Here is a 288358-nt window from a genome sequence, read left to right on the forward strand (position 1 = left end):
ATTTATTACATTTGGGCTACATTTGTAGAAAAGTATCTTTAACCAACAGTCTGTCGAGTTCTGGTTTTTTTCTCTAGGATTGTTTTAGCTCTGTAGCACAACACTTATTTTTAAAATCTTTTTGGCTTGATAAACTCTATGAAGAGAAGCTTGCAAGGTTGATGAGACAAACAGCTCGGATGAAGTGCAGACACAAGAGGAGAACAGCTCTGGACATCTTGGAGCAGCAAACTGGATAATTGCAATTATTTTAATTTTACAGTCCTGCTGGGACTCTAACTCTCTTGAGAGAAGGAGAAACACAGCCTGGGTTTATTTGATTGTGTAGTCTATTGAAAAATATTCCATTGGAGGAGCAATATTTGCAATCTTGATATATTTGAGATATTGCTCAAAAATCCTTAGAAGCAACAGGCTCTGACAGTTTCATTTTTTCCATGATGTGCCATTTATCTCTCTAAACAGCACTAATCAGAAAGTGCTGACCCAAAAGCTACAAAAATGGCACAAATACTATAGTTTAGCTTAGTGAATCTTCTTTTGGAAAGAAGCTGTAGTGATTATAAATTAATTATCTTATTTTCTCCTCTTTGTTTAGCCTGTCTTTAGGTGTGGCAAGGTACCACAGTCCTCCACATGTCTAAAAGGAATACATGAAACCTTATGGAGCTCAAGTTCCTGCTCCTTAGTGTTTAAGCTCATTCACCAAACCAGTTTTTATATTTTTTTTAAATTTAAATAATTGCAGAGCACAAAATTGGCAGACTAGTGTGAAATAGCATTTGTGAAGATACAGAAGTTTTCTGGTAGTATGTCTTTGTCAGTTTGTTCCTTGTTCCATTCAATGAAATTTTCTCTTCTTAATGAAAGTCATTAAAATCAAATAGTTCCATATACAGAAGAGTGGGCAATCTACTTCGTGGCAAACATTTTGGGTTTTTTTTGTCTCTAATTGTAATACAGTCTGGGTTTCAGGATAGCATCTGCAAGGCTAGTGTTTTTCTATAAACCTGTGAAAGTCACAATCTAATGAAAAATATAGCAAAAAAAAAAAAAATCCAGATGTAATAAGCCACTTACTAACTTCACCAGCATTATAAAAGGAAAATATTATTTCTGTGTAAGCAACAACTGCATAATATTAATGCTCTTCCATGTGAAGTATACATAATTTCAAAAAGCTTTTCCTCAGTTTCCATGTTTACTGAAATATTTAAGGGACACCATTGTTTTTATCATACATCTGCTCAAAATATGTTTACCCCAGAAAGTTTAGACATGTCCTGGTAAAGTAACTAATTATTCCAAAATTAAGATATTTTCATATAGCTTTGAAATGGTAAACCCCATGCATTTATTCACTTTAAACCAAAAAATTAATAAAACTTTCAAACATGTAGGGAACAGTAATTAATTATAGTGCCTCTGGGTTTAAAAACACTAATTTTCTAATTACAGTGCTTCCAAAGTCATATATTCATATTTGTTCTGAGATACATAGCATGTAGTTTTCCTAAGGTTCAGAGAGGTAACATGTAACTTCAGAAGAGGTAAAATGTACTCTAAAAGACTTTTGTGTGCACACAAGAGATCATAATATATGATAAAATAAAAAATGTTCATTTTTATGAGGGATACTGGAATTAAATATTTGATACTCTCTGCCCGGACTCTCACAAAAGCTCTGGTGAATATACCTGAAGAAAGGAAAATAAAGAGACAAGTGGGTAAAAATGTAATCACCCATCTTAAATCTTAAAAGTTTCAAAGTTTCCCTGCTGCTGAATTGTAATTTCCAAAATAAGGCCAGTTGAATCTGTTGGGTTTTTTTCCTCACACTTCTTACAGATGCCATTTTCAAAATAAATTGCTCAGGGCAATGTGGGGAGGTGACAGAATACAAAAATATTTAAGTATTTTTCAGAGTGAATGTTTTGAAAGCCACTGTTTTTTTTTTTCCCTTCTGTTTTGGCCAGAAGTATTATGCATGGAAATTGAAAAAAATCAAATGTGCAAGTAGTTACTATAACAGTTTTGCAAACTTTAGGAGATATCAGATGGATGATTTTAATATTAACAGAAAAATAACCTTCTTCCAACTTGTGATACTGAAGAGGCAAATTTTATAATTTGGTAAAATAGTATTTTTGTAAAACTCAGATATATATATTTTTTTATAAATATATTAGGTAGTTTTTCAACAGTGTTGGTAACTAATCCTATGGCACCTCATGAAAACTACCCAAATTTATTCCCAGATTTCCATTTATTTTAGTAGTTCTGTATAGGCTCTGCTTACAGAGTCTCTCCCTTAGGCCTTTGGTAGGAATACAATGCCTCCTGCAGAAGTGTAGACGTGGGGTCTGATATATCTATACTCCAGGCTATAACTATATCCATCAGCTGAGAAATCATCAGCAAAACTGCACAAGTGGGGAGATAGTAACTCAAACTCCTTTTTAGATGATATACATGTGGGGTCATAGAGAAAGTACTGACAAAAGTATGTATTTGATGAAGCTCCTAGGGAGAAGAGCTTTTAATTCAGGAAACCCAGCAAAATTCAGGCATAAATTGGAGTTACGTGCACTAAATCAATGCTGAAGGCATCTTCAGAACACAGAGTTTCAAAGCATGAATGATGCACCATGATCTTCTCTCTGATAGCTGGATTCTCTGATGAATCCTGCTGGTTTGAATCTTTTTTAGGAATCCATCAAGAGAAGTCTAAAAATCCTGGCTGTGGTAAATAAATAATTAAAAGGTGGTGATTGAATCTGATGGGTTTTTTCTATGTACATCTCACATTCCATGAGACTCACAGCCTGCTGTAGATATCTAAAGGGGTAGCTGCATTTTTACAGGGCAGCTGACAACTCTCTGACACTCATGTTGCTAATTACCTGAGGACAGATGTTTCTAACTTTTGACAATAAATGAATTAAATTGCTTTGCTGGTAATTCAGATGTTCACGATCTGTTTCTTAAACTTAGAAGACACTTACCAGTCATGCTTGATTTGATTCACTGCTCTGTTTCAGGGGAGGAAGTGCAGTGTATGAAGTTCTAGAAGCTGAAAAAGTGGGAAAGAGCCACCAATGGAATCAGATGTGTTGAGTGGGAATGGTTTATTGCTCATTAGCAGAGGGAAAGCTCTACATGAGCTGGTCCAGCTTGTAACGAGGTTGTTCACCACACATCCTTCTTTGATTCTCTTACAAGCTGATTTTTGTTAGGATGTTGTCTTAGTCCACTAGTTCAAGTGAAAAGCCACAGGATAGAGATAATATCCAATTACTTTTTAGGCTGAAAATAATTTCTGTTAACATTGGAAAAAAAGACATAAGAAGCATCGTGCCAGCTTTAAAAGGACTTACAATATTACAAAGGATATTGGAATGCTATGAACCAGCTTTTAATGTGAGCTTCCTCACTAAGGCAGAAAATTGTACTGGGGAAAAAATACCCAACCTGTTTCTGCTCCATTGCAACAGTTTCACAGGTGATGCTGTGCTTTGAATTTTCGTTGGAGAAAGTTTAACATTGCTAACACTTTGACTGTACTGACGAGTTTCGATATAAAATGTTAATTAAAAATCAGTGTGGTTGCATATGTGTCTATGTTTAAGATGAGTCTGATATTTTCATAAATTATTATTCTGAGACATTTCTGCTTCTTACCAACATCACTGATTTCATCACAGGAGCACAAGTGTAATTTTTAGAGTATAAGAATAGAGGGAAATTGCCTTCTTTTTACTTCTTCTTCATTACAATCACCATCCTAACAGTTTCCTGGTTTACCATTCCTATTCTTGTTACAAGTTCTGTCACAGAAATAAGAATTGAACTGTAATGCCAATGTAGGCTGTGAAATGATGAGTGAGTCACTGGAATGTGATGGTCTGGAATTCACTTAAGGGTTTTCCTACCTTGAAGAGAAGACAACTGGCAATCAAAAGAGAAACACTGAATAAGGCAGAATGACGTATTTGACTATTAGAAGTGAGTGGGAAGGTAAGAAAGTAATTTTTGGGGTAGGAAAATTTCCTTGAATTCCTCTCCTGCCTGCCCCTGTGGATTTTATTGTCAAAGCTTGATGCATTTGCCAACAAGCCTCCTAAAGAATGGTAGCAATGACCATGTTGCTGCAGTTCCAAAACCAACATCTAAACCCAAAAATAAGCTAATGTCCTGTAAAATTGTCTTTTTAGTTATAGTAACTAATGGATTTGGCCCATGGTACATTCGTGTCCTTCCCTAATCTCTTCTCAGTAGCATTTCAATCCCTTTATTATATGTTATAACTCTTGTTCTATGTTGGCAGATATCTTCAAGTAGCTATCATTGTTGATTGAATACCTATGGCCAGTTAAGACTCAATTAAATATAGTCACAATAATTCGGGTTATTTGCTTTATGAGGTTCACCCCAGATTTACAGAATTATAACTGAGATATGAATTTGACTGTTTAATGGAATCCTGTTGTTACTTGGTATGCCAACACTCACGGAATGTTAAGTATCACTTTGTTCCAGGTGCTATAGGCAATTGTTTAATCTAATTTAATGTGTTGAAACAGTTGAAATAGTTCTGTAGGTGTTCCTTGCCTTGTACTTCTTTATTATACATTTTATTTGATTCTTCCAGGTTACAACATGACATAGTCTCAGAGTGTTTTGGAAAATATTGCCTTGTCTTAGACATTCTGCATGATGTTATATTGACAGCAGTTGTTCTTTGTCAAATTTCCTGTCTTCCTAATCTTTTTCTGGCCTTTATGAGACATTTTATTAACTGTCCATTTTGAAGCTCATCAAAAGAATAACATTCTGTAATCTTAATCTCTAAGAGCAACTTTTACTTTGCCTGCCCTGACCAGTTCTCCATTTTCTGGATGCTTAAAAGAATCACAGACAAAGCACTACTGTTATTATTTAAATTATATTACAAGTTTCAGTCATGTAACTGTCACAAGGACAATGATCTCAAAAAATATGCCATTCTTCAGCAGTGGGAAAGGAGAAAAACCCATGCACTCAGAGAAGCCTTGCAAGATGAGTTATCTGTTGATGAACCCTCTGTGATTTCCTCATTCTAATCTCACAAAGATTAAAAAAAAAAAAAAATTACACTTTTGCTATCCATCTCAGTACTTCAGTAAAGGTGATTTGACAGCATCTCTATGAAAGACCAGATGGTGGGAGAATACTCTGAAGTGTGTTCTTTTCTTTCCCTCCAGTAGATTGTTTCATTCCAGTGGATAATTGATGCAGAAGGGAAATTCGTAGCATAGGCTGATTTCTATAAACATCAAAATCATTTGAGAGGGAGACAAAGCTTTATTAGTTTAGGGGAGAGGGGTCTCTTATCAGCCATTTTAGAGAACACTTGGGCAAATGAGTAAAAGCTACTGATGTTTATGATTGTTTAGTTCAAACTCTTGCTGTCAGCAGGTGACATTCCATATATTTGTTTGTGCATATATGGAACAGAGTTTATTGTCTGTCTAAGTAATGCTTTAACAATTATGAGCAATGCAATGAGGGATACATTGGAGCAAAGATCTCTCTAGCTGGACACCTGAATACCTTGGTACTGCTTTAGACAACTGGAGTTACATAATTTATGCACTAAAAGAAGTTCATATAATACTCCCAAATGAGTAATTTAATGCTACCACATCCCTCTGTAAGTAGGCAGCCAAATCTTGCAACTCCAACACTCAAATATTATCCAAGTTTCTTTTTGAAACTGTAGTAGTATTATTTCTATGTGTCTTTATAATACTGAGAGTAGATATTTCTTCAAATAAACAAATTTCTTTTATGCAAAAAGCTGCAAACCATAAAACTTCAGCAAGTTACATTGATTAGTTAAAACATGCAAAAATGATCAACTTGTTCACCTTTAAAATTAAAATATATGGACATCAAATGCAATGATGGGTTTAACCAGAAACTATACAAAATCTACTACTCTAAATTAAATAGTTTGCTGAAATAAAATCACTAGTTGCCTAGACCATTTTGAGAATGTGTGAACAGAAAAGCAAATCTTGGGGAAGACATTTGAGAGTCAAAAAAACCCAATTGTACTAAGCTAATTTCTGACAACTTAAAAATGTCACCACTTGCTAACTAGTAATGCCAAAAGCAGATGGAGGAAGCTGTGACAAGGGAGTGCCACAGCCCTTAGTGCATGGTATGGGCAAATAGCCACTCATAAAACCTGTCCATTCCTCTTCTCTAGATGCATTTTTTCTGTAAAGTTTTCCACAAACAAAGATGGGCTGCCTGCTTGGAAAAGGTGGCAAAGCAGACTACAAAATGCTATGCCTTTTTAAAATAAAAATCTTTTACTATTAAATGTAAGTGCTTAATATTTTTAAATAGTAACAAGTATCTTGTTGCACTTCACTGTGTGTCACAATTGATCATGTAAAGGGATCACTTTGTATGGAAATTTTATAAAGAGAATAAAAGGGAGACCAACTTTTAGAGGGGTTCTTTTACATTGGCTTGGGTTGTTTCCTTTATTTAAATCTATCCTGGTTTTAAGAGAGCCTTCTGTACTCCTGAAATATGACAGGTAATATTGTGTAACTGATGACACTGAAGTCACCCTAAAGAATGCTAATAGACAAGGAATATTTCTCAACAAAAAATAACTAACCTTTAAAGACAATGCAGAAAAGGATGACTCAGTAATGGGATAATGATATGTGCTGCATCAAATCTGTTAATTGAAGGTTTGCCATGACCACTGAACAGCATTTGTTGGAAATATCTCCAGACATTCAGACAGCTAAAAGTAGAAAATGATCAAGAGGAAAGAAGATTGTAAAGGAAAGAAAATCAGTAGACTTTACATAATAAAATATAATGGTAGTTCTCACAGCCTAGAATAGCAGGCTAATTTTGCAAATTAGACTGGTTAGTTAATTGTGCACTTCAATGTGCCAAGCATCTTTGAATACTATTAAAAATGATCACAAGTTTGATAGGGAATAAAAATCATCCAAGAACTTGACTAGCATAAAGACACACAGCCACAAGAGAAGGGCAACAGAAGCCATCTAACACAGACTTGTATTGTCTATATCACAAATCATCCTCAGTTCAAATCTGACCCCAGGTTTAAAAATAAAAATAATTTTATTTTTAAGTGCTGCTATATCACATGACAGAATCTGGCCTGTGAAACATGAAAAGCAGCAAACACAGTTATGACATTGAATGACAAGAAAATATCAATTTGGGAAAAAAGTTATATATGTATATACATGCATATATAATGTGTAGTACTGTAAAAAGTAAACCACATAGATACATTTCATTGAAATCTGAGTTACTTGCAAATGCAGCCCTCAAAATGAGATTTAAATATGGTTTTAAAGCATGCTACAGAATTTAATATCTTTGTTTTGGGATAGAGTTGCCAGAGACAGAAAATATTTTAATTCTTAGCGATTGGTATTTTGAAATGCTACAAAGAAAGATAATGTTATATTTGGAAATTGTAAAAAGAAAGATAATTATATATTTTAAATATGTTATTAAGGAATAACATATGCACCAAACCCACAGATTTCAAGCATTTTCTAAGTTTCTCACATTTAAACAACCCTGGCATCTGCTCATTACTACAGAAGAATGAAAGGCTGCTTTTCTGCAATGCCCTATAGTACACAGAAAACTGCATTTCAGAACAAAGAATGGAGAGCATATTGCTGAAAAAAACAGTGCTTCAAGAAATATTGTTGGCTGGGACCGCTTGGGAACCTTCAAGATGGATAAACTAATCTGATCTGGATACAGCAAAATCAAAAATGATTCCTAAATGCTGAAAACCTACTTGGAATTAACCAGGCAGGAAAACAACCGCTCTGTAAGTGATGGGCTCTATATGGCTGGCTGTATTTGGCATGCAGAAGAGGAGGAATTAGCAAACTGCTCTAAATGAACCACTTCAGGATTTCAGACCACCAGAAGGTGGGTTCAGTGAAACTGGAAAAGAATTATATTAAAAAGAAAGAGCTTATCAACATGAATGCAAATTGCTTTTGGAAATCTTTTTCTCAAGGTATAACTGAGGTCAAGAGTTTAAAAGGATTAAGATTATTAATGCAAATGCATAGAGGTAATGAAGGAATGGAGAATTACAATAGCAACTTTAAATCATAGGTGTTTATTTCATGCAAGGAATTTTTCATCTTCTACAAATACAATAGTATAATTTCTGCATGTATTGGAAAGCCAACTTTTTTATTTTCCTGTGGTGAAGCAATGCTAAATTCATGAAAAGAAAAAAATATTGCTAAGAGTATGCTTTGCACTATGAGGAACAAGATATGAACTGAACATGGAATAAAACAAGCATGTCACATGCCTAAGATTTCCAAATATATGGAGATATATTTTCTCTCTAATGCAGAGATTCCTGGACAGGAAGAAAATGACACAGAGATTCCTGAACAAGATACCTGATGTCTGTAATGCATAATGCAAAATCTGATTAAATTACCCAAGGGGTCCCTCTATGTCTTTAAAACCTATCAATATAATTAATTTTATGGCTTCACAGGTTAATTTTGGATGTAGATATCAAGGAATTTGTATTCCTTACTCCAGCAGCAAAATAGCATATGTGTGACAGGGAGCTAACCACCAATTCTCCCCAAGTACCCACAGGCATGAGGAATTTACAGTATAACTAAGTACTGGAAATTATTCTGTCCTGGCCTACCCAAAGGATTTTTCAGGATAGGCATGATAATATGATCAATATTACAATCATCCCAGCAGGAGTCCAGGCTGGGCTTGGGTGGTGCTGACAGAACAATCTCAATAGCAGCTGAGCTCTGCTCTTCAAACACATCACATTTCCAGACTGGATATCTATACAAGGCTCTGAAGGTCAAGTTTTTCAAAGGTCAGGATTTTTTTTTAAGAGCACTTTAATGGTTTCAAAGCATGTACATTTTTAGGCGCCTAAAGGAAAGAATTTATTTTTTATACTAGAAATGAAAGAGTAGATCGTTATTCTGTATAAAATGCATGCTTGTGCATAGGAAAACAAATCAAAGGAGGAAAATTATCACAAAGCACAAAATTGTGATGTTTATGTATTTTATTCAAGCTAATTACTCACGAAATAAAAAAATTATCTGCAACCTGCCATAGGTTAAGGCTTGGGGTGCACTGAGGCTGCTTGTGGGGTGGGAAAAAATAAGTTTCAGATCATTTCTATTTTAGTCTGAAGCTTATTTTTGGTTTAAGGTTACCTTAAATATTGTGGAGATCACAGTTTAAGATATCTGAGATTAGTAAGACATTAAATAGTACATTTATTTAGTTTTAAATGTATACAGTTCTCGCAGTGCCTAGTAAAAAATGTTCAACAGCAAATTAGAATAACGTGACCTGTGATTACTCTGTGTAACTCACTACATTCAGAATGGAAATACTTTGGGGAAGGAAAAGGCTTACATAAAGTAGTTATATAATTAATCCAGCATCCATTAAAGACAAGTTCCCCACAGTGTATTATGCATGAGTGTTGTCTAGCCTTGATCCTGCATGTATCAACTGCTCAGTTCCCAAGAATTTATCCTATAGGGATCTTTCAGAATAACTATGAAACTACTGCAAAGGTTTTCTTCATCACATTATAAGGCAGTTTCAAGTAATTGTTGTATACATTCTGATATATATTCTGATTATATTCTTTGAAGTTTCATGACTCTCCTTACTCTCTCTGATTATTATCCATCAAAAATAATTTTAAAGATCTACAGGTGAGGGCAGGGGGAGAAAGTGTGTGAATTTTTCACATTCTTAAATCTACACTTAAACTTACATTTAGAGGGTGGAAAATTCAGATAAATTAGCCTAGAAGGCCATCTATTGTGTTTCTAGGATATGACTGTGACTCTTCAGGGACTTTCAGATCTGAAAAAATATGATCTTAACTAGATGGGTGGGATAAGTACAGAAACACTTGGAATTCCTGTCATAAACTCACTTTAAACTGATAACTCACATGAGAGCTTTCCTTGGATTTTTTTTTCTTGTTTGTCTGTAACCATAGCAATTACTGGTGCTTTTGGGAAGACACCTATTGAATGCAAAATGCTAAAAAAATACTCACTTTTAAAAATTGATCTTGCTATAAAGGGTAGGGCTATATTCCATTCCAAAGCAGACATTTCCCAGGATGCAGGGTTACATGAAACAACCCTTCCTCCATCTCTACCCACGCCACACTGCTGTGTGCTATTAAACGCTCAAATCAATTCAAGCCCCAAATACAGAATAGAGGCCTCAGCCAAATGGGAGCTCCAGAAAACATCAGAAGGCAGCACGAACTGCAGTCAGAGCTGGGCAGTTAAGGGTTTTACTGCCTAACAAGATGCAGGTTCCTCAGCAATGCATATGCTCAAATCTTCCTTGGCTTGCTGTGGAAGTCATCAGGGACTGGTAGGAACTCTTGACCTGAGGTCAGCTCATACTGGCTGAGCCCATTTCCACCCTTTAGCACCTGCTGATAAAATCTGATGCTATCATACATAAGGCAGAAGTGTCTTATCTGAGAGGTGAGGAGAGCTGAGGTATTCATCAGAAAAGACTGAGCTCAGGTCAGTCCTCTCATAAGTAAATATTGATGGGAAAATGCGTGTTCATTACTGGCTCGCTCAGTTCTGAAGGACTAAAAAGAACAGTACTGACTGAAAATTTTTAACATTCTCAGGCAGGTACCAAGTGGACTGATCAGAAGTATTTTAAGTACCACAAATCTCTGCTTCAAAAAAAGCACATCTCACTGATGTTGCCCCCTCTAGCACATACTACTGAACTAAAAACCCACCATGCAACCAAAAGCCTACTTGCTAAAATAATATGATGCAGACACTTGCTCTTTTGGTGTGGAAGAACATAAATAATAGATGATCATATACAGCGATGCACAAATGAAAGCTACCTGGATAATATACGGGTAAATGAAATAGAAAATTTAATCTTACAATTATTTTAATTCCTCTCCTCCAATATCTCTCAAAATTGCCAATCGTTGCCCACAGAAATATCAAGTGTATTAACAGAGGAACCATCTTTTATGAGATTGCTGTAGTAAAAACACATAGCGTGGCACTGGCACTGGAGCTCCCTACAGCTGCTACAAAACAAAATTTAATATTAAAAAATCAATCTTTTGAATATATAATTTTTAATATAGGAAAAATAATGTATTCTGATAAGCTACGAGAAAGGAAAAGGGTAATCTGGGTCTTTCTTTAAAATCAAATTAAAATTAGTCTATTTTCTAACATAAGAAACAAATCCCAGTTAAGAAATGTTGGTCAGTCAAAGGAAGCCTCTCAAGAACACACTGATATCAACAAAATTTCCATCAAGAAAGACTTTCTTTGACTTACAGTCAGGGACAACTGGAGAGGGCGTTTCCTTTTTGAACAGAAAGGCTGGCAAATCCAGCTGCTGCAAGTTTTACAGGGAAGATTTTCTGTCCAATTTACTAGTCTACATATTGGCCTTTGAGTAAAGTTCACAGCTAGGCGATATTTTTTTCACGTGAAATGACCAGTCATGCCATAATATTTAAGTATTTCAATTAGGAGTAATAAAGAAAATGCACTGGTGTTGCAGAGGAAACAGATTCATGGTATGGCAGATAAAAAAGAAGGGCAGAGGAGTGGGGAGATCTGGGGTAGAGAGATTTGCTCTATTTCACTTAACAATAACAGGAGCTTAACAACTTGTCTGCCCTCATACTAAAAATATAAGTTAATAATTATATTGATAAAAACAGAGTTAGGAAGTGAGGGTTGTGTGTACAGTGGAAATCAGAGAGCACACGCTCGCTCCTCCCTGCGAGAAGTGGCTCTGCTCTATAAAAATCTGAGTTTTGTTCCCATCTCCCATCACCCTGCACCTCCTCAGTGCATTTGCCAAAGTTACTCACAGGGCTGAGCTACCAAAAGCAATTTATTCTTCAACCAGGCCACATCGGTTCTTACACAATCGCTCGGACTAAAATCAAGATGCAAACAGGACAGTAAGAATGCACTTTTCAAAAGCAGGTTAAAGAAAAATCTGCCCATCTAAATATTGTGGGAATGTACCATTCCCACAATAACCTCTAGGGTTCACAATACTGAATAATTATTCAGCTTTATTTTCAGATTTGCTTGACCCAGGCTCTGTTACTCTCCCAATCAAAGTGCTGGACTTAATTTATGCTCTTGATTCTCTAAAAACGGAAGGTAAGTTCTGTCAAATAAAATATGACATATTTAAGATTTTTACCTGAAATTATATATTGGGATTTAGAAATATGTCTGTGTACACATTTTTTAAATTTTTTCTAGTATGTATTTACTAATAAAATACAATCTTAACGTCTGTCCCCTCCATGGCTTCCTCCTTGCTAGTTTGAAGCAGAAATAGGTAGTGAACTTGAAAAACCGCAGCAGAACAACATTTACTTGGTAATAATTTTCTGCTAAGGTAATTTGCATTAACCCTAAATGGCTAAGTACCTTGCATCAGTCTCCTGAAGAGCTATGCTGCCATCTTTTGGTCTCAAAAATACTCTTCAGCTGTTTAAGAGCTTTGGAAAACTAATGTCCTGTTTAAAACTTTCCTCTCTAAATGTATCATTCAAGACAATAACTCTCCTCCCCTTTCTCTTTGTGGCTAAGTGCACAAGTAATTTGGATAGAATAGTTTGCACTACAAATCAACAATGAAAGTGTCACAACGTTTAACACTTGCATGAAGATTGTCTAGATTTACATGCACACAGTCAAGGCATATTTTTTTCTTATAGATGTGATCGTGTCCAGATACTTTCAGCACTAAGGTGCAGTGAAAAGGTCGTTGTGAAACAGGTGAATAAACACAGCAATCAGTCAAACACACACATGCACGTAAGAATAAGCATTTAATAAAAATGAGGCATCAACTAAGTTATTGCAGCAGTTCTTAGCTTCTCACCAGGAAAATTATGGAGCCAAGGAACTCCTGTCTAATTCACCCTCCCATGATAACCCTATGGTGCCTGCACATCCATCAACACTTGCAAATTCTGTGAGTTTTAGGGAATCCCTGCTTCTGGCTGCCATATTCTTCATGTTAACAATTATCTAATAGATAAAGATTCAGTGAGTTATTTCAAATCAGTAACTGTTTAAAAAAATAAATTAAGGTTGTTATTTCTTTAATTGGCATAGCAACTCATTTGCCATGGTCTTGCCTTGATCTGTTTTGGTTTGGATTATTTTTTATCAGACCAGATGCACTTAGAGGGAGCAAGACCAGCAGCTGGCAGCAGGGATCCCAGAATGCTTAGGAAACATGGAAGCCACAAGATCAAGTATTTTCTTTCCTAGAAAAAAAAATCTTAAAATTATTAAAATCTAATTTTAGGACACAAAATGAACATTATGCATTATTCCTGAGCAACTAAGATTCCTGATTACTTGCAGTTACCTTTGCTAAAGAAAACATTGGAAAGTATTTCCAACCTAAAAGATTTTTGGTTTGGGTTTAGAAATGTCATTTGTTGGGACCAAAATCATTATGAATCATTCAGGATAATTAGACTTTGAATTCCAAACTTTACTTTACAATGTTGTGTCGTTCTAGTTTAGTTACATTTCCAATAGCACAAAATTTTTGTCAGTATTTTCTTTTCTTACTTGTAACATGCAGTGCAAGAACTTTATGCTAGGTACACTGGAGGCTCCAGCACTTTTTAATTGGTGGCAATTGTCCTCTACTAACTCACCACTGTCTAAACACAACGTATTCCACAGTGTAGAATGTTCTGGTCCTAGTCTGCCATGGTTAGCCTAGAAAATGGTAATTTTGGAGATTTTTTTGGGGGGATGGACTCTGCTACCACCCACCCAGAGGGTGCATCTGCTCTTTGCCTCTCAGCTCTGACCAGTATCTACTCTCCCTCAAAGATTCTCAGAGTAGTGAAAGGTCTAAAACAAAAACCAAACAAATGCATCCCAGGATCCCCATGTCAGAACAGAATATTTGTTTCTGCTCTTTACAGGTGATAACCAACACTGTGCAAAAGACTTACACATTATTTCCCTGCTCATCTACTGTGTGCCCAAGTGGTTTTAATAAAACCATGCAAGTCTGCATATAATCACTTGAAGAAAGAGCAGCATGCAATCAGACACACAGAATGTAAGGGTGCTTAATGAAATTTTGGTAGCGTATTTTCTCAACCTTGGGAGGCAAAGTTCTTTAAAGCCATTTTTCACCCTTTGAATGTACACACTGCAAGTTATTATTACAAAGAAAGACAGAGGAATCTTATTTGATACACTTCATTGTGCTTTATATTAAAATTCAGGAATTCTAAGCCTTTTTAATGCATAGGAATGTGAAAGAATTTACATCTTCTACTTAGTAATCAGCCATGTTATTGTCTGTTACCCTTAGCTGAGTCTGATGTCAGAAGCAATACACTTATCAATGAATCACTGGGGATGAAACCAGCAGCTTTCACTCATGCAAAACTACCAGTGACTCCAATGTCTAGAAATTGCTGCACAAGAAATATGCAAAGCTACATAACTATGTAAGACCTTTGCCAAAATTATGCCCAAGAAGCATACTTCCTTCTTTTTTTTAATATACATGATAACAATCTCACTATTTTTAAACACATTTAAGATATTAAATCCTTTGTTATCAACATTAAAGGGATCTTTGCTTAAATAAAATTGATCTCTTCATACTGAGTTTCTAATCCCATTTAAGTTCTTTCTTCAATGAGCTTTCTATTCTTAGACTTTATGAGATAATAATTGATAGTACCACAGCATTTGGCATAGTATAACATTGTTTCCTCAAAAATCCTCCTCTGAAAAAAAACCAAAAAAGTAGTGGCTTAATTTACAGCAGATTTGAACTGAAAGATACTGATATAGCAGCACCTGAGAAATATAAATAACTAATTTTTTTTTGTCTTATTCTAGAAAATGCTATTAGTCCTCCGTAATTGATACCATTTAGGGTTTTTTTTAGACAAATCTTTGCCTGCAGCTAAAAAATTGACAAATCCTGGCCACAGAAACAAAAAAGAGGCATGTAACACACAGAAATCACCAAAATAAGAAGAGTTTAGAAGGCCAAGATACATGTTCCAACTCATGGAAGAAGAAAGGATGGTCACTGTTACTGATGTAGGCGTGCTTCTTTTTTAGTCAGGTCAAGGGATGTTTTATTTCCAAAAAAGCTTTTAAAATAACATATCAAATGGACATATTTTCAAAGCAATATATGTGGAGGATTAAGGGAGACCATGGAGCTTTGAAAATGTTCCTAACTCACAGATTCTATTTTTGATACAATGATTTTATTTTCTTCTTTTTCATGTCTGAGCCTTCCTTCTTCCCTGTTGTTCCAAGCCTGCCTTTATCTGGATTCTCTTGCTGCACATTTTTCTCCCCTATACCAATTTGGAGTTACTCATGTCCCTGTTGCCTCTTTTCTCTCTGTTTAATCTACCCACTGGCAGCCACGCTGTACTTGTTAAATTGTCTGTGTTGTTCAGTATTTGAAAGCATTTCCAGATTCGTGTTTCATACAGGGTGGGTCCAGTAGCTGGAGCCAAAACGAAATCCCCCTGAGAAGGTCAGACATCTCAAAACTACTTTATCTCTAGTGACTTCCACATGCTCTGCAGGGTGGCTTCAGCTGGCAAGTTGTTAGCACTCAACACCATCACAGCAAAGGAATACAACAGAGATTTTATTTTTTTTCCCCACTGTGGTAAAAAGAATACATCTCAACTGTATTTTGGAAGCTCCATAAAGCAAGTAGCAAAATTCCCACTACTTGTAAGCTTTCAGGTTAGCTGGCTGCCTCGTGAGGACCAGCATTTTGGTTTAAGTTTCTCTTGCTGTCTATACACCTCACGTGGAATTTTAACTCAAGCTAGATTCTTAAACTTTAAAAAATTATTTCTAGAGTTAATTATCACACTCAAGTGGCCAAACACAAAAGCATCAGGATTAGAATCTCAGTAAATCTTAGTATGTATATATGTGCTAGGCTTGAAGTTTGCTTCAAAACCACACGACAGAATGGCAAGGCATGCAGCCTCCTAGGCTGTGACCTCTGCTCAGAAAGTTGCTTCTCTTCCTGAGCATTCTGGAAGAGACAATGGATCCCTCTGCACTTCCAAACATTGCATTTCCTCACAGCAGAAACCAAGGTGAAAGGATGAATGAGCTGGAGCAGGGAGAATTTAAATTGAGCACCAACCTCTATTTCAAAAGGCTTTTAAATCAGAATTGTTTCAGTACAAAATGGGAACATCCCATCTGAATAGTTCAGCACCCATAAAGAAATGGGTAAACTGAGTCTTTCACAGGAGCTTCATACCACGTTTTCTATAGGCTAGGCTGCTCAGCAAGGTTACTCAGTGCATTTTTTCCTCATCCTGCAGCAGGCAATGCATATCATGGTTACACTGTGCAATTAATGCTTTACTGCAATCACCTTACCTCAAAGACCAGGGTTCTTAAAGCGCTTCCGTTTGTCTTGCACTCAAAAGAGTGGCTGAGCAGAGTGACTCTCACCTCACTGAAGCCAAGCACACTGGACACTGAGCACGGGGGTTCCTGGAGCCTGGGGGGTGCTGGACACAGGGACTGCCTGCTGTGACCCATCGTGCTGTAATTAAATACTCATGCTCATCCACGGGGTTTCACCTGCCATGCCTGCTGTTCCAAACCTGGACAAGGTGTCAGAGCCCTGCTGTGTCAGCACCCCGGCTACAGGATCGGAGTTTAATTGGCAAGAACAATCTCTGCTCAGTCCTTTACCTTTCTTCTAAAAGGCTATGATTAAACAAAAGTATCATTTTTATTCTAACCTGGGCATGTCCACTGACAGTTTCAGGTTCTTCCACCTTCTCCATTGAGATCTGTTGCTCCCTTCACAGACAAGGTGGAACCTGCACCAGATCTCCCCTGTTCCTTTCCCCTGCTCCTCTCAATGCTCTAGGAATACAGTTTTATAACACACAAACACTTTGGAAGTGTCCTACAATTGGCAAGGCCCCAGACTGAGAGCACGGCACAATTTCTGAGGAAACCACTGATCTCTACCAATTAACATTCAGCAACAATCCTTTTTTGTAATAATGCCAAAATACAAACTAATAGGTTTTATCCATCTGTAGACAGCAGGAACACAGCATGAATTTGTCTATTTCTATGACTTTTGATTTTCTCTCCTTTTTAGAACAATTTATTTCTTTTTTACTTAGTCCTTCCTTTATACCCCTCCTTTACCTTAAAATGGTGACATATTGTATCATCAGAGTGATAGCATCTAAGAATACTCACGCTAGCTGACAACTTCCAGAAATCTAAATTCCTTTAAAAGGAGTGGGGAATCAGGCTTCACAAAATAAAAACTTCAAGCCTTATTATAGGTCTAATTTGATCTGCAAAACGCATTTTAATTTCTATGTATTTAAAAATATTTACATATTTAGACCATGTTTACTTTCCCAATTATCATGCATCAGTCAGATACGGAGAAACAAGAAAAAACATTAAGTGACACCTAGATTAAAGTTGTGTAAATAATTCATCCTTAAAATTGGTGCTTGATCAACTCAAAAGCATCATTTGATCTTCTTAGGGAACTGAACAACAGAAAAGTAATTTCAACATTAAATTATTTTAAATATTTTTGAAGTTGTAGTCTTTTCAAAGAAAACTTCAGAGGAAAATTAATGTCATGTATCATCTCAAATACCTCAGAATATTTAAACTTTCAGGAGAGAGGAACAAAGAATTATTTTGCATACAAATCTGAAAAGCAAATGCTTGTTTAACTCAAAAGCATTTTTTTATGGAATTGTTCACTAAAATAAATATTACTTGATTCCAATAGGAAAAGTTCACAAATCAGGATCAGCTCACAAATATACAGAAAAAAAAATTTAGAATTGAAAAGCCATGGGATATGGAGAATTAAAATAAAAAGAAAGAGCTACTGCATGAGATCAGAACTATATCTGTACCATCAGTTAGTTCCTGAGGCATTTGTTTTTAAATTTAAGTCATAATAATAATAATTGAGGGCGATTATAGTCAAATACTTGGCTGCAGATCAAATATTAAGAGTCCATTCAATATATCTCCATAAATACCAAACAATATTTGTCTAATTTCCAGACCACAATTATGTGTTCCTACAGCTACATCCAAAATATATTAACTATAATAGAACCACTTATCAGTAAGTTCTGAAGCTCATTTCATTCATGGGAATATTTTCCAAAATACATTTTCAGAATCCTGTCAACATGAAGATATATAATAATAAATGGTAACTAATTAGAAAATACAATATTTAAAGCTAAATACTAATACAGCAGGTATACACTACAGTAAAGCAGGTCCTCTAAATTTAATATGTTTTAAAACAGTCAAAGTTACACATCTAAGTTAAAATAATGCAGACTGTTCTTTAGCAAAGAGGCTCACATACAACTAAGGAGAGGAAAGGTCATTTTATCTCTAAATACAGTATCACTTGGGCCAATGCTGGAATACAACTTCTCCTGGTACTTTCAAAAGTGCAATAAAAAATTGAAGGGGTTGTTAGAAGGACAAAGGAGCTTCAAAAAATATTTGAGGATTTTTAACAAAACATCTTAAAGTGAGAGATTGAAATAGATCAACCTGTTTGGCTTATCAAAAAAATAGCCTGCATAGTAACTTAATTAGTGAACTTAATTAACATTCATGGGTAGAAAGCATTGGGTACTAACGTGCACTTCAGATGTAGCAAAGACCCAGCAACAAAACAAACAAAAAAAGCCTTTATATTAAATCCAGACAAATTGAAATGAAGAATAAGTCATTAATAATTAACAGTGATGGTGATTAGCCACTGGTACAACTGAAGCCATTGCCCTTTTCTCAGTAGTTTGGAAAGTTTAAACCTGGGTTTAAACCTGATGCCATTTAGAAGATATGCTTCCATCAGGCAAATCACTGGTCTCCAAGTGAAGACATTTGGGTGAAATCTATGAAATAAGAGGGGACAACCTGAACTTGCAAAACATACTGGTGTTCCTCCTAAGAGCTCCATACAGCTTCTATTGGAACATGTTCATTTTAAACATTCCATTTCATTCTCAAAATACAGTTCAGTTTTCTAATCCTGCTGGAGAACTCCAGGAAACCCTCTGTGCACGTGCCAGAACAATGTACACGAGCAGTGGTACCCGAAACCTAACCTCATCCATTCAAAAACATTAAATAGACACTGTACTATGCAAGCCAACTCAGGAGCTCATGCCAGCACAAGGGGTGGCTCACCTTTATAAAATTCACGTGAAATGACATGGGGCTGAGCAACAAAGAGCATCAGGGGAAATGAAAATAGAAAAGCAGCTGCCCCCTCAGCATTTCCACATTTTGCAATTAATAACACCGTTGGAAAGCATGTTTTGAGAATGGATGTCAATGAGATCAAGAAGCAGAACATAAATCACAAGAGATGTTTACTGGTCTCTAAGTCCTTTTTATACCATTAAACTGAGCAGAACCAGTCAACACATCACCTTCCCTCTCTGCATTGCACATGGTCTGTCAGAGCAGCAGAGCAGCAGCCAGGAGAGGCACAGGGTGTGCACATTCTGCCTGATCACCCAAAAGTTCTCTTCAATTCGTGGCTGAGCATGACAGTGGTATGGCATGAAATACTCCACTGCTCAGTCTAGGTCAGCTGCCCAAGCTGAGTTGTGCCCAATTTTTTTGCCCTCCCCAGAGTGCACACTGAGGAGGGTGGCAGAGAGCAAGAGCAAAACCCCTGCTGCTCTGCAATTATTGATCAGCAGCAGCCAGAACACTGGTTTAGTCACAAAGCTGAAATGTGGCACCACACGGGACTGGTGTGAAGAAAATTTACTCCATCTCTGACAGGTGCTTTTAGTCTTCAGCAGGCAAGAGCTGGAAATCACCACTCCTGCTCCTAAGAGCTCACCAAGAGACACAGCTGAACTCAAGTGAAAACAGAAAATAACCCAGAAAATAAATAAAAGTTATAAAAAAGTTATAAAATCAAATAATAACAGGAATTAGTTATGTACTCAGAAGAAAATCTTTCTCTTGACCTTCCCAATAACAAATCAGTCACTCTTGCTCTGCAATAGCTTTGATTTGAAAAAAGGTGCAGAAGATGAAAGTAACTGAAATTCCATACATTTTTCATCTCTGTCATATCTACACACAGCCACTCTATCAGAATCTCCTGACTTTCTCCCACATGAAACAGACCATGAAATTTTACTTTCCCTCAAACTCCTGCAACCACATCTGGCTGGTTGTAATACAAATCCATATGGGCAAAATATGCTACTGCTGTTCATCAGATCTGAGACCAATAAAATTATTCTCCCATAAATAAGAATAAAGACTCCCTAGACCAGACAAGAACATCCTTCTTGCTGCTGCTATGTCCCTTTTGCAGACTGAGAAAGGACTTCAATTCTCCTCTAGCTGTCAATCTGGTTCCTTTCACAAGCATTAAAATTCACTTTAAAGACTGAATAATAAGTATTGCTGACCCTTCCACACTGATAAAAATAAATAAATGTCAGTCAGATACCAGTGCAGTCACACAGGTACAGTAAACTTTCTAACCACACAGCACAGATTTATTCTTTAAGCTAATCAGAATTCAAACAGAACAGAAATCAAATGTCACCCTGCCACACTAACATCTATCAGCCACAATGATTACATCTACATCAATCATTTGATATAATAGGAGTAAAGTCATTATAACAGAGCCTTGTCAAAAGATCTGGAATTGGTCTTCTATTTAGTATTCCATCATATAACAGCTACAAGATTATTTCAAAGGCAGCAGTGTCTGCTTTGAAAATATGAGACAGTTTGCTTCAGCATTTTCCTGGCAGCAGACTGTAATTCAATGACAACAGTCTCTCTGAAGAAGGAAACTACTGATTTGAGCTTTATAAAAGGGGAGAGCATTGGATTTTCTGTTCCATAGGTTTGTAAGGCAGAACTGAAAACTCAACAACTGCATTACTTTTACATATAGAACCTGCAAGTCACCCGAAAGCAACCCTACCATTCTGCAGAAGTGTCATAGCTCAGTAATTTCATTCCTTTGCTTTGCAAGTCCCATCAGCTTTCTCTCCCATGTCTAATTCTGCCTACCTCATTCCCAAGCAATGGCATTCTGAAAAGCACAGTCCTACCTGAAGGTGACATATGTGAAAATAACTCATGCTGGTAATTCAAAGTGTGCAGTTCACCTCCTGCATGGGACTGTGCCTTTTCATTCCCAGACTGGACCAGTGTCTGATGTCTGCTTATGTTTTGCAGTGCTAAAAGTCAGAAATTCAGCATAGAGACTGCATCTGTCCCACTCTATGCTAAGACAGCCACAGAGAAGCAAAGACCATAGCAGAGACAGAGCACAAACACAGAAAGTGCTCCCTTTCTGGACATCATGTACAATATCACAGAGACATTACACCACTGCTGCTTCAAGCAAAGACCTTACTCAGAGTGACCTTTCTGTGCATTGATCACTGCAGTGAACATGAAATCCCTCAAGCACAGCTAAAATTATGCTTCCTTTACATGAGAGGCAGCGCATGGAAAATTGTAAAGGACTGAAAACCAGTCCTTTAGATCCACCCCTATGAAAAATGAAGACAGTGGAGACTTTATTCCACTTGGCTTGGAAAGCAGAAATAGAAAGAAAATATAAAGAGCAGCATTTAAGTTGAAGACAGAACTTAAAGTGCAGAGCAGATGTGCAAAATATTAACTTATCAACCTAATAAAGTTTTTACTAATAGTACTGGCAAGCAGTAATAGTTTTAGTCAGATGTGGTCATTCAAAAAATCAATTAATACACTTAGAAGAGATTTTGAAGGAACTTACCACCTGGCTTCCTCACAGGCCATTTCTACCTTGACCTTCACTGGTCATTGCTCATTTATTCCTGACAAGAGTCACCCACAACTGGATTTTTCATTCATGAAAACAGCATCCTATAGCAATGTGTAAACTTCAAGGAGGTTGGGAACAGCCTTCACCCAAGTCAGACTTGTGGTGTCCTCAAAAAGCTGTATGCAGTTACATCTCCTGCTGCTGTTACTTCCAGGCAGATCTCTCTGCCTAGCTGAGAACTTCATCTAGATGCCAGCCCATCTTTAGAACCCCTTTTTGAGTAATTACAGTACAGCAACAAACTTGTCTGCAACACTTTTTCTAATAAATAATTTCTTAGAACATGCTTACAGATCATAATCTTGTAAATACATAAAAAATACATAAATATATTCTTTCAGACAAGATGCTTTAAAAGGATACTAGTCACATTTGCTATGTACATGTCTAGCTGGCTTATAAAAAATGACAATTCTTAAAGTTAATATCTGCTGTAACTATGTTGCATTACTCTCTCGGGAATAATAATAATTTTAAAAAATCCATCACATAAAAAAAACCCACTAATTTAAAATGCAAAAAAACCATTTTTGCTACAGGCTACAATACTACTAAATAATTTATAATTTTCAAAATTATCAAATCATATTTTAATAACTGTGCTTCCATTATTGAACAAAGTAAATCTTTGCAAATTATTTTAACATATTTATTCTGACAGTCATATTTTACATGTAAACAGCAACGGTAGTCTTATATATAATTCCAGAGAATTACCAAGATTTAAATGGCACCCATTGTATATTTACTTGGCATTTCAGTGAACATTAAGGTTTATAGTTCTGAGGGAAAAATTGACTTTGGCTTTACTTCAGTCAATATTTATTTCTCTGTTCGATAAACATTGATGTTTGCCTCAAGAGAAGTCAATAACCTGTTAATGTACATTACTTGAATAACATTTGGGAATTACTAAACAAATGACTCCAATTGGGAGGATCACAGACAGTGGGAGCAAGAAAGACCCGCAGGGTGTTTGTTCAAACCTGCAGTCTCAGCAGAACCACCAGAACACGACACGTGCAGCCCTCGGAGCAATCCCTGCTCTGCTCTTCAGTCACATCCCCCTCGGTGCAGAAATGTTCCTGTGCAGGGGCCTCTCCCCTGGCGCCCTTCTGCACTGCCTCCTGAGCCAGCTGGGCCTCGACACACCTTCTGCCTCCAGGATCCTGCAGAACTCTAAACCCATTCTCATGCTTTCCTCATTAAACCCGCTTTTCCCAGTCTGCCATCCGTGTTCTATAGTGGAATCTTCAAAAGCTCTTAAAGGAACCCTGTCTGCTGGAAGTTTATGCTACCAGACTTTCTACACTTTCCCACATGGCTACAATATTTTAATACTAAGTTTTACCACACTTTGCTACTCACGTGATGTAACAAAGCCAAGAGAATCACCAAATTTTAGGTGGTAAAGAGCGAAAATGTTTGCAGCTTGTCTCAGATCTTGGTAAATCTGTACTTTAATGGACAAAATAATAGGAAGAGTTGAATGCATGAAGTTTTGTCATCACAAATAAATATTAAAAGAGCCGCTGTAATGATAAACCTAGCTACCTGACAAAGGAAGTGATGCAAGCAAGCCTATAAAACAAGTTGTGATCAAACTTCAGACTGAATTTTCCATTATCTACACATGTCTTTCTTTCTGCTTGAGAACACCAGCCACAGTTGCATGGTAGATGGCTGAATAGTAGAAAGAAAAACTTAGCATTATCATATTTCATCAAGTTATTAAGGCAATTCCATGTGTAATGGAAGGCTCTGATTATCTCCAAAAAAATCCTACAAAGCTCAGGCTACTGCTTTTTGTGAGTATACTCACAACTTCACATGCAACACAATCACCTGCTAGTGGAAAAGTGGAGTCTTAAAAAGAAAAGTGGAAAAAAATTATAAAATTACATAACTCCATACATTTTGTAATTTTGGAGTACTCCATTCCAAAAGTGGCAGGGAGAAATCAAATTTTTTTTTTTTCTTTTTTTGCTGTTAATTTAAGTCCACAGAGAAACATCTTATTTCTGGAGATCCAGACTTTATGGAAAATAAATACCAGAGACTTTAGCTACTGTATTATACTTGTACATACCATGAATATAGGCTGCAGGAAATACTATTTAAAGGTCAAGTTATTAAGAGCAAAATTACCATAAATAGTATGTATCAAAGATTATAATTTCCTTCTGAAAAGCATCTCTGGAAAGAAAACATATGTATGAGTAAGAGGCACATCCTTGAACAATTAGCTGCCAACTCATGTTTGTAAGCTTCCTTAGATGTTCTCAAGCAAAAAAGTTTTTCCATGCTTAACAGAGAGATGTGGAAATAGATCATTTCTCAAGTATCAGGACAGTCCAAGGGCAGCCCTACCACTTTTGAAGAAAAGATTTTGCTGAAATCTGAATCAGAATATTCACCTTGCTATCTGTAGCAAGTTTTTACCCCTTAAAAAAAGCCATTTTGTTGAAGGTTGGGTGCTTTAGGCCTTCTCACAGAACACAGTGATGACCAGGTGGCTGCAGTGGGATGCTGTTCTTGGCCTCATGAGCCAATTTGAGCAGGTTTGGATCTCGAAGACAGACCCAGCTGTCGTTGTGTCCTTTGTCTAGTGCTCTTGCAGGTGACTTCAGCAAAGATGACAGGACTGGAAGCAATCCCTGTCTCAGCACGGCTGAGCCCTGGCTAAAAGCAGCTGGGATGGAGCACTCTGTGTGTTCTGCTTCTTCCTGCAGCTGCTGGCAGACTCAGAGCTGCCAATCCACAACAGAAACCTTTCACAAGTCACCCCTTAACCTAATCTTTCACCTATCAACCTTCCTCAAATACTAGATTCACATTAAGCACATTAGGAATGACAATAACCCTCTATTCTAATAACAAGAAACTGCCAATTAAGCCCATAATGTATGGACATCTTCCCCTTACTTGCCCTTTTTATGCAAAATAACAATGTAGGAGGCTGCAATGCAATACCAACATGTCCATCATTTTAATTATTTCTAGATATTTGTCCATACTGCATTAGATTAAAAGAGTCCGAAACCTGATTTATTCACTCACTTGTAAATTACATCTTAATGCAGTCACAACTTGTTAACATTCATATATAAAGGACTTAAATCAGAGTTCTTTCCCAGTAAAAATAAACTCTTATCTTCAGAAATTATGAAGGCACAAAGTTAAGTGTATTTTTAAAATATTTATTCCATATTTGCGTGCATCTGTTCTGCAAGATTTTTAAAATGTTAGTGAAAGCTCTCCAAAACTCCTACAGTGCAGCCTTTTAAACTTTCTAAATACCTACCATCCTAGTAGGTTTTTGGTGTTTACTGCAAGTTGGTCTCTGTAACATGCTTGTGACAAAAGACAGTTAAAAAAAAATAACAACAAAACACACAAAATGCTTAGATATAGACTTAATAATTAGTAAATTTATATTCCAATGAAGACTTATTTTATGCATATGTCAACATTTTATACCCCTCTGTCTGAAAGGAAATGTGTCACTAGTACAAATAAATTTTTGAAGAAGAACTTTGACCTTTATGACAGTCAGCTATGGCATTTCCTCACTGTGGTTCCATAAATGGACCACTATCAGGTGAAGCAAATCTGCTTGAGAACTTCGAGTTACAAATGCTTAAAATCCAAATAATTTCTCTTATTCTGGCCATGTTTAACTCAGGCAAGCACCTAAATATACTTGGCTTAGCTGAAAGGAGATCAGTGTCAAGTCCACTAAAACTGGGAAGCTGTAGTTTATCTTATCTGCCAAATCACAATTCCTTTTCCATTGGTTGTTCACTAAATAGCATCTCCATAAAAGACATGACCAGAGGTGAGTGAAGAGTAGTATCTGCAGACATAGACAGTGGATTGATAATGGATTTTCATTCACATTTCCACAAGCACATTGCTTATGAGATGAAGCATTTTTTTCTTATTCCAGGGAACAAAGCCCATGTCTGATATCCCCAAAAAGGAAACAAAATCACCCGCTTCTCAGAATTTGCACTTTTCCACATTATTTAAAGGCCTAAATGCTTTGGTATGTGACACAAGACCTTGATCAGCATGCTATCCTCAGGTCACACTGTTGCACGTGTGATAAATCTGTTATAAAAGCATCAGATCCAATTCACTCACTGCTGATCAAATATTAGACAAAATGTTCTAATTACAGGTAAATAACAACATGATACATACATTAATTAACTTGCAAATGAGATAATCTGCTACAGAAGTATAAAATTTGGAGCTAGCTTAAAAGAAGGCTGGCAATCACCTGAAAAGTCAAAGATCTTTCAGTACTTTTATTTCATTGCTCTCCACTTCACAATGAAAAGCTATTCTCCATTTGCTAAAGGCTGATGCTCTCCTACAGCACCCTTAGAGCACCTGAACCCCTGAGTTTAAGGAGTAAAGGGATAAGAATCAAAGTCACAACACTGAGTGCTGTCATGGTCACACGTGGGTGCTCTCCATGGCAAGAACTGTGGGAATAAATCACACAGGACTCCATCTTCCTCGTGGTGGAAAGCCCCCTCTTTATTCACATAATTCCTTTCTATTCAGTTTATATTCCTTTATATTGCGTCAAACTCCAACTGGTTAGTGGTTTTCTTGCCAATCACTTGCATTGGTTAGTAATAAATTGTTATTCTCTATTGATTGTTCACTCCAGCTCTCAGTATGTATGTGCAGGGACAGTTGTTTGTAAAATACAGAAAAATGAAAATCATCTAACATTGCAAAAAACAGTCTATTGCAGGTGCAAGTTGTTTTTTACCCAGGAATAGATTAGTATGTTAAGGAATTGCTCACAACAGGATTGCTTTCACATGGGAACTTGCAAAATGCTGGCTTGGACAAGGCCAGCCACTGACTCCAAGAGAGAAAGCCAAATTTTATGGAGTTTTTCTTTATGATTTTTCCACCTTACTGCAACAAAGAACTACATTCTTAAATAGAAAGAGCAGATTGGGAAAACAGATGCCTCAGACTCCCTTAGTTTCTCTGTGGAATGCCTCATCCTTGGCTATTTCCTTACCCCAGAGTACCGAGGTCAGGCATCCAGAGTTCAAAGCAGGTTTCACTGGTTAATGCAGTGAAACTTTGGTATGTGTGGACACACGTGTGCTGGACACAGATTCATTGCAGGAGCTGGCAGAACTCCCTGCAGGGATGCTGCCCTGTGGGCATGAGATTCCCCCAGTGCCCTGCTCATGCTTGTGACTCACATCGGGCTGAGCAAACGCTGAAAATTCAGCTTTTCCAGAAAACTGTGCTTATGTACCCTGCCTAGCACAAGAGGATGTCAACTTCATCAGAGACTTTCACATAAAAGGCAGATTACATATCCTGAAGGAGAAGGATTCATCTGTCACCTTTATTTCCCTAAGAACCCATGCAGCTGATGTTTCCACATGAATGAGGGAAATAATTCTTCAGAAATTACCTAAATTTCACAATTGCTGCGACTTGCAAAGGATCAAACATGAAATACCTAGTAAAGAGTTGTGGTTTACACCCTACCAGGGGCAGCACTAGAGCTAAGATTTCCTTGCTACTAGGAATTTTGATATTGTTTTTCATTCAGTTCAATAGGTTATACGAGAATCTTAGCTAACAGCACCCTCAGGAATGAAAACAACCCTGACTTAGGAAAACTTGCACAAAAATGCAACAATTTGTTGATATGGAAGGGACTATTGGAGACTGATGGATAACACTCCTGGAAAAGGAAGGGCCATGCTGAGAAGGAGCAATTACTCCTCTTTTTAATTTGACTTCCACCCCTTTTTTCTATTCCTATAGGTAAGTAGTTAATGCAGAGTATTTATAACTCATCACTGTGGTTCACTGACCTTTCAACTCACAGGACTGGGCAAGCACCCAGGAGATGTGGCTCCACCAAAAAACACAGCAGAATTGGATCTAACTGGTTTAGATTTACACATGATATCCATAAGCCTGGGCATCAGCATTAGCCTTCCTTTGCCACTTACCAAAATTCAGTTTTGACAGGAAAAGCTCTCCCTTCTGCATCCACTCATGTTTACTATAATAATATCATTTTCAGGAAAAACAAAGCAAAGGGTAGAAAACAAATGCAGAACCACAAACTACCGAGTAACCAACAACATAAATAATAATTATGTTGACTACATTTCCTATAACATATAAATAGTGTTGTTTCAGTGAAGTACATTCTCCTTACTGAGAAAGGAACATTTATAAAACACAGTAAACCAATGAATTATTAGTTGAAATACACAGAGAACGTTTACTCAGACATTATGTAGGGTTTTTTCCAGCCTTCTTGAATATCAGAATATGCAATATTTTCTACACTTAACCAGAGATGTATTCAATTAGGCTGTATGCTTCCTATGCTTTCAGCCTTCTGCTTAGCAGTTTAAAAGATATTCAGTAGCTTTCACATTCAAAGACCCAAACTACCTCTTAGAAGTGAATTTTAAGATAAATACTGGTAATGAGAGTTGCACAAAGGTGTTAGTTGTGCCATTAATCTTGTCAAATACCCTGCACCAACAGACATAGGTAATCAGACAATGAAATAGAAGGCAGAATTAAACACTAGTTACAGCTTTACTTGTGGAAATAGATGAAAGATTCTCAAGTGGCAATATGTGGGAAGACAGAGATAAAGGCATGTTTTTTTCAGGGGGGCTTTTTAAAGTGTGATAATATTTAGCTAGCTGATGGCATCAAAAACATTTTTTCAGACTATGTATACTCATTAAAACATAAAATTAACATGCACATAATATAATACCCAGAAACCAATCACTCACAAAACATGAGAATATTCCAGACATCATGATGTTGCAGTTACCACTGCAGAGCTTCTGCTCCAAATCCAGAAACAGTAATTTTCTAAATTAATCCACATGGCTGATTGCAAACTACACAGGAGTTTGAAATGGGAAGTGAACAGGCTGTTACACAACCTATTAAAACACAAACCTGCTCAGGATATCTTGGTCACCACCACTACCTGTCTATGAGAAATTAGTAATAATTCTAAGGTAGCTCATTGTTAAACTGACCACTTACAATGAGTAACACTTGAGGAGAGAGTTTGCTTTAGCCAGTGCCACAACTGCCTACATTGCTTCTGTTAACACTGAGCTGTGTTCAAATCAAACTGGAATTATTTTATTATTACAAAATGCTCTTTGCTTCTCTCTGGTGTTTATGATTTTCTTTATGCCTATTGCCTTACCAAGCAAATAATACTCAGCTACCATCACTTTTCACAGTGCTTGCTGGGGCAGTGGGAAAATGCTTGGTTGTGTGAGAACCATGGTATTGTCCCCAAACTCCCTGATATGTGACATAAATAAAGGTTTTTTATTAAAAATGGTAAGTAAATGAGGTCAATAAGAGGGCTCACTGATGAAATAAGCTGATTGGAACACTGCTTTAAACATTCCAGTTACAGAAACATAAAATGTATATTCAGCCTTCTGTGCTGTGCAAATAATTGACTGTTATTCCATTCTTACAAGCAATGCATGCATGCACTTTTCATTAATCAGACTAATTTTCTTTAACATTTCTAACACTGCACAGAAGGTACCATTCTTCAGAGCCTACTCACGGCCATATTTCAAGCAAGACCTGCAGGAAATTATCCCTGCTTATGGTGGAATATTAAACTGTCCCTTCTGCTGTGAAACAGTGGGTTTCATCACTTGACATAAATACGGTGCTTCTTTTCACCTGCTGATTTGAAGATGCAATTTACACAATAAGCTAAAACAATATCTGATCCCCATCCCCTTACTTCAGCTCCATCTACTTACTAATATTAAGATTTACAGTTTCTATTGCTTATCTAGTCACTGTTAGTAAGAGCACTGTGTTCTAATATGATGCTGTACAAAAACTACAGTCATATTATCCCTACACTGACCTGTAGCTCTGGGAATTTCACAGTTAGCAGGGTTGAGTTATTTAGGCAACACCTGATTAATTTTCCCCTCTCTAGGACTATTTCCTTGTCTCTAAATGTGAGCTAGAATCTCAAGGCAAGCATTGGAAAAACCCATAGTTGCCACACAGAAAGAAACACTGCTCTTTTCTTCCAGTCCAAAGGTGTGCTATAATGTTTTAGAACCAACAGCAGTAAATACTGGTGTCTGAGGTTGCCTGCTCCCCACTGCTTACAAACATATTGATGCTGAAAACCCTTTTCCTGCCCTTAGAGCAGCAGCTCATTTGCACCAAAACAGGCCTCTAAGTTTCAAGGCACAGCTTTCTTTCAGCTTGCTTTATTTCCACTCACAATACTGTATTTTCCTACATATTCCAAGCTGCTTGCTGAATTGTGAATTTAAGTAAACTGAAAGGATGTGCAATTGGCTATGATGCCACTGGAGTGTCATATACAGTGACACTCAGTATTTGACTGCATTGCCCCTTTCAGCACAGATCCAAACAAAGCCTTATTTCACCAGCTTGTGGATGCTATTGCACTTGGAAAACACAAAAACCAATTGCCTGATGATTTGTTCGACTGAAAACACTCAAGAGAGCTGCATCCAGAAATATAACATTGTGTCAGGATTTTATAAAGTCATTGTAGTTCTGCAGAAGAAGAGAATTTACTTAGCCACGTTAAATCAAGTTTCCTTTGCAGTACAGATGAACACCAAGTGTCTGGATATTAATCAAAACCCGAAAAACAGTTTCCTGACAGACTCACTTCAGCCAAAATCTATGATTATTGGCAGGGAATTTAATGAAAAGAGAGAAAGGGGGACAGACAAGACTTGGAAAACATATTTGTATATCAAAACGGCCCATAAAAACAGAGCACAGACTCATTCTTAGAAATAATATTTGTACAAGACTTCAGTGTGTGGATTTCTCTACTACTATAGAGAGCATTCACCTCTTCACCTCCCTTTCTTCTGGCAGAACATGTCTTCTGTTCACAGGAACTATTTATTAAAGTAGCAAACAGAGGAAGAAAATAAACAATCAACATACTTCTGCTCACTACTGCCTATTGCCTAAATATATTATTTACAGTAAAAAAAGTACAGTACAAAAAGTACAGTACCTTGTACCACTTCCCTTTTGGTTTCATTTTTGATAAAAGGCAATTATTTATCTATTGAGTAATTTTATTAAGAGTCCCTCGAAGCACATGTGAATTGTTCATAAAACCTGGTTACACATTTTAAAACAAAAATAGCATCATGTTGCTCTCACCTACTGCTTTCAGGAAAACCATAATTAACTATGGGAAATAAACAAAAACTATGAGTCAAGTTTAAAAATAGCGTGAGAAGGAATTTATCTGGTATTGACCTAAATTCACCTAAACCTGGAAAGTAGTTGATTAAAATTTGTGGAGCCTTGCTTTTCTGAAATTCCCTGTAGTAACAAAATCTATTGATATTTTATGTAACAGCATGTATAACAATGTGTATTACACATTACAATATCTACAAGATGCGGTACACAGAGATAAGACCTCAGATTTATGCATTTCCTCAACTTTCACATCTTCACCAAGCTGCTCATTTTTCTCTGCTAGCCCTAGACTCTTCTTTCCAAACGAGTATGCAAGAAATCCATTATGTAGATGCAGTTAACTGATAGAAAAATTCCTGAGGCACAAAGGTGGACCCTGCAGGGACTGCAGGGAGCTGGGACTCCTTCAGCCTTCTTGCAGCTACACATGCACGTTGCCTTGTCCCTGCTGTGCCAAGTCTGCTTCCAGTGAGCCTTCAAGCTGCTAGGAGCACTTAGGGAGGCAGCTCCTGAAGCTGCTCCACAGGAGAACCAGCAAGGACATTTTCCCAGAAGCCAGCCACTCTCCAAACTGCTCATTTCACTTTGCACAAACCTATACTCTCCTGCCTTTTCAAATGGCCAAGAGTAAAACGAAAATAAACAAATAATGACACAGTAAAAGTGCTGCCTTCTGTTCTGCAACTTCCCCCTTCTGTGGCAGAGACAAAATTAGGCAGCACCACTGTCCTCCAGTCTCTTCTTTATCCAGTACTACTGATGGCATTTATTCCACAGGAAGGACCACTTTTTGCACTCAGTTTTTCACACTGAAGACAAGACCTACTACCTAAGGAGTCAAAAGCAAGCTGGAAGTGGTGTCTGCTGAGACAGGCCCAGCTGAGACTTCCAGGACCTAGAGGGACATGGAAGCTGTTATTCCATGCACCCAAGCAACAGCTGAATCACTTCTCCTTGAAGAGGGCATACATTTACACCTAAGAACAGTAGAAGTGTAGAGGACTCCTTTAGGAAGACTGCATTTTTAAAGTAACTAGCCAGCCACCACATCCCCTGACTTTTGGCATCAGGGTGAAAACAATACTTCAAGGATTTGCAGAAGCAGTCAGAGTTTATCTCAATATCTTGTTTCTTATTAGACAAACTAACCTGCTCTTAGCAGTATCCAAAAAATCCTTTTATATCATTAATACACTGCTTCCAAACTGCATCAGAATTTATTTTATTAGTCACATGAACTTTCCTCATCTAGACAAAACCTTCATATCACTCAAAATTAGAGAAATGCAAACACTTGTCATGAACAAAGCACCAAACATTATGAAATGATCAAGAGGTTCACCTCCTAAGCAGAACATATGACACGTTATCTGAAGGATTGCAGAGTAGCAAGCAGGCCATTGACCTCTCAGTTCTTAAAAAAAGTCTTTATAAATGAGCTTTATTAGTCAGCAAACAAAGCCAAAAAAAAAAAAAAAAGCCTTTTCTTATGGAGAACAAGGACAGAACCAAAAAAAAGCAGAAGAGATCACTTTTTTTCTAGAATACATTCAATACTCATTTTTTGCACTTATTTACAGAGTACTCACAGACATTACATGACTGAACTGTACAGCCTCTCAAAAAGGCAGGCTCTGAGAGCACAGACAAAATCAAAAATTGAGTTGGAAACTTAATCCTAGTGGAAAAGCATTACATAAATACTGCTTTTGACAGGACAGGGCTGCACCCCATGACCCAGATCTGAGCCACTGCTTGGTGGTTGGAACAAGCACCATCCTTGCAAAACACTCTATTGTATGGATGCATTTTATTATTAGCATTTCACCTACTCAGATATTTGGGAAAAAAAACATTGGTAAGTATCTTCAAAAACATTTCATAAATATCTACCAAATTTGGTAAATATTTACCAAAAGCATTGGTAAATATTGTCAATCCATGTACTCAAGAGCAATAATACATAATAAACACTACTTACAGTGAAAAATACTTCACTGTCAGCTTGGTCTTTTCTATTTGATGAAAGAGATCGTTTTGTTAATGACAAAGGGTTACAGACACTAAATTCCTCATCGTAGGAATTAAGACTTAAAAGGTCACCCAGACAGTTCATGCTAAAACAAAACTAGGTTCTTTTAAATAAAACCAACATCAAATAAATACTGTTTTATCTTCGTTCAGCAAACACTTTATCTTTTGATTTATATTAAGAATCTTCTAAATGTATGGTTTTATTCTCAGAGAGAAAAGAAGCACTCAGAAGCACTGTATCTGGCCTCCACATCCAATTTTCTCTCCTATTCCATAATGATATATTACCAGACATACATATTTAAAATAGATAATTTAAGAAAACCAGAACTACAGTCACTTAGACTATAAATATAGCACTGTCTGAACATTTTTCTAACAAAACTCTCTAAAAAGAAATTAATATGCATGGTGAATTTCAAATAGTAAAACATTTTGCACAAATATCTCTTCCACCTATCCATATCTTCTTCTTTACTACTGTCAATGTTTGTAATGCTCATTATAAAATCAACTTTAGAGTCACTGAAAAAGAATCCAATAGCAAATCTACCCTTAGTCAAACTAACTTTTGTAGGAAAACAGAAACTTGAACTACTGAAAAGGTTCCGGTTACAAACTATTAGGAGAAGCAAGAGGGGTTGCTGTGCTTTGGTAATTTTTTGTGGAAAAATGTTTCCTACAAATGTTTAGTGATAATTTTATGCCTGCTAGGCTGTCACATTCCCAATAACCAAAGCTATAATAACCTGGAAGCATGTCAGAAGAAAAAAAGGTATGAAAAAAGTCTCTAATGAGCATTTAAGGATCAAATGGTTTCCTGCAATGTGATCTAGGAATGTATTCCTAACCTTAGCACAGGTACTCCTTTCACTCTGTCCCCTTGTACTAATTGTGTTTTTTACTTTAACTGTAGGTTTTGTGTTGTCAGTGGCATTAATAAACGTCACTCTAGTAAAATCCTAAACTAAAAAGTCAGGCCACAGAAACAGGCATCCCACATTTCTCTTTTGCTAGAGGCATTTTTTTTAAAAACTATTTTACTGCATCATGATGTCAATCATAACTCCATTCACAAATGAAATAAAACATCAAAAGTTACAAAATCCATCTTCAAATGTATCTCTTAAGGACTGTAAACAAATAAAACATGCTTGAGAGCGAATGCCATATCCTAAAGGTTATTAATCACCAGGAGAGGAGAAAGGTGGCCATGTGTTTATGCCAGAATCATGAATGATGGCAGCACAGATTATAAATATTAAAATCCAAATATGCAGCACTCAAAGCCATAGTCCCCAGCCACATAAAAACCAAGAACAGTTCACAAAGGGCTAAAATAACTGGGGCTGGAACCATTTATTTACTTTAATCTGCAGAGCATGTCTTCAGATAGAATGAAATAAAGATAAATCAGTAAAGAAAATAAGACATTTATAATACACTGTGAAAAATCTGGAAAAAAATCACTAAAACAATAGCTTTTTGGAAACTTGAATCTGCAGAAAGCCTTCTGGGCCTAAATCCAATACAAACCTGTCAGAAAATATCGATGAAAAATGTGTATTTACAATTGTAAATAAGACATGAATATGAAACCTAATCCTAAATTCAATTATTCCAGAAGGGAAAGGTTTCGCTGGGGTTTTTTTACTACATTATTTTGTTAGTTGATTTAATTAGACAGTTGTTTTGGTAAACAAAATTACCTGAGGATGAAACCCCACCAACACCCATTGACAAATCAAATGGACTTCAAAGGCTGTCACTGTGCTTATGTGCTTCATTCATAATGGCTTGCTGAAAATACCTGTGAGGGTCCAGCATTACAGAAACCACCTTCCCAGAGAGGAAAGTGTCCAAGGAATCGTCAGGTGGCACCAGGCCTGCCTTTCATGCACAATTCCTTCAGCTTCTCTGGAAATGCCTCTGATGCTCCGTGCCAGATTCTAACCCAGCTCTGCAAATGAGAGGTTAATGCAGTGCACCCTTAACACAACGGCACGTCTTAAATAGACTAACAAAATAAAAGGATTTTTTCACTGAGCGGGGGTTATCTTTTTATCATATTAAGGTAGTAACAGGCCTTCTGCCATTCCCCAAATGTTCTACAATCAAGCAGCTGCTCAACATGAATAAGCCTCAAGAAAATTTTCCTGATTAAACTCACTACATCTAAAGCTCAGCTGACACAGGTTAGCAAACGAGTTCACTTGATGTTTTGAACGGTCAAAAAAAACCCCACCAAAACCCTGAAACAATCCAACACAGAAAATAAATAGAATTGCATAAGGAGGGAGAAAAGACTGTAAAAAGATTGCCACAGTGCTCAAGCATCTGCAAGTCAGCTCAGTCCTTGAAGCCTGCAGCTTGATAGAACTGAGAAGCTGGCCAGTGTTCAGCACAAAAAAAAAAAAAAAAAAAAAAAAAAAAAAAAAAAAAAAAAAGAAAATTAAAGCAGGAAGAGAAATTAAGTTCCAGTGCAAAAGAGTGCAGAAATGCAGTCTGTGAACTTGATGTAGCTGAATCAGTAGGAAACCACATCCACCCCAGGCACAAGTCACTGCAATGGGGGACTCTGCAAGTAAGGCTATGCACATTTTCAAAATGGGAAAACTCTACACTGCCTGGCTATGGAATTTCTCATTATTTAAACACTCCAGGTAGATCCAGAGGAAAGAGCACCAAAATGCAGAAATAGAACATGTTCAGTTTCACTTTAGATTACAGGAACCAATGTTTAAGCTACCCAAGTAGGCTGCTCTACTGCACTTGGTAATGGGCTGTTTAGGTTAGTACTTAAAAATAAGCTGTAGTAATAAGAAAAAAAAAGCAATTATTTTAACTCCACATTCACTTTGAGTAAAAATATTATAAACATTTCTTCACGTAAACTTGGGGAACTGAAATGCAAGAAACTTCCAGCTTCTCCTCAATACCTAAATTCCCATTATCACATAGAAAACTGTGAGCCCCTGCAACTTGAACCAAGACTCCAAGTTCACTCCTCAGATTCAGAACATCAAACTAAATGTGCCAAGGGCTGACCTTAAGTCTAAAATCAACAGGAATTAAATGTGTGGATGCACCAGGACATGTACAGGTAAATTTGAGCTGTACACACATCTCTCAGAAAGCATATGCTTTTTAGGATTACAGGACAGGAAAGACCCACCAAATTCCAGTCCCCAGCCATAAGAAGAGCATAATTTAATGTTTTTTGTAAAGCAATCAAACTCCTTCTTAAGAGTGCTTATGATTTTGCTCTGATTGAAAAACCATTGCAGAACCTTGCTGCTCTAACAATTAGGTGCTTTCTTTTAATTCCCAGCTTGAATTTATTCATAGCCAGCTTACACCCATTAGTTCTTGTGCCAATATTGTCCTTTAGCTTAAATAGCTCTTCTCCTTCCCTGGTGTTTACCTCCCTCAAGAATTTAATTCCATTCAATTACATTTCTTAGGACTAATTGTTTTAAAATGAGAGGACACACTTTATAAAACTATCAATGGCACATTCCATAAGGGGAAAAATTAACTTCTCTTGCAATTATATATGCACAGAATTTGAAAAGTGCACAGCAAGGCAGTTATAAGCCCACAGAAAACCTGTATTATTCCAGGATGTAAGAGAGCAATGATGACTGCAAATGAAGATATTACAAGCTGTGAGATGAGAAACTTTATAAGCATACCGGAATGAAAACTAATTCTTATGAAAAAATTTATTCTTCAGCATTCTTGCAGAAAGACTTTAAGTTTAAAAATCCTTTTAATGCTCATTTCATTCACCACTCCGCAAAATTAGGGAAAAAACTCCAAACACAGCAAAACTGACAAAGCAATAAAATAAAATACTCAAGAACCATAGAAAAAAGGTGCAGTATTTTTTATGCTTTTTAAAGGTTAAGGATAATTTTAATTTCATTGGGTCGACTTCTAGTGTCACTTTGGGTGCACTCAGTAGTTCCCAAAAAGGTCAGGATGATGTGCTTCTTGTTCCATCCATGATCATGGAAACCCACACCAGCTTTTTAGAAATGAAGGATGCATTTTGCAGAGCAGTTCAACTGTGTTTAGTGATTCCTAGGCTGAGACACATTACTGATTGAAACAGCATTTATGCCCATATTTCAGAACTACCCACTTTTTAATTTCAGGAAATTTTATGTTAGCAAATAATTTGGCATACATTGTAGCTTAATTGAACTAAAAATAAAAGGTTTTACTTTTTTATTAATTTCCACTGTGTGCCTACAATATGCAGTGAGATAATAGGAGTGATATAAATTCAAATTTAATTTTCATACTAATAACCTGATGAAATAAAACACCTAATATTAGTTTGAACTCATTAATTTATACTTGTAAGAGGCATAACACATTACTAACTCAAGATATTAGGTAGAAAAATTACAGAGGAAAACCAGAGCTCCACTTCACTAATCAAGAGTTATCTATTTCCTCAAGCCAGAGGAGTAAACAGGCCAATGGATTAACCAGCTTCCCTACCTTTTTTTCCTGGTAAAATGAAAATTAGCCTTCTCCTAAGCATTCTTCCCACTTAATGAAGCTAACCAATATCCCCTCTCTTGCATCTGAAGTGTGGCCCCCTTCAGTAAGTTCAAGCTTGTGCATCCAAGAAGTCTTGCATAAAAAAATTAAGAAATGTCAAAATAAAATCTGAAGGAAAGAAAAACCAAAATATGGATTTATTCTTGTATCTCAGAAAAACATATACTAGCAAATGTTCCACACAACACTAAAAATTAACCCAAGTAACAGCTATCATTGATACAGGTAAGTATAACAAATAAAAAATGTGATATCACCATAGAATATCATCGAAACAATCAAAACATATTGTCACTATGACTAAGGACCTCACTCAAGCCAGAGCATAAAGTGAAGTATCAGCCTATTTCTAAACACTGAAGGTAGCAACACCTGCACTCATTGCACAATGAAGTGCTGGCTGCTGATTTTTATTTTGTGAATTTCCCAGTATAATTTCAATAATTACTGCTAGGGGCAAGGAGAAAAAAAATTCTCTCTTAGTGTGGGATATGAACTTTTAGTGGCTCAGTTTTCAGTGAATATTCTGAACAGTTCTCAATTCCACAGCATACAGGAAAACCAGGATAACTTTGCAAAGCAAGAATGTAATGACTAATTATTCCCAATAGACAGTGCATAAGCATCCAAATACATCAAAACATCTTTCAAGCTAGTTACAAGTAACTACTACTTTCTGAGGACTACAAGATCTGAATTATTTAACTTTTTGCCTCTGAAGAAGGGACTATGAAAATATGGAAAACAATACCTAGAATTCTGCCCACATTACTGCAGAAACCCAGTTCATGAAGATCGGATCCATAAGTGATCCAGGTTTCCATTCTTTCAGCTGAACTTTATGAGTTTGATTTTGCCCACATCTTAACTTACTTTCACACCAAAAGAAAAATTCTATTATCAATATTCTTCTTAAGAGAAGCCGTGGCTCACAATGAAACAAGTGCCCTATCTTGATTTTGGCATTCATCATTCCTTTCAATGATACATGTTTTCTTAATCAACAGGCACAACTCTGCTGCTTTGCTTCTCTTTTAACACATCCTCATAAGGACACTGCCAACTATTTTAATTTTAGTAGCTATCAACACTGACTTCACATATCTCCTTAATCCTTCCAAAATTACACGTTATATAACGTAAATCAGCTGCATGCATTCAGTCCATGCACTAGGAGACCAAAATTCAACACCAAAAGACCTGGAAATAAACAAAAAAGCTGCTAACAAAAACCTGCTAACTTATGTTCCTATTACTAAAATGGTAAAGAAAGAAAAGGCCTTCCTTGTTACTGAAAAAAAAAAAAAAAAAACAAACAACAAAACAATTTTCACTGTACTATGTTTCTAAAAACTCTGCACACTTTTTTCTCCTTTCCCTGGTAGTTATGGGGGAAGGGGTTGGGGAGGGGAAGAAAAAGAAAAGTGAGTAAAACATTGGTAATTTGTTTAGCTAGTGATGCAGGCAGTTCTCCAATCAAATTTTGTTTCCCCAAGGAAGATATCAGTTTTAAATTACACAGCAAGAAGGCAAAAGAAAGGAAGCAAACAATCAAAACCTTCCCAGGAGGGGTAAGAGTAAGGCAAGAACTCCAGAGATCCTATTTAATAAATAAACACCTTCATTTTTGTAAGTTAATTTCACCACAGGAAATAAGTTTAGTTTTAATTATATTGCCTTGTGTCATGTTTTATAAAAAGTACATGAAGCTCATTGACTTTCTCTTATTATTAAAGCTTTTTTTATGCTAGAGAGACATTGCATGTAGATTAAATCTCAGTAGAGCCCTAGCTCAGTGCAAAGTGATGTAAGATGCAACAGTTTTATTGTTATACCACACCTGTGACAACTACTGAGAACAAAAACAAAATGTCACTGCAGATGAGTTTTTGTTGGTTTTTTTTTTTTTCAAAAAAAAACCTAACTAGGCATAAGAAAATCCAAAAAATACACCTGTAGGCAAAAAAAAGACAAAAATTGTCATACAGTTAAAGCCTTTTCTTACACCAATACTGGAGACATGCAGAATTTCAAAAATCCAGAAGCCAAAAAGTTAATAAAGGAACAAATACATTTTTAAAAATTAATTTCCAAAATGAGAAATTCCAGAGGAAAATAAATTTGCTTCCAAAATTCAGACACAACACAACAGACATATTCTAAGAGTTTAGAACAGCCTTTCTTAACCTCCTGACGCCACTGAAGATCTTAGTTTAAGGCAATTTTAGGAGGCAGAGTCTCAAAAATAAGTCACCTCCCCTCAGATTTCAACCTTTCCTCTTGACCAATAGGGAGAGAAAAATGCAAAGAGGATATATGCAAAAAAATAAAACTTTACTAAAAAAGAAGCACCAGCAGAAACCACCAGGTACAAAGGTGCTGAGTCCTGTGGCTCACCCAGATGAGAAAGAAGAAGGTAAAACCCACACCCACCAAGCCTCTGCTGCTCCACAAACTGTCCTCCCCCAAATAACAGCAGGAGTGGGGAAAACCAAAACCTGGGGAAAAGAACTATCATGTGCAGAAGGCTCCAGTGCTGCCCAAATGCTGGAAAAACTTCCTGGCAGCTGTAGGGCTGACCCCTCCCCACAGCTGGAGCCTGGGGCCATGGCTGGACACTCGTGGAGTGGCTCCAGTGCTACTGATATGCAGAAAAACAAAAAAAGAGCCTGGTGCGTGTCCATTCCTGTTTTTGAAGAGACCCAGCAGCTCCTCAATGCTTCAGATTTGAGCTTTTATATCTTTCAGATTTGGTGCTGCTTTAGTGTGCAGTTCTGAGCTTCATCCTGGGGGATGGTGAGCTCTCGTCAAGGAGCAGGCTGACAAAACAATTCCTGCTCCAGCTGGGGACCAAGGACAAATGATCCAAATCCCAGCCCAGGAGCACAAACAAGGTGGGCTGAAGAGAAAAGCAAGCAGGATGGGACTGCCTGGGCTACAGCTTTAACTGGACAATTAACTCAATATGCAAATGGAGCAGAACTTATGAAAGTGAGAGACCCAGTGACTGAGCACCCATTTTGGGACCACTTTGGGTTCACCTGGGGTGCAGCCCTGGCTGGGCTCTTGTGCTGCCCGAGGTGGATCCATGGAGGCCTCCTAACAAATCCCTGCTTTATTCTCCAGCTCTGTCCAGCCTCTGTTCTAGGACAGCCTTCACCAGGCATCACCCTCCTCCCATGAATGCAGAGTAAAACACACAAGTTTTGCTTCCCAGGTTGCCACATCTCAGACAGAAAAAGAGAGTGCAGAGATTGATGTAGAGAAATTATGGAATGCATAATTTTTGGGTCACCTAGGACAATACCCTACATCGTTCAGTCAGTGAATGCAGCAAACTATGGGAATTTGTGAGTTTTATTTTTAATGCTTTAGGAGGAAAAAATAACTTTCATATCACTTGTCTTTCATTTTTTAATTTATTTTGGGCAAAGCAGAATTACGATACCACCAAGATTTTTTCCCCTCCCTAGTCTCAGAAATTTTCACTTAAGACAGCAGTTCCCATCCTGGTACTTCTGGTTCAGTGTCAAATGTTTGGAAACACTGCCAGCTATTTCTAGATGCCTGCTATGACCACTAGGTAGCTTGTTCTGTGGCCTGCTGAGGAAAATAAAATATAGTAATGATAAATTTGTGAAGATTTTTCTAGTTTTCTACTAACTTGCTATGACTATCCAATAGCTGGTGCCACATGACCACACAGCTATTTCTTTGGCTTCCAGAAGAATGAGAAGATAACACATCCCTGTTAAATGTCTTAAGACCACAGAGCACATGAGAAGTCTATTTATAGTCCCATCTGCTTTTTTCTTATGCAAAGAGGGCATGAACCTCTGCTATCAGCCTAACAGCTTTCAGGAATAAACAATTCTTTTGGGAAGGGGTAAAACTCTTACACAGTCCCAACAATCTTAAATGAGATGTAAAATCCTGAAAAACTCTTTTCATGCACTGCTTTTTACATTGCTGCATAGGATTTTTCACATTATCAACATTCACAGTATCTATGGAACAAGTTTGAAAGTTTTAAAAAAGATTTGCTAGAATATCTAGTGATTATTACCTAACACATCTGCTCCCAGTTGCTCATCCATCTCTAATTCCTATGAGCAAAGTCTGCAACTGAAAATTAAATACATACAGTACTTCTTTGCAAAGCTGCCTGACACTCACTCCTCAAATTATTTGCCCTTCATACAACTCAGAGAATTAAGGCTTTGATTCAATTCTTAATAGAAAAAACATTAAAAATTCCCTTTAAATGCTCTGCCTTGTACTCATTAATAATCACTGAGTAATTCTGGCGTCTGAATGACAAGAAGTAAGGCAATATTTTAAGAGAGTTTGCCATCCTCATAAGATTAGGATGAACTAATATGTAATTAACAATAATATGATGTTTTTAGAATTTCAAAGGAAATCTTATATTTGTGGCAGACAGAAGAAATAAAGGGACACGGACATTTACTAGAACCATTCTCACCCTGATGTCAAGGAGGAAATTCCAAGATGCATTTCAGAATTTTGAGTGCTACACTGTTGACATGCCTTTGAAATTTTAAGATCCCTATGCTCTTTAGAGTAAACCAGTTATCTCTTATGATCCATGGTGGGGCTCTTAAGAAGTGGAGTCAACTTTCTAAACAAATAGGAATTGAGCTTGTGCTGTCAAAACACAGTGAATTTTGAATCCAGAATTAACAACTTTAAGCATTCAAGCATGCTGTCTGAACTGCAGCATTAATTCCAGTAAGTTAAAAAATTCAGAGGTTTTCAAAGTAGAATACTTGCCTTGTCCAAGTTGCACCAAACAATAGAGTTCCTTTTTCTAAACCTTTCCAGTTATTGTTCTGTTGCTGTATTCTTCTCAATTCAGTTATCACTGGAGTCAATGACTCTTTTCTATCCTATCATAAACACTATCTTCAATTACAAGGCCTCAAAAAACAACAAAAAGACAAACAAAAAAACCCCACAAAACTCACGCACGTCTCTGGGAGTACATTTAGTATAAAGTAGTTAGACAGTGCCATAAGGGATTTATTATTTTACCAGAACAGAGTAATGGGAGAGGAAAAAATGCTGTTACAAGGGAAGGTTACTAGGGAACCGTGTATTAACCAGAAGTTATTCACCATCTGTACTTATCTTGAAAACTAGTTTTTAGTCTGAAAAATTCTGAGGACTTCTTTCTTTACACACTTTACATCTGCCCAAAAATGATTAAGTATGTTTTTTTCCTGCTATATTTTAAAACTTTATTGCTAAAGATTATATGAATAAAGCCAGATAAATATGTACAGGGAAATTCTGCACTGCTTGAGGCAGGAGACTGCATATAAATAACTGCAAAACACTGTTTCGTGTTTGAAGAATAAGTTGTAAAGGAAGGCTTGCAGGGAACAATATTTTATTTTACCAGTGCAAGAATACCAGATATGAAGAAATATGGACAAGGTCTAAAGCTGAAGCTGGTTTTCTACCTTCCCTAGTTATTACAGTGCAGGCAGGTAAATAATAATTAAGATTCAAGTTGCATAAGACTGTGCATCCTTATAAACAAGTCTGTCCAATCTTATTACACTTCATTAACCTTCACAGTAAATTTGAGTTAGATAGAAATAGGAGGAGGAGGGGAAGAGAAAGAGTGAAAAAGTCCCCAAAATTCAACTGCTTATCCAATAGCACAAGATCATCACCTGGTATTAGTCTAATGTCTCTGCAATTTGCACCTATTTCCAATTAAGCCATTTAACAGGATCTCAGAGATGAGCTCAACCCTTCCATCTCCTTCCCTGACTAAACAAAGGTATCATTTGACTGATAAACAAACTACCAAATTACATGTAACTCGACATTTTTCAAAATCAATCAATAAAGATGTGCTTTGTGGTTTTCTTCCTAGAGATGCAAACTCTGACAGGAATTTTAAAATATTAAAGCCCCAGACTGCTGGCATATATGGGTGTTTCATTCCAGAAAGATTCAAAGCTCATTCATTCATGCATTTAGTTTTGGTTTTGGGAGTGTGCTGGTTTTGCAATAATTGATTTTTGGTGAAGCGAGAAAAAATTAGTGATGGAACCAGCACAGGTGGGTGTGATGTATTTAGATGTTTTTGACTGAAGTTATGTTAGTAGGCCTCATTCTGTATCTTTGCAGCATTTTTAACATGTAACCGATGGAGAATCTACCTCATCCTTTTAGACAAATGTCTTCTCCTGACATGGACACAGAAACGAACTCTCTAAATATTGACAATGTTAAACAGAAATCTTGATAATTAGAGATATACTGTATGTAACACATCTGAAGTATTTTCAGTTTTAAGTCAATAATGGCTTTATTCATTAAATTCCATTCATATCACAATAATGTTCTCCATAAAGGCATGTAAAGGGCAAGGTGTTGTGACATTAATGTGTAATATAAATAGGATTTCTTCAGTGTTTTCAGCAGATTCAACCAAACTTTAATCCAGAAGGCTCAATTATTTTTTAACCTAACCCAGTGTGCATTGTGACCTGATGTAACAAACAAAAACCTCCCTGCCAAAGGCCAGTCTTCAACACTTCCTCTGTCAGTGGCATTACTCTGTGCGGGGAATTTCTCAGACAATTGTTTGAAGACATTGAACCTGATATCCTGAAAATTCATCAGAAAGGAAGTGATTAGCACTCAGATACACTGGGGAAGCTTCCCTAAAGCATTCTATAAAGTTTATAGCTAAATTTGCTGTTATTTTTCCCCAAGAAGTCAATGGGAGAAAATTCGAGATGCCACATCTCCACAATAAGAAGCACCACACAAAGGAATGTGAAGACTGCAGACTAAAATATGCTAATAACCTCAGTTAAAGCACCACCAAATGCAACTTGTTTTCTACTTTGGGATCTCATTTTTTAAGCATAAACTCAATGTTTAAAAATTTTATGTCTCCTCACAAAAGGGACACCTCTCGCTTCACCCTATCATCATGGGGTTAAATCTTTGTTATATACTGGAATGAACATTACAGCTTTCAAATTTGTACATTAAAATAAAGGAAAAAAAAAAATAAAGATACAAGAACTAGCCCTGGGAATCCAATAAGTCAGTGGCTAGAACATGGGAACAGAAAATCACAATGAATGCCTTCAAAAACCCCTGAAAAAATCCTTTAGACTTAAGTTTCCTCAGTAATTTAGCCTCTAAGCACCCTCTACTCTGAGAAAGCCAGCATGGTAAATGCAGGTAATTGTTTATTCTCCCATCAAAAACTCCATGCCTCATCTGACAAATATTCAACCTGGAAACAAAAATAAGCTTGTAGTTTTCTATCAAACATAGAAGTTCAATGGGATGGTTATTCTTCAATAGTATTCTAACTACTGTGTTAACACTTGGGTAAATTAATCTCTATTTACCCTCTAAACTGACCACTGGTCTCAATAATATAAATATTTTCGGGAATCATGTTGCCTCCATACATTCTTGACAAATGCTCTGCATTCTGAAAGCAATATCAATAAAGTGTCATAACATTCCTACACTATCCTCTATTTTGCTATGCCACCTATTTTGCTTTTCTTTTTTTTTTTTTTGTTATTCAACTGCTATTGCCTCCTTTGTAGTGAATCAGTTACTATAGAAACAGATGTACATGCACGCCTGAGTTCACTAGCATGGAACAAAAAAACTATCATTTGATTGAATAGTTTGAATTGCTGGGATAACAAAATTTGAAAATTCATGTGGGGGCTACAATTCACACCTTGCCTAGATTGAATATGCAATGTAAATAGTGAAATGTTAAAGGTTGGTAATAAAGAAGCAAATAGCAATGTTTTAAGCATGCTTAATCCCATCTAATATTATCACTGAGTTATGTATTTTATTGAATTGCTCTTCCAGTGAAAGGCTTTAAATGTAAAGATTTATTTCACAATAAAACTCCAGGTGATTCATCATTCCAGTAATTTGTATTAATTTAAAGCTGCTGGATCAATTTACTACATTGAATTGTCTTGTGTTGATACAAAGAACTGCACAGGGTCAAAGCTACCAATATTAGGATGTCTAAATTTTCTTTCAGTGCTTTATATAAATTAAAGCATGACCAGGCTGAGGATTTACAACTGATTTTTCAACAGTGGTTAATACATTAGATTTTTTTTTTTTTAAACAGATAAGAGTAGTAGTAAGCAAGTATAAAATGTACATACACCATGCAAATTTTCATACATTTGTAGACTGCCTTATATTTCAGGGTTGTGAAAATTCACAATTAATTGACTTCCATAATGTGCTATAGTTGGTTTAAATAGGAATTGCACTGAGTGCCATCTTAGCTAGTTCTGCTTTAACAACTAATTGCTACAACACTGAAACAAAGGCTCTTAAAAGCTTGCTGCAGCCTAAATACCCATAATGGTTTGTACAGGTGACAAAAGCCTTCCAAACAGCCGAAACCAGAGGGACAGCTCTCCTTCCACCAGGAACCATGCTATTGAGCCTTTGATGCCATTTCTGTGTGCCCCCAGACCCCAGCTCCTCCTCAAACTGTGTCTGAGCTCCTCAGCTTTCGGCCAAGCATTTCAGTATCTCAGCCAAGCTGAAGCTTTTTAAACGTATTTGATTGTTTGCTTCACTCCAGAGCTACCCAGAGTGAGACTATTAATTACTATTGTTTGTGCTGAACTGAAAGCAAAATGTTTCAGTGGTTTCAAAGACCTTTGGATCAGGCCCAAAAGGCTTAAATTTGATCTAATTTATTCCTGGACTTCACTGACCCTCTGCACAGTGATGAATTTAACCTATCTTGAAATTACTAATTAAATAGGGCAAGAATATATCTTAATGGCTTTTTCAATTTGAATTACACTGAAAAATTGCATCTCTAAGATTTGAAATTTTTTCTGAAAGTTTTACTGGATCTGTATTATAGTCTTTGTATTTTTAATTTTTTTTTTCCATCAGTTATTTCTGAAGTTATTTCTGTAGCTGATACTGATTAATATATGCTGATTAAAGAATACAATTGCGTGACAATGACTTTAAATTTTAACGTAAGGCAAACTGATAAAAATAGAAGGGCATAATTCAGGGAACAATTATCCACCTCAGGTGAAGGAGTTCTACAGACTTAATTAAAAAAGCGTACAGAAGGCATTACTGTCAATTAGAGAACACCCTGTGCAATTCATTAAAGCCCTCTCCCCTTGCAGAAGTGACAAATACTTCATTATGCCCTGGAGAAATAAGATAAGAACAAAAAGGGGTAATGTCAAATGAAAAAGAGACTGATCTGTTCATAACACAGAAATATATAATATATATGTATATATTAAGGAATCTGGACAAAAGGGATAAAATTAAAAGAGGAAAAACTGCCTAAGGAGAGGTCTAATTTGTTTACAGAGGAGTTAGAATGGAGATTTACTACAGTAATTAAGCTATTATTCAATGACAAAATGAAAAAAAAAAAAAAGCAATTACTGAAGAAACCCCACTGACACTTGGCCTAAAAAGATACGCACCTTGCCAAGAACAGAAAAGGTAAAATAAACAGCAACAGAATTTTTAAAAAACAGTTTTACTTAAATCCAAATGAACCAAGTTAGACGTGTCATCATGTCATTTTTCACTTTCTTGATCTCCATATTCTCCTCTTGCTGGACTGAAGTATCTCTCACAGTTCCCATACATAGAAATACCTTGACATAGTTTGGAAGAATCCTCCTCATTTCAATATCACTCCGAGTATTTAGTTTCATTACTAGTACTGTTTTGAAATAATAGTACCGTTTTTTGAAATTTTAAAAAATAATATTTAAGGTAATCATGTTGTGCTACACAGTAGTTGTACTCTTATTAACATTTCTGTGGTTCTTGAGTCAGGGACAGAAGCTAAATTTGCAATGGAGACCTTTTTCAGAATACATCTTTTATATGCCTTAGCTAAATTCCAAGTAATCAGGCAATTACAGTACAATGTATTTTATTAATACTAAGATGAGATTTTCCACTCCTAAAATATGTCTGAAGTCACTGCAAAGTTCATCTAGGTAACTTTTCAGCAGCATCTGCCAAGTCAGGCAGCAGCAGGCGCCCATCCAGCCAGCACTGAAGTCAGATTATCCACCAGAGGTAAGTGCCATGTGAAAATCATGAGCCAGTGTAGGGAGCCCCTGATCCCAAGCTCTTCTGCTTTAGGCCTGCCTTGATAGTTATAGACCTTATTGGCTGTTGCACATTTTAAAAATTAATATTGATTGCTTATAATTATTTGCCTGTTTTGACATAAAGCTTCAGAAGATTCTTTTGGCAGTTTCTTTTTGCATTTCAGTTTTTTTCTCCCTAAGATATTCTGTGTTTTGCAACACCCTGCTCAGACAAGTGATAATTATTTCCTATGCACAGATTTACACATAACCTGCTTAATTTTAGTAATTAACCTCAATACACTGCTGTGCGGGTAAAGGATGAATGGAAAGTAAGTTTCTTAGCTTGCCTGTCACAGGAAAATGTGTCAGCTAAATTCCAATTAAAGGCTCAGCTTAATTAGACAGGGCTTGCATATGAGTATCTAACTGCTATGACGCCATGCAGGAACTCATTCTCCTTTTACATATTCCAGAATATATCAAAATGCAAATCAAAACAAATCAGGCATATGGCAGAGATTTAGACCCACTCAAGTGCACTGCTAAGGAGAGGGAGGGAGATGCAGAAGCTGATCAGTTCCACTATATTGCTAGCTCAGACAACATGCAGAAAAGCCTCTCCATAGGTCATTTAGTCAGGGACAATGAACTGCAAATTAGCACAGGGGAGAACTCCTTTCTTTTAGGCTTCTCTCAAAACAAAAGCAATTATTTTCAAATAAATCAAAGTAACAACTAGCTAAGCCACACAGAACAATATTGGACTATTGCACAACATTCTACTCCTGAATCCTCATGTCAAATTTTAGGACAGATAAGGATAGTCAGATTTATTAAAATCATTTCTAATACTGCAACATAACCAGGTCAGGTATAAATCTTTCTACACCACACCAGTTATTTGGACCATACCACAGGTCAGGATTCAGCATCCCACTTTCCACAAAATTTCTGTGGTAACTACACTGCAGCCCTGCATGTGGATATTAGAAGTACCTGAAGTACAGAATGTAATTTTAAACAATATTGTGCAGATAACTGTTTAAAAGCTACAGAGCTGTAGAATCATCAGACTGGTAAATATCTTTAAGATCATCCAGCTCTATTTCAATTGCACCAGGGTTGGCAATTTGCTCATCTCTACCACTGACTTACTCAGCCTGCCCATCCCGACTCCCAGACTTCCACTGCTGACTTTTTCTTGACAGTTGAAAGGTTCTGCAACTTTTCAGGAATGTGAAGGGGAAGGGTCTCTGAAAAAATTAAATATGGGGACATTCTTTGGGAGTATGATTGTCTATCCACTCATGTCAAACACAAATTGATAAGTTTAAGTACCATTTTTCATTATTGATTAATGCAACAATATTAGGGTGGAGGAGAGGGTGGAATGGGACTTGATTATATGGGACCACACACATATACTTTAAAATCAAGTATACTTTAAAATCAAGTATACTTTAGGCCTGTACTTGATATGTTCAGTCTAAGTGCCTAACAGCTGATTTCAAAAACATGATTTCAGGTTTGAAGGAATAGCAGGACAGAGAAAGAGGTGCAAAAATAGTAGTATTGTGAATACAGGAACAGGAATTCTTGACCTAATAAGGGCCAAAGGGATGAAAGGCATAAAGGCATCATGATTTTCATGCAGGTGTCTCATGTACCCATAGATAAGACCATCATTTTCAGTGAAGATTTTTTTCCTTCAAGATATGCAAAAGCAAAGGCCATCTGATGATTTTTCTTTCTGTTTATATGCAATCATTATGCATCAACAATGTTTCTGCTTTATCTTGTTGTTGATTGTAGTCCACAAAAGAATCTAAGCAGAGGAACTCAATGTGATACAATTGTACCATATGTATACTCTTATGAAAGCATGTAATTTTTACTTGTTACAAAGAAAAGCAACCAAGGATCTAAGATGCTATTAAATCACTAAGGCATATTACAAATAGTCATGTCAGTAATGTATTTGTATGTTGCAAAGAACAGCACTGAGCAATAGTTATGCTGAACTATGTTATGATTTTTTTATTAAATGATGGATCTTGTTCTATTAATTATATGAAACATTCTCTAGACAGACATTATTCAATTTGGTTAACAGTGATAATTCTTATTAAAAAAAATACAATTCAACCTGCAGAATGTATTTGACCAGGTTAAATTTATTCAGAAAGTAAAATACGCTTTCCTTTCTCTTATGTAGTGTGACCTATTTTATATAAATTGAGAATGTTTAGACTTCAGAAAGGATACAGAACAGAACTCTAAATCAGTACTATATGCAAAAAAAAAAAAAAATCACATTGAATATGTATCAGGGAAAATTATTTCTTCCCCAAATGAACACAGAATTTCTGAGGGGGATTAGGAAGTTATGGGAGAAATATTGCAAATGCATTAATGGAACACAAATGTGCCCTTTACTTCTTGACACTTCATTTGGAAAACACCAAGTAGGTATTAATTAAGATAACAAGTGACCCATACTTTTAATCTTTTGCTTTAATGACTGATGAAAATTTATAAACTTTAATGCTACTTCTTCACTGATGCAGAGCTAAATATACCAGAAGAGAATAACACAGACCTAATTTAGCTAGTAAAATTTTCACTTGTGATTTCAACATATACCTCAGAAACATAGGCAAAAAATACAAGTATTCCTTGATTTCCTTCCTCTGGGAGATCTCACTGGGAAGCAGAAGACAATTTGTCAGTTTTACAGAAGAATTGTCAGCTCATGACAGGTTACTGGAAAGAACTCAGCGTTGTGTGGAGGAGCTAGTTTGCCTAAGAACATCTGTACCAAAATGAAGTCCCTACATCTATCTGGTTAAATTTTCCATTAGAAAACTGGGTCCTACCTCCCTTCTAACTGCAAAATTAATAAAAGAAAAATGAACATTTGCTTATCACTTAAAAGGTATGTGCCAGCTAGTTCTACATATAACCTTTATTGCCTTGTCATTGACATAAGCTTATTTATTTCAAGGGATAAGGGGAGTAAATGACCCCTCCTGCAATCACAAAAACTCAGTTGTACACTTTAAAGAACATAAAGCAAGACTTACATTGAAAAGAGCTATTCCTACATTTACAAAATTTATACTTCAAGCAACAACATACCAGATAAGAGCAAGTCTTTTTTGACTGTTTGTCTTGCGGGATCAGCTATATTTTTAGGGACTAAAGCTTCTAAAATGGAATAAAACACCATGGTTCTAGATATCCCTGAGCTTGCACGAAGGTGAGCAAGCCATTTTGGGAGCATATCAGTATAAGATGACTCAAAAATAAGCCTTATTTCCTTGTATACTATAGCATATATATACAAATTTGTCTTTTTACTCAAAAGCAATGGAACATTTGGGTTCCACCTTAGTGCTGAAATATTTGAGTACTATAACACTGTCCAACTGCATCGGAAAGGCTCTAAACTTCAGTTCTGTTTTTTGATATGGAGAATTTCTTTCATCTTGTATTTACTTATGGAAGGCATAGGCAGATGAGAAATTAAACATAAAATTCATACCATTTCTGTAAACCCTAGTTACCTAACTGTTGGCAGAAATAGTGTCTCATCTTTAAGAGGCTCTCAGATGCTTCTGAGTGTGGCGTGGCTGAAGCAAGCAAACATTAGCATTTCCCATTGCCCTTTTCATGATGTCCACTATTAGCATTAGCTCCAGGAAAAGAGTCACATACCATATTAAACCATCAGGAACTGCATTTGTAAGTAATTTGGCAAACAGCTGGTCTCTGTAGACCTTTGCCTGAATTTCTCTGTGATTTGCATATTGCTAATAATTATATTCAGCATGGAAGTTTTCTTTGCAATTAGTTCTTTTAAGTGCATCAGAGCTTTAGAAGACATATATTCATTTGACAGTCCTCTAATTACTTTTTATGTTGTCATCTTTAAAGCAAAGAAGCTTTATGATCCCAAACATTTAAAACATTTTAATTTTTCTGAGAACTTGATATTAAAGAGCTGAGAACTGCGGTCAGATTAAACCAGTGTAACTAATTTGAAGACACATGAAGTCTTTGCACTGCATCAGTTCTGTCAGCCAGACATTTTTCCTCTTTATGCAACTACACAAAAATATGACAAACCACATCTTGTCTTATGAGAGTAAAGATTTGCTTCAGACTTGCTATATTTCATGCTTGCTGTCCAGACCAGGGTAGGCAGATTGCTATAGGAAATTTGTTACACGTCCTAGGTAAATGCAGGTTGTTTCCTTCATATCCATATTAAATGGCTGTGAGAGACTGAAATGTTACGGGTAACAGTTTAAAAAATGTTATGTAAGAGTTTTTGTGCATTGTGGCTAAAGTGAATAAAGAGGCTAGGACCACCCAAGCCCACCTCTCCTTCACCTGACTGCTGCAAGATACTGTGACCATCTTATCCCCTCCAGTGCAGGTCCCTGCTCCTGAGGCAAGGGGATAAAACAGAGCCAGGGGCTGCTGCAAGAGACTGGGACCATCTTATCCCCTCCAGGGCAGGTCCCTGCTCCCGAGGCAAAGGGATAAAACAGAGCCAGGGGCTGCTGCAAGAGACTGGGACCATCTTATCCCCTCCAGGGCAGGTCCCTGCTCCTGAGGCAAAGGGATAAAACAGAGCCAGGGGCTGCTGCAAGAGACTGGGACCATCTTATCCCCTCCAGGGCAGGTCCCTGCTCCTGAGGCAAAGGGATAAAACAGAGCCAGGGGCTGCTGCAAGAGACTGGGCCACACTCATCCCCTCCAGGGCAGGTACCTGGGCATTCCCACCCACCAAGTGTGCACCAACCCACTGAGCTCCGTGCCCTCAGCAAAACCTCAGCACCAAGAACATCTGATGGAGAGCATCAGCAGGATGCTGTTGGCATCCACAGAGAGAGCTTTTTTCTTCTTAATGCATCTCTATCCCTTTCTTTTACTCCCCTGCAACCACCTCTCTTACTCTCATTTCCTGTTACATAGAATCCTTGCTATTAACTTGGTGTATGGTCTCATTTGCACCTTAATTCAGGCAAAGGCATTGCTCTAACAATTTTAATAACCAGATCATAACCATGACCTCATCTCTCATTTGCCTGGAAAGATTTTCTTCTACCCTCTCAGTTTTGTACTCAGTTATTTGTCAATTCTCCCCTCCCATTTGCACTCAGTACAGTTCTAGTATTCAATCTTAATAAAAGGCTCTACAAGCTTTTTGCTCCAGTAGTACTAATCACTTTTGCCATTCTACTTTCAACCCTTTTATTAACAAAGGCTGGGCTGACATTAACAATTCAGCAGAACAGGAGATCAGTAGATGAAAGCAGATCAAAGAAATGGTGCTGAACACGCTCCATTGCCAGCTTTGCTTTGAAAGTTTCAGAGTTGGGCTTCAGACGACGTCTCCGGGATGGAGCATCCCAAACGCTCGGCTCAGGGCTGCCCGAAGGAGCAGGGCATTTGGACCCTCCCAGCTCTGCTGAGGAGGAGCAGTAGTGAGCTGCATTCTCCAACAAATATCTTCTACTTTATGTGCTCCGTGTAAATCAACACTGACAAGAGATAACGCTTCAAAAAACCAGTTATCCCAAAATTAAATACTAACTAGTGAGCTGGCAAGCTATCACATGGTAGCAATGAAAGAAAAGGAAAACCTCCAAGGCTATAAACACCACAACCTTAGCACAGTGCACTAACTATAACAAATTAGCTTTTACACGGATTTTGGTTTTGGAAATTTAACTTTAGGCAACAAACTCTTACTTTCTAGCCTCCCTGTATGACCTTATTTTAATTCAGCCAGTCAAAAAAAATCTTCAGTGATGGCAAATGCCTTTTCTTGCTGGCCATTTCAAGATTTCAGTAATGACTGTATTACACAAGTTTTGAGCACAGTACTTGTTCAAGTCTATCGATCTGACAAAATTTTACTCCCATTTGTGTTTCTCTTATTTGATTAGAGTTTTACAGTTATTTACAGTATTTGACAAGATTTTTACAGTTATTTGCAGTGGGAGGAAGAAAAGAAGAAAATCCAGGGGAAAAAACCCCATAAAACACCAGACCTCTTGAAGGCTCAAAGCACATTTGCATTCTGAAGAAAAGTTGGGTTTTTTTCTCTTTTTGATTGAAAATTATTATTTTATTACTCTATTTACTGAAGGACAGGGTAAAAAAAACTCCAGATTTTTATGAAGTCACAGATTTAGAAGATTGCAGCTTATTTTAGTTCAATAATTGATTAATCCAATTGTTCAAATCTATGATTATTAACTTAAGAAAGGGGAAAAAAAATCAACAATATAAAGTGTTTAGTGTTTCTATTTTGCAAGTCAATGCCACATGAGATGAAATTTATTTTTTGAGAGGCACCCGATACCTAAAACAAACTAGGCTTTTTGCTCTTCTGTAATTGGGAAGCTTCAGTAAACCCAGGCTTTCCCAAGTTCATCTGGAAAATCTATCACAACTAGCTGGTTCAAGTTTTTTGTGAAATTTTCAAGATAGACTCACAGCATTTTTAAATAATATCTAATATATATTTTATTTTGTGGGAGATGTACCATGGAAGTTGGTTTTACACAGACAGCTAGTACAAACCTGCAATTTATCAAGTTTTATTCTAGTGACTTCATGTTTGCTAAATACTCATTTCAAAAACTGAAAATATTTGGAATTCACTACATGTGGTAATTTGCAAGTCTTTGCTCATGTCAGAGTATTAGATTAATTTCCTATATTTTCATTTCATTGCTGGGGTATTTTTATAGTTTATGCAGATATTCAATGCTTTCATCTTCCTCTCTTGTTAGTATTTTTGGATATTTTTCTTTTTCAGAAATGGAAAATATACTTAATTTCTACAGAAATTGTATAATCCATCATGAAAGCTCTAGTTAATTTTATTCTCTATTTACTTTTATACTTTTTTTCAAAAAAGTCCAAACATAACTCTGAATAACTGCTTTGACAGAACAAAACCATCCTTTTTAATGCCCTCTATGTAACAATCAACTATCCACTTACTGTATGACATAGATGCAAGAAGATAATTTACACTTAAAATAACCAGTGTTGTTAAAATGGCATCCATTTTTCAATCTGTGTGCTTTTATCACAGATGCATAAAACACTCTTAAAAATGTTTGAGATACCCCAAAAGCTATTTGCAAGAGATATTATCCAATGTCATAAATATCCTGTGCAGCCTGTGAAAAATTTATCCAACAATGTATAGATTCTTCCTTGCATTTTGAACTTGACTGTATTTCCATCTTACTGTTGAATCAAAGTTTGACTGTATTCATACCTTTCTTCTGAATAACCCATTTTTCTTCCAAGCAAAGGGACAAAGGGGGCCTCAATAACTGTTTAATAAATTGCTGCAGAACATTAATGCTATTACTGAAATAATTCCCATCATGAAAGGTGATTTAATTGTGAAAGCAGTCTTCAGAATGGTTTCAGATCCTCTTACTTGGGATATTTTCAGTAAAATCAAATACAGCATGAAATGCAACCCCTAGTAGGCAGCACACATAAACATATTTTTCTTTCTTTTTTTGGATTTGTATATAGAAGAATGCTTCAATTGCATGTCTACAAAAATAATATAAAAAGCTAACTTAGTCACAAAAGGCTATTGGATTAAAAAGTCCATGATTTACTGAAATACACCAAAAACTGACATCCAGTTCATCAACCAGTGTTAATCAGGATAGTTCCACTGAGTTCAAATTTATGCTAGATAAGAATCCAGCCTTAGATTTAATAATCTAATTGGCAATGAAGCAGAAAGATAGGTTTACAAAATCCACAGTGAGGAAACAGAAGAAAAATAGAAAGAAAGAAATATTCTGGCAGCAATCCAGCATTCATAACTGAACTAATGTTCAATTACTGTGAAATGCTTTATGGAAATAAATGTTAGTTCTGCAGGAATCCCAAATGAGTTCATTAAAATCAATGCTATTAAAACAAAGTGCTACTAATATGCCAAACAACTGTGATTGCAGTTCCATGAACTAGTGTTTAATATCCATCAGAGATTAACAAAAATCTCCTGTAATAACTAAACATAACGATGTGTCTAATTTGAAATTATGACATGGATGATAATGTTAATTAGCCTTGCACACATAGTGCAATGTGTAAAAGACATTACAATACCTAAAGGTTACTAAGTACCACAAAACTAATCCTAGGGTGTTTTTTTTATCATCAGATTAGCCAAATGATACAATCATTACATCATATAAACATTCACTTGTTTTCATTTAATTTTTTTTCCCAAAGCCAAAGTGTTTTCTTTTGCTTAGAAAGTTTCAATTAGTATGGAATTTAAAACGTGGAATTTAATAATAATTTTCAGATTCCTAAATGACAGCTGAAAAAAGCCCAACAATTAAGTACTTACACAAATATATGCTATTAGTAGGTACCAGTTTCCCATGAAGGGGAAAACCAGGAAAATACGTGAAGCAGTTCAGCCTGAATGTTCCCAAGGGCCTCTCCCAACAGGAGCAACACATTTTTGTTAGTGTATAATGTATAATTTTATCTGAAAATATATTTATAAAGCAGTTGCACAGACACCACAGTAGGTACAGAGATGTCCCTAACAGAAAAAGTTTCACTCAAAGCCCACACAACCTAGGCACAGATTTTAAACACAGCATATCTCTGGAGCTAACAGTTGAAGCAGCATCAGAAGGACAATACCTACATACAAAACTGTGCCACTCATATTGTAAGGGTCTGCGTTTTTCAAGAAACCTGACAGTTTCCTATCTCATTTGGAACTATGTAAATTTAAACATCATCTACACTTTTTGATTGGAAAAGCAACAGTGAACATTTTGGATGGATGGTAAGAATTAAATACCTACATATTCACCTGGATAAAGAATATTTTTTATAAAATTTGTGATAAAACCAGAGATAACTGGCTACTAGGAATAGTAACAAACTATTTAGCTTAATGTCTTTTTTCTTGGTTTTCTAATCTTTAGTTGGTCAAAATATTCCAAATGCTCCAATAAAGACATGACTATTTCCACCCTTCCTCAGACACCTGATGGATGCATTACCTTTTACAGCAATTTCTTGTGGAAAAAATTTTCTACTTCTATGTCCCAATATTAGAACCACTGTTTACAGGAGTACTTTCTTGCAGCTTTTACTCCCATAATTATTTTAACAAGTACTGTAACTTTTTTTTCTTCTTGGCCTAATTCTGTTTTATTCTAACACAGTTTCTTTAGAAACAGGCTTTAAAAATACCACATAAGCATGCATTGATCCTCTTCCTCTTTGCTGAATGGAAGGTAGTGTAGAAATCCCCAAAACTCAGGCAAATATGCGACAGCAAAATTGTACTATTTTTAGACAAGTTCCCTGAAAGGACAAGTATCTTGTATGTGTATACTAATGTCATAAAAACAAAACCCTCCTTTCAGCAAAACTGCCTTCCCAGTCCATGAAGAGTTCAAGTGGTGCCTTTAAACATGGCAAGCATCCCATGTCAGAATTAGATGAGCACGGCACACAGAGGAAGGTTTCAGAAAGCTCCTGCAACCCCTGCACACCAGGAAAGTCACGTCTGCATTTATTGCACGGTCAGACATAGGAAGTTACTTGAGAGACTCTGGAGAAGCCCAAGGAATGAGACAAGAGACTTCCTTACAGTGGCATGGGCTGAAGCACAGTGCAGAACAGCAGCCTGGTGACTCCCCACTGCTCCAGGATGCCTGTGCCACAGGCACAAAGGGCTCCTGCTTCCTGCTGGCACTGCCATCCAGTGTGAAAGGTGGATTCCACATCTGCTACCTTCCCTTCCCCCATGTGAGCACCTACCTCACCTGCTTTGTAAAGCACAAATGGCATCAGTAGATTTTCCAGTTTCTACAGATTGCTAAATCTAGGAGGTGAGCGATGAAGTAACACTACCTCCTTGTGTGTCCTGTGCTTTGTTTTTAAAGCCAAACCACGTTCACTGAAAGGTTAATGGTCAAGTTAAAACCCAAAACTCTTTGAGGGGAAACTGCACCTAAGTCAGTAAGATTTGCATTTTTAAAGGCTTTTACTCATGCATTTTACATTAAACAATAACTGAATAGAATATAAGCTTCTTAAAACAATATCTGAAACTCAGGACTCCCTGCCTACAGCCTGTTATTATTCTAACAAGTTGTACTCTCTCTCCTTTTATAAACAAGCTTCTTTTTTGCATTGTAAATGATTTATTTGCTGCACATAGAAAGACTGACCAAAAAAGATGTATTTCTCTTACTAAAATGACCTATAATTGCTAGCTAATATTCTCTCCTGAAAAACAAGAGACATGAATCTCTACTCCCTCAGACAGGGAGGTTAATTGTATCATGACTTTCTACCTTCTTTGGCAGCATACTGGGTTTGTGTGGCAAGGTTTTAGTAACAGGGTGGTCACAGGGATGATCTCTCTGGAAGCTACCACCTCTGTGTCCCATGGAACAAATGTCAGACAGTTCCAAGGAGGACCTGCTTCTGGCCAAAGCTGATCCCAGCAGCAGCTGAGAGAAAACAGCTTTCAGAAGGGATTGAAAACCAATCCTACAAAATCCAGTAATCTTACCCAGTGACTTCTCCACTTTGGAAAGTTGCTATGACTCGGCTTCCAAGAGAATAGGAGTGTGAAATTAGTTGATATGTTGGGAACTCCAAGTCAAATCAGGAAACTGGAGCCTTCTCTCATCAAGCTTTGTTATCCCATAAAATGGGACCAGGAACTGGGTTATCATATTTCACTGACCCACAAAAGCAGAGCACTAAGAGAGCATCTCTGTCAAACAAGGTTCCCCTGCCTTTGGGTCAGAACTCCTTCAGAGACAATTCAAGAGAATACCAGATAACTCTAAATAGTATGGGCTTCCAAAAATGTTCCAATATTTAATAACAATGAGCTACCTTTTAGGAATGATATATCTCAAAACAGATCTCTTTTTATTAAAGGACTGAAAGAAAACAAAACAACAAAAAAGAAATAAGAGATAGAATTCCTTTAGAGTGGAAGTTACATTCTTCTAAGTAATTAGAGGTACACTTAATTGTCTACAGCAGCTGATGCTGATTTAGCTTTTATCATTTTAATTGCAGAAACTGGTGAAAATTCCTCCAATCAATCTGATTAAGTGTAGGAGATATTTTACCAATGTGTGTCTACAGACCTGGATTTTGTGTCCTTGCAATAGCAGAAGACAGCACATTCAAGCACTACTAGCTGTGCCAATCTTTGTTGGAGATAAATAATTCTGTTTCCATACAACATTCAGATCTAACCAAAACCAGCTGCTTTTAAATGCAGAACACAATTTACAATTTCTCCTCTCACTCAATGATCTTCAAGTTTAAAATTGCTTTATGCAGCAAATGCAGTACACTGAGTGATTGCAAATTGCCAGAAGATTCAATGTACACCTCAAAAGCTGTTCAGATACACCAAAATCTTTGAAAACTGTATTTCTTAGATCTGTATTTGTACAAAATTTTCCATATTATATTCTAGAATTGCTTCTGTGAGAAAGTTAGGCTGTGTATCTTCTCATTAAAGACATAATTAGCACTGCATAAGGACAAAAACTGTTTTGCAAGGAATTAGGATGCAGAAAGTGACTTTCCAAATTGAAAAGGATTTTAATGATTCAAAATACCCTCTAAATAGTCTTTGCAGGATAGTCATTTTATAACAGTGGAAATGGTACCATTTAAAATGAATAACAGAATAAAGCCAAATTGTCTTGTTCCAGTAAGGATGTAAAAAGAGGAACATTCTCTGGTGTTGAAATTCCTCTTTTCCTCTCCCATCTCTAGGGGTTTTGTTCAAAATTTTATTTGAAGAAAATGTTTCATTGAATGCAACTCTTTTCTTTCCCAATCCCTGTAGTGACATCTTGCCAACACCAGCACTTTTGCAGCTGTGATTTTGATGAGGTTTTAAATCACAATTCTGTCACTGAGATTATTACTTGAAAGGCCACCACACCACAATATATTTTCACCATTTTAAAAACACCATTAATATTTAAAAAAACAATCTTAATTCAAAACTTCTTTCCAATTGTTACAAACAACTGTTGCTACTCCCAGAAAGATCAGCAGGACCATGCTCCTGTGAGGACAGGACGAGGGTGACCCAGAAAAACACCAGTGAAACAAGGTGTCTTCCCTTTAGCCAGTCATATTTTCAGTGCAACAGTTCCTTCCCCCCCTCCATTTTCTCTTGACCAATATTTATTTATACTTCAACTAAAGTTTATCTTCCAAACTACCAGGTCTGAAAACAGCTTCAGGTAAAACAGCAAGTAAGTGATAATATTCTAATACATCCTCCAGTTTTTGATCAGAAATAATATTCTCTGCCAAACTCACCCCAATGGTTATGAAAAGAAAAAAAAAATACCTGGGTTTTTTTCAGTTTTTCTGACGGTACATCAGGTAGCAGAAGAATTTCCACTCGGATCTGATTGCAAACAGAAATTAAAACAATTTCATAGAATTAGATGACTAAGTAAGCAAAAGTTTCTATGCTTTAGAACATTAAATAAATTTGCAACAGTCACCTGAAGAAGATTTTCCTTTTTTTTTTAAACTTTGCTACCTTTGGCACACTTGCACTTATAGGAAGCCAAACAATAATACAGCAAAAATTTTGGGGGGAAATAAATATGCTAAAAAAAAAAAGGATAAAAAAATGCCTAGAAAGTTATTAAAAAGTAGGAAGCAAAGCTGAAAAATCCACGGGAAACATCATTTTAAAGTTTTTTCCCATTAAAATGTAACTGTTCAAGTTTTTACATGCCATTAGGAAAATTACAATTCCTAAACTGAGACAAGTATGAACATAAAAATATAACCACGTAGAGTATTTATGGACAGAAAAAAATATTTTCTGGACTTCTACAATCATGGAATACTTTTAAGAAAAAATGGTAGGCACAAAATAAATCCCTGTAATTATAGTAAGTTTCTCTGCTGTGGAAATTACTATTCAGCAATAAATAGAAGTACAAATAATTATTTCTTGCCAAAAAAAAAAAAATCAACTTTATGTTTTATCATTCCAATAGTTTTATTAACAAGATAACAATATTTTGTTCTCACAACTTTGAAAGCAGAACCATGTGAATTAATAGCTAATTCAGATTTAAAATTAATGAGCTTTACTGGGCTGATTTTTTCCAATTTTCTTGAATAGAATTCCCCTTAAATAGTCTTTCACAAAATACATAATCTTATAAGTCCCAACTGAGCAACAATAAAGCCTCGTTAGTTTTTTTCACCCCATAATCATTCATGCTGCATTTTAAACAATCAACATAAATTGCTGCCTTGGGAAATTATTTTGGAGTTAGAGAAGAAATATGTGCCAGTTTAAGTTGTAGTTTGTTCTTGTAAAGCATTTTATATTAAAGAAGTTTTACTGGGCATATGAGAGTGTTTTCTTTCAATTACTTTTTTCATCTTCTAAGTGTGGGTTACTCCTGACACATGTTAAATCCGAACTGTCTACCTACATTCTAACACCTCTATTTAAACCTAGCATTTTTTACAGAGGTGAAAATGTAAATTTATATATTTTAAAGGAACACTTTAAAACAATTCTAAACAGAAAAAAAAAAAAAAAAACAAATAAAAAAACCAACCAACCAAAAAAAAAAATGCAGAGGGTTTTTTAACCTACAAGGAAGGAATTTCACAGGACAAGTGCTTATTTCAAGGGATTTCTTTCATTTTCCCCACACCTCATTGTCAAGCCATGTTTCTGGCATTTTGACAGCATATATAATGGAACCAGCACCTCATTTGCTGACCTACCAATTAAGCAACACTAAGAAATAAATCAGAATCCACCTCTGGGCAGTGGGCCAGCCCAAATTTCACCTACCACTTAGGTGCTGCTTTTGACTCACTTTGAGAATAGACTGCAGCTAAGTGTGTCATTAATAGATGCTTTCATTCCACCCAAAGACTCAGTTGGTGTCTTATCCATACGTAGCACACATCCAATAATATTTTGTTTCACACAGTTTACTGTTTTGGCATTAGTTTCAGTGCTACAGGATCAGAATATGCTTTCTAAATGCAGCCAATGTCCATCATGAAATGCAGAAAGAGAACTGTCACCACACTGCAGTGCCAACTCCCTGTAAACAGGCAAGATTCAGACTTCAGCTCTGGAGTGCAGATAGCAAGCAACTTTTACAGAGACAAAGCTGGAAGATTAATTACTCTTGGGTTTACTACAGAATCTATGCTATCAGGGAAGAGAAGGTGAAATGTGGGAAATCCACAAGGCTTTAGAGCAAAAGGAGGTTTTAATTAAGGCTTCCACATTTTCTCAGATCTCCTAGTGACATGCTTGTATGTTTGCAAAGGTAGCTCCAGGTGTAGGCACCTGAAATTACATATTTAATGAAGAGGGAGACTCAGACACAGTGCTGTCAGAAGGCTTCATCAGGATTCTTTTCCCTCCTTTCTTTGAGTGCTTTTTTTCCTGTACCTTAGGAGGGTATGAACAGACCAGCTGACTAAAAATATGGAACTTCAGTTTTAAAAGTTTTGAATTATTTTGAAATGGAAATTTCTGTGACCTCAAATGTGGAACCACGTTCTCTGACCAAATAATATTTATCCCATGCAAAAACTCATCAGTTTTGGCACACAAGAGAAGGACTCGGTACTTTAAACCCAGCAATTAGCTTTGCCCTGAGCAAAAATAACAAAGTTGAGATAGACACTGCTTAAGTTCTTAATGCTCTGCACCTTTAATCCTAAGAGCACAGAAAGGACTCAGTCTCCACAAGAAACTGCTTGCTTAAGGCACAGTTTTCAGACAGGAATCCAAACTACAACTGTTCCAAGAAAGGCCATGCCTCCCTGTAGACTAGAAGAATAGTCTGTAGTATCTGTTCTTGCATCATTTTCTTTCATAAGGCCTAGGTAGACCTCACCTTAGCATGCAGACTTCTGGGCATTTCAGTCTGCTTACTCCAAACATAGACTCGCTACCAGAGATGCTCTGAAAAGCATTGTACTCCATTAAGAGATAAAGAGTTAGGAAGCTAGAATGGATTTTTAAATTCTGGATTTACTGATTTGTATATTATTAGGGAAAAAACCCAACAAAATTTACTAATCTGAAAGTATGAAATAAGTAACATGGAAAGACATTAAAACATTTGAATTTCACAGTCCACAGATGTCTCAATCACCTTTAAGCCTTTATTTTACTCTCACAAGATCTGTAGGTGCTCAGTTCCATCTCTGTCCCTATCTAAAAAAGCAGAAATTGAAGCTCAAGACAAGCGCTCCCAGTTCCACACAAGGGATCTGGAAATACAGAGATTTCAAGTCCCCTAGGGAATATCTTGATATCTGACTGATGTTGACATACCCAAGATGATCAGTGCTGTGACAGGAACCCAAGAGGTTTGTGGAACCCCAGCTCCTGGTCCAGCCAATTGCATTACCATGGTAGGAAACTTGGGACAGAGGACAGGAGAGCTGAGTGACCCCAGCCTCCTTCTGAAGATACTGCCTAAAAATTTAAAACCCCAGATTTCCAACAGAACAAACATGAGAATGGTTAAGAAGCCAGTAGGATTTGTTTTATTTTTTTTTTAATAGTTGTGGTTTTGCAAGGCATTTGAAGTAAAAGTAATAGAAAATATTTCACAACAAAAGTCTTGCTTTGCTGCACAGTTCCCTAGCTAGCTGTAGTTTAAAGGATCTGTTCCTGAATAGAGTTTCTTCAGTTCTGTCATTCCCATACCCTTAAACATTTGCAGAAGAAAGTTTTCAAAGAGACAGGACCCCTTACTGAAATGTCTCATGAAAAGAGGGAAAAAAATCTTTATAAAAGGGCTTGCAATTTTTAATAGGTTTCATTTTTAGTTAGTTAATGATCCTATTAATCTGTGATCAAAGCACAACAGCTAGATAATGCAGGACAGAAAAAGGAGTTAATTTACTTAGATATGATACTACTTTCTTAATGACTTTATTTCAGTGGAGTTTCAATTAGTTATTAGGTTATTTTACTCATTAGTCCAACAAGCTGTCTGCAGGCAATTAACATGTCACTCCTCATGAAAACTGAACTTTTTTCTCTTTTTTTTTTCTAGAGGGATGTTTTCAAGATTTCTATTATGAAGACTTTTTAAAAAGTTTATAAAAAAAGTAATTAAACACTTGAAGCTCAGTGAATTGGAAATTTATTTTTGTTTAGAAGGCTGAATGGCAGTAATGAAAAAAAATGTAACTGTTAGTAAGAGCCATTTATTGGTGCCTGATCCAGTTTTCAGTTCTGATTGACATGGATTTCCCTTCATAAACTGCAAACTCCTCTCTGGAACAGTATATCCTGCATGAACTGCTATAGGGATTGGTTCTACTTTTTGAACCAACTACAAGAATAGGCTTTCTATAGACTTCTTGCCTCAATTTAGCTCTCTGCTTTCTAGGCTCTTAAGTACTCATCCCTCAACCCAAACTGAAGTGGTAGTGTTAGAAATGAACTAACTTTTAGATACTTTTAAATAGGAACAAAGTCATCCAAGCAAAAGAAACTATTTCTTAGTAAATAATATTTAGTTGAGCCAGGTGCCTGTCTCTCCTCCCGGTGCCAAATACATCCTCCAACAAAATGACAACTTTTTATAACCTTTTCTGGCCAGGGGTGGTGCCTGTCCCCTTCCCCATCCGGTGGATATTCAGGAATTTATATTCTCTCCTGACCCCCTAGTCTCCTGTTCCCTGCCATCCTCCTTTTTGGTCCTGTCTTCAACCCTGCCTCTGTCTCAGCTCTCAGAAACACCCAGCAGATCAAGCAGAACAAAATCCAAGCCACAAACAGCAACACATAGAACCAAAAACTTTCACTCTTCCTCCTAACAGCTTTTTTGGCTTCAGCAGAATAGTACCCCATCTCTCAGGGCAGAAAGCAGGATAAGCAGAGAAAGGGGAAGGTTTCAGCTGCAGCCTTGCAAACCTCATTGCCTCCAGGATAAGCAATTTAGACCACTCAGACATACTGGCCCTGGAGAAGGCAGGCAGAAGTGCTTACTGGAGAGCAGCAGAATTAACTTATCCTTCTAAACGTATTTCCCAAGAGACAAGATCCCAGGAACATTATCAGCCTAGCAAAGTGCACAGAGGTCAGAGGAGCTGGGAGGAGGAAAAATGAGCCTGATGGGCAGCGCTGCTGGGAGAGCCCTGCAGACTGCCAGGCTGCCAGGGTTTTTTATTGCTCTGTTTTTAACAGGGGGCTGAGAACGTGGGATGATCAAACAGAAGTGCACACTCATAAAGCCATTCTCTGACTCTCTGAACCCTCTTCTGTCATTCATGGCCAGACAGGAGGTCAAATCAGAGAGGTTTTGGTTGATGAAGAAAAGCTGCAGGAAGGATTTGCTTAATCCAGGAAAGGGGAAGTTTCTTCTTGAAAGAAAATTACTAGGCATGTTCTTTTTAAGAACAAAGAAGTTCCCAACAAATTTATTTTCCAAATGCAATTTTGCATAGGCAATTATTTTTTCTCCAACTCAGAATATTTGACTTTTTGTTTGATTTTTTAAAATAGGTATTTTTAAGGAATTGTTTGCTTTTGGCCCAAATAGTAACACCATGCCTTTTCCTGTGATTAAAGAAGACTTAATTTTATTTATCCAATGAGCAACTCATGGGACAGTATGACCCTCATGCAGAAACAATACTTCAAAAGAATTTCAGAAATTTTCAGAAAGCTGAACTCAAATTGAGAGTCTTTCAGGTATCACAAGATTAAACTTTTTCCCTCAGGTGCCCAGTACAGATGCAAATGCTATATGACCACTGCTGTAAGAAGTTACAAAATGCTAATTCCGATTTACAGGATTGGCTTAGAGTCAGATTAAATTTCTCCTGTGAAATTCTTAATCATGATGTGCCCAAATAAATGTTTAACATCATCATTACGTTGTCATCAGCCTTGACAGTGTGAGGTGTTTGCCACATTTTTCAGGCAGTATTTGACACTATACAAGACAGAAGTGAAATTTTAGCTTTTGGGAGGAAAAGAATTGGAGTGCAAATGATCCGTTGGGAAAAAAAATCAATATTAAAAAAAAAAAAATCAAATCTTGTACCATGAGGGATTAACCACCACAGGGAAAAAATCCAATTCCATGCTATCCTAAATATTTCTGCAGAAACTTCAATATTTTAGGAACAGATGATGTATTACTATTCCCAACTTTTAGCCTCAACAACCCTGTATCAAGTGCTTCATTTCTCTCTGGCACAAGACAAGTGTCAGTTTGCCAATTTCTTTCATATGTCATACCACTTTTACCTTGTCATTCCACAGGAAGAGCTTATAATTGTATTCACATCATCCTCCCAACTGGTCCCATACAATCAGTAAAGGTAAAGGTCAATTAGTGACTGATGTTAGCTAAACAGAGAAGCAGAAGGGGGCAAGGGGAGAGAAATTAAAAAGAAAGCCATTTCTGTTGTGTGCTGAAAGCAATTTACTTGTATCCAAACACTGGCTTCGTCTCTCCCACTCAAAACCAAAATAAAATGCTTTAGGTCAGTCTTACAGATTCTCTAAAGATATAGAAGTATGTTTCTTTGATTCTGGGCCTCCCAAACACTGAATTAATGTTTTAGCCAATTTCCCCCTAGATCTAAGGAGGGGTAGCTCTAAATCTCTCCCTTTCTAGAACAGCTTATTCATTCTGCTACAGCCACTTTGAGGATATTCAAGCAAGTAGCAAAGGTTCTCTCCTTGGGGAAGAGTCCTTACTCTGTGGAGTGCTCAAGTATTTTATCTTAAAAATGCAATAAATAAGTATTCAAAGAGTCCCTACAAATACCAAACCAGATTGCAAGTGATTGTCTTCATCATTATGAACTGGGGGGAAAAAAGTTACTAGCACAGGGACATCCAGCAGTATTATTCTGGACATTTTCTAGTTCTGTAGTGCTTTACATGCTAAGTAGTTCTCAATTAACTCAGGCAGAGGAAACTAATTTTGAAATTGCTGTAAAAAATAGAATGCTGTACTCCATGCAAAAATTAAACTATATGAATATATTTGCCCATGCCAGACATTTAAAAGGAGCATAGGAACAGATAAACCAAGGCTGAAGCAACTGTGTTTTGAGGGAGGTAGGAAACACAAAGAGGGTAACTTGTTTGCAGACTAAACTTGTCAGAGTAAGACAATGAACACCAAAACTGAGCTGAAATTGCTAAGCAACTAGATTTGCTCTAGTTTGTCCAGAAAGTTCTGGATGGTAGATAAGAGTCTCTGATCATCACAGAAGCCAGAAAAAGAAATAAATCACATCTAGAACACCATGAATTTCGGCATCTAAGTAACTTCCAGTTCTCAAAGGCAGAACAAAAAATAGAACATTTCTGACCATAAGGTTTCGTAGGGTGAGGAAGCATCAGGATGGTCCATGTTTCTTTCTCTTTGGGGGCTCTATACCTTGCATTCATAGTTCATGACTGCATGGAAAAACTTGCCTGCCCATCATCAATAGCTGAGCACTGACATCTTCCATGCTCAGGTTTGCTTTGGAGAAGAGTTTCTTGACTAAAGTTCAGAGAAGTAGTCATTGTGCAAAGGCTGCACAAATATCTCCAGCATCATTGAACTCTCCAGCAGATGTTCCAACTATTCAGTGAACTAATTAACTGAATTCATCTGCCATTTATTAATCTTTTCTAATTAATGTTCTTTCAAGTAATAAAATACAGAGCAAAGTCACCTTAGGGAAGTATAACAAAACAACTGGTAGAGGGACAGCATCAGGAGTCAAAGAAAAAGGGTGTTAGAAAGTAAATCAACATCTCTGTTGTAAATCCAAACCTGGATGAAGTTGTTAATATCACATGGGTTGCATGTCAGCTCGTCACAACCACACCTCTTCTGGTCATCACAAAGGCTTGGCTTGTGGCTTCATTTTGAAATAATTTAAGTTAATTGGAAATGAGTAATTATTCACTGCTACTAAAAATGTAGCCTTTTTGATATTTTCCCTCATGTACATTGATTTTCTCACAGATGGGAAGCAGCTTTTCATTTGTAGGTTATATTTTTTTTTGTAACTTTAGGGCGACTCTGAGTATTGCTCTAAATCAAGTTAAAGGAATCATACCATGCTATTAAAAGATATTGTTGCTCTGTTGCTACTCTGTACAGACAGATGATGAAAAGCACACTTCTACTCCTGCCCAGCAGGACCAAGAACTGAACTGGCCTCACTCACAACTAGGGAAAATCTCAAAGCTGCATTTGGTCAGTTAATTTATTTCTTTTGTGAGACAGGAGTTAGAGAATAGGAATAGGAGCAAGGAGGCTGAGAGCTTTACAAAGACAGGAAAATCACTTAACCACTATCACAGGCTAAACAAATTAGACTATGAGAAATTAAGTTATTTCAAGTAGCAATAAATATTTAGTTCACGATATGGGTAGTGACAAACCAATATAAAAAATGAACAAACATTTACAGGCTTCAGAAAAAAACCTTTATGCCCCATTTTCCAAGCTCGGCTCCAGCCCAGGGGTGTGTGGGCTCTAGGGCTCTTATTCAGAGGCTCCTGCTCTTTTGGGAAATACCTACTCTCAGGTGAGTACATGCACTGCCTGCAGTTGCTCCAGGGAGCAGAGAGTACCTTGTCATTGCTTTTTCCCTTGTCCTCTTGGATGGATTGTCTAGCCTCCTCTAGAAGATGGCTAGACAAAAATCTGGATGCTCACTTTGACTTGGCTGGAATTAGAAATTTTCTCACAAGATCCAAACACGCAAGAGGATTTATATCTAACCTCCAACTTCAGGGTTCCTTCTTCCTCTGCCCTTTTCTACCCCGAGCAGCATTTTCACAGAGGAGCCATCACCTTTGCTAGTGAGCTCAGCTGTGTCCTTAGGTGGGTCCCCTTTAGAGTTGGCTGAAACCAGCTGGGTTTGAACAGCCCTGACCTCTCACAGAGGCCAACCCTGCTGCCTCTTTGCCTTCCTCACTAAAAAAAACAACTTCACCACATAAACCCAATGAAGATAATGACATTGCTTACTAAAACAGCATTTTGAGCGAGATTTTTCTACAAAAATGTGATCCTAATGCAAATGTTGCAGGCTAGTGTAAATCTAGCAAATGGGAGCAGGGAAATCCATAGGGCTTTACATTCAGGAGTTTTAGAAAATACTCAACGGCAGTAAGAATGTGTTACTGCATTATTTTAGACACTAACTCAAGAAAGACAATCAAAAATGATGGCACCTACCCTAGTTTCTCTTGAACTCTGAACCAATGTACACATAAACATATTTGTACTCTGCCTGCACAGGTAACCATCCCACTTCCCCGTCTCTGGTGGGAAATACTGGGATAAGAACAAAATGAAAGCTGTTTCCACCAAATTCTGCCTTTCAGACTTCCAATGCAAAGCAATTCTTACTCCAGAGGTCACTCAGCTGCACAACACTTGAACTGCGTGCACTTGCTTCACCTTCATTAGGGAAGAATTTCAAGGGAATCTAACTGCACAGTCCTAAGTCAGATAAACCTTTTCTTTACATTCCCTAGGTTTTTTCAGGTTTTATTATTCAACAATGTTTAGTCTGTATTTTAAAAATGCTCCCTTCATACCTCCAAGTCAGCATGTAATATGTTATGGGAAGCATTAGGGGTTTGCCTGTAACAGCAAAAGAATGAAAGTTGTGAATCCAGGGGAAAAGGAAAACACTCATTTTTTGTCACTGCTCTGAGCTGGTCACAGATTTCAGTCAGAAGCGCCACAAGTAAAATGATTCCCTGTGCTCACTCCTGTTGCAGGATTAGAACCTCATTTCTTGTCAGTGAAAATTCATGCATAAAAATGACGCTGAGCCTCTGCCCTTTATCCTCTACAAAGGCATCTATGAAACTCTTTTATCCTGTTCAACCCATCAAACATATGCTCAGAAAACATTACTAAATCTGCCAACAAACCAAGTTCTCTAATAAAATATAAATTTAGTTACTTGAAAATAAGGGCTCACAAGCCTTCAAAGGAAAATCATTAGGCAGCCTTATGAAAAAATAACTAAGGTCACTGACACCAGAATTCCAACCAGAACTCAAAAATCACAAAATTCTTTACAGCAATTGTTTTGAAACATAAGTTATGGAATAACATGGTTACAACAGGAAGAAAAACTACAGCAAAAATGCAGAGGTTCTGCAGTTACACCATCTTTAAAAAGATGTGCTCTAAAAGTGGATTTACATTCACATGAAATGAACTGCAAAGCAGATACAATGCACCAGTCTATATTATTCATTTTATTCTTGCACTCTCTCACAACCATCTTGCATTTTACTGTTTAAACTCTCAGGAATTTGGCAGCTCTCTGAAGAGGCGGCTGTGTTTGCCAGGAGGTTGCTACAGACTCACAGATGAGAGTAATTATTAATTAGAATCTACTCAAAAAAACTAATCACATTCATTGAAGTGTAGGGCAGAGTAAAGTTTCTATCAGGTGTCTCTACCTGTGAAGGCAGATGGTTTTAATCTATTAGGGGGAGTAAATAAACAAAAAAACTGAGAAGCAAATTCTTCTCTCAATCTGATAATTAGTCACCTTCACATGTATCCTGTAAGCCTAGCCCTATTTATCCAGCTGATCTTTATTTTCTCTCAATAAAGAGATTTTTAATACTAAGACACAAGCTTTGTTAATCTTAAGAACTATGTCAGTGCATTTGATATGCCTGTGCTTCACTAAATATTGCATTATGACAAGTGGAAGATGTTAAGTTAGTAAGCAGTTACTGATAGACAGGTGATTAGTTAAAAGAAGGGGAAAAATTATATAAATGAAGTGAAATACCAGTTATCAAAGTATGGTTTACTGAGAGATAAGGATGTTAGTGGGTTTGGGCAGAAAAGATCAGTTGTGGAGTTTCTCAAGGCTCAGTCTTGTGAACCAATCCAATGTAAAATTTTCATTGGCAACTCAAGCACAAAAAGCCTCAGAAAGGCAATGAAAATGACATTTTATTTAAAGTTACCAATGCACAGGAAGGCTAAATATCACCCAGAAAAAAACAGATTATATTCCCTGGATCAGTTTTAAAGTAGAAAGTGCAGTGTTGAAGAAATACTACTACAGCAAGAATAGGTGTCCTAAGCTTTGAGAGGAAACTATGAAGACAAGCACATTGAGTTTTCTCAATCTGAAAGTTAATATTCTTGCTTTCTCTATGTATATCACTAGTGAAGCTGCCACAACAGGAATCCAACTGCACGAAGGGCAACATTGGCAGATGAATGAACTGTTAAACATATACAGAAACACATAATGTACATATGCTGGTAATTAGATGCTTCTATTTACAAATAGAAGGATCAGAAAACGTTGCTGGCTTTCAGCTGGAGCTTTTCATTTTCGTTGTTGTTGTACTGTCACTGCCTACAAGAGAAGAAGGCTAACCTCAAAACCTCTGTCCCTAATAATAAAATGCTTGCTCTTTCAGGGGAATATAAAGGGCTTTTCTACTGTAACATTCAGAGAGCATCTACACCAGCTAGTTCAAGGGGGTGCAAGTGTGTATAAATGCTGAAAAAAACATTTATTGCTACATTTGGGCAAGGTTTGCCACATGAGGGCAAAGGATATGGCTAGTCTAATACCACCAATGTCAGGGACTGTCATAAACATCCCCAAACTCAGAAATCCTGAGGTGTATTGTGCTGGGGCATGACTGTAAAGATCTTTTACCACGGTACTTGTGTGAATTTTAGGAAAGAGGAAGGGGCATTGCTATTCTCACTTTTTATCCTCATCATGCAGGGGATGCTTACCACCACAGGACATCAAGGCAAGTCAGAGTAATTTCCAAGGTCAGCCAATACTCTCACAGGCTAGAGGCAACCACAATTAATAGCAGTCGTGATGCTTCTGCCTTAAATGAGGTAAGCATGCTAGAGCTAATCCTTAAAACCCAGAAAATGTTATAAATAAATAGATATTAGAGAAAGAGGGTGTTAAGGAGACCTTCAGCAAGGTGAATGTGACATCATAGAACACAGCCTAGAGTTCTACCACTACATTAGGCTTAAGACCAAACTACTGCCACCATAGCAGCAGTTGGCTAAAATGACATACATTTCACAAAACCAGCCTTAAAAAGAAAAATGGCTTTTGAAAAGGTTTTGCTGTTGTTATTCATGTTTACATCTTATTTATAGCAAAAAAAAAAAAAAAAACCAACAACAAAAACCAAAATTTCCAAGATACACCTATTTCTAGCCTATTATTCTTCTGAGGAAAAAAAAAAAAACCAACTTTGATACTGCAGGAATACTTAATGACTCTCAGGAAGGCTTCCCAAGCTGCCATTTCCAATAAAGAAACATTTTAACATCACACTTTAGCTACTGGCAGTTCCTATTCTTGCTTTTGGATGCCACATAAAATTGTTATAACCACCCCCTCCACATCATATCAATTCTTTGTTAGGGCAGAAGACAGAGTATTATCCCTTCAAAAATTACTGCCCAGCTTTAAATTTCATGGCTGTCACATGCAATATCATGAATGCAGGGATTAGTAATGCTTCCCAGTGAATTTCAGAGACAATACCATACAATTTTTATCAAAAAAGATTTAATACAGCCTTTGGAATCTTTCTTAATTTGCTTTCAAATAAAGTAATAAATTTACTGGGATTTCCTTACATATTAGAGGAAAAATGAGGAGACTGTTTTTCTAAATTGGGTTCCAACACAAAATTAAAATGCTACTATGCTTTAAAATACAGCAGTAAACATCTTTGCTTCTACTTTTTCATTTTTCAGAGATGATTTACCATTCTCCCTAATGTGGCCATAAAAGATATTGAATTCTTCAGCATGTGACAAGAACAATCACTTCTTCAGCCTCTCAGTGCAGAAAGCTGGCACAGAGGCAGCTGGGGTAGGGCTTTAAAGAGGACTGACTGCACACACTAAGCTAGTTTAGGTAGCTGGTGAATTTTAGATCTGCCCTAACAAGAAATGATGCATTAGTTCTTCCCACAAAGGGAAAATCCTTACGTAGCTTGCAGAACAAGGCTTGCAGTCACGTTATTCCAGGCTGGGGGTGGAAACCTGGTGGGAAATAACTTTTGACAAGAGGGCAAAGGCAGTCTGTATTCAAACACAGCTCCTGCATTAAGAAGTGCCCACAACACTGCCTTTCACTCACAGACTTTGACCTCTGCCCATCTCAGACTTCAGCTTGGGCAGCCTCATTCCTTCTGGAGACTTTCTATGTAGCTTTGGAAACCACTGCTGAGCACAGGGAATTGCCACGAGTTCTTCTTTCCCCTGTGTCATTTTTCAACTTTACTACATTGCTCTTCTAAGTCTCCATATTTTATACAGAATCTGTACATCTTATTTTCTCCTCTTCCTTTAGGACTTATAAATGAAGTGTTGCAACACACACCACAGAGTACAAGAATAAGGGCTGTTCCTCCTGCTTTACTTCTTTAAAGAAGTTCTCAAAGCTCTCAAGTCGAGATTCTTCCATTCTGTGATTCAAAAGCAACGTCAAGCATTGAGCAAATAGCACGACACACTCAGAGTTCACAGTGCAGTGAGAGCTGCATTTCCTGAGAAAAAGGCAACTTCTTCCCTTCACTACTCACTAGTCCCTTTCTCCTTCTTGATTAGGAAGAGTCTAAATCTGACTGCCTGATGAGCTCCAGGTATCCTTCTGGCTCCAACAATTAACTCTTCTCTACCTGGCATCTTAAATTTGTCAAGAGCCCCAGAAAGGGATTTAACACCTGCAGGCCACCCCAGCCCCATGTTCAGAGGTTGGAGATGAAAGTTTCTCATCTCATCACAAAGAAGAAATTAGACTTTGAAATCAGCTGCTAGAGCTGATGATAAAAGAAACACTCAAGCATAGAACTAAGCTGTTTATAGAGGTTCCATGAAATTTGGATTATCGGTTAAGCCACAAGTAGGGGTTCTTGCAGCAAATATCACAGCACATTGTGCAGTCAGGATGGCCACGATACACAGAGCATCACCACACCATTTCAGAAAGCTTTAAGCTTTCACCCAAACAGGGTAACACCTTACCTCATCAAAAGGCTTCAGACACCTGCCCACAAAGAATAACATCTTCTCACTCCAGAAGGCTGCAAGCTTCCACTCCTCTTGTCCCTCAGCCCAGCTTTTACCCCTGATGCTGATGCACAGCACCTGTGAGCCCCCTGTGCCCTTTTTGGTTGGGCAGTGTCCCTGGGCACTGATTGCCCTCAATGCTGCTCACCTGCTCTCACAGCTGCAGCCCATCAGCCACTCCCAGTTACCACAAACTGTGCCTACAGCAAGGGTCAGGCAGAGATCTGAGCAATATCTCTATCTTAAAACAGCTGACAGCAATCAAACAGCAAGTAACTGTGGCACACGGCTGACAAAGTCCAACAGATGTCCTCAAGCCCAGATAAAACCATCTAGATTACAAGCCACATGAAAATTACCATGTCTCTCACTAAACCATAAAATGGATACATCTGCCTTGGGCAAAGAAAATCTACAGGGCAGTTATGACATTCCTTCCTTTTATCTTATTTACCTAATCTGAATGGGAAAATAAAACCCCCAAAACTCTATTCCACAATTGAGACCGTCACGTGGACATGGTAAAGAAAGCCACTTGTGCACTTAGGATAGAATGAGCAGAATAGAAACACACAGCTTGGTGAAAAGCACTCGTCACAAAATGCAGAACATGAATTACTTTCACAGAAATACACAGCAATTAAAAAAATCCAATGATCAGGAGATACATGCATGCCTAAAAGGCAAGTCCAAAGCAGTGTTTTGAACTATATATCACTTTAACTATTAGAAAATAACAGTTTTAGAAACAGGAGCCCTTCTGCCTTCCTCTTCCCCACAAACGACCCCAGAAACAAATGAAGTCACTTCTGACTTACGTGTCTGGTACCAGCAGCAGCCAGGGGTGGAATGGGTGATTTGGCTGCCCAGAATTCCCAGCTGGTCAGAGGCAGCACATGTCACACTTGAGATGGCCACAACACACACAGTGCCACCACGGAATTCCAGAAACCCCACGCAGTGCCACCACGGAATTCCAGAAACCCCACGCAGAGCACCAGCATGGCACTCAGAAGGCTGCAAGCCTCTGCTCCTCTTGTCCCTCAGCCCAGCTTTTACCCTGATGCTGATGCACGGCACCTGTGAGCCCCCTGTGCCCTTTTTGATTGGGCAGTGCCCCTGGGCACTGATTGCCCTTAATGATGCTCACCTGTTCTCACAGGTGTGCCCAATTAAGGGTAAGGCTCAGCTGCAGCCCCGCCCCAACGGCCACAAACTGCCTACAAGGAGTAGAGGCTAGGAAGATTCCTAGGATTTTCAGGCACACATAAAAATACCATGTCTTCAAATATATAGAGAAGCTCTCGTATGCTTCTCTATAAACTTTTCACTTATTTATATATGACAAAGGGTTTGCAAGAACATCACTTTAGCAGATAGCAAAAACATTTTTCAAATAAGATTTTTGGGTTTTAACATTTCTGTGGTTTTGTACATATTCCACTGTTTCACTGTCTCTGAATGGTATAAGACTATCATTCCAAAAGTATAACAGAAAAGCACCTCAAATTATTTGTAGTTGACAATGAAATATAATTATACTGAAATATATCATGGCAACCTGATAATTGAATCCTCTAAAATATGATTCTTCCCATGCCAGTAAGAGGAACTGATGAGAAAAAGAGTAACTGATGTGTGCTGTTCAAATGCATGAAACCTGGATGAATATCAGTGAACACTACTGCAAAGCAGTAGTCACCTTCACATACTCTCAGAGCAGAGGTCTGAAAGGGTTAGCAAAAGTATGTGAGATAGCTCTAGGCTGTGTCCAAGAGAATGACAGCCTAAACCACTTCAAATTTTCATCAGTATTGACCAATAATTGTAATTCCAAGCTAAATTGCCCATCCTAAAGAAAGTAAAATGCTATAATAATGTGCTGTTTTCAGACATACCAATGTGCAGCTGAATTCTGAATTTTTGGAAGCTAGTTCAGTTGGCATAATTTTTTCACAGATACAGGGTAGTTTGAAAAGAGAAAAGAATCCCCTTGCTAGTCTTAAGTCTAGGGTAATTTCTGTCTTAGTTTACTGCCAGAATCAGAGATTGTCTACCTTTAACACAGACACAGTACAGCAAAATCAAAATATTTTGATTTTCTATCTGATGGATGTTCCCATCCTGACAGATAATGGTCAGATAATCAAAACAGAAGATAGCCCAGCACTAGTCCCTACAGCAGTCCTACAAAATTTGATTGCAGAGAGGTCCTGTTAATAGATACACGGTTTAGCTCTAAGCACAGATTTACATTTAGCCCTGTGCAGTAAAACCTTTAAACATATTTGTGTTTAAATATGCTCCTGAATCAAAGCCATAGCTAGCTATCAGAAAGCATCTGTTCTTTGACGCTGCCTCAACCTGGTTTAGCTCCCAAATTTTCTATTTAACACAGGAAATGTAAGGCTATGCCAAGACTTGTTTTCTGGAGTTACTTGTCATCAGGATGCAGATGGATAATGCTGCTATTTGTAATTCATACGAGTAATATCCTGCCCATTGCATTCCTTAAACTCTATGTACTTTAAATTCGACTTTTACCTAGGCTGAGAGAGCTTTGCTCCTGTTTGGGGTTGGGAAAATAAAACCCTATAGACTGAAAAGTAAAGAGTAATAGAAAAACAGACCTTGGTACTACTAGCATGCTATCGTGGCATGTGTGCTGACAACACAGTCACCAAGGAGTCATAAGAGTACCCAGGAGCTAGACAGGTTTGCAGGTCTTGGTTACATAAATGATGTCAACTACATGAAATTCTTTATTTTCACATTTAATTTTCAGTAGAAGACAAAGGTGATAAAAAGAACTCTCAGAGGCAAATGTCTGAGACCGTAATGATGGATTAAAGTACAGGGTCAGATTGGCAGATGAGTTATAAATTGTCATTGATGGAGCTATGATAGTTTGCTCTGCTGAGAACTTGTCCCATACAAGATCATGATTATAAGAGCAAAATAACTAGAAGAACTATTAGGTTTAGTTTTAAATTGAGGCAGAAAATGTTATGATATTTGTGGTGTGTATCAAGTAGCCATTCTCCATACATACCTTTTTATATCTTGAAAATTGTATGCATTACATGCAGATACATACTGCCAGAAGCACTTTCTATTACCAGATACTACTGTAATGAAAGATAGGGATGGAACTGGGAAGGAGACATTCGTCATATTTCTTTCTTGAATTAGCTAATAAAAATTCTTTTAATAAAGCACTGAATACCAAGAAGGCTAAGCTTTTACATTAGGAGCACTGGTACTTCATATCAGGACCTGTTCAAGAAAAGGTATTACTCCTCTTCATAATTATTTCCTATTAATACTGCTAATATCATTGCACAGTATTTTAACAGAACTCTCTTTGATAAATTTTAAAAGTAGAAATGAGACTGTGGGCTAAAGTTGTTCTTTATAGCAAGCTCTCATTTGAAGTGGAAATGAGGGATTTTCATTGACCTCGTTTTCTTTGTTCCTGTGGTGGTGGATAGCCACTTCTGAGGAGTGCATGAAATACAGCAGTTGCTTTTGGCCCAAGACCACTATCTCTGCACTGATATTATTCATTTGCACAATTAATTACAGAGGAGCGCTGGGATTTATAACAGAAATAAGGTGACAATGAAAGGCTAGAAGAATTAAGCCCTGTGGATCTTTCAAGTAGCAAGAAGTCAGGTCCCTGAGCTTACTCAATAAAGCCTTTGGAACATGCTTAAGCTGCATTAAAGCCAGTTGCTAGCCATCATCCCTTTCTTTTGGAAGCTGTAATGTTTTAAAGTTGAAACCAAAATCTTAATTCTAACTTTTAGAAACCCTATGAGGAGGAAATACACAGTTGAAACAGCCCTGTATCCAAAGCAGCAAACATTTTGCTTGTCTTTTCCTGAAAATGGTGAGATACATTAGGAGATTACAGAAATTCTAAATTCTAAAACATTTTTTGTAGGTCAGGAGACCAAAGGAGCACTGTAAGATTTGATTTAAGAATGTTTTTAAAGAACTTTAATTTTGTTTTTAAAGAACTTTGCTAGAAGTTACAAATAGGAAAAAACATGCTGATCTCTGTAAATAGGTAAAATTATTGATGCCTTAAGACACCAGACAGAGTAGCAACACTCATGTTCCCATATTCTTCCTGTAAGTATTCCTTAATTAGTAATTAATAATTTGTGCAATAAATTAGCTTTAGCCACATCTCCTTGTGACCTAAATAATTATCTCTTTTTGTATTTTTACATTTGTCAAATATGTAGTTGCCATAAACAAGACTGGATATGAGATTGTTCACATTACCTTTTAACGTGTTTGATCCTGGAGATAAAACTGGAGTTGACCTATTTACATTAACAGTAAACAAATTACTTGTGAAAACTTCCAATTCAGATCAGTATTATTGCCCAAGTAATGAGTTTTAGTCCAAACTTAAGCTTAAATTGACCCTTTAGCTGCTATTTTATATATATGTATATAATAATTTACTCTTCCATGCAATACTGACTTTGTAGTAGTACGGCTCTGACTGTGTTAGCCACTAAGTTCAAGACAGTCAATTGTTCTCAACACTGTTTAATTTAGTTAACTAAAGATTTTTGCTGTCTACCACAATGCTCATTATCCAATCCAAATGAGAACTGGGGGGAATATTTGTAATCATATATTAATATATCAATCAGAAACAGCACAACTGTCTTTCATTACTTCTACCACATTTTTAAGACATCACTGTATGTCAGTGAGTTTATCAAGTTTATAATGCTTAACAGAAGTTTGTTAGTGTCATGATTTGTACAACATTGAAGTTTTTAAAGTAATTTTTAAAGCCTATAATTTATTTGTATTACAGAATTATTCATATTACCATATTACTAAAAATTCCTCATTAGTCATCAGTTCTTTATGAAATAAGGGAGAAAGCAGGCCCCTATCATCAGGGTGTTAATGACTATGTTTAAGTAGAAAAAGAAGATTTAATTAGTTACTTATTTTACTTTTTCACAGGGACAAAGAAAAAAAAATATATTATTGTTGAAAAAGTATGACTTAGAATTGGGAATTACCATAAATAAAGCTGACTGATATTAACTCAGGTCTCTTTTCTATAGGCCTTATAATAAAGTCATTAATTATATGATCCTAACCTACATTTTTATGTTCAGACAGTGAACAAGATGCCCAGAAAATAGCTCTGTATGTCAGATTAGTCATAATATGATTAAGACCTTCCTCTTACTTTTTCAAGTTATAAAATAAAAAATTTGGGACTCAAAGCAATTAAAGGCCAAACTAGTTAAAATTATTGGGTAGTTAAAATTATTATTTGTGCTGTGCGCAAAAAGCGTTTATTTGACAAAACATATTTCTTGTAAGATCATTACCTTTATGGAACATTTGGATAATAAATTCAGAGACTACCTTTTCTTTCTGATGTAGTTGAAATCTTTTGTTCTGAGCCACTCAGCAATTCATCATGCAGGTTTATAATTTCAGTTTTATACCAACACTGAAGCAGCAATCTGTTTTTCAGTGGGCTTTATTCCTACAGTTAAGGCAATGTAATGCCAGCATAGAAAATGCATTTGGTATCATCATCTGTCACAAGATTACTGTATGATTCAAAGGAAGTCACTTAAACCAGACTTTTGAGAGGAAAGATGTCCCTCATTTTCTTTGTGCTTATCTTGTCACAGCAAAGTTTTCATTTGCAAAAATGCAGGTCCAACTGAAACTAATAAAAGTTGGGCTGTGAAAAAAATAAAGCAAAAAACTATGAAAATCTGTATGTAGATAATTCAAAATGGGCAGACAATCTTAAGTCTGTCTTTTTCTAAAGTTTAGACGTCACAAATTGGTTTTATTTGAAAACATATAAAATAGAAAATGCAGATATCCTCATGTTGAACCACTGGAAAACATTTAAACCAGTAAGAATGCCAGAAATGAATGGACAATTACATTCTAGTTATTATTCATGTTTTAAATGGTTTATGGCTAAGTCCTAGTGGGGAAAATCAGTCTCCAGTGATTTGCCTGAGGGTTCAAGGAAGCACAGGTGATAGCTTTCAGAACCTTCTACCCTTTTTATTTACTAAGCTCCTCTTTTCTGCTGTTACTATCCATCCCATATGAAAAGTAAAATGCCCAAATTGAACTATTTATCATCCTATTGCATTTCATGCCTCAAGGATTAAGCAAACACTTAATAATTCTGAGGAATGTTGAAAGCCCAAAGCTGGAAAAACTGTAAGATACTACTAAGTATAAGCTTGAAAGCCTTCTTCAGTCATCCAGGTAAGAAAATCTTTTTGGGCACCTCTTTCCAAAGTGGCCTTCTGAAAGCAATTATTGTTTGCCTCTGTTATTCCTCTGACCCCCTATAGATATAGATTTTAGGATGAAGAGGGAGCAGAACCCTTACTGTAGTAAGGGCTCTGCTCCCTCTTCACTGCCTGAAGAGGAAACCTTAGATTAATTACCTAACCAATTAACAGCAACTGTGAAATTAACACCAACCAGCTTCCATTAGCCTTCATCTAGGGGCAACAGAGGAATTTTTTTCCTACACAGAATGACCAACATGTGATTGTCCACATTATTTTAGCATTAAAATTTGTTAAAATTATTCAACAATCAATTTGCATTTCTTTCTGTAAATAGTGCTTTTAGGGCATTCAGATATTTTATCTCAATGCAAGTCTTCAGTGTTATTTTGTCCCTTATTTTCCTCCGGTTCTGAGAATTTTTCTCATTTTTTCCCATTCTGCTACAGCCTTAGATCTTATATTTTAATGGGAGAGGACATAGAGGCCATGTCACTGATACCTGCTCACATGATTTAACAGAGCTAAGAGGAATCTCTCTCTCTCTGTAACATGTCCCTTTGAAAATAACAAAACCTAACCATCTTTACTAAATTACAGGACTTTTAACCAGTGATTTCAACTATTTTGCTGTGCAGATTTGCTCCTTCAACAATGAATTGAGTTGATTTACAGCCCACTTACATCCTACCTGAAAGTACCACTTTTCAACAATCTTGTCAGCTTAAGAAGTGTCACTTATAAAATTACCACTTTCTAACTTTGTTCTTACATGTTGGTGATAACTTTGAGACATCTCCCTTTTTTTTTTTTTCCCCCAGCAAAAAAGAGGTAAATTTTTGTGCACAAGATGTGAGTTTTAATTTTCTTTTTTTAATTACCCAGTAGTTACAGATGCTTCTTGCCTGGAAGCACCATCCATGGTCCTGTGGTCCCAGAAGTTCCAGCTCTCTGCTCTGAGCATTTCTGGTACTGCTTTAATATGTAGGGAAGAGAAAGTAAATGGTCAAGTGTCTCCCACTGCAAACCCTGAAAAAAAAGAAGCAGCAATGTGTTCTGGACTTGATGCCCACAAGTGCTAAGCAATGTTTTCTTGAAGTAGCCCTGAGTATCCAAGGCTACATTTTGGAATGCTCTTGCTCTGTGGCATTTCAAATCTCTTCTTGCCAGTTGACCCCTGTGGTTTTGTTCATTTTTCTTCCCACTCTGATACACAAGTGTATATGAGAAAAAAAGAGATAAAAGCATTTTTTTAAAAAAGGGTTTTCTCTACACTAACAATAATCAGCCATTGTAAGTAACTACATTTTCTTTCTCCTTTATGTCTGAAGATTTTTTTTCATTGTACTTAACAGCAACACTTAAACTCTTCTTCCAGAATAACATTCCTGATGGATTTTGTTGACAGTTTCTTTCTTTTGGTTCACTATGTCTGAGTGACCAACACCCAGCAATTAAGTGACAGCTGATGAATGACACTGTGTATTACAGAATAACAAAGGTTGACCATCTGAGCCTGAGTTTTCAGTGCTCTATGATGCCCACTGTGAAAACCATGTGCCAAGAAGCAGCACACAAGAAGTAAACCAAATCAGCAGGAATTCTTGCTTCTGTGGCAAGTCATACAAAAAGCTGTTCCTCTATTTAACATCTGTTGGTTTTTGTTATCACCACCCACTATTCAAAAATTGTGTTATAAAATGCCCATTTCCACCCAAGGCCAGTGGGGGAAGTTAACAGCTTTGTTTCAGTGACTGTTTCACTAAAAATGACAGGATGAATTAAGGGCCTTTTAAAATATATGATTACTAGCAGGGACACTGATATTCAGCAAACTTATCTGATACAATGGGGATCTCCAGAAGGCAGAAGACAAAAATAATGCAAAGAGAACCTTTTGTGTTGCATATGCTTTTCTGTGATGATTAAGCTGACTGATAAATGACAAGTAAATATTATAGAGGAATTACTTTAAAATTATGCATACATACAGATATATATATATATATATATGAAAACAAATAGAAGTGTGAAGAATTAAAGCAAATCTCTTGTGCTGATACAGCAAAGACTTACTTCCCTGATCAGCTTCATATGGAAGTGATTCACTTGTGCTGATAACTTTGGTAAGCTGACTCAGGCTCAGCTGTGCAGCCCAGCCAGTAGGAGGGAAGGAGGAAGAATGGGAATGCTGAAAACAGGAGAGGAAGAAAAAGTGAGCAAAGAAAGAGGACAATAGGATTTTGCCTTTTACTGGAAGGGCTGTTAACTTAGATCAGCTTTTATGTAGAAGTAAAATTTAAAAAATGCATTACCCAAAAGGCATGGAGAACTTACCTTAAAGCCAAATAGATAACAATGTGTTTCACCAATTCGTCAGCCTCTATCTTCAGAGACAACAGATGTTTCCTTAAGCTCTGCATTTCAGTGTTAAAAAAACCTTTTTTGCCATAAGGCTTGCCAGGAGTTTAAAAACATTTTTGCAGTGAATTTGCTGCAGGCTTTTATTTTGCTTACAGTGGTGGTGCTGAACTCTGGAATAATTAGGGCATCATCCCCTTGTAATGTTTCTATTTCTGCTCTACAAAACTTCAGAGGCACATCTTGGGGTCAGTAACTTCATGTACAGAGTTGGATTGACCCTGTCTGGATGCCAGGCACCCTCCAAAGCCTCCATCACTTCTCTGTGCAGCTGGACAGAGAAGAAAAAATACAATAAAAGGTTTATGAGTTAAGGGCTGGGAATGAGATCATTTACCAAATACCATCATGGGCAAAACAGACTTGAACCATAAATATTAATTGAATTTTTTACTAACAAAATCAGAGCAGGATAATGAGAAGTAAAATAAGACCTTGAAAAGACCTTCCCCCACCCTCCTTCTTTCCCAGCTCTAGCTCCTTCCCCAGTGGTGCAGGGAGAGAGGGAATGAGGGTTATGGTCAGTTTATCACACGCTGCTTCTGCCATGCTCAGGAGAGGAGTCCTTCTCCTGCTCCAGCATGGGGTCCCTCCCACGGGAGACAGCTCTGCATGAACTTCTCCATGACATCTCCATGAACCTCTCCATTAACATCTCCATTAACTTCTCCATTAACTTCTCCATGAACTTCTCCATGAACTTCTCCATGAACTTCTTCATGACATCTCCATGAACATCTTCATGAACTTCTCTGGGTTCATTCCACAGGCAGCAGCCCTCTGGGAACTGCTGCACTGAGTCCCTCTTCCAGGGGCTGCAGTCCTTCAGGGACAGCTGCTCTAGAATGGATTCTCTGTGGGGTCACAAGTCCACCAGCAAACCTTTCCAGTGTGGCTTCCTCTCTCCATGAATCTGCAGGTCCTTGCCAGGACCTTGCTCCAGCACAGCCTCCCACAGGGTCACAGCCTCCTCCAGGCACCCACCTGCCCCAGAGTGGGCTCCTCCAGGGGCTGTGGGTGGGCCTCTGCATCCCCAGGGGCTGCGGGTGGGTCTCTACATCCCTGAGCATCCCCAGTGGATCCCTGCATCCCTGAGCATCCCCAGTGGATCCCTGCATCCCTGAGCATCCCCAGTGGATCCCTGCATCCCTGAGCATCCCCAGGGGCTGCAGGTGGGTCTCTACATCCCTGAGCATCCCCAGTGGATCCCTGCATCCCTGAGCATCCCCAGTGGATCCCTGCATCCCTGAGCATCCCCAGGGGCTGCAGGCACAGCTCCTCACCATGGCTGCACCCTGGGCTGCAGCAGATCCCAGCTCTGGTGCTGCAGCACCTCCTGTGCCTCCTCTGCCCTGACCTTGGTGTCTGCAGGGCTGCTCCTCTCACATCTCCTCACATCTCCTCTGACTACAATTACAACTGTGCAGTAATATTTTGGTTTTGGTTGTTATTGGTTTGTAACATTTATTCCTAAGTCTGTTATCACAAGGGCATTATCAGCATTGGTAACTGGCCCAGCTCTGACCAGCAGCACATCCATCTCTGACTATCAGGGACTGACTCCTCTGGACCTGGAGGAAGCTTCCAGCAGCTTCTCACAGGAGCCAGCCCTGCCAAGGTTTTGAATGAAAATTATGTGCATATTAATTGGTGTGTATGATACATGAACAGAAAAGTTAGGGTTTCTTGAGGCCCAGAAATACTTTCTGCATGCGTGGAGCTGCATATATATTTAAATTTTGCTTTTAGTGGAAAACACAGAAGGAAAGACAGACTAGTACCAGCATCCACTCATTCACTTTTTTTTTTTTTCTGTGGCAAAAGCTTTTCCAGCAGGATGAGCCATTACTCTCATGCCCTCAGAGAGGCAAATTGAATCCACTGCCCTCAGACTGCTTGTTTTCAAACATTGTGGTCATAGTAAAAGCAAGTGACTATTAGAAAAACTGATTAATTGATCAGTACCTATTTATGGGAAGACTCGTTTAACCTGGCACTGTGGGAGTGCTGTAAGGTAGCTGGATTGCACGTTTGAGAGCTCAGGGAGCTGTATAAACACAAAGTGAACTAAGCAGTTTGTGTGCTTGTGTCCACAGTAATTTCATTAGGAATAATTAGCAGTGCTTCAAAAACAATAATCTTAAAATAACAGTTTTCAGTCATGTAAGTCATTAATTTTCTACTAAGAATGGAGTGTGAGGCAGAAAGCCTGAAACATTACATTCTTCCAACATTGCAGTTTCCATCATTTCTTTGAAATCCATACCTTTCATGTACAGCTCGTTAACACTGATCAAAGCACCTATCTTTCTAATAAAGTAAATTTTTCCTTGTAATCATTTGTAGATGTTTCACTTCGTGTAATATTTTGGATGTTCTTTATTCTGAAATCTCATTTCTAATGTTAGGCTATGGTCAGAGAAGTGACATATTAGAAACATCTTGATTTACTTTATTTCTTCTCTCTGAATGATATCCATAGCAAGTCTCTCATTTTAGAAGTCCAAACAGATTTTTGTGACTGCCAGTGCTGTACCTCAAAACTGGTGCTTGCAAAATCAGGTGTTTGTCTGACTGCAATGTCTGCTGAAACACAGCATTTCTTCATGCTCTATGAGATTAACTTTCAAAAGTAATTTCTAATCTTGCAATTAACACATTTCATGCACAAATATCAGTGATGACTTAAGAGTTACACCTCTCACTAAGCAGCAAGGTGTATGGTGACCTGAATTTTGGTATAGGAAAATCTGCTTTGCACACTGGGAAGCCTGAAACCCAGGTGCTCAGCCCCTCTGCCTGGCTCTGATCCATCTCTGATTCTCAGTGAAAATAAGGTCACAGTAAATTCTCAGTAAATTCACATATTTTAGTGTGAGATTTCAATGGGGTTTGAGGATATGAGCTATGTCCTGAACTAACATTTCTAGTATTGAAAAGTCAGAAGTACTTTAACTGGCTAAGATGAGGCCAAAAGTGATGGCAGAATCAGCAGAGAGCACTCTGGAGGTTTAGTGGGTGATTATTGGGAAAAAAATGAAGACAACTTAAAAAATACCCAGTTCAATGAGGATTCCTGTTCTTCCAAAAATTTCTTTGCTAAAGACTTTTTTGTTACATGCTCTAGTAGAAATCACTCTTGAGCTCCTTGTCCCACAATTTTTTTTTTTCCAGTGGTACTGCTAGTATGTATGGCACTGCAGCTCTGTATTAGAAAAGACAAGTGTAGGTTTGATTCCTTCTCACTTCTAACATTTAAAATTATTTAAACTTTCTTCACTAAGAGCCAGGAAAAAGCTCTCTATGCAGAGCCTGAGAGACAAAACAAATTTTGGGAGTGCAAAGTGCAGTAAATACTCACTAAATGTAGAAGAACAATACATTCATTTTGAAATGGCAGCATTTGCTGATAGAGGGAACTACAAGTAATTTCTCCATGCATGCTGAAGAAGCTGTTGTTATTTTTTCAGCAAGGTTCTTTATGTTATACTTTACATATATTAACAGCAGCCCTAGCAGGGAGGCAACATTTTTATGCCTACTAATAAACTTCCCCATTCCAAATTATTATTCTGTTGTTAAAATACCTGCCATATAATTGATTGGCATCAGAGAGGTTTTTCTGCCACTTCTTTTTGGGTTTTTTTGTAAACAATAGTGTTTATGTGTCATTCTAGGGTGAAGCTGAAATCCTCTGCTTTGTCAGTGATAAAAACAGAGATTTCTTGGGCAGTTATTCCATATTTCCATGAACTTCACCTATAAAATTGTGCACTGGTGAAAAAGTTTGATAAAAAGAGATATTGTGGTGTGCAGCGAGGTAGCTTATCTCATTAAAGAGTTTTTATATTTAAAATGGAGAAGGTACAAAATGTGTATCTACCAAACATATATACTTCTACAGCTAAAGAATTTTGTCTTATAAGCCTGGGGGTATGAATAAAACAAAGTAGATACACTAGTAGGATGCATTCAATAGCATTAATTATATAAGGGCTGACAATATTTCAGTCATATTCCCCTGTTTTACTATGCTAATAACCTAAATATTCATCACAAAGATTTTCCATGTGTGTTTTCTGCCTGAGGAAATGTGTTATTAATTATTACTGTTTGTTTGGGGGAAAAAAATTGTCTTCTTTGAGGTTAAGTGGGATCCATCTCTTAAAAGCAAAAATTAATGTCATTTTCAAATCAGGTTAAAACCAACCAACCAAAATGAAAACAAACAACAAAAAACAAACAACAAAGAACATCCCTGAATGTTGGGACTTTGTAATTGAGTTGAACATAATCTTATTTGTAGAAGTTAGGGATGGAAAATAGCAGGTAAACTAGACCAGCATAACTATTCTAGAAAAACATATAGGTTGGGCAAGCATATTTTTGGGTTTTTGAAGATCTACCAAGTGGTATTCCATCAGATATCATCCCAACACCAGGAGATTCTTTTCAGCATGGTCTCTTGAATCCTTCCTATAGCCAGTTGGATGCCTCGGGAATTTTCCTCTTTTTGTGCCATTCCTCTTTCCTTGGAGGCAATGGAGACAAGGAATTTGCCAGACTTCCAGATTAGAGCTGGCATGGAATCTGTACATCCAGACAATGTCATCCATATCTATACATCTATAAATCCAGATTTATGCCTCCAGAAAGTGGTGGATTTGTCCTACAGTTGCATCATGACTTTTAGAATTTCTGGGCAGACCTATCTGGTATTACAAAAAATAGTGATTTTCAGAGGACTGAAGCTTTCTTTTTTCTATCTTTTTTAGGTTTCTAGCACTGAAGGAAGGCCCACCTGTACTGCCCATCCTGCTGAGAATGGAAACAGACTGATCAGCTCTCTGTGACTGAAGAGTCTGCAACAGAGTCAGAAAAAGGAAAATTCCACAGGCTGATTTTTTAAAACCTAGTTTCTATTTTCTCCATTTCTGCTGCAATAACACATAATGTTGCTGACAGCACATTAATCCAACATGCAGTAGGATGCTTTCCATTTTAAATTGTTTGGGTTTTTTCCCTTCTGAATTTGGTATGCAACTTGGCTTCCTATGTCCAGCATAGGAGAAATCCACACCAGAAAACTATTTTTGTAGGCAAGGCGTTGAATTCCCAATGCCACATGCCATAAATACAGCAAATTCAAGCCAAAGAAAGTCAGAATTTCTCACTGGACAGGACAGATGACTGTGGATCCCAGCTGTTCTGGATTTCATATATGTGTTTTTTGAAATCACAGTACCTCTTCATAACCTAGGTTCTTCTTCTTTTTAGAGTTTTTTGGGTCAAAAGTCACATGATAGCTCAGAAAAAATATCGCTTTTATAGAACCATGTAAATGCCTAGTAACTTTTTAACATGGAAAGCTAGTCATAAATCATAAATTATTTTGTAAGTCTACATTCACTGCAGCAATGCTATGCTGTATCACACAACTGCTACATCCAGACAAATATACAGAGATAAAAAAGACCAAATTTTAGAAAATAATCAGCCTCTCAAAGATCCTGACAGTGTATATAATGTAAAAATGCCAATCTCCCTGAGAATTTAGAAGGGCCCCATGATGTGGTAGATGATTCTGCCTTCCAGATTTCCCTGGAGTGCATGCCTCTCCCTCTTGATGTACGACACAGACTAGGAGCTTTCAGCAGTTCCTACTCACCATGGAAATTCTAGATGTGAGTTTTAACCTCAAAATAATAAAAGGAAGAGAGAAAAGTACCTGCATGCAGAAGCTCATGCACAAATCCTGCCCTGAGAGGAGAGATGTAAAGAGCCACGGTGCTATCAGCAGTGCCACGTCACCAGGAAGAATAGAAGATCTGCTGAGCTTTCCTATTTTTGTGGTGTATGAACATCCAGAGACCCAGGAGGCCCTGCCAGAGCACGGAGCCCACTGCACTTCAACGTAGAGCACGTCAGACATATCCACATTTCCTTCTCAAGCCGTTTGTAGGAACAGCTGGGAAAAGAAGTGGACATCAATGTCATTACTACTCCAGCTGAGTCGTGGTGAAATAAATAAAATTTGATACATGGTTTTAATAATGTTCATAAATGTGCAGACAAATGCTGAGAAACCAAATAATGGTGTTGGGATTTATTACCAGCCTTTCTGGTCAGCATATTGTGTACCACCACAGATTATCTCTTATTGTACATACAATCTCTTTAGAGCACTGTTTCTATATTTCTTGCAAATGGGAGACAGCTCTTTCCATGTTATTATTTTATTCATATAGTGCCAAAAGTGCACTCAGCAAATGTCCATAAAGTCTCCTTTAAATACACTTTTTTATTATGGGCTTTTTCTCCCATTATTTCCTCACTTCATGTTTTCCTAATTGTATTTTCTCTGATCACAAACATCTCATAATCAAGACATTAAGGACTCTGTGTTTAACTTGTGCCTTTTTTTTTTTTTCTTGAAACATACCTCTTTCAAGATGCATTGAGGAATGTTAAGTGTTCATCCCACTACTGCTTTACCTTTTACTGACCCCTGACCCACGGAGTTCAATCAAAGCCTGCCACAGCCTTTATAAGAAATCCAAGGAGAACCCCTTAGGAGAAGAAATGAGTTGTTTTTGGCAGAATCCTTTGTGCCCTTCAATATTTTATGAAGCAAAATGATTAGGCTCAACATGCTTTGGCATTCTGCCCATTTCAGTCCAGTCAGAGCAAACATAAGCTGCTTGTGGAGTCTTTATACAGCGTGTTTTCATGACCATGATGACCTATCAGACAATAAAAGCAGTCTCGAGAGACAGGACTTAAACAGCATCATGACATAAGCAAAAGCAATTGCAGCTCCCAGAGGTACCAAGTGTGGCTCAATAATCTAAAGACTTCAGGCTGTGGAAAAAAACAGAAGTCAAAAAGCATCTGTCAATAATCTAAAAGAGCACCTCAAAAGAAAGCACAAACCAGTTCACACTATGAGAGATGGGTTGAGTTAATATGCAGCATTTATAAGAACAGACCACTAGATAATCAATTCATAACATTAGGAATAAAGTCACAAAACATTCTAACTAATTCACCATTAAAAGGGAGATTAGAATCAGCAGATTTGTAGTGAATTTGGAATATTTGCATTGATTCTTTGCTTCCTCTAGGAACAAAATCTGTATTCTATCCTGCTGTCATTATATGTGCAGAGCCAGGAGCTGAACTTGATGAGCCTTGTGAGACCCTTCCAGCTCAGGATATTCTGTGATTCTTCTGTCCTGCCCTGTCTGAGGAATGCACCTCAGTGTGACGCCTCAGGAAGTTGTGAAATGGATTTAGTAAATCCTCTCAGATACCTTTGTGCATTGCCACCAGCTCCTAGCCAGCAGACGTTTGCTGATTAGTACTGCAAAAAACTGCCTCCTTCTGCTCTGCATTGGTTTGGAGTGACCAGCAAATTGTGCAGACAAGCTGCACAGGTGTTCAAAGAAAAAGTGGGAAACCCTGGCTGGGCAGAGGCTGAGATGAACAGAATAGTTTTCACCTGCTCTCTTTATGCTCCAGCTGTAAATCAGTCTCTGAAGAATAATCTCTCTATTATGCCTCAGTGGCTGAAAATGTCAGCTGTGAATTCTTCATAATTTCATAGAGACTTTCTTGTTTTCCCCACAACTCCACAACTCTTTGCTTTAATGTCTAATAACTAGAAAATGTCATTGGGTGTATGGACATAGCTCCCACTGGCTTCAAAAGCAAAAAAAAGAAGGGAAATTTAACTTCATCTATGTAAATGAGGCCTTGCCATGCTATGCAATGCTGCAGAAACTAAGGCAGTTATGCTAGCAAAACTCTTTATAGAATGTAATTTGTGCTAGATGCAAGAGAAAGAAAGAGAAAGACAGAGAAGAGTGAGAAAGAGAGAAAAGAAAGAAAGAAAGAAAGAAAGAAAGAAAGAAAGAAAGAAAGAAAGAAAGAAAGAAAGAAAGAAAGAAAGAAAGAAAGAAAGAAAGAAAGAAAGAAAGAAAGAAAGAAAGAAAGAAAGAAAGAAAGAAAGAAAGAGAGGAAGGGACTATGAGGAGTGTGAGTGTACATTTACCCCTTAAAAGGACGCAGACATTAAACCAGTGCTTAATTCAAAACCTAGGCTCCAAGAGCAGTAAGCTGCATATTAAAATAAAATGTTTTGGCAGTAAACTGATGAACTTTAAGAGTGCAGTGAACTGTGTGCCCTGTATATACATATTAATCAAAAAGCCTTTTAGTTAAACTAATATTCAAGGTATGATTTAGAGACTCAAAAACAAGAAAATAACCAGGATAGGCCAGAATTAATTATTTTTGAGTACTAAACTTGGGAGTTCATAACACTGAATATTGTTCCTAGACTTATTCAGTACCAATAGTACTAAATTAAAATACTAACTTATTAAAGTTAAATAAAACTGAGAAAAATATTTTTATTGGGAAAAGAGGCTTTCTATTAAAGACTTTATATTGTAAAATTATTTAATAAAGTCAGTATTTTCACTGTTTCCAACTTTCAAAGTAGAATCCCCACAACAAGACTTTGATTTCAGATTATCAGTTGTCTGGGTTGGTTGAAAAAAGGATTTTTACCATAACAATCACGTTTCCCAGAGAAGAAAAACCTCCACTTGCTTTTAGTTTATCAAAAGAGATTATGACATTTAGTGTGTGTTTACTTTCTCATCTTGTTTCTGGATGCTTAAATATGTTGTTTCAGGTACCTTTCCACAGACATCCATCTATGGCCTCTGTTAAAGAAAGGGTTTGTCCCACTTTGGTCATTCATATATTCTTTGGCATGTGCTGGCATTGAATGAAGATGCCAATGATGTGCCTAGCTCCTGTTCTGGGTTAAGCCTTGCTTCTGCAAAGAAGTGGATATAGCACTGAGATGTCTAAAGCAAAGTTTTATCTTGCTCTCTCATCTTTTTTTCCACAATATTGTACTGTTTCAGTTAGATAAACAAACAGGATTGTTTTCCTCTGTTGGACAGGAATGCTGACATTATCTCTTTAAAATGCCAGGAGACATTTATTCTTAGAGACTTCTCTGTGCACAAATGTACTCAGCTGGTAGCTGTAAGAGAATAATTTACATGTGTTCAGAGGCAGTGAAGCATGTGGGTGAGCATTCCTCTCCAAGTTCATGTCAGCTGATAGACAAATATCTTCAGTGCCTTCCTTTGATTTGTCTGGAAGCATTTACAATTAATTGCTGCTCCGTGATACTTATTGCACTTGCCTGAAAACTTTCTAGATTAGATGTCTGTTAATTGAGCAGAGGGGACTTTAATGTGACATAAACATATGACATATCAGATTGTAATTTAAGCATCAGTAAATTTGGGAATAGTCAGCAATTAGTAAGTATATGTCTAATTACACAGTGGTGAGGAGCAGGTTGAAGAAAATTTTAAATCATTTATTTATTAGTCTTTATTCTTAATCTTCTGTGCCTCTAACAGGAATACTCTAACTTAATTCTCCGTCTCAAATTTGTAAGACTCAGTCCTGATGTTACTTCTAGAGTTTTGAAGAAAATGGATAGAATTACCTTTTGTTTTTCTGGTAAGGTTCTGATAAGTTTTTTACCAAATGTCACTTTTGGAGGAAGTGGATAAGAACCTTTCAGTGAATTTTCAGTGCTTGGAATTGGGAAAAATCAAGATATTTCCTAAGTATAAAACACATAGCAACCGTTCTTCCTCCAGTCTCCCTGATGAACTGTGTTGTATTCATGCTTTAGTAAAGGTACTCCACAATTTAGTGTTCTCACTGGAACAAAAAAACACATACTACTTGCTCTCTCTTCCATCTTTTCCCCCTCCCTAATGCAGCAATTAATTGGAGGAACAAAAGACAAAAATCACAGGTTGGGATAAGAACAACTTACTAGAAACAACAAAGAGAAAAAAAATTAACAATAACAGCAACAATATTAATAAAAGCACTCTACAAAAGAGTGCAGAGTTCAACCTGACCACAGCCACACTGTCCTGACCATTCCCTCCACACCAATATTGTTGATAATGTCCTGGCATTGGGGATCCCAAAACATGCTGTATGCAGAAAGAATACACTGGCTGTCTCTTGTAAATCATCTTTTATAATAAACTCTAGATGTCACCCAGGTAAATGGTTTCCAAGAGAGAAGTGGCTTTCAGTGCAGACACTCTGGTTTTATTGGGTCCTGACATTTTCAAGTGTGCTCCAACTCCAAATCTTATTCTTCATACTGTATTCCCTTAAAAACTTTGGCAGTCATAATTTTAATTCACATTTTTAGTTCCCTGGGTCTAAACAATTATAGATCCTCATAAACTGAGATGACTGAATCCTAAAATGAGCTCTAATTTGAGTAATCTTTTCCTTTTACTAATTTAAAAGCCCAAACTGCAGTCCATCATCTTATGCAAATTACATCATGTATGGGAAAAAAAAAAAAATTGGTATTAAGAGGCTGTGAGAGTGCCTGCTAGTGATTAATGAGTCAAATATTTGGCCACTTGCTGTGAGCACCCAGGTGCTGTAAGAGACTGGAATGCTGGTGCTAATGGCTCAGTGTGCTGGGGATGCACCTGAGACTGGCCTCCCAGCTGCAGACTGGGTTCCCAGGTAAGGCTGGTAAGAGGCAAATCCTCTGAGGTGGGCAAGTCCTTCTATCGTGCCCTTGTCCTCCCTTCTCTAATGGCTTCAGCTGTGAAAAGGCCAGTCCCAAGCATGGGACAGTCTCATGTAGGACAAAGGGATTCATACTGGGTGATGTGCCATGACTGATGGGCTGTGCTGACTAAGAGGTGTCAAAACCCTTAAAGTCCACAGCACTACTGATTCAGGTGTCTTGTGGTTTGTATTGCATTACCCAGAGTGAAATCCCCTTCCCTGGATTCCCACCTGACCCTGCAAACCCAGTGCAGTTTGTGCTCTTTGGATTTGTTCCCCCACCACCTGATGGACACAGCCTGCAGCCACCACCTCCAGAAGACTGCAATCTCTGAGAAGACCAGGAGGAGTGGCAGGATGTGGGTGGAATGTAAAGAGTGGAGGTATTTTTCTCTGCTTCTCTGCCGCTATCTTTCTCTCCCCAGCCTCCTTCTCCCTGTCTCTCTGTCTCTCCTTCACATTTACTGCTAAATAAAAATCCATTCTATTGACTTTGGTATATGGTCTCATTTGTGATTAAATTTGGGCAGTGGCATCTCTCTAATAATTTTAATAATTGGATCTCTACAGAGGCCCTTTTATTATTGCATTAAGACAGTCACAAGTTAGCTACGCTTTCTACCAGATAACAGCACAAAAATTCCAGTATACAATTGAAAATTATATATAAACAAGTACAAACTTTTCATATCATTCTTGCTTTAGCAGTCATATACTACAAAATGCAAAACTATTAATGAAGTGAAAACTAAATTTATTAAAATAGTTTAATTTAAAATAGCTCCACATCCAAGCTGTACAAAGGAAAATCTCTTTTATCCCTTGCTTTGATGAATCTGGCCTGTGATCTTGTGCACTTCTAAAGATGATCAAATTGAGCAAAGAACCCCATGAATCCTAACACAGCACTCTGAGTGATGTTCTTAATGAACACAGCATGAGATATTTAGGCTACCTTGAGGACAACTGATTCCATCTACCTACTTGTATCTTCAAACAGCAATTTAGTCAAGATACACTGGGTCAGCTGTTGAAACACTTACACAGTAGTGGCTCCTATGGAGCAAATTATATTTGCACATTTTGCCACGTCTGACAGTATTTCTGTCACTAGAAAGGGTTTGGTTTATTTGTTTTTAAATTATTTTAATTTACTATTTATTCTGTTTGCCACTACGATTATTATCAGAATTTTTTGGAAGAAAATTGATGGAAGATAAAGCAGAAGCAAAGCAAAAATTCTATGCCATATGAAAATAATATTTAGATATGGACCATGAATGGAAATAATAATTTAATAGCTTTCTCTTCTGTAATTTCTGCTGCCCATGGCATATACCTGCAAATCACTAGAACAGCACTTTCATCCTCTACTTCTTGTGTCATTAGTGTATTTCTTTTTCCACATAACCAGTTTCACTGTCGCTTTATTTGAAACTTGACTCACCTGGACTAACACAGGTTCTGTACCTGTGTTGATGATTAATAGGTATTATTAATTAATACCTAATTGGTATTAATTGGGTTGATGATTAATAAGTATTCCCTCACTCAAAAAAGGAAATGTGTTGGTATGATAATATGATTATGCAAATGGCACTTTGCAATTTTTCTCTCTTGATTTTACAATGAAATTAACGTTCTGACATGAACTTTAGTTTCCAGTAAAAGGTAGCAATAACATTTCAGAGGTACCAAGGAATCATAAAAAATACAGACAAGTTCTACCACTTGAAATTCCCTCTGAAGTTACTTCAAGTTTTGCCTGAGTTTTAAGTAAGCTTATGGCTCAGCAGAGTCCTGCAGTCAGCTGAAGATTGCTGTCATATTAGGGCAAGTTTTGTGCTGGTATTGATTTTCATACATACAACTGAATTCCTTTTCTTGTGAAGCTACCATGGCACATTATGGGAAATCAATATTTAATTAACTCATTCAGTAAAATATCCTGTATATTTTTGTTCTGCATCCCTTCTTTTTTTGTAATGCCAACTTTTTCATCATAGAGAAAAATATTTAGTCCTGTTTTAATAAGTTCAGAAAAAGAGTTTTCCATTTTTCAAGGGGAGAGTTAAGCAAAATCCCTTGCACAAAAAACATGGTGTGGGATCTGTTCATTAAACTGCAAAAGAAGTGCAACAGGTTATATATTCCCTGGCATACCACTTTCTGCTGAAGCACACACGTAATCTCAGGTGGGTCAAGCTGCTAAAGCCACTGCTGCTCCAGCTGTGGTGCAGTCAGGTTGGAGAGACAGGGAGGAAGGATGGTAACCCACAAGATGCTGCTGGCAGAAGGATTTTGTTGAGACACAGCCATTAAAATATCTAAATTGGTTCATCCTGAAAACTTAAAACACCTACAGACATTTCCTGTTAAGAGAAATGCAGAGATGCAATGAAAATGTAAACTTCTATTAGTTTAGAAGTGCTGCTAGAAATCAATAAATAATGACATGTGGAGTTGTACACACATTTTCAACTAATTTCCGAATTATTATATCTGAATTCTACTGATGGCTCTTGGCAGGCTTATAAGATATGGATAGTAGAAATGTTAAGGTTGGAAAAGGCCTCTAAGATCATGGAATCTGTCAAACCAGCACCACTGTGTTCACCACTAATGAGCACATATACCCTAGTGATACATGCACCTGTTTTTGTAAATGCTGCCAGGTGTGATGATTCTACTACCACTTCCCTGGGCAGCCTGTTCAGATGCCTGACCACCCTTTCAGTGAAGCATTTTTCCCCATATCTTACAGTTTTGAGTAGCTATAAAGATATATCTCAGGGAAGAATATAATGCTTATTAGCAAGAAAGAAAAATGCTGCTATCGTGTCTTGCTACTAAACTTCCTGTTAAAAGAGGTCATAAACACTGGTACATTTCACTTTACTTGGTGTACTTCATTAATCTAATGCTTATCTAGGCATTTCATTTTTCAAAACAAGTGTTAGTCTTTCAGTGGATCAGTTACTTAAGGAAATATGCATACAGCTCTATTCTCCACAATTTAATCATTCTGCATATTTTCTGCTTTGAGCTTCAGTGACACCATTTGAAAAGTTCAAAATATTCACCATGAGTCAGCCTTCATCAGCTCTTTAGTTGAGAAGTAATTATTATGAAATATTTACCAGTGTATGCAATGGAGAAACATTAAGGGGAATCAATCTACAGATGCCTATTTAGTCCTTTCAGAAATTATTGAATGGGCATGGCAGCTACATTAGGATCAACATATCCAGTGGTCTGAGTTACTCCTGGCATTCGTGCCTCTAGGTAGGTGAAAAGAGGCTGGATAATAAATTTTCTACGTGGATATCAGCTCAGATTTTTATACAGCTTATAGTAAAAATGCAGCAAACCCCGGATGGGGGAAGAAATGATGTTTGGCTCCAGATCAGACGGCTGAAGGATAGCTTTATTAAAACTATACTATATTACATTAATATACTATTTAAAGAGATACTATACTGTTCTACATACTTACTTCTCACTTACCTAAGTCAAACTCGTGACTCTGTGCTGAGAATGTGAGCCACAGCTGGATCCATTGGTCACTGAACCCAAACTTCACCAGAATCCAGCCCAGCCACCACTGCAGGTGAACAATCTCCAACCACATTCCACGTGGGGAAAGCAAAGGAGCAGAGATAAAGATTGTTTTCTCTTCTTCTCTCTGTGCTTCTCCTGAGAGACAGAATTGTGTCTCTCTGTCCAGAGAATGTCACATTCAGCTTATTTCAAATTTGAAGATCAGTGCCTCGTTACTCTCACTGCTCCCTCTGGTGTTTCTGATGCACTCTTTAGTGGTTCTCTCCTCGATGAAGTCTGGCTTTCCTGGGATAATGGAAGATTTGAAACACCCCCACAGCAGATATTAAAGCTACTTACCTCTTCTGATTTCTAAGAAAACCATCTGTAGGCTACCATTTCTTCACTGTGAGTAAGGATTTCAGCACCTTGTTGAAAGTCATTGAAAAATTTGGGCAAGCAAAAATGGAATAGCTGATCCTACTGGACCAATGTCCAGTTTTTTCTAAGGAAAATTCCAGTGCTTTCTAAGGAAAAATATTGCAAACAGAAATTAACTAACAAATTGCATCTTGGAAAGTTTAAGAAATACTCAGAATGACTCACAATGGTTATAAAAGGCCCTAATGACTGCTCTGGAACTCACATCATGGATAAGTTTAGTAATGAACATCTGACTTGACTATTTTTAGGTATTGTTCTAAAGTATGTAAAATATCTTTCCTACAGTTGACTGATTTAATTAATGAATGTTCAAACACAAGCTAGAAATCATTGAAGTAATGAAAGATAAAGAGCAATTTTTTGAAATTACTTAGAGTACTTAGAGTTGCTATTGGACTTGCTTTAGTTACAAAGCATAACTACGTTATCAACAGAGATTTGGCTGTCTTCATCACAACTTCAATGACTTCTGTCATGAGAAGTAAATCCAAGATAAATATATTAGACTTTGCAATTAAGTAGGTATTTTTATATTTGTGGAAATATATTTTCTCTTTTTATACTTGTGGGGACAAAATACTAGAGAATGTTAACAGGAGTTTGCATACCTGCTTGGGAGAAAATAGAGAAAAACACGTGGGACATTATTTTGAAAGTGGTATTCACTGGGTTCCCAAAAAACAATAGCTGATTATCCTCCCTGGAAAATAAAGGAGCATGTACAATATTTTTGCAAACAGATTGAAGCCCCTGGTATCGGATCCAAGACATGCCAAGTCTACAATCCAGGGGCTCCTTCGCTGTGACTGTACACGGAAAATTCACAGTAGTCACAGAATAACAAGATTGTCAGATCCTACTAATACACCAAGACAGGTATTTATATATGTATAGATAGCATGAGCATGCCTGGTACCTGAGCTGAACAGCTGGCTGTAATTTTTATAATTTCTAGTCACTTAAACAATATAATATTTTAACAGGAAGGTCAAGAAAAATACATGGCGGAAATAAGAACGCATATTTTATCATTAATAAAAATATTGAACTTTTGAGAATACATACACATGTCATGGAAATAAGTACTAATGCATCAACACATGAGTTGTTGAATTTATAGCTTTAGGCTCTTTCCCCTCCCCAGGACATCTTGTAGCTTTGGATACCCACAAGGCGTGTCTGTATGTATGTATATATGCACATATGCTGTCCATACCTGACTGCATTAGAGAAATGAATTATGTGGCTTTTATGTTATGCAAGAGCTTTTTCTACCGAGTGCTCTATATACATATTTTGTATGTGCAATTAATTACACAGACTATTTTGCCATTGTTAAATTGCTGAGGGGGGAAAATGATAAATGTTAATGAAAAATTCAATAACAGACACTACTGAATTTAAGGGGAATTCTGTCATACTCTTCATTTCAGCTCTATTTTTTTTATCATGGGAAGGTACAAAGAAGAGTAAAGATGCTTTGTTATTCTCCAATTCACACAAATTCTTTTTTATCTTCTATGCTGCAGGAATACTGGTACTCAGAGTTCAAAGTAACTAATCCTTATAACTTGCAAATACTTCTCTCCCACTGAACTCGATTGCAAAGCTCTGAGCCGAGTTGAAAGTGACCCAGCTGAGAAATAGATTACAAGAAGGAATGGGAGGAATTTTCTCATAAAAAAAGGACAGCAGTTGTGCATTAGAGCGCACATCACGTTATTCCCTTTGTGTACACCTCGTATTTTTAACAAGATGCAGAGAGGTAATTCACAGAGAAACTGTAGGATGATACATTCATTTCTGGAAGGAATTTACAGAGCAGCTGTGCATCTCTTAAGCTTTCCTCTTTCCAAACTGCGTGCATTTGGCTCTTTCAGGTACCCCACTGCGAGAGACTGGAAGGATTTGTCGCTCAAAACATTTTGGGTGCACCTGTGGGGAAAAGGGACAGGTCAGGCCTTGCTCTGCTGAGGCAGTGCCATGCTCCCACCCAGAGCCTGGATCCCATCCCTGGCACAGCACGGGCAATGCTCCAAACCCCAGAGCCTGGATCCCATCCCTGGCACAGCACGGGCAATGCTCCCACCCAAAGCCTGGATCCCATCCCTGGCACAGCACGGGCAATGCTCCCACCCAAAGCCTGGATCCCATCCCTGGCACAGCACGGGCAATGCTCCCACCCCAGAGCCTGGATCCCATCCCTGGCACAGCACGGGCAATGCTCCAAACCCCAGAGCCTGGATCCCATCCCTGGCACAGCACGGGCAATGCTCCAAACCCCAGAGCCTGGATCCCATCCCTGGCACAGCATGGGCAATGCTCCCAGCCCAGAGCCTGGATCCCATCCCTGGCACAGCACGGGCAATGCTCCAGACCCCAGAGCCTGGATCCCATCCCTGGCACAGCACGGGCAATGCTCCCACCCAGAGCCTGGATCCCATCCCTGGCACAGCACGGGCAATGCTCCAAACCCCAGAGCCTGGATCCCATCCCTGGCACAGCACGGGCAATGCTCCCAGCCCAGAGCCTGGATCCCATCCCTGGCACAGCACGGGCAATGCTCCCACCCAAAGCCTGGATCCCATCCCTGGCACAGCATGGGCAATGCTCCCAGCCCAGAGCCTGGATCCCATCCCTGGCACAGCACGGGCAATGCTCCAAACCCCAGAGCCTGGATCCCATCCCTGGCACAGCACGGGCAATGCTCCCACCCAAAGCCTGGATCCCATCCCTGGCACAGCACGGGCAATGCTCCAAATCCCAGAGCCTGGATCCCATCCCTGGCACAGCACGGGCAATGCTCCCACCCAGAGCCTGGATCCCATCCCTGGCACAGCACGGGCAATGCTCCAAACCCCAGAGCCTGGATCCCATCCCTGGCACAGCACGGGCAATGCTCCAAACCCCAGAGCCTGGATCCCATCCCTGGCACAGCACGGGCAATGCTCCCAGCCCAGAGCCTGGATCCCATCCCTGGCACAGCACGGGCAATGCTCCCACCCCAGAGCCTGGATCCCATCCCTGGCACAGCACGGGCAATGCTCCCACCCCAGAGCCTGGATCCCATCCCTGGCACAGCACGGGCAATGCTCCCACCCCAGAGCCTGGATCCCATCCCTGGCACAGCACGGGCAATGCTCCACACCCACCTCTGGAGCCGAGCCCAGCCCCACGGTGGCCAGCTGACCCAAAATCCCATCTGGGGGAATGGCCAGGAAAGCCAAAGGGCACTCAGCCCAGGACACAGGGCAAGCACACAGCTTAACCCCACTTCCCCTTGGGAAGCTGAACACTGCTGGAACTCAGGAGTGCTAGCTATATTTGTTATTTTCTATATTATTTCTCTCCTTCCCTTTCATCTCCTTCTAATTATGTCTTCTTGTAGTTTGGAATAACTTAAAACCAGATGGGCTTGGAGTTATCTAAGTTGCTTGGGCTAAGCTAAGGCTTTGTGAATTGTTTTATGTTGATTGAATGCTACTCTAAACTTCTGCCAAAGCTCTCTGATTTTCTGAAGTTACCAGTAAATTTTTTTGTTGTTTTGACCTCTTGAGACTATCTTGTCAGTATTGCTCTGTGTGTAAGCCTCAGAGTATATAAGAAATCTATAAGCCCTTTTAGGAGAGTTTTTTGGTGCCTTACATTTTAATTGGCACAGTGAGAAGAGTGCTCCTGAGGTGACGTGTTTTAGACGGAGGTATCTGCTAGTTGGGAAATAAAGGAAAAATTAATTTTTGATCTAAAACGATAGAATGGCCCTGGAAACCCAGGTAGAAATCGACATGAACTCTTCTCCACTGATGGAGTTGCTAAAAGCTTAGAAAGCTTATCCAGCCCCAAACACAGACATATGGGCTGACTTTTCCCTCTTTCCCTCAGTATGGATCCTGAGGCTTCCCCTGAAACCTGGTTGGTGGGAGGGATGAGGATGGTAATCTGGGACATGTATATTTGTTTGTTTGGGTTATAATAATACCTGGACCTCTAAGATTACAGGCTCCAAAAGTCAAGGAAACCTAACAATTGAAAACTGGCCTATCCTTGAAGTTTGTATTTTTTCACAAGGAGTGCAATTCATTTGCAATATCAATAAGTAATAAAGAACCTAAATTGAACTCACCATGCTATTTTGGAGCTCATGTTACAAGTCCAGCAAGTATCAAAAATGGGTTTATTAAATTGTCTAATGTTTGATATTGTATTAATAAATGAGTGAGGAGTATGTAAAAGGCAGGACCTTACAGAAGAAAAATACTGTATCAGGAAACAAGAAGGAAATTACCAGCCAATCTGCTGGACTCCTTGGTCACTGCAGCTGAAAGGCTGATTTCATGAATTCCTCCCCCAAATCCTCTTTTGCATCACAACTTGCCTGAGTTTTAGAGACTCACAGGGTGGGGAGCGATGACTTGCATAGATTGACATTTTTATTGTAGCTAGACTGACGATTATTGAAATAGCAATTGTATGTTATTTGGACTTCTTGTATACTTTTCTCTTCTTTTTCTTCTTCTCTGTTTCCTAGATTAGGCCCTAGAAAACTTTCAAGAGGCCTGTGAAGTGGTTTTGGGGACCTTACAGCTATGTCTTTTAATCCTTTCAGTGTTCTTTGTTGCCTGTTTGCAGAGCTCTCACAAGCAGTGAAAAACAGAATCCATAATTCTGTTTTCACCAGAGCTTGGCAAAGTCCTTGGCTGATTCCCTGGCTTTACATAAAACCTGCTGCTTCAAAACTGTTCTAATCAATTGGAAGAGTCCTTCTTGGTACTATGAGCTACATATCAGACTCTCTGTGGGGACATCAGAATGCAGATTACACTGCATTTCCTTTTTTCCTCTGACAGTATCTAATTGCAGCCAGCCCTCTGAAAGCCATGTGTCTGGCATCCCTAAAATAAACATTTCCTCATTTATTGACTAGTACTAATCCCTTAGTCTGTTACCTTTGGAAAGCAATTACATTTCTCACATTTAAAGTCTTTATCCTCCACTTAGAAAGACTGCAGACATACTGGAAAGAGTTCAGAAAAACAAAGTCACAACTATTATCCAAGATCTGGAATATCCATTTTAGACTGGGTGATTATTTTGGTCAACATGGAGAAGGATAACAGATTAATTGCTCCTGGTCTGCAGGAACATAAATAAGGATAAAATTTTTCATAGTAGTAGGTACTGTAGTACAAAAAAAAGTTTAATGATCATGAGTTTGGCATTAAAAAGCTTATGTGTTTTTTACTAGAGAAGGCAAGAATGCCTTGGAAATATCTGCCTAAAGAGCACAGACATTCTCAATTAACATGAACTTAAATCAAGAGATGGCCCATAACCTGTGAAGAGCTCAGTAATGCCAGATCACACCAAGCATTTAAAAGCAAAATAACAAGGTGGAGTAGGGGGGAATTTTACAGAACCAAGGGTATGGGAGTGAAGATGTTTGCATCCACATAATTGTTCTGAAATACTCTTTCACAATATGCTTAGGCTTTTAAATAAAAATAATTTTTTTGTATTTTCAGACTAAATAAAATAAAATCTAAATGAATTCATGGTCTGTGCCTCATTTGGCTCTCATTAATACCCTAAAGCATGCCTTCTGTAGTTTTTTCATGGTGCTGGGGTGCTGGAATCATAGAATATCCAGAGCTGGAAGGGACCTACAAGGTTCAGCTCCTGCCACCCCCAACATTCCCACAATGTGCCTGAGAGCATTGTGCAAATACTGCTGGAGCTGCTGTGACACTGCCCTGGGGAGCTCTGTCAGTGCCCAGCCACTCTCTGGGTGAAGAAATGTTCCCACCATCTAACCCAAACCTTCTGTGACACAGCACACGTGTTAAAGACACCTGCACTACCATGGCTGTCTCCCACTTCTATCACAACACACCTGAAATGAGGGAAAACACAATTTACTCTGAACAGCTACTCGTTTCTGGTAACGTTTTCCATACTGTTTTAATGAGAGGTTTTAGGATGCTCTCAGGGCAGTGTGCTTGCATTACACTTTGTAACTCTGTCTTTCATTTTATACCACCAGCATTTCCCTTTTTTCCCTGCCTTTGAAGAAGAGGGGGCTGCTTGCAATATAAGCATTATTCAACGTATCACAGAATCACAGACTGTGTTGGGTTGGAAGGGACCCACAAGGAGAAAGAAGGCAGAACATGAGGCCCTTGTGTTCAAGTTAAGCACAATTCTGGCCCACTGCTTGTAATAGTTTTCTGTCTTCCTACATGATATTCTCCACAATCTTCTCCACTTTCATCATTTTCTATTATACTGAAAACTAAGAAAAAGTAGTTTTGAACATTTTTCATCCATCTTGCAGCCTTCACTTATGTGGTCCCTTTGTTACTTTTCAGTGGTCTCCTTCTATTCTCCCTAGATATTTCTAGAACCCTTTTACAGCCTTGTTACATTTGATTTAGCTTTCTTTGCTTCACTCACTTTACCTCTGCTTTGTTTGCCAGCTAGATTCCATCTGGTCCTTTCAATCTATTCATGTTGTTGGATTTGGGGGGTTTTGTGGGGGGTTTTTTGTCTTCCCTGGGTGAAATGAATAATGCAAATTACTTTGCTGCTACCAAAGGAAAGGAGCTATGTAGCTTTAGGTTTAATTCTTTACTGCTTCACTTGCTCCCTGCAGTGAGTGGCGTCTTTTGATCGACTTTTATGTCTTTGCTTTAGCTTAACAGCTGAATGTATTGATGGAGCAATTTATTAAAACATATTTTGATTTCATAGCTCAAACAACAGAATACAAAACTACAGTTTCCAGCAATCACGCCTCTGTTTTCTCAAGAAAATGACTTGTTTTAGAGGGAGAAAAGGAATTGCATGTTAATGCAGACGTAGATAAAAGCTACTCAAATTCCTATACAGTCCTGCAGTCACATTTTCTTTCAAATACCATAGCTGTAGCTAAAGCAATAGATATGAAAGCAAAGACAACATTACACATGAGGTACAAATGCTAAATTGCTGTACATCCATTATACAGCACATCTGGCATGAATGCCAGATCTGTAAGCAATAGTCTTATGATTAAAACATCTTGATACATTATGTTACTAATATTTTACCACAGAACATCATCTCTCAACTAAAAAAAAAAAAATACAGAGTGCTCTGTGAACAGAAATAGGAAGTAGAACCTGGCTCCAAGTGTTATATACAGTTTACTAAAGTGAAGTAAGATTACAATATAGTTAACTAAAGTAGTAGGTGGTAGTGCCTTACTGAAGGCAAGGCATCTGCCCAAATTTTTCTCTTACATGGATTCTAACTCTGTCTTTGCCAAAACCTATTGTTACATTTTGAAATTCACTTTTGGGTGCTCACATTTATTTCAACTATAGTACATTCACAAACTCTGTCCTCTGCCCTTTACTCATCATATCTGTCAGTGTTCCCATCCCCAGTCTCTTAAAATACTGAAAAATAGTAAAATGCCACCATCAAAACTTTCCAGAACTGGTGCATAAATGTGGGATTTCTGAATGGATGTAAAATCCCTTATGCAAATGTTTACATAGAGATTGGAGTAATGCCTTAGGAAACTTTTGTCAGGCTACAAGGAGGAAATCCTTATTAAAGAGGAATAGAACTGTAGGAATGATCCTGACTTTGAAGAATAAATGATAGCTCTCTAAAATTACTGGTTACTGGACATATTACAAAGATATTTGGATCAATGCTTTGCAATGCAATTTGTTCAGGAATTTGTGTTTGTTTGGGGCTTTGCTTGTTCTTAAAGACACCAGCTAGTGCATGCTCTGTAACTTTTTATTTCTATTTTGAAATGATTCACAGCAAGCTGTAGTGTTTTATACTAGACACAGGAATGTATGCAGGCTTTTTCCTTTAATAGTTCTGCACATATGATTGAGGCATTTGTGAGCACACAGCATTTGTTGGCTTGGGCTCCTATATCAGAATGAGATCATTTGCAAGTAATGTGGATTTCAGGCATGAACTGTGATCTCTTCAGGTAAGAATCCTTTGCAGACTTGACTTCTAGGTGTCACACTCAGAAGTGAATGCATAATACATCACCTGCCCACATGAGCTCATGCACTGCTGGAATCAATATTTAATTTTTAACACCGTTGAATTTAAATTTTTTAGCTGAGAAAGGGTAGCATAATTGAGATGTGTTTGACTAAAGTAATTATGTTATAAGTGTATAGGTAGGGTGCCAAAAAAGCTGACAAATAAGGTACCAGGGAATGAAACAGACATCTTACAGACACATATAACAGCCACGTCAAAGGCTCCTGGCAATACTGCTTAAGACAGATTTTACAAGCATTATAGAAGAATGTCCTAGTATACTTTAGAGAAGCCGGTGTTTAGTGATGTATTAGATCTTATTTGATTGATTTCTGTTAAGATTAGGAGCATACTGTGTTGCAAGAGGAAAACTGAAGTACATAAAATAATTTATAGAGTCTCTATATTGGGGGCAGTTTCATTCATTGTAGAAATAAATCTCCTTCTCTGTTTGAAACTATCAATTAAAATGGTAGTCATTATTCATGAAAATAAATATATAGAGTGTTACTTGTGACAGGAGAATGTATCATGTATAAGTGGTCAATAAATCATGTTAGGGGAAAAATGATATGGAAAATTGTGGCACTTAAACTTTCAATTTTCATTAAAATTTTAACTTCAGCAAGTTGTTCAGCAGTGAGACAGTCTCTGACACGAAAACCCATGTGAGCACTCCTTGCTGTTCAGAAATTTGGAAAAACTACAACTCCTTGCTCTGCTGACTTCCAATATCTGTCACAGACCCTGGAAAGGGGCAGTGAAGGTCATGATCTCCTATACCCTTTCCTCACCCCTCTCTTGGCTTTGGAACCTATGGCTTTTACTTACACTCAATTTGCCAAGAGGAACATGGGGAAAATTTGCTGGTGAAGTCAGTACTCTTAGTGAAATAGCACACTGGAGAAAGTCTGGTTTATGGCTTATTTTACTACGTTTCCTTATTTATCATACCTCCCTTTCTTCTTGCTTTGTTGAAATACATCCTTAATCTGCCATTAGTACCTAAATATGTTCCTGTTTAAATCAACAGGCCACCTACACTTAAGTGATCACACTCAGCCTTCAAAACTCTTAATTCCAATTGCTTTGCTTTGGCAAGATCTCCAACAGAGGTTAGATTTAGTGACAGCCAGCAGACTGGCCTCTCAGAGCCTGCTAAGGCACCATATCTGCCACAAGCTGTATTTCTTATGCTATATTATATTGAACACCATAAAAAGATATTATGGTTATAAAATTAGCCTGGTACCTTGGAAACCTGGTTATAGAAAATGTTGCAGCTAGGATTAGCAGCATGAAGTATTAGCACCATAACAAGTGACATTGTTCCTCCTCCAAACACTGTCTCCTGTCCCATGGCACGCAACAGGCAGGGTCATATATATATATATTTTTTTTTTTTTTTTCCCCTGTCCTCAGTTCCTATGTTAGTGGAAGTACAGAGCAATCAAGAAGATGGGAGGCCGCAGTGAGTGATGTCAGCTGCATTTCTGCTCTCTGCTTGCACCTGCACACTGGGAGGCACAGGGGACATGCATCATCCCCAGCTCCTCTGCTGCTAAACACTGCAGGAAGCAATTCTAAACACGAAGGAGGAATCAGTCTTACAGATGGAGACAAAGAAGGTGAGCAGAGTGAGAAGAGGACTAAACACCTTCCAGCTCCAGACTGAAAAGAAAGACCCAATTTAGAGAGTTGGGCCCTGAGTGTAAGAGTTAATAGTTTATGGCAGTAGGGATCTTTTGGTAGTTCCCTTTTGGCTACTTAGCAAGACTTAATCAATTTTCAAGTACAGCTTAATTTTATTCATTGCCTTAATGGTTTTATTCAGCTTTAAATTCTCTGTCTGACATTAATCTTTCCTTAGAGTTTCATTTTTCAAAGGGTTTTTATTTAAGAGGAGCTTTTTAGTCTGTATTTTGTTACCGCTTAAAATTACCTTACAGGTAACAATTAAACTGCTGCTAAGCAGAATGGTATCAGGTTTTACATGCTCTACTGGCAATAGAGCATCCCCAAATCCTTCATGGCAATTTTAAGTAAAAACTATTGGCTTTTACTTGCAACATACTCACAGCACACTGTCATTAACAGTGTTTTGCACTGACCTGCTGGCTCAATGGATCTGGTCTGTTGGAAGAAATTAGACTACCACTTATAGCAGTACAAGGAATATTTGTTCAGCTGCTACAGAAGCAAATAAAAGCCAAATAATTTGGTTTGTGAAGGCTATATGTTGCCATCTGACAGACAGGATAGCTCTCTTCTCTAGAACAACTCACATGATCCTTCAAGCGTTCTTAAAACACTGCAGCAGGTTTCCTTTTCTAGGAAGGAAGGAGGACTTCAGGAAAAAAAAAATCTTCCCTGTGGATTTGTGAAAAATGCACCATTAGTGGTTTACATGTCTACACAAGTGCTTGTGCTTGAATATTCTGCATATCCCAAAAGCTTCACATCTATAAATAAATGCATTTATATATGTAAACTCTTATATTTACATTATCTTCTCTTGTATCCTGTCTTAATTTAATTTCCCTCCTTTAGAGTGGTAAGATGAACACATATGATATTAAATTATGTACTGGCCATCCTTAAAAACAAAACCATAAACTTCTTGCAATTCAAAACTACTACATATGTCAATTAATCAAGCCAAAAGCTACTCCAAATTACTGCAGATCTCCTCATTTCCCAGAAATTCCCTGAATTCCGTTCAGCATTAGTCCTCACAGTTTCAGGTTATGAAAGGGCCTATTATTGAAGTATCGGTTCTTTTTAAAGTGATCTCATTTTCGTGGGGAATGTGAGTTACCTGTATGAAAATGTGGTAAACCAGCATAAATCGACAGCCCTCACCAAAGAGCAGAGGAGATGGTCATTGGCTAAAGCTAATTTGGCACCCTAAAGGTTACTGGGCTGGGATTGTGTTTCTGATGGAGTCATGAAAGAGCTGACAAAGCTGGGACAAAAGAAAATCTCCTAAGATGAGGCTGCTTGCTGCCACCTCCCAGCTGGCTGAGGCTGGCAGGGCCTCAGGTGATTATTACTGAGCAATTTGAGTTGATTTGTTCTGGTTTAGAGTTTGTGGGTTTGGAAATAAAGCAAGCCCTGAGGAAGGGGATAGAAAGAGAAGATCTGTGGTTAGGGACTTGATTTTTCCTTGTACGGTTGGTGAGCCTGCACAGTGACTCACAACTGGCAATAAAGTCCAGACAGTCCTTTACAAACCATGAGCTAGGTGAATCCTTTGCCATCAGAAGAACTCAATGCCTTTAAAGGAAAAACCTTTCAATGAATGTCTGCTGAAATTCAAATCTGAATTCATTCCAGCTACGCTTGGGCCTCTTTTAGAATCTCTTTCTGTGAACACTGAAGCAAGCAGTCATTGCTTGTAGAAATAGAAATTTAACTACACAGGTTCCATATTCATATCATATAAGGAATATTTTTTTCTTTGCAATGGGAAGCTAATTTAAATGGCAAGGGATAGGAGGGGAAATATTCTAGTAAAACCTTATCAGAGCCCTGCAAGAAGACCAGATGAGCATTCAGCATTCTATTATTCATATGTTAAGAGAAGCACGGGTGTAACCATCCTATGTAACATAGAGGAAAGCAAATAAAGCTGTATAAATAACATATACATTCTGAGATTCTCCCTGCGGTTTAAGGGGTGACCTATAACTGTTTGCTTGTTTGGTTTGTGGAGGTTTTTTTCTCCTTGAAAAGAAGATTTCAAAATTATTCTGGATTTTTGAAAGCTGCTTCAATTAAAAGCCAATGTTAACCAGCAGTTGTACACAAACATGAGCAAGATCGTCCAGGTTAATGTAGAGGCCGGTAAAGATGTTTAAAGTAATTCCTTATGCAATGCAGGTGTGGAATTAGCACCACCAAAGGTAACTTCACAACAGCAAACGAAGTGGTGACTTAATTGAACACAGAAAATGTCAGAGGAGGCACCAGAGCTCCAGCCTCATTATTCCAAGGTAGATAAGAGACACAACTGCTCTCTACAGAGTGATGCCTATTTCCTTTAGACGTTCATCAGACACTGGTTCTTCTTCTCATAGAAAAATCATAGAAAATAATAAAAAGCAAAAAACGGTAAGGCAGCAAACCTTCCTTTTTCCCTGTTCTGGCCATCGTGGCAGAGCACGCGGCCCGGCGCCGCTCCTCCCTGCAGCACCGTGGCGGCTCTGCGGCGGCAGCCGCGAGAGCCTTGCCCGCACACAGGCCAGAGGAGCAGCCCTGCTTCCTGCCACTCGTCACAACGCTGCTGCAGCGGCCTGCTGCCCCGTCACCTTCTGGTCGTGGATTTCCAGGCCAGGGCCCCTCGCCTGGCGCATCAGCCGGAGTGCCAGCGGAGGGCCAGCCGTGTGCCGCTGCCCGCTCCGTGCAGGAGCGCCGGCCCGCCCCGGCGGGCGCTGTCGGGGGTTCCGTGGGCACACAGCTGGGCTGTGCTGGCACTGCCAGCTCCTTCTCCGGCAAGAGGAGCTGCCGCTGGCACCGCGCTGTCTGCAGGAAGGAGCAGGAAATGGCTGGGCTTTGACATACGGATTCTGGGGCCTGGGCGCGCAGGAGCTCCCACAGGCTGCCAGTTCACGGGGAAGCGGGCAATGCCTCCTACGCCACAGGACGCTGAGCTTTTGTTTACACTAATGGTAGTTCTTATGCTTTAACATAACATTTATGGCTGTGCAATCACAGAGGAGATTTTCGAGCCTGAAATTTTTTGACTGCAGATGAATTACTGTAATTACATCTCACTAGAGCAATGACAAAATACTTTCTTAGCTGGGAAGAAAAAAAGCTATAAAGTACCTGAAAATGAATCATACTTCTGAATAAATTCCCTGGACTTGGTCGAATTCTGAAACATCACGCGTGGGCAATATTCATTGTTGTTATCAGGAACATTCATGACTAGGAAAAAGACAATAAACAGAGAAGATACTCAGACAAGCCTTCCTTTAACCAAGTAAATTGCTAGTCTGGAAACACTCCTAACTGGGATGACCTCAATACTGCCATTCTAGAAAATAGCAGGGATGCTGCACCTCCTTGCTGTCATTGTCTCTAACAGTAAAACACAAGTCACTTGTAAAACTTAATAGCAGCTAAAAGAAATACCTTGAGGGTGAGGTGCTAAGAGAAAATCATTCTTCCTAGTTACAGTATTTTCATGGAGAAAAACTCTGTAGGATTTGAAAGCATATTTGTTGGGAAAATAATTTGCTAAAGATAGAAAACATGGTGGGGATTTTCAGCAAATTCCCCAGCTGATAAATGAACAGTTGTGCTTAAGCCCTTCTAATGAAGATGAGTTTACCATGGAATAAAGTCGTCAATGATAAGCAGAAAATAGGGCATTTGTAAATACAATGTAACTCAGAATGATAAAGCACATCCAATTTATGCAAAGATGTGCTTGCAGAGCATGATAAATAATATCTGCATAATCAATTAGTGGAAGAAAGACTGAATAAATTGTTTTCTGTCAATTTATGGAAAACAAGCATAGCACAAAAAAAGAGACAATTTGACATTAGCCTTTTAACTAGATTGACAAGCACTAAACCCTAACTTACTAATGATTCAAAGGACACAGTATTTATAACTATTCTCATGAGCCACAGAAAATTTGAATTAGGGCAAGTGCAAAACTCCTATTTTTTAAGGTCAAAGACAGGATACACAATTTAATAATATATATATAACACACAGCCCCACCCCTATATATTATATATTTGTTTTTTCCTTGTATATAAGATTCTTAGGTTTAATGACACACGTGGATTGAGAGGCATGAGGGAGAAAGCAAGGGAAAAATATTTTAGGCTCATCAATAACGAATAATAACGGGATACTGTATTTGAATTACCTCTAGTAAATAGATATTTAATGGCTGGATGCTACATCCACTAGTCTTAACAGAAAAGCTTTATTAGCTGGGTGAGCTAGCCTGTAAAGAAATTCTGGATCAGCTTTAAAGCTGAATGGGAAAAGTTGCAAATTATACCAACATTCATTTACAGAGCCATTAGCTTTATGGTGCTAAATATCTCTATGATGCATGTAGTGATTCTAGAAAGCTTCGGTAGCTGTTTAGGACACCAAGAATACAAAAAAGAGTGATAAGCCATTTAATATCCAGATATTAGCCTTGAAAGACAATGTCATTGAACAAAAACAATTCTCTAACCCCTCATCCTTCCATCAATCAAAATAAAAATTAAAATGCTAATATTTGGGAGCTGACAGTACATATAACTTTTGCCTGCAAGAACATTCAAATGATTGTTATAATCTGCATAAAACAATTCAATATCCAACTTGAAAAAACATTTAGCAGTTTTCAATGGTCTATGCAGCATATTAAAATTCACATAACCACCAGAATCACTCTCCATGTAAAACATTCAGTGATGCCTGTAGCACTACATGCTCTGTTAGTAAATAAACCACTGCTTTTATTTTGGTGTTATTTCAGACTCATCAAAACCTCTCTTTTTATTTATTTATGAAAAAGGTGCAGCCAAGTTCCAGAAGGTTAAAGCTTGTTGTTTGTCCTATTTACGTGACACAGCCCTAATTCCATCAGCTAAGCAGATGAAAAACGAAAATCAATAGTCAGCGGATATGATGCTGAATGGGAAGTTTGATGGTGAATGAAAAGAGAGAGTGTGAAATCTATCTCCTTAAAACTTGCTTCTGACTCTGGGATTCAGCTGGGTGTTTGAGCCTACACAGATGGCAATATCTCTCCTTTGGGGAATACACTTCAAATTTCCATGAACTCCTCTAAAATTGGCATGTTTTGAGCAATCATACTGCTCATAATTTGATTGCTTGATTGGCCATAATTTGATTAATGGAAATAATTAATTGCTGGGGGTTCTAACATCTCCCCAGAGCTTTCACTTCAGCCCCCAAGTCTCGAGGCTCTGGTTATGCTTTACCACTCGAGTGCACCAAGAGTTATTTTCTGCAGTCTTTACGCCTGTCCCAGGACACCAAGGCCTCACTGCACAAAGTTTTGCCTCACATAAAGACTGATGTACCAAAACCCTGAAAATCCAGTTGTTGCTCTCTGTTCCCAACCCAGGCAGCAGTCACACACGAGAGACAGGGCTGGGGGCTGAGCAGAGACCTCAAAGCCAGTGGAGCAGGCACCCCAATAGTGGTGGCAATAGCTACAGGAAAAAGACTTTCAGCTCCAGTGAACTGGACTCTCCCAAGTGCTGCAGTTCTTGTGCAGCCTAATTTGGCATCAAGGCCAGGAAAAGAAAAAGGCTTATGCAGAAGGAGGGGATCGAGCTCTCACTGGTAAAAATTTCAGGGAGAGTGCCTGTTTTCAGCATTGCAAGCACTGAGTTTTTGGTAATACTGCTGCAGTGAACCTCTACTTCAGGTGGAGGACAAAGGCACGTGGATATTTCCAGGTGGAAAAGTCCCTTAATAAAAATGTGGGTTTTTAATAAGAAAAATACTACACAGATTTCCAGCACTCTGACCCCATCCACATCCTGCCTATATCAAAGATATTCAGGCAAAATGTTAAAAGAAATACTCCAGATTGAGGGTTTGACAGAGCCATTTGCTCTCCCAGATTTTGATAGAAAAAGGTGAGAATTAAGTTGTCATTAGCAACTAAATATATATTTACCAACATTGGTAGATGGAATTTTTTGTTGTTGTTGTTGAGATAAAGTGAATTTTACAAATGCTGATGACTGCATACTTACACCAAATTGCACTAGGAGTACAGCATGTGAGGAATGGAAATAGTTCTGACTTTAGGGTATCCACCTGTGAAATACCACATGCATGCATTTTGCTGGTTCCTGTGAGCTTCCTCTTGAACAAATCAACCACAAAACCAGTCAGGAGAAGGAAAAGTGGGAAGAAGTGTGAGATAGGGGATATATTTTGTGATGTGGTATAACACAGCAGTAGTATTCTAATTAACTTTTTTTTTAAGCTAATAACAAAGCCTACCACCGGCACATTAAACATAGGCTATATGAGGAAATAAATGAAAATAAGTGGGGAAGCTAAACATTGATTTTCTTTTATGTAATTCTGGTAATGATCAGTATCTCATGACATGTTGCTCCTCTAAAAAGATGTGTGAGCCAATCATTCACAGCCTTGTGCTGCCATAAAGATTATCTGAAGCTGACTACCTGTGAAAACTCATGCAAGGAAATTTTAGAAGCGGCATGAAAAAAAAATTACTCAATAGCATGAAATAGCCTGAGTCTAGCCTGAATAGCATGAATAGCATGAGTCTTGAATAGCTTCATGTGCAAACATGATTTCTTGAGATCATGGGTATCTCCTAGCAGTAATTTTTGAAGTTACTCCCACAAAGAGGAATGATCATCTTAAAATAAAGGCTGCAAAAAGCCATGAAGTCTACAAGTCTACCATCCACCTTTCAGCTGCAATGGCTGTAACTGTAATTAGCAGTAGCCAGACTTTAGGGTTTTCTAAGTTCCTTGTCCTACATGGAGCAGCAGTTTGGTAAGAAATGCTGAAATACAAACATGAATGCCCTTCACCTGAGTTGCCCTGTGTGTTTCTTACCAGCAGCCAAGGATCTGGGCCATTAAGTTCAAAGGATACAACCTGCTCAAACTTCAGCATTCCATTTAATATTAATTTATAGTTGAACTTTTATGGAACTACAAAAGCTTCACTGTCTTTATTAAAGCCACATTTATTATGTAGTGAAACTACAGCAAGGAGATTCTGGGTTCAATATTTCATTGATGCTTTATTTAAAATTTATTTTAAAACAAAAATATTGGGGAAATTTAGTGAAGATGGGGTCTCTGTGCCTGCTTCAAGAGAGTACCCAAATATTTCAAATAGAAAATGATGACTTTTGCAAGCCACTGAATGAAGTCTGAGGTAAGCTTCCACACAGGTTCTTTGTCAGAGTCTAAAATTAAGAAAACATTTTTCATAGTTTGAGAAAAAGCTGTATAAATATTCCTCTCCCTACCTTGTCATCTGTTTTACCATCCTTGCTATTTTTCATGTTGACCTGCTCACACACATGATAACGAAGTCATTAGCTACTTTTTAATTTACTTCTCATGCCTTAGGAGGTCACAGGTCTGGTCCATTAACACAAAGTTCTTCCCCCTGCTGCAATTTGCATGAAGTTGAGGAAAAAATATTTAAAGTCAATATTTCAGCTAAGAAGATACGACAATTTTAAAAACAATTGTGAAAAAAAATAACCTCTGACACATCAAAGCAGGGATGTTTTCTGCAAGAGAAGAATCCATAATGCATGAAAAAACCTGAAGGGATGCTGGGGATGTAGAGCCACAAGGATTCTGATTCCTACGTGACTGTAGGAACAGCCACGTGTTGTCTGACACGGGGACCGGTGTTATCAGCTATATAGCTTTTCTCACCTATGGCAACTTTTCTTTATATAATAATGCATTTCTTTATCATTTTTCTTTACTTTATAATCCCAAGAAAGCAAGTAATATTGCATAATTTGAACTTTATAAGCGAAACATTACAGAGCTCAATAAATTTCACTTAGTACTTGTAGACTTACTTTTTAGCACACTGGGAAAAAAACCAAGGTCCAGAATGTTTTGGTCATCTGTAAAGCAGACCAGCATATATTTTCAAGGAAAATAAAAACTGAAAGAGAATATTCCCCCATTTTCAGCAACTGAGAGAGAATTAAAAAAGGTATTAAGGCAGGCAGAAACACCAAAAGTTATACACAAAACCAACATTTATTTTCAAGACCATCATTTGAGACTAGGTATAAAAAAGACATTTTTAATGTGAAGGTGGTAAAACCCTGGAGCAGGTTGCCCAAAGAGGTGGTGAGTGTCCCCTCCCTGAAAACATCCAAGGGCAGGCTGGATGGAGCTGTGGGCAGCCACGTCTAATGGAAGGGTTAGGGATTTTGGACCAGAATATCTTTAAATGTCTCTTTCAACCCAAACCCATTCCATGATTCTATGACCCCCTCACTTTTCTTAATGCATGGGAATTTCTCCATAGGCTTAGGGAACACTACAAGAAGAAGGGACAAACTTACATGAGTAAGCTCAAGAATCCATAGCTGTTCCTAAAAATGTTGCATATAGGCAGATGCTGCATCGCTTCCATGAAGGAATCAGCCCACTTCTCAAAGCAGGGCAGAATTTAGTAAGTGTAAAACTGATCTCTTTTTCAAACAAGGGGCAGGGAGGGAAATTAATACCTCTTTTGCTTCCCTCAAAACTGCTTTTGAAACATTCTGCTAGACACGTGCTGTGAGAAATTCTGCAAAGAGCACACCTAAGAGAGGCAGAAATATATGACTGAGACAAATTATTTTAGAGAAAGAAACAGCCTTTTACCGAAAATCTAGCACAGTACTCATGCCATTCAGTCACCAAAATTAAATTAACAAAGCTCCCAGAAAGTTAAAAATGCCTTTTTTCCCTCACAGTTGCCACCCTCAACTTTCAAGTTAGTGTAATTCATAGAGAAGCAATGGAGGTCTTGAAAAAGTAATAGTTTGAAAATAGATAAAACTGACTGAAATGGGACAACTTGAACACAACTTGAGATTTCATTTATGTGGCTAGATCCCCACAGACCTTTATACGGCTGTGTCCTTTTTATTATCTTTATTGAAAGAAAACTTTGGTAAGGTAAGGATTGGAATGGGCGGAGATACTCACTGATTTCCTACAGACTATTCTTCAGTTTTGTTTCACCATTTTTTCCAGGGGATTCTTGTTTATGTAGCACCTGATGCTTTTCCCTTTCTCCCAAAAACCAAAATAGGGATCACTGATGCTTCCTCCTACCCTACCTCAGCTGTCTTTAGGCCCTGAAACTTCTGATTTCTCACAATGTCATGAGCAAAAACCGAACTTGCCCCATGAATTTTAATGATTGTTTAAAACTTTTTTTTTCTTTTAACTGCTAGCACTCCCAGGATTTTTGCTGTTTGATGTTGAGAAGTATGGACATGCAAAGAAAAGATCAAAGTACACTTCTGGTTAATAAAACTCAGCAAAAATTACTGCTCAAAATGCTGGCAAAATTAGACATCATCAAAGAATCATGGATGTTTGAGGATTGAGGGGAAACATTAAAAATCGGGCCAGAAATATTTTTTAAAAAACAGAGAAAGGAAGAAAAATTTGGTTTTAGAAGGATAGCAGGGAAAGGTGTTACACATCTAATTATCTAATTTCATCTTTTCATTATCACATCGGTTTTCAGATAAAGTATCGGAAAGCAGATTTGAAATTCTGTAGATCAATAATATTGGTAGTGATCAATGAGCATGTTTTCTGAATTTACATTTGATGTCATAATAGTACATAGTTAAATTACTGATAAAATATAGAAAAACTACAGCCTCCTTTTCCAGAACAAGAACTTTAGGTATAAATTTTTATTTAAACTACTTTATTTGTGTTTTATTTAGAAAACTCTGCTGTGTAAGGTGCGGTTCCTCCTATGTGTTGAAACAGTCATTTTTAATCTGAGTGTGTTCTTACATCAAAACTAGATGATTACTTGGGTTACTCTTCCATGTTCCTCTCTACTCCGACAAATCCAGTCCACTAAATATAATCAAAAAACTTTCGGCTGCCTCTGCAATAATACAGAATGCTACAAAAAATTTGATTCACCCTTCCATGTGAGTAATCCAGATAAGACAGGGAGTTCAAGGTGAAAGCACTGCTGATTTTATAAAGTTGTCCTGTTTCACTATTGACTAACTGGGCTCCCTCCACTTCCTCATGCAAACTGAACTCTACTTACTGGGCACTTGAACAGGTGTTTCATTACACTCCTCCCAAAAGATGTGAATTTTTTCTCTCGATAAGCAAGACACTGAAAAGCAAAATAGATTTCATCTGACAGGTGGAAGCTTTATTAAACTAGCCCCACAGGAAAAGAAAAGAGATGCAGAACAGTGTGATCACAGTGTTACTGAAATTGTCCACTCCAGTCAGACTACAGAATCTGCACACAAGTGCAGGGTGATGACACTGAGCTTCCCTGCAGAGTACAGGCAAGGATTCAGTGACATTAAGTGCCTAGAGGTCTTAATCTCTTCAGAAGAGGAATGAGAAAGCCACTGGCATTCAGTCAGAGTGAGTGAAATTTAAACCCACACACAATCTCAGCCCTGCCTCTCAAACTGCCTCTGTGCTCCAGCTGCTGTGTGGGAGCTGAACATAAAAATATGTCTTGTCTAGTGACAAATTCATCTCTTCTGACCTGGGAAAAAGCAACTTCTCAGAGTCTAGAACATGCCAGAAAACCAGTATTTCCCTAAGAAAAGGAGAACTATAAGAACAAAGGAGGTACCAGGTAATGCCACTACCTACTACTTTGCCACGTTACAAGGGGTTAATGATGTTTTCTAAATTGAGAAAGTTGGTTTAGATGGGCAGTGGGAGAGGTGATTACTTTTAGTCTTTCGTTGCATTTTCAACATAGATTTCAATTGCTGTCACTCAAACTCATAAATGATAGATAGATAGATAGATAGATAGATAGATAGATAGATAGATAGAAAGAAAGAATGATAGGTCTTTCTCCTTACCTCTTTCTTTTAATACATTATGCAAGGGAATCACCCACTGTTCATGCATGAATTTGCTGGTTTCAATAACTGAGATTTAACCAGTGGGAAAAAACAAACAAACAAAAAAACAAACAAACAAAAAACAAACCACAAGAAAAATGAAAATAAGCATAAGCAGACTCCCTAAAAATTCACAAAGCACCAACCCTCTTTCTGGGAGACATCATTGAGTTAAGGCCATCTTTCACTCTTGTTATCATCATAACAGGTTTAAAATACTTTTCAGAAAAGTTTCCAGCGCTTCTTGAGATTTGGCTTTCCAGCCACAAGTTATGAAAACAAATTGCTTTCAAGCAATTGAATAACTTCTAATATCAGATTCTATGAGTAGAAATAAACAAACAGAGCTTTGTACTGGTTCCTGGGGAAGATTCTTATTCAATGGATATTTGGCAATTTGGATTACAATCCCCCTTTTTTCCTGCTTTGCTCTCACAGGAAAAGCAGAGTCTTTTTAACCAGTTATTCACTAGAAATATTTTAGAAACTGCTTTTGAATCTGATTCCTTTTCAAGTACCTAATGCAGATGCCTCATATCTCACCAAATACTTTTCATGAACCCCCTTGTGTTTTTCTTTTCTTCCTTATAATTGAATTTAAAATTTCTTCCTTTTTGTTCTTTAATGTGTCCCATTTTTCTTCCTTCTTTTCAGTTTTTTCAATATACAGTGCATTTCACATCCTTTTCCACTTCTTCCACTTCCTTTGCTTCTTTTTTGTCCTATTGTTTTTCCTCCTTCCTTTTCCTCCACTATTTCTCTTGGAGTTGACACTTCACTTCTTCCACTCCATCAATCTTTCCATGGACAGGTTGATGTATTGATTTGAAAGGGTTCTCTAAAATCATTTCAGTACCACGGGAGCATTCGGATGTACACGAGGCATGTTCATTTTCAATCCATTACGTTGTCACTGGAGCGCTGAAACTGCTGGAGTGCAGTGCCAATTCCCCATCTTGCTTCTCCAGAGGTTGGAAATTTGCCAGCCAGGCACAAATCACAAGTACCAGAGCCATGCCCATCAAAGCTGCAGCCTGTACTCTGCCCTGCTCACACTAGGCTCTGCTGCCAGATTGCTTGAAAGAATCTACAGGAGAGCACACAGCTGTGGCAGCTCCTGGCTCAATGAATAATGCAGCATCAACATCTGTAGGATTTTTGAAATGCTAAACACCCAGCGATGAAGCCTCTGACGAGGACACAGATGGCAATGGTGCTGTTCTTGCAATGGTTCCACCAGGAATGGTCCGAGTTCCATAATCACACTGGACACTTAATGCCTGGAACAATCCTTTCCTTTAGCAGCACAGGCTCAGTGCATCACAGAATGATGAATGCTCACTTTGTGGGCTGCATTTAATTCCAAGCTTTGTTAAGCTAAAACAATCCAGTAATGAATATGGACATCTCAAGCATGAATACAGATGCCAACACCAGTTGATCCTACCCAGCAGGTGAATTTAAACTGACAATCCAAACTAAGGTAGAATAATTAAAATAAATTTTGCATTCAACACAAAGAGCATAAGAAAGGCCTATGTTTACCTCAGGAAACTGCAAACAACTAAGTCAACTTTTCCTAGATGCAAACAGTATTATTTCATGGGATAATGTGTATTTTCATGCTTTTTAAATAATATCAGTATGCATTGCCTGCTGAAATAGAAAGAAATAAAATGCATCTCTGAATACAAGCAAATATATCTGTTCATCACCCACTGGTTTTAGGACATTAAAGGAGAGCACAGTGTCTTATAATTTATTCTTTGCCTTTTTTCCATCAATTGATTGAGACATTGAGCAAATAAAAAAAAAGGGAAAAAAAAAAAAAAGGCACTACTGCTCAAATTAGAATCTGTCCCTGGATTCAGAAACAAGCTAAAAGAACTAGCTGAAAAGTCAACATAAAGTTAACAGTACTGAGAGTCAGGAATTAAAAGGAGCTAATAAGGAAAGCCATGACTATATAAAACAAGCTTTGAGAGAAGGCATGATGTCACCAGTCAGCTCCTCTGGAGAGCTGCAGTCTGAACTCTTGATCCCAGACACAACTTGTCTTCCTAGCTGGGACAGGCTCCCCAGAAGGATGGAGGATTAGCTCCTTTATGCGTGGACACAGCGGAGACAAGTCTATTACAAATGTTAAAAACTATATCCAAACCGTAAGATATAATTTGGAAAGCCTAAAATACAGGGGGAAAGCTCAAGATGCAAACCCAGAAATTCCAGGAAGCCTGTCCAGAGAAGCCAGGAAAAGGATGCATTGTTTTAACAAGGATTCTTGATTAACCCTATACATAACTTTATAAATAAAAAAGAAACCTCTCTCCCCAGTTTGCTTAAATTTAGGAAAAGGTACGAACTTTACCAAAAGAAACCTAATAAAGAGCAGTTACCTTTCCTCTTTTAATGCTGGAAACAGGATATCCAGAGACAGCTGCTCACCTCTGCAAGACTTGTAGCTCATCACCAGTGGGCTCTTTAAGCAAGCAGCATAATTTCTTGGGGAAGGGATGAAACATCCTTATTCCTGCAAATGCTCTGTGGCAAAATCTCAAGAGGATAAGGTCTTTCATCAGCCACATGGCTCTCCTCAGGAGCTGCTTAGCAGCTTTTTGAGCTCATGCTTTTGTCATGCCCAAACTACTTACTTTTTCCTCCACATGCTGGTAAGGTGTGCTTCTGCTGCTTGCTGACAGACATGTCAAGAAAAGTAGATTTCCATTTTCCTTTTGGGTGCTTCTCTTTGAGCCTGGCTCCTTCAAGTCTTGGGGTCATTGGCAGAAGTCTGGCCTGGCTCTGAGACTGGTGGTGCTAGCTAAGCAGACAACTCTGCCTTTATCCTTTCATCAGAGAAAGAATTTTGTTATACCTAAAATCGTATTAAAAAAAAAAAAAGAAGAAAAAACTTCCATTAGAAACACTTGGCAGCGTGAGCAGGGGGAAGGGAAGACTGAAGGAAACATAAACAAAAGCACTTTGTAAAGTCAACAAATCCTACAGGGGCCTGGAGTGGGAGACTCTGGGGGACCATCAAATGGGCAATAGTTTGGTGGTTGAATGGCCTCATAATATCACAAGAGGTGCAAAACCGTGCAGGAAATCCTCAGCTATAGTTTTAAGAGTGAGAAATTTGCTATAAAAGAGAGCCTCTCGGGCCATACGAGTATTTTCTAGAGGGAAAAGAAAGTGCACTGTTCCTCCCATGGGAGAAAGAGAAGCATTCACAGCCAAAGGAAAGGCAGGCTGTGAGTTCCAGGGTTAAAAAGCTGTTGCAGCCAAGATTAAAACCCAGTAAGAATTCTGCTTAAACAGAGAGGCAAAACTCAGGACCTCTCTTCTGCAAACTGAGTGATGACTTCTACTAAATTAGCAGATAAGAACAAAGCATCCACATAGGGATTGGAAATATATATGGTGTATGTGTGTGTAGCAGTGGCCAAGACAAAGAAAAAAGTTAAAAAATTAAAGGGAAAAAAATAGTCACCTCGAGGATTCATGTTCCTACACAGAGAAAAATACGTACACCTTGATGCACAGAATATTAGCATTTTGCACATGCAAGAATCAGCTTCAAACCAAAACACAGAGGGCCTCAGTAACCTGCCCAAGGTCAAAATCTAAAATCCATGTAAGGCTCTTTGATTGTGATTTGCCTTCTAATGTGGAGAAAACTCACATGCTGTGGGATGTGCTGACATACAAGAGCTCCTTCTGCCTAATTTGCTATTCATATAAAACTTAAAGAATCTGATCTCAGTAGATATTTGTTCACATCACAAAGCTACCAGGTATTTTGAAGTAATCTGTTGGAGTCCAAGGACTTTGTAGAGGAAAGACCCAGAAACCCAGAACTGAAACAGAAGACCTGTTACAAATCAGGATCAAAGGATATGCTGACAGATGCATTCAGGAACCTGAAATAATGTTTCCATGCTCTGAGAATAGTTTGAATCCAGGCTATCTCCTGGTAATATTCATATGTAAGGCATCTATCAAAAAGTTAATAATGGAGTTATTACAGTAATAAAACCTCTGCTCTCTTGTGAAACTTTTACACTTGGTAAGGATTCTGTTTTTTATTTTTTTTTCTGCCTTAGGACTCGTCTTCATTTTGCCACATCTCCTTCTATTGCTAAATTTCTTAAAACCTCCTGATACTTACTCAGGCCCATTATATTATTATATAATTATATCATTATATATATATATATATACATATACATATATATATATATATAATTTTTATATATATATATAAAATTATATCATTATATATATAATATATTATATTTATACTATGTTATATATAACGTCATATTTATATATTAATTATAGTATATAATGTATAATATAATAATATATAGTGTATATATATTATGTGTATATACATATATATATAGTATACAATCTGCTGTGATGCACTCAGGCCAGCAAGGGCCTCAGTGCTACAAAGCCTCCTGGAAATACCTGAGCCAAACCTAGAAAAGGCCTTAGACACTCTTATTTTTAGTTATATAGGTAATTCCAGTTGAAGAGCCACTGGAAAAAGATTCAAAATTACACTTCCTGTGAAATACTTTGCTGATGGTCAGCAGCCTCACTGCTGAAGCAGTGCCCCTCTGTAGGATGTGTCCTTCAACATGCAGAGAGTCCATACATGTTACCCATTTCCTGAGAACATAAAACCACAGGACCTTGTCTCTGATTTGTCTGCCAGTGGGGCAAGCTCTGCTTTCTGCTGCATATTTGCCACCCAATGTAGTTAAATAATACCCTGATGTAAGGAATACAGCCATTTCTCCATGGCACTTTAATGTTCAGCTGTCTGGTGACTGTGGTGTTCTGACCAGTGCCTTTATCTAAATATACACACCTACCTACATATCCAGGTGTATTTCTATTTCCATGGGAGAAGCTGATCTATAACAGGCACTGATACTACTGATTACCAATGCAAAGCCTCAGAACAAAGGATCTGTTTGGAAAGATTATGATTTGTAGCCTTAAGATCTTAGCAGTGTTTCAGTGTGTTGAAGAACCTTACCGAGTGAGAACAAAATGTCTTATGAAAGTTTAAATTATGTAAAATACTGAGATGTATTATATGAGGCATTTTAAATAAGGGCAGAATAAAGGCTAAATACTTCTGAACTGTCTCAGAAAAATTAATCCTTCTAAATTCATGCACCATTACCAGACTCTGATATTAAAATGCCTCCTGCCTTTAGGCTGATGTGGTTATAATTATTCACTTGTTTTAATTCATATTTTACGTACTGTATGTATTTTTATGCAGCACCAATTGTGGTGGCATCCAACAATTAAAAACAGGCATAAATTAATCTCTCATTTACAGGGGAAACATCTTCAATTAATGAACTAAAGGACCTTGTACAATTTTTAATTAAAGTTCTGAATAAGCCAATACATATATAAATCTTGTGAAATGTGAACTTTTCAGGAGGATCTTTTTAATGACGCCTTGGAGGCCATTTCATCCCTGCTGTAAAAACAAGAGCCTAAGCTTTCTGTCTCCTTAACTACTCCTGGGTGCCCAGGAGCAGGCAATATCCTCCCAGCACCACTGCAGCAATAGTGAGTGCATTGACTTTAGCCTCAGAAGAGTTATGCTCCATTTTTAGCCCTCGCTCCCTGAATGACCCTGGGAAAGGAAACTCTGTGGTTCTTTGTCCCACAGAGGTGCCACCGTGCCAAGCTGGGCATCAGGAGGAGCTGATGTGGCATTCCTGATTGTAATGGCTTTTCTATAAAAGTTATTATGATCTCCAGGCAGCCCCTTTCCTTGGCAGCGTTCATTCTCCAGCACAGCTCCCACCTTGGATCCAAAGCTGCTATTTTGGATATAGACCCACAGAACAAACGAGTATTTGGGGCAAAACCCCCAGGCTTCCTTCTGGGGTGGGGTGACTATAAGAACACCCTTCATATTAATTAGGTTTTTACAGTTCCTGAATAAGAAACAGGAATATATGCCAAATAACCTAAAATGTCACTACACCCAGCAGCCCAGCAGGCTTTTTCTTGTAGCCACTAACATGATGGCAGCTGAAAGGAGACTGTAGAATATATAAATCTCCCAAGCAGTCGTGCTCCCAGAAGGCACTCAAACAAGAACACATAATGAAAATGTTGAAGTTGAAACAACAGAATTAAGAGCTCATGGCAAACATGCCCCAAAGGAGAGAGAAAAATTAGAAATAGAGATACATCTCTAACACATATATGTTACAGAAAACTTTCTTTTTTTTTAGACACTATCAGCCCCAAGGCATCCTTTTGATAAGAGTGTAAGAGACTGTGGCAAAGATCCAGCTCCCAAATAGCTGGGTGCTAAATGGACAAGTGGTTGAAAATTAAAAATCAACATTGATTTTAACTTCAACTGACCACCACTTTTCTGCCATTAAGTAAGCACCTGCTGTACAGATAGAGACATCATCCTCTGAATATTTGACTGGTGAATATCAGAATTATCAATATTTAATGTGAATGCTACTCTTGAGTAGTTGCCCTGCATAAGCTGTATTGCAGACCGAAGTCCAAGAATGTATTTGTAACTTAGTTACAGTGGAAATCTGTGACCATAATAAAATAATATGTAATATTGTGGGTTAAGATTCAAATATACAGTAATAAAAGCATATGTATATAGTACTGATGTTTTTGAAAAACATATTTTTTAGATCTTCTTGTAGACGTGGGCAAAGCTACTATCTTTCTTTAGATGTAGAATGGGTTTCTACTGTTACCTTTTGTAGGCTAGGAATATTCATGTTGAAATGATTGAGAGCACTACTCATCAATATTCAGATTTGAAAGACACATGAGAAGGTTATCTATACTAAACTCCTCAAAGGATCTAAGACCACATTTAAAATTTTAGAAATAGAGCTAATGTTTGTAAACCTAAGATAGATTTATCCTATACACCATGAAATATGTCCCTATTCTAAATCATGAGTAGGAAGTCTAATCAAAGATTAACCATCTTTCTTGGGATAGCCAATTAGAATATTTTGAATAATTAATTTGTACACTACCCCTTGATTACCCCTTGCACAAATACATATGTGTGTATATTTTTATAAAGACAGTTTTTGTACATAAGGGAGAAGTGTATTCTTTTAATCATAACCATCCTAAGACTTAAGGGCAAAAATGAATTGCTCAGTAGAGAGCCGTGTATGTCTCTCTCCAGTGAAATTCTGTGTCTCTGCTTTATCAAAAGGAAGCCACTACATGTAGGCAGAAGACTCCTGGAAATTAAATTAATTGTGCCATGCAGAGGAAATGAAACCAAGTAGCTCCATAGCACGGCAAAGTGAAATGATGATAAAGGCAGATTTTACAGTGCTTCCATCTGTCACATACTTGTCTAGACCCATTGTCATATACTTGCCATCCTAAATTATATAACACCCTATAAATCTGCTTTTTACTTTAAAAGTTACAGAGTGTTCTTCTAAAATCATTTCAAACCAAGATAGGGACATATATGTATAAGTATTTGTATCAACCAATGCTAAAAGAAAGGTTATATTGCAAACTTAAGCACTGAGATACTGATTAACGTCAGAGATATTTCCATTTAGAATTCCTGACTATATAACAGTGTTTAATTCCATTTTCACTTTATTTTCTAGAATCTCTTAAAACCTTACTCCCTGTTATCTTTAGCCCATTGTCCTGATAAACTAAGCTCCCTAGGTCCCGACCTGGTTTATCTGATCTAAGATACCCTGCCCAATTAACTCTCATCTATTTTGCAGGAGGATTTATTAACTGAAGCATAATGACACACTGACTGCAGTGCCTGGCCAACTTAGAAAAGAGGCATAAAAAGTTGTGTCTCACTCCAAAAGCTTGTATGGCACACACTTCCTTTCCCAAAATCTCACCACAATATTCTCTACCTTGGGTTCCCATTCCCCAGCGCTTCCACACATCTGAAACTCCATTATCTTTCCTGGATTCTATCTTAATTTCATGCATAATGAACTGAATAGAGGGCTATAATTTAATTTCAGTGGACAAGTAATCAGATTATAGATATCATTCCTGCAGTAAACTTCATTCTGAATTTCAATGGGAGGAAACTTCCACAGGCCAGTGTTAGACATTGTTCTGGAAATTGGTTGGGGACAAGCTATTCACACAATGAGTAGCAATGTGGTAACATTTTCCCCATGGAAGGAAAAAATGGCATATTATCACTTAAAATAGGAACTTGGTATCGCCAGCAGCACAAGGCACAAGCAGTCCAAGGTAATACTTCCATCTTGTTCTCCCCTGTGCTGACGTTATTGGGATTTCTAGATGCTTCTTTTTATTTTATCTTCAAATTAAGTAGGCACAGATGCAGTGCTTAGACTTATACTTGGGATCTGATCTTGTAAAAAGCTGAAAATCCTGAACCAAAGTACAGCCAAAGAGGTCAAAACCCAGTGAAAGCCCTTACATAGCAGGTTTTATTAACTCAAATAACTGGTTTTTCTCGTTTCTGTTGTGCAGGAGTCCCTGCTTAAAAATTACAAAGGACATTAAACACAACTGGGTATTTTTTTAAGGCTTTTCATAGGGTGTTTTTCTTCACAGAAGTTACTAGCTAGAGTTTGGCTGAATATGTAAGGTTTATCAGATGTATTACTGACTCCAGCAGGGAGGGTTAGATGCAGACCCTTATGAACAAGCCCTGTAGATACACAGACAAGTTTCTCACCTCTGAAATGTTGCACATCTTGTGTTCATCAAGTCTTAAAAATTTCTTCATCCTTTCTGAAAACAGGTTCTAAATAAAGAAAACGACATTTCACTGGAGCGTGGGCTCCTCCCTTCTGACTGATGATTTTTCTCATGCAAGGTAAACACTATCTAGAGGCTCAAATTGCATCCCTAGACCACATATGAGAGGTATCTCTGAGTCTTCAAGAAGCCCTGCACGTTTTTGGAGGCATGATCTCTGTGGTGATCAAGCAGTATTGGTACTTTCACGCCTCTTTAAGCTTTCTGCCAGGAAAGGAAAACTTAAAATCACAGTTTGGGCTCCACAGTATGGCCAGGATTTCAGGATGAAACACAGCAGCTGTTTTTTTCCTATTATAACTTCCCAGCTGGCAGATTTTCGGCTCAGAGGTCCTACAACCTGGGCTGATGCCAACAGAAGTACAAAGAGTTGATTACAGAATCGATTCCCCATCCCACAGATAGAAGAGTCGATATTCATCAGAAGGGGTGTTCACAGGCAGGGGATGGCAGAGACAGCCTCTCACGCTTGGGGACACTGCAAGCTCTTTTGGAGGAGCCCACCTGGGCTTGGTGCACACAGCCCCAGCACCAGCATCACCCTGAGGCTGCTCCCAGCTGCCTGAGCAGGAACTCCCTGCAGACTGGGCTCCTCCCCAGTTCCCACTGCTCTGGGCTCTCACCACCCTAAACCTAGTCCCTGTATAAATCCCAATCACTTACTCAGGGCTACTCTTTGCTGGCAGATTTTGATTTTTTTTGGGACGTATTCATTCATTTAAAAAAAACATTTTTCTAGCTACTATAAACTCTAACACTCATTACAGACAAAAACCAACCCCCAACATTCTTTCAGTTGCCTTCCTTGTGGCTCAAATCAGGACTCTGAAACACAAATATTTCCAAGAATCACTTGTTTTCAGTGAGAACCTGTTTTTTCTGTATGAAGTATTCATAAGAAAATCTCAAACTGTATTTCTCAGTGACTCAATAAATAACTCATGTCATGTTCAGTACTTTTGGGTAGTAATTAAAGATTAAAGGCATTCAATAAGATTGCTATTGCTTAATTAAAACCAATAAAAATTATTCCGCATTAAAATATTTGCCTGTTCCCTCTCAGAGTTTATTCTAGGTATATGATAGGAATTTTCCAGCTAATCTTACCTGAAGCAAGCAGGAAGATCTTTTTCCCTGGATGAAAACTTTAGAAAAAACCACATTGTTTTAATCTTCTCACTGTTAAGAATTGTATTGTGTATTTATTCTTCAAACGTGTGGTCCCACATGCATTATTTAATTTCATTAGAGATAATGGACAAATGGATACAGACTATACTTTCATGCTGCTTGTGTTTCTTTGTTGGAATTGTGGAGTTCTAATCTGTTTATTAGCCAATAGAGGGTTATAAACTGCATCAGCCTCTCCAAGTGGCTTTTGAGTCCCTCTGTTGCCAGTTTCTCAGTCTGTAAAACACAGGTGTACTCCTAACACCTTCAAAACAGGAAAAAAACATTACCTCCCTCCTCATGCCATGTGTCCCCTTGCTCCAATTTGTTGGATGAATTATCTGCAGTTATCCTTGCAGAATTCACTCTGCTGTCCCATGCTGAGCAGCCACAGGCGCAGGGAAGGAGCAGAGGGTGCCAAGGAGGGAAATGTGGGATCCACACGCACTGTCGGGGCGATGAATATGAAGCAGCATCCTGCCATGACCCAGGTCCAAAGGAACTGAGTGATGTCTTCAGGACTCTCAGACAATGTGTTCTGGGGCTGGACAATAGAATGATTTGGGAGCTTAGTCTAGATAACCTAACAGAAAAAAAAAAGTCACATTAACCTTATTTTATAAGCTTAAAGGTCTGTCCCTTTGCTTTCTAATTTCTGGGTTTGGAGCTGTGGATACAAAAACAAATGGCAAATTGTGTTTAAAAGCACCTTCTCAAGAAAACATTTGTAAATCTTATTTTCTGGACTAACAGTACCTAGGCCTATACTGTGCTAAGACGTAGCAAGGGGAAATGATAATTTTATAAAATAAAGCTTTGTAAAATTACCTCGGTGGACCAAAATATTTTCACATAACAGATTGTTCCTAATGTGGATTTTTTTTCACCATTATGATTACATAATAAAATATTCCTCTAGCAGAGTTCCATTTGAGCTAGCTCTAGCACTGGCATCAATATAATTCTCCAGTAAAATGCTTAAATCCACTCTCCTGGATCCAAGTCAGAGGCAGTCTCACTGTTAATCCTGTCCTTGATTTCATTTTCTCTATTACTTTTATTTTCATATTGAAGGAAGTTTAAGTAATTATAAGTTAGTCTTTTTATTCTGCATAACCATGATGGCAAATTCAATAATATCATAAATTTTCAGGTCTTATGTATATTTTAATTTCATTTAATGAAAGATGAAAGTATTATTAACACTAAATATTTTGGCTTATCCTAGAACATTGCATTTAATTTTCCATTTTAAATGGTTGTATGTACATTTTCATTAACTAGTCTTTGCTTCTTAGCATCTTATTTTCCTTGTAGGCTTCACAATTTTGATACCTTTAAAAGCCTTTGATCTGCCTTGCACCTTAAAGTATTTAAAACCTTTTTGATTTGATGTAATCATTCTTGTGGTGTTCCTTTGATGTCTTAATTGTATTCATTGCATTGGTATATCTGTTTTTGCTTTCAAAGCGTCCTCTTTGTTCAGAGACAGATACTAATTTACCAATACTATTTTCCTGGTATGACCATCTACAAAAATATGCATTCTTTATTTTTAATTTGAGAGGCTTTTAGATTATGCCAATTCCTAATACTTACCTTCATTCTATGATGTCATGATTGCTAGACACAATGAAAATGCATCCTTTTATATTTGGCACTTATCAAGGCTGCTACAACATCAGTAAAGGTTAAATAAAGGATAGCCTCATAGAGCAGTAGAGCAAGATCTTCTTGAAATATTAATAAAATATTTTGCTGCTTTTTTTACACTGTGCTGTTGTCTGGTTGACATGTAGATACTTGAGCCTTTTATGTTTCACCAATTTTTTTCTGCCTCTTAAAAATTAACTAAGAACTATGCAGTGCACTTCAGCTTTTTAATAATGTGAATGAAAATAGTGCAGAGAACTGATGGCAGCAGGCTGGCCATCTGACCTCTCTGTGTACAGCACACTGCATGCTTAGACCAAAAATTTTCAGTGGCGTGATACTGTTCTACCAGATTTTTAATTATAGGTGCTTGTTGCAGTAAGGTAGAAAAATCATAAAGAAAATCTTCATAAAATCAAGCCTTCTCTCCTGGAATCAGTGCCTTTGTCAAAGCCAGCATCTTGCAAGCAATCCTTTTGTGAGTAATTTATTAGCATAACAAGCTATTCCAAGGTAAAATAACAACTTGAACATATATAAACTCTTTTTGCACTGTTAGGTAGAAAAATGAAAACTATCTCTCACAAAAAACACCCAGAGAGTTTGAGTGACCAGTCAACACAGAATAACAACTTGTTACTAACCAATAAAAGTAATTGGCCAGAAACTACTAACCAGTTGGAGTCCCACACGAGGTCCGTAAAGCTGTAAAAAAGGAGTTATGTGAGTATAGAAGGACTTTTTCCACCACGAAGCAAATGGGGTCCCGTGTGATTTATTCCCAGAGGTGGAACAGCATGATTCCCTGACTGCCTGGTCCTCTGTAGCTTGTAGCCATGTGGAATTACTAGAGAACTTTTCTGGGATGCTCATCTCAGGTCTCCCGTGTGGATGATAAAAACGCGCCCGACGCGCTCGATCAGAGGAGGCATCCCCCGAGTGCCCAGCACGCTGCAATAATGAATTTCTGCTTCCCACTACTCAAAACTCTCTTAGAAACTTTCTATCTGACCAATTCTGGTATCAACATCCACCCGTGACACTAGGATTTATCCATAGGAAAGGAGTCTCCAGCTTGTTCACACATACAGCGTTACAATCTATTGAAACAAGCAGATCAAGATGGATTTAGGGCAGCACAGAATCTGTTCTCATTCACTGGGTCATAACAGACCAGAACCATTCTCCTTCTCACTGAAAACGCTGTAGCAGAAGCAGCCATATCTCTTCTATGGATTTGGTTTTTAAGTGTCTCCCTATAGTTGATCAGAGCTCCTAGAATCAAGTGACTGGATAAGAATTTCAGCTTTCATGTGAAGGAAAATGAAGGTTTTTATCCACCATGACTGTCAAGACCAGCAAGCAAATAAAACAACCTAACCTCATAAATGGAGACTCAAGTAAGGCATAACAGGAATTAATCATTTTATAGGTGTCCATTTTCAAGAACTTTGCAATTCTAGCAGACACTAAAGAAGTGATTTATGGCAATAAAATCTTCCAGGACACCAAAACCCCTGCACTTTCACCTCATTTCTGAAGTGATGCTGCAAGTCAAGATCAATGCATATTCCCCATGTTTTATCCTGTAGAAGTTCAGTTTCCAGTTCCTGTCATTCATAATTCCCCAATGGATCACAGCACAACACAGACACTTTGATTTCCCCAGGCAAAGACATAATTTACATGAGAGGGGTAACACTCAGATTTTATCCCCCAAAAAGAGAAGACATTTGTTTTGTGACTTTTTTGGGACCAAAAAAAAATAAATTAAATAAATGAAAATTTAGGGCTTTCTTGAGTAAACTATTTGTGCACCTTTCAGTCATGTAACCCTTCCCTCATATCTGGTTCAGTATTAGTTTTAGCATAAAATAAATAATATAAAGGACATTAGAATCCTGTGCCTTGCTATGCTTTGACAATATCTTTATGTGCTTCTTTTCCATACAAATAATAATCCTCACAGTCTGTATGTCAGCCAGCCAACTATCTTTTATAATTTCAAGTCATTATTACCATTTTAGAAGTACTATCTGTGAAATAAAGAATATGGTGGAAGTTGTGCTGTACTTTTGCAGCACTGGGTAAAATGGATGTTTTCAAGGTTTAATTATTTTGTGATTGTATCTCTGCAATATCTGCTTAAATAATATTGAGAAAGGTTAACTACTGCATTAGTGCTGATTTTTAAATAAATGTCATTTTGGGAAGCTGAATAGAGGGGAGTAATGTCGAGATGAAATTACCAACAAAGAAATTGTCCTTTCACTGAAGTAAGCCCCACAGACATTGTAATGTAATTTCTTGTTAATGAAAGCATTAATAGAACTTTATCACAAGAGAACCCTCTGAATTTTAAACTATCATAGATCGTTGTTCAAACAGGGTATGACAAAACCATTTTATATTGATTATATATTTCATTTGCACAGCTGGATGCACTAATGAAATATTCTGAGTATATTTCCCAGTAACTCAGAAACAGTAATTAAAATAATTAAAATTCTTTCCACAGCATAAAAATTTGACAAGTATACTGTCATTTTCAGATCCATCACAAAGACCTCAGTGATGTAGTGGAGATTTTAAATGTACCAGTCACAGTCAAATAGCAATTTTGTTCTGTCCTGATACATGTCATGTTGAGTATTTATTTAAAATACTGTTCAGGTGGACAGGCTTTAAGAAAGTGGCATCATATTTTCACCTGATGCTTGAGAACAGCAGATGAACACCAGGAATGCCTTGCAAACATTCAAACAGCACACGTGATTTTTGTGTGCACAGTATGCCAAGAGATCTGCTCTGCACCAGCCACAAAGCCAGCGATCTGTTAAATGCACCATCAGGAAATGCAGCATCACTTCTGCTTTCAGATGTTGTGACAGTCCACACTCCTTTCTCTAATTCTCACCTAACACTTGGGCTATAGCATAATTTCTAGTTGTCAGGCATGGTTTAATTCTATTTTAAATTTTGCCAAAGTGTAGTCTCGAGAAGCTATAAACAGCAGGGGCCAGATTTTAATAAGTGTCTCTGTTACCATCACTTCAGCAACACGATTCCCATTGCTGTAATCACAGGGGGCCTTCACCATGCCTTCAGGGACACACAGTTGAAGCCAAGAAAAATGTCACAGTTATTAACAGATTACAAAGAAAGAAAAGTAAGGAAGCTGCTTTAGCATAGCTAGAAAAGTACTCTCCTAATTAGAGCATTAGAACATTGTTACATTCCTCTCTTCAGTACCAAGTGGTGGTGACATCTATATTTATAGAGGGGTTAAATGACAAGACATTGACCTTTATTAAAATTTGTAGGTGAGGATTCTCTTCTGGTGTCCAAGAACTCCCAAGACCTTTTTCAGCTGTTGTGCACACCCTCCCTTGTCTCCTTGGCCATGTCACAGCCCCTTCCTTAAGCTGCAAGTGCACCCCTATCCAGTGACATCCAGCAAGGCACCAGCACTTCATCCTTCTCCTTTCTTCTGTCCTAAGCTCTTTACCATCTTTGCCAACTACATCCAGCTGAGCTTGACCACCTAATTATAAACACATGCAGCACTTGTCATGTTTTAACTCGCAGTAACCAGGGGAATCTTTTTTTCCCAGAAGCTCCTAATAAACACAATAGTAAGCCACAAACCAAAATTAAAATCAGCTGCTTGAAAGCTCAGTGGGTGTAGCTACATCACTCATTTAGTTTGTTGTAGGGTTTCTTTTGAGAGAGAAGCTGTCTTGCGTCCTTAACTGGTGTCCTCTGTCATTCTTTAGCAGAACTATCATTCCAAGCCCTTTCCCTCCTGGTGGATACAAAAAACGTGGAGCACCCAGGTGTGTCTCCAATGATGCCCAGTAAATCTCAGAAAGGAAACCAGAGTGAAATTAATGCTGAGAAAGTGCAGCGTGGATGCAGGTTTAAGGGACATAACAACTAAAATAAAATCTAACCCCACACCTCTTAGTAAAGCAGATGGATGCACTGGGAAAAATCTACTTTCGCCTATTTCTTACAGACTTATTAAATTACTCCAGAAAATTGTATTGAAGTGGGAGAACAAAGTAGAAATAGGAAGTTAAACACAGTAATAGATTCTTTCTCATTTTTGTTAATAGTTCTATAAAGAACAAAACCAATAGTCATGTCATGGAGTGGGGAACAGGATGTAGCTCAGGGAGGAGGAATACTGTCACCTGAGTGAATCAACCAAATGTGCCTCAGGTGGAGTGGCTGCCCTAATCCAATGCAAAAGCACACAGCCCTTTGGGGAGGAAATACTGAAAAATGGAGCTCTCTGAGCACCCCTACAATTTAATTTTCACTGATCTCTCAGTGGTGTCTAAACCCAATATTTATTACTTTACTCTAGGAATTGAATTTGGTCCTGTTTCTAGTAACCAAATTTTTCTTAACACAAAGCATAATAATAGTTTCAAGTCTTTCACTGTTTTCTTGGTGAAGCAACTGTTGAGAGCAGTCACTGACTTCCAAACTCCTCTTGGAATATCAACCTGCAAGTTTTGGTTATTAAACCACAGGGCTTTATTGTCTATCCAGCCAGGTAGGAAGGCTACCCAGTGCTCTGTCCACTGTCCCCTGTTATTTATTTCTCCTTCTCTGCATGCACACTGCAGTGTACACCCTCCTTTCTTTCCATCTTCCCACTGCCCCTGGGGGTGCCCCATGTGCAAAATGGCATTTACACTGGAGGGTGAGCAAGGTGCAGAAAGCTAAAGAGACCTGTGGAAATCTGGAAAAGTTCCTGGGAGACATAATCTGTGGATTCAGCCTATTGTTCCAAATCCTGCCCTCAATAATTTGGACTTTATTTTCAGCATGCAAATAAAAGGTTTTGTGAAATTTTATGTCTCTACCAATCGCGATTTCAAGGGTCTCTCACATATGAAAAGAAAATTAAAACAAAATTAAATTCACAGCTATTTTTATGTAAATAAAGATGGAATTTTATAGAAACACAAGCATTTTCCATACCTTAGACTCATTCTTCTGTGTCAGAAGGTCAAAAGATTATCTAGGACTTGTCTCTTAGCAATACATTTTAATTGTTCTATATTTTATAATTATGAAAACATTTGTGTCCACCTCCAAATTTCAGTAAAAGTGTAAGAAAGTTTTATTTAACTTTGTAATGAAAATATCACCATAGTGAGAATATGTATTAAATACATATATCTACAGCAGTACAGAAATTTCTGACCTATAGGAATTTAGATAAACATAAATAGTGGGAGTAGAATAACCTCCTAAATTATTCGTCAGTTATCTGCCCCTAGTCCTAGATTAAACAGAACTTGAAAAACAAAGATGCAAAAGAAAAAAAAAATCATAAAAGTAACAGGAAAATTATGTTAGGAGCAAGTAGACAGGAAATGAAATCCATGCAAATTTCCAGCAAGGCAGGACTCAGAAAATTACACTGATTTAAAAATTACAGTAAGGTACTGTAAAATCATACACAAGAGTGAACTTTATGCAGGTCCTGAAGGAGAGTTAATATAGCAAAATACAATGCAAGAGAAAAGGAATTTCTGTACTGTCTGGAAGAGATAAGTTTTGCTCCCAGCCCCTTTGAGCCCTGCTTACCTGACTGATGTGTATTTTGGGCAGCACACTTCCCTCAGTCATCAGGGCCAGGAGACTCGGGAGAGAGGGAGGATTTTTCATCCATTTTGCACTATATGTGAAAGAGAAGGACAGGCATTTATTTCAGTTCTTCACATCACTGATCATACACAGAAATACAATTCATCAATGTCGTTCCACAAAAGGCAAGACATTTCAGCAGAGAATGCTGTCCTATCTGACTACAGCACTACTTTAATTAATGTAATATGTACAGGACAGTATCAGGATAAGTAAACAAGCTGCTACACTTAACAAGACTGTGCTCTGAAAGTGAAATATGCTTCTAGTGTGCTAATGATTTTTTTGTAATTCTAAAAATAATGATGACACGCTGAAAAATAGTTTTCTGTGTGCAGTTTTGCTTTGCCTTCTTTATATAATTATCCTTACAAGTTCATCTAAGTTATTATTTAAGTAATTACATGGAGCACGCCTTTCTGGAAGAGAGTAGCTACAATCTAGGGCTGCGTAGATCAAATTAGATCTCAGCTGCATACATCACCCAGGAAATTTCAGCATTTGCGCAACACATTTATTCAGGTGGAATTTAATTAAACCGAACAAATTAAAGCTGACTAGTGACTCATTTCGGAGCACTGGAGCAGAGGCATAGACAGTGACACTGGAAGAAATTTGTAACCATCTAGGACATTGTCATCTCTCAGTAGCCCTCAATTAGCAATTAATAATTTTGTGAAATTTAAATTTGACTCGCACTGTGCAAAAACCAATTTGAGAAGGGAGACCTGTTCAGCTATGCATTTCAGCAAAGCCATCAAAACGTGCAAGCACTTAAGCACGCACATTTGGAGCCCTACAAGCAAACTGTCAGCACACTGCTTACTGTGTGTATGTACATATAGACTTAATCCAAACTCCCCTGATGCAATTTCAGAAATAGCATAAATATTCCACATTTTTCCTAGAGAAATAGATTATACAAAATAGTCTTGATATGTTCCCATAAGTTCAAGCATTTAAACATTTTCAAAACAAAATCTGCCTCAAAAATACACATTTTGAAAGCAGAGGGAAACATAAATCACTGTGATTGTTAAAGCAAGTGAAAAATAATGGATGAAACTAAAAATAAGTATCAAATAGCATAGAAAATTTCAACAGAGTAAAGTGGTGCTCAGTAAATGTCCAAAACATTTAAATAGCTGAGGATGATTTTCCCATTACTGAAAGAAAAATCCCAGCCCTCTATAGAAACAATTGCAGGAAGAAAAACTGGTAAGCAAATTTATAATCGAAATCACAGCAAAAGGAAAGAATCAGAGTTGGCATCACCAAAAACATATGAAAAAAAGAAATATTCTGATCTGTTTTTTTTGCAATTCAGGAGCACTTAACCAAGGCAGACAATAAACAGGTAAGTCCCAACATTATTTTTTTTCCCACATCCCAACAGAGCCATCTTCTGTGTGGTTTTATCATCTCATGCAGAAGGGCTGGACTAGATGGCCTTTGAAGGTCCCTTCCAGCCTAAACCATTCTATGATTCTATTTCTAGTCCTACACCTCATGAAGCCAAAAAATACTCATTACATGAAAAACAGCCTCGGCTTATCCAGACAAACTGTAAACCAGTTTACAGGAGGCCAGATGCTTCTAAAATTTCTGAGAATTAGATTTCAAGTTCATGGTTTTCTCCTAATGCTTGTAAAAGATACAGCTTTGAGAGCCTGCAAAACTCAGACCTTTCTCATTACTTCTGCAGAACAGCTGTGGCTGCAGTACAAGACCTTCCAACTTTCCAAACACCTTCTCCTTTTCCAAAGGAGCATTCTACAGGAGTGAGGCAGCAGTAAATTGTGGCATTATCTCCTGGGATGACCCTGCCAAGCTGCAGTGCTAAGTGGCTTTTTCTTGGATGGCTGGAGAGACACAATGCACACCTCAACATCTTCAGAAACTGGAAAAATGCTTACAAGACACTGTAGAGATTATTTCACCTTGAAATACATCTGCCATAGGTCTTACTTCTCCAACTCTTTGGAGGCTATATGGGGGAAAAGAGACATCCACTGAAAAGGAAAATTGATTATTTTGAATTTTCAACAGTGAGCAGCTATTCCCAGCTGCTAAGAACTCCAGAGGTTGATGTAGTTTGTATGCAAGAGAGAGAAATATTTTGGCAGCTCCTTATCGTGGCAGCAAATCTTCTGCCCTTTCACATCTGTATTTTGGAGGTAAGAGAGAGAAATTAAGGTGGTCCCCCAGAAAATATTAACTAGTAAATTATCAATGTAAGTCTGCTTTCTTGCTGCTGCTGTCAACAGCTATGAGGAGTTCTTTTCTCCTCATAGAAATTTATGAAAATTTATTTTCTCTACATAATTTTTTGATGGGTAAGATAGCCATAAACATAAACAATTTCATTGTTCAATATGATCAATATGACTTTTAAACCGCTTTAGCACTGACAGAAAGTTGTTTGATTTTTAGTTTCTACTTGGGGGAAAAATCTCTCTCTGTAGATTCTGAGTCTTTAGTATAACTTGGCTACCATTTTTATGAACAGCAAATCTAGAACAGGAAATACGGCTGAATAATCCTTCACCAAGTATTGCATGATCTCAGGACAGTCAAGGCTGAGGTCCCTCATATTGTCACAAACCTGTGGCTAAATTAAACTACCAAGCTATTCACAATAATTTGTAACATTACATATCTACCAGAAATGCTGATTTTACCTTATATTCATCATATTCCTGCTTCCAGATTCTCTGCCTTCTATACTTCCAGGTTCTTTGCAGCAAATGCATAGCAGGCTTAATTCTGCAGTTTCTCAATGAATACATCAATTTTGAGCTCTTCCTTCTCTGGAAGTCTATCAGTGAGGCATGGCAGTGTAAAGAAAAAAATGTAAATCCATTAATACCAAATTTTTGGTGAATACAACCTCAAAATGTTAAAAAGTAGTGGCTTGATCAACAAGTAAATGCCAGCTGAGAATTTTACAAGGAAAAATTCCATTTCATTAACAAATAATATAGAGAAGTAACCAGCATCTTTTACTGAATGTAAAGCAGTAAATTCCAAATATCTGTTATTTCTGTGTTTATCTGGATTTTCCCAATACCACATATAATGCAACATTATACCATAGCAGCCTAGAACCCAGATATTTCAAGTCTACACGAACAGAAGATGGAGAACATAAGAACAACAAATGAATATTCTCCTTGCTTGTCCTGCCAGCCTTGGAGACACAAGCAGGATCTAACAGCCAGTGACTCCCAGGCTGCTATTGAAGCCCAGAATATGGAAAGATGGATCCAAATTTTCCTGTGGCAAGCCAGCAGAAGCCCTCATCCCATGCACATCACCAACCTGGTGTCAAAATTACATTTCCTACTGGTCTGCAGAGGTGTGGATATTATTGCCATGGTTCTCAGAAATTGTGCAAACAATCCTTTGCACCCCACAGATATGAGAGGGGTTCAACTTTGCTTTGATTGTATCTTTGAAAAAATTTTCTGATTACCAAAAATACAAATAAGAGAGCACAGGAGGCTTTGCATTCACACTGATTCTAGCACCCCTACACAGCAGCGTGCTCAAATAGTACAGCAAGAACTTTTTTTGAACAAATTCAATCTTTGCTGATTTCTCCTTCCTCTTCCTTTCAGAAGCCCTTAAAGGTAACAGTGATGGAGACAACTCAACCAAATAAAATATTATTTCAGTTTTATTAAAGGACAGGAAATACAGCTGTTCCTTTTTGGAATAAAGTAGACATCTAAGCTCCTTGTGCTGTGAAGCAAAAGCATGAAAATCCTTGCTCCACAAATACATCTCCTCATGGAGACACACATCCACCGCAGACATCTACCTTTTGGAGCTGGCTCTGCATCTTTTGTCTTTTAAGCCTATCCAAAACTGCTAATGCAGGGAAAGGAGTGCATGTCAGGGAGAAGTTTCATTTACATCTGTTCTTGCCCAGCACTGAGTCCAGCAGAGACAATATGTCACCAACTCACATTTGACAAGCTCTCTGGCTTTTCCATTTCTGCCTGCAAGTGATTTGGACTATCACACAGGGTGAGAAAGCTGTAACTCGGTTTCCTCCAGCCACAGGATGAAAGGTTGCTTTGGTGATTTACATTGAGATTAATCACAATCATGGCCATGGCCAATAGTTATCCTTCTGTGTTCTGGTAATTTAATTTTCCTGCACAGAACTAATCGAAGACAACCGAGTTTGTATTCTTGGTGCTCGTTGGAAGTTTCCTTATTGCTGCTATTGCACATTGCCTGCCTGAGTCAAATGATTACATGGGGTCTTTTTATGGTTCTTTTTTTGGCATAGCTGGGTGGTAAGCCTTGTGTCATCGTAATGAGTCAATTGTTAAAGTGCAAACTAAAATAAATAAAAGCAGACAGGTGGGAGCAGGAGCCTGAGCACCTGACGGGCCATGGGGTGCCTGGATCCAGAGCTGTGCTTTAACACGGATGGGATAGGTGTGTGGCAGCTGCCCCATCCAGCTGTGGCTCCAGGCTCAGGCTGAAGCACCTCGGGCTGGTCTGAGTGCCTCTTTCCAAAGCCCAGTGGTTCCAGCCTGCTGGGTTTCAGTTGTGCCCATTTTTAACAAAAGCAAATGCAAATGAGAAGCTACCCAGAAACAGCACTGCATAGTAATGTCCTATATAAATTTATAATGCAATGGAAACAGATGGTACATTCAGCACTGTCAGAGAAAGCCATTTGGGTTTTGGTATCTATTTCTTTTTTTATTTTTGATGGTATATTTACTCTGTCTATTTTCATTGCTGGGTTGTTTCAACACCTGTATAAATGAGAAATCTACCCTAAGTGAGAGCTGCGCAAACAAACCTTGGTAACAGACACAGCTTTGTCTGTCCAGATGTGATTTTCTGACCAGTGATGTAAATGGTACAGCACACCACTTTTTGATGGCAACCAACAATGTTACCTTGGTTTCTACTTCCAGAAAGAAGGGTTAATTTATGAGGGATCATTAGTAACTATTTCCAAAAGCATGAAAACCTCCTTCAGTTTTTATGAGGCAAGTTTTGTGTTAAAGATGAGGCAACAGATCATTTATTTTGATGCTGTATTTCACACGGTATTTGTATTCCACATTTTCTACAATATTTACAGGAAAGGCCAGTATGGTGATCTTAATTCAGGACACACAGCTCAGAGAAGATTAATTTAGACCAGGCTTGGGGCAACACATAGCTTATGCAATTTACTGTCACCACTTCCACTGAATCTTTGCTGATTAATTCAGCTGCAGACAAAAAAAAAAAAAAAAAGTGACCACAGTTTTTTTAAGGGAGGAGCATGATCAGGGTGGCTGGGTTGTACACTGATATTGTACAGCTTTGAAGTAACTCCTCTAGTGACTTCAGCCAGTGAGAAACTCTCCAGTGAAAAGTTTTCATCAGAAACTGTTCATTCAACCACTAAAATCCACCAAATATCTCATGCCCAGGAGAGAATTTATGGCCATGATGCAAAAAGGCAATGCAAAAGCCCAGCTGTCTATTGCTGGTACACAAAGAAGCTGATTTAACTTTGAAGAATAAACCTCAGTTTTCCATTTTCCAGTGTCCTCCACTCACTGTTTTCTCTCACATTCTGCAAGGCTTATTCTACCTTGCATGCAGTGATTACTTCCCAGAACAAACTACTATTTGAATTCCAATCTCAGAAAAATAACAAAATTGCCAAGCTAGAAAGTATTTAATCTGCTTGGTCATCTTTTTCCTACCCTCAAGCCCACTGTACTGAATCTTTTAAACAGAAAATTTCCTCAGAATAGTAAAATAATTTTTCTTCAAGCAGAGTTTCTCTTTGGACAAAATGGGTAAATAAATATGCATCTCTTCTCAGAAAGCACTGAATACCAATTTTTATAGTATTTCTCACTGTTCACTGTACTGTAAATATCTACACTGGATAGATGAATACAAGGTTTTTTTATCATGAAACAGTTTCCCTGCATCCATCAAAGGTAAATTAAGACTAATGTGAAGTACTGTAACAGTTCTCACATCAGCTCATTCATGTAATAACTTTGTCAACTAAAAGAATGGGCCATTGGGTTGTGAATGACATCCTGAAAGGCAAATCCTGAAAAGTAGGGATGGTGAGTAAAGAAAAGGGGAAAAGAAGAGAAAGAGAACAAGAACTCACATTCTGTGTTCCTTAAAGACAAGAGGAAAATGATTGAGTTCAGTGTAGGGCATGAAGGAGAGAAAATATCTGAATTAATAGTGCAGTTAAAAGTCAAGAAGTGTTCGTCTCTGGGATGTAAAACATATTATTTACATTTTATAGTACTCTCCTAAAATTCTTGTTTTATCTGATCTACTTGTGATGGGATGTCTTCACAGCAGGAGCTGTGGGACCTGGCCCAGTCTGATCAGATCACAACCTCAGTCTTTCCATTCTCCAGCAATTATCAATGAACCTTGTTTTTTCTGTATTTATGATAGCACGGTCTTCTGGACTGCTGCTGTCAGTAATAACACTGAAATTAAGAGCAGCACATTTCAATTAGGTTGCTGATGGGAGCCAGGATGGAGAGCTCCACGGCAGCCATGGGAAGACAGGAAATCCCACTGGAAATTCATTGCACAGCACTGTTTGAGACAAAAATAGCAAACTAAGAAGTATTGACTTGCCAGTGCAGGACGTGATTAAAATTAGATTTCCATTGAGAAACAAATTAGTACATTATGTTATTTTCACGTATCAAATAAATGGATGGCTGTAAAAAGACTTTGTTTATATACCGTTTGTATCTGTTTAACTGATATTTACAGATAAACAAAATAGACTAGAATCTGGAATATATCAATGCAAATCATATGTTTGTCTTCATCCATTGAACAGTTTTTTTGTGAATTTGTTGATAACCTGTTATTTTAATAGTGAAAACCAAGTAAAAACTTCACCCAAATGAGCAAATTCCTTCCCTACTTACTATGCAAATAGAAACAAACTATATTTTCCAATTCTAATTAAACCTCTACCTGTTCCTCAATCAGGTAAATTGCTAATAGCTTCTTGCTATATTATTTTTGGGACCGAGCAGAACTATTCTTGTTGCTATAATTAAGACTTCTAAAATTAATATTTAAATTTTATAAATGCTGGACCACGACATCCTGAGAAATAATAAATACAAGTGTGATTGCAGAGCTGAAGTGAGCTGCTGTGTGCATTTGACTTTCCTTTATCCTGCAGTCTGCACGTCTGCTCACTTGAATGCTATTAAGTTCTGAAGCTGATTACATGGGCTGGCTTGTGAATCAACCAGCCAACCCTTCAGGCACCTAAAAATAATGTTCTGTTGCTTTTGTTAAGGGAAAAAAAAATGCCTGTACCACTTCAAGCAACCTGAGCTAGACCTGAGAGTGAAAGCCCAGCCTGGTCCAACCAATTCAGAACCCTGACATCAAAACTAAAGTACTGCTTTTCATTGCTGAGGGCAGGGAACAGAAACGTGGTGATCTCAGCAGCTGGGCATTCGGCTGGGATGGACGGCAGCACCTTGTCAGTCTGTCTGTCTGCAGGTCTGGCCTTCAGGTCTAAGGCTCTCTAGGCTTTCATACCAGCAGAGAATCTGACACAGGGAGCACAAGAAATGAGTAAAGCAATTGCCCAAAAATGGCAAATGAATCCATCACTGGTCATTATCTGCAGTGAGGTTGTGTTTGGGAATGGGAGAGAGAATTCAGCGTGCATATTAAACCCAGAATGATAAGATTCCTAGAAAAACAAAAATACAAATTACTTTAAGGAATTTTATAAATCCAGTTCAAGAGAGAGAGCAGGTATCCATTCCCTTTCATGCCACTGGTTAAAGATCTTCAAGACTGAAATTCTTCAGATGTTTTAAAGGATCAATGCTGTAATATTTTTTTTACTTTTTTTTTTCTCTCCTTGGAAATCCTGTTCTGAATCAGTTTTGACTCCTCTACATTCACCCAAACATTAAGAGCAGGTAGAAAGAATGGTATAAAGAATATACAGAATGGTAGAAAAGGCAGACAGAGGAAATAAAAAATTCTGTTATGGCATGAAAATAAAAAATGAACCACTTTAAGAGTCTGACTTTCAAAACTAAGTGTCTACCCTCACCCCAATAATATGAAACAACAGAACAACCATTTTTTAGTAAAAAAGATGATTAAGACTTAGTGGAAAAAGGCTGCTTATCCTGCAGTGACTGAGTTAATGGAAGGCCTGAATTGTCCTCCAGAAGCTTCCCTCTGTTGATTTATACAAGAACCTAGGACAACTACACTGCTAATTAGGATCTTCAATTAAGCAGTCAACATTTGGTGGGATAATGCCAACCAAAGCAATTACTCTCACTTTTTTGTACAAATAGAATGCTACACCACGCCTGAAAGATTCATCAGGGAAGGTACAGATCTTGAACTGAGAAAAAATAGGTGTTTATCACTTTCTGTGTTGTCTTCCTTTAAGGACCTCTTGGGGAGCTGAAAGGGTATTTGCAGTACCAAATCAATACAACCAGGCAAGGACATTTGCAAATAGTCCCCAAATGCATCTGCTCATGTCCTGCCCTTTCCTTCATTAAAGAAATTTAGTCTCCTCCTGTATGAAAGCTTGCCTAGAAGATGGGCACAGAAAATGAATGGTTCCCTACCAGATATTTGTAAAATTTCACAAATCTTAATTTCATCTTCCTTCCAATTGTCCTTTCCATTTCCTATGCTTATACTCAGTTAAAAATATAACATATAACTGCTACTAGTTTACATGTTGCTGCAGTTGCTGCACAGCAGCTCCACAGAAACCTAATTAGGCATTGAGCACCAATCTGAACTATAGCTCACCAATTGTTTTAAAGAACATTTCAAAAGAGCAGAGAATTCAGCCAACTCTTACTTTGTGTGATTTAGCTTGTCAATAAGAGAGGGGGTTATGATATTTTCACCTTAATTATCCTAATTTTAAAATTCCTCTTTCAAATGAGAACAGCCTTGCAGAATGGATTTCACGGTTTTAATTATTCCAAAATCATGCACTGCTTATAAAAATTAACAACTGCCTGTAATTATGGGTGCATAGGGGTTTCTCTGCTTAATGCAAAATGCCCTGTTCAAAGTCAAGGTATTTTAGTGGGGCAAGGACATAAAATGTCACAGTTTATGCTGAATGGGAAGCTTCGCTCTTCTGATAGAGAGTTATATAATTTTCTTTTCAAATTACAGTTTAATTTATTTTACCATCTTTTAAAAAATGCCAATCTCTTCTAAAAACCGTGAAGAAACATGTAAAGATATACAGTGTGTTTTCTAGAAGTGCAAACAGGATTATTTTAATAACAGTCTTGTTATTGCTGAGAAAATAACAACACTCTCTATGTGTGGTGAGGTGATTCTGGTGACCACATTCTGTTATTTTCAGAATCTGGAATTACAAGCACCCATAATATTTACATCTGGTAAATAGGCAGCTAATGAATTAATTACATTTTCAAACTGAGAAAGAGGAGATTATCCTGAAAGTGATCAGCAACCTTTTTTTTTTTACTTCCCAAACATAAATCTTTTTTGTTCTAAATACAACAGTGCTGGCATTCGGAATGATCAATGAGTTTGAAGTAGTTTGTTAAAACAAAATTTGAAAATCAGTCACTTCACATTCAGTTTTCCACTAAATTAGGAAACAACTGTTGTCAAATATATGAATTATTTGTGAATGGAGTTGTATTGAATCTTGACTTGTTCATGGTTTTGGTGTTCATCTTTGTCTATGCAGATTCATCTTTCCTAGCATGGCAACATGCATTCATATACAGATCTGTTCACCTTTCTTTCTTAAATAATAGCCATGCAACAACAGTATACATAAAAATGCTTTTTCCTACAAGTTTTTCTCTTTATTTGTCAGTTGACAGCCTGAAGACTGTATGCTTGGGTGTGTGCACACCCGTGTGCATCCACATGCAGGTGCAATGTGTGCAGACAAATTTCCAACTTGCATCATGGGATGGAGATTCCCTCTTGCAGCTTTGGTTCAATAAAGGGAAACAAGTTCTCTTGCAGCCAGGAATCAATGATGGTTTGGAACCATTCAACCTGTGCTTTTCCCTCTTGATTAGGGTGACTAGCAGCCCTGCCGCTGAATGAAATTTTGGTTGTATTAAGTAGAACTGACAAAAGCCCATTAGAAAAAATGCATTTTGCTATGTTTTCCTATAATTCTACTTCTTAAAAGAAAAAGTACCGTATTTCTTTTGTCAATTGGCAGCCAGAAGCTGAAATTCATCCCAAATGTCTCTGTACTTGCTGAAAGAGTATTTCATTGTAAAGATGCTGCTGCCATCTATTGGGTGACATTACTAAAGAATTGTGTCCTTTCTGGATTCAGCAAGGACAAATAAATGGTGTCATTCACCTTTTTTCCTGTGAAGTTTTATTAGCAAATAGGTTATAGCAACTTGTGCTTGGTTTGTAACATAGGTCTTATGTAAAGAGCTTGGTCCTGCCTTTGTGACCATTGCTAAATTTCATGAAGAGAGACATTTTGGAATAGCAGTGAACTTTAGTTTAAAAATGTGGCACTGGAACAATGGAAAAATTAAAAATCAACAACAAACCTATCATTTAATATTGCCTCACATCTCAGAATGATCTTATACAGACATTTTCCTGCTCAGTGTCACCAGTGTATCTTCATCACTTGCTGTGTTTGCCTTAGTAAAAGACCTAATTTCCATGTAACTGGCAATCTTGTGCAATACAAAGATATTTCTGTGATATACAGAGACTTGACAGCAGTTTGTTGGGCTTTTTTTCTAAGCAACTTAGTGAGGCTTCAAAGAAGTATTTTGCCCCTCTATGACTGATTTTATTTTTCCTACAAAATTTTAATTGAAGTTCTGAATCCTTTTGCGACATCCCTGCATGTATATCTTCAATACATAAAACACATTTTAATGAACAGGCATCAGAAGGATAAATACTAAAAAGACATCCTTTAGCTTAGAAAGTTGTAGTTCAGTCCATAGTGGGACCACATGGAGCACATATGGTGAAATAAATGCAGAAAGTGGATGAAGTGCCCCCTGTGCTCTGCCAGAACAGAGGCCTTGGAAGCACTGCTCTGCTACAGAAAACACAAACAAATTCTATTGGCAAGAGAAAACAATGGCAGAAGAATGAACAAATCTCCCGCTCTGATTTCACCTATTGCCACAGCTTTCTGACACTAATTGTGTTTCTCTTCTCTCTTAGCTCTCAGGAGAGCAAGAAGGCATTTTGCCTTTTGTGGCCCAGAAGAAAATTAGCTGTCTGCAGAAACCATCACATACATTGCTGCTGCATACACCACCAGTAACCAGCTGGAGTTTATATTGCTGAAATGGACTGGTAAAAGGCCAGCAGCCAAAACCAGCAGGGACAAAATTCCTCTCTATTTCTAAACAGAATATACATCACTCACAACACCGAAGCAGCAGCGAGCTGGAACCTCACCATGCTCACTGTACAGGCCCTGCTGAATTGCACTTTGCAACCTCTTTGATTTTTGTATTACTGAGTTTAAGCCCAGGAAAATTTAGCTAACTGTGTGCCGAGGTCGAGAAAAGCCATCACAGACAGTACAAAATTATTTTCTGCCATTCTTGGAAAAGAACCATTTCTCCAGGCTAGTGTTCTCCTAGGTAAGTATAAATGCCTTCCATTACCATTAAGAGCACAGAAAGGACAGCTATTAAATATTAGACTAGAACTCAGGAGATCTTGCATCTAATTATACTTCTGCTAAAGCATTTCTACATGACCTTGGGCCAGACACACAAAAATCTATCTGTGCTTCAGGCTACCACTGGTAAATGGAGATAATGATATATTTGCCCCTTACAGCAGTGTTCTGAGGTTAAACTCAGGTTACTGCAATATTAACATTTGTTTTTCAGTATTGAAATATAAAAGCACTTAAAGGCCTATTTTGATATGATTAGAGGGGATTCTTTCTTTTTGTGTGCTTACCTTTCCCACTAACACATCATTTGAAAAAAAAAAAAAAGGTGTTATTTTGGAAACAGTCTCCGTTAAGCAGCAGCAGGAGGATTTGTCTGTGGAAGAGCACCCACAAAAAAAGAAGGTGCAGTAGGAAGGGAAGAAAGCTCCACTCCTGTTCTGTGGAAGATTGCAGAGCCCTCCAAAAGAAGGGCTGATAATGTGAGTTCAGGGTATTCTAACAACCAGAATTTCTCCATTATTGAAGGGGGAATGTCTGCAGATGGAACAGTGTGAAATTACAGCCTCAGCTCCAATTGCAAAGGGGATGTGAAAAAGTGGACCCACCATAAGATCAAAATCATGTTGTGAGGTTGGGGGGTTTTTTGCTGTTTTTTTTTTGTTGGTTTGTTGCATTGGGTGGTTTTGTTGTTTTTGGTTTTTTTGGGGGTTTTTTTTGGGGGGGGTTTTTTTTGGTTTTTTTTTTTTTTCTTGGTGGGTTTTTTTTTTGGTGTGGGTTTTTTGTTGGTTTAGTTTGGTTCAGTGGGTTTTTTGTTTGTTTTTGGGTTTTGGCTATTTTGGTGGGGTTGTTTGTCCTTTTGGACAGACAGAAATTGAATTTACAGAAATACAATTTAGATTTGCTTTAATACTAATTTATAGCAGCAGTACAATTTGAGTTATACTGTACTATGGTTTCAAAACTTCTACTGCCCCAACCAACTGACCTTTTTATTCAGGTAGGGAGATGTTTTGCATTAGGATTCTGATCATTTCTGCAGTATCTATAGCTTAGTAAAGCTTTGCAGTTCCCTGGAGGGGCACTCGCCAAGTTCTTACCTTAATAAGCTCTTGGTCTTTGGTTGCACAGAACCTTATTTTTCAATCCTAATCTTAACTTGGCAAAGTACATACTGGTTATACAGTAAATATGCCATAAGAATGTGTTAAAAAGAAAGGAAAAGTCAGCATTTTACTTTATCCAAGCTGGTTTTCTATCTAAACCAATGCCAAACATCTAACAGGCATGGAATGTTTCACTTGCAGCAATAAAAATTGTAAAGAAGAGGTCAAACACTTTCTTCCCTTTAAACCCAAGGATTGCAAAAATAAGGAATGCTGTATGCTGAGGTTGCCTTTTAGCTGCTCTACAAAATGCTCCTTGCAACCTAATGTCTAAAAAAACAAATTCTAGCTTTAAAAATGGTATTTTGAATGCTTTGTTTGGTGCTGTAGAGGCTATAGTGACACAGGGTTGTAGATAAGGTTGCAGATACCTGCTCAGTCTCATTTCTGCAGCAGTTAAATCTGAGTATGGATACCAAGTGATTTTGAAACGCATTATTTTCTGGATTGGAATTTTGGTTTTATTTTTCTCGGAATGTGTCTATTAATTTAACACATTCAATTAAAATTACTAGAAATGTAAACAATTTCTTCTCTGTTAAACTGGCATTACTGTACCATTCACCCCAGGTATGACAGCCTGTCAATGCAATGAAAAACAGTTCTTTTTCCATCTCTGACCTGAAAGGAACACATGAGGAGATAGGACAGGAGTGTGATGAGCTAGAGGAATATGGTGCTGGGACAGTATTTGTGGCTTAGTTATCAAGAAAGAGAAAGAATTAACTTCTGATTAGACAGCAATAATGAAAAATGTGTGTATGTGTGTTTAAAATGCCTTCTCTCTGTTGTACAACTATTATTTGGTTCAGGGAATTAATTTAAATCACACTTTTACTCTAGTGGCTACTTCAAATATCTCCTTTTACCTTACTCTGCTTCAGAGATTTGAAGTCTGGTTTTCTAAAGATCTAAAGGCCAAAAGCTAGAACTAAGTCAAAACCACTTGTATCCTGAATACATGAAAGTCAGAATACTGACTTTGCTAAAACACTGTGTGCCAAGCTTCGTAGGCAGTTGTTTAGATCTGAGGACCTAACATCAACCACTTCCCTCCTTGGAGAAGCAGGGAACTTCTCATGAAAAGAGATTAAAAAGAGGAGATTCCTTCACAGCCTTATGTACAGAAGTTTATTTTCTGACTGCTTGGGCAAGCAGCAGGGAGGCAATATGGAGCCAAAGTTATGCTTTCCCATAGATCACAGGGTGGAGAGCAGCTTTTGTAATTGGGAACTCTGTATTTGTAGAAAGAGGGTGTTATATTGCATTTTATACTCAAAGAAATGCAGTCTGTATCTCAAAGAGAAAAGCAAGAGTCCTACCTGCCCAGAAAACCAGATGTAGCTGAAAGCTCACTAGCAGGACATGGCATGCCTGAATATTCAGATCTTGTTGTCTTAGGTCAGATATTTAAAATTATTGGAAACATCATAGTTCCAGCCTCAATCATGTTAAGCCTCCTTTAAGAAAAGGAATAGCAGTATAGTAATGGATAAAAAAGAATTGTGCATGTATAATAATGGAACTCAAGATGATGAACCTCAACAATCCTGTGACCTTTGCCTTATGCAATGCCCTTAAAACATAACAAATCTGTGGAAAAAATGGCAAAGATTCTGTGTAACTAAAGAGCACACCACATAGCTTTGACATCAGGAATGGTGCAGCTAAGGATCAGCTTTAGTTCTTCATTATAATAATTCATAAATTTCAGTGGTTGAATATATTCACGTAACAGAAAGTTTGGGAATAATTCTGAGGAGAGAGAAGTGTTTTAATAATTCACAGTGACATAGATGCACTCATGACATTTTTTTTACCTCAACTTCTTAGTGTATTCCTCTCCATTTTACTTCATTTCTTCTCTCTCTCTTGCCTGTATTTTTCCAGGCTCCTCCTTTTCTTTCCAGGCTTCCAAACTTTTAGGTCTCAGTAATCTGTACTGAACACATATAAAACAGAGGTTTAATAACTTCTAAAATAAACAACAATGACCTTCTTCCCCCAGTTCCCTTTCTCCAGAAAAAAAAGAGATTGAGAGGGTTCATCTAATGGCACCAACTCTTTTTATCTACTTTTTATTTCAGCCTGTAAAGTAGCACTATGGATGGAAGGAGATAACTTATATGACAGCGGGTTTCTGGTATAAAGGGCTTTTGTTTTCTTTTGTAGCAACCCCTCAGAGAAACAATAAGTGAAGCAAAGAGATAGATATTCTACAGTATTAAGTCTCTAAAGTACAACCTAAAAAAATTACTTGTACAGTTGAGTACTACAGCCTTCTTTAAAAAAACAGAAACTAGAGGCAGATTCTAGTTTATAATGTCACTGAAAATAGAAATTTTTTCTAGCTTTTACATTTCTGGGTTTTTATTCAAATGTCTCTGACTCCTAGTTTCATTTTAGATGTGCACTGCATTTCTCACCTTTCTCCTTTTCCCTCCCTTGACAAGCACTAATTATTTGTATGCCACACATTCCTGAAGGGCATGCACTTTTTCACAGGCGAACAGAGACAAATATTTAAAGCTGGGGTGAAAACAGGAAAACATTTATTAGCCCCCAAAGTCAAGGCTTTGCAGGGCAGAGTTAGTAGTGCAGTCATGCCTGTAATAAGCAGAGATCATGGCAAAAGGAGGAGCAGAGGACAGAAAGCTTCTTCCAACATCCCCAGCTCCACTCCCCGAGTAGAAACCCATTAGAACAACTTTCTAGCCATTCCTGTAGGTGCCAAAGGCTCTCTAATAAACATAAATAAGTCTAATAAAGGAGAGAGGCTTAGCTATAAATACTGGAAGATTTTCAGCCATATTTTCTGTCAGCTCAGTCTGATGTCACTTCAGAAAATTCTCTGATTCCACTCTATAGAGCAGACGTCTCCATAATATAAGCTGTAGTTATTCTTTACAGAACCAGCTTCAGACAGTAGAATTAACTAAACTGAGAATTAAACCATGAGAAAGATGAAATCAAGTTGGAATAATATTCTTTCAGATTAAAATGAAAAATTATTTTTCCTGTCTGTTTATGGTGTTGGCACCTGAGACATTGGTTTTACAACAAAGAAAGGAAGTGGTAATCTGTGACTGGATTGCAAGAAAATCAAAACTTTTTTTATATTTGAGCCCTTATGAGTTAATAAATTGAAGCAAAACCTTCACATCAATCAGGCCAAAATCCTGAAGGACTCATAATATTTGGGAACTGCAGATGATCAGAGTGCTCCCAGTCTGGGGGTTTGCTCTCCTCCTGTGTCCCTAACTCCAGGTGAGGCATCCGGCTGAAGATGCACAGGAGCAGCACCGAGATTCCCCAAAGCTGATTCAAAAGCCACACTCACTGAAAGAGCTGAACCTTCACTGCAATAATAACAAAATATTTGCTGTTTATCTTACGTCTGTGTTCAGTTAATTTTTCCACATCAGCTCTCCATAAAGATCCTGTATGGCCTACAATAAATAAAGCTGTAGGTAGCAATGCAACTGCAAGGATCTATAGATTTGCAGATTGTTTGAACCACAGCAACAGCTCCTTATGTTCACTACAATAACATTCAATTAGCTCTAATAAGTGTAAGTTTTAATGTTTAACCCTATGCCTCTCTAAGGATATGCTTGCAGGGGGGTGCAGCTATTAGCTGGTAAAATATAACACCATCTGATCAGGACAAATTATTTTTCAAAACATAGCTGCCATAAAAAGCTAGAATGAAAGATAAATTGACAGAACAACTGCTGCTATATTCTATTTCCAGCATTGTAAATGGGATATTATGCCATAATTTATTTTAATGAGTAACAATTAAGAAATGGTTTCTCAAGTTGCATGTAATTTCTTTCAGTTATTAGTTATTAGTTGTTCGTGCATAAATGTGTTTTAATATTGTCTTATACGAGCTCTATTAGGTGATTAAAGCCTTTCAGTATATCAAATTATTTTTAATTTTAGAGTTGAGCATTGCAGAGACAATTCTAACACAGGGCACTCATAAGAAAGAAACCATTAAAACTTAAGAGAGATGTTCCTTAAGTATTAAAAATATATATGTAGACCAATATGAGAAAGATGTCAGAGAAAACATGAATAGACTTAAGAATTGTGAATAAACTTTGAAGATTATTTTGGTAGTTGAACTGTAGGTCATTAAAGTTAGATTTAATTTTTTAAAAAATATGTAGATATTTCTAACCACTCTGCATATATTGCTTTTGCTATATTTTAAAATGTATTTCCTATTCCAGTTATGTTTAGCTGTCTCAAAAGAACATCTCACTATAATTATTAATTTTCTACTGCAACAACCTTTCAGACCAGTAAGTAACTACTGTGATTTATAAATGACTCTTAACTACAAAGAGTCTTTGTGGCAGCTGGAAATAAATAAATGCCAATTAGGATCACATTGCAGTGTCCTATAGACATGAATTTCAGTAGAAACCAACAATTCTGCTTGTTTGAGCTATGCAGAGAGGCTTGGGACTTGGGTAGTTTTTAACTATTAAAAGAATTGAAGAAAAAATAAGCAGCTATTTAAATTTACTGTTTCTAAACAAATGAAGTTTTGTCTGGGTAAGAGTGCTGCGATCAGCACCAAGCTTTCTTGCATGCCATTTCTCAGGATGCCAGGGATGCGTTCCTCAGGATTCTTTACTTGTTTTTCCATTGCAATGAAGCATAGCCTGCTTTGTGGAGATACAAGGTTGACTAAATCCTTCTTAAGGCAGCAGCAGAGTACATGAGCAATGCAACACAAGGAGTATTAGAGTCTGCATAACAAATTTATCGAAGCCCTTATTTTCCAGTACGTTTAAAATCTTTTCTTTTCCTGCTGAAGATTATATTCATCCTGAAACATTACCCTTCAAGTGTTAAAATGACAAGTGCTGATGAAGGTAAAGCTGATCAGCTGCCAGCCTCCCACTGCTGAACATTATAAAGTTTCTGTTGTTCAAACAGCTCAGTTAATTATCCAAATGTGAAGGATATCAGAAGGGGACCTGCTGAGCTTTACAGCTGACTTCCAGGGAATTAGCCATAATAGAGCCGTTATAAGAAAATTATGACAGACACAACGTGCAGGGACCTCTGCTTACCTCCCCTGGGGATTTGTGCAGGACCTTATAATCAAACAGAGTCAGGACTTTCCTCAGAATCAAAGGCAAGCTACACTTTGCAAGGGAAAAGCTGTCCAATCAACTTCATGGTGTTTTATCACACAAACCCAGGGAGGATTCTAGACTCATGCATATTAATTGCCCGCTGCAAAAAAAAAAATGACTGGCATTCCTCTGCTGCCTGGGACTACTGGCTCAAATTTAGGTTCTCAAAACTACTATCATGCCTTGCCCACAGCTCAAAATGTAGTCCTTGCTGCTTCTGTGGGAGGTTTTCGAGAAACCATTACGTTCCTTTACAACAAGCACTCATACTGGGTCTTTATGTGACAACAGGTTTGGCTTTTTAAGCTGTTACATTTCAACATTTAATGAACTTGGGACATCTCACAGCAAAATAATTCAAAATAATTGAGGACACTTCACTGGCTGCTAAGGAATGTGAAAGAATGAACAGTACTGAGGTGGATTGAGTAAAACATGGAACCTGTTCAAAGCAGAAAAGCCAGAACTTGCACAAATCTGCAAAGCTCTGGCTGATATTGCAGCAGCTAAAGCTCTGTGACATCTTCATTTGATGGTCACAGTCACTTGGGCTAAACAAAAAGACATCAAACTCTTTTTTACCCTCCATAATTTGTGCACACACCACAGTGCTGCACTAGCACAATGCTTAGGAGTTGTTCCTTTCTGCTGTTCCCAGTAATCACTCTCCAACACAAATGCAAATAATTTAATTCACCTGTGTGGGCATGCCCTGCCTGGGGAAAATCCATGGACCTCTGTGCAAACCATGAAAGAGAAAAGAGAAAACTGCAGGCACTGAGGAAGGTTTTACTGAGGAGTTTATCTTTGAAAATGAACTGAATTAGTTTATTCAAATTCAATAATTCATTTTCCATCACAAAAAGTGGGAAACATTAATACTATCATATCTTACACCAAAGTTCACCATTATAATGTTAGAAGTTTTTTGAGAGGCCTATCACTATTGCATCTAGAGACTATCAATTAATCATCTCTAGACATTCTTAATTTTGAATCTCTCTTTGAAATATTGTTTAACTTTGCAGTATATCTTCTTAGCAGGTGCACCTAACAGCTTCTGTGAAATAATGTGCAGCAGAATGAGCAATTTGGGGTGTGATAATATCAGTGAAAATTATGCCCTGCAATTATTACCATAAAGTCATAAATAGGATGGTATAATAATGAAATAGTAATGGAAACCACATTTCCATAATTAAGATAATCCACATTCTGTAGTGCCACAGGTTAATTTGCAAAATTAATTTGATCTGATAAATGGTCATCAAATTTTCATGATATTAACCAAAACCAAAATCAGTGAAATGTTTCTCTGATATAACCATTCAATTCTTTCTCTCTCTCTTTCTCTCTTTTCTACCACAGACTTCAGCATCAAGAATGGAAAATCCAAGATGCTTTTCAGATTTTATGCTACAAGCTCCAGAAAAAAATATTCTAAGAGTACTTTTCACTATCTGTGTAAAATAAAGTTTTACACAGATAGTGAAAACTAGGGAATATCTCAGTTATTTTGACAACGTCTATTTATAATTTATGTCTCTTTAACCATCAGTTTACCTTAAGGAAATATGATTATCTGTTTGTTCCCTGAGCCCTATACCTGAACTTCTCCTCCTCTGATTTAGAATTGCCTTGTCAAACTTCTTAAAGTCAGTTGCAAAAGCAAACATCTTGAGATGTGTGTACATTGAGGTACCAAACACTGCCAAACACTGAATGTAATTTGCAATGTGAAATTCCTCAGATGTCACTGTAGGCTGAGGCCAAAGTCCCAGGCAGCATTCTGAAAAAGGAAAATGGCTCACAGCAGGAAGCTTTTGGTTTATGAAAGTAACAATTACACCTGCTTTTACTAGGAAACTACCTAGCTAAATAAAAATTAAATTCATCTTAAATGAAAAGAACATGCTTTAAATATTTGGACTACAAAGTCACAGACGAAACCTCTCTATTCCATGTTCTCTCCAGATCAGGGTCTTGGCAGCCCATTAGACTTAGAGGATTAATTGATTCTTCCATTCAACACTTGAGTAAAAAAACCCCAAACAAAAGTACATCCACCCCCAGCTTACTCTTGATATTAAGAAGGGGGATGTGTGTGCATGGATGTCAGAACAACTGATTTTAATAAAATGTTATGTATTGTTGCCTAAACGTAATCCATTAAAATGAAAAAAATGCATGTTACATAAAATACTCTTATTATTTTAAAATTTATTTTCACTTCAAACTCTTTGCAAGGAAGAAAATAGAATTTCATTAATTTCTTGAATTCTTGATATTTCTAATGAATAGCCCAGCCATACAAGTACTCATTCACTCAGAACAAGAGGCATTAATTTCCTTTGTCACAAATTTTCCAATGGTTCATGAAAGTGTTTTAACCACGGAGCTATTGGTTACACACAGATCAGAACACTAGGAAGTATTGTCTTAAAAGGTGGAACACAGGATGTCTCTGCATAATAAAGCTGCTTTGTAGTTCTGAGAGAAAAAAGACAATTTTGACTCCACTACCTGCAGTGTGGCAGATTGCACATTCCCTGAGCAGTGCCTCTTACTAAGATCACTGAAGACCAGAGAAACAAAGCTAAAGGAAAAAAAAATCACAGCAAATACTGCTTTTAATCTAGACAAGCCCTGGCAAACATCAGCCTTCCCTGTGCTATGAAATTATGATGCCATTTTGTTTTAAGAGAAACCCCTCTTGACTTCCATATGATAAGCATACCTTACTCCTTTACTCTCCTCAACTGGCTGATTTTACATAACTCAAGAGGAGTGTTATTTCTGGGAAGACAAAATTAACCCTATTCTAACAGGAAGATCTGCAAAGTCATTAACATTTTCAGTGAATGCACCTTTTTTCCCCTGTTTTTCCTAGAAGTATCATTCTTTATTGTAATCTCTCCCCTTCACACTGCAATGTCTCATTTAAAGAATCACTGTAAGCAAACAATGTCTTCTGAAGCAAGAGACAAGGCTTTCATGAGAAGTAATTGTTTGACTGGTACATTTCCCAAGAGACTACAAAAATTATTTCCAAACTACACCATCCAGGAGTATAAAAAATCCAGTCATTTCTCATTAAACAAGGGTCTCTTGAGGGCCAGCTCCCAGGGATGCTTCTGTGCTATCTAGATACTTTTTTACACTAAATTCCCAAAGCCCAAATTGATTTTAATCAACTTTTTTCCCCAATTCATTCCACATGCACTCGCTCTCTATTTTTATTTATTTATATTTTAAAGCCCAGTGATTTTGAGATATTGTCTTTCATGTTTATAACCTCAAGGGCATTTAAAGTTCTGATGACATTGAGATCACTAGATCCTAGATAACTCTCAACTTTTATCTTATTTATCATCCTTGTCTTGTTTTGCAGCAATATGAGGAGCAAGTACAAAATAGCCTATACTTTTACTGAATAGCCTGCAAAATCTTTCAGAACGGACTCCTGTCCTCAGGAAGAGGTACCCCTTATCAAGTCCATAATTTCCAGCCAGTCAATATAAACTAATTGGATTTCCAATGATTGATGATCTATCCTTCTTATAGGCTTTCCTTATCTTTCTTTTCTTTTTAAATCTTGCCTGGGAGGTCTATACCAATTTTCAGTCATTTTTCGGTTTTAATTTGCCTATCTTTCTTCTTCATCTAAACTGTCCCTACTCAGGTGTTCAAACTACATATGCCATTTATTTCTTTTGTCAAGGAAGCTTCTTTGTCCATATTGCCATATGTCTTTATGTCCTGCTCTGTCTATGCCTTTTACTATATGTATTTATCAAGGCATTTCAGCCTTTCTTCTTAGGACATATTTACAATATGGGTATTAAGAAAAAGACACATTTGTGCAACTAATTAAGATCCTACTGAGAGATCAATTTTTATTAGAAAGCTGGCAGTTCTGCCTGCATGGCATAAGTACTCTGAAAATGCACGCAGTCCTGAGGAAATCAGGTATTTCAATGAGTGCTTCTTTCCTGGATAGTGCCAGACATTTTGCCATTCAGCAATCTGCAAAAGCTGCAGATAGTCACCTCACCTGAAAAATCTGACCCTTACTTGCTTAATATTAGGCAGTCATATCCAACAATCATTGTTTCAAAGAGTCTGTACTACACTATCCATGTGTGCCTGATGGGATTAAGAATGCTTATGAATCCCCTGTAAAGTTATATTTACAATTTTTACAGAATGTTGAAGAGCCTTTACACAAGAAAGCAGTGCTATTTATTGAGCCAAACACCTACACAAATAAAGAAGCAGCCATTGCAACCAGGAATGATTCAACTGCAATCAGACACAGACTAAGCTGGGAAGCTTTTGACCCTTCTGGGTGTTTACACTCTTTGGTGCTGGCTCTGTTCTAATGGTATGAAGCAGGATTAGGTCAAAGATAAAGATTTCTCACTATCAAAACTCCATTTCATTCAGAAGGTCAAAAGATAATGGGAAACAGAAATCCAGTCAGTGCTGCTGTTGTACAAGCATCAAGCAGCCTGGGGCAGTCAGTGCTGCTCAGCACTGTAAATTCTGCTTTAGTGCAGTGTCTGTGCTACACTCAGGGATTTCCACTTGTAGAGCTCAAGCAGAGCAGAAACCTGAATTTCTGAGACTACAGAGTTACCCCTTACACAATTTTTTTGAATGTCATGAAAAGGTTTAGGGTTACTTACCTAAACTACTTACGTAGCACAGCACAAGAATACCTTGATTTGTTTAGTGGAAGGCTTTGATTCTTTTTACATCCATCACCTTGGAAACAAAATGTGAATATGTGGTTGCTCCCTTTACAGCGTGAGAAGTGCTGGATTTACAGCCTTGACAGCTGATGTGCTGCTCACTGACGTGCACAGTTCAGCAGTAAAAGGCTGGAGCTTTCTTCCACTTTCTGCCAAGATGCCTCAATCCTGATTGGGAAAGAAACTGCAGGTAAGGACACACATATAGCTCCCACCTTCCCATAATTTTTTCCTAAATAGTGTTATCTGTCATTCTTCTTGTAGTTTTTGTGACTCAGGGAGAAGACGCCTAGTCCATACTTATTAAAATGGTCGAAACAGAAGTTTCAAGAGTTTCAGTATAAAGACTTTTTAAAAATTAATATAATTTCAATGTGTTAAATGAACCAAAAGAAATCTTCTCATGCCAGCTAGTTATAATGTCATTCATGATGTCATTCATGGTCCTGCTTTCACCAGGTAATATGATGCTAATGGAGAAAAACACCTACTAATTTTCCACATTGCCAAATTACATTATATTCAAACTGACATCTAAAATTTAAGGAATACTTAGCCTATACTCAGGCCTCAAAGTTAAAACTCACTTTCTTTTTAAGTAATTGCTTTAATTGCAGATAATATTCAAAGGGAAGATGCCTTCATTGTTTGCTATTTTATATGCTGTGCAATAGACACTGAAGAGATAAATACATCCATGGAGAAAGGGAAGGAGCCATCTCAATGATTATTTTGTGCTGCGTGGGTATTATTACTACATCTCCTGAGATGCCTCACCTTGGAGCTTTTCCTGGAGGTTTGTCACTTTTTCCTTCTGTTGATGTAGTAAGGCACACAAAGCACAGCCACATTCCTCTTTTGCCAGCCACTGATACATTTTCAATTTCAATTACTTTTGATTGCTATATAAAAATTTGATTCTCACTCAACTTTTTGGAGCGGTTGCAAAAGAGTGTAGAACAATAATCAGGATCCCCTTGAGCATAAACACAGACTCCTTTGGGCACATGTAGTCTTCAACTGCAGAACACTTGTTGCCAGGTTGGATTCTTTTTACTGATACGTATGTGAGGCTGGCTTACTAACAGAGGAGGTTCTAGTAATCCAGCTGCTCTAGAGCAAAACAACAAAAAAATAAAATAGATTAGATATAGGCTAAAATTTTTGAGTGACTTGAAAATATATTCAGTTTACTTAGCAAAACAGAAATCTGTCATATGTAGAAAATGACTCGTGTAAGTACTCACTGAAGTACCCAGAACAACAGCCCCTTTCCCAGTGTTCAGCTGTGGCTTTTTCCCCCATCAGAAAAATAAAATTAATGCAAAACTACTTGTTACTAAATAGGTTATATTTGCAGACATCAATCCATGCAGTTCTGGAGTCCTGGCAACAAGTTAATGAGGTTTGAGTATTCAGCCACTGAGATAAAAGTGACCCAGAGAAACAACAGAGCTGTCAGGCTGTCATTTCTAGCTGGCAGCATAATGAAACCTACAACAGAGGGCAGTTAAGAATAAATGCATAATAATAATCTGGTTGGAAATAACACTCTAACAATCATTCTCCTTATTTAGGGATAACCCTTCGTAACTCAGTAAATTGTTTTGTATTTATTTATTTGACAGATATGCAACAAAGGCAGTAAACACATGGAATAAATGTGCACTTATTTAGTGATTTTTTTTTTTCAAGGCACAGACACTATTTAATTTTAAAAACGATTCTCCAGGAGAATAATTAAATCCATGTAACTAAAGTATTACTGCAAAAATACCTCTCATGGGGTTGAGCAGCTTTTAAATATATACTGCTTGAATTCTGATGTCAGTGCTCCCAATTGTAAGATCACAAAAACTGAAAACATATTATTGCTGAATATTAAATACACTGTTTGGATATACTCAGGACACACAAAAAGTGTGGATGCTCATTATAAATACCTCCATCAGAAATTAATTTCTCCTCCACAATCTGAGTCAAGGAGAAGAAATGAACCTAAATTTCTCCTCTCCCCAAAAAGCAAACTTTCCTCTATTTCCTCAGGTGTGCTCAGCACTCATTATTGGTATGCTCTAGGGTTTCTGATGCACCCAGCCTGTCTGGAACAAAGGGAAACAAATGGAAGCTGTTACAGAATTCATCCAATGGTTTCTCCCTGTAAAAAGGCATTACAGAATGCAGTTGTTCACCACAGACTGTGAGTAACTCACATCCCTGACATCCCTGCCTTACACTGGATTACAAAGGCACTGACAGAGGGAACTTGGCATCAACTACATAGATAGCAACTGTGTCAGATACCAAAAATAAAAATAGCTGCAATATGGAGCCTAGGACATTCCACCAGCTAGGTGGAACATGGTGAGTAAAAGCTCCTGAAAAGAGAACTCACAGGAGAATACCCTAACCTATGGAATACTGAGGAAAATGAGGAAAAAAATACCATTTTCATTCTACAGCAGTTTTTTTAAATGTGGTGCTTCATTTCTCAGGCATTTATTGCAATCATTGAAGCACTTCTGTGTTTCAGAACTACTGTTGCAGCATTGCATTCTCATTCCAGCACTTAAGAAAGTGCATTTTTGAGGAACAACTAATGTAAAAGGAAAATATAATTCAGCTCTAACTTTGGAGTGATCTGATTGCCTTGTATCACTCCACTGTCTGGTCAGAACCTAACAAATATTTCCAAAGTTATATAATTTGGTGTGCATTGCATAAAAGTTAGAAAATTTATTCTTTTTAGTATTTAAAACAGAAGTGAAACTGAAGCAATATCCTGAAATATTGTGGAAATGGCCTCTTTCTCCTAAGATTAATAAAACCAACCAATAAACCTTCCACTCTTTCCAGCTTTAAAAGGGTTTGCGTAATAAGACAACATAAAAATGGCATAAAAATTTTCTCTCTTAGAAGTCGATTGTTTATCAATTATTTGTCAATTGGAAATTTAAGTTTAACCTTGCTGAAGCTGTATCTACACTATAAATGTTTAGAAATGTAGGGAACCCCTTAATTCTAGGCCAGAGCATTTGGGTGATGCTCCTATACATATTCTAGGAACATAAAAATTTTAATTTGGCTTTCCTTGTTATTGCCACCTCTCTTGCATATTTTGTGTGTGACTGTTTTCCTCTGTCATCTATTAACTTAAGTTTTTTCCAAGTTTTATTGCATCTCTTCTATGCTATATTATGTGTTAAATTCTCCTTTTAAATAAAGCTGGAATTACGTTTTTGCTCAAGATCAGGAAATAGTAAATTTTCATGTCTGGAACTAGGCAGTAAAAACCTATACATCACTCTCATAAGAGAATAGAAAATGCTCCCGGATGTATTTATTTTTTCTTTCTGTTGAACAATATTGCTAATCCAACATGAAAAATCGTGCCATTTAGGATTTCCACAGCAGCAGATGATACAATTTCACAGGGGAATACAGATACTTTTAAAGTCTGCAACTATTTCCTCCTCATTGACCCAAATATGTTAAGTGTCACTTAACACTCTGGGTCGGTGACCTTCAGGAGGCATCATGGAAGGAGTTAAAAAAGTGAATAACTGTTCTTCTGCTATAGTCTTGGTACAAAAAGGAGGATTAATTTTACTTTAAAGGCCTTTTACCCTGTTTTGACAAAATCATTCTCGGAACACTAGTGTCAATTCTAGTTTTAAAATACCTTAAGTGCTGGAAAGGCAAAGGAAGAAAGTAATTGCATTGATCTGAGTGCTGGAAATTTGCATGAGTTATGAATGACAGCTCGAGAAATCCCAATCAATTAACAAAGGGAACTCTGGAGATCATTTAATGAAGTAGAGTAAGCGGAAACGTCAATAACGTCAACGGAAAAGTTCCCATTTTCAGCTCAGTACGCAAGATAAGACTCTGAGAGTCGTAATTACCTAATACCATTTCAGGAATTTAGTAGAGGGTAAAGATTAAAGCTTGTTGTCTCCACAGGGTGCTGAGCTCTTGATTCATGTGTTTTATAACACCAAGTCTGGATTATTGTAATACCCTGTTTGTACGCCTCTTTGATACAGCGGTTTGTCGCTCACGAGCTTCAACATGCACAGCTTAAAGCAACTCAGATCCTCAGTGGAACTGAACTGCATCAACATCCTACCAGCCTTGATTGCCTCTTTGTCAGATTTAAAACCACTTTTAAATGTGTGTTTTACACACTTTTTTCACCTTTTTTTTTTTCCCAGACTAACCTAATGATTTCTCATTTTCTCTGCTTGCTGCATATTGTGATGACAACTGCACTACTGGCTACAGATGCTGAGAGCAGCTGTGCCCTCAACAGAACAAGAAATACAGGGAGAGAAAGCATTCAGACTAGGAATGTGGAATTAGAAACTCCACAGAACAGATTTCTTAATGCATGTAATTGTTGTTCTCCTGTTTCGTGTTTCAGAGTGTGTCCGGCTGTGGAGAAGGGACACTGACAACTTGAGAACCACAAGACAACTTGGCCTTTTTTAAAAATACTTTTCACATTTGAAAAGTGTCATTGGAGAATGATAGATAGTATTTTATGAATATATACAAATTAGCTATTCCAGTAATATATTCTAATGAATCAAGGCAGTAATACAAACGATTGCTGAGAAATCGTGGATATGGGAAGAGGCAGTAAGTGATGGGAGAAAAATAATTCCAGTGGATAATAGTGATACCTTTAAAATACAAGAAGAAGGTGTCATGAATGGTGCAACACCACAGAGGGTAGATCTTTTAAAATGTAATTCACTGTATCTACTTGCATAAAGAAATATTGAAAGTAGAAAGCATAATGATCAAATATTTAGTCTTAATTTCAAGAGAATTCAGCACTCCAAAGACAACTGTAAATTTCATTGCAGTCTCCTAGTTAAGTAAAGAGATGTTACTTGAATACTTGAATGGAGTACCAATACAAAACCTATTGCAACTCCAGCTCTGGAAAGAAGTACACACAACAGAAATGTGTACAAAACCTGAATGAAATATTACATCAAAATTTTACTATTTTGAACAATTAACTTCAGTATTCCAGTGGATTGAAAGATTTAAATATTAAACCCTAGATCCTATTGTGTAAGGGATCTTAACTCTCTTCTAGAGAGATAAGAGAAATACGTAGATAAGTAAGAAAAACTGCCATGTCACAGAGTGCAATGTAAATTATCTGGATGCATCTGAAGGTATAAACAACAATTGCACACATCAATTATTCAGGTTGGTCTACAGGAATTTAGTTGCATTTTTGCAGAAAATGGAGGGGAGTTACTCTGAGCATTACAAAAATCTTACAAAATGACAAAAGTCTTGCCTGTTGCAACAGGCAAAACATTAGAAGCTGCAATGTCTCAAAACATCTTGTAGTTATTATAGGAATCCATTGGATTAATGGATAATCACATTTGGCTAAAATAGAAATAAACACAAATCTCCACCATTCCTGTGAAGCATGATGCCATCCCAACTAATTACAGATGCAGGGATATGGCCCGATATTATGTTAATAATTTCAAAGCTTTTTCTAGTATGAATTCTTAGCTTTTTGTCTTATATAACTTTAAATTTTCTGTGCTTTTATCCTGATTGCATATTTCCCTAGTTACACTGAAAAAGCATATTCATAATAAAAAAATGCTTTGTAAGAATTCAGTCTTGGGTTCTTTCTTTCCAGATTAGTTTCTCCTCTAAAGCACTACTTCAGTATAACAATCTCAGATTTACATCAGGTTTGCTGAATTTTCAGATTCACTGAATACAAGAATCTTCCCCCATTCTGATTTTCATGGACAGTCCTTTTTTTTCCTACTCCTTATTCCTTGTTTTTAAAAAAACATAGGTTTCCTCAGAAGTTTGTTGGTTTTTTTTTTTTTCCTTCTCTCTCTCTTATTTATTTGTTTGTTTGTTTTATTTGATTATTTGGCTAGGTCAACTGCTTTCTTTGCTATGGCAGTGAATACATTTCAAAATGGGTTTCATTGATGTGTCTGCTGGATCTGCTGCTTACACCATTTATTCCCTGCCTGCACTGCACGGGAGCAGCTCTGAGTTATGGTGATAAGGACAGCCCTTTACTCTGATAAGGACAGGAGAACAGAACAGCCTTGGAGAAGCAGATAAAGGGTGTAGCTTAGGCAAACTGAAGTCATGAAAAATGCAAGCAGGGTGCCAGCTCAGCTCTGACAAAGCAGAAGCCAGGCAAAGCAATGATGCTGCACTTACCCAAAAGCAGGGATTGAAGAACAGCCACCTGAACAGGATACTGGACTTAGGCAAACACAAAACAGTGAGCCTACTGTTAATTAAAAACAAATAAACTCCATAAACTAGGCATTTCAAATAATTATTTAGGATTTATTATTTTTCACATAACTTCTCAAATTTAAAAAAAAAGGTGTGAAGGCATCAAGAGTGCTGTCTGCCTGCTCTTTTTGACTCACTTCTTAAAGAAAACAGGAGGCTTAGTACTGAAAATTCCACTAAAGGAAGGAATTGCCAGGAAGCATTGTGTAAGATGCCCAAACCCCAGAGAGAGGCAGGCATGTCCCTGTCCTCAGCATTTCCTGGTTTCATCGTTTTTCAGCTGATTTTCTATCTTGCATGGTTTTATCAGACACTCATCTTCCTCACAGTGCCCAAGGGGGCAACATGGCAGAGCCTGCTCAGAGAACAAATGCCCAAACAGGAGAGGTGACACCCTGCACTAAAGGTCCTTTGGGGTTCTAGGAGCTGTGTCCATCCAGTGTCACTCTCTGCCATTGGATTCAGGATTCACTTTTGACAGCAAGATCATTTACTCATCTCTGACTTTGAAGCCAGCTCTCTGCTTTTGTATCATTTCAGCTGCCAGCACTCCAAATGATGCAAATATTAGAATGAACTGCTGTAGTAAAAGAAAGCCAGAAGACAGAACATTCCTCAGGCTTTTGGTAATTTTTTTTGCACTTGTGAGGGGCATGGAATGCAAAGAGAGGAGCTAAGCCTGCCAGTCACAATGCATTGCTTACTCAAGCAGCAAACCCAGAGAGGAGGACAGCCAAGTTCCTGGGCAGATGTGAGGCCAGCTTGATCTCAGAGCAGATATTCAGGCAGATTTTCCTACAGCACATCTTATTTCCTTTCTTCACATAGTCACTCTTCCACACTGACTGCTGTGTCCAACCTGAGAGCTGGAAATACCCAGACACTTTATCACAGACAAACTCCCCAGGCTAGCTAACACCCCCATGCCCCTCTTAAAATCTCTGTGGTCATGAAATTGTCTCTTTAATTATCCTCCTTTACACTCACACTGAGAATTTCCGTTTGCACTTAAAATTTAGAGATTTGTCCACAAGTGTTTCTACTTTTGTAGAACTCGGATTAATTTTTCCTCCCTAATTCAAAATGAACAGAAGCAGATGGAGTCCAAGGTAATTTTCCCTTTGGGAATGGCAGAAATGTAAAACTGGATCTCTGGCATTTGATCTTATAAATGCTCCCAGATGGAAAATGCCTTCCTAACTTTTTTTTTTTAACTTAAATGTCATGATGAAAATCAGAGAATGCAATGACTGTAATAATACAGAGAACATTGAAACTGATTGACACCAGACATAATAATATTAAGAAAATTAGAGGAAAAAATGTATTTATGTACATTAATTTTTTTAAAAAAATCAATAAATATTAAGCCTATTTACTTAAATTACAATATTCAACAGAGTTGCTAGTTGCTACGTACAATAAACATAAATCAGACTATAAATTATCCTTAAAGTGGGTAGACACTCTCATTCAGAATGTCCTTTAGATATTGTCATTGTTCACTGTGGTCAGCCTTAGAAATCAAACAGTGTTGTGTGAAACGTTTTACTGCTAAAGAATAAATTTTAAAACTTTTATTTTATTTCAATTTAAGATCTATTATTTTTTAGATTTTATTTTAGTTAAGAGAACATTCTGATAGAGACCTTTTGCTTAGTTTAGTTTTCATTCCATATAAAACCCAAATATTTTTGCTATAACACACAACTACTATTTACAGAGAAAGAACTCAAACTGTGATGCATTAAGGACATTTTTTCTCTTGCATTTTGTTTCCAGAAATCACACCTGAAGCACGCCATCAAAATTATGTGATATTGATGCTACTCAAGGAACAGATAACAAAACACCCTAATGTCAAAAGTAATTTCATTTTTCCACCAAGAAGAATGAGGCCATCTCTAAACATATTAAAATATTATTCACTTTGACAATCAAACTAGTTCTGAGACATGAACTATTGCTATATTAGAGAAGGGAAGCAATCAGTATTTTTCATCTTCTAAGAATCTCTATAATACAAAAAATCCATCATTGTCTAATGGAATCATTAAGTACCTGGAAGGCAAATGTCTTTTCTTACTTCCAGTGTGAAATCTAGTTTGAAACAAGCACTTAGAGTTAACTCACTTCCCTAACATCCAGGAAAGTTGGACCAGTAATGAATGATCTTTTTTTGAATATCTTTTTTTGAAATTACATAAATTTTTCATTACTATTCCACAGTGCATTGTTGTACCATTTAAGAGCTCTAAAGGGATCTATGTATGAGGCTTCACTAATACTCAACAGTGCTACCAATGATAATATTTCCAAAGATTTTAACTTAAAGCAGTTAGCTTTTCAAAGTTGTTAACTGTTATTACTCACTTGCTTTAATATTTTTTTCTGCTAATCTATTAAATTTATCACAGTGTGTTACACTAATGGCAAATTTGTGCTATGTATGCTAGCTGCATTCTATAGAGGCATTTTTAAATGTTCTTAATGTCAGTTTTAAATCAAGCAATATGGCTGTTAAGGATATAAATTCATGCATTTCATTATGAAAAACTTATTTTAACTGCATGGTAATCATACCTTGTGGATTTAATGAAACACATGCTAATAAAAAAAAAAAAAAAAAAAACAAAAAAAAAAAACCCAAACAAACAAAAACATGGGAATGTTGAGTAAACCCTTAAAATTAATTTCATGTGTACAAATCAAGAGCTTGAGTACTTCAGCTGGGACAGGCCAGCCTTTTCCTGGCAGTGTATAAATTGCTGCTGCTCTGTTATCAGCTTTGGCAGCTCAGGGATCCTCACAGGGACCACTCCAGTTCCATGTCTCACGCAGTGTGTCTAATCTTCCTCCAACTTTATGAATCAAGAAGCTGCATCATTGTGAAGGAATTTCTCTTTGCTTGAGAAAGAGAACTGCTCCTGATGCAGGGACAGGTACTTATTTTTTACTTACTTAAGAACTCAATCTGCACAGCCATTCCCTATTGTTTGCTTCCTTCTCCATTCCACACTGGGCTCACCTATATTGGGCTTCCTAAAATCCACTTCTGTGCACACTCCTGGTGGAGCCAAACTGCTAAAGGGACAAGAAAACCTCCATGAGCATTTTTTATCACACTGTTTTCACAAGCAGTGAAGGGAGACTAAACCCACTGTAGGTCTCTGGACCTGCACAGGATGGGGGAAAATACTGTCCTAATTAAAATGATGAGAACTGTTACCATTGAGGTCTACTGTCAGTTTTACCAACAATATTAATTACTAAAGCCAGAGTGACTATCTGAATCATAATTGTAGGCACGTGATTAACAGGGTTTGGAATATGCAATACATTGAGATTAGCTGCCAGCTGGCTTTACTCTGATGCTGGAGATACAACACAGGAACCATAGAACACCTACATCTCCAGAGAGATACCCACCAGAGAGAAATCCAAACTCTCCACATCATCCACCAGAGAGAAGGCCCTAAGTTCATGGTCTCTTAGTTGCATATTTTATCTTCATGGCATCATCTTCCCATCACCATTACTGAAGCAGCCAATTCATTGCCATTAGAAGTATTTTTCATAATGCTTCAAGAGCTCTCTGAGCATCACAAGTGAATTTGACTGGTTCTATCAAATCACAGCCTTGACACAGCTTTCTTTGCCTGACAACTCAAGCTGCTTTTGAAAGGACATAAATAGATGTGTGCTTCAACATCTGACTGAAAGCCACTGAGCTATCTAGACACCTTTTCCTTTACTTAGATTTTTAAAGGCTTTGTAACACCATTATATTTTAAAACACATTTAAATGAACCACTTTAATGGTGTATTGAATCATAGTTTCCTGTAATTTTAAATTACTATGTTCTTTGTTTGATGCCTATCTTTTTGCAAATGTGCTCTGGTTAGTGGGACTTTACAAAATGCAAAATTAATGATCAGTTTTCTTATTTAAGACCAGTAGCTAACATCCCTTTTCTGTGTGAAAATAGAAGTATGAAAGCAAAGCATTCAGACAAAACTCTTCGTTTCTATGGTAATATCATGAAGCGTGGTAGCAAATGTTATTTTAGAACATTCTCCCATTTCCTATTCAAATGGTTAGTACCAAGTATCTTCCAGTATATTTAGTCAATAGCAAATCAATGTTTTTGTTTCTCTCCTGCCAGGCACACTACAGACAAGGAGAAGTCATACTGCTGAACTATATTGCTGTGGGAGATGGGATTAAAATAATCAATATGACTTTTAACACATGCTTTTCATTTTGAAGAAAACTGTAAATCCCAATTCTTGGATTGTCTCCTGCACTAGCAGGATGTTGTAATTATTATTTCCCACAGCAACTAACTGAAGTAACACAGGGATTAATACACTAAAACAGATGTGGGGTTCATCTCCTCTGACAACCATTTCCAGACTGTTTGATCATACAAACCCCACCAAAATGCACAAGAAAACTGATATTTCAGCAGAAGGAGGCTGGTTAGAGAGCCTCTAGCTTTCCTGCTGCTAGGGAAAAGGCTGTGTATGGTTACAGTGCCAGAGCTACAGTGGGTGACCCACTGTGACGCCTAGTTACACTTATAGACCTCAGGGATTTCAATTCCCAGGTGGAATTAAGTGTTCCAATCACATGTATTCCTCAGGAACTGTACCTTAAACATTGCAATGGAGCTCTTCCTTACTCATCAAATCAATTTGGTTTCCATGAAACATTACACCTTATATCTCAGGAAAGGCTCAGATAGCCCTTGGCCTCTCCAATTCATCACCTGACCTCTCAATTCATCAATTCATGTTGTTGTATCAGCGTTTATCACGACAAATGACAAATGATAAAAAAGACTGAAGTTTTGCACTAATTCCCTTCAATGGAGTGCACTGGCCACAGTCCCAAGTATGCTAAATTATCATAGTTTCACCTGTGGAAAAGAACACCTATGTGCATTTCCTAAGGCAGAATGTATTCCCTTAGCTCTCGCACTGTCTGCAAAGGCAGTGTGGATAGCTGGATGCTGGCAGTGGTGCCTAATGCAGCATCATCCCCCTTCCCTGCCAGCCCTGCTGCTCAGGCCAGAGTCCAGCTGGCCACTGCTGCCCCTCTTTCAAAGAAAGGGGCTCCCGTCCACCAGGGCAAACAGGCATCAATTCCCACTCTGCTGAAATCTGTGTGAGTAATGCATTCAACCATATACACAGAGAGAAAGAGGCTAAGAAAGCAGCAAGGAGTGCAACTTAAAATAACACATATTGATGTAGCATCACCTTGATTACCAAGTACTCATTATATATTAGCATCTTAATTACTAAGTACAAAAGAAAATTTTCTCATGCGTCCAGAGCAAGACTAGGAAAACTTGATGTTCAGAAACCTAGAACAAATTATTCCTGTCAAAATAGGACAATAAATAATAAAAATTCCCAAATGAGTTTAATTTTTAAAACATGTTCTATTGTGCATGGCTATTCTTATATTACCAATCCATCCTCCTCTCTTCTAAAAATCCTAAATAATCCCATGGAATTAATGCAATTGGATTAAATAGTTCATGTTGGACTGAGATCTTTAATTTGTAAAAAAAAACCAGTGGAATTGCTTTCCCTCAAGTATTCTACCAACTTACTTGATTTTTATCTTGTAAAGATTCACCAGTAATTGTTCCTGAAAGACTTACAGAAACAGAGGTAGGAAAAAGATAAAAAAGAGCTATCAGGTAAAGTTTGACAGAATTTCAGACTGTGAACTTGTTAAGTGAAGGGAGAAATATTCAAAAATTGTGAGACAACCTGTTATTTTCTGTAAGAATATTTGCAGTGCTCTGCTGGTCCATGTTAGTATCTTATGATGTCCTTAAAAACACTGGAATCAACTGTTCATCACAGCTTTTTTATCTATTTAATCCCTCTAGGTTTCTTAGTAAATGAAGTGATTTGCAGGTTTTCTCTAAAATTTAAGGGATGAAACTTGCCAGTGTTAAAGCATCTGTTGTTTTATTTGTGAGGAAGATCTGTCACAGGGACAGTCTGTAAAAAAAGCAAAGCATCAAAGTGTTTCATTCTACAGCATTTTTTTTTTCTTAGCCTCCTATTTACATTTTCTAAATTGTTTCTGCTTTTATTTGTAACATCCAGGGGAGCCCTATCAGCTCTTGGCTCTGTCAGAATAAGTCTCAGACTTTAGCAATCCAGAATAGCAAGTTTCATTTTCTCATTCTCTTCAGAAAAATTACTATTCACACAATCACACAGTTCTTTTTTTTGAAAGCTGACATTCTAGTCAAAGCACTAAACTTCAAAAAGGAGGTATTAGCATCAGTTCTGAGCAGGTCTCATTTTTTTCCATTTATATATACACATATAAACAAAGATGGAATTAAAAATATGAAACTAGCTTTACTTAATTATTTGATGTATACTATGACTGGAGGAATTATGGGATAGAAAGGCATCAAAAAACTAGAACATTCTTTTATAGGGATTCTGAGAAGCATACTTAAAGAAATTGAATTTGTGTTTTAAGTTGTACCTGGTATATACTTAGTTCCTGTGGTTTTCCCATGAACATAGCCATAAAATTTAAACAAAGGAGTTTGATTTATCTTTTTCTAGAATACATGACAAAACAGACATATACATAATTTGGGTAGCTATATCCTATATCCTATTGAGCAGGATGCTGTTCAGTACTGTTATATAACAAATAGAACTTCAGAAATCACACTGGCTTAAGTGACAGTTTGAATAAAAAAAGAGATTAGCTCATGTCCTAGGATGTGACCATGTACTACTCTTAATGGGCCTCACAAATACAGAAGCTCAGCTCTCACGAGGAAAAGCTGAAACATTTCACCAGCCAAGCAATTTAAATCCCAACCATTTACCAGAAGACATAAAGGTCAGATATGTACCAGTATCTCCAGGCACACAGATACCTTATCTCCATCTCTGAAGGAAAAAAAATTATTAAAGGGAGATGGTACATGAGACTCAGAAATTAAATGCAGGCACTTCTGCTGGAAACAGCATCAGGTGAAATCTCACCCATGGGATGAAAAGTCCTCCCAAACTCAAGTTCTAAAAGATTCTGTGGATTAAAGGAGAATACTCAACATCATCCCAAAGCATGACTATTCTTATTGAGGATTTTTTATTCTTACATACCGAGCCTGTGAAGTGTTATTCTTGCCTGGATATTTTGGGATAACACAACTAATGGAAGTACAGCTAGTAGCAAGTCAATAGTGGGGGAGTAAAGATGCTGAGAAATCATCAGAAAGAGTGACTCTGACTGTGGATGCTTGGATATTTGGGATTCCAGTGTCTTTTCCTTCAAAAAAATCTGCAGTGCTACCTTACTTTGAATAATGGAAACCAAACGAAAGCTATACAGTTAATTTGCTTTATTTTAGCCTCCCTCCAAAGCTTTGTTTCGCCAATCTGCTCAGTTCACACTACTGGTTAGAGCTGATCTCCCTCATAAATGAACCTCTTTGGAGATATAACTCTATTTATAAATAGAAAACAAATCAAGCAGGCAGACAGAGCAGTCTCTGTGAACACTGAGCTGAGACAAATGTTTTTATCTAGGAAGGAAAAAAATAACTCTTATCAATTATTTGTTAAAATGCCTGGAGTTCAAAATGCAATTGCTAAATTATGGGTGTGTGGCTGCTAAGCCTGGCATGGATTTGGCTTGGCAGTGACTGGGAAATCAGCAGGGGCAGAACACTAAGTTGGGAGAATGAGGTAGCACATAACAGCTATGTTGAACAGCAAAGCCATTTGCAGAAACAAAATAAAAATCAGGATTCTGTTGCTCATTCAGATTCTACCATGTACTTGAAAGTCAACAGTTTCACTCTCAGTCCCATGCGAGATCCTTTCAGCCCCAAATTATTCTCAATCAGTGCAATATTTCTAAAAAAGATGGAAAGATAGGAGGTTTTTTTCCCTCTATTCTTCTCTTTTAGTTTATCTTTTAACATAAGTTTTAGCAGCAATTGATTCATTGCCCAGTTAAGTCAACTCTAGGTACATCAGAATCTCTTCATGAATATTCACAGAGCTTAATAGAAAAGCTGCCCAAAAATCAGATTTGAATGAAAATCTAGGACATCTGTCACACAAACAGGTAACCCTGAAGAAGTATTTTGTTGGAACAAACTGAAAGAGAAAGGTTAGCTGCAAGAAAGAGACTTGCCTGGATTTTTACTCTCAGCAGCAGGGGAAGTGAGTCAAAATATCTCTCAAAAATTATATATATTGTTGAATTTTCCAGTGTCAATATTTTCAATTTTCCAATGTCACACTTTCAGCGAAGGAAGTATTTGCAGTAAGTCTTTGCCAAATATGCTGGGCTTTCAAACCATTTTAGAAAATGTAAGGGATGTTTCACAAACTTTAGTAAGAATTCTTACCTATTTGCATCAAGTCATGCTGTTGACAAGTCGTCCTCTCTATGCAGAAGCAGTGGGAGAGGATTTCCAGAGAGCCAGGGCAGGCTGCTGCTCTCCTGTGTCCATGGAACAACCCCAGGGAAAGCTCCTAGTGAAAACTGTGATCACTCAAAGGATTCAGACACCACTTTTTGTTCCATTAAACTTTGGGTGTTTGATCAAAATGGAGCAAAACTTTGGACAGAAAATATTTTGTACTTTTAAATGCTCACTTTCCATTTAATGTCTGTTAAAAAGAAAAAAAAACAAGTTCAAAGAAGACATCTGAGTTGCTCCTTCATGATTTCTATTAGTACATATCTTCCTTGAACCTGAGCTTTCATGTCTGGGTCCTACCCAGTGGCGCCCATAACTTTTTTATCTGTAACTATTTGCTTTTGTGCCTCCTGGACCAAGTCCCTCTGGACATATCTGACACTGAAAGACTTGCTATTGACTTAGACATCATTAATTCAGCTGTCAACTTCAGTAGTAGTTTGACTGAAGATAAAGTTAATCATCCTTTACCTAACCTAGTTTACTAGAATCCACACAATCTAATTGAGTTATCCGTTTATTAAGAGATCTTTCACTAAGTTTTTCTTAATACAGAAAGAATATATCAAACATTAAATCCTTCTGTGTTATAACACAAATTTATACCTACAGTTTAAAAACACTAAGACTTTTTCATACTTGACTTCATTGTGAAGGCTCAATACAATCAGATTTGACATTTTCAAGTAGATAATTCTCAGTTATTTAATGGCAAAACTCTGAACAGAATGTATATGAGAAGATACACTCTGTCATGTTCATAGAGCTCACAAAAATCTGCTTCAGCTCCTCATAAAGACACACGGGCAGTGTGGATATATTTTCTTCTCCCCCTGTTTTAGAACTAGCTAGTATGAAGGAAACCACTAAGTCATCCTGCACTGTGGTAATTAACATAGGTTGAACTTGCAATTCTCCCAGTTCAACTTGAATGCATAAAATGATGAACTGGAAAAGAAAAAGTGTGCTGAAAGGCTCATCTACAAATTCTTTAAAGGGTATAGGGACAAGAGGGACTTTTATTCTGCCTTAAGATGTCCTGTTTCCTGCTTGAAACAGTCTGTGCAGATTTGCACAGCAGACAACCACCAGGTACCATGTAATGTCCCATCCAAACAGCAGCCTGGGCAATAACATTTCCCCTCCAGATATATCCATTATCTCTGCCACTCATTCTTGAAAAGCATGGACAATTGATAATCTTTTCCAATTAAGTGCTCTATGGTAAATATTTTTAAAAAATGTTTTAGGAGCTATTTATATTACTGTTTCAGTTAAGCAGTGAACTGCTATTATATCACAGAAATCATTAAGCAACACATATTTAAAGTTTTCTGGTCCTAATGCCATGTTTCTGAAACAAAGGTTACAGTTCATACTTGTGGTCCTATTCTAGCACTTAGTCTGGGGCACGGGGAGAGAAATCTTTATAAATGTCCATTTCAGATTGACTTCTTAAAAGGACATCCAGCTGAAAGGGTTAATAAGGTCTTTAGCAGTGTGTAACAGGTGGATGTCTGTTGACAAAAATAAAGTGAAGATATTATTCAAGATGTTTACTGAAAAAGTATATCCAAATCTATTCTTCATATGATTAAAACCATGCTGCAAAATTTGAGAAAGTAGCAAACAGCAAGGACGATTTAAAGACTGGAAAATCTGCCTTACAGAAAGAGATTTAATAGGTTCAATCTATTTAGCTCGTCAAAGTCAAGCTTAAGGGATCTGTAAGAACAGACAGGGGGTGAGTGTATCTTTCACCAGAGGGTTTTCCCACATAGCTGGCTAAGATACAACTATATTCCTTGACTGAAAGTTAAAGCTCACAAAATGGAAATTAGAAATAAGGTCTGTTTTAAACAGTAAGAATTATTAACCAGTGAGGAAACTTAAGGGATGCTCTGGATTCCTTCATATTTGAAATGTTTAAAACAAAATTGAGTATTCCCTTTTATTTCTTAAGAGACATGATGTGCAGACTTGATGTTGAGCCAAAAGATTATGAGCCAGTCCTTTTTGCACATAGTTCTACCTTTGTGCTGTTCCCTTTCTGGAATGGTCAATAACAAAACTCTGTGTCTAAATTGTTCAGCACAATTTATGGGCCAAGAAATTCATCTGCAAAATCCCACTATGGACATATCCATTAAATGCCCCCATGGGCTCAACCAAAGGGTTGACTCATTTTCTGGTCAATAATAACAATTAAAAAGGAACTTTCATGGTGATGTTATCTGGTCTACTCAATGAGATGAATCTCCAGAAAATTCTTTTTTTTTTTTGCTGTCAATTATTGCTACAGATATAATCATGTTGAGAAAAGAGGAAAACAGCATGTATGTGGAGTGAAGGATTTATTATTTGTCCAGCTAATGTTTTAACAGGCTATAATTACAAATTATGTAACTGAGATCTTAAAGAGTTGAACCTTTAGGTGCTTTTAGGACTCGTACCATTAATTCTAGTTCTGAATTAATTAATTAAAACAAGTTGCCAGTTTGTCTTGTACAATTTTCTTATAGGTCCTGGTTATTTAATTTAATACAGAAAAAGCTTCTCCCTGTATTTTTAAGGCAAACATACCATCTAAGCAAGCACTCACATAACATTTCACATAATCTCCCCTAACAGAGATTATTACAAACCAGCAAACTTCTGTTGGCTCCTAGAGTAAAAGGCATAAACCCCTTATCCAGAAAGCTGCTCACTTCTCAGTGCTACAGCTTTTGATAAAACTTATTATTGATCCCAATTAGTACTCACCATGTGTCATGAGTCCCAAGGACTCATTAACCTCATCATTTTCATCACAGTTGTTATAACTGTAAATGCTATTATTCATAAGGAAAAAATCAGCCTTTAAAGTGCCATAACTGCATGATTACCTTTTGAAGCTCAGTCAGAACTTCAGTGCAGAGCTGGTCTCATCACTCTGAATGGCAGGAAGTTCCCATCTGGCTGAGGAATCTGAATGGAATGTCAGCTGCCTGGGACTTCTACCAAAAGAAAATGCAAATTTGAAAATTGCATTTGACATTCGTGTTCAAATAGGGATTACTTTAAACATTTCCCAGAGTATAGCCTTCATGTGAATCAAGGGTCTAAAAACGTTCTCTAAAACTTTTGGCTGTTTCCTAAGTTTTCTCTCTCTGCAAGTAGCCATCACCAACCTTCAGGAGTTGTTTTCAGAGCCCACCTTCCTGTTCAAATGAAGCACCTTCAATCTCTCTGACCAGCTGCTCCTTATGAGCCCTGTATTTACTCACACTTTAATCTTATGCTTCTTTAGAGCACATTTACTAAAATAGTGAAGAGTGGGAAATGGTTTTCTCGGAAACGCTTTCTTTTGATGTTATACTGAAAGAAATTGTGGACTACTTTTCAAGTGCACATTATAATATTTACACAGTTCAGACAATATTTAGATATGTCATTTGGCCTGTTGGCAAATGAAGGCCTTCAGAATTTTGAATTTTATGCTGTAAAAACTCAAGGGGGGAAAAAAAGCTTTGGGAAATCTTAAAATGAATACAACAAACACTGAATTTTTTTCTAATGCTTCATCAAAGGCTTATGTAGCTGAAAGGCTACCCAACACAAAAGCTGCAGTTCATATTAGTGAATAAGATAAATGGGGGGAAGAAATGAACACAGGCACAAAGTCAAGAGCACAGGGGGTAGGGAACCTCAGAAGTAAATCTTTTATCAGCACAGTGTGTGGGAAAGAGCTGTGGGGAAAGAATGGGCAGGGAGTCTGGGAAAGCAGTGACAAAACCAGTATTTTCTGTGTTCTAGCTGCTCTGCTACTAATCACCAGTTTTGCTTGTACCCAAACCCCCCATTCACCAATTTCCCAAAGTTGGGTTCTCCTGCTATTTTATTGGACACTTTACAAGCAAGAAGCAGCTTTAAGTTTGTACCCTCAGATAGGACATGTGAGCAGTACATTTCATATCCCTCAGCTGTCATCTCACTTGCATTTACAAAACAGGGTTTAGCAGGCAGAGGTTTTTATCCTTTGAGGGTAGATTTTACCCTCAAGCAAGTACAACAAATTTATGCACAGCTTCTGCTAAAAGCAGGGATTAGGATTGCCAGCTGCTATGAACACCTGGATACAAACACTATGGTAGTGGTCTGGATGTAAAGAAACGTGAAAAAAAAAAATTTCTACTGCCAGCTAGCAGAAAGCTGCAGCTCACCAGAACATAGCTCTATATGTAAAATTACCTTCAACCCAATTATAAATTAATGAAGCAGAAACTGGACACACACACACAGAGACAGTAAGCCAGATGCTGCTTTCCTTTCTTTTGGATTGTTTTCTAGTATCAGATATCAGTTCTGAATCTGCAGAGCCTGGCAGCTTAATTTTCTTAAGTTTTTCTTAATTAGTCCTGATATCAATGTGCTTGTGCAATATTTAGACTATTCCTCAGAAAAAGTCAGTAATCAGTTTTTTTCATGAATACCATTGGTCAAAGACTGAAAGATATATATATATGTGTGTGTGTGTGTGTGTGTGCGTGCAGACTATTTAGCATTTCTTTACTTCTTTATATGATAAATTGATTTTTCCTACAGAGGTGGTGTGAGGGACTGAAATGTTATGGTTAATGGATTAAACATTGTTATGAAGGACTTTATGCATGTTATGATAAGATTTGTTCTTATTAGGGTTTTAAATCTAAAAGTAAAATGCTGAGAAATCACTTACTTAAAATTTCTGCGAAGAATAGTAGACTCCTTCTGTTTCTCTGGGGTTAATTTCCATCTGAATTGGGGGAAACATCATTTTATTTTGGACCAGCCATCCAGACCACAGCTAAAAGCTGGTGAGTGTAGGACCAAAGGGACTTGGTTCTTGATCTCAAAGTGCAGTTTCTGGGTAAAGTCCTGTAGGGAAACCACAGGAGCAGCTTGAAGCACCAGTGCTGTTCTGGACCACTAAAACAGTTCAAAGAGGAACAATGATAAGTATAAAAATCTAGGAAGAGACCTTAAAGAGAACCCTGAAACCCATCATTCAAAACTCTAAGTCTTTTTTTATTCTTTTTTGAAGATTCTTTTCTAATTCTCTTTTGAAGATTTTTGTTGACTCTTTTTTGAGGCAATGGAATGGCAGACCTTGCAGAATGGCAGCATTCAAACCTCTCATGTGAAATATTTAATGACAAGCCACTCTACTCAAAGATGTAAATGCACAAACAAGACTGTAAGTAATGAGCTTTCCAAAATTATAACTGGACAAGATTATTTTGTCTCAATAGTTTTCATAGGGGCTTTTTTCCTCTCTCTTAAAGCCAGTGCCAGAACCATAACTTAAGAATTGCTACAATGAAAGTATATAATTAAAACCTCTATTATGCACCAGAACTTTACTTCCAAGTTATAGGATTATTGCATTTTTTTCTCATAATTAAGCATTATATGTTAATTCTGCTTTCTTCCTTAGAGTCATTAGCATATAAATATAGACACTGACTCAATATGCAATTCTCTGTGAAAGATTAAGTTTTTAAATTTCAATGGACAAATCATTTATTAAAAAATAAATATGCTTCATTAAATTACCATTGCTTTAACATTTCCAGTAATAAATGCACATCTAAAATAGAAGTGATTTTAATAGTAAATTGGAGAAGATGGAAAAATGGAATTTTAGAATATTAAATGCATATTTACTGTTATAAATCTTACTTTTTTTTTCAATATATGCCATTGGTTTAGAAGTTATTTTCTTCTCCATTTCCTATCATTAAAAAAAAATGCTTAACTATTTCCTGGTTGACATTTATCTTTTGCAGCAATTCAAAAATTCAGGTGACAAAGTTTTAGTATTAGCTACTAAAAACTGGCAATATTCTGAAGAAATTTTCCGGATTGGGAGAAATCTCAGAAATTTGCTTTTCTACAAAGTAAAAGAATTTAAATTTTTGGCTGCCAAAAAAAAGCACAGGAATCTCAGCTCTTCTTCATATCCTATCCATTCTTTATGCTGTTACTGACTGAAAATATATATATATTGTATATATACACATACATACATTTTTCTAATCCTAAAACAGGCAAAGACCATGCATTCTAACCATATACATAATATATGATTATGATTATATATATATATATAAAAGACATATGATATATGATTATTGTATACATAATTCTCACAACATCACTGGTGCAAACGAAAGGCTGCTCTGTGAGAGATGGCATGTTTCTTTGCACTTTTATACAATATTCCTCTCAAGGGGTGACAAAGAGCCCCCTGGCAGGAGGGGGATGTTATCCCCACCTTCTGATTGTCACCCACTGGTAGGATTTCACCTTCAGGCAGAAGCTGTGACAGCCACACCGAGGAGCAGCATCCACCTCTCAGGCAGGGAGCCCTCAGAAAGATGGAGGTGCACAGAGGCATGGGGTGCACGACATGCATGGTTTTTGTTTCAGTCTACATTCTGGAGAAACAGGACAGATTTGAAAGAGAATTCAGAATTAAGCAGCAAAGTCCTTCTCTTACAGCCTGCCAGATGTCAGAGCCTCTTCTGCCTTATGCTGACAGCCTTTGTAAATTGTTCTGAGTGATATTTGTTAATCTGTGGGGAATTTTCACATCTTCCTTTGCTTTTGAATCAGATGGCGAGCTCTTGGCAGCTGACCAGAAAGATAGTGCCTTTTCCCTGCTGCCTTATCAATCAGGAAAGTTTCTTGCTGCTCTGTGCTGCAGACACATTCCTTCACACACTAAATTATCTCCCATGGACCGATCGCAGCGAGGTTAGCACGCTGGAGCCATTTGACTGGAGTGCATAAAACTCTTTATTGCTACACAGACACAGCTGCACCAGCAATTCATGTCTTTGAGTGGCCCAAAGGAGTTTTCTGTATGGCCTTTTCAGTAGCTAATATATGTTCTGTAACAGCTTCTCTGGCAAGTTTCTTCCAACAGTGCCCTCCAGGTTATATAGACCACTAAACCCACTAAATATCCTGGTGACATAGAAAGATGTCACACACAGGAAACAACGAGCAATTCAGTGCTCCACATAGCCTCGGCTCTGCTCTGCAGACTCTCCCTCCAACTCAGTTCAGAAAATATTGGCAAATCCCACTGAAATATCATACCAGAGCAAGAAAACACTCATTCCCTTTCTACCTCAGGCAAGACACACATAAAAATCACCTGGCTTGTCTGGCTTGTTCTCAGCAGTAATAGTTATCAGTGGTGTCCCAGCTCTCCCTGTAGCTTCTCTAGCCCCCTTCTCTTTCTGCAGCGCTTTATTTTTGTAAACTTCATTGCTCTTTTCCCCCTAATAACTCTGATTTAAACTGTGTACCCTGTACTTTGAAGATGCTCATCTCCCACAGCACTGCAGTTTGTAAAGCAGGAGTGTTTGTGTCACCAGGTTTTGGTAGCAGGAGGGCTGCAGGAGTGGCTCCAGTGAGAGGCTGCCAGGAGCTTCCTCCTCAGCAAAGACAACCCCTGGCAGCTCCAAGACAGAGCTCAGAGGTGCTGGTTGCCTCTGGGATAACTAACTCAAAAAGAAGCACCTATGGAGACACCGAGATCAGTGGAGAAGGACAGGGAGGAGATGCTCCAGCGATGAGATTCCCCTGTGAAGGAGACCCATGCTCGAGCAGGTGGATATCTGTGAACCCATGGGTTCTCTGAAGTGTATAAAAGAAAAGTTCTCCTAATGAATATCTGATGGCTTTCTGTATGAAGTTATTTATCTTTGTTTTTCAAGGAGAGATCTGTGTAAAAATATCCTTCCAAAAATCCAAGAGAAACAGTGCTGAAGAACAGATTTGGAATAAAATTTTAGAGATCTGGCCTCTTACAAGTAAGGCTTAGACCTTGGCAAGGGAAAGCCAAATTTCAGATGTAAATTCATCCTAATTTTACCTTTGTGGGCGTTTCAGATCAAGTATTTGACTCCAGTAAAGTAGTAGAATGGAAATTCGTATCAAGATACTGTCTTAGACTATTAGTTATTTTATTCTCTTATGGCATGTTAATTTTCTTTTCACTACCGTTTAGAAAGGAAGTAAATCCCCCTTAGCAAACCCAATATTCCATCATCCCATAAGGGGCAGAGCAGGAAACCCAAGCAGGGAGAGGAGCAGTGTGTAACACGGGAAGCACACGTGTTCTGCAGGTCACAGCTGTGTCTAACCCTGGTGCCAGGCAGTGCCTGCTGTTCAAAGCAGTGCTCTGCACTGAAAACATCTGGCTGCAGCTGAGGAGATCTGCAGCCTCCTTCAGAGCTAAGGAGGAGACCTGCAGCCTCCTTCAGGGTTAACAGCATGAGCAAATGAGGGAGACTGCACCTCACAGGGAGCTCTCTCATATCCTCTCCTCCTGGGCATTATTACTCATTTATTATCACTTTTAATTACTATTTCTGAATGCACCCCTCTCTTCCTGAGCTTAATCTTCCCCAGAAAGTCCAACAGAAATGAGCCAATATAAAGATCAAGGAAATTCTCAATGATCAATAGGGTCCAAAGAGCTCATTATTATGATAATTTATGTCATGACTCCTATCTACCATACACATTCTAGCAATGATGGTGCTGGTAAAATGACAAGGAAAATACCTTTTTTTTTTTTTCCTACCCATCTAGATACATATTTTACAAAACATATAAAACAATGTAGCATTTTTTTTTAAAAACCAATGTATCCACCACTAAACACTCCAGAAGGACCATAGAAAATAATCAAATAAAAAGGCAATGGGATTGGTGGGATTAATCATGTGGGATTAAATTGCAAGAAATTTTCCCTACATGTGTCAAATTGGAATAAATTTCAATTGGGGAATATAGGAGAAACACCATGCTACTCAAAGGTAAATCTCAAGCTAAAAAATGAAATTTTGTTTTTAAGATTTTCTTTAATTAAATAAAAATATGAATGAAGGGCTTAAGGAGATGTAATGCATTATGATTACTTGTATTACTGTCAACCAAAGAATATATTCACCAAAGATCTTATACAGCCTGTTGCTATTCATTTTGAAAATAAAAAGAAAGAAACTGTATAAGAAAGGAAGTCTTTAAATGTTCCTTTAAAAGTTGAGACATTTCCTATTCGTGGGAGGTCTAGTATTTATAAAGAGAAGATATGTTTCTGCCCACAAAAATAAGTGATTTTAATGAAACCAAACTTCTCACTCTGCAAGTGGCAGACCCGCATTTCAGGCCAAATGCCTCTATGTGAATAAAAGACAGTTTTCAAAGGCTACTGCTGAAGGGAATAAAACCACAGGGCATGCCTGACACAGCAGAGGGACACAGGGGACTATCCTTCAAATAAAATGTTTAGTTTGGGCTTTTTCTCCTCCCGTTGAACTGAGTCAGACCACTCAACTGAGATGCAGCTTCTCAAATGAGAAACCAGCTTAAAATAACTTCTGTCTGCCTCAGCTGACCTTAACAATTGATCTCTGTGTTCAGGTGGATACCAAGGCATCTACTTCCAAGGAGCAATATAAGAAATATATTTCTATTTTCTTTTGGCTGGCTGGCAAGCAGAAAGTTTCATATGTAGCAGTTTTATTTTTAAGGCTAATAAGTTTACTGACTAAAAGCATTTGTGGGAAGGCTTGGGCTCAAAGATGGATTCTGCATTTTCTCACAAAATAAAAAAGCAAAAGTCACCTCCAGTTGACTTGCCTTGATGAAAATACTACGGACACAATATTTTCCAGTGACTGGCCCTTAATTCAATTCACAGTAGTCAATAGCCACTGGACATTTTGGAGACCCTTTTGAGGGTCTGTGTGATAGATTCTGCCAAATAGATCATCAAGATAAGAAAAGAATCCCATGTGACCTCCACTGCATATACTGCCTTGGCCCTCTCCACAGGATAGAATTCCAATTTGGCATGAAAACCAGCCTGATAATTTCTGTGGAGAAAACAAAAATAATAAAAAACCAAAACAAGATGAATGATCCCACCCAAATACCTCCTCTCCAACTGTTAACTGTGGCTTGCCAGCAAATCAAATCATTTTTTTAAAAGAGTCTCTGGCTTTTCAGGCAGATTCAGAAAAAAAGATATAATTTATTGTCCCTGACAGCTGGGTGAGCCAGTCCATACCTCTCCACTCTGGGGTCACTTAAAAATGGTTACTTGGTTTAAAATTTTTAGCAGCAAGAAATAACCTAGCCTTGTTCAAGCTCCCACTTACAGGTAGGAGCCAATAATAGACCCACAGGTAACACAGTGATTCTGCACAGACACTTTTAAATGGATACAGGAACTGCAAAAGGTAATTAATTTATTACAAAGGGCTATTTTTATAGGTTGTAGTAATGGCTGAAAGCTTAAAGGTTTTTCTGCTTCAAATAATTATATTAATATTTCTTTTGGAAGATCAAAAGGAGGTTGAAAAAGTTGTTTCTTTAAGAAGCAGTAGTCTTCTGAAGCAATGCCATTTACTTTCAGCCGTGATGTGATTTCCTTTGGATATATATGTGCTGAACCTCAATCAGGATGCAGAGCAGACAGTTAAAGGAGAACTTCAAAAAGCCCTGAAAAAGGGAAACCTGCATAAAAGTTCACAGTAATTTCTGCATACAGTTCTGAAAATGAAAGGGCTTTGTAACAGTTCTCAGTTTGCAATTTAAGGTGCACTGTTCATCTAAGATGCTTTTCTTAAGACTGCTTTTTGCTTTAAGATTCAGACAGACAAAAATTAGCCTTTAGATGTTTTCTCTTTTTAAAATTCTGTTTCTTCTTACATTTCAGAAGCCCTAAAGCCTTTAAAATGGGGCTTTCTTTTTGTAGCTTTTTTGGACAAAAAGAATACCATCTAACTGTATCATTTTCCACACTTTTCATATGAAGTGTTAGAAAAGTAACTCACCTCAGTGGGTAAGAATGACTAATCCCTCAAAAATACGGATAAAGAAGACTGAGAATAGCTAGTATGAGGCTGTAAGATAAAGCGTATCCTATCTTTACAAAATTTTAATATTTTAATACATTTCAAATATCTTTCTAATTACGAAAAATTAAGGCATATGATTTTAATAAAGTACTGGGAAACCCTCCAGGAGACATAGGAAGCTTAATGCAAGCCATATGCAAATCCAGCCCTGTGAATTTGTTATAAGTATATGGCATATGTATAAATACATAAATATACTGGGTTTAAAATTCTGGTTTGAAAACACAAGCAATTTTCATCTTAGCTATATTTTGATACAAATATAACTTGCTCCACACAATAAAATGTAAATAGTCAGTTTCCTAGAAATGAGAGAGGGAAAAACAGAAATGAAAAAAAAAAACTGGAGGAAAAAGAGTATCTAAGAGCAAGACCCTTCAGAAAAATATTGACAGATGTAACGAAGAAGAATTTTAACAGAGTAACTTATACTCTTGCTGAACACAGAAACAGTGAGTTTTATAAGATGAATAAATACAAGAAAACACAGTCACAGATTCCAGGAATGGTAAGTTATCAGTCAGATCCTATGCTTTCAAAAGCCTTAAGGAAGCCAGAGAAAACACAGCAAATCAGCAGTGTAATTTAAATCCAGCACACCAGATAAGGCTGGTACAGAGATGATGAAGAAGACAAGGCTGATGGGGCAGTAGCCCTGTACAGCTACACCCCAGGAAACCAAACTGGCCTTGCAACAGAGGCAAACAGACTGTGGGAAATGGAAAAAAGCATCAGGCCAAAAAAGGAATTAGATTTCCACCAGAAGACAGGGATGTAGCAGGTGTCACAAACATAATATTTTCCAAAAGCACTCAGGCCACTGAGAGCAGTCCGTGATGGGATGCAATCACAGATAATGGTCTCCTGGGAGATAATGTCATTAGTGCAGACCACAGGGATGACTCCAAATAAACAAAATACTGCACGTCAGGCTCCTTCAGGGCAGAAGGGCTCTGCCTTTTTGTCACTCTCTGTCCCATTTCCCACTGCTATAAGCAAGATTATCATCCTGCTGGGTGCTGCACATGGGGAAACAATTGTCAGCAGAATCACAGTCCCTTGCTGGGAAATCCTGGAGGTCTCAGCAGCAGCAGCTGTAAAAATCTATTTCATCATTACTGTCCTAAGCCCTACCAGTATGATTTCCTTTAGCCTGACCCCAGCATCCAGAATATACTGAATAATGAGATTGGTGTCATACATACACAAACAATCTGATAAGGACTTGAGGAGCCAAGTTGGACCCAATGTTTCAAGAAAAGAGATAAAGCAGGAATCTGCTGTGTGTTGGGCATTCCACAGCTGTTCACACATGGAATTTTTCTTTTCTTTCATTTTGGTGGTGTCTGTAAGGTTCTGTTCCTCAAACACTTTAAGGAATGGGGATGCTTCACAGTTCTCTAAAGGGACTGGCTAGTATTTATGCAAGACATCTAACAGAGCTCAAAATGTGGCATGGAAAATGACCCTTTTAACTGTCTAAAATGCATTTTCAAGCTTTTCTACTCTTCCCAGGACAAAGGGCCTAAATTCCAAAGATTTCATTCTGTAACCAACCCAGCGCCTCCTGGGTGCTCTCTGCATTCCAGCTAGAATTTCCTTCTCCTTGTTTATATTGCTTCATACTGAAAAAATCACCCATGACAGTAAATGAGAATATCACACATAAACCCTCATATGGTTAAATATGTACCTTTGAGCTTTGAAAAGTTGCTCCTGATTTTGAGTAAAGAGGACAGACCAAAGACAATTATGCAATTATATTACACCCCTGCTCAAAGTACACAGTGTGGTTCTAGCTAGTCAATTAGTGAAATTCCTTGTCAATGCTTTAAAATGTCCAAAAGTTTGATTGTTGCTTTCTCCTGTTTCATTGCAGTATTTGATGATTTGTTTTGACATTTTGACTGACACACAAAAGTTATTTTCACAAATGCAGAGAGAAGCATGCACACATTTGATAAGTTTTTCTGGCTACTGAGAAACTCTTTTAAATGTATTTTTATTGAGCAATATGTAGATGAGTCTCTAAGATGAATCGCTTAAAAAATGAATGCACTCACTCCAGAAATATGGTAAGTATCCTCATTAAGAGGAAAAGAAAACATAAATACAGCCAAGGTTCACATTGGGTAATATTTTTTTCTTGAAGGTTCAGCAACCCACAAGAAAGGAACAATATCTATTTTTCTAAGTCTGCATTCCTCACATCTGAAGCAACTAAAAAGGTTGAGCCTGTCCATTACAAAGCAGAACAAAAATTTTCCTGTCCATGTTTTGGTTTCCACTTCCAACAATGACATTAAATGTATTAATGAGATTTTTAATAATTAATTTGTTCTACATTTTGGCGTCAGGAAGAGAGAAGACTGACTAGCCCCACCACATAATGCACACAAGTTCATCAAGGTCAGCCTTGTAGGAGACTATGAAGTTTAATAGTTTGCATTAGGAAGCACATTTATTGTCATGGAATGACTGAGATTTTGTGTGTGTGTGTGTGTGTGTTGTTTTTCATGGGTTTGGAAAAGAAACAGCACTATGATGCAGAAGATGTATATTACTGCTGGCTTCCTAATACATGGTTTGCATTATATATTTAAAAATATAGTGACATGTATCAAGGTCTACAAAACAAACAAAACCTTCTGCCATGAAAAATTGATAAGTGATTTTCACAAGTTTTCATACATTTTGGAAGAGTTTGGTGTTTGGTTAGCTGAGCCTGATTACAAATGTAAAATTAGAAACACTAGGAATAAAGATCAATGATCTAAATGCTTAAGAAGTAAAATCAGAGACTTCAGTGTGAACAAGAATATGAATGCAGAAAAAGAAGGAATAAATAGAGGAAAATCCAAAAACATATGTTCCCAAAAAAAAATATCTGTAAGGATTAACTTTGTGCATAGGTATGTCCATTTCAAAAAAGCAAATTCCAGCCTAAACACACTGCCCCTGACAATAGATTTGATGGTGGCAGTCCTGGATTACAATTATTTTCTGGCCATTTAATAAACTGAGGTACAATCAAACCAAGATTTAAAATTTGAATTCTAAATGCTACCTGATTTTATATCACTTTTGTTAATCATTTAAAATCAATACTGCACCCAATCAGCATTACATATCTTAAGTCACCTGATTAATTTCCTGCTCCAAAAAGGATGGGCTTCAAGGACCAAAATCAGGTTAATGATCACAAGAATCACATTTCTGCTACTGTCTCACCAAAATTTAAATAAAAACACAACTTTAAAAATCTTAATTTTTTTCCTCTGTTTTTTCTTTCCCTTTTATAGCAAGGGATACCAAGACTTCTACCATCCCTTTATTTTATTTTTTTTTTCCTGGTCTTGTAGCTTTAAATGTGCTTTCCCACACAGTTCAGACACAGCAGAACTAGGGGAAAGAAAAGGAAAAACAGATGAAGAAAATTTAAATCAAAATGAAATCTTGAAAAACAATATTTGAATTATGATACTGTGAAAAAAAAAAAAAAGTACATTCCTAAGGTTCTACTCTGTGACTGCCACCTGTGACTGCTGGTAGGAAACAGAATATTAATTTTAGTCTTAAATACAGAGATTAAATAAGATCTTCTCATAGAGCTAACATGCAAACCTGGCTACATCTCAGTAGCTATGTCTATGCATTTGACATGTTCACATCTATGTTATGCATTATAAGTATTATTATATGCATTATAAGCTTCCCTCTAACCTCTTGCTAATGACCATTTTGTTTTGGATAGGAAATATCAAAGCAACCATACCAATCTTATAATCTCTAAAAACACAGTAATTACTCTAGTGACATCCAACAAAACCCAATCTCAGTTTTATGCCAAACAAAGCTAAAGCAGGTAGTCAGGCTGTGACCTAATGTTATTTCCATGTGCCTCAAGTACAGCTTTTCAGAATTAAAATTACTACCTTCTGATTTTGCTTAGGAACCTAAGACAGGAAAGGTGAAAAGTTCCCAGATTTTGCCAAAGTTCTCAGCTAAGTCTTTCAAACCCAGAGGTTTCAAACACAGAGATAAGCCAATAAGCCTCAAAGTATCTGGGAGCCCATTGACTCCAGCAAACCTGAATTTTCAGGCCACCAAAGATCTGCAGCTAAAGATTACTTCTTTAAAAACAGAACTGAAACCAAGGAACTACTCAAATGCATATTTCAATCTGTCTCCACTCTGAAAAGGAAAAAAATCATATAGCTATATTCACATTCATAACACCCATATATCATCCAAAATCTGTAGTGATTGCAGCCCTAGTGATAACAATTGCACTGACACCTGAATAGCTTAATAAGAAAAAAGCAATTTTACATTCCCAGAGTACACAGGTATTTTTTTTTTTTTAAGATGAATTATAAACTGGAATTACTGCAATTTTCTTGCAAAGGGTAGACATTTGACAGAAATGCTAATAAAGGGTGTAACACTGAGATTTAGAGCTGTACAAAAGAGAACTGAAAATAGAGCACAAAATTGGAGTGGGCTTCATTCTGACTGAAAACACAGAAGCAGCTGCAACAAATCAGTAGCATAACATCATCTATATAACAGCTTTCTGGGACACTGAGGCAGAGAAACAGAAGTGTTAATTTATTACTTTATGTTCAATGTGTTCATTGCCACTTGTCAGTGTATAGCCTGAGCCTGCATTGCCTTCTTTTTTCTTTTTGTATTTTGCATTTTGCTGCTGGATACAGAATTGACTCAGGGCTGCAGTTTACAGCTATTTAGCTTACTTGGTTATTGGATGGAAAACACTTGGGTGCAAAAACATCAAGGTAACACCATGCATTACTGTAATAATTGCTCTGGTGTTCAGTAAGACAACAGAAAGTATTCAACCAGCTTTGCATTGATGTAATGCTGTACAAAGCACTGGAGATATCACTGTAATTTGGCACGTGCTAAATTACCCAAAAATGCAACTCTAAGGTGCATCTGCTTTCAGTGAAAATAAACAAATAGGAAATAGGCACTGCAAAGGAGTGTGCACTTGCCTTGCTAAGGAGTGCAAGGAAATAACTGAGCACAAAAACCAGTAAGGCAAAAGCAAAGGACAGAAGCTGCCCCAGTGAACTGCTGCATCCTTTCCTGCTACAGCCAAAGCACAGCTGTTGAAAGGAGTAACTCTGAATGCAAAAATAAAATTCCATTGGCCTGTTCTGCTGCTGTTGAATATGCAGAGAGCTGACAGGCTGGAATAGTGTTACCAAGGGAAAGTCATGTTCCACTCCCTACAGGTCAAGGAATAGTGAACCTCTACCTTGGCTCCTCTGGTTGCTTCAGGTTTTTTTAAGATTTATAGACCCTTGTTTTTTCCACATATGTACAAATGCAAGTTTGTAGCTCTACTCACCCCTCAAAAAACACTGATTTGAGAGAAAGCTGATTCTATAACACTGCAGAATGCTGTCCCACCTTCTCCATGCAATTCAACTGTTTGTTGTTCAAGGATTCCACATGGACAAGACAGCGGGAATAGTAATGGAATAGTAATTTCATCACTATTTCAGTGGCATTAAGGCCTTATGACCCTTAAAGGTAGTGCTGTGTCTTCAAGTGTGTCCTTATCTTTATGATCAAAAGCTTCCAGGACAGGCTTGGTGAAAGATAATGAATATCAGAAGCAATCAAGAAAAAAAGAAAAAATTCATCTTACTCTGGCCTTCATCAATCATTCATAAGCACTGCTACAGCAGCACATCCCAGAAAGGCATGTCTTGTGTCTTGATGCAACAGGAGGTCCTGCAGATGAAATCAAAGCACAGTGGGACCAAAAGTGCTTACTGATGTGCAATCTTCCAGCTCAGAAAAAGTGTTTTTTTCTTTCACGACAATTGCATTCACACAATACAAAGGATCACAGCCCTTTCTGAACACCAATTTCTGCTAGATAATGTTCCTTCATCATTTAAGCTTTGGGCCCTTTGCTGCCCCAGGCAAACTAGGAAATGAGACTTCTTATTTCTCTTTTTCTAATTTGTTCCTGGTTAACAATTGAAAACAGAGAAAACATATTTGCCTCAAGCTTTCATTAAGTAAACATTTTTTCAACTCTTAGGTCTCCTTGCATGTGGTAGGGTTTTTTTAAATGTTGTCTTGATTTTTGCTTTGTTTCATTTTGCTTAGCTGTATTTTTTCCCTCTTTAAATTTATATTACCCTGGTATTTATCTTGGCATATTTTCCCATGTAATTAATTTCCCTCTTTCCCTGGACAGCTTTCTTTCAGTCTCCTCTCTGCTCCTGTTAGCCTTCCACATCCATCACCTCTTCCCCTCTGCATTTTTGTCAGGAGCCTGTGACAATCCCCAGCACACCCCACACCTACAGCAACCTGTCAAGCCCTGGTCCCTTCCTCACGTGCACACACCCAGGTGCACACCCACACTCACACAAGGATTCTTTGGAAGCAGTCACTGTTAATCTCCACAGAACAATTTACCTTCCCCACCCAGACTCTCCTCATGTGCATCTTTCCTCCTCAGCAGTACAAAAATGGGCACATAGAGAGGAAAATCAGACGTTTCATTCTTTTTTCTAGAAAGGCAAAATCATTAACTCTATTTTTCAGCTTCATTTGCTGGTCAGTGTTGGACTAAGGGCAGACACATTAGTTACAACTGGATAATTAGGGAAAAGAAGTATATTGTCACATTATGTAAAACTGCCTATTTATTGAGAGTGAGCAAAGTGAAGACATTTTAGAGAGCAGAAGCCGTCATGAAGGAGAAAAGGCAAGCTGCTCCTTCAGAAGATCTCACACCTGATTTCCTGGGTTTGTGTGTGTTTGCTCTGTGTTGCCCAACACACCATGAGCCCCACTGAGGTCCCCACTTCTCTCTCCAGCACAAACAGCTGCAATCCAGTCCTCTGCTGCCTAGAAAAGCTGCAGCAGCAGCACTGCCTGCTTTGTTCTGCATCTCCCAGTGCCACGACCGTTCTGGAAACACTTCCATGAAGAAACAACTTTTGTTTGCCCATAGAAGCATCCTCTCTTTTGTTTGCATGATGTATTTGAAGTAAAGAACTTCTCTACATTTAGTTTTCCAAGCTCACAATAAGCTGAGATGCAGGCCTCCAGTTTCCTTAGCAGTGTCATCTATTTTGAGTAAGTGTGCTAGAAGTTATTTTGATGAAAGAGAGTGAACCATATTAAAACTGGACAATTTGGTCTTAGCTATGACAGGTTTCAGCATGTCAGGTAGAATAAAAATAATTGGAAGTAGAAATAGATCTATTTCTCCCTTGCAAAATTTAGAGATGTCCAATTGATCTTGAAGCTTAAAAAACTATAGAGGAAAAGTAAACTGTCAAAAAATTCTTATATTTTAGGAGACCAAAGAGAAGCAATATGTTTTTATGGCACTACGTTAGCAAAAAATACAAGTTTCTCTGTGTTTCTTTAGCTACAATTTAGCCTGTTTTTAAGGATGTATTTTCAGTGAATAATTCCTTAACAGCAAGCCACCTACACTATAGAAAAAAGTTTTGATGAATATTAAAAAAAAACTGTTTCTGATTTTATGTGAGTATAAAACAACACTGCAATTTCTATTCTAATTAAAAGTATGTGCCCCCTGCCCCAATGAACAAAATTTTAGTTTGTTTGTTTCCTAATCCACATTTTTAAAAGGTGACTTGGGAATTCATATGTGTGAATTTTAGATCTTTGACCTGAAAGGGTCTGATTGTCAGAAACTGCTCTGAACCTTTGTGCTGAAATCAAGTCTTCTAGCAAAAGAAGCAAAGGAAATTCCAAGGTTTGTGCAGAACAACCGTTGGATGCAGTTGGTAGAATTCCTGAAAGAGTGTGTTGAGCAGATCCTTCTGGAATAGAAAAAGAGCAAATACCCATGATGGTGATCTGAGGAGCAGGAAGACCTACCTACTTGTCGCCAAAGTATTTTCAAACCAGCAGCTTGAAAATCTTTAGTCAAGAGCCTTAAACCAAGTAGCTTAGAAGACTGATGAACCAATAATGATACTTTTTAGCAAATCTTGCAAAATTAAAAACCTTCCAGAGACAGCCTTGCCCTGCCAACACCATCCTAATATATTCAATTTACAAAACCATGGGGAATTATAGACAGATCAGCCTGACAATTTTCCCCTATAAATTAGTGGAACTACTAGGATATAATGAAATTCTTGAAGATAAAGTAATTTTGAGTTAATTATCCAGATGACTGGGAGTATGGTAGCTGAGGTGTATAAAACAGAGTGGAAAAGAGAATGTGAAGAGATCAGCTACTGACTGTGTCTTGCAGGTTAAGACCTAGAGGCATCGAATGAAACTAGCAAGAAGAAAAGTCACCTAAAAAATTAAGTGGTTCTTAACAACACTCTAGTTAAGTGAGATAACTTCTTAACTTACAGATTTTTGTAGGTAGTGTGTTTATGTAAGTCCAAAAAAAGCACTAGGCAAGTTCAGGGGAGAGAAGCTGGAAACTCAGATATAAAAATGGTATGTTTAGGTCTCTAAGCTTCAAGTTGGTAAAAAATTCCAGAATATTCCCAAAAAAAAAGCAAAAATTGCTGTTTGTCTTAAGCATAAGATATTTGATTTTGTCCAATCACACATTAAGGAGCTAAAGGCAACCTTTCTATAGTCTTTTTCACCATTGTCTAACAATCACCTTGTGAAATACTTGGAATCTAAGAAAGTTACAGACAACACTTAATAATGCAAAAATTAGTGTCAGTAGAAGGCAAAATATTCAGAAGTCTTCATAAATGAATGTTTATCATGGGTTAAAAAAGGAAAATGCCTCTGTTCATACACACATATATATACACTTAAACTGAAAAGGCAGATTCTCACATCCAACATGGCTTGGACCTTTTTGAGAGCTAGCTAACATATGGAGTTGTATTAAAAAAAGAAAAAAAAAGAAAAAAAAAAAAGAAAAAAAAAAAGAGCTTTATATCTCCCCCAAAAGGGGAGCTACCTCTGGCCTTGGAATTTATGGATTGATGAGTTTTACTGTTCACCCTTTCCAGTCTGGGGCTTTAATAAGATGAAGGTTGACACACTATGACACTTCCTATAAAAGACAAGAATTACTGTCAGTTTTCTGCATCACAGTTTAACACTGTCATCTTCTTGGGTAAGGCTTTACATACGGATGCTGAAGTTTACCTGGGTGGAAAGGAGGATTTGTTCTGGCTGAAGAAGGATAAATTGGCCAAAACTAGGAGCAGTTTATTGAAAGGGATTCACTACTGCAGCTAGGGTTTGTTTTTTTTTTAATTGTTGTATCGGATCTGGCCTTTTCACATATTTACAATACCTTTGCTGCACTTCACTGCACAAAAAGGAATCCTGGCCTCCTGAGGTGAGGGAATAATTCTTATCCATCTCACACGGAGGGCAGTGGCCCAGGGAGCCTGCATTCTGATTTCCTGCAAAGAGCAAACGGGGACATGTGCACCTGCCATGTGAAGGGACAGACTGAACCAAAGCAGCCTGGTGTCAGGAAGAAATCTCTGCAGAAATGTTTTCAGTGTGAACACGCCCCGGGGCTTTGGCACCCCTCTGCAGGCTGTCCTACCTGCTGACACCACCTCTGCAGAATGGCCCACGCAGGCTCCTGCCAGCACAGCCGTCCTGGAGACACCAAAACCTCTGTGCCCTGCTCGCTGTGCCAACCAACCCTGCAGTCTAATTAACACCCCCACCTCTGCTCATCTGAGCCACACAGCTCTGTGATACAAAAGTGACTCAATCAGGCTAAATAATGCCTTCGCATCTGAAGCTCTATGAAAATTCACAAAACTTTACAAATGCCAGATAACAATGGTGTGTATCAATAGCCTGTGTTCTGAGACATGCTTTCCTGATTTCATTTTAGTTCTGCAGTGCTGGCTTTATTGTGTTTGATCTGTGGCAGCTTGCTTCTGATATTCTGGCCTTGTTTTACATAGTGTCAGAGAACAATTTGTGTAAGACTCTAGATGGACTGACAGTGAAACAGTTCATTTTCAAGAAAATAATAATATTAATAATAATTTTAAATTACCTATTTTGTTATTATTCTGTGATTGATCTTAGCATAGTGGAATCTTTATATAATAGCTTCAGGCCTCATGGGTAGCTGGGAACTTTTTTCTTTTTTTGGTTTTTCTTACAGCTCCTACTATGACAAATTAGAAAGCTGAAGTAGGTGTTATCTGCTTAACTCAGAAACATTCACAGAAATGCAAAGTATTATGTAGCCTTTACGGAAACACTCGGTGAAGCCTTTGCAGCTGAATGCCTTTTAAATACATGTCACATGAATATTCAGTCAGATATGCAAATTTAGGGTTTCTGTTCCTTTAGTAGATTGATTTGTTATTTGAGATCAAGGCATGGATCACTCCAAAAGCATATCAAAATATCAGACTTTTTATAATATTCTTGTACAGAATATATTGCAGGTGGTCTTGTTTGTTTTCTATTCCTCTTGGCAGTTTGTTTTCGTTCTATAGGAAAATAAAACCCAAATTCCTTTTAGCTTTGTCACTCCATATGCTTTGATAAAGTGCTTCATCACTGAGGCTTTACAAATAACCTGAAAAGAAGGTTTTGATAGTGTAATACCAAATCCATGCAGTATCCAGCATTGCAGAATTAGTTATATATTGCAAATAAATGCAGCTAAAAGATTTGGAAAGTCAAACAGATTCAAGATAGCTCTCTATTTCACAAGTAGCTAACTGGCTCTTGTGAGAGACTGGGAAGGGTTGCTACCCTATTTCAGGTGCTATTTCAAAGCACCTGACGTTCACCAATTTTTTCTGGTGCATTTTAAGAAAAAAAATTTGAATGTTATTTCTGAAACTTTCAGAGAAAAAAATTAAATTACAGGACGGGAGGGTTTTAAACCAAGATCAAAACAAAGTAATTACTGACCACTGAAATAAATCTTGGTTTTCTGAGAGGAGGCATGTAAAGTTCTACAAATCTCCTGCTATACATTTCAGGATATTAATAAATCAGAAAAGTAAATCCAAATTGCCAGGTGTCCTGAACTTCAGCAAAAATCTCTCTGCTTCCAAAAAGACCTAGAAATCTTTACCTTCCCTTTATCACTCTTACTGCCTCCTTGTCTTCCCCCTTCCAAAAGGATGCACACAAAAGTTTTACCTGCCTGGGCGAGGATAAAGTCTTCTCCAGATATTCTCCAAAGTACTTCTCTCCATGTGGATTCTCTGGGAATGGCTGTTAAACATGTTGCTTCCATTCAAAATTATGAGTAGACAGGACACCCAACTGTTTAGCCTCTGTATAATCCCATTACACAATGGAGGATAAAAGTTCCTCTTTTTTATTTCTCCTTCCCTCCCAGAGGAAGAAAATCTCAGCTCAGTTTTGTCATTCTTTAGTATTCTTTGTTCCACTGCTACTGTGGGGGATTAACAATCCCTCTGTAGCACTCCTTTTTTGTCAGCTGTATCACTTGGCACAACAAAAGATGTCAGTTCTCCCTAAAAACTCCACCTTATCTATGCTTCAACCACTACATTTACAAAAGTACTTCTCAAAGTTGGAAATGCAATACAGGGCAGCCAGGTTTATCCAGAGCAGGGTTGGGATGTTGGCAGCAGTGCAGACAATAGGATGGCAATGACCCGAGTTTCCCAAGTTTAAGGGAAGGGTACCTCTCTCACTGATAGTGTGCTTGGGTATAGAATTTCTTTGTAGGTTCCAGTGGTAGTGATAAAGTTAATCTTCTTTGTCAGAAATCAGCCAAGGCTCTAAAGAAGCTCAACACCAGACCACACAATCCAAGTGAACTTTAGTTTGAGAAGCGTAAGTTCCCAAAACTCTGCTGTGACTGAGAATAGTTTTATAGTTTTATATATCTGCCTTTTTCCTTTGGAATCTGTGGTGCTTTCTCTACAGGATCTTGTGCAAATGAATGGTGTTGCTGGAACTATTTGTTTCATTTAGGAAATGCTCTTTAATTTCCTTCCATGTTAAGAGTCTGGTATTCCAAAGGAACAAACTGCAGAAGAGATGTGATTTGCAGCCACAGTTATCTGTTAGCCAGGCAACAAGCTCATCAATGATAATAAGCAAACAGGAACTAAAGATCAGGGGAAAAAAACATCAGAAATGAGGAGAAGAGCAATAAAAGAACTGAAGGGAAGCTTCTAAATAGCAGCAGAAAAATACAAGGAATGTTGGACTATTCTGTTATCACAACTTATTACATTTACTTATTTTATATAATAAATGTGACATATAGTTATATTGATATAATTTATATTTTATATTGAGTATATGTATACATAGTTATTTTTTCACTACCACCAAAAAGAAGATATTAGGAATTTGTTTTATGAACCATAAAGGACATCTGTCAATAGCAAAATGATCCCCAGAGATTCAAGATTTCAACAATTTCACTAACTAAGCAGCTCGGTAGCTGCTTAGTTTCAATTTCAGTGATATGAGACATGGAGAATCACACAAAATGTGTCTGACAGGAAGAGTCTCCCTCCAGAAGGAGGGAATTTTACAGAGCATGCCATGTGTGACCATGACATTGATGAAAGGAAACTCCACACCGATGAACCCAGGACACAGGAAAGGTTTGATAGCCATTTCACGTAATGCAGCTATCAAACATTCTACATGTAATTTTTCTTAGGATCAATAAAACCAATTTTAATAAAGACTCAAACAAAACGTCTGTGCAAACCACATGTAGAGGATTAATCATAGGTTCATGCAGTTGTCCTAGACTGCACTACAGGAAAATAGAAAAGAACAGAACATTACAAATATTAATTCTAAAAGGATTACATGTTGTATACATAGTTCAGTCAATGATTAACACATATTTTAGTTGGAGCATATACAATATAGAAAGAGTAGTAAGATAGTTCCCTTTTAATTTAAAGATATTATTATAAAATTTTAGGTCAGAAAATAAGTTTATAACATTTTTGGAAGGGTTTTTTTCTTTCTTAGTCTGTCCATGTGCCAGAGGAATTCCCTTTTCAATTACAAGGGTTAAAAAATTAACAACACCAGAAAATAGAGTATTTTTAAAGAGGTAAATTCAGGCAGATACTGTTGTTTTTTCTAAAACCTATAAATTTCACATTAAATTGGATATGCAGTGTAATGTGCTAATGCTTGTTAAGTCAACAAAGGAATCTCTCTGAAGTAAATGTACTAGAAGTGGGAGAAGTCTAGCTGTAGCTTATAAAGCACAGAGACATTTTTCAAGGTATCAAGTAGAACTATAAAAAGTGATTTATGAAATAAATAATTTGCAGATAAAAACTATGTTGTGAAACTATGTTATGAAAGTCTTCATTAATTTTACAAAGTCTAGCTGTTGGCATTTAGGGAAGGTCTAAATCAGAGTTTAATACATAGCTGTTTAACTGAATTGTTTAACAAAACCCAAATTAGGCATTCCAGAGATACTGAAAATGTACTCTGATAAGATACTGGTACTATTCACTGGGTACACAGTAAACATTCCAGATTAATTTCTTTCCTTTTGTCTTTTGGAATTTTTACCATTTTCAATGGTGTCCATTTTGTTTGTTTTAATGGTACACCAAGGCAGTCACTAGTTGGTACCTCCTGCCTCATGAGCCTTGCATTTACAGCCCATTCCTCATTGAATTTTGGCACTGCCAAGTCACGGTAATAGAACAGTCTGTTCTGACGTCTAGATTTCGGATTTGTTTGTTCTGTTTCATGTTAAATACGGTTAAAGTTATGAAATATTTATGGACTTCATCTTTGCATTTATTATTCCCCTTCTGTAACCATCTTGTACTCGTATCTAAGAGTCATTAAGTATCACTGCTTAGTAGAACACTCTGAACTCTTCTTCAGTGTAAGGTGTAAGTAATCAAGCTCCTGCCAATGACAGAGGCAAGTATGTATTTGTTATGACATCTGGATTATTAGATTTAGTAATTTTTAAACATTCAGTTTTACATCAAAGTGAAATATACCAATGCATCAATACCAATTCTGCTATTAATTTTATTATCTTATTAATTTAATTCTATTTTTTATAAATCTTACCAGCCTGAGGAAGGTCTTTTCTTATAAGCTCACTTATCTATAATCCTATTGATTAAAGTCCTCAGAACCACATCATTATATCACTGCAGACTAAATTCTTCATCTGCTTTGCCATCTCAAAAATTCTCCCAGCTGATAACAAAACAACTCATCTAGGAAATCCAGCTCAACAAATCGGAGTCACTGCATTATTAAAGATGCCTTCATCTTAAAGCTCCTCATCTCCTCTGTTTCAACATTTGTTTAGAAAATCACTGGAGTGGAAACTAAAATTTAGTATAACAATATGGGATAGAGCCTTGATTAGCTTAAAGATCTCTGGGTGTCTCACCAATGTAACCAGGAAAGCAGAAGAAATGAGACCCACCTTGGGAGGTCATGAAGAAACTTCCCTACTGTTGTCAGACTAGCTCAGGATCTCTTTATCACAGACATCTGAAGTATGAAGATTTAGAGTGAAATTATGGCTCCAGTGAAGTCCCTGCTTTATTTTTTGATATCTTATTTTGATAATAGTGTAACTTATGGAACATCTGTGTGTAAAACTAACCTTAGAAAATGGCATATAATTTTCTCTTTCTGTCTTCTGAAATTACTTTATTATTGTATTTACAAGTAGCATGACAGAATGTTTTTGTTTTCATCCTTGGTTTTGTAAAGGAGCTATTTCTTTTTCCTTTCAAGCTTGTGGATCTGATAGCTGTGTGTCAGTTCTGTAAACTTGACAGATGTGTTCAGTTAAGGGAGGAGATCAAAGGGAAAACTGGTGGGCCTCCAATTTTGGCTGTGACAGGATGAACTCATCACAGAGGACTGTGCTGACAAGTGCTGCTGCCAGGGCACAGTGAGAGCCAGCTGCTTCCTCAGGAGCTGGGAGGGAGCTCTGTGCTGGCTGCGCTCTCACAGACAGGGTCTGTGATATTTTAGTTAATATCCAGGCTTTTGTGGGAACCAGTATCCATAAATGATTTTAGGAAGATCCATAGATGACTTTTCCAGTAGGCAAAAGGATAATGAGCTAACCTGTATTTATAACCCACGAAACAGAAGAGGTACAGATACCATTTCAAGCACAGCAATGTTGTCACAGCACCCCCAGGGAGTGACTGAGCGTGGCAGGCAGGACACAGTGCTGCTTGGAGCTCCTGTCATCAGCCCTGGACACCACATCCAGAGAAATCCCAAATCCCTGTCGGGAACAGCTGGGGACGGGACACGGGGCAGGGCCAGGCAAAGGTGCACAGCTCAGGCAAGCCCTGGGCAAGGCTTGTGGGAGCTCCAGGTGAGGCTGGTCAAAGAGGTGCTCATCAGTGACATCTGGCCCCTCAAAGAGCTATTTGCTTTTAATTCTTTCCCCTAGTTTCTTCCTTCCTTCCTTTTCCTACCAGCTGCCAACTTAAGGAGGTGAACACATTCCTTTTGTGATGGCATCTTGCTCACACATCTGTGAATAACACTGAAGAGGATAAAATGCTGAAAGCCTTCTCCACACTTAAGGGAAAAACAATTAAATGCTCTATTGCATATGCTGAGTTCTCAAGTGGCCCCCAAAACAATGTTTTGTTAAACAGAGCTCCACCTGTCTGAATCTCTGAATCAGCACCTAAGAGACCCTTTTTGCATTCATACCCTTGGACTTGTACACATACAGTTCTGGAAACAAAATGCCACACGCCACAGGGGAAAATTCTGGACAGCGCTGAAAAAAGAGGAAATTCTGTTCAGTGGAGATGGGATTTCATACTTACATTTCCACTGTTTTAACAGGTTTATCCATGAATGTCACGGATGTGTTTGGAAAGACCGATCACCACCTCCCTTGGGAGCTGAAATAAATGCAGAACAGTCACAGAAACTTTTGCATTTCAAAGGAGGTTCTTGAGACCAAGTTGGCTGCAGAGAAATATAACAGAGACTCTCTCCTTATTATTTTAACTAGATTAATACAATGCTTTTGAGATTAATTTCCCTCTTACTTGTGCTCCATGTATTTGTCAGTCAAATTTGCTCAGTTATCAACCATTCATTTGCTATTCTGTAACATGTTAATTCATCTTACAAGAAAGCATGTACAGATTCTTCCTTCTCTGTTCAAATAAGGCATAAAACTTCATGCTAACCTCCACAAGTCATACTGAACTTGTCAAGAGCATTTATTTTTATGACCTAAAAATATATCCACAAAATTTTCAGTTAGAAATATTCTTCATTAGCTTTCTCCTTTATTTGGTTTTTTTTTTCTCCTGTTTTATCAGGATGTACTGATATGGCATTTGTGATCTATACAGTTTACACTGCAGAGTTAATCACATCAAAATAAAATTCGTAGAAGTTGGCCAGATATTTTCATTGATTTATCAGTTCTAATGACAATATACTGGGTGAAAAGTTTTACAGAATGCCAAACAGTCATAATGAAACAATCTTGCCTCAATACATGATAGCCCATTTTATTGAAAAGTGGCACAAAAAATCCATTTTATGTTATCATGTTATTGGAAACATCTTGAAAAGTTGATAGTTACTGAATTTATCAGTTGGAAAAATATAAATGAATATAATGTTCTTAGTCTGTGAATGTGAAAACAGAATATTGGTTTTGTCTCACTAAAACCAATTTATATTACTGGAGTTGGACTAAAACCAAAATGTGACCTAGTGCTTTTCATGACACTTAAGAGCTTATTGACTAAAAGAAAGCTTCTTCTGAAAGAAACTGGGTACTTTGCCACATATATCTCATTAACTTTCAGTGGGCTTCTTGGAAAATTAGATCACCGAGTTACCACTATAAGAAGTATTAATGTAATACTTCCCCACATTTTCATACATCTTAACCCCAATACTTGAATGCCTAAAGGTACATTCATAAATCATCAGTTTCTTGATTTTTCATTCTATAATTTAATTGATTCTCAGATTGACCCCAGCACTTCTAAAAATGCAGCCTGCTTTTACTTTGAACTCTGTATCTCAAAAGAAAGCTTAAAACAGGCATCCCAGACAGACAACATTGGTTTTGTTTAGCTAATTTAATAGTTTATTGTCACCAAATATTTAAATAATTTTCCTTTGATTTTGCCAACATACCAACTGTTGAAGAAAACACTGGGAAGCAGAATATGCACAGTATTAGCATTTTGGATCCAAGTAGATTTAAGGCCAAAGGAAGACATAAATGTAATTGAAATAAAAATTGTTAATTTCTTTCCCCTCATTAAGGATTCTGCTTACTCAGGTAAGTCAGAGCTATTTGTAAGAATCTTTCTGGCATACAGAAATCTTACAAATTTATGTGGAAAACTAGTCACTGAAAGTGTTCTGTGAAAACTAATAGGAAAGTGCAAAACATCACTATCCAAACAAGAGAGTCAAATAATTTCAAACAAAAATAAAATTCTTGTAGAAATGGAAACTTCTCTTTTGTAGCACTGACTGACACAAATACTGAGTAACTTGTAACTGGGGAGAAAATATCAAAGATGTTTGTGAGACACCACTTTTTAGCAAAGGAGACATTCATATCAAGAAAATTTTGAACACATTAGGTTGCTATGTTTGAAATGATATCTATACCTCTTCTGTTTAATGTGTTTAAAATACAGTTTAGCTAATTACACTTTTGCCTGCTGGAAAAATCATCCATGGCTGACATGGCTGTTATATTTCCTTAATCCAGGTTTGTCCACTTTCTGATTTGCTTGTTTGGCCTTTTCCAATCTAAAAATCTTCAGGCAGTGAGGGAGGTGTTTGTTGCAACAAACCCCCTGCAAATGGAAGCAGAACTCTGTCCCAGCCACTACAGCAGTTCAGTCTCATTATGTTAATTGCTGTGCAGCATTTGCAGCTGGGAAGAAAAAGAGCAGCTTCCAATGGCTCCATCTGGAAAACTGTCTATCATCTTCATGGATGGGAATTCCAAGTTCATCCCCCTTAGCACAACACTTAACAGGAGCACTTAAAAAAAAAATAGTTGAATGAACTATCAAGCCTTGTCTTCAGGGTTAATATCTATTTATCTCATTAAAATGCTTAGAAAACATTTTTTTTAAGGTTTTCTATGGTTATTAGCATTTTGGTTTGGGTTTTTCCCCCCCCCTTTTTTTTGCCCTCCATTAGTTACCAGTTTCCATCATCAAGAGCGATTCATGTTTTAAAGCAATGACAGGGCTGAATTCAATTGTGGACCTAACTATCATCCTCTCAAAATTTATCAAGATGTATCAATTTATCAAATGATTAATTTGTCCCCATTCTAGCCCTACCAAGGGGATCTCTCATGCAGACTGACAGCAAAGGTCCCACTCTGGAGCTCAGGGGCTCTGCCATCCCTTTTGAGACACTGCACCATCCCCAGAGCTCAGCCAAAAACAAAACAGAATACAGGATTCATCTTCTTGATTTGGAAATCAGGGGGGAGAGGAGTTTGTGATTAAGATATTTCTGGCAGCCCAAACAGGAAGTTTGCCACTTGTTGAACTAAAATTGTGTTGTTTGTGTACTTTATGCATACTTCATTTACGTGTATTCTTAGTAATTAGAGGAGAGCCATACATTAGAAGAACGCAGGAAAGTCTAGCTTAAACAAACATTGGTTTAGAAGACAGCATTCAGTGTTTTAAAAAGAACAAAATAATAAACCAAAATAATGGGAAACAGAAACAATAGGAGGGTAGAAGACACAGCTGTAATGACCTATTTTCATAAAGCACACACCTTGCAAGTGAAGTGATAACTGAGCAATAATTAGTAATATCTATACCTCAACTGTAGGTAGCTGATCCACGCTGTGAAGGAGACTGCAATTGTAAATCAGATCCCAGTTTCCAGCTGCCAATAAATCAGATAATTTACAAGCATTTAAGCCTCATATTTTTGTTTTACACATGTACATGACCACATTTCATTTTTTAGATCGTTCAGTAGATCATTTGCAAATGAATTTAGGGGTGATAATAGAGCTTCATAAAACACACATTTACAGTAATTTAAATGACATTAAAGTATTTTTATTCATCCCATTTGCCACAGCTTTTGTTTTACAAATTTCCTCTGTGCATTTGCATTCCTAAGGTTAATAAAATTAATATTTCTTGAAAATTGCAGTGTCCCTGTAATTACCTTGGATACAAATTCCACACATTTCATTGCCTTCATGAAGCCTGTAGACATATGTGGCTCAGAATATTAGTAATTAAGTGGTTAATGAACAGTTTACTCTACTTTTCCAGGCTGCCTTCAAATGTTTTTTACCAGCCCCTCATAGCTTCTCCAAGCAGTTGTAGCCTTTGCATACTGGTAATATCCCTTCTTCCCTGGCTGAAGGAATCACCTACATCAAGTTTTACAAAACTCAGTCTTATCAATCAGCACCGATTTGCACAGAAATTATTTCATTGAAAATCTTTCTTTCTAATTAGATGTTGCTGTTTATAGTAACCAAAACCCATGAATCTGTAAATCATATTGTGGCTATTAACAGTTATGAAGTACAAGGACATTTCAGTGATGTATGAAAATACACAGTCAATGATTTCAGGAAAACCCATCTAAGCCCTGCATGTACATTTTTCACTTCACCAACTACTCTGGTGGTAGCCAGTAGATCTAATTTCATCAAGCCTGTGCTCTTGACAGCAGTCACATCAAATTAAAGAATCTTCCAGACTTAGCTGGCACCTTCATCTAAGCCTTTATATCAAATAATATGCCTCTTGCCTTCATCATGCAATCCTTAATTATGTGAAAATCAGCAGACTGCTGCTTGTGCCAGCAAAGAAAATGAGGAAAGAATGGTGTTCTTTCCAGTGCACATGGCTGGACACCCTTCAGAGACATCTGATTTGATTAGCAGCAACAGTATTCTATTGATGCTCTTTTTTATATCTTTAACTTAAGGCCCTTTTCCTAAAGAATTAGCTTATGCATGCACATATTAAAACCTGCATATTTTTTTTTCCATGGTGACAGAGATGCTGCAAATTTTAGCTCTGGTTTTTAAACAGATGCTACTTGGTGGATAAGTATGATGTGCCCCAGGCCAAGCATATTTTGCTAAAAAAGAAGATTAGGAGGATGGGTGAAGATTGTTTACTACAGAAGCATTCTGGGCATAAATCTCTTGGGAGACTCACAAAATACTTATCCAAGTCCCAAACAAAGATGTTCTAATTTCTTGAAGTCAAATGCAAACCCCACAGGGGATCAAGGTCAACACAGCAAATGAGGTGATCCATCAACAATCTCATTACATTCCATTGACCCAGAAAAGAAATCTAGAAGCAACACAGACACCTAAGGATTCTGGAACAGCATCCATCACTTGCTGGCCTCTGGGCCCTATCATTACCTGACATCTCCAAACCATCTCTGGTTCTATAACCTGACCATTTAGGCTAGCAGCCAACAAACTGCTCCATGCTATGTTCCAGCAGAAAGCATCATAAAAGGGATTTTGTTTTTTCTAACATCCTGCCTCTCATTACCAAAGCAAAATATCTTAAAATAAGCTTCTTTGGAAATCACATTCTGATATTTGCTAAGCATTTCAGGAAACCTGGCTAGAGTGAGTGTCTGAGGACTCTTGTCTGCCTTAGTTATAACAGAACCAAACCCCAGTAACTTCACTAGCAAGAAAGGATAAAAATTAAATATTTTTTAAAATGGGAAAAAACAAAACTACGAAATTGTTATAGTATATGGTATAGTATATAACTATGCAATAGACCAATTGACAGATATAGAGATAGATTGTCTGTATCAGATATCTAATATATCCTGGTTTTTTGCTTACCTGATATCTAAGTTGGACAGGGAGCTGTCATATGTGCCCACAATATACTGTCAATTACAAAAAGCAGTAATCAAATTCATACATAACAAATCTCAGCACGACTATTCTTTTCAATGATGTCCACTGGTGCACTGAGAACAGCTGAAAAAACAAATGAGAAAACTACATCAGAAAAATAAAAAGAAACTACTATAAGGATTATCGGTTTCTCACAGTCTGATGACTTTTCAGGAGGAGAGAAACACACAGTGTTATTGGCAAGAAATTAATATGAAAATATAAAATAAAAGGTACTTTATGTCAAGTGTCAGGACTGTGAAGTACTGTGAGTGTGAACTGTAAAAAGCATTCAATTGTTGCAACTGTATTGAACTGTACACTATGCATTTCTTTTTGTTTATTGCCTCATGACACAAATATTCCCTTATTCCAAATCTCAGCCACATGCAGGAAAATATATTTGTGCTGCAATCTAAATGGACTAATAAAAAACAACATTCAACCATTTGGAACTGAAATATTCATGAGATACTCAGGGAACAATGAAACTGAAGTGCTTCAGCTATCCTCAAGGAGCAAGAGTCAAGAACATACAGGAGTAACTAGAAGTGTCCTACCGTGCCTTCAGACTTTGCTCTTTCTTTTTCTTCTGTCTTTTACTCTTCTTAATTCAAATCATTCCCATTTAGTAGATACCACTCCTGGCTACTCAGGTGGTTCACATCAATTTATTTACATTTTAGCCTGTGATAATTACTGTGAAAGCAAGATAGGAGACTACTCTGGCTACCTGAGTGAGCTCCCCTTGCCACAGCACAGTCCTACAGCCAGATGATGTATTTATGTGAGTGTGTGCATTTTCACCTAAGTCCAAAGAATTACTGCAATTAATTTTAAAAATTTCCTAAAATTGAATCCTCAGGGAAAACTATTTCCCTTGCTTGTTAGAATTAAATGATACAACTGCTGAGAGCTAGCTCTAGCTCAAGCTTCTTGAGACATCTGTATTAGCTGACCATTTCCTACTTCAATGAAACATAGGGCCCAAATAAGAAAATCAGTTTCCTAATTCAAATTGCAGACAGTAAAACAAAATTCTCTTACACTGTTATTTAGAAATCTGGGTCAGTGTTATTCTTGCCAGGAATTGAATGGGTCTAGAAATAATGTGCAGTGGGGCCAGCTATTTTATACTACTACATCCTTATGAGTGACACCCATAAGGTGTGCCTCTTCAGTGTCTGCTGCTCTGGGCAAGCAGAAAGGAAATTCACATTATTCTGTTTATAATTCTTTACTCTCAGAATGTCAAATACAAGTGTCACCTTCCTCTTCTTTTTAAGAAATGCCGTTTTTCAGAAGGGAAGTCCTGCAGTCCTGTTTGATTCCAAATGTGACAAATACTTACTGTGTTTCCATACCTATTAACAGAACTCTGGATCCAGCTCAGTTAAGTCTCAGCTTTGTGGTCACTCTTAACAAACAAGAGTATTTATATTAGAATTTGTATTTAAGGAATGGCATACCTGAAACAAGGCATATAATTTAAGTGTGAACTTTAAAAAAATATTATACTTTATTTGAACTATGTAGAAACTGACAAAACTATTTATTTACAAAAGCAGTGTATTAATGGACAAATAAATTAAAGAAAATTAAATGAAGATATAGTACTATACTTTCAAAAACTTTGATAATAGTGCTTATCATCCCTTAAAATATCAAGCCCTAAATTTCTGTTCTACAATACCATTTTTTTAGTTCATTATTTTGGTTGAAGAGCTGCTCAAAGCACTGGATTTCAATGTATGAACTTTTTCTATGAAGAAATTAATGACCAATTATTTTCTTAACCTCCCCTTTGAAGAACTGCCAGCCAGTAGTAGTTATGTTAAGCATTTATCTATTGAGTTATGGGAGCTTTAGATTTGAAGCTGTACTATAGATGATACCTAAGGTATCTTTTTGGTATTTTCCTAAAGAGAAAGTCTGTTCCCCACAACACGTGTGGAATAGCAAAACACCTGTTCTGCATGGAAGAAGACCTACTTTTTTCTGCCTCATAATGGCAAATCAATTGAACCTTGATTAATGTTTGGCTCAGTGTCACATAAATTTGTCTAAGAGCTGATGCTACATAAGTTAAGATGGCTGGATGCCAACTCTCTTAGTTGCATCCTGTGCATCCCTTTTGAAACACAAGTTTTCTTCCTCTCACTGCCAAAAATTGCTAATAAGAAGAACAAAGACTTAAAAATACCCATCCTGGGTCTTTTGTTTGCTATCAAGCATAGCTAAAAATTCAACCAGAAATATGATCACAGTGCAAACTGCACATTTCAATAACTTACTTTAGAGTTTACACTCTTCTTGCTACTCCTTTTGTTTGTGGGATAGCATAAAGACCACTAAACAAACTGGAAGATTGATAAAGCTGTCAGATTCTTTCAAAACAAGAATTCTTGATACATCTCAAATACTTTGATTAAAAATTCCATACCTTTGAGTCATTCAGATCGATTGTCTGACTTAAGTCATCTCTACAAGCAATCTGTCTTCACACTCAGGCAAAGAATGGCTAATGCTGTGCTGAGCTTCCCTTCAAGAAAATAATAAACTAACTTCTGATTATTTGGCAATGCCAACCAGAAATGGTGTAATCTTACAAAAATGTGGTTCTAAATAATTTGCATGAGTCTCAGACACACAGGGGCAGACAGTGTGCAAGAAATGCAGAAAAAAACAATACTGTACACAACAAATTAACATGGCAAGAATTCAAATATCGTTTTGATTATAATGCAATAAATAATCCTTCCTAACACGGACAAAGTAGGTACAACACCTTTAAATGTACACCTTCCATCTTCTGATCACAACAAACGTGGAGTAGCATCTCATATTTAAATGACCATGGCTGCAGTAACATGTCCAAAAGTTCACTGATGTAGAAAAAGCATTTCTAAAATTATGAAGTCATTTAAAAGCAGCTAAAAATAGCAAGTAATAAATACACAGGCAATTTGTGATATTGAAAAAAAAAAAAAAAAACAACCCAAACTAATTGACAAGGAGTCATTAGTATCACTTTTGGTGTACTTAATATCAATTGTACAGTTTAACAAAACCCATCAATAGCTCCACCCTGTGCTCCATAGAAACATGAAGCTCAGTATTTGATGCATTGTGTATTATTCAGTATTTATGGTAAAACCATCTGTGTCACCTCCATCCTTTAGCACTGGGCAAGATCAAGTTGCAGACAAATGCAAACTGTAATTAGAATGACAAGTCAAACTTACACTTGCACAATGGCAGGTATCTACAAAGTGACCAGATTTCTCAATTATTTCAGATTACTTTTCTCAAAATGTCTAAGAATTTTCATCAGTGTCCACACTTAGATTCTAATTAGATATGCAGCAGGCAATTAGACATTTATTTCAAATGCTGTTAGAATTGTTTGCTGGCTTTCTTTTCTCAAAAAGCCAAAATAGCTGACAATGGCTAATGACTACATATTTCATGTGAAAAGAGATATGCAGACATAATTACTGCTGCAATCTCATCAGAGCAGCCAAGTCTAATTAAGTGTCAAGCTAGAGTTACAGAAGGGTTGTTAAACTTTCCCTCAAAAATGATAACTCAGCTGTGGTCACAGACAGACAATAAAACAATCTCAAGAGCAAGAGAAACATGAATTTTATGTAGGTTTGTGAGTAATGGTATGGGAAAGACCTTGTTCTTTCACATTATTCACAATCTATTATTGACATTAAAACAAAATTGCAATATTTGACCTGTAGCCAAGAAAGAAAATGTATTGTAATACTCCCCCTTTCATCAACAAGTCCTTAAAGCTGTAAATAGCTTTTTAAATTGTTCTTCATTCCAAACCAAACATAGGAGCCTCTCATAAGCCTTATCTCTTTTCCACTTCTAATTTTTGACATTATAATTACTAGTATATCCTAAGAATGAACGTGTTAATTATTATTTAATTGATCCTTAAAACATGAATGTTCTGTATTCTGTTTGTAGGCACAAACAAACCATGTAAAAGACAGAGTATTAGATGCTCAGAAACACAGTTAGGAAGGAAATAATGTTATTGACCTGCCAACTTGCTAGTTTTCAAACAGTTATCCTCCTTCTGTGTTGCTCTCAGACAGAGCTTTCAATTTAACATTGAAATCTTGACAGAGTTGAAAGACCTGTTTTTACCTAGCCTTAGTATGGACTATGTAAAGTGTGGTTCTCAAGAATAGAAGATGTAAAGATGACACATTTCATATTCTGTTTATCATCCTGCACATATTCACAGACATTCTTCATAATTTCTTCTTTAATGCAGCAATGACTTTACCTCATTTGAAAAACACCCCCTTGAAATAAAAGGAAATCACTGTGGTTCTATCACATGCCATTATTTCTAGAAGTGGTTGTCCATATCAAGTTGATGGATTAGATGGATTCTTCCTTTACTTCTTCCACAGAGCTCTGCCATTTTCATGATATTTGTATCAAATAATACTGATCCTGTTTAAATTTAAAAATTTAATCGTGTTTCAAGTCAATTCCTGCTTTACTACCTATCGTGTAGAGCAACACAGCTATGCTAATGCTTGCTGTGGTAACAATACAGAATTTACCAAGATTTTACTATTAGGAGACACTAAACTCTTCACGTGTGGCATGCTAATCTTGTTCTAATTCTTCATCCATCTCTTTTGAACCTTCCTCCCTTCCTCACCCTAAATAAGCTGACAATCTCATACCATTGAATATCATTACAGTTCCCAGAGCTGTTCAGTATGTATTTTGCCTTGCTCAAGGAATCCTCCTAATAATATGAATATGTACGTGGAATATCTTACACTGATTGGCAGCCAGTCACCCTTTTCCAAGTCAAGACTGCTATTTAGTATTTTAATATTTCTATTAAAAATGCAAGAAAGAAGGCAGAAGTTTAATGCCACCTTGAACCCAATCACAGCTCTGATTTTCCTTCCTATCTACAAGCAATGGTGTCTATGATATGTTCTAATCAAACATCATTCAACCAAGGGGATGAAATATCAGGCTTACTTAAAGAAAGCACAAATAAATTTTGGGTTTTTCGACAAGGTTGTTTCGGTTTTGTTTGTTTGTTTGTTTTGGCAGGGTTCTCATTTTGGATTAGTTTTGTGATCTTTTGCTTTGTCGTGCCATCAGTTTGAAGGAGAAGACATGACAGAATCACTGCCATAAAGCAGGCCACTCCTATTGGTGATTTGAATGCAGATATTTGAGATTTGCGATTTTCACATAATAACTTTGCTGCCCTCACAGAATACTCCTTACCTGCAAAAGCACATAGGCTGTTAAACTATTTTATCTTTTCCCTATTAAAAAAATCCATAAAAACCAGTTAAACCTTTTTGTTCAAAACAGCTAATTCAAAGTACAGTCAGTGCTACACAGTATTGAAAACAAGCCTTCATCACAGAGTCTGACTTGAAGAATCATTGCATGCATTCTGCAATAGCCTGATTATCTGCTGAGATAAGGGCAGGCATCATCTCATCCTCTCCACTCTTACTGACATGGCATCCCTGTGCTTGAGCTGAGCCGCCAGAGATGTGAGCCAAATGATGCCCCAAAATCTAGTATCAGCAATGAGAGGCATTGAGTGAAGGACTTAAAGAGAGGTGTGCAAGGTTAGGTAATAATGTACTGTTTATGCACTTACATCAAATGAATTAATTTGCTTTCCTAAAACTTTTATTTCAAAAGAGGGAGTATAAGCAGATTTTGAGAAATCTTCAGGAGAGGATGTGCAATTCCTGATGTGGGCTGTAAGATACACTACTTCACAGAAAAAGACACTTTAGATACCAGTGAAATAAAACAATATCCAATAAAAGCCAAAGAAAACATCTCTAAGCATAAGTGCTGTTTATATCCTGCATTATGGCTTCTCTTTTCTTGTATGCAAGTTTTATTTTACTACTGATGTCATTCATTTAATGCTCGGATATCCCTCACATGAGTAGACTAAATTTTAGGACCTCTGAAGAATATGAGAACATACTCATACTCACATATCAGAACAGAGCTTGTCTGTAAAATTGCAAAACTGCAGCAAAGAATTTACTGTCAAAATGTTTTTTCAGGCTTTTCTCTCAATGGAGCTTTGCCCATTCAAGCAAGCCTAAAATGCTGGCCACAGTAACATTGTGAAATAAAAATAAATTGGAAAAAAAATGAACTATTGAAGTGGCATTCATATTTCAAAGGCACTGTCTTTGAGGATGAGAAATAAATTTTGAAAACTTTCCAGTCACTTTAAAAACTTCAGTGATCTAAAAAAAATAAAATATCCCAGGTAAATATATGTCTCTATTATCATAAAAATAAATGTATACATTTTCTATGATGTTTATATAATATAATTTTCAGAACCACATAGGTAACATGAAATTCACTTGCAGAAGGGGCTTCTAAAAGGACCTTTAAAAAACAGAGAACTAATGTTTCTCATTGACTCTGTATAGGACAAATAAACTGTTTAAAATATATTGCTGTAAAAGTTTTGCTAGAGTAAAATTTCAATACTGCCAAACCTTCATAATTTTTCCTTATATTTGGTGCAACAATCAGCCCCTTAAATATCACAGCTATTTAAGAAGAACAAAATCCAAAAACATGAAGACTTTTTTTCCATAGAGGGCACCATTAAAAGTGAATCTCCAGTTTTAAATTCATATTTTGGAGATTGTAAGTGAAAAAATACAAAACTCAGATACAGCTATGTCATTGCAAAGACCAAAAGTCATCTTTATAAGAATCCTATCTTGAGCAATGCATATTGGAATTGAATTAAATATTAACACACTACTACTCTCCCAGAGTCAAGATTATGATCTGTAATACTTTGTAAGCAATGCAGGATTGTTAAGCATAAGAATTAAGTAAACTGCGGCTAGAAGATGGCCCTTTCAAATAATGTTAAAGCATGAAAGGCTACCAAAAAAATAGGAAATATATACTGAATATAAACATTTTGTATCACATGGTCAGCAGAAATTCACTGCATCTGTAGAAAGCAATAATGTTTAATATGAGAAGCAGTCAGTCTCAAAGAGACTGTCTTCTTCTTATGTCTTCCTCACTGCTTTCCCATCCACATTTTTTTAACATCTAGGAACTCCTTATTTTAAAATCCTATGATTTTTTTTTTTTTTCCCCACAAATTTAGGTTCTTATTACGGCTGTCAAATACTGTCAGACAAATTTAGCTCACAAAGCACCAGAGAGGCCTGGGCTGCTGGTTGTACAAATTTGGATCACAAGTTTAAAATCCGCCTCGTCCTTATTATCTACTCACAGCAGACAAATGTCTCAATACAAAAAAGATAAGTAAATCTGGGGACTTGTAAGGGAATCAAGTGTCATAGTATAAATATATTTATTTTACAAAATTCAACAACTATTCAGGGTTTCTGCAAAAGAATTAAAAGTTCTGCTCCACTAATATGTTACATTAGATGATAAAGTTTCCATCTTCCTTCATACACAGTCTTATACCTGTAGAGAAACTTCTCCAAGTCCACAATCAATAAACAAGAATTTATTTTAATTAACTTATTCTTAAGGGTTCTGTGATAGAGTTCCATTTGAAGTGTCTCTTTCACAGAGAGGATTGCTTCATTTTTATCTCACCTGAATACAGAGAGAAAGGCAATTATTTATGAAGGAATACTGGTGTCACTGATTTTATTACAAAAGGAATTAAAATAGATCAAAGCCTATCCAACTAATCCAAACCAGGTTTGCTAGATGTATTTTATCATCTTGAAAAAGATGGGGTTTGACAGTTTCATGAAGTTATGGCCAGGTGCAAGAAACTAAATAAATCCAAAATACCTTGATTTAAAAAAATAGAAAACAGCAAAAAAAGCTGAAGTCTCTGCTTGTCTGGTAGTACCTGGTGACATACTGAGTAAGGAATGTATATAAGTAAGGAATGTATACATCTGAGAGGCCTGGGATCAGAAGAATGAAGGGGCTTTAAAAGGAATTATTAAAATTTGTAACATTTATATTACTGTGAGGAAACTTAACTCAGCCTTTGAAAGCCTTTCGGTATTTGGTGCAAACCAGAGCCTGAAATAGAGCAATTCATTCTCCTCTGTCATCCGGTGCCTTTCCAATTACCAAGCTTCAATCCACTTCTCAGGAGTCAGAAACATGAAAGACAGCTTTGTGAATGACTGATTAACATGGAAAAGATCACTTCTCCAAGATTACATTGTATTCCTAACAAGACCAAAAGTGTGCACTAAATTATTATTATGATAATTAACTTTGGCAGACTTCGTCTTATTGTTAAAAAGCAGTAATAAGGTACCTTAAGAGGCAGAATAATTACACTTAACTGCTGTAATTAGTAAGTTAATTCTCAGGTAAAAATGATTCATAACATAGGAATTATGCAACTGCTGCCATTTAAATTCTTACTGCACTGCCTTCATATAATGTAAATCAAGCATTGTTTAGTATTTCTGAACCTTTACTTCAATAAGGTAAGAGAAAAAAATCTGTTCCGGAAGGACACCAATTCATTTCTGCATCAGTTGACTGGAGTGTTGAAACTCAATATCAAAATATGCATTTATAATCCAAATAAGGAAAAAAGAAGGGAAAAGAGAGCAGAGTTCAATATTCATACACATAACATTTGTGAATTTTGTTCTTTTTCCACTAGGTGCCATTCCAAAATCTTTCTTCACTTTCATTAGTTTTTTTGTATTTCACAGCAGGATAAAGCCCCAAAATTTTGCAGAGAAATTTAATCTTCTGTTCTGCTTGTAGAGAATTTGTGCCAAAATTCATTATTTCATATAATTTAAAGTGAATTTCTTAAATTGCCTTTCAGATCTATTTCTCTGGTGACCTACGCTGCTGTTTCCGGGTGATCTTCAGAAAATCAAAAAATTAGCAATTTCAGTCATGTTGTATAATAAATGCTTCATCACAGTAATAAAAATATATTTCATATAAAACAATTCCTAGACTACTTGCATTTTACTACCAATACTCCTAGATGACTCCTAAATGGCAGCACACAGAGCTAGAGCCCCTTCCAACCTGACCTTGAACACCTCCAGTGATACTCTAATTTTGTTGTCAAGTCACCTCTACAACTGGACACAGGCAGTTTCCAGAAAAAATATTAAATTACCTCTGAGCCATAGGTATAGAACTTAATTCAACGAAGGGGAAAAAAAAAAAAATTAAAAAAAAAAAAAAAAGATGGTGCATTATTTTCCTGGAACACTGTGTGTGTGAAACCGTAAGACAATATTCATCTGTATTCACCCAGATACTCTGATCTTACTGTCCTCATTGTAACATTAGCACTTAGAACATGTTTCATCTCAGACTACATATGTACAGGTTTGCTATAAATTTGCATTACTGGGCACCAGCCATACAGAGAAGAAAAAAACAATATAGTGCAGCTATAAGACAAAAGCTTCATTTTCAAAGAAGGACTCAAGTTGTGTCTTCTGCTCTCTGCCTCAGCTGAAAGTCCAATTCTCTCAATGGCCTGATGTTGCCCTTTCTAATATTTATCATCAGTCTCTGGTTTTCTACAATCCATTTGTGCTATTTTTACAACTGAATTCCCCGGTTAATCTCTGACTCTTCAAGAACAAAATCTCAACATGTACACCAGGAGATGAAGACTTCACTCAGTTCTGATTTACAGGACCAGACAAGGAGGTTCCACACTGGTGTCTCAGCACTCCTTTTGCCTTTAAAACGAACAGTTAAATTCTGTGTTCAACCCTACAAAAATCCAGTTTCCAGATCTTGGTGATCCTTCCTGAATGTATCACTGATAAGCAGTGTTACTGATATGATAATTCCTTTTATTTAAACTTTTTTTTTACCTCATTAAACATCCTTAAGAATCAATAGATACTTTGAAAGATAAAATAAACCAACTGTTACATGATAAATGAAGCAGGTTCTTATAAAGATGATAAAAGTTTAAAAGCCATAAAGGGTTCTCTACAGGTGCTAATTTTACTACTTGAATGAAATTAATAAGACTCTCCATAAAACAGCAGGAGATCCTTAGATTACATGAGTAATCAGCAAGAAAATTTATTGTGGATTCATGAAGCACTAAGTGTTTGTATGATGTATGCAAAAGTGGTACTTTATTCTCTGCAGTGAACAATTCTGAGTCCTTATAATAGAAAAATATTTAATAGGTTCAAAACTCTTGAGGCATAGTTTTAAAAAGTTGTTCAACTGTGATTAATTCAACTCATGACAAACTAGTCATGAAAGGTCTGCCTTATTTTAATATTCAGTAGAAGCCACTATTAAAATAACTACTGAAGGTTAAACAATGGATACAGAGACAACTGAAAATCTAACCTGATATCTAGGAATGGAAGAGTCAGGAGAGTGGGACTCACAAAGTGGGTGGTGCATTAATCTGAACAGCTAAACTAACTCTTCACCAGGATGCTGTATGGATAATGTATTTATTTACATGACTACTTTGTTCCTGCAAACTTCACGTTCTGTGAACCATTTCAGATGAAGAAGCTCCAGAAGTATTCCCATGGAGGAAATTCTGTCACATTTGTGCCATCAAGTTCTCAGTAAATTATGCCCTCCAAGGAAGCATATGGCCAAGCTTTCATAATTTTTCCCAAAATCTTTTATTACAATCTACCATGGAATCATGAGTTTATGTTCAATGCTTTACATTTAATATTTATTGATTGCTGCAATTAATTGCTTTTGGTTTGTAGCTTGGGGCCTCATTAAGTGGGCTAAAAGTGTCGACACACTGAGGCTGTTCAGCTGACTGACAAACGAAACTAAATAAAGCTTTACCATGACTGGTTACTAATGTTCTATCAATGAAACAACCAAGGGGAATGCATGGGTCAGGGAAGTAGTAATAATAATAAAATACAGAGCCTTTAATGTTTAGATTAGCTGCTCAGCACAGATTAACAGTAGCCAAAATGACTGCAATCTAAGGACCCCAATTAATTCGTGTTGCATTATGTGCTATGTGCAATGAGATTACTGATAACAGTATAGTGCTTAAAGACACCTCGTGGGCTGACAGGGCAAACAAACTCTGCCCAGCTTTGGAACTGGCTGAAAGGCACGTGGCTGGGTCAGTACACTGCTAAAACAAAGTAAACACATATAGTACAGTGGTACACTACAAAGTAAACACATACAGTACAGTGGACAATGCTAGCTGGAGTGTGAAAATGTGTTCCCCATGGCTTTTGCACTTAATCTGTGTCACATTCCACAGGCCTATAGTTTGGGCAATGGAAACCTACAGTGAGGATACGTCCATTGACTGTTCAGGAGAAGGCCTTGGGATCCAGTAATTTGGGGACTGATCTACACTGTGACCTTTGTAACTATTCACCTCTTTACAGGACTCCAACCAATTAATCTAAACAGGTTCATTTCTGTACTTCCTAAGTAGAAAATACAAAAATAGGAAAATTATGTATTTTTAGAGCTTCAGTGCTTCCTCAGGAATGTTATGTTAAAGCTTATGCAAAGAAAGATGTTGTGCTTGTTGAGGTCAATTGGTACATCTTCTTTGAAAGCAACGTAGCTTTGGGCAAGTGAGAAAACCTAATCCAGAATATGAATTAAAATCCAGTTTCCCTCCTTAAAATACAAGTTGCACATTAACAAATGTTATCAATTCTAACTCAGTAACATCTTATATCGGTTCTATACAGGTTTTTCTAGTCATCCTTTACAAGTCTGGACACGCACTGTTTCTAAGATCTAATTGGTTAACGTACTCTAAACCACAGATGTTCACAAATTGTTCATCATTAACTAAAAGGCTTAAAGTGAAACTTAATTTATCAGCATTGCAGGCTACCCATGAAGTTGTTGCAAATCTTTTTTGAGCATCAATGTGATACTACACCATCTTCTCCCAGGCTTTCAGGGTTTTCCCTTTCCTACATACTGGGCAATTTGTCATGTACCAGCTTCCTTTCAAACTTCCATGCCTTTGCCCTTATCAAAGGACAACATTCAGCTACAAATGTCCCTAAGACAATTCTGGAAAAGCTGATGGACTTGGCTCTCAAAGTATCACATTTTCACAGCATCACAGAATGTGCTGAGCTGGAAGGAACCCACAAGGGTGCCGAGTCCAGCTCCTGGCCCTGCACAGGACATCCCCAGGAGTCACGCTGTGCCCGAGAGCTTTGTCCAAACACTGCTGGAGCTCTGTCAGGCTGCTGCTGTGACACTGCCCTGGGGAGCTCTTCGGTGCCCAGCCACCCTCCTGGTGAAGAACCTTCTCCTGAAACCCAACCCAAACCTCCCTGACGCGGCTTCAGGCCATTCCCCCAGGTGTGCCACTGCCACCACAGAGCAGAGATCAGTGCCTGCTCCTCCTCTTCCTCTCCCAAGGAACTTCCAGCTGCACTCAGGTCTCCCCTCAGTCTCCTCTTTGGGCTGAACAGAGTAAGTGCCCTCAGCCACTCCTCACAGGGCTTCCCCTCCAGGGAACTCAGAACTCTACAAATCTTTTTTTACCAAGAATTACTGTTTTTGTGACTCTTCTCTCCAAATATCTTACCATGCTGAATAGCTGCTTTAAAATTACTTCAGGCTTTTTTCCCCTCCCTCTACACACCAACACACATGCACACACGTATCTATATCTGTAGTTATACATGTACAGATTTATATAATATTTATACATGTATAGGTTCTTACACGTTCTGATTCCAATCTCCTTTAATGCCTTCAGCCATTTTCTCCCTGTGGGGGCAAATCAGCCTCACAAAAAATTCAGTTTACTATTTAAGGACAAATAACTATCTTGTGTTCTGGGCAAATAAAAGCAGACCATCTTCAATAATAAAGCACCACGCTTGCATTGTATAACTCATATAACAAATGGGTTACAGACAAGGATAAGGCTTGATAATTTATGAAATATTTGTATTTTGGAGGAATATTTATGGTTTTCATATTCTCTGCAAATACAAATACAAGACATGAATCATGCCATTTAACATATTTCTGTAAGTTTTCTGGGGCTAGATCAGGTGGAACATTTCATCAGAATCCTTGAAATCTTGCAATCAAACATGAGCATCTGCATTTTAAATATTAACTGCTAAAGCACCATGAAAACCTCAATGCTGGCATATTTGCTCTGACTCCTCTGGCAAAGCATGGGCTCATATTCTTTACCTTAAAAGCATTCTGCACAAGAGATGAATGTGAAATTTAGCTTTCATAGCTGACACATATAGCAAAAAGCCTTACCATCATTAAATTTAATCCTGATAAAGAACACAGTAATTCCTGTGCTACATTATTTATATATGATATAAAGAGACTATTCAGTAGATCCAAATTCAAATAATTATATCCACCTTTCATCTTTGAATCCTAATAATGTTATTTCAGCATCTCTGAAAGTGACTCTACCTACAAACACATGCAGAAACTTTTCATCCTGATAGGCTAGTTCCATCTTCAGTGGCCTCTTCCTGTGTGGCTGATCTTTATAACTTAACTTATTTTATCAATTCTTCATGGAAGGGAGAGGGAAAGAGAGAGGGGAAAGGAGAAAGGAAGGCCACAGGCTGTTCCATAATAAATTAACCCATTCAATGACAAAGTCCCAAATATTTATGTAAAAGAAAGGCATGGCCAAATGTTTGCATTTTTCAGCTTTGTAGGCTACTCTCAAGTTTTCAGCAATGTCTACACTGGGCAATGTGGAACTAATGCAAGGATCCCAGTGTTTGAGTTCAGTCAGACTAGTAAATCTGGAAATGATATGTGTATAGTGGTCTATCCAAAGCACTCACAGAGAAAAAATGCCTGGGGTGATGAAAAAAAGAGACTGCCAAATAGTATGTACAGCGCCTCTGAGAAAGATAAAGGCTTTAAAAGCAACAATAACCACAAAAGTATGCAGACAAAATCTGAATGGTCACATAAAGATCTGGAATAGAATTTATAGCTTGGCAGAGTTGCAACTTCAGTTTCTTCATTCCTACATATAACAATATATTCCTTCTATCATATATCATTCTCTGCACTTGTCTAAATGATGTGGTCAAATTAAAAGCAGCACAAGCTCTAAAGAAAAGAAAGCAGGCCTAAGGCCTGAGGATTTTTTAAGCAGCCCAAGATTCCAGCCTCCCAAATCCCCAAGGCAGCTTTGAAAATCTCAACCTAAATGTTTAGCCGAGTTCCTATCTGCTTTCCTTTCAAGCTGCAAATCCCAGCTGTTCTCACAATTTCCTAATGCTCTCCGTGCTTATCCATGAAACATCAGCTGGGGTTAGGATGAAACCTTTGCCCTGCATTTTCTCATGGATACGAACTGCCTGTCAATGCACTGCAGCACTGCATCTACCAACACCTGCACTTTCGGATTCAGGAGGCTTCAGAACCCATTTTTCTTAAGGATTTCCAGCAGTGTAAAAAGCACCGTTGGTCCATTTCAAGTTTTTAATATGATGCAAAAGAATGTGAGGTGCTTGCAAACACGGAGCGCTGTGGAAAGGAAGTAGGCTTTCTAGATAAAAGTATTTAAGATTAATTTAACATGCACAGGATTTCCCAATTAAAACTTTCACATTAGCACTGCATTTTAAACAGTTAATCTCCTAACGAGACATCCCCAGCAATAAGAAGTGAATTGCAGGACCAAGTAAGGCCCCGAGGCCTGCATCTGGAAAAGGCTGTGCTCTGTAAATGTTGGATTTATGCTGCTGCCACAAATTCTGCAATCAAAGAGCTCCACTGCCACCTACTGCCAAGATGCCTTTTCCCACCAGAAACCACCACTAAAAGTGAGAAATCCTCTGCTTCTGCACAGCATGCTAACCAAAGAAAATCAGGCAACCCAATTCTTCACACACACAAATTTTACACTTTTCTTTTTTAACTCTAGGAGCTGGAAAGGCAGATTGTTTATTTTTCTGTGCCTTTTCTTCATAATATGGTAAAAGCTGAACAATGTGGAAGAGTCTATGCAAAAGACAGGTTTTCCCTCTCTTATTCCCAGATGTCAACTTCGAATCGTGGCTGAGCTGCAGTCATCTCTGATGACTATAGGTCATCCCTCATTTTCTACTAGATGCTCTATTTAGCACATTCAGATTTTTGATAAGGATCCTCAAAGAAAAAGCAGAACTAAAAAAATATACATTCAACCTTCGTTATCAGCTTAAAAATGCTGTTCTGCATCTTAAAGGCTTTACATCCAGGCTTATTTGGTTTTTATTCTCTGTGATGGTTAGGAAAGAAATAAACACACCCAAGAGGTGGAAAATATTCCTGGTATACAATCTATTTTGATAGACAATCTCTAACAATACCCCCACTGGCTCATCCAAAAGAGCTACACTGAGGTTGACCCCTTGCCTTCCCTGAGGGGCCAAAGACAATCTCTGTGCTGTTCCTGATCTCCAAGAGTCTGGATGTGAAGGAGTCCTGCACAGCATCTCACAGCACCCCGTGGAGACACTGCCTTCAACTGAAAGTGAACTTTTACTGTGCTTTCTTCCAGGGTCTTTTCTGGCAGCTAAACTGCAAATCAATTAGCATTTCGAGAAGAGCTACTCTCTTGCCCTATAGACAAAGTCACTAAATTGCTCGTGAAATAAATTTTTGGAAGCAGCAGAAAAAAAAGGGAATTAATATTTCAGAGCACAATGAAAGACGCTTAACAAATAGTGAGGCAGGGAAGAGAGAACATCAGGATTAATGAATGGCAATTCCAGCTGTAAATTCCAGCCAACTTGAACAGCCACAGAGCTAGGATTCAAGATACAGTACTCTATAACTAGGTGGTTTTTCTGCTCTTTGCCTTAATAGTATATGCAAATAACATTATGGGTGTATAGGTAAGAGAATCCCCATCCTCATGTTTATAGTTGTTTGGGAACATTGAAGCACAGCTTGACTCGAGCTGCTGCTAGGAAAATCACAGCATTACATATCATCTGCAAGCACCCTGGAGGGAAAAAATCTTCACTGTGTCAGTGGTGTCTCAGACTGGAGTTGTATGCATACACTCAAGAAATACGTGCTCTTCCTACATTACCATCAAAATAAGCAAGATAGCTTAATTACATTTTTTTAAGACAATACTTTTTTTTATTCCTCTTCTTTTAGACAGGAGCTCCTGCGAGTACAGATGGGGTGAGATTCACTTGTTTAATATCTAGGGAATAAAACTCCAGACATCCTGACACTATCTCCTCCTCTGCCTTCAGGCTTAGCACTACTTCACATTTCAACTACAAACTCAACTACAAAATTTGTGTATCTCCATACTGTATCTTTTCAGATACATAATATCTCACAGCACCAAAGGATTTCTAGGTTTAGGGCCTGGAAGAAAGCTGTTTCTTTTTAAAAGAATGAATACAGCACAATAATCCTTGAGAAAGCATCAATTTTCACACATTTGCACTTGAAAAGTGTCCTTTCACTTCCTATTTATCAAGAGAGTAGTTCTGAAGAAATAATTCTATTAGAAATTTTATCTGTTGCCCTGAAATTAAAATCTTGTATTTATCTGTTCATTGTTTTATATGCTTTAGGGTTTTTACTGCAAATATGTTCAGAATTTTTGTCTCCTTTAGAGAACAGTGGGAAGAGGTAACAAAAAGCAAACAAATTTTATACTGCCTTTATGGGAATTCTGCCTTTTCTTCCCACTGGAAATGCTTAAAACATCTCCCTTCCAGCAATAAGCTCACATGATAAGTTTTATATGGCATACTGCATAGTGTTAACAAATGAAAGTTGTACTTTATTTATTCCTTCTATCTACTGTGTTTAACTGCATCTAATGGAATAGTTTCCATCAGGAATAACAGACTTTTAAGTCATCTCTACAAAAGCCCTTCAGCCAGCAGACTCAGTCCAAATAATTATATGTTTTCATCCTGTGTTCTTACACAAAATCATAAGACAAGATGAATACACAGCAGGAGAAGTCCAGAAACAACTTTAGGAAGATAAATCTGCCCCTCTACACTTTCAGTATCTGCTGGCTTGGGTTTCATTCCTAGCTGGCCAGACCATCTTGGCCCATGTGATTTGTCACTCTTACCTATTTTAGCAAGAAGTGTCCACAAAACACAGCTGAACAAAAGTGTAAAAGGCTTGTGTCCTATGACACAACAGGCAGTCCTTAATCCAAAAGCATTCTGAAAATGCAAAGCCAAAAAATACTGAATTCCTTTCTGGTTTTGGTTTCATAGAGCTAGGGGGTTTGTACTCTGCTCTCTTCTATTTCCTCTCCCCCAGACTGTCTTGATAACCTTTGTCTTTACACAAAGAAACATCCAACAGTATTTGAGCTGAACCTTCCACAACATTCAGCTGTATCCATGGTAGGAAAAATAGGCTATTCATTTTCAAAAGAAAATAGAATAAATATGAGAATCAATAGAGAACTGAAAATAAAAATCTATAGGAAAATTATTAAGATGGTTTTAGAACATAATCAATTTTTAACAAACTATACATATTCTTTTTCATTATTATTGTTTGTGAAGAACCAATCCTGCAATGCATTTCCTTTCCTAAGTAACTTTTTTTAGTACTGGAAAGGCAAGGACAAAAGGCCAGAACCTCAGCCCCTGTAACTTATGTGGCTTGATGGTCCATAATAACACTGTTCTAATAGGAAGCACAATAAAGCAAAATCTTGATGTACTACAATTGAAACCCAGGATTTCTGCTGTTTGCAGTGGACTTGAGAATTCACTTAATGAGAAGCTTCATTAACACATAGCAGATATTTTATTACACAGGTTAACAGAACAAAACCCTGCTCTCACACTGAGCATAAACCTTTCAGAGCCCCAGCAGCCCTTTTTGACAAGAGACCGAGTGCCCAGCTTCCTGCTGATGAATGACAGGATGGCCAAATGACAACGCTGGGACTTCACTGAGCAAAATAAAGATACAACTCTCCAAAGGACAAAGGTTAACCACATGCAGAGACATGCCCAGGCTAACAAGAATGCCAGGTTACAAAGGCTTTAGCTGCAATTTTTCCTCAGTTTTGGTTCACTATTGATAACATGACCCCTACTACAATAGTCATCACCATTGTCAGCTGCTGCAGCTGAATGTTCTGGCTGACCAGCACAGCTCTTTCACATCTTTCTCTGCTCACAAACTGCACTATTGATACTTTCAGGCAAAAGTTAATGAAATATTTACATGATCTGCATACATAGTTACATCTCTTCTAACTAAGAATTTAAATTTTTCTTTTATAAACCTTAGTGGCAAGCCCCAGTCGTTTTAGGGAATATCTTCCTGGGAAAAGTAGCCTATCCTGCAAAAGTGTAGAAAGAAATGAGACCTTCTATACAGCACCTCTATTTACATAGAGATTCAGGCTGGAGTTCTGCATCTTAAAGACTCTATAACCAGGCTTCCTTGGTTTTTATTCTCTATGATGGTTAGGAAAGAAATAAACACATCCAAGAGCTCGAAAATATTCCTGGTATACAATCCATTTTCAAGAGGAAGAACAGAGTTCAATTTTAGACATAAAAATAGTTTTGTAAAAGTAGCACCTTCAAGTAAAAGTGGTTAAACTTAAACCACCACAGTTTAAGGAACAGCACTTTTCTTTGAATTTTTTTTTCAGTGTATTATGCACAGGGAGTTACAATGAATTGCTCTTGACATTAAAGAGAAGATGATCAGCAAAATGTTCTGCATGTCTTCCAGCTGCTGGCAATAACAGCACAAAGCAATAAATACACTCTACTTACTGACGTGGTCTTTGTAAATACCTGTCAAGAGTGGAACATACCTGAGATGAAGTCTCTGCTCCATGGTTCTTCCAACCACTAAAAAAAGCAGGGATTGAGATAAAGAAACAGAATTTCAAATGGTAATTCTGCAGCTCAGAGATAGGATGCTGTTCAGCTGAGTGACAAGTAGGAGCTGAGACAAAGTTAAACTCAAAAATAAGTCAAACCCAAAGTTTAACTCAATAAACTCAAAAATTAGTTTAACTCAAAGTCAAACTTAAAAATAAGTATTACTTAGCCACATACAATGATTTTCTATACTGATAGTGCCTTCAAAGTGCCTGTGCCTGGCTTTAAGGGTTGTTCTTACACTGTCATCTATGAAGCACTTCTGCTGAATCTAAGTGACACTCAGAGATCCATCTAATCCTCAACCACATGAAAGAACAAGTTAGATTTGACTTTAATCCTCATTATTGTACATAATCAGCTGCCTGGTTTTGTTTCAAGATTTACAGCTGCATTAATGTCTAACAAAGTGTATGTGCCTCTTGCTTGGATAACCATTGGTGAATGGTGCCCTGGTTAGACACAGAACACTCACCCGCATCCACATTTCCAAATTGCTCCAACAATTTGATATCAGGTGAACCTCTTCATTTCTGAGCTGTTTTCTGCCACAGCTCAATCAAACTGCAGAGACAACTAGGCTGGAATTCTGCTGAGGTTTTCCAGGTGATGACCCAGGACTCCATAGCTTTGACAGAATCCTTTACCAAGCATTTTCCCCAAGACAGAAAAGCCATGCCTCTCCTTACCTGGCAGTTGAACTATTAAACTCCTGGTTTAAAAAATCTCAGTCAAGTGAAGAGGAAATTTAGGAACAATGCAAACTGGAAGAGCTCTCTGAAGGAAATAAAAAGAAACAAAAAACCTATGGTGTTTAAACAACAAAAGAAAGGGATTCAGAAGTTCTGTAGAGATGTATTGTCATCTAAGTTAAGATTAAATATTTCAGAACTGCCAACACAATAAGATTAAATAAGGTGATTGAGAAACCTGCATATTAAGGTTGTTTCTCTGTATGAGAACCAGCCTAGGATGGCCTTTCTTTTATCTAAAGAATATGAGTGCAAGCCCCTTTTCCCTAGGAACTTTTTGTGGGGTAGAGGCATGAGTACCTTTTCAAAAAGAGATTAACTATGGCCAGGACTGACCAAATACCCGAGAATGTAGGCTAAGCTCTTCATGGTCTCACTCCTCCATCTCAGAAATACTCTATTATTCTTCAAGGAACAAGGTTAATGTCAAGAAAACTTGTCAGAATTTCTTCTAGATAGCTCAGTCACTTTCTTTAAGGCCTAAAAGACCACTCTTTTCTGCTGTGCCATGCTGATGAATGAAGATTAAAGATGACAAACCACATTTTTGGATTACACAAAACACATGCTTTGCAAGAGTTCCAAGTGTTGTGTTCTGGCTCTGAAACACAGCAGGAAATTAAAGCAGAAATACCCACCAAAAACAAGAGAGTATTAAGAAATGTACTGTCAAGACCAAAACACTTGCAACATGAACCTGTCTGAAAGTTGAAACCTGGCCTTTAAACCTCACTTGTTTCATGGTTTTCAGGATCTTCATACACACAACATCTTTAGCTGTCTCCTTGCTGTTCACAGGTTGTACTTATTTTTAGAGTTGTGCATGTATGTCCAGGTCAGCAGCTGTTACAAGCAAGGAAACAAACTCTGTGCTGGAAGAGCAATGGAGTGTCTGTGCTCCAGTAAAACAGCCAGGCTCTCTATTACATAATCCAGGTGTCCATCACCCTAAAATTTGAGCACAGTTTCTAGGTAATTGTATAGAAAAACTGTTAAGCATAATTAAATATCATTTTGATCCCATCAGATACGCATATTATTCTCTTTAGGATTAATTTTAGACTTCTAAAAACATGATATTAAGTACAGATAGAGAAAAGGCATTAATTAGCTCCATTTGTTCATTTTATGAAGCTCTACAGTGCAGCATTTTGCAAAAACGAGATACAGTGAAGGATGTTGAAATGCATGAATTGGTATATTAAAGATATTCCCATTGCTACCACCAGACTTTAAACAAAAACTGAACACAAACCTAAACTAAAAGCAGCTATCAAGAAAAAAACTCTCAAGTTGTAACCAAACACTCACTTCAATTTCTGCTATTTCCCTTCTTCCCTTGCACACATTTATTTGTTCACCTATCAAATTCGTGGTATCAGAAGCATTTTAAGCTAAGTCAGACTTAGGTGCTAATATTTAAGAGAAAATCCATCCCAAATCTGCAGCTGCAAAAAAGTTCATTAAGAGTACGGACATCTGAATGTCATATTTCTTAATTAATAATATTCTATATGGATTTGTTATTAATGTGGTAATCCTGTATCATATACAAGAATGGGCACTACAGCTCCACCTCAGGCCTCCTTTACACCAACAGGGTTATGGGGAAGTACTTGAAATTGATATCTTATCCCACTGTATTATACACAGGATAAACTGTTTTCATATTCTGATCTTCTGGAAGGGGCAAAATCTCACAACACTGTACACACACAGCAGTGTGAGGAAAGAAAACCATGGTGCTCTGCATCAAACATAATTAATGCACATTTGATATGGAAGTTACTATGGAGCAGAAGTCAAATATTAAAAACACACATTAATTTCTGTCCTTTTACCATGTTAATTAAATAACATCCTTTCAGAATCTGTGTTTCTATTAATGCTTCTCAGTTTGAAAATCAGAGCCATTGTTAGGAAGGTGTTGAGTTCTGTAAGGGTTTTCAGGTGGTGGGAGGTGACAGGTGCTACTGCACAGTGCTTTTTGTTGTCTCTTAACTTACTCCCTTGCATGCATTTATGTCCTGAATCATCATGCATTACAATTATGAAGAACTAAGACTGCACCGAATTTAGGTTCTCATTAATTAGCTCCCTTGTTTATATGATTTCCTAGTTAACCTTGCAGAAATCTCTGGAATACCCCAGTCCTACTAGGCAATACTAAACATGTGCACAGAAGCCATCTTAACATAACATCACAAATTAAATCAGCAGCACCACTAAGCATTTGCAAATATGCATTCAGTTATGGGTGCACCACGATGCATTTCTGACTTATTTCAGTCACTTTCCATAAACATGCCAATGAACACATTTATTTTGACACAAATAGGCACTGAAAAATACCCAAAGTGATGTGAGTGATGATATGGCCATGCAGCTGGATAAGTGCTTATGTTAGATGTCTTTGTGTGTGTATTAAAAGCTTTTTGTGGAATTATGGTTCATCAGAACACAGAAAAAAAATAATTTGCTGTTCAATATATTATTGAAATTCAGACAGTCCAGAGATAATTGATTTGTATTAAAGGCAAAAAAACCCACAAAAGCACAGATTGAAAGTCGTAGTAAAGAGGTGCTTTATGACTCCAAACTTCACTGTAGTGGAAACTTTAGATAGTCACACTATAATTTACTAAGTGAATTTGCACTGTGATCAGGATACTAGGGTATGGCAGATCGTAAACATTTCTTTCAAAACTGCCTGGTTTTATTTAATATACAAGCTTGTCTTCTTATGTCATGTCATACTATATTCACATTTCAGATAAAATAATTCTATTTAAAATAGTTTAATAAACATATTTATAGAAATTATAGACAAGTATTAGCTGTTATCATTCCTTTAAAATGTGTAAACTTATTTTTAGGCTGATAAATTTAAAAGACATGCATTTCCCATCAAAACAATTTACAACAATTTTATGAGTTGTTTAGATTAATTAATCCTGTAAATCTTTAATTCATAGTTTGGTAAATGTGTGCTGCATAATGGATACATTTAACTCCATTTTTCTCTGTTTCTTCAAACTAATCCAGTATCACCTAACATGAAGCTGATAATATTTTTGTCCAATAATTACTATCAAATTAAAATCAAGTAAGATGCAAACACAGATCTTTGTGCAGCAAGATATGTCAACATCCATTTGAATTTAAGCACGGAGTGTTTTTTTCCTGTTAAAATCATTACGGATGTCCACATGATTAAATCTAAGCAGGCCACCAAGTGGTAAACTGGATTGGGGCCCAAAAATTCAAAGGAAAAATCAATCCTTTGAAAGCCACCAAGAAATCCAAGTAGAGAAAGCCAGGGTTCTCACTTACCAAGATTTAGGAGAAGAGTCAAAAATGATTAACTGGAATCAATTTGCACATATTGTATGCACTGTATTTAGATCACACAAATTACTTCGTATTAGCAAATCAATAGTTCCATTCATTGCAAGTTCCAAGACAGATTATCCCTTGCAACTCTGAAAAGACCATGGAGCATTTTTACCCATTAATAATTCACATAAGGATAAAGGCATTCTCTAGGCATATAGATTAAAACATATATTTATAAATATACCTGTGATTAATATAAAAGCTAAACTAAAGAGCATTCAGGAACTTGTTTTGCAAACAGCCAAAGAAAAATTGCAGTATTGCATTTGCAGGTTCCTATTCTGTTACTGAACTATTCAGTATCTTCCCTCATAGCAATCCTATCCCGTTGTAAGCAGTGACTATTATAAAGACACCAGGTGAGCAAAATTTGCTTATTTGGAAATGACCCCCTGAGCTACAGTAAAAAAAAATTAAATCCCCAGAAGTACCTGGTTTTGAGGCAAATAATCCAGATGGAATAAGATAGCAACAACCCCTGACATAAAAATACATCCAAATGGGGCATGTAATATAATGATGCATTGGCTGGGATGAAAATTGGAAAATACAAGTTTTAAGCAGAATGCCCTCAGTACTAATATAGGTGGGTGCAAGCTCATTCTGTTTGCTGGCAGAATTGTTCTCAGCTGAAAACTGAGATTGCATTGCCTGAGAGCTGAGCTAACAAGCCCACTGGGAGCTAAAGCAAATGTTCAGGTCTCTGCCTGTGTGGTTATTCAGCTTCCAGACCAGACCCCTCTCATCTCTCACCTCCTGAGTGAATTGCTGCTCATTCTAGGGCAAGTCACTTCATCTTTCTGCTTCCCCTCCCACTTCCACATCTTTTCCACTCGGCATAAAAGCTCTGCAGAGCAATGCGGGCGTGATTTCAGCGGGGACTTCTGGATGCTTCTGTAATATGAGCACCAGCAATAAATCGGGAGAGGATAATAGAAGTGTCAAGCGAGTCCTAAGTGCAGCAGCAGAGCAGTAATGTACTGTGTGACACCCTACATCCAACACCATCCTTCAAGGACTCTGCACAGGGTGCTTTATTCCACTGCAATAATAAATGGATCCATGATGCATCTCCAAGTATTACCCAGCCTTAAAAATGAATCACAGTAATGTTACCTTCGCTTCTCTGCAGCAAGAAGATAATACTTTTGTGGATGTGATACCACTCTGTATAGTTTTTGACAAACTCGAAATACTTTAGTGAAATAAGGCTGCATGGGAAGCACATGATTCATTTTGAGGCAGCAGCATATAAAAAGGCAGTGCTGAAATCACTGTGGCAATTCAATTCATATCTGTTTAGTTATGCTTGTTTATTTTGCTGCCCCTAACAGTTCTAGATTCACAGATACTTCCTTTGCAGCTCCTCCCACTCCCCATGATCAATACTTTCTGAGAGGTTCTTGAGGGGCTGAAAGCAAATACCAGCAGGTGTGTGCATCACTAGCTAATAGAAAGATTGGAGAGTAATCAATGTGTAATTTTTAATTCTCCTTTAAGTCAATGGTGCTTTTTCAAAATTTGAGATACTGCTGTCAGTTCTGTAATTTCTCTCACAAATCAATAAAGCTGGTTACTGGTAATCCTGTGAATGTTACTGTGAACAGCATTAGTGAATCAGGACCATTTTCTATTCATGCTCTTGCTTTTTTTCTGAATGGTTGCTCAGGCCACATTACTCTTCATTCTATTTCAGCAGTTTGTGCTCATATAATGTTTCATGATTTTGTAAATCCACCTAAGTATCAAATGTTCCCCTAAAACCTCCATAAGTTCTGCCATGTGGCTGTTTCAATGTTATCTACTAATTTAGCAATGTTCAAAAACCACACATTTATCAGTCTCAGTGTCCTCATTATAAATCAGTGCCAACAGACAATGCAGTGACAGCACGTTTTGAGTCTGAATACCCTGTAGTTTAACCAGTATTTTCTATATCATCCCAAGAAAATTTGGTGTGTTCTCTTAGTTCCCACTACTCTACAAAAATATCCTTCTCTTCCATAATACTGATCACATCTATTAATCCTCTTGGCAGAAGACTTTCCTTTTTCTATTGCTAATAATTTTGGAAGGTTAATTTGTGATTTTTCTGAGAGTTATTCTTCATCAGCTTTTGATCATTCTAATTGCCTTATTATAATCTGCTCTCCTACAGTGATAAAGGCTTTTAATGTTTCATGTGCTAAGAACGAAAGGAAAAAAAAAACGTGAGCAAAAATTTCTTTTTGTTCCTGAAATATTACCACCTCCACAGTTCATAACTATTAGGGGGAAGAATTCATTTTGGCCCTCTGTTGAGTCAAAGTTTCATCCTTTCAGTGGCCCCACTGTCTCTTTGTGATTTTGTTCACTTCAGCAGCAAAATGGATTGATCATTGCAGCTCCTTTTGGCACCTATTTCGCACGCTACTTTAACATCCCAGAATAATGATTTGGGCTCATTTCTTTAATTTCCCTATGAACCATATATCTCATGCCTTTTTAAATATAGTTTCTTGTATAATGAAAAAAGCGTATCATCGTGTTTGCCCAGGACCTGAATTTTATAATCTCGGCTTTAACATCCTTTTCTTCATTACAGGGACACACTTACAAAGTGGAGATTTAAAAACATGACTGAACTTGTGTAGATTTATCCACCATTTTGAGTTCTGTCCTTTGAGAAGTTAGAAATGGCTCCAAATAATACAGTCTCTACCACCCTCCACGTTATTCTGCCTTTGAATTTCAGACTTCAGAAGCATACACCAGAAGCTTACAGGTAGTGCCACCAAATTCCTCATTAAAAAACTTTCCAGATTATTCTTCCAATAATTTTGTAGCCCATTTAATTCAAAAGCATACAAACTTCACCTTGCAATTTTTTCATCTTTTTTTTCTTTGTAAGTCAATCAAAACTGCTCATGGAAACATGCTGGCTTCAATAAGTATTTACTCCAGAAGGACTCCTCAGGTTCATAGAGGAATTAGTACTCAAAACAAAAGATAAAGTAAAAAAATAATAAAGAGAAACAAAAACTCTTCTGCCCAGGTATAGTCAAAGCCCATTAATTCACAGGAGATTATCCTAATTTACATTAGAGAAATAGTCTGCCAATGGCCCTGTGAATATTTTTTTTAATAACTAACTCCAGCAGTAGGAGGAAGAACAAGATAACAGCACTGGCTTTGCAGTACTGCAGCAGAAGACAGGAAACTTGGGTTGCAGTTATCCTTTTGCTTACAGCCTAGAGCACATTTAGACATTTTTTGGGACAGCTCCTGAAGTTTTACAAGTCTGAAGCAGGGACATTACTCCAGGTTTTCTGAATCCCAGGATATGGAAGATGTCTCCTGGATACTAGCCTCTCTCTGTTACTCCTTTGTAAAGCTGCTATTTTGGCAAATTGTTCTTCTGCATAGAAGTAAATGTTTCATTTGGACAAGAAGGACCCAAATGCTACACGGTCTGGTGGCTACTGCATCTGCCCACGAGAGCTGTATTTAATTATCAGTTTCAGAAAAAAGAGCAAGAAGAAATTATTTGAAAACTTTCTTTAACATTTCCTGTGGAGCAATTGTCTCAGAGAATTAGTGAGTACACTGTCATAACAAGGCTACGCTCTGCTGGGGAAAAGGAAGGTCTGCTAACAAGGTCTCCTTCCAACAATGGTAATCTCACATCTTTTCTTGTAGGAAAAAAACAGTGAACTTAAGAGGGTTTTTGTTTTTTAATTTGTGTAAATTTTTCAGTCACATAATTATTCTTAGACTAAAAAGTCCAGTGCATTTTGAAATTTTGCTGTCATAATACTCCTATTTTAGTTCTTCCTGTTTCCTCATGTGAAAGAAACAGCTTTTTATACATTTAATTGTAGAATAATGAATTATTATTATTATTATTATTATTATGAACCAAAGGAAAGTAAATACACAATGAACTTGGCAGTCCTAACACAAAAATCACTACAATTATTTTGCAGCTCTAGTTAATTAAATACTACAGACCTGTATGAACACTTTTAAACTGATCTGCAGCAAGTTTCTTGTAGCTTAAGTAAATCTACTTAAGATAAATCAATATAAGCCTTTTGTAAAACCATTAGTTTTATATGAGGGCTTCAAGACTGTTGCTAAATTGATTAATTTCAATGTGAGTTCAGTTAAACAGATGATGCTTTTGTGTGCAGAGAAAGCCTAAAGGTGTGGCATGGTCTTATCTGCACTGATTCCATACCTAAATTTAATGTTAATTAGATAGTTAATCTTGTTAATGTTAGGGCCTTATTCTGAAAGGGCAAAACACCAACCTTATTTATGGATACTGTGATCTATCCCTTGGCTCAAAAACAACTGCCTGTTGGTAATCCCTTAACGATCTGTGATGGATTCCCAAAATAAACTTTACGGATTAAGGTGGCACCCAAACTGCTTATTCACCTTACCCATGAGGATAATGAGCAGCTCATTGCTCAAAGAACAGTTTCCTCCCAGACTACAAGCAGAAAACAAACACCCCATTAAAGGCAGGCCCAGTGACAGCTGTGAGCACCCCTGGTCTCAATTTGGTGTTCTCTGAGGTGGAGCAGCAGAGCTGGGATGGGATTCCAAACCAGAAACTGGCCACACTTAGAGAAAATCACACCTGTTGGATTCTGCAGGACACCAGGAACATGAGATACTCTGAAAATATTGTGGGATAATCAGAATGCTGATGGGCATCAGGTAGTCCAGGCAGCCCCCAGCCTGTTTCCTATGTCTAATTGCACTTTTTTTTACTGTTCAGTCCCACCCAAAACCAGAGAAGAGTGTGTTATGACCCCCATACTAATGAATACACCAGTGGGGTTCTTCTGGTGCCAAAGACTCTGGATTCTGGCCCTCATATAGTTATTTCCAACTTTTTTTTTTCCTGGGTTGTTCCCTAGCTTGACTTTTTACCCAACACAAATGAAAATCTCTCTTTTATAATTTTACAAGATGAGAGGTATGACTTTAAAAGCTTAAAAATAAAAACCTCAGCAAAGACTAGCTACTACTGCATTTATGGGGAGTTTCCATCCTCAACTTCTCCCAAGTATGTGGAGGGGTTTAGGATTTTCAATTAAAGTAACACAGTATTGGAATTAATTGGAAACAGCTCTGGTTTGATTTGTCCCTTCAGAAAAGACAGTAATCGTGAAACCATGACCTTCAAAACCCCAGGACCTCAAATCTGTGGAACAAACTTCAACCAAAAATGAACTGACTGCCTCTAGGCACATTTTCCTGAAACTAAATGACTTTGTCATGACACAGAAGCAGATTTATTGAAAGACTGCCGCGCTATTTCCAGGTACGTTGTCATTATCATCACATTTTTCTGTGCAACAGCATGGAATAATGCATAGGAATAAACATTCTTTTAACACTAAGTTGAATTCAAAGAATAAATATAAGGATATATTTCTACTATGGCAGCTGTGGTTTTGTGAGAAAACTCAAATGTTCCTCTCTTACATCTTTAATAATAGATAGCCATGGAGCCAGCTACACAGACAGGGGGGAAAAAACAAAAAAAAAAAGAGGAAAAAGAAAAGAAGAAAAAGGAAAGTAATAATTGATCCAGAACTATGTCATATATTGTGCATTAACAAATATCTTCATATTTTAAGGAATGTATTCTAAGTAATAACCATTTATACACAACTGTAAATGTATGCAATACATTACAAAAGCCTAAAGTTCTATTGTCTGGATTGCTTACCAGCTACCAGTTATAAATATTCTAATGAGGCTCTTATTCCTCTAATGTCAGTGTGGTACCAGAGTTCCTTTCTATTAGTGCATTAAGCTACATGACTAGCATTTTTCTGTCTTTCTGTCCCCAGGTGGAAAATTACATGTATTTAAAAATAATTAATATTTTATTTTTTATCTATGATGTGCATGCACTTTCACTAGCAAATGCAGACAGAATAATATCTATCACATTTTACTGCATTGAATTTAAAGTACTTGAAAAACCTGCTGTACTAAAATAAGTATATGCTGAACATTTATATTACTTCCCACTAAGGTTACACCAGAACATCTGTGAGTTACCCAAAGAAATCCTGTAGCTGTATTTTATTGTGCTATTTTGTGTATTACACTCACTATTCATGATGCTACTTTCCTATTAAAGTCCCTTACTCCCCCTTTTATTTCCAAGGCATAACTATCCAATGATTTCAAATCTCAAATGTAGAATACATATTTTAGTCAGGTTTAATAGGAAAATTTTGATACTCTAAAATGCTTTTTCTGCTGGGGATGGACATGACATAAACAACATTTTACTAAAGATGCTTTTAACTTAAATTTGGATTCGATCAGTACAACTTTTCTGACATTGCAAGGAAAGCATAGGAACAAATATTTGAAAAATCTGTGCAGTTGTCAAAACCATGTGTCCTTCCAGTGAACTTCTAGCATGTGCTTGGGAACTAGACTCCCAAGAACAGACTAAACAACTCAGAGGCCAGGCAAATCTTACACTGCTACATAGGAAACTACTGCTCATCTAACCTACCTAGATTCCTATAAATGGTGAATACATTTTTTCCTCCTTGATGTTTTTATGCAGATACCTCCCTTTTTCCTCTTAAAAAAAAAAAAAAAAAAAGAGGAAAAAGTTCTTCATAGCCAAGTATCACAATCTCAGCAGCAGGAAGTTGTGAAGGGCTCCATTAACAGGAAGGAATTTTTAAAAGAGTGATGTGAATTATGCAGCAGCCTGGCATTCAGAGTGTGCTGCATTACTGCAGCACACAGCCCTTCACTGCACTGGAGTGCACATTCTCACAGCCCCAAAACACAGCAGCCATGTCCAACTGATCTCTCTGGAATCTAATTTCACTAATTTGTTTTGCTGTAGTTCTGACCTGAGTTTCCACTTCACACGCCAAGACTGGTTCACAGAACTGCATTTTGCATTTTAATACCAAGGAGTCTGTTATTATCACTGGAATAGCCTCGTTGCTACGAAACTATCATGAGAAGCACTTTCAGAGAACTTCTGAGCTCAGAAAGACTGATGAGGCAAGGTCTTCTGATGGATGTTTATCTTCACTTCCCCTTATAGCTAAACTACCATAAAGTCATCTACTCTCTCCTGGCTTGCTTTTTACCCCACTGTGCTCCAAACCACCTTTACATCCCTCTGGCTCTTCCACTGACCCCCAGACAGCAGGTGTAGTCACCAGACAATTATTTTCATGCTGACTGACCTGCTATCTGCCACCACCCAGACTATCTAACAGCTCAGTTCTTTCTGGATTTTCCTTAGAGCATGGAGAGGACATCTGGCTTTTTGGTATTTTGTTACTGCTTTGGGTTTTCATGAAACTTGCCGTTTCAAGATTCCTACCTTTGTTCCAAACTAGCTGAAGCTGTACAGCTGGTTCAAAAGCTGCTGGGGAGGGACCAGCAGATGAGCAATCAGATAGCTTTCACCTCTGCCCTCAAAAAGAGAAGAAATATCAGGATCATTCAGTAGTTCACCAGCAAGGAAAGGCATCAATCTCGTAGCACCTTTATAGCAGGGGAAAACAGAAGAACTCAGTTATTCATAATGAGGTCAGAATTTTGTCAGACTGACTTGAATCTGTCCAGAATTATCTCTGTTTCAAAGATCAGAGATCACCCAGTCCTGTCATTTTCCCAGTACTTGATAGTGCAGATATGTAATAGCAGAGAACGAGGACAGCACACCCCTCAGTGTTAACTCTTATCTTTTTGAGTCAGCTATACTTGTGAGCATTGAATTCTTTTAGGACATCTATTCTTGATTAGTAGGTAAACAAGAAGTGAAAGGACATATCGAAACACAGTCTTGTGTTTTATTTGTAATCTCAGTAATGGATTTAAGTCAAGTCTAAACAGGTATTATTTATTTACTCAACTGATCCAGCTAGCCCATGAAATCAATCACATATCTGATATCAATTTAGGTCCAGCACAAAAGTGGCAATGACATGGTGGTTAAAGGAGGCTGACCTAGGAGCAGCCAGGTTCATCTGCTAGATTTCATTAATTTCTCTCATGTGCCTGAAGGCAAATCACTGTGGAGCAAGCACACCAAGACATTTACATCTGTAAACTCTGCTCACTCAGGAGAGCTTGAGAGACAGGCAAACAGTACCTGAATAAAGGCACACTCCACGTGTCATTGTTCATCCAGCTTTTGAAACGTTTATGCCTCCCTAATGTGTGTAACATGTTGTTTGCCTGACACAGAGGTTTGAGAAGAAAAATGGACTCAGGTATGCAAAACGCAATCATATTTTGGCAGGATCCTCAGCAAGAACAAAAGTAACAAACTCCTCAAGAGTGTGTTTTAGGCTACTTGTAAGGCACAAAGACCTTCTAGCAGTGTTAACATCACTCTACCTGATCCAAATCCTGGTGAAGAAAAAGGATATTTTAAACTGAAATTAAATAAATTTGAACATGATCAATCCTCAGTTAACCATGTATTCCTGCCCATCACACTGTACAAATCACCTCTGTACTGCCAAGTGCAAAACAACGCACCCTAACACTGTTTAATCACTTCATAACCAACTTAAATATTATTTTCTCTCCTATATTGATCATCCTTAATTAAAAGACAAATCTGTGCAAATACTTCAACCATACAACATCAGCAAATTTAACTGACATTTGGTTAAAGACATGTTTGAATTCCAAAGATATTTAAATCTTGTGGGAAATAAGGATGATATTCTAGAAACCAAAATGTCACAAAAATGCATGAAGACAATACATTTGCTTCTACTTCAGAGAAAATTCTTAATCTTGGTCCTTAGGCTTTTTAGTTACATTCACTCACCCAAAAACCAAGACAACAAAAGTAGCAAGGTGGTGGGGAGAGGGGGGAGAAAAACCCAAGATTGCTTATATGGCTATAATGCAATCCTTTGGTGACCAATTTGGTGACCAAATAGCTAAAAAATATTTTTATTACTTTGCCAATATGCTAAAAATGCAAGTGCAAAGATACCTAAGAAATTTTTAAATCCATATTTTTATTAATAAGAAATCTCAAAAACCCTTATTCAATAATCAATTCCTCTTACAATTTTTTAAACAGAACAGATAACTTAAACCAAGTTTGGACCAGAATGCTTCTATTTTAAAACATAAAGGAGATTTTTCAACCTTGGTTCCATTCCTTTGTGTATTATTATTTTTTTTAGTGTATTTTTTTTTTCAATCAGACTCCAAAAGCTACAATAATTAAAACCATATGTAGAGCAGGAAGGTACCATTTTTCATGTTATATTATTTCTTCAGCATTATTGTAAGTTCAGCCTGCCTGATGTGAATCTAATTCTTTACCTAATCTTGAGCTAAGTCCCACAGGAAAAGTTGGATATTGTGATTATTAAAAAAAGTAGAGAAAGAAGAGGCTAAAGGCTCCCTGCTAATGAGTAGGAGAGAAAGAAAAGTGCCAATCTACAGTGCAGTATGTCTAAATTGAACTGCCAAACAATAAACTACTGTTCTTCATTACAGAGAGATATTTTTGATGTTCATAGATAATAAGTGAAGAATGACCAAAAAAATTATAAGAGAAAATAATAATAATAAATAATAATAATAATAATGATAATAATAATAATAATAATAATAATAAACCATTTCAAATTTATAATGTTTGACTACTTCTCCTACAAGCCTTTGACTGAAGAAAAATTTAATTCAGACCTCTGTTACACTCACTAAATATTTGAAAAGATAGATGAATAATGACAGTCCAGTAAGCTATTGCTAATCTTATGAATTTTATATCTACTTATCTTAGCTGATGAAAATTACAACATAATTCAGCTTCAGTAAGAAGGAAGGCTGTTGTACTGTAGAGTAGGATCCAAAAACAACTGTATTGAACTGATCAAAAATATTAGCAAGTGTGCAGACAAAATATTTAGGAATGACAGTTTGCCAAAGTTGTTTGGGGTACTCGGGGGGTTTTAAACTCCAGGAATTCTCACTTACACTACCTGTACTCCCAGAATCTTAATTCCATGCAAGTTAGAAAAAGCACAATGATGATGTAGAAAAATGTCTTTGGAGACACTCTACAAGCCAAATTCTCTAAAGACTGATGCTACAACATCAGGTAAAACATTTCTGCTTACAACTTACCCAACAGACACCATCTTATCAGCAGATCTCGACACATTCTACCAAGAAGGGAAAAATCTTCAATGGAGGAACTCATGGAGGAAGAGACAAATGGAACACCCATAATTAACTAGTATATTCATATGGCAGAGGTAATAGTAGTAAACATCATTTTAAAATCCACATTTTTGCAAAGGTTTTTTTTCTAAATTGCCAAGAGGAAATTTGTGCTACTTGACAAAATTACCACAGGGACTGGTGGAACTTTAGACACACCTGTACTTATTAGATGGCTACAAAATGTCCCTAAAGTACTTGAGAACCTGGGGAAAAAAACAGCATTTTTACCTTGCTTCACACAAATACAAACAGACTTGCTGGTGACTCAAGGGAGGGCTCTCAGCCCTTGCATCATCTTCACACTGGTGATGTTTATTCCAGACCAGATTTTGGCAGTCCCTGGAATACTGTCTGACCACCCCTGGCTAAGGGCACGAGACCTGTGACTGCTTGGTGATAACTCATCACTCATTCAGCCACTCTTTATCCATACAGTGTGTACTGAGACAGTTTTGTACTCTTCTAGCTGCCTAATCAAAATTCTTTGCCCTCCCAAGTCCCCTTTTGCCATAAAAAAAGCCTCCCTTACTTCAACTGCTCTCTCAGACCTATCAACCCAAACTTTTGTAATCTCATCAAAAAGGTGTCATATCAACTTTACAGTATCTGCCTTCCACAAGCCTCACAGTTATTATTACCCTTATTTCACTCTTTATAATTGAGTCCTTTATCAGCCATGCCATTATTTTGCCTAAGATGCATGTCAGGCTGACAGGCCCATAATTACCATTGTACCCTCTTTCACCCTTTCAAAATATTACTTCAATAGATTTCATCTTCTGGATTTTTCCAGTGCCAGTTTTGTTGAAAAGCAAAAGCAGTGATCCTCTGGGACAGCTTTTCTGTAACATTTGGACAGGCTAAAAAGAAATGCTGATTTCAAGAGGTCCATTTTCATCCTCATTAATTGTTGAGACAAGGTATTTCAGCTTCAGCACCATCATATGGCTACCACCCTGTTCCTTTTCCACAAAGAACCAAGAGGAATACTTTGGATCAGCACTAACTTTGAACTTTACTCATTAAGCTCTAAGCAAGCTCCACTTGGGAAAGGCAGCAAGTTAGACAAGAAGGGAGCAATAGATGAGATGCCTGCTTGGGGAGTAAAAAGGGTTGCAAGAAGAGAATATCAGTCTTCTTGAACACAGAAAAAGCAAAGTTGCTTTCTTCCCAGAGTTAAGACTACTAAGAACCCTAGGGATTTGAAGAGACACACAATTTGGCAGATTAGGGAGAAAAGGATCAATGTACAAATGAAAACCTGTTCAAAATGAAACCTTGAAAATCACAGATATTTACTTAAGTAATTTTCCCTCCCTCATTTCCAATTATTTACTGCTTTACAACTCCCCTGCTACTGCTGACCCCTCCCTACTTCTGCTCAATTAACAATTTCTCTGGCAGCACTTTCCTGTGCCTCCTACATCCACTCAAAGGAGATCACTGAACACACTTGAGCTGGGAAACTCAATACCTTAGCAGAAAGCAAGCTGGACCAGGTAACACAGAGTTCAGAAAAGTAATTTGTTAGCCAAATAACAGAAATATTTGTTGACTACTTCTGTTTTTCCCGTGTTATTACATACATTTCTGCCTTCTCCACATAGTAACAGGCCAGCATCTGCATTACTATTTTTTTCCACTTTAAAAAACTTATCAAAGTCCTTAATTAAATGGCAATTGCTTCATGTATCCTTCTGCTTCCTTTACAAACGTCTTCAATTCCTAACTTCTCATTTATATTCATTTATTCTGTGTGATCAACCTTCTTTTTTTCCCATTTGTTTCATTATATATTACAGCTGCTTTCTCTTCCCCTGTAAGCCAGGCTAGTTTTCAGCTGCTGAAAAATTTTCATTAAAAAATGCCAATGAACTGACCCTGAAACATTTCACTCAAGACATCCCTAGCTGATAAAAAATGTTGATAAAACTTTTGTCAAAACTAGCAGAGGAAATAAACTCAGATGGGATTCCTTGGGACTGCCACAGGGCCATGCACTCTTTCTCTGTTCCTAGCTCTGGGGAACATGCAGCAAAAAACCAAAAAGAAAAAAAAAAGGCAAAACCAAAACCTACACACACAACAAACAAACGAAACTCAAACCTTATCACATTTTAAATTCTCAATGTTTAAAAACAAAGGAATGTATTTCTCAAATCCTTTCAAAACACCTGAGACACCTGAATAGGGACTGCAAAAGTACAAAATCAAAAAACAAAGAGTCTAGGGCTTGGGATCTGCTTGTCTACATGACCAGAGCTTTCTTAGTTATCCACAGCTCCCTCCTGTTTTGTTTCTCTTACATTTTTTCTATCGTGAGAAAATCAGTGCAAGAATAAGCATCAATACCTGGAGTTTTATCCAGCAAAACACAGATAGTAGGAAAGCCTTGGAACGCATACACAGTTGCTGTCCCTGGATGTCCCTAGGACGGCCGACAGGCTTGGCAGAGCTGTATTCCCTGGAGAAGTGCCAGGAAATGTCACTGCACACGCACTTCCCGAGACATCCCTGCAATGAGGCTGTGTGAGAGGCCAGAGCAGCAGGTGGCACTTGGACACGAGTGCCAGAGCCTGGCAGAGGGTTTCTGCACTGCACAACCACTGCTCAGCTGCACCTCGGCTGCACAGCCAGGCAGACACACACAGACACGGAAAATCAACTTGTGAGGCAGTCTGATTTGTAACCAGTATCACAGAAACACCTATGAACTCTTACTCCCAAGTGAAATAACTGTGTCAGTGGGATCTCTAAAGCCACACTCACACCACCCAACCAGGAAAATTCCTGTACTCTTGTTCCATTTCCTTCTCTTTATGCCAGTGTGATTTGCCTGCACAAAGAGCATTTCCATGCTTGATTACATTTCTTCAGTCCCAAGAGAGGGAAGAAAGTTTATCAGTCTTCTCTAACAGGTATGGGATATGAATCCTTTTTTCCAGTGCTTTCAGTGCTCAGCAGTGAAAACTCTGAACACCTGCAGGCAATTGTCCCTATTCACCAAAGATGATGATTCGCTTTTTTCCAGCATTTTTGCTGCGTGCCCCTGCAGCTTCTTTCGACACATAGCCATTTGCTCAAATTAGCAGGTGTCCAAACCCAAAACTAAAGCTTGTTTAACATTTTCTCTGTTTTGGCAGAAATTTACCACTGCTTTATTAATATCAAACCAAGATTGCTTCGGTCTGGGATAAGGCATCACCAGCCTCATCTGTCATTAAATAACAAGAAGCCAGTGCTGCCTGTCATTCCCAGAAAGACACTGAATCTAAGGCTGCCACTTTAAGCACAGCTCATATTATTTATTCTCTTTCTTCTACATAGCCTGTTATCAAAATACACTTCCTTTCATATTTCTTTTTTTATAATTTTAAAACTCGACACAGGTTGGGTTTTTTTTCCTCCCATTATTAAACTTTCTGCAGGAAAAAAAAAGCAAACCTAAAAAAATTTGCAAGGGTGGATCATATTGCAAAAATTTGTTTCTAGAATTTTATGATTTCTTTCTAAGGCTATGTCCTACAATTTATAGAGGACCTTATATGTGAGTCTTTAAAAACAAAGCCCATACCTAATACTCTTTCTGAAAGACTGGCCATATGACTGGTTCAAGCAGACAAGCCAACCAGAAAAGTCATAACAGAAATAAAGTAAAAAAAACCTAACACTTATTTTATCCTTTTGTTCTTCTTTTTTTAAACGTGACCCTTATTGTTCATCTTGTACCAGGGCATAATCAGCACAAGAAGCCCAAAATAACCTTATTCCTTCCCACCATCAAGAAATCCAATAAAACAAAACTCTTCATTCAGATTTATACGGTAAATAGTTTGTGAGAAAAAACTGTAAGTTCAGAAGTATTTCAAGACATAATAGTTAATGCAGTGATCCATGACCTTTCATACTCCCAACCACAACGTTGTTCAATGTGTCTCCTGATGAGAGGAGGAAATGTTCTATGCTCAGATTTAATTTTTAAGAGCTACAAACCTGTATTTTCTTCCCTCTAAATGACAAGATAGAATTATTTCAGAGTTGTTTTTTCTTCTCCTGCCAATAAGAGGGATAAATAAACTGAAGGTAGTTAAATTCACTCTGTCCTCTTGCTTTTTAATAAAACAAATAAAACATGTATTTATCCAGAGAAGCCTGGGGGATTTTTTTCTCTTTTTTTTTTAGTTTTTTTTTTCTTTTTAATTTTATTATTAATTACAGTTCAACATTCAAATGAATAAGCAAATAAATCTAATTCTAGTTAAAGAACTTGTTAGCTCACCTTACAAAATGCAGCCTATTTTTGGCTGAGTCAGACCCCAATTTTACAGCCCTGATTAAATTATCTCAAAAGTGAAGAGATCATTTTCTTCATCATTGAGTCAGAGATCTGGCATAAAAGTTGGATTTCAAAAGCAATACTCAGAAATTGTCAGTTTGCATGGAATTGTCACATACTTCAGACTTCGTGTTTTTCAAGTTTCATCTTAAAAAATATTACTGCCCTGATTACACAGCTGCTCGTCTCACATAAAATTTTAGTTTAAAGATGAAACAAATAAGCTTTTAAAATATTTATTTATATTGTAATAGAGAACAAAACCACCTTTGTATTTCCTCTTTCTCATACTTTTAAGGTGACATATTCTTTCATGGAGATATTATTCATGCTACCATTAGATTACATACTTTGCTTATAGCTATGAATTAAATATTAAGTAAAAGTGAACTGCATTTTAAACATTAATTACACATTACATACCTACTGTACAGTGGATGGCAGGAAGGACTACACGTTGATCTATTTTAATTAATTCCAGCTGACTTAATTACACAACTTGAGTTTTTTACTTTTTTTTTTTTTGCAAGTGGATGGTAAACTTTAAAAATTCTGCCTGTCTCTTAAGATTGAAAATAAACCCACTATACATTAGAGAATGCAGAATGGCACATAATTAATTATTTACAGAGAACATAATGTAGCTAATTAGGAATTTTTCCACTGGTGATCAGGCCATTTCTGTGCAAAAAAAATACCCCAGCCCTCAAATTAATTTTATTGTCCTACATTTAAAGAAAATTCAAATCTCAAAACTCTTGCTATTTGACACCCTTTAAAATAGAAACACATAGAATTATTAATATACCTATCTACATTAAACATCCTTGCACGTGGAAACAAAAGGATTTGCATGCATCCATCCTTGTTCCCAACTGTCTGGGACTCAGACTGCTGGAATGCATCCTGCTCCCAGCTGTCCTGCAGGGTTAGGTGTCCAGGGTCCATGCATGTGGCCACAAAGAAAAATCCTTTGCACAGATTAACTAAGGCACATGGATGCTTTCAGGCTTTGCTAAGCAACAAGTTTTCAGTCATAGTAGCTGGAAGTCTGACTTCATCATTTTTCAAATTACTGTCTTGATTAGAGAAGGAGAAAACCAACCTAATCAGAATATTAGCATAGTAACTTTCATTAGAAAGTTGGGATCAGTAATGACAGACAATTTTTTCCTCCAGTTGGAAATAGTTACAAGTGCTTATAAAACTCTAAAAGAAAAGCATTTTTTTAAAGTTATAGGAGGTTTAAGTCAATTTGTCCAAGTTGTGGGTTTCTTTTTTTTTCAACAGAAAGTTTTACAAGCCTTAGACAGAGTCAGTAAATGACATGGGTGTCAGAATGTATTTGCACAAGCTGCAGCTGCACGTAACATGTTGACATTTGGAAAAATATTGTTTCTTTTAATCAGATTTTTATCAAAGGAGTGGAGTCCTTCATTCTAAGATAAGTGACTATAATTAGATGGTTCCCCAACCAAATCCTCCTACTCTCCCAGCTTCTGCTACAACAGTAAGTTATCTACTCATAGAATAAGCCCTGCATCAAGCTAATGAGATGCACAATAAATGCATCATTAATTTATGCTAGATACTATTCTGCTCCATTCATATCTATTGTCTTTATCCTCCCACAGCACTCAAGCTAATTCTAATTGATGGTTTCCATCAGCAAATTAAAAAACAATATACTCCAGACTATGGTGATGAAAAATATAGAGAGAAAAACAATATGTTCTAAGAGAACACCACACTTTGTTATCTTTATGGTGCAGAATGAAAGACAAATTAGCTAAAGAATGCTGTGCAAGTCTTTTTATTGCTTTTATGATAATAAGAAGATACTCTTTATTTGTTTTGATTGGATGGTACGAATTCATTGTCCTGTGACAAATTATTGATATGGTGGAAAGTCAGCACTGCCTGATTTAATATGTACAGATGTTTCCTTCTGATAGTTTACATTTACAATTTAAATAGCATTTGGAAAGCTTAAATGACCAATCCTCAACTTGTAGGCACACTCCTCTATGGAAAATAAAAATCCAGTGTCAAACACTTTTTTTTTTTTTTTTTTTTTTGTTAAGTACACTACTGGTAAAGAATTTTTTACTTGTTCTGTGGATAGAGAATTAGAAAGCTTTGAGGGAACTGAGGCAGAGCCAGCCTGAGGGCCACGCTGGGGCTGTAACAGCATCTATGTAACAGTAGAGATGTACAGTATTAGAACCTCTGCACAGAAAACCAAAGCTTCAGCATGTACTGCCCAGCCCCAAGGGAAGATTTAGAAAATCTTTCACATGAGCCACTCCACAGTCCCCATCCTTCTGAAACTCGTATTACCCACAACTTTCCAGATGCCTTCTTCAACCTGTCCTGCCTTGCTTTGCTCTGCTCACATCCCCTCTAACCCCACGCCAGGCAGCCTGGACCTCTGGCACTGCCCAGGCTCTCAACCCAGCACACGTAGAGGCACATGGGGTACCTTCAGGGAGCTGCTTCAGCAGAAGGCATCCCTGCCATGGCCGTTAAGGTCTCATCCAACCCAAATCAATCTATGATTCTGTGATGCCATTTTTGTTTTATTTAATTGCCTCCTACAAGCCATAGCCTTACAAGACAATTTTAATGTTCCCCCTCATTTCCTCTCATGCCATATGAGTAATAACCAGTCCTCTTTCTTGGGTTTCCACTCTACATTTATATTTGTGAAAATTCCCCTTCCTCAGGCACATGTTAGTCAAAGATAAACAGCGTAGTTTTATAACTAACATGATATGTTTCTAATGTTCTAATGTTTTTCTAATTTTTCCATAAATAACCAATGTAAATATGGTTTTCACAATGCTGTTCATTTACTATCATTATTAACACTGCCTCTGACCAACAAAATAAGTTATGCTGACACACGAACTTATACAACTCCAGCAGATTAACCACACAACGCCAGCAGGATGCCACTCAGAGAAATGTCTTAAAAAATAGATCATAAACTGATGAGGAGTCTACAGCTCCCAAGCCACACTTGGAGCAGCCACAGGCCTTGGTTCTTCTGTCAAAGTTTATCAAAGGAAAGGAGCTGCAAAGGGGAAGAGCACTCTGAAGCTTGCAGAGGCAGCAGGTGGTCATTTCAGGTTACTGCAGCTAAAAGGAAATATTGCACATATGCATTCACTTCTAGCATTCAATTAATATTTTAAAGAGATTCTTGAGCACTTATAATTTTATTATTTTTTCACTTTTATTGTTTTAATGCCCTCTGAGAACCTTGAAAATCCAATGTCTTTTCATATTAGTTTTGTTCTTTTCTATTTGACACACTTGTTTATCTGAGTTTCTTAGCAAGCCTCAAATTCATGAGTCTTCTTTCCCTGTTCCTTCCTTATTTTGGAAAATCCATCTTGCTTTCCATGTGGAAAACACAGTATTTTACAGCAAACAGCACAGCACAGAACTCAGCAAAACTTCATCCTGACTTCCCAGAGCAAGAAAAGAAGCTGAAGAATTGCATCAAAATATTAACTAGAGCAATGAAACAGCAGCCAGGCAGTAAATGGTAAGGGAATAAATACTGGTTTCAGATAGCTTGGCTCCAGACACTCTAGCATTAAAATGTAGATTGCCAACTTAAAACATCAGTGCTCACAGTCAGTAGAGGCAGCCTTGGACTCTGAGTACACAATTAAGGTACCAAATTCAGAGCTACAGTCCTGAAATACTAAACCCAGCCCTGCTGAACTTGGATGTGACATGGAGGATTTCCAAGCTGTATTCTTTTACAAGTTACTTCTCTTTCCTCGTTTGACAGAAGCTTTCTGTGCCCTCAGAACTGCCTCACTTAAAAGGAATTGGCACTTGTAAGGCAAGCCAGCAGGCAAGCAGTCCCACCTTTGCCTACAAGGGGCAAATCCTGTAGTCACTCCCTGTGCAGTCAAAACACACCAAGCTGGATACTTGGCAAGAGGGTCTGCACTACCTCCTGTGGAAAACGTGCCATGTGGCAAAGCTTCCCCAGCAGCCAGGGGGAAAAAGCAAATCAAAGAGGCTCCGAGCTGTAATCAGGAAAATACTCTCTCTGCTGTCACCTACAGAAGCTTAGCTAGGTAATTTTCCTGACTAGATTAAATGCATACAGTAAAGAGCTAATGTCAAATGCTACAAACTGGTGTCCCTTGTCCTGAAATGCAGAGAGGGTGCAAATGGCATTCAGTAGTCTTTCACTCAGTCCAGGTGCTGCTCTCTGGGTCCCTGCCTGCTGAAGGACAATGGCACGAGTGCTGCACGCAGGGAGCAGAGCCAGCAGCCCTGCAGGCGTGCTCCAGCTGAGCCATGGTGCCACTTGGGCCATCTCCTCTCCTGGGACTACTGCAGCTCCAAGGGCACAGTTCAGATGGCTGCTGAGACTTCTGCCCCAGCCACTTTCTCCATCACCCCCCTGCAGCTAAAGAAAATTCATATGAAGCAAAGCAAACAGTGCTATGACCATCACTCCTTTCCAGCTCTGCTTTAAGAATAAACATGACAAATGTTTGCTGCTTAGAAAAGCTAGTTAGAAACAGCATTGGAAATAGCTCTTTAGAGTGGAGGGGGTGGAAATGGAGATGTCCACTAAGAGGTCTGAGTGGTACAGTAAGAGATAAGAGCTTTTACTGATTTTAGGCACAGAATTTATTTGCTATTTTATACTTACTAGTTAAGCCAGTTTGCCACTCTCATTGTGTAATCTCAAATTACTTTCCCTCAATTTAACTCTCCACACACGATGTGCAGGACTGCAGACTGCATACCCAGGGACCTGTTTGCAGCACACACCTTGCAGATATTTATACTCTTTATCAGAACTGCCCACAGTGGAAGCACTCCCTGCAAGCAACCCTGTTGTCAATAACACATGACCCTACGAGAACTAATATGTGTGTGTGAAAAGCAAATCTGGCCAAAAAATGAAGGTGGGTAAGGGGGCTGTTAAAGATTACTGAGTGACTCAAAGCAGGTATTTTCTTCTGAAGAGGGTGTGGATTTGTTAATCCCAGGTGGTCAAGAGAAACATCAGATTAATTTTCGTTCATTTAATGCAGCAGTAATACCACCCTTTGTCTTGTCCAGTAGGTGACAAAGTAACCAAACATCAACAGAAAGACTAACAAAAGGATTAAATTTATAATCACAGATTCATAAAGGATTAAGGACCTTTAAAAAAGACCTCTAAGGTCATCAAGTCCAACCATTAACCCAGCACTGCCACCATGTTCAACACACATCCCTAAGTGCCACATCCACATTTTTGATTCTACAAGTTCCCTGGACAGCTGGTTACAATGCCTAATCACTCTTTCAATGAAGATATTTTTCTAAGATTTTACATACCTCAAGGAAGTGGCAGATTTATAGCATATCTTCCAGTGAAGTGAGGAAACAATCCTTCACACCTTTACTTTCTTTAACATTCCTATTTTAATAGGAAAAAATAAACCTCTGTCTGATTATCTTTATTTAATATGCAGGTAAGAAAACATCATTTACTCTTACCATAGTAAAGCTGCTTCATTGTCTTTCAAAAGTCAAATTCACAAATAAAGCTATGGTTCCATGTTAGTCTACCTACTTAATAAATAAAGGTGTGGTTGATACAATCATCTGAATCTTTTTCCTATTGCCTGCCTCAGAGAATGATTTGAAAGTGTTTCATAGCTTTAAATGCAAAACTATAATAAATTTTAATATATTTTCTATCTTTTCTATATATATTATATTTTCTATATATTTTACATATTTTCTATCTTTTCTATATTTTCTACAGTAGACTTTGGTAGTGAAAACCTTTTAAAAATAAAACTGCTACAACCCTGCTATTACTTTCTTTCCCCTAAGATATTTCTGAGTAGTTAACAGTTCTCTAGCTCACTTATCTATATCCTACTATTAAAAGCCATTATAAACTATTAAATGTTTTTTAAATAGTTGTTTCAATTTTTTATAACTTTTATGTAATGTATTCTTTTTGTATGCAGAAAATGCACTAGCTCCTGTTTTTTGAAAATATATGTATGCAGCATATTGGACAGAACTTTATTTTTACCCTTCTACTTATTAAAAAAAAAACAAAACAATGCTGCAGAATTATGTTGGCCTTTAGGAATAATTCACCCACCCTTCCAAAAAGTGAAGACTGGACTGACACTTTCATACAAAATTAAGATAGCAGAATTCAAATAGAAATGTATGGGGAAAGAAGCCAGAAGTTGATGGCATTACCCAATAACAAACTGAATTTCAGCCCATGGCCCTCACTCTCCACTGCTCCCTTCCTTTGCTCATATTTTTCATATAATTGTTATCCAATCCTAAATGGATTGCTACAAAAATTCTGCTTACAGTGAGTTTGTATTATGTGATAAATGCACAGGTTAGTTTCTACCTTTCTTTTCGTTTCCTGCATAGAACTGAAAAATCATTTTCCTGGTCTCATTAACACTGCCTGTCCAACAAAAGGGCTCCGAGGCCCCTGGAAGTATCCCCTATGAAAGCATCATGTGAGAAGTGCAGCAGGAAAGGACAAGCATCAGCAGGGAGGATTTACTCACCATCTGAGCACTAAATCCTGGGTGTCCTGTGCTTCCCTTGCTCTCTGGAGTCACATTCCATTAGCCAACATCATTACTTCCCCCACCTGACTTGAAATCACAACTGTGAGAGTAGTGGTATCAGTAAGAATTTGTTTCTATCATGAAACATGCAATAAAACAAAATTTTTCATGTAGAGAATAGTGACTTTCCCCTTAAAAATGAAACAAAACCTTCATCAGTGGTGGAGCTAATGAAGCTGATACAACTCAGTGCCCTCACAGCCTTGTCAGAACATCACAATAAATTCTGATTCTTATCTTCATCACAAAAAACACCACAGCTGCAACCACAAAGGCTGTATAACATGCCAGTCTTACCAGGCTTCCCTTCACTGGAGATGGGTTTTTTTTTTTTTTTTGTCTTTACATTCCATTCACCAGTTCTTTTCTGATCTGATTTAAAGTGGCTAGTTAAGGTCAAAAATTATTGGACAAAGTGATGACCAGAGGTAGAGAGGTCTCAAATCATTCTTTCCATAAGAAACTAAAAAACTTTTACAGATATGGATAGAATAATTTGAACTACGCTACATGCACACTCACTTAAAAGAGAGCAACAACTTAGGTCTTTTAGAGCTGTTTGATGTTTGAATTCTATATTTAGGCAAGAGAAGGCTTATTATTATTGAGCTTTTGGAAAGGACCATGTGAAATATAAAAGAAGAACTCTGTGCAATCTGACCATTTTGCCTCACAAGCAGCACCACCATGCTCAGGAGGGTTCCAAAGCAGCTCTTGCTTACAGGGGCTGGGTAGTGAGAAGGTTTCTCCTAAATCCAGCCTAGGCATTTTGCTCAGAAAGGAGCTCATATTTCTGCTGCAGGTGGTATTCTGCTATGCACGATGCTCTCTCAATACAAAAGGAGTACAAAAACCAGACTGTAAAGGCTTGAAGATTCACAACACTTGCTCTCCTTCTCAACAAGTACCCTGTTCACAAAGATCTAATTACTCCAGTCATCCTGTTTGCAGACATTAGGTCAACAAACAGCAGGATGGATAGACTTTCTTCTGGCTTGGGCAACCAGTATGAATAACTCATTCTGAAAATCATACTCAAAGGAGCACTTACAAAACTCCCCAAGCCTAATGTGGTTGTAAGATTATTTGATGAACTACGTAAAACACACAGAGTCATATAAAAAAATTATTAGCAGGTCATGGATAATTCACAGATAGAAGAAGTTATTCAATCCCAAAGTGTTTATATACAATGAATATCTATGACCCACCCTATTCAGTACATGTGTATTGCAAAAGCCAAGTATACTGGTTCTCTTCTGACATTGCACAGATATTTACATACTCTATTCCAACTAGACTGGAGTCAGAAATTACAAATTAGTGTAAGAAAAAGATGTCAGGTTAACAAGCCGCTTCTGAAAAATCCAGCAATTGCAGTGATTCATAAACCAAAACCTGAAAAATCTCACAGATTTACTTGAAATATTTTCTTGAGTAAGCTATGGAATACAAAACCTGTGTGGATTATATTTATATTGGAAAAACGCCTTCAGTGTTTCAGAACAGCAGTTTGCAGGAGCTCATTAAATTATTATAGGGTTGTTTGGAACCCTGCTCCATTAGAGTTACTCCATGTGCAAATGCCTATTGATTTCAGTGAAACTCCAATTGCACTATCTGCTGTGAAGTCTTATTTATTTCTCATTTAAAATCCTCACTACTGCATTTGCTCATTGCATTTTACTATTGATTCAAATCATGGTGATATTACAGCTAACATATCCAGGCTAAATCTGTGAAATGAGAGAGACTACAAATCAGAATGCTAATTATAAAGATGGTCATTCAAAAAGACAAGGCTTAATATTTTTTTAAGACTGCGAGATATAAAGAAATCTAATCAATAAATGACACTTAATCTTTATTAGCTCTAATATACCATATATAATCTTATTTTTCTCCACCGTTTTTACAGAAACCTCCTTGCAATGTAAGATTAATTCTATTTAATAATTAAAATTACTTAGAACCAAAATTGACTACTTACAGGTACAAGCACTGATTATGTTAATTTAAATTATAAATGCTTCTTCTTCAGTGCAATCATGTATTTTTAAGTCTTTTAGACATCATGCTTCAAGCACATTTGCTATATGAATACTTTTATATGGTACTAAGTTTCCAATTTAATCTAAACCTTTTTATTATTTTCTTTTTTCAACTGAAAGCATTTATCTTTTATCCATTACCTAATCCTCTTTACATGCAATAGTTATAAAAATATCAGTCATTATCTGTTTTATCTTTTTGATTGTTTAACATTTCACACAAAACAATTTTTTTTTAATTTTAGCACAGACTTCCAGATTTTGCTCAGTTCCTGTGTTTCTCACACCCAAATCAGGAACATCTGATGTAAATACATGCAGGGCTGATTCTGTAAAAATATTTAAATCACTTGTGAGATGCCTGTGGCATAGAAGTACCTACTTGAGTGTTTAAATCCAAGCAAAGGCTTATGTGCTGCACCTTAAAAACTTGATTTTCAATTCAAGGCATTATAGCCAGCCCCATGACTGTATGCTCAGATGATACTTTGTTAATATTGGAGCATATTCCATATACATGAAAACAGCTCGCAGAAAAACCAGCTCTTGCTATATCATTTACAGCCTGTGTACAATTAAATCTCCTTTTAACCCTTCAGAAGAGCACCACTAGTTACTGCTTAATATATTCAGAATAACCCTAATTTGCTCTGTGCTGCATGTCTAACAGTTCAAAATGCATGCCTGAGGGGCTGTGGAGACTCAGTAATGACAGGAAAAACTGGATTTAACTCATCTCACTGTAGTAATATATATATATTTATAAAATATTATAAGCCAGTCGATTATTTGTGCTTTGTAGTTACTTGAAAATTGGTAAGAGGGTTGTATTTGGGAACCTAACAGAGCAAATACACTGCTGACTTGTCTTAAAAGAACCAGTGCATTAAATATAAAAACAATGCTCATTCACAAGACAAAAAAAAAAACAAAAAAAAAAAAGGGGGGGGAGGGCAAAAAAATCCCCCAAACCCAAACAAACAAAAAACTACCAACAAACAAACAAAATAAAAAACAACTAAAACACCCCAAAAAATCCCAAACTCTTTTGGCTAGGTATTGCTGGAGAGAAAAACAGGTGAAAAAGCAAAAAATCCAAATAAATAAGCCCAAGAACTGTACTAGACTACAGAGATGTGTGATGCTAATTCAGCAAGTTGTCCTTACAGAGAGGTGCTCATTAGTCTAAAACTTTATAAGAGTTCTTGAATGATCCAAAACCTCTAGTGCTGAGGGGAAAAGCATGAATTATACTGCATATAAAGTACAGAAATATTATTAGTCCAACCGGTTTAACAGTAATTCATCAACCAGCAGCCTATGAACAGTTCTTCACAAAAGATTCCAAACAGCATCTTTAAACTTTTCAGTGAAAAGCAGAACTGTGCCTGTACAAAGTAGTTTTTCTGGAAGCAGCTGGGTGTGCAAGAACTCCAAATGTTTCCCAATTGTTTGCCAGGTGGATTTTAATTTGTCTGACAGTCACTTTTAAAGGAAAGTTTTTGTACTCCATTTGCAGGCAGAAATAGTTCACAAAGGTCACTCCCCAGAATGGAAATGTCAGGCAAATTAGCATCAGGTGCAAGCTCTGCCTCTAAAGGCCACTCGGTGGGATGTGCAGCATCAGGATTTGGGTTTGGCAGTGCTGTACTCCCAGGAATTCACTGTGCAGCTCCTTGGTCCCAGAGCCTGCAGAGCTGCAGTGTCAGGGTCTGGGTTTGGCAGTGCTGTACTCCCAGGAATTCACTGTGCAGCTCCTTGGTCCCAGAGCCTGCAGAGCTGCAGTGTCAGGGTCTGGGTTTGGCAGTGCTGTACTCCCAGGAATTCACTGTGCAGCTCCTTGGTCCCAGAGCCTGCAGGGGCAGAGCTGCAGTGTCAGGGTCTGGGTTTGGCAGTTCTGTACTCCAGGAATTCACTGTGCAGCTCCTTGGTCCCAGAGCCTGCAGGGGCAGAGCTGCAGTGTCAGGGTCTGGGTTTGGCAGTGCTGTACTCCAGGAATTCACTGTGCAGCTCCTTGGTCCCAGAGCCTGCAGGGGCAGAGCTGCAGCATCAGGGTCTGGGTTTGGCAGTGCTGTACTCCAGGAATTCACTGTGCAGCTCCTTGGTCCCAGAGCCTGCAGAGCTGCAGTGTCAGGGTCTGGGTTTGGCAGTGCTGTACTCCAGGAATTCACTGTGCAGCTCCTTGGTCCCAGAGCCTGCAGAGCTGCAGTGTCAGGGTCTGGGTTTGGCAGTGCTGTACTCCCAGGAATTCACTGTGCAGCTCCTTGGTCCCAGAGCCTGCAGAGCTGCAGTGTCAGGGTCTGGGTTTGGCAGTGCTGTACTCCAGGAATTCACTGTGCAGCTCCTTGGCCCCCAGAGCCTGCAGAGCTGCAGTGTCAGGGTCTGGGTTTGGCAGTGCTGTACTCCAGGAATTCACTGTGCAGCTCCTTGGTCCCAGAGCCTGCAGAGCTGCAGTGTCAGGGTCTGGGTTTGGCAGTGCTGTACTCCAGGAATTCACTGTGCAGCTCCTTGGTCCCAGAGCCTGCAGAGCTGCAGTGTCAGGGTCTGGGTTTGGCAGTGCTGTACTCCAGGAATTCACTGTGCAGCTCCTTGGTCCCAGAGCCTGCAGGGGCAGAGCTGCAGTGTCAGGGTCTGGGTTTGGCAGTGCTGTACTCCAGGAATTCACTGTGCAGCTCCTTGGTCCCAGAGCCTGCAGAGCTGCAGTGTCAGGGTCTGGGTTTGGCAGTGCTGTACTCCAGGAATTCACTGTGCAGCTCCTTGGTCCCAGAGCCTGCAGGGGCAGAGCTGCAGCCCCGGGACCTCGCAGAAGGCACCGGCACAGCCGTGTCGCTTTTGTTCACACACCAGCATCTTCCAGGGGTCAAAGGAAAATAACGGAGAGGCTGATGCCAAGTCCTACTGCACTGCAGGGATGGCCGACTCAAAGGGGAAAATCAAAGTTCCCTTTCAAACTGGGATCATCCAGTACGTCCCCCACAGCCAACTTCTCAGGAACAATACAGAAAGAGAAAAATCACAGCACCTGCCAACAGCTCAAGACATTGAAAGGAGGTCTGTGGCTGTGTGCTTACAATAAGAATGCTTAGGTGAAGGTTCAGTTAGCAGTTTACACGTGTTTGCTTATTTTTTCAAAATAACAATATTTTAAATATACATTCTACATATAAATAATATATAAATATATATATTGCCATATATATTTAGAATATAATAATATTTTTCCCAACCCAATTTATTTAGCACATTCTCTTGGAATTAAAATGATTACCAACATGGATATATTTTACTAAAGAGACCATTATGCATCTTCCATCGCATACTAAAAATTCATATAAATAAAACCAGATTAAAATCTGAATTTTTATAGGAACTTAGGTGAAACTATACCAGCTATACTACTTTTTAATTCTCTTTAACCTAGAGAAAGGAGACTTAGGTTAGGGACTCCAAGTTCTGCAAAGATATCGTTACATAACTTATGTACACGTGGATACAGAGACTTGCAAACCTGCACTGCCTCATTTTGCATGTCAGAAGTGGCTTAGCCACCAGTAGCACATACATTAGGGGATGAGCAGATGCATACATAAACAGAGTGCAAATTTCAAAATATCCCCATGCATAACTTCTGCTCAAGTTAACAATGGCAAAAAGCTTAGAAACGAGGAGGAGGCACACTGCTCTGGATTCCAGGCTGGAGGCTTTGGTAAACGGGGGACCCCAGACAGGTCATTAGCAAGTGAACACTGCCAGCACTGCTGCCTCCGAGTGTGCCACCAGCAGCAGCTGCAGGGCCTATTCATGTCCCCAAATGCAGCTATGGTTGGCACTTATCACTAAAGAATAAACAAAATCAATTTCTTCTTTTCTTTCCTGGCATTTAGAAATGCTAGAGAAAAACCTACAGTAGAAAATATTTCCTACCTGAATCTGGCCTAATTCTGTCTGTTCGCCAGACAGATCAAAAAAGGCTATTTGTGAATTTAAATCTGGTACTGATGTTACCCGGCACTGTTCACTTCATTAGGTTGCACACAGCTGTATTGAGTGACAAAGAAAATTTGCTTATACGCAGATTGTTCTGACTTGCCCCTGTTGTACTTGAAGTGGGTATTTTGGTAAAGATCTCTATTTTATTGCACAATTTCTAGGTGCATCACTACCTCCTTTAAGTGGTGTGGTTAATGCAACCTGGTGGGTTGTTTCTCAAATCACTTTAATCTAATATCTCTCTTTGTAGGTAGGTACTTGATATTCCACCACACTATCCAAATCTGTCAAACCTGTAAGTAGTTTTTAGACTTACAAAACTCTGGGAGGGAAACAAAATTTTTATACTGGAGATGGAGAGGAAGGGCAGAGGCAAAGGGAGATGACCAACCCCATACCACAACGGATCTCTGTGCCTTGACTGAAAACTGACCCTGCATTTTTTACCTTCAAGCCAAGTACCTCAGCCTCCAGACCACCCTCCCAAGTGCAAAGATGCCTGCAAATTAATTAAAAACTATTAGACATGCAAGACATCCATATGCACTCATCACTGAGATTAGTAGGTTTAAAATGTTGTGTGTCACTCCAATCTTCCAAGGAAAGGGTGTAAATTTATCACCTCAGCCCATCTACAGACATCTTTTCCATCTTTAACAAGTAAAGGATAGATGGGAGAAAAAGTGTGTTAACATTAAAATGTTTTCTTGAGGCCCTAAAAAAACACTGACCAAGGACCTGCTTTCATACATTCAATACTGATGTTCTGCTAAAAAGGTTTGTTCCCTTTCTTTTATACTTTGGCACTTCAGCAGTTAATAAATTAGCACTTTTCAATTGCAATAGTTATGCCGTGTGGTCTGAAGTAATTTGATTATTTCCAGTGAAAGTTAAATAGTCACATTTAAATGTAGTTCTTGCCAAAAAGAATGGATATTTTCAGTTCAATTCTACTCCAGCAAAATCAAGCAGAAGCCTCTTGAATCTGAATAAGAATCTGAAGACACATGAGCTATTAAAATACATAACAGTCCAAAATAAATCTTGTAAACTCTAAGAAGATAAATCTCAAAATTCAGATCATGTCTACATTTCACTGATCTAAAATGAACCATGCAGCCTCAGAGCACCACTGATTAAAAAGTATTTAAGATGGATGTTCTTAAAGATGAAAACATTTAGAAAATGTCCCCTAAAACTTTGGTCTTGAATTTGTAGATTGTGTGAAACATATTCAAACATGACAGGGATCAACTAACAAATTAAAATTATAAATCAAACAATAAGGACTCAAGTCAAAGATATTTCACCATGAAAAAAATGTTTCATAACATGTCTTGACACTTCCTTTGTAGTTCCTTGACTAGCCAGTTCCCAGCATATTAATTTAGAAGTGTCAATCAACAGATTAATCCCTAACCATAGTTTTAACATTTGGGGGAAGTAATTCAGCTTACTAGAGATGTTTATATGGTTTTATTAATTTTTTTAGGAAATTGATGTATTTCTTTAGGAATTAGCACAGTCTAACAGCACTTACAGTATGCATTTAAATACTGTCCACGTTTTATAAAAATATTTGCTACCTTAAAAAACAAGAACTGCAATAAAATGTTAACTTACAGAAGGAATCCTACTTCACTTTTAGCTATGGAAAGAGTGGTTTATGCTCTTGTTGCATTCTGGTTTTAATCTGTCTGCAAGATAGTGTATCATTGAAAAGAAAACAAAAACCATGATGCAACCAAAAGCAACCTTACTTAGAATAAATGACTTGAATTTCCATCCAGTCTCATTAAAGGGTATCCTCAGCAAAAGTTATGAACATTTCATTTAGAAATATTTATTCAATTATTTATTATTTATTGAAATTATTAAACTATTTATTGAATTGTTTATTATTTATTGACATTATTGAAATATTTGTAAATTATTTACTAATTTTAAATTAATTAATTTTTAAAGCTGGATTGTTAAAGATCACTTCAGCTCTCCACATTCCTTCTCTAATGCTCATGCTTTAATTGAGTTAGTTCATCAATGCCATTCACTGTTTGGAGACTGGATGCAGGGCTAGGACTGTCAGCACTGCATATGGAAAGGACTGATTTAATTAGCAATAATACCTCCATAGAGAAATTAAAGGCTATAATCATTCTGTTCTAATAAATTGGATTTGGGTTTTTTGTTTGAACAGAGTGGTGAATGATGTTCAGGTTTATTTCTTAGAAGTGGCAGGACATGAAATTGCAGAATGTCACTAAGTTCAAAACACTTAAAAAATAAATTATTACTTCACTTTGTTGGAAACGAACCAGGAGCACTGGTCTGCAAACTAGTCCATGAAACTCTACTGCTTCCTGCTTCTGTGGATTTTTCACCCACTGGGATGAAAATTCAGTTTAAACAACAATACTGAAAACAACCAGGTCTGTGGTTCCATCTTGAATGCACAAGGCATTCCTTGTTTATTTTGCCTTGGCAGTTAACTCACTGAAAACGCTGAGTTAAGGTAATTAATCACATGAAGTAATGTTCAAAAGAGACCAAGATACTCTGAATATGTGTTGATACCGGCAAATGAATCTTATTCAGCTTCACTGGTTTCCATAGATCTTAATTTGTTTTTCATTTTGAACACTCCACTGAGCATCTTTAAAATAACAGCTAAATATATTTGTTTTAAAAAACAATCATTCTGCCTAGTGCATGAAGCATAGAGTTGAGCTTGGACCGTGAAATAGAGAGAAGATAATGCTCACTTAAATTCTCCCTAAATGCAGTTAAACACCAGCTCTGGCAGAACTGCTTTCCAATATTTCATTAAGGTACAGAACACAGCATTAAGCAGGCACATGATGGAATTTATCCCCTGCTTTTTATAGTACCTTCTAACTTGGTTTGTCAGAGGCAGTAACAACACATGAGAGAAGCAGAGGTAACAGTGCTTGTTCTCATTTTATTCCAGAAATCTTGTATTTTAATGTCCAACAACCAAGAGCTGTTTGTTGCATACCATAAGAAGTTGTTTGCAGAAAGATAAGCAGAGCACAGGGTTTCTGAAGCAGAAATACACTAACCAGTACCAAAGGGGAGCACTGATGATGCTAAACAGAACAGGAGACCTGAGAAAAGATCAAGAGCTACTCATAAATGCTTCAGCAACAGCTGATAGGAGATTCTAAAGTATTGATGCTATCTTTTATTCTCCTAGGCTGAGCAAGGAAATAAACAGCAGGACCACATCAAAACCAGGACTATTTAAATAGATATGAGAAATATGAATGTGATCATGGGTATGTTTTATCTTTGTTTCCTGCTGGTAAATGTTGCTAAGTGGAGACATAATAGGAATCCATGAAAGCAGAACAAGAGTTATGCAACTTGTCCTAGAAGACAATGCATAAAAAATAATTAGAGTATCAACACACCAGCTTCGGTTCAAAGACAAAAAATAAGTGCTATTATGACACACAGAAACTGAATACAAACAGAAGCTATTCTAGAGTATTTTAGAACACTTCAGGTTGCACCTTCTGTGTGTGGCTTGTCTAGCTTTGCTGTTTTTTGGGTTTTTTTCCTTGCTTGTTGAAAGAAGAAGCTGTCACCACCAATAAACAAGGATGATTAGATGCCTTTTGTTAAAGATAACAACATTTCCTCCAGCATAAAATCATTCTTTGAATTGAGTAGTCCCATGAATAATTATAAAATCTTGCTGAGGCAGTACTTGATTCAAGGTAGTTGCAATGAAGTAAAAAGCGCCACCTAAAAATTGTACCTTTATGGCAAAGTAAATAAAATTCAGTCTCCAGAAAAAAAAATTAAGTAACCCCTATACTGCATTTAGCTGCCATAATATCCAATACAGGGAAGAAATAGTAATATTTTTTCTAATCTTCCACTAGCTCACTTCTCTATGAAGAAGGCATAATCAAAAGTTATGACTCTATTGAATTGTATGGAAAAAAAGCAATGTTAAATATCTCAAGCATATAATAGAATGCTCTTGAAGGGCTATAGATGTAAATTTGATAATAAGCAATAAATTGCTGTGAATGAATTACAATTGTCTTTTACTGTCAACGTTTGTTTGCACAAATCTTTCCACTTTTTGAAAATTTTCTGTGGACCTATCCTGATAAGAAAAATATATATATTTTTCTATATATAAGAGCATCAGAAACATTCTCCTTTTTACAGAAACTTCCTGTGGTTCAGGAAGAAAGGAAAGACTAAGATCATCAATACAATTTTAGGAAATATAAATTGTCAAAAGTAATTAAAGGGTCTATAATCATTAACAATCATCAGATATGTTTTTATTCCTCAAATCTTTGAAGTCCAGTGGTTTTCAAACTTTCAAAATTTTGCAGTCTACTAAATTTTCCAGAGAAGATGCAGCTTACTTAAAAAACTTTTCATATATATATAGAATGTTGTGGAAAATTAATTAACTTTTGTTCTGCCTTTTTTATTTTGAAATTTTCTTAGAAACAATCACAGATCCTCAGCCCATTAATGACTGACCACAGATCAAACCCTTCCAATGTCCAGTTTTAAGCTCCTTGGGGAAGAAACCTCTGGTAATCAGCCTACATGCACTGTTTGGAAAGATTTTATTTCCATTCATTCCTTTATTCCCTTCCTGACCCTGCACTGCAGAGGCTGTATAGTTTTGCTGTTTCATTTAATACATATATTTCCCACAAAATCCAGCTAGAAAGAATTAGTTTCCAGAAGATTCAAATAATTATTTTTTCTTAATGATTGTGTTGGACAATACTGGACATTCAGCAACTGCTCACATTTCAATCATAATTTTTTAGTGATCTTTAATCTTCCATAGCTTCAACCATTATAATAGTTCTGTGGTTCCATTGCTATACAATTAGAAAGTCACCCAACTCAAATTTCCTTAGGAATAACCACTGTGTTACTGCTCTTCTGGACTGGATTTGTTTTAAGCAACTCCTATGTGTATCCTTGTCCAGCATTAAAATTCAATGTCAGTGTAGGCCATAGACACAAAACTAGGCAATCATTCCATAACTGGAAATAGAGGGAATTCTTAGAGGCCAATGTAGCTTCCTAGAAAGCAAAGTGTGTTTCCTCAGGGCTGAAGGATTTTGGCATCTTTCCTGATAGACCTGCTCAAATTCTTAAGGTAGCAGACAATGAATAGCTCACAAAAACTTCCAAAAACCAGTCCTAGAAACAAAGTTATGAAGTTAAATGTGATGCCAACAAAGCCTGTAAATAGATAACCCCTAAGGTCAAAACTACATAAGTTTAATGCACATAATGCACTATATTAATTTACACCAGTGTCATCTTGTTTACAACCCAGACACCCCACAGACATGGCAGCCACACAACAGGACCTGCTTGACTTTGAATATTGACCTAAGAACTTAGAGGTTTGGGGTTGTTTGGGTTTTAGTTTGATTTAGGGGTTTTTGTTTGGTTTTTTTGTTTGTTTTTTTGTTTGTTTGTTTTTTGTTTTGGTTTTTTTGTGTGTGTGTGCAGGACTGTGCTGTGTCATTTGGTTTGGTTTGGCAGGGTGTTTTGTTTGGGTTTTGAGATTTTTTTTTCCTTGCAATTTTACAACGAGGTGAGTCATCCTACCACTGAAGAAACAGTGTGATTTAAAGCTGGTTTATCACTGAGCACTCACAGACAACTACCATGGCTAATCTTTGCTTCTTCTGGGCAGAGAAGAAGAGAAGAACTGCTTTGCCTCAGCAAAGGCAAAAGCAGGGCACTGGTGAAGACTATTGGTGCATGACAACAGCCCACCATGTCTACACCCCACCTTCATGAGCTCAATATTGTTCTGCTGTCAGCAGCAGTTCAGCTTGAAATCCTATAGCCTCTCTCTCTAGTGGATAGTCTACCTGAAAAACATAACACCTTATCAACTTGCTGAGTTCTATCAAGCAGTGCTATATAACTCGTGTGCAGTGTCCACATAATGAAGCCTTTAATTTTTTTAGCATTCACTCAAAAAAGTTTAAAAAAAACCCACATGAAATCATTGTGTTAAAGGTTAAGACTGGAAAGTAGAGCACTCCAAAGGGTAGGAAATAAAATAAAGGTGTACTGTGCAACACACCTCAGAGGATTCAGCCACAAACACTGCAATTCCAATGTTGCTTTACACAACACGTGCATGCCATGTGCTCCTTTCCCTTTTCTCCCTGCTCTGTGCCTTCAAGCCAAAATGACCCATGCTCTTTCATTAGAAAAAGGCCAAGCACTGTGAAGGAGTCAGTTTGGTCCTTTGGAAAAGAAGAATGGTGGTGTCAAAACAGGTAAACCTTCCCCCTGCTGACCCTAATGCTGACCCATAATGGATGCTTCAGATCCAGTATAAGAATAAAATAAGCATATGGTGGAAAAAAAAATCCCTGGAGTCCAGTGATTTGTAGCTCAAAGGTTTATAAAACTGATGTGATGAATGTTCAAATCAGCAGGAACTGAGCTTTGGATTCAGGAAGTACTGAATTAATAGAAAAATTGATGGAAAACTGGATCAAGCTTGACATTTAAAATTAGTTAAAACTTTTGGCCTTAAATTCTCCACTGAACAGGGATAAGAAAGGAGAAACAAGGAAAATCGTGAGATTGCTGTGAAGATAAAGTCCTCAGGTTTTGTGAAGTATCTTAAATGCTACATCTAACACATATAACAAAGGGGCACACAAGGAAATCAGGAAATTTGTACTCTGCAGGGTTTGGATGGCAAGGTAAATAATACTTGAGGATATGCAACCTGTCATTCAGTACAAGCAAATTTTGAACAATTATCCCCATGGTGACCACTGTCCAGTTGTGTATAAGTGCATTTATCAACTACATATATACACACACAGTGTAAAGGGCAGGGGTCCTGTGGAGGGGAGAAACTGTGCCAAGTGCCAATTAAAACCCTTCCTGCTATGGATTCATTGAGAAGTTGAATAAAATTTCCACAGATTTCCCACATTCTAACATTTGAAAACACCAGTTTTTATTTTTCTTCATGTGTGTCTCTGGGGGGAAAAATGCATACATCTATATTTACACAAAGTCTACTGATTGACACAATTGCTTTTCAATGTTCTTTGATACATAGGAAATGCTTTCCCTTTGGTTATGTTGTTCTCTAAAGATGTACATGGAATATACAAGCACTTGCATTTCGTTACATTATTTTAAATAATCACAATAATTCATCTTGAGTTGTATCTTTTAAGTTCTTTTTTCCCTGTGTACTGAAGCTGACTTTGTTAGCGAGTCAGATGACGTCTGCTTTCCACAAGAAAAAAAGGACTATTGAGAATATATTCTCCTCCTGCTCTTGTAGGTCATTTGGATCTATAACTTAATTCCTTACTAACACTTTCAAAGGCACACTGAAGCCAGTACTGAAGCACTGCTGAGGCTTGACCTAGTCTGTCCCAACCATGGCACTTACTGCCTTGCAAGATCAGTATATGGACACTTGCCTTGGGCCTCCAAGCAGTAACAGAGCAAACCACACAAGTCACAGAACCTCTGCAGATTATGTGCACAAAATTCCAAGTGATGTGGAAAGACCTACCCTGGATTTTGGTACCGAGATGAATTTCACTCAGAGAGGAAACATTGCTGTGAGCAGTGACAGATAACTACCAAAGCAATTTTATATAAAGGATATTAAATCCTTATTTTATTTACAGTCCTTCTGAAATTTCTATATTTGAACTCACTTGTATGTATGCACTTCCCCTTAAATCTCTGCAGAGTTTTTCACAGGTTTTACTTGACAAATTTACCTCCCCTCAAGTCTTGCTTCATCCCTCAGGACTACACCAGAAGCTCATAAAAGCATATTGCAAACTCTTAAAACTATTATTTAGATTCTCTGTAAAGAAAGTGTGGGTTATAGGAAACCTGATGATTAGGAAGCCTTTGGGTGCATTCTGATTCTAGACTGGCTTCTGTAAAGACTGTTTCACTCCCAGGGAACACAATAAGCCAGAAACATCAGAGTATACAAGGAAGCAGCATCTTGCCAACCAGCATCAACAAAAAAAGCAGAATGAAAAGCAGCCTTCAATACACAAAGGAGGTAAGAGCTATCTGGGTCTGACTTCATTCTCATATAGCTTCTACTTCCAGTACTCATAAATATTTGCCTTTACTTCCATGCTGTGGCAAGAAATAACTCAGGTTGCTACTGAAATGTCACTAAGAAGCATATCTGAGGATACACATTTGAAATCTATATATAAAGGTACAATTGATTCAGCTGACCTTTCCATGTTACTGTAAATACAGATATTCTAATGGCTCATGCAGAAAGCTACTGCATGTGTCACACCATACTTCCACTTGCTTCAGCCTTCCACTGTACATTTGTTTACAAGTACCAAAATGTCAATACAAAAAAAAACGCAGTCAAAATTTTGATTATAATGAAACTTATGAAATTTTTCATTTGCTTGAAGAACAAGATTAAACTGAAACTCTTCAGTAAGTTCAGCTGCTTGTGATGTGCCAAGAAAGACCTTAGAAAATAACTACATCTGCACCCCTAGCAGATGTCTACACTAAAGAATGCAGAACAACTTACAGACAGCAGCTACCCCAGCTTTAAAGGAGCTAATACAGGCTTCCATGTCCCAGTGGCACAAAACTCCCAGAGATTATGAATCCTTCTGGAGTGTAATTTACCTTGTCCTGGTGTACTCCCAATGAATAAATGGTGTTCAGTGTGCCAGGGGCACATACTTTCCTTGTGTTCATGAATTGCCACAAATTAATTCCAACCAAGAGATCACCTCTCCATCAGTTGCCCTATTTGATGTCAAAGCTCACCCTGACTACCATATGCAGGACAGTTATTGAGAAATAAATTCAAATCCCCTACTAGCCATTAAATGCCTGTTATTTGACTTAGGAATCCGTGCTTAGGAGCACTCACATTTCAGAGGCAGTGACACTGAAACATTATTGATCCACCAACATGCTTCTATCTATGGCTGTGGGCATGTTCTGGCTTGCTTGTGGGGAAGCATTTTCTGTGTAAATGAATTGCTGCTTCTTCAGCTGTCAAATGTATAAAGCACACAAAACAGCTAGAAACCATCCAATAATAGCATATTATCTCATAAACCTGACCTTTATTAGAAATTACTGAGGAAAGCATTACAGTGGGTGTAGAGCAATTTAAATGGTGACTTTCTGGATAGGAAAATAGAGATTTGCCATCTTTAGAACATGTATATAACAAAAAAGCTTTCAGTCCTAAAATGTGCCTTAGATAATTTAAATGCATATCAATTTTACAATAACAAACTAAAGCTTGAATACTTGGGGATAAAGTTTTATAGTTTGTGTAGATGGAGAGGTATTATGTGCAAGGTGAAAAGAAGAGGTTGGTAGCTTTAACCTGCCTTCAAATTCTCAGAGTTTTGAGGCTGGTCTTGATCAAACTCAGGCATTTGCTTTATGCTATTATATGTTACTTTCTTTTGCAAAGAATATTTGGAAAGCAGCAGGCAAAACAGTAAAAGGCAAAAAGACAATGGTCAGCTCAACCTTTCCCAAGAGAGCTATCCAATTGAATATCTAGTTCTCAAGTGAGATTTGTTTTCTTTCCTGCATTGAAGAAGTAGAGAAAATGCAAGGTGAAGCATGAAATCCACCCCCTGCTGCTGCACTCACACTTTGGAGATCAGAATAAGGTTCTTCAGTTTGCCCATAGCTTTTTCACTGGATCACACAATTATTTCAGTAAAATAATGTAAGGATCTGATCCTACTTTCAAATAACTCAGCAACAACATCATTGTTTTACCATATGGAGCAACCAATCAAAATTTTAGGTATTACTTCTCTCCACTTACGCACCTCCAGAGCAGTGTTCACCAAGGAAGAGTTCCCATGTGGTTCTTCATGAATACTTCAGTGACTTATGTAAGATTTTCTCTATAGTCTTAGTTTTATAACTTCAAAAATCCCGCAGAGATACTTTTGTACCTGCATCCATCCTGAGTGCCCACACAATTGGGAGACACATAAGGAATTCGATCTTTGCCATGTACTATTCACTCCATGGTGCTGAGTCCAGCTTATCTTTCTTAATTGATGCTCAAGCACAGGTGGCAGCAAATACTAGATCTTATTAACTGTTATATTGTCATTTGTAAAAAAGTTTTGTTTAGAGTATTTCAAAGGTCCTCTTGACTTTAGTGAATTAAAATTGTTTTCACCCTCTGAGACTAGAATGAATAGACTGATGTTACTAAGGAAACTCATCTCTCAGCAATTTCCTAGATAGCAAAATAGCAACAATAACAACAATCTATAAATCCATTGTTAATAAGGTTCTTTTCTCTAATATTAGTTGTGGTGCACTCTACAAGCATGACTATATTGTTACAAAGGCACTCACTTGGATGACCTACCTAGCTCCTTCATGCCCTTGCTGCTTATCAATCTCTGATGTATCTATCTAAAAGAGATGTCAGTAAACATTTACACCACACCTTTTTATCCAGTGTTCTGTTTTTATGATAAATGTAAGTTGCACCTTAAAGTAACTGGAATTTCAGTACATGAGCTTTTCAATACTGAATTAAATTTCTGCTTCTATCTTCTTGTAAAAGCAAAACGTAAGACCTCAAAACAGGGGCAGACCATAAAAAAAAGATCCTAAACATTCCTTAGGCAAACATATAAGAATGTAATGGAGATCAAAACTGAATATATAAATCCAGGATGTGAAAGAGAACAAAATACTGTCAAAGTGTCTAAAATCAGTGACAGACAATATATCTGCCTAATGTTTGACTACCAACTAAAAGATAAGGAAAGTACAGAAGGGGGAAAATAATCCTCTCATACTGTAGGGGAGAAAAAAATTAAGCCAAAATTCCCCTGGAATTGTGTACAATGCTCATAATATGCCCAAGCTACTGCATCCCTAAACAATGCATGTATAAGGAAGTATGAACCAATAACAAAGATAAAAAGATAAAACATCATGGAATCATAAAATACGCTGAGTTTAAGGGACCCATCGGGATGACGGAGTCCAGCTCGTGGCCCTGCACAGGGATCCAGGAATCCCACCCTGTGCCTGAGCATTGTCCCAGTGCTTCCTGGCTCAGGACACTGCTGCAGCCACTTCCCTCGGAGCATTTCCCAGTGCCCAGCCAGCCTCTGGCCACAGAGCTGTCCTGGCATCAAACCCAAACCTCCCTGAGTCAGCCCCACGCTGCCTTCCTGACTCCTCACTTTGTGATCTGCTGATTATAAAATCACCTCTTTGTCCATCAGGAGAAACTTAAAGGTTTTGGGAATTCTTTCAAACAGCTGACAAATCTGCCTAGAACTAAAAATGTGCTCTAAAAGTCAGTGAAAGCAGTTGTTCTACAAATTAAAGTAAGATATAAAAAGTGAACCATGCTTATAATGTAAAATGCTTTTAGGTAATTTCATAAAGAGAAGTACTGAAAAGTAACTCCATTAAAAATGAGAGTAGAAGAACAGAGAAACTATGGTACAAGAAGGAATAGAAATTTTAACATGTTTACTGAATCTAATTTGAAATAATTGGTAATTAAAAACATTTTTTTTTGGAATATCAAGCAGATGCTTAATCATCAGTTGAAAAAATTAAATACTAGATAACAAAATTTCAGGTTATTGGCAAAAAAAATTGCAAATTCAAGATGAAATAAAGCGGTTCAGTTGCCTGTGTGAATTTTGATGGAAAATATTTTGTATAAATTTTGTTATATAAAACCAGTTTAGCCACCGACCCTGTAAAAAGACATTTCTAATTTCAGCTTTGGTTGACTTTCCCCTCTGGAGCATTTTGGTCCCATCTAAACACTCCATGCTGCACATATAAGCATATAATATTGTCCGACAGAGTCTTAAAACAATCAGCAGTTAATTAAAAGTTAAAGAATACAGTTACAGAATAAAGCTATAGGCTACCTGGAGAATTAAAATGTTCCAATCACTGGCTATTATTTTGGCTGTTTGGTCTATTGGATTACTGTTGGATTCATGCACCTCCCAGGGAGAGCATTGGAGCATTGTTAAAACAGAGTTTTCATGAGAGTGAAAGACATTTCAGAGACACTTTTTAGTGAAACAGATTAAGGGGTAGATGTTGCCAGTAGGTTTTGGATTGTTGCACCAAAGAGAGAAAGGGTGAAGAGATAAAAAGAAGAAATGCTGATCATTCCTCTGTTGTACAGATAAAAAAACAGGGGAAGAACTAAGCAGACAGTCTAAAAGAGGAAGAAGGCATGCCAGGAAGATACAAACATAAATGTTTGCATTTTAAAGAGAATGAATTCTACAAAATGTGGCTGGCAAGAGGTATTACACAGGTTGGAACTCGAGTATAGCCCAAGCTGAGCTAGTGGATGAGGAATAGAAAGCCACGATGCAGAAAGACCTTGGCAGAATTTGGCACTAGAGAACTGGAGACAAAGAAAAAGCTCTTAGTTGAGGCGTGTGCTACTATCATGAAGGACCATATATACACATACATTTTTAAGCTTTGCTTTCTTACTTGACAGTGATCTACTCAAATCCAAGAATAATGACAGGCAAAGCAGGCTGTTGAGTGCTATATGCAACATACTGTATAATGTATGCATAAATCTGTAAATAAACCTGATACAGAAAATTGTTTGCAATACTCACTAGAATGAAACTCTGTTTAGCTTCCCAAGATAAGATTAATAATGGCAAATTAATTTATGCTCCCTCCAAACCAGTAGAGAGAGACATGCACCCAGTATGGTCATGATAATGTCTGGCTCACTTGTCTCCAGTGCAATAAATTTAGATGAAGAATTGTCTATGCAAATTGAAAACAAATATCTGATCCAAAAGAAAGCGATGCTGTACAAAACAATTTGCAGGGCTGTGTCAGGCTATACTGAGTAATGCTCCTATAAATCAGTGGGATATGAAATCCACCTAAGCCAAAAGCAGTCTCTTCTCGACCTACACCATAAGATAAAAGCTTATGTAAGTGACAGGATGGGTAATGAGTGCTGTAATTGTCCACACTTATTTTGTATTAAAATTACAGTGAGCTGTAAGATTATAATAGTGCAGTCACTTCAGGAGTTTGGGTTTTTTTTACATACAGGAATGAATCCTTATAAATAAAGTAACAGATGAATTCTAGAAAACTCAAAGGCTGAGCCTTGTAGATCATTAAAAGCCCCAGCTTCTTGTCTGAGTTTGCTAGTTACCCCAAAGAGAATAAAAGTATTGCAGGCAAAAGCACTTCAGACAGTTCTACTTTCAGTGCAACCCAAAAATTGAACAAGAGGGACACCCATCACTTTCTGTCCATCTTTAATATGTTAGGTGAAAATCTTCCCAGATTTTCAAAATTTTAAAAAAATTAAAAATTGCTGTTTCAGCCCTTCAGAGCTACTCTTGGCATATTAATGACCAAAAGGAAAGTTATGAAAAGAAAGTCTCTGTACCATTCTATACCCTGAAGTTATTTAGGTGAGCCTGAAGGACACTAATAGGTACCAGCTGGCTACAGTCCCTGGAGCAATAATATATCAAGCAAGCACAGGCAAAACGCTCTGTCATGGCCCTCTTCACACCTCCTGCCTGAGGGTGAGGACAGAGAACTGCTCACCACCTGAGAGGTCACCTTTCCTGTATTTTCTTAAATTCTAGGCATGATCCACACATCTATTAAGGTCCTGCTGCATTGTCTGAGTGCTTTTCCTTCCTAGATTAAATTTGAATTACATGAAATGATAAAAACTCTGCACGTGGCCCAGTAAGGTTCAATACATGCAGGTACAGAGAAATCAGCTAGGTCCACCTGAACAAGGAGAACAGTGGAGAACTTAATTTAACATACACAAAACTCTCCCAGCAATAAACAAACACAAAATTGTGAAGTTCACTGGATCAGTGGCATCTTATTCATAAAATACCTTTATATCTTCCATGGATCTCCCAGGTATGCAAGGTACCTCCAGCTACCATTATGACTACAGCCACCTGAGCTAAGGTAGAAGAATTAGGCTGTAATTTTCCAGAACTGCAAATTTGATTAAGTGCACGTGGAGCTCCCAGTTATAAAGTGAAGGGCAGCTTTCAAAGGAACAGTGAGAAGCAGCCATGGATTCAGAGGCTGAGAAGTCTCCCCAGTGAGAGCTGCACAACTAAAGTCACTTCAGAGCTAAACACCCCGGGTTTCCCTCACTGTCCCACCTTCACACCAAGCTTAACAGCAGCTCAGATGTAGAGAACAGGTATCAATTATCCTTGGACAGCAAGACAAAATTGTTTGAGCTGTCACAGAACATTACACTTGATTTAGAATCTCTTGAATTCCAACAAGAACTTAAAGGACCCAGATTTTTTTTAATGCCAAATGTGCCAACTGTTGCCTGCAATAATGGAAATATGTAGTCCTTATATTTATGAGCTGGTTGTAAGCCCACTAGCATACTTTCTGCCTTGTGTGTTCTGTGTTCTCAAGCTGCAAACCCAAGCTCATGACTGAAGGCATTACAGTTTAAATGTCACCAAAAGTAACTAAATAAATGTAATTCCAAACTATACATATGCTACTGCCTCCCATACCACTATAAAAGTGCATTTCACTAAGGTCAGAATATAAAAATCCCATAATACTGAAAATATGTCAACATTTCAAATGTACAAATGGTTGAAGAGAGTCAGTCCAAAGCTTCTCAGACCCAGGAATTTCACCAGTGGCAGAGTCAAAAAGAACACAACAAAAATAAAGAAAACACGTATGTTGTTTCCTTCAGTACTTGAACACCTTCAAACATCCGAGGCAGATTCCTCAAGTGAAATGTTTCAATGGATGTTGCAAGGCTGAAAGGATTTATCTTCTGGAAGCTTTCTCTCATTGAATCAGCATGGTTTTAACATACACCAATGTCTATGGCAACCGATTTCACAGACTACTGTTATTTCACAGCTTTACATTGTCTATACATACTACATTATTTTAGTGTACTCTGGACAGATAGCTGGGCTCAAAGGGGTTTTAATCAAGAACAAGAAGGTAAATCAGCAAGGCATTTCAGCTTAGAAGCATGAAAACATTTCCAACTCAATCATGTGCCTATTCTGTCAATTTTCTGCTCAAGTATTTTGCTAGTGCAAAACTGAAATTTGTTAATTTATATGGATAGTACCAGAACAGCTTGTACCTCTGAACTTACATCCTTCAAAACATATACTAAAAAAAAAAAAAATAATCCTTTAGCCTTAAGAAAATTTCTCAAAACAAATGCAACACTGAACATTTAATTAGTAAATTATCTACACATATATTTTTTAGTCCAAAGTAAATAGACATCTGCAGTTTTGCAGCTGAAACACTGCAACATCCTAGAGCATTAGAAGTCAGAATCTGAAACAGTCATTAGCTTGCCTTAAATGAAAAGGTCTGACTTTGCCCCAGCAAAAAAGAAAAAAGCTGATAGAAGTCACAATGAATGGGGGTTTCATCAAATCCCTGTGTTTGACCCATTTTTCATCTATAAAGGTCCCTTAGGCTGTCATATAAAATATAAAAGGCTTTAATAAAAGATTGCAGCCTTTAGCTATAAGCTGAATGATAGTAAAATGTACACGGTTTTTAATGCAAAGGTATTCATATACACTTTGATTTTTTTCTAAATCACAGATTGTAAGATAGTAGAACATGCTAAGTGAAAATAAGTTCATGGTCTATCCTATTATTATAATACATAACCATTATTAAAGGGATCACAGTGTTCCTGGTCTGTAGAAAAAAAATAATCATTGTAAGCTGCAGCAAATTAAAGCCATTCAGAAAATAAAAATATGAAATTTAACAGATGTTGGAAAGGGACCCCGCTAATTGCATTGTACACAAGAAAGTCTTATGAGCCAGTGGCTCAGAAAATCTAAAAAATATTCATATGGGATTGATCTTTTTTTACCTGGGAAAACACCAGAAGAAGAAATGCAGCAGAGCTGGTATTCAAAAGTCACCAGCATTTTACATTTAATAACAGGTGTCCAATTATAGCCAAATCAATTACTACAGCTCTGCATTAGGCTTTAACATATTCAGGTCTAACTTACATTAGGCTGTCAAGCATGTCTTTAAAGTGTTTTGCAGTTGCATGGCACTAATATTGTGCCAAGATGTTTACAAGCAGTGAGGAAATTCATATTCATAGCACTGGAATTCTGGATTTAGATTGGTGTCATGTACAATTTAGCTGAAGGAAATGTGTGCTCTTTGCCTGGGCAGGATGTGGATGTTCATATCCACCACTGGTGGAGAGGCACGTGCCTCAATGCTGCCAAGGAGGTTATTCTGCTGCTTCTTGTCAGGACACTCAAAAACCCTTGCAGATTGTTTTGTTTGCATTTTTCCTGAAAGTAGGCACTTTCTAAAAAGAAAAATTCACCTTTGAAAATCTCTCCTTTAAATATCAACAAAAATCCAATTACGCTTAAAAGTTAAGAATTGCAGGTACTAAATTTGCCCTGGAAAAATATGAAAATGGTGGCTTGTGCTGGCACCTAAGGCATTACCTCAGTCACACAAATGCAGCAGCATTATCAAGTAGTTAGTTACCATTATGCACCTGCTGTTCAATATTCTTGTTAAAAAACCTTGGCTCTTTCAGAGCTTTGCACATCTGACTTTGTCATAGTGCTTGTCCCAAAATGATTGAAACTGAAATAAATATATATACACATATACAGTAGAAATCAGAAATGTTACAGATACACTGCAAGCCTAGAACTGTCAGTCCAGAATTTGAATTTTCAACTTATTTGATGCAAGATGAAAGCAGTGTCTTTCATTCTGTCTTCAAAACATCAGAAGCAACAGCATGTCCCCGAAGACAGAGACAGCACAGGGCATCATCCTTGATAATTCAACAGATTGGTTACAGTTCTTACACTGGGAACATTTCAGCTCAAGTGAATTTATTAAAATAACTGTATTTGTACTCCAAAAAAGATATAGAGGTTTTTAAAGGTGTTTTTCTGCTTTTAATGATCTTGAGTCCTAGGAAAAATAAACTGACATAATCGCATTGATGAAATTATCAACATAACATATGTTTTTACCTGAAGTTCACAAGTTATTTTGTCCCAAGCTGACATTCCAATATGTCCTATGAGACTTCTTCATGCACCTAAATTTCTAGAAAACAAAGCAAAGCATGTTACTGGCATACCTAAATTAACCTGTAGACATCCAGGAAAAAAAAAAGTTCCTTGGAAGTCTCAGCTATTCTTTGGTGTTTTCTACATTAAACTTTCACAATTAATTTTTATTTTATACAGTATTTTCCCATCTCTCACTGGGTTTGAAAATGTTTTTGACAGCTCCTGATCTCAGACATATGACAGGAGCTAAAAGTCAAAGCATATTATCAAGAAGTATGAGTAACACCCTCATTCACATGTGCTCATTGGAAGGAAAGGAAATTCCACTGCCAGAACTGGACTGCCTGATAAAATGTGGGCATACCAGCAACTGCCCTTGTGTGATTAACTCCATAGATGATGATTTTTGCTACTTTCAGGAAAAAAAATCTGTAACAGTAATAGCAACAAAAGAGGATTTTCATTGACATAATTTGCACAAAACTTTGCCTGTATACAAAAAAAGTTCCCATTGCGAACTTTATACTGATGCTTCTTTGAGAGTTGCCTGGTACAACTTTACACTCAGCATGAACAAATCTAAGCACCTATTTTCTACCTTGTTGCCCTAATTAATTTTTCAATCTCTATAAATACCATTTACACCTTATCTTTAATTCAAACCACAGACTCAGGTACTGCCTTCAATGCAGATGTTCCCCGAGCCCTGAAAATGCTAAGATATTCTTATCTCACTTCATCTTCCTACACTAATTTTCCAAAGGGAAGATTTTCTTTTCTGTCTGAGCAGATGAAATTAGCACCTGGTTGGTCTGGTTTCCAGCAGACTTCATCTTCTCATCAGCCTTGACCTCCTCCATTTCACACCACAGAAATCCATTCAAAATGCTGCACAAAAATCAGTTTTCCTCCCAAATCCCACATATCCTGTCAAATCTGTCCTCTTTCAGTGGCTTTCTTTTCTCTCTAAATTAAATGTGGAATTATCTTCCTGTATTACTAGCTCCCTAATGTGAAATCCTCTTATTTTCCCAACCAGTGCCCCATCTGTGGAATTTTCAAAGATCTTCCTACAGTCTCCTTCCAAGGTCATCTTTAGTAGTTGGAAACACTTGCAAGTTTCCAAAAAAAAAAATAGATCAATATCTTCATCTTCTCCAAATTTTAACAGAATGATGCCGAAACATGAAATTTATAAAACTTTGATTCCACGCAAGGAGCAGAGAGGATGCAAATACAATTGACCATGAGAAATGGTCTTTGTGCTTCATTATACGGCCTCAAGTTTTTGTTCTAGGTAAGACTAATCCTAACACAAATTTTGCCTTCTTGCTTTATGAAGGACTTTTTTTGCACATTTCATCTTTTTCCTGACAGCGGACACGTGGACAGAAGACATATGCTAGAACAAAAATCATCGAGCTGTGAACTTCAGTTCTCTATTGCACACTGTGGATTTGATTATAATTTCACCCTTGAACCATCATTTTAAAATCCCAAAGTCCATTTTTTTTTGAACTCTTCTCTTTTCCCCCAACATTGTTTCATTTGAAAAAAAAATCCCAGCCACTTTCAGCTGAAAACATCCAGAAACAGGTATGAATTTTCAATTCTTAGGTGGTTCAAAAAGGGCAACACATCACAAGGATTTCTGACAACTTTCAGTGAACCATTGACTTTGGTTATCACCCAATATCTTTCAGAGATATTTCTAGTTCATTTCCATGATACCTTTGATGAGGTTACCTCAAAATGTTTAAACAACACATATACTGAACACCTGGGTTTTTCTTCTTCAGTAGCTGGCATTTATCTTTATTATTCACAGACAACTTTTCTACAGTTTTCATTCTGCACGTCAAAAAACAGTTTATTTTTTTTCTGCCATTGATTTCATAGTGACCAGCAGACTTAAGAGAATTCTTGAGAATTCTCAACTCATTTGGAAAACCAACAAAAATCCCATTTCTTTCCTCCCTATGACAGCTTCTTGTGACACTAAATCTTTTCAAAAACACAGAATATATTTACTTTCAATAGCCCTATACTCCCTTTGTAGTTAATCTTACTTTTACTTATTCTTTCCTTGTTACTGTAATGCTACCACTATTTACCATTATTCACCTTCTTCATCTCCTCACAGACTACTTCTCAGAAAACCATAAAATGCCAGAGCATTGCATTTTCTCATGCATGTTGGAGAAATATAAATGCAAATGAATTTATTACCTGCAATGCTGAAATATCTGTATCAGAAAGCTGATTCCTTCATTAGCAAAGGGCTAATGAGATGCAGCTTGACATTTAGCACCATAAGAGTTATTGCTCAAACTTTGCTTTGCAGTGGGAAGTTCAAACTGAGAAACTAGCTCAAGTAAAAATGTTGATGTTCTGATAATTAACATTTTAGTAGGGTTTTCTGAAAGTGCCCTATGTCTCTTTTCTGCAGACTTCCCCAAGAGCTATATATAGCCTCACTTAAGGGAAAATGCAATTAGGCAGGATTTAAGAGGTCCCACTGGCTACTTCAAGCTCTATCTTCACTTCAAAAGGAAACCAAAGCCATTTACACTATATTGTTTAGTTTTGTACCAAGATTTCATAATATTTAATAGAGGTGCTGGAAATCCAAAGCAGCTTTAAGCAACCAGGGAACAATGTAAAGCCAGAAGTGAAAATATTTAAAAGAAAAGTAAAGAGGATTTCAAATCCATTTTACACAGCTGCATCTGCTGTGACAGTTGTTAAGCTGCAAGGCAAGGGATTTTTTTTCCTTTCTGAAGTATTTCCCATAAGCTAAATAGAATTGTCACAGTGTCTCAAGCCACTGCTGTTGGAAAACTGAGCATTAGCATTCTCACGTGAGAACGTCACTTGGTTGATCCACTGAGCTAAAGGGTGAGCGAAATCAGATCCAAATGGGAGCCCAACCTGCAGCAGTCAGACCTGTGGGAGGAACTGAAAATGGGAGAAAAACTGGAGAGGGAAAGTAACAGGCTTTATGCATTAATGGATATAAAGCAGCAGAGAATTTGCCATTTTTGAAGTTTCCAACCTTTGCTGATGTCCTAAGCAGAAAACACCAACCTTTGAACCTTTTCAGCAGAAACTGAACAATTTCATGAGGGTTTTCTCTTTGACAAATTGACCACCTTGGCTTAGGAAAGTAATATGTAAACTAGTGGCCTAGAGGGTTTTTTTTTAATTTCTGAAACCATTAATGCAAGTTCAAGTACATTTAAGTTGCATCATTCACAAGTGCTGCATTAGTGGATTTGGTAGAAAAGTAGAAACACAAATCCCTTCTTCTACCAGCCAGCCTTTCACTGGAAATATCTCTGCCAAAACAATGCACCAACCACCAAGCCTGTAAGAGACATCCTTCTTCTAACTAAATCCTTCTGTGCTCAATCCTTATTAAATTTGCAATCATGTGAAATAAGTGCCCATAATAACAAAATAAAGGTCTGGACCTCCGAACTGGACATTTACTCCAGTGGACCAGTTCTGACAGTAAAGTAACCATGACAGTTTTATTTTTCTCCATGCAAACAGGGCAGCTGTATGGAGAACAGGACAGAAGAGAATGAGAGGAAAACACACAGCAGCAAGAGGCAAATCCCATCAGCCCAGTTCCTGCAAACCTCTGCAGAAGTTCACAAACCACCTTGGTGAACCAGGCACCACCCCTCGCATTTTCCCTTGATGCTTAAAGAAGTCATTGCACTCCACATGTGTGCCACTCAGTTAGGCCCTGGAATAAAGATACTGAACTTGAAAAGCTTGTTCCTAATTAAAGTTACCCCTTTGAAAGCACACAAATAGTTCTGGCACCTTTGGCCACTCATGGCTATTAACTATTATCTGAAAAAGATTGCAACACAGTCTGCAATTAAATGTTCTTTAAAGTTCTATTCCTTTTAAATGAGTAAGAAATTGTGCACAATATTCACTGCATTCTGTCAAGTCCTCTGGAAATATTTTCAACCCTTAATTAGACAGAGAGAATAAACCCTTATGATGCTGATAGAAAATTTTGATATTAATTAATGCATAAAAAGTCAAAGGTTCCATCATAGTATGTCACATGTCTGAGAGGCTATTGCATGGGGTCTGAAAAACTGAAATATAACCTATGTCATGACTTACTGGTAGCACTAATTTTCCTATTATATATTCTATTTCTAGAAATTAATTTCTGCTGGAATGTAATCAAGCATAAGTTGCTGTGTTCTCTCCTTACAATAACATGTGCATGCTCGTCTGATATTTTCATGATCATCACAAAACCTTCAGTTTCTTACTAAAGGCTGACCAGAGTTCTAATCCATCTTTTTTTTTTTTTTGAGTGCAACTTTTTCATTTGCGGGGAGGATGTGAGGTTGAAGAATGGGGATGATGAACAGGGATTTTTTTTTTCCAACCAGTTATGACTTTTTGATAAAACTTACAGGTTAAATATCTTTTGTAAAATGTTGCATCAGCAGGAAAGGGACATCATCATCATCTATTTGGCATACAACATTCCAGAATTCAGAATATATTGGAAAATCAAAAGTAAATTAATAAAATTAAAGAAGGGTAATATCTTTGAAAAAGAAGAATCAAGGTCCTGATTTAAGGCTAGGAAGTAACAAACAGTATCAGAAAAGTAATGTTTAAAAGGGAAAGTCTTTCCCTTCTGAAACCAAAGAGCTGGGGGCAGGGAAGAACTCAGGGAGTGTGTCCCTAGGATATTACACCCATTCACAGAACAAGAACTCATTTTCATTTCTAGCATTGGAAAGCTCTCATGTGACCCATTGTCTCTGAGAACATCATGGATTTGTTTTTCTGTTTGTTTGTTGGGGTTCTCTCAATATTGCCATAGTGATGATAAGGATATTCACTGGTCATAAGAGGGTGGAATAATTACCTAATTAAATAACATTTCCGGAAATTAGGCAAATACATGAAATATGCATGGAAAATGGACCAGTTTATTTTCCTGGCTTCTACTGTGCTGTAGTTATCTGCAGCTTGCATGCTAAAGGGGAGGAGAGATGCAGGAGGAGAAAAAGGAGTGGGAAAGAGCAAGGAAGGCTGGAGTGCTGCATCTGCTTTGCAACCTAAAATAAAAGATTAAATAAACAATGAAAACCAACTTCCATTTCAACTGGTTAGTGTTTCATGAGGGATGTATTCATTATATATTTCAGATATTTAAAACTAGTATTTTTTCATATATAAAAAATTTTCTACTTACATACGTTATACAACGCAACTTTATAAAAAACCTAAGACTTAAAACTGAGGTATACTCGTGCCATATTTAACCCATTCACTGAGTTCTATACACTTAGGAATCCTGACTTTCTGACATTACTCCATGCCTGTTTTTCAGATTTTTAAATGGAGGCCTCTGGTGCTGGAGAAATTATTTTCCTTATTTTCTCTGTCTACATTTCTGACTGCTGCTCTAGTTACACTGGCAACTTTCTGATTACTCTAGATTATTCTCTACATTTTAGAACACTTTCTGGAGTCTGGGAAGCATGTCATTCAGTCTCACAGGGCCTATTCAGTGAAGGAAAGGATAAACAAATGGCTGTAGGATACAAAAAGTAGGATAAAGCAATTTTTAACCAGTTGGACAAGTTATTTAGTATAACTTTCCTTATTCAACTCCTTTGTTTAGTCAAGAAATGCAGAAGAAATGAAAATAAAAAATTAGTTGCAAAAGAAAGATTACGAGTACCCTACGCTGAATTGCCATTAACAAGGCAAAATGATGGGAAAGTCACCACAGAAACTTCTGAATAGGAAAAGGTGAGGAGTGAGGTGCCAAGAGTGATCTCTTCATATACAGAGAGGTTTATTTTGCATGCAATGCACTGCCCTTAACACATCTAAATGAAACACCCCAGTTAATGAGAACAAGAAGCACTAACATCAGCATTCAAGAGAATTTCCCTGAGAAATTCTGCACTCCTTTTCATACTTAATGCACAAGTGATGCACACAGAGTAAATCATCATATACTTACCCTCAGCAATACCACAGAACATCAAAAATTGAGCTGACCTAAAAATAAACAGGATATTTACTTTGAATGAAGGAAAGGAAGCATCTTAACAGCAGGTTTCTAGCAGCTTTTCACCTCCATAGTACACCTTGGTTTCATTTTCTCTGTTTTTGTAAATTGTCAAATGAGCTAAACTTAAAGCCATTCTATCAGTGAAAATATTGGGTCAACTCAAACATGGTTCATTTAACTTATTTTATCAAAGTGAGTTCAGTAAACCAACAAGCTGGGAGTGATCTTTTTGGTAGCCCTCACCTCAGTCTCTGAGCCCACTCAGAGAGTGGGGAACTTTACAAATATTTTTCTTGCATTTTCAGCACACTCATGCAAGCAAGAACAGCTCCAGACAAGAACAGTGCTAACAGAGACCTTTTCCAGTGATGGATCTTTCCTTGAAGAATAACAACACTACAACAACCACGGAAGTGCCTCACAACAGCAGGCTTCAAAGTCACTCTCCAGCATCTTTTTCACGTGTTCTGCTTCAAGCTTTCAACCAACTTCAGTTCCCCTCTTGTGGCACAATCCCTTGGTTGCAATTCAAGAAAAGGACATAACAATCATGGGGAAAGTCTCTGTGTTCCATGTACAGCTGGATTCCACTCTGATGGGTTTGCTTTACAGGTGTACAGGCAGTGAGGCTCTCATTAAACCTTCCCTGCTGTTATTTGAGCTTATGCACGAAGCCACCATAAAGAAATAATTTTAGCCTTGTTTTTTCCCCTCTGTTAATTATCAAGTGTCTGACTGATTGCTCGTGATTGATGACTGATGGGGAGAGGATTCAGCAGGTGTTCATGGGTTGGGTGATGTGAATGACACAGAGGAAAGAAGTGGCCCAGAATTTCATCAAAGTATGATTGCTGATTTTGCCTGTAAATGGTTTTCCTCATGGTGGAGTGTGCATGAATCTGTATTATAAACTGAAAAAGGAAATTTCTCTAATTCAACATTGCTAGAAAGATTATTACTAAAGGAGGATGATTACTTCTGATCTTCATTTTTGAAAATTTTTGTTTGATTTGAACTTTCAAGTGAAAGTGATGCAGAAAGTATAGTCAAGTGAAAAACAACTCCAAGTAGAATAATCAAATTAAATACTACTAACTAAATTCAGCATCAGTAAAGAAATATAGAAATGCAATCCAAAACCTATCTCAACAACTTCATATAGTTATGAAGACAAATGCATTCACATGAAAGACTTAAATAGTTTTTTAATTTAATTGAACAGGTAGTCATCTTAACAGCAAAATTACTTCTGAGAGAAGAAATGCAGACAGGTTTTATGTAAAATACAAAAATCCAAATTTGAAACTGATTTCTGACAAACTAAACCACAGAGCCACCTTCCTGATGTCTCCTGCTATGGTGGACTCTATGCTATACTGCTTTTTATATGTTCATAAGCATCCCATACTTAGCTACCTCTTCTGGGAAGCAGGTCCTGAAGGGGGTAGATGGTGTTTCTACTGCAGTGAAACTTTCTTTCACTGCAGTACAAGAAATCAGAATACCCAAAAAGAAATAACTCCACTCCTTAAGGAGTGTGTACTAGATTCTGAACTCTTCTATGGCAACAAAATTATTTTAGCATAACAGAACTAGTGCAAGCTTTTACTTTAAATAGGAACAGCAAGACAGACATCTGTCCTTTACTAGACTTTAATATGTTCAAATCCATTTCAGTGACTTCAAGAAAACTGGTAGTTAAAAGAGAGCTTTTTCCAGAGAAAGGGAAAAGGAGTTGCCCTCATAGCTGCAAGAAACTTGGGAGAGATGAATAAGAGTTTTTGATCAAGTTAGAGGTTCCAAAAATTAATTTCCTTTCTCTCTTACTCAATCAAATACATTAAAAACAAATATTCTTACTGCTTTCATTAGTGATTGGGTACAGCACCAATACCTGTACCAAAACCTAACAATGAGTGCTAAAGAAAGAGGGGAAACTACTGAAAAAACAAGGCATATCAATGATCTTGGCAATAAAGTTGCTGAGGTCAAGAACGAAGAAGCACAGGAATATAGAGTAGAAGCATGGCTTTTATGCTGCATTCCAAACAGCCCAGAGAATGCTATCCTAAATTACATTTCTCTCTTTGGAGAGAAATTTTACCATCTCTTGCTAAAGCAGCAGGCAGAAATCACCATTTCCTGACAGCAATATGCGACCATCACAAACAAGCTTTCTGAAGGCAGTAGTTCTGTTTGCTATGTATCCTATGAAGAATGGCAGTTTTATAGAGGAAAACACTGGGAACTACCATAGTTAAATATTGTGACACAGACTTGAGCACAGACTTCTCTTGTTCAGGTCTGAACAGGGGTTTCTTTTGCATGTACCCAACGAAAAAAGAATCTGCAATGGGCATGCATAGCTGAAAAACATAAGCACACACACATATATTTGGCATGCATACTTTTGTTGTGTCCATTACACCAACAGACTGTTATTTTCCTAACTTATCAGATTGCATCACAATCATTTCCCAACCTCACTAATACAAAATTTAAAATGTAAGGTATTTAATCTCATGTATGCTCTTAGTATTGTTGCACATTTTTAAGAGGCTGATTACAAAGATAAAATACCTCTATAACCAACCTTTGACAAATAATTTTTTGTATAAGGATATTCCAAGTACTAGTTGCCATCCTTTTTTTTAATTTTTTTTTTTTTTTTTTTTTTTTTTTTTTGGCAAAACATCAGTTATATTCCAGTTTGGAGACTTAAATCTTTGGGGAATTTTTCTTCATTACAGCAGTTTCTAATAAACAATGTAGTCTCCTGGTTCTTACTAATGAAATAAGACATTTTTATGGAATGAAAAAGGACAAATATCAAGGGGGAAAAAAGTTTCTGTTTCTGAGCTCTAAGGCTAGAGCATTTAGTGGTATTTACTGAAAAAATGCTTGTGTATTATTTTGAAAAACAAATATTCTTTGTAAGGGAAAATTAAAATATTTTATTATTATTACCACAGACAATCCATTTACTGAATGTTTCTGCCAACCACACACACAACCCAACATCCAAAGCACCATTTAGCAAGCCAGAAATATATTGTCTTTTGAAGTATGTGTTAGGGACCATAATAAACAGGAGTCAAGAGGAAGAGTGTTACTGCAGGAGGCAAATGAGTTATGTTAGCACAGCCAGAAAGAACAAAGCAGAAATTTGGTAGAAAGCTTTGAATTACTGTCAGATGAAAGAAGCAAAACCATTAAATTTAATGGCAGAGATAGATGGAGAATAAATTATGAGTGAACTGGACTACCTAAGATTCTTAAAACTGTCTGAACAGTTTAATTGACTAAATGACCCTGTATTTCCAATATATTAGCATAGTTACAATATGCCTAAATCCATCAAAATAATGTTTATTTTCTGTACCTATTCTTCAAAACCTGTTTTATAAAACTATGTGAGTCCCAAGTACTGTTTTCCAGTCTCCTATTCTTGAGGGTTTCCTTCTGTTTTGTTCTTGAGATCAGTCTATAAATAACATTTATTACTTTTAGATAACTTGAAGAGTTGTTAGATCAACCAGAAAAGTGAAAAATTGATTAGCAATACAGTATTATCAACTTCAGGCCATCATCATTGCCACTTCTGATGACTTCCATAAGTCTGACATTAGATGTGATCATTAGATCATCTATCTAGTCTGCCTAGAATTAATCAAGGACCAGACTAGATTTCAGAATTTGGCCCACCAAAATCATCTCTAGGAATCTTTCTCTCTAGCCCCTACCATTACTGCTTGCCTCATGCCTCCAGGTATGAGAAGCTTTCAGCTTAATTAATTTTATCCCATCTATTGTAACTAACTGCCTGTCTTCTCATTACTTTTATAGGTATCAAAGCCCACTAAGCTCTTTACTTTCTTGGTATTTCATGGCAATAATTTCCATAAGCTAATTATGTATAGGGTAGAAAAATGCCTTCTTTAAATCTCTGTCATGTCTCTCAGCACAAGCATCCCTTCATCTCCCACAGTTCCACAGCCAGTTTTGTACGCCTCAGAAATCTCTTGCTTGGTGTCCAGACCCCCAGAAAATTATCTGATAACCCTCACAGTCCCTGGCCACTGCTCCTTCTCATCAAACTTGGATCCCAGTGAAGACATCCACATTTTCCTTTGCTAATTGAGTTCACCTGTAACATTTTCTTAGCATCCAAAGCAACTGGCCCTGTGTTCCCCAAAGCGATCACGCCTTTCGTGTGCTGATTCTGGTTTGCATGCGTGTGCCCCCAGCTGACCAGTTTTCACGTGTCTAACATCATTTGTTACTCTATCTCTCTTTTTTACCTGTCCTTGTCAGCACTCCAGGCCAAAACAACTCTGTGACTTCACCTCTGTATAATGTCTCTTCACCTCCTTCTCCAGAAACTGATCTCCCCCTATCACAGTTATTTATTTATCCCATAATTTCCTGTCCTTACTGCCTTTTGTTATCTTCATGTAATGATTTTTCAGACAAACTTTTCCAAACCTTTTCATAAGGTTTTATATTTGAATAGAAGGTTCTGACTGAACAATGAACCCCGAGGAAGGAAGGCAAATGAAATAAAAAGCTTATGCAATAGAGAGCCTCTACTGGTCTTTCTGCGATCACCAACATTTTGGAAAGTAGAAACTGGAAGAACTTTCTGCTGAGTGCACAACAGGGTTTATCTTTAGCTTTAATCATTAATAAATCTGCTATAATTCTTTAGCATTCATTTCTTCTAAATATTCTGGGGAGAAACCAACAGTCAAAGTCTTTATACATCATTCATACATATCTCATTTCTTCTCTACTTCATTAGGAAATACTTGTAGATGTTATCTATGGCATGTGAGAATTCTTTAAAAAAATGTTTTGATTATACTTAAAAATTGACACTCTCTGATGGCAAAATGCTAATTTAAAAAAAAAAGATACTCTTTCTTTTATTATCTGTCAGAATGACACATCAAGTTAGCAATTTTTAAATTACATTTGATTGAAATATAGGCAGATTTTAATTAAATGTTTTATGTACAAATGGGGCTTATAAAAGTAGACCAAAAGCTATGATATACTCCCAACTAAGTTTCCTTGATCTAGACACATTTTGCGTTTTCATACACTTGCCTGAAATACTAATTTTTTTTCTTTTTTCCTCTAGTAGAGGACTCTCTCTTTGTCAATTAATCTGCTGTTAAAATTAAGAAAACAGTGTAACAGAATTATAATTTTAATTGTAAAAATTGAATTGCCTTGGGGACACATGAGCTAATAAGAAACATATTTAATAAATAAAGAGAAGAGCATAATTTACTTTGAGTAATTAAACAGAATCCTGAAGGGCCATGATGTTCTGTATTACCAACAGGTAAATCTTCTGGGAGACACAGCAAAGCATTTTGTATCAACAAAGCTGTTGATGCAATCAATAATCAAATAATGGATTAAGTGGGTGTCGTGGTTTCATGTTAGCCACTGTGAAGAAAATTAATGCTACCCCAGCCAAAGCAGCACAGCAAAATATGTACTCTATGAAATAGATGAAAACTCTATGTGGAGAGTGCAATTAGCTATAGATGGCAGTGATTGTCCCTCTGTACTCGGCACTGGCTCAGGCCACACATTTCCTTTCCCTTTCCTTCCTTGGATTCTATACTGTATAAGGTAATTTCAAAGATACCTCATTAATTTAACTACTTCCAACCTGAAAGTCTAAAATCCTCACTCTTTCATGGTATCAGTTTCTCAGGTTTGTCACTGCCACAGTTGCAGACGTATTTGCTGAGGAGAAAGTCCCAGCCCCTTTCCAGGGCTCTGATTTCTCTTTGAGAGGATTAGCCTCTTATGACAGAGAAAGTTCCTTTATTTGAACAGAAAACAAAGCACAGCAGCTTACAAAATGAGATTTCAGAATAGTTTCGTCCATTTAAGTAGCCAAAGCCGTTAACAAATCGGGTCATTAAGCTTTTATGAAAGAAGCTGTCTGCACTGTATTATTACTTCTGAAATCACAGTTTATTGGCCTAGTTTACAGAATCTAAAGAAAAAGTAAGTCTTCAAGAAACAGAGATGGGCAATGTATTATGCAATCAAAACCCAAAAGCAACCTGAGACTCATTAGTGCTCCCTAAAATTAACATACATATTTTGTGTCTTCCTTCTGGCCAGTCTGATGCTGAAGATCAATAGATCCAAATCTATTCTGACAATCATTCTTTTTCTAACCTCTTTAGGAGGTCTGAAATAAAGCTATTCAATGGTAACATTGCAGAGGTTAGAACAATTAAATAGCTACTAGGATTCTTGCTCTTCCATGTCACAAGTAAAATACCTCAAAAACAATTTGGTTATCTAGAACACCACAAGAAATAAGATACACGATGAGTGATTCCTTGTCCTGATATAGAGACTAGCAAGCATCTCCCCTCAAAAGCTACACATTCCTGCCCAATTACTTTGTTGTTGAATTTAGTTTCATTTCATGCAAGAAGTCCAGACAAAGGTTAAAATATTTTTTCAAGTGGACTATCTCTTGAAGCCCAGAACTCATACTCTGCAGTCCTAGTTTGTCTGTGGAGGCCCATCAAACTCTAGTGGCAATAGCATAGAGAGTGGTGGTCAAAGCAGATTAGTTTCCATTAATCACAAAATTTTTGATGGACTGTACTGATTTTATCTCAACTAATTGATAACCTAACGTGTATTTTAAGGGGTTGGCAGTCATTTGATATAAACATAAATGCTGCTACAGAAACAGGCCAACAAGAACTACAGCCCAGTCTCTAAAAAAACCATCAATCAGTTTTAAACAAAATTAAAACATGTTAGTCTGTAGTAGCTTCATTTCAAAACAATAAACCATCTGCCTCATTAAAATATCAAGACTACTCATCCTTTACTTCCTCTTGGCTAAATCTGTCCTTCTCAAAACTGTTGAGCTGTAGCCAGGCCTAATTCTCCATCCTTTCAAGAGCTGCTCCTGCTCTGAATAACTGAGCCTCGTCAGCTGGCTCCCACCCAAGAAGTGATGCCCACGCCTCGCAGCTGGAGCACAGCATGCCATTATTACCTCCATGCTCAGGAAGGTGACTATCACTGCCAGAGATAGCAGGGCAAAGTGGCAGCTGTTCCAATAGACCCACTTATCTGTCCCCGACAGAAAATCTGTATCTTCACAAGAAATAAAAAATACTATGGGTGATTATTTGTCCTAATTTAGAGACTAGCAAGCATCTCCCCCTCAAGAAATCTTTCCAGCTAGTTCAATGAAAACACTGCTAATATTCCCTTATGAAAACTCCATCAAACAAACATTTCATCTTATAGAAAAGCACTCTGGATTATTCTTAACCAGAAATTGACCTGTCACATGATAAAGATTTTGTTGCAGAATGATGAGACAAATATTTGAGAGAAAAAGTAAATATACATCAAAATACATTTAGAATTCAAAATACATTTCTTTTCCCTGGAATAGAATGAGCTGATTAATCTACAATGTGTGGCCTAAAGCATGAGTCAAAAAAGACCAGAGTGGTAAATCTTATCCAGAATAACAAATAGCTCAGAGGTTTTATATCAGCACTATCAAAATAACAGAAAATATCAAAATAATTATGAGTGGCACTAGGATAAAAGCTCAACAATTATCAGAGGCAGCCAGAAATATTTAGGATAGAGTTCTTCAGGGGGGAAAAAAAATCCACAGAGAGCCCTTGGATTTTGTGGAAGAAATATAACTTCATTCAATTCCTAGAGAAATCTTCTTGTACGTTTGTGACAGATATTTGACTAACAGCTGCTTAAAAATTAGAAAAAAACAGTGCCTCCTTTATCTCAGTCACTAGTATACACTGTTATACACACCTTTAGCAGTGTATACTATGTTACCTGCAGAAAAATGGGACCACCTCTTCAGCACTGAGGGAAAACAGCAGCTTATTCAAAATGGTTTTGTTTAGATATGTAAATATGATGTTTTCAGTTCCTTCAATTATACTGGTGATGTAGGCTCAGTCTGTAATTCACTTTAAACTCTATATTCTGAGGAATTATTGCTGGGTTATTACCCTCTAAGCATAGCATTTGTCAGCAGGATATAATTCAAAAGGGGGAAAACCATAAAAGAAAAAAACAGGCAAGAACCTGTTGAGTCAAATTTTTTGGTTCTAATATACAAATATACAATAATATACAGAATTTCTTGTTATCTCAGAAATAACTAGCGCCCTACTAGGCTTGACACCATAAATAAGCAGGAGAAAAGTGCTTTCAATGGTAACACTGGACTCACTAATAAAATGCTGAAGACAACTGGACTCAGGATAGATGCTGCCCTGAACAATGAACATCCCTAATCTGGCAGTGCACCAGCCACCAAACAGCTTTAGAAGTTTTACTAAATTTAATGAGAAAAGTGCTGATTATCTCCCCTTGCTCTGAGAATGTCTTAAATTAGAAATGGGGGGGTATTCTATTCCTATCTTTTATCTCTTCCACAACCAATCCTCCCTCTGGGGACACATCTGCTGTCAATGGGCAGTTGAGTGCCACAGCTGTGACTGAGAAATTCCATCATCCCACTGGGAGATGTTCCACCCAGGGGGAGAAGCCAGGCACTCCTACCTGGAGATAATCTGAGATCTGGAAAACCACAGCAGCCTTCCCCACTGCATTCCCAGAGGAGCCCAGGCCCTGGAGCTCCAAGGAAAACTCCCCCCTTGTGCAGATCCTGCTCCAGCAGAAGCACAGCTGGCACTGCAGGAGGGCTGAGCCTCCCTGGGATGGGGCTGAGCCACCTCCCTGACACACAGGCTGTCAGATTCTGACTCTGGAAGTGTTGTTTTGCATTACTGTATTGTTTATTTTACTTTTATTTTCTCCCCAAATGAAGAACTGCTATTCCCGTTCCCATATCTTTACCCGAGAGCCCCTTTAATTGCAAAATTGTAACAATTCAGAGAAGAGTTTACATTTTCTATTTCAGGGGAGGTTTCTGCCTTCCTTAACAGACACCCGTCTTTTCAAACCAAGACAGAATTAAGGTTTGGAGGAATTTATCAAAATCAGCTCTTCCTTGATCCTTCATGCAGTGGAAGAAGTCTTGGACTTCAATAAAGACCATTCCATTGCTGTTCACTTGGAGTTCTGTGAATAATTTTTATTCCAAATATTGCTGGTTTAATCAGAAAATTTACTGAGCTATTTTATTCCATAAGACTTCATCTACCTTCGGACACTCCTTTCCCTCCCTCTCTGTATTTACGATACCTATTGTGCCAATTTGTTACACAGCAGTTACTCACTCCTGAAAATTCCAGGTCCCTTTTTCATAACAATGATAGATGCATCCAACAAGCCACAGAAAAGTAAACTTGGCAATATTTTCTTCTTCCAGCTCCATTTCTGATCTGTTTCTACATTGACTCTTTTCCTCCAGTTCAGGAAAAATGCTGTCTCTGAGCTCATATCAATTTTAATATTTACAACCTGCCAGAATGATTCACGTTCTTTACCGAAGCCTTAGCTCATGTGTTTAATTGATCAGGTCCCCAATCCCTGTCTTTAACATGAGCATTAAATCAATCTCTTAGAGTTGGCAACATCCCTCACAGTAGGTAAAAAGACATTTTTAGT

At 37.4% G+C, this 288358-nt stretch overlaps 1 long non-coding RNA gene across 19 annotated transcripts; it reads right to left on the reverse strand.

Moving 5' to 3' along the window:
* Positions 1-3002: 3002 nt before the first annotated feature.
* On the reverse strand, positions 3003-234981 carry LOC110478808 (uncharacterized). Of its 19 annotated transcripts, XR_014955000.1 has the most exons (23): positions 207612-234981; positions 206533-206585; positions 205112-205252; positions 203081-203148; positions 200067-200144; positions 179586-179748; positions 178008-178237; positions 176176-176286; positions 173216-173480; positions 159267-159602; positions 158424-158657; positions 150397-150518; positions 138388-138524; positions 135647-135737; positions 128677-128969; positions 127134-127202; positions 114758-121262; positions 110569-110670; positions 88781-99618; positions 82969-83323; positions 82708-82822; positions 81513-81660; positions 39167-60615 (listed from the first exon to the last, which is right to left on the reverse strand). It is a non-coding gene; the product is annotated as an uncharacterized LOC110478808 (long non-coding RNA). The 19 variants fall into 19 exon arrangements; XR_014954997.1 differs by adding an exon at positions 3003-3073 and having other exon boundaries at positions 60556-60615; positions 81513-83323; XR_014954994.1 differs by having other exon boundaries at positions 81513-83323; positions 207612-224037; positions 224760-234981.
* Between the last annotated feature and the right edge of the window lie 53377 nt (positions 234982-288358).

This window comes from Lonchura striata, chromosome 4, assembly GCF_050655825.1.
Source record: "Lonchura striata isolate lonStrDom1 chromosome 4, ASM5065582v1, whole genome shotgun sequence".
Classification (NCBI taxonomy): Eukaryota; Metazoa; Chordata; class Aves; order Passeriformes; family Estrildidae; genus Lonchura; species Lonchura striata.